We start from the raw sequence: 229,068 nt of genomic DNA on the forward strand, positions 1-229,068 counted from the left end.
AGACCGATAGAATTCGTATAAAAAATTAAGATGTTAGCATCGCAGCCTGCTCCAGAAGAGAGAGCAGTCATTGAAGTTCACTTGCTTGTTCAGACAAGGCTCTCTTCCGGCGTGTCGGGTGCGCGCTAAGGACCTGTGCAGGCAGAAGCGTAGACCGAAGTGAAAAAGCACACTCCGCGCGGATTGCTCGCAGGGAACAAATTCATGCAAGCAGCGGACAGACCTACCAAACTTCTGCACGGTGCGCAGTGAGCTTTTAACTGCGAGAGTTTTGCGCCTGCAGATAGAGAATAAAAAGAATGAAGATAAAAGCATTGCTCACTGTCTTTTCCTTTTCTGAACCGTTTTCTGAGAATTCATTACGGGAGCATAAAGTCACCATCTCTCTCAAGTGTTGCTCGTTATTTTTTTTTTCATTATGCGCAGCTTACTCGTGCTCTTACATTGCCCCACCAAAGAATGGGTGCGTTGCATGCGACTTGAAGACCGATCGGCAATTCTGCAGCGTCTATTGCGACAAAGGCTATGACTTCGTCTTCAAGCCCGAACCTCTCTATCGCTGCAAGCAAACCCCTGAAGGCGGACAGTGGAGCACTTTCTCGAGAAGGAGGATTAGGTTCCCGTGGCCAGACTGCGCAAGTAAGAATAAATTGTGTTTTTATCTTCAGACACATCTGCGTGGAATTATAGAGCAATAAATCAATAAATGAGATTTTTATTTCAGTTTGCACATACAACGTACAAACTGGGGATGGCGAGGAAAAGCAGTGACTAATTCACATTTTTAAGGGGCCTCGTCACCCTATACAATTAAGCGGCACGCCCAAGGCAGAAAAGCTTTGCACAAATGTATGCAACGCTATGTGCACTTCAAAAGAACAAAACCGACAGAAACAAGTACTTTTCGTCATGGCGACAGGAATCACTGCAACAATTAACAAGTTTTAAAAAGCATACAGAAAATACAAAAAATATAGAAGTATAAAGACGTCTTTTTCGTCACCGTTCCAACACAGTTCAAGGAAGAATGGAGCAAAGGAAGTGACGGCAGTGTATGGGGATATTTTTGTTTTTAATGCCTTAGCATTTATTGGCGCGCCGTCGCTGTTCAAGAATGTGCAACGGCATCCATTTGTTTCTAGTCCAAAAGAGTGTGTGCAAAGAGAAGGATGGCAAGAAAAATTCAATTCAAAATTGCTTTTGAGGAAATGAAAGGCACAGTAACTGCCTCGCTTCTCGACGCACACCTGAACCGCGCCTACAGGGAAAGAATACAGGAGGTAGTGAATGAAAGAAGTGAGGATGAGGCATGAATGGGACAGCGAACGCTGACGGTGCAAGAGGCGAGGGGGTCGACTGATTGCCGGCTAAACGCAATATGGCGGCGCATGAAACAAAGACCGGCATCTTCTTTCACTCCCTCTTTTATCCCTTCCCTTACGGCACGGTTCAGGTGTCCTCCGATATGTGAGACAGATACTGCGCCATTTCTTTTCCCCAAAAAACAATTATTATTATTATTATTATTATTATTATTATTATTATTATTATTATTATTATTATTATTATTATTTCTTTCTATCTCTCTTTTATCCCTTCCCTTACGGCGCGGTTCAGGTGTCCGCCGAGATAAGTGAGACAGATACTGTGCCATTTCCTTTCGCCAAAAACCAATTTTCAATTTTCACCTTTGCCAGCAGCGTGACCGGGGCGTTCTTTGCGTGCCTTCTGCGTCATAGAAGGTCTATAGGATTTGTATTGCCTGTAGACTGTTTTCTAGGATCTTTCTATAATCGACACCTATTTTTTGAGTGCGGGCCTCATAAGCTGCGCGACACCGCCATTACTTCGAAACAGTGATAACCCGTCCTTTTCGGTAAGGACGTCACGGGTTTCAATCAATTGGCGGGAAGTTTTGTAAATCCAATTTTCTCGCTGATAAATGTGTCTTTTCCTGCCGTACCAACGTCAGAATAGCCGGAAAGATCCAGAGCTTCAATTTTTGCTTCCAGCAGTAATTGTAGGGTTGTTTCCACATTGCCTCTTTAAGTGCTGGCTCTGGAACTCCGCTCAGTCCGCTGCACGGCGAAGTCCTCGAGGCGTGCTTTTGACGAGCCGTAACGCGTAACGGGCGGAGCTGTCACGTGTCGGTTGATATCGCCAGTCTGTATATAAGCCAGCCCTGTTACAAGCCTAACCTGCAAAATCGCATTGCAAAGGGAGGCTGCACGTCGATTTTTGCGGTACTTTTATACTATTTGCCTTTATTTAGTTTCGAGCTGTTTGTTTTCGTATCTAATAGGAGCTGTGGAAAGGCACCAGCACCAGTTCGTCTTAGACAGGTAAACGTTATCGAGCCCTTGCCTTTTGCTTTCTGCTAGCATGTGCTTTGATACTTGCAAAATGTTCCAAACTTTAAGGGCCCATTTTATGTCACTATGCTGCGTCGTTTCCCATTCAGAGCGTTGTGGATGTCTTATATCGTTTTCCAGAAGAACAGATATCGCAACTCTTATGAATAGTACGCGTATTTTTTTCACTGGCCGGTACTATGGTGCTACCAACAACTTTATTCGCGTCACTCGTGCACTTATGCCGTAGGTGCGCCAGGCGCTCCCTTATGATGCAGCCGAATGAGTGGAGAGACAATGGGCCTTATGCGTCGTGGAGGAGGACACGTCGACGCCGCAAATTGCAATATCACTGTACTGCAAAGATAAAGTAATGTTACCTGAGTTACTGCGCTTTGAGGCTCTTAAAAGCGCCGATAGTCTCGAATTTTCGGATTTTATGTGGGAGCAGACACACGTGTGATATTTATACAGTTGCGACATTTCATTCTAGACAAAAACTAAGGCCTTATGTTTTTTTGCGTAAATTCGCAAGAGGTGCATCATAGGATCCGAAAAACTTGCTTAGAAACTTTTGACCAACTTCACTAACCTCTTCTCATCGGGCAATCTCTCTTTCTTACTGCAGCGCCGTCAAGGAGTAGGAATACAGGCTCGACCATCGACTTAACGTTCGCAACCAACTCCTGTATTACAACTCATGAACGCAAGGCAGAGCTGCGGAAAAAGGTTTCACGAGACTGTGATCCAGAGGCTGGCCCGATATCCAGGCTTCTGCGAAGCCTCTCGGGGCTTCTCGTTGGACAACGTGACCCTCGACTGCGAGGATACAAGACACTTGCCAAAAAGATCCCCGCGTTCACCGCAGGGACCTCAGAGACCGCCCCCACTCCGTCAGGAGGCAGGCCGCCGCTGGTGCTTTCCTTTCTATTTAAAAGACCACTGTCACATTTGGCGTTAAATTTCCCGCTGCAGCCGCCTCGCAGACTTAAGGGAAACTCACTCAAGAAAGAGTGTTTCTTATCGTTTTATACTGAAGATTTATTTAATGCGTCTGGTTTGCTTAGTGTAATATATGTGTTTAGAAGAATTCCCCAGTTGCGGAGATCCCACAGTCTGTACTCAGCTCTTGCGTGGGACAACTGCGGGAGTTGATCAATGGGGCAGCGTTGACCTGGCGAGACGTCGGGGTTCCGGGACTCCGATATTCACAGAGGCAGAGACGGGCCGAGGATGAGAAAGCCTTATAATGGTTTATTCTCATAGCGGAACTGAAAAGGAGAGCTTACGAGCTTTTATACGCTCTCACGACGCCTAGGAAAGTTAATCATTCGGGGGAAGACACGTCCGACAAAATTATAAGATCACGTGACGCTGGTCGCCGGCCCACGAAGCCCCGTCCCTTCGCACAGACATGTCTGGATATAGTCTGGGAGAGGCTTGTGTGCCGCGAGCTTGCTGACCTCGGCGTCTGTGTCCATGCGCGGCCACCGACGGGGAAAGGGTTCTGGCTTACAATACGGGCTCCATGGGCTCTGCCATACTGTTCGCAGGACTGTCGTGTGCACCTCGGGCTAGCATGGCGTAAGCGGGAGCGGAACTGGTTCCCTACAGTCTAAAGAGGAGGCATTTCGGCAACTCCATCGCCCGACGCAAAGGTCTGTTCTTTGTGATTAAGCCCAAATGCCCCGAAGAGGTTTCTGGTACCTCAAAAGGCTCCAGCCATTAATTCGCGCCATTTCTGGTGTGGCAGTCGAAATGGTTGCCGAAGCTGATGCGAAGAAAGCATTATATCGTCCAGTTTTGACTTTCCGTTAGTGATCGGACGATCCCGTTCTTGAAAAACGCAACACCCCCAAGTCTAGGGAGTAACTACTCATTCGCATCCATCCAAGTGCAGCCCTGTGGCTAAGGGTCTGCTCCGGAAAAAGCAGATTTTCACACTTGCTGTACCGTGGGCTGAGGAATGAGTCAGGTAAGAGGCGTCAGCGCGGCGTCGACTCCCGGCGCTGTCGTTGCGGCGGTGGCGGCGACGAAGGGATCTCTTCCCTGCGTTGCGGGAAGGAGGGATATGTTCCCACCTAGCCGACAAGCAGCTTCGGCTGGGTCTACGCTAACCGGACGGCGCCAGCGGGAAACAAATACTGCCCTCTTTTGAGAACGGTGGCGGCAACTAGTGGGAGTAGTTTTTCCCACGGGTCACTGCGAACAGAAGACAACGACCTCACTAAACTGGGCACGCTTCCTTCAAGTCGACCTTTCATCGCTACCGGAAAACTGTCCCTCGCGGCCGAAACAACTGATGCCTTCTGTGGTGCGCGGCTCCCGAAGCCTGCACGAGTGCCGCACTGACTGGACAGTACTTAATGAACTACGTTTCACCAGATATACGGACCTGGGAACATAGGACATTATTTAAGCCGGACGGCATGTGTAAAATCTGTTTACTTCTCTTTCCTCCCTGTTTTCGGGTACGGATCCCTACTTTTGTAAATATTTAGGACAAATCCTGTTATCTTCGCCTTAAATCCGTCTCCAGCCGACCCCCGGTTCCTGATCCGAGCCCGTCCACGCACCCGCCGCGGTGGCTCAGTGGTTAGGGCGCTCGGCTACTGATCCGGAGTTCCCGGGTTCGAACCCGACCGCGGCGGCTGCGTTTTTATGGATGCAAAACGATAAGGCGCCCGTGTGCTGTGCGATGTCAGTGCACGTTAAAGATCCCCAGGTGGTCAAAATTTATACCGGAGCCCTCCACTACGGCAACTCTCTCTCCCTTTCTTCTTTCACTCCCTCCTTTATCCCATCCTTTACGGCGCGATTCAGGTGTCCAACGATATATGAGACAGATAATGATCTATTTCCTTTCCCCCCAAACCAATTATTATTATTATTAGCCCGTCCACGCAAAAAGGACCACGGCAACGGTTTGTAGCACCCGGTCCCCCACCACATTTACTGCGAACTATACTTATTAAACATCTCCCCGAAAACATGCACCCCACCTACCACGAAACCCACCACAGAGCTCGCGCACGGGCGCTCCACAAACACTATAGCATGGAACCGGATGCCGTTTGGGTGGATGCCGCATGCACAGGCGAGGACGCGGTTGTAGCCATCACGAACCCCTCCCTACAACCGATTGCTACCCTTCACATATCCCCCACTGCCACTTCGGACGAGGCTGAAGAGGCCGCTATTGCCCTAGCCATCACGCGCACGGAGGCCCGGTATATACTATCGGACTCTTAATACTGAATTTCGCGCGCGGGAGAGTTCACGTCCCTGCATTTCGCATATTGAACTGCCTCGCCGCACACTCGCCGCGCCACATGGAACTCATAAGGGTGCCTGCCCACTCCGAGAATCCCGGAAACGAGGCTGCCAACGCTTTAGCCCGAGGTTCTCTCAACCGGGCACCGGCGGCATCCGATCTGTGGTTCTCACGGGAGCGCATGCATTCCTTCAGTGAACTGACGCGGGCCTGCAAAGCCGAGCGTCGTATGTACCCCCCACTCCATCCCTCCCTCAACAATTATCATCAGACACTTTGGAGGCGGCTCCAAACACGCACCTTACCCTCCCCTTATATACGCTCGCGCTATCACCAAGTCCACACAAACCCCTCCTGTACCCTCTGCCACCACCCCAAAGCCACTCTCGATCATATCCTTGTCCTCTGCCCGGCGGATCCTCCCCCGCGGGGCCTGGAGCACCTTACCACTTCGGAGGCTTGGGAGACCCTACTGCGCTACGAGGACCCGGCCAAGCAAGCCATCGCCACAGGCCGTGCTGCCAGCGTCATGAGCCTCCGGGACATGAACGTTTGAGTGCAGTGGGGCCGTGCGGGGGCCCAAGGACCTGCGCGTCGTAAACTCCTCTTATGCAATAAAGTATCCACCACCACCACCACCACCTCTCACTAAAGCTAGCAGTTAGACCAGCGTGGAAATTCACATGAATACTACATTGAAAAAAAAGGCCGCCACCGTCTGGAAGACATTGAAGTAACGAGCGTTAGCGGAGCGATTGACGCCTAGCGCCATCTATTACAGAAATTACGATGCACGTCTACCCGTTTTCGAGTTACACCGCCTCAAGATACGTCCCAAACGAAATTCCCTTCGTTCGGGGGTTCAAGGTGGGCCTAGAATTTGGCTTTCTATGCAATATGGTAGCGCTTCAATTAAGAAATAGATTTATACAATGTTTACCTATTGTTTAATTGTGGTTTTATTTGTGTACGACAAATTATAGGGTTTTATTTGCATACAACTGTCCCGAGATGGGTGCCCCCTGTCAGGGTATATATATATATATATATATATATATATATATATATATATATATATATATATATATATATATATATATATATATATATATATATATATATATATATATATATATATATATATATATATATATATATAGCGGAACGAATGTGAAGGCGCATGCTATGCTATGCTATGGCTCATATTTGGTTTCAGGTCTGCAGCGGGTCCTTTGACCTAAGGTATTTGGAATATGGCGGAGTTCTTGGTTTGAAGCACTCTTGCACGGATCGGCCCGTGACGTAATAGCGCGGCGCGTGTTTTCTTTCACTCTTTGTTCTCCTATCCTTTAATAATAATAATTCGTTTTTTGGGGAAAGGATATGGCGCAGTATCTGTCTCATATATCGTTGGACACCTGAACCGCGCCATAAGGGAAGGGATAAGGAAGGGAGTGAAAGAGGAAAGGGAGAAGGAGGTGCAATAGTGGAAGGCTCCGGACTAATTTCGACCACCTGGGAATCCTTTACCCCTCCTACTTTCAGCACGCGGCAGCGAGCGTGGCTCGGCTTGAGCCAGTAGGCAGGCCCGTGTTCATTCCTTTTCCTTCTTCCTCTCAGAAACATCAGTCAGTCAATGTAGATGCATAGCGGTCCCGTAAGGCGACAGTTTTTGCTATCCGTTACAGGATATTGTTGGGGTGGGGAGGTGAGGGGGAAAAGAGATGAAAGGACCGCCATCTTGGATTCGAGAAACCGAAATTGTGCCGCCATTTCGACCCCTCTCGTCATACCCGCATAGTTCCGCCATATTCGACCATGGCGTCATCATTGGAGTGCGGCAGGTGGTTGTTTCTACAATGCCATTGTAGATGGCGCTAAAAGTATCAATCCGAAATGTGCTGTTTTCTAGTTGCTGTACACGGTTAAAATCGTTTCCAGCATTGGGTATACAACTAAAAAATTTTAAAATGGCCTAACAGTCTATGTGGGCGCGCGCTTGCGAGCGTGCGTGCGCACAACGAAGATAGGAAGAGGCAGCGTGGTGGAGGGCTCCAAAATTATTTCGACGACCTTGGGATCTTTATCGCGCACTGACATCACTCAGCACACAGGCGCCTTTGCGATTCGCCTCCGTCGAAATGCTGCTGCCGAGGCGCGCTTGCTCCTGGGTCTTTTGACTCTGTCCACGCGCGTATTGTTGCGTATGAAATGAAATGAATTGTTTGGACCCAGGTAGCGTTATGAAGGTAAGAGTAGAAAAGAGGAGGCCGGAGACAGGGTAAGACAGTCGGCGGCCCGTCCAGCAGCCAAAAGAGCTCGCCAGCGCAGTGCCCTAGTGTGTGTCGTCATGGCCACTTTAACCATGGAACACGTCGAACAACGAGCCCTCAACGCATTCCACCCGAAACCAAAGATTTTCCTCGGGTATGTCGACGACTGCTTCGCCGTCACCAAAAGATCTGAGACTCAAAATTTCCTTCGTCATTTAAACTCCGTAGAACCTGACATTCAGTTCACGCTAGAGGCGGAACAAGAAAACTCCCTGTCGTTTTTGGACGTCCTCGTGTCCCGAAATGACAATACTCTTCAATTCTCCGTATACCGCAAACCAACTCACTCAAGCCGGTATCTCCACTTCTCTTCCAACCACCCGACAGTCCATAAAGCATCAGTGGTGAAGACGCTGTTCAGAAGAGTTGAGACACACTGCAGCACAGATCTTGACAGAAAAAAAAAAAGAACAAAGCACGATATTCCAAGAACTCATCATGAACGGCTACCCAAAAGAATTTATTTAAAAAACCATTCGACGTCAAAAGCACAACATTCGCCAAGAAATCAACGCGCGAAGACCAACGCCCCCACCAAAATACTTCACTTTACCTTATGTCGGAGGTGTCAGCGAAACCATCGCCCGAATCCTGAAAAAATCAGGTCTCCAGGTTGCGCACAAGCCCACAAACACCGTTGCGCTTTGCCTACCTGTTCCCAAAGACCGGCCGCCGAGAGAAAGAGCCCAAGGCATTGTCTACAAAATTCCATGCGCCGACTGCGACGCAAGCTACATCGGCGAAACCAAAAATTTCAAAGAAACAATTCGGCAACATAAAAACGACGTCCGCAAATTCGCAAGAGAGCGCAATCCAGTAGCCAAACATTCCAAGGACTCCGACCATAGAATCAACTTCGAAGAAACCCGCATCCTCGGAACCGAAACAAATTACCACAAAAGGCTCCTTCTGGAATCCTGGCATATCCAAACCACCCGGAACAACATCTACCGCACGAAAGGAAACCTGCCCCCAGTATATGCCCAGGGACTTCGCTCTTCAACTCAACGACATAAAGTCGCCATTCACCACCTCCCTGCAGTGCGCCAGCGTGATTAACAGCATAAACCCCCTCTCCCCCTCCCCCGCGCCTTTCGCATCACAGCTGTCGTTTTCTTCACCATCCCCCCCCCCCCCCCCCCCCGCTCCCCTCTATACTTAAAAGACGCTAGCTACTGCCCTCAGCCACCCCTGATGAAGGAGCCGAGTCGGCTTCGAAACGTTGGGTTAAAGTTAAAATTGTTGGTTGGAGATGCGCAGTTTATTATATGCATATTATGCGAAAAAACAAAACAAAAAGGAATATGTATAGATATTGAGCAATTAGGAATACAACAATAGCTCTCTCACTCTTCTCTGTATTTCACTTCGCTACCCTTTTCCTTCTGATTCATATTATTTATTTTAGCTATAAGCCACTAATAAGAAGAGAAATGACGGCATAAGCTAATTATACAGGGACTTACGTTTTTACATGCCGAGTTTTAAAAAATTCCTGTGCTTAAAATACTGGCCTAATCGAGAGCAAACACCGCTGACAAGGTAGAATATTATTGCCTAAGTTGTTTGAGATCTAAATAAATCGGTACTTGCCTGTATTTGGTGGAATTAGTGAGAAACTGCTTTCGGCTACGAGAACAGTGTTTGCAGACGCGAACGAGGCAGCCGGTCTAGGGTGCCTACAGTAAGGAAAAATCTGCACTCATGATATTTAATGAAGAGGGCGGCGAGCATAGAATACAGGAGTTCATGCTAGAAGTAGTGGATGAGTACAAGTGTCTTGGGGTGTGGATAAATAACAGTGCTGAGTATCTGGCAGAGCATGAAAAATATGTAATGAATAAAGCTGGTAGGAATGCAGCTGTCATGAAGAATAGGGCACTGTGGAATTATAATAGGTATGAAGTGGTAAGATGGATCTGGAAAGGGGTGACGGTCCCTAGCCTGACTTTCGGTAATGCGGTCCTGTGCATGAGACCAGATGTTCAAGCAAGGTTAGAAATTAAACAACGGGGAGCAGGGAGGTTAGCATTGGGAGCACATGGCAATACACCAAATCAGGGGGTACAGGGTGATATGGGATGGGCGTCTTTCAAGAGCAGAGAGGCTAGCAGTAAGATAGCATTTGAGGAACGATTGAGAAAAATGGGGGAAAAGCAGTGGGCTAGGAAAGTTTTCAGATACCTGTGTATAAAGAATGTTGACACGAAATGGAGAAAGCGAACTAGAAAATTGACAAGCAAATATCTGGACAGCAGTAAGGGGGCAAATCAGCAATTATCGGTTAAGAAAAAGGTTAAAGAAACAGAGAGAGCTCTGTGGAAAACAGGGATGCTGACGAAATCGGCACTGGGAACATACCGGACCTTTAAACAGGAAATTGTCAAAGAAAATTTCTATGATAATTGTAGGGGAAGCTCTTTGTTGTTGGACGCCAGGACTGGAGTTTTGCGGACTAAGACGTATAGAGTCAGGTACCACGAGATGGACAGGTTGTGCATTGCGTGCGGGGAGCAGGAGGAATACTTTTCTGTAAAGAGCTTCACCCTACAGTGGAAAGCAGCGGGGCTGAATTACCCAAGGCATTGGGGTTTAAGGATAGAGAAAGAAAGAAGATTTTAAGCGGGTAGAAGTAACCAAGCGAAGGTTATATGATTGGTGGCTAAAAGCAAGACAGTAGTAAAATTTCACAAGTCATGGCTAGGTGGCTTGAGCTACTGCCCGATTTAAAGGGTTCCGCCGTATTCATCCATCCACCTATCCATCCCAAGTTGGTCTCACAGGGTGCGTCATCTGGCGGACGGCGAGGCAAACGACGTCCTAGCTCCGTGGGTGGGAGAGAAACGCGCTTCAAGAGCTTCGATACGTGAGCACAGTCAATAGGGACGCTTTTTGATGTGTTTGCACGCAAAGGTACATCACCGGGATAGACAGCCTGGAGGAATGGACGCAAACCCTATCTGAGGACATATCCAACGCTACAACAAAGACCGCGCGGACGACGGAAGAACCCAATCCAGACGCCAAAATGCTACATATGCTCGAGGCGTAAGGCAGTCTATACAAGCGTTGGCTCAAAGCCCAAGCACCACCATAGGCTATAATTACGTCTGGCCCAGCTCAGCAAGGAAAAGGAAGAGTATGTACAAAAATTGAGTAGAGAGCATTGGCATCAAACGTGCGACTGGCAACAGCCAGCAGACGTCGTCTGCTAACATTCGCTTAATACCTGTATACAAAGAATGTTGACACGAAATGGAGAAAGCGAACTAGAAAATTGACAAGCAAATATCTGGACAGCAGTAAGGAGGCAAATCAGCAATTATCGGTTAAGAAAAAGGTTAAAGAAACAGAGAGAGGTCTGTGGAAAACAGGGATGCTGACGAAATCGGCACTGGGAACATACCGGACCTTTAAACAAGAAATTGTCAAAGAAAATATCTATGATAATTGTAGGGGAGGCTCTTTGTTGTTTGAGGCCAGGACTGGAGTTTTGCGGACTAAGACGTATAGAGTCAGGTACCAGGAGATAGACACTTTGTGCATTGCGTGCGGAGAGGAGGAGGAAACGGCTGAACACTTCATACTTTTCTGTAAAGGGCTTCACCCTACAGTGGAAAGCAGCGGGGCTGACTTACCCAAGGCATTGGGGTTTAGGGATAGTGAAGGGAAAGTGGATTTTAAGAGGTTAGAAGTAACCACGCGAAGGTTATCTGATTGGTGGCTAAAATTTCACCCGCCGCGGTGGCTCAGTGGTTAGGGCGCTCGACTACTGATCCGGAGTTTCCGGGTTCGAACCCGACCGCGGCGGCTGCGTTTTTATGGAGGAAAAACGCTAAGGCGCCCGTGTGCTGTGCGATGTCAGTGCACGTTAAATATCCCCGTGTGGTCGGAATTATTCCGGAGCCCTCCACTACGGCACCTCTTCTTCCTTTCTTCTTTCACTCCCTCCTTTATCCCTTCCCTTACGGCGCGGTTCAGGTGTCCAACGATATATGAGACAGATACTGCGCCATTTCCTTTCCCCAAAAAACCAATCATTAGTAAAATTTCAGAAGACATGGCTAGGTGGCTTGAGCCACCGCCCGATGTAAAGGGTTCAGCCGTATCCATCCATCTATTCATTACTGGTGGCGCCTCTAACAGCGCCTGTTTTCCCCAAGAATCACGCCTACAGAAGTCGGTTGTGTGGTCTAGGGGTCTGGGTGGCTAGTTGTACTACGTGCAGCGTTCGCTTCGACCATGTGTGTGCAGACGCGATTTGTTTGGATGGCACATCGAAGCTAGGTACAATACTGCGATCGCGTAGAACATGTTGTTTTGATGGTGTACAGCCTTTAATGTAATAGTTTCACTTGCGGACGAGCAGCGCTAGACTGTCAGGATGGTAAAGGAGCAGTTCCGTGAGGCCGACACGTCTATGAAAATAGCTCACATCAGCTTTGGCGTATTGAATGCGAACGACATCCAGCAGCTGAGTCATGTGCACTGTGTGAGCAAGAACCTCTACCAGAGTGAGTCGCTGCACAAGGCCGTACCGTACGGTGTGCTAGACAACAAGCTCGGCACGAGCCAGAAGGACAAGAAATGCGAGACATGTGGCAAGGGCCTCACCGATTGCGTGGGCCACTTCGGACAGGTAAGCCTGGAGATGCCCGTGTTCCACGTCGGGTATTTCAAGGCAGTGTACAGTATTCTGCACTCGATATGCAAATCCTGCGCACGGGTCATGTTGCCTGCGACAGACCGGGCACGCTTCATGGACATGGTGCAGCGGCCGTCGCTCTCCTACCTAAACAAGAAGGCGCTGCACAAGAAGATCGTCGAGCTCTGCCGCAAACAGGCCACCTGCGTCTACTGCGGCGCAGCCAACGGCCAGGTAAAAAAATGCACCCTGCTGAAGTTCGTGCACGAGCGCCACAAAGCCAGCAAGAAGAACGACGCCGTGATCAAAGAGCTCCTCGAAGACTACCAGGAAGCCCGTTCCTACAACCCCGAGCTCGACGCAGTGATGAACAAGGTGACCAGCGACATACTCAATCCCCTCGTGGTGCGCGACTTGTTTCGCAGGATCCCGGACGAAGATGTGCCGCTGCTGCTGATGGACGCGCGCTGCGGTCGCCCCGAGGACCTGGTGCTCACGCACATCCCGGTGCCGCCGCTCTGCATTCGGCCCTCGGTGGTGTCCGAGCTGAAGTCGGGCACCAACGAGGACGACGTGACCGTGAAGCTGACCGAGATCATCTTCCTGAACGACGTGATCCAGAGGCACCGCGCCACAGGTGCCAAGGTGCAGATGATCATGGAGGACTGGGACTTCCTTCAACTGCAGTGCGCGCTGTACGTGAACAGCGAGACGAGCGGCATTCCGCTCACCATGCAACCCAAGAAGCCCACCCGCGGCTTTGTTCAGAGGCTGAAAGGAAAGCACGGCCGCTTCAGGGGAAACCTCTCGGGCAAGAGGGTGGACTTCTCTGGCCGCACGGTCATCTCGCCCGACCCGAACCTGCGCATTGACGAGGTGGGTGCTGCCGGTGACCCATACCTGCTTATTCCAGGCCAAGTCGTAGAAGCCATAGTGTGAAACTTGGAAGGCTCCATTTGGCAACACACAACAAAGCCGCACAAGCCCCTCAAAGGAGGTCCTCCTACCTATGGCATCGACCGATTGTAAAGTTGGTCACTTGCTGTTCACTTGCTGTGGCCATTTGCAGCCAGCAGGCTGCTGACCACATCATTACAGTCGGTCGATACCATTGGTCAGAGGGCCTCTTTTGAGGGGCGTCTATTACTCGGTCCTGATTTTTTACCTAGTCCCAGTAATGTGATAGACCTTCTAGTCGGGTACAACTTAGTCTACAGTGAAGCTCTGCTCACATTCAGGACCGTGCCACAGAATTCCTCCATGACGAAAAGTAATCCGTTAAAACTTTTACTGTTACCTAAACAAGAAGCTAATTACAAGAAAAAAATCATATGCTTTAGAATTTTCACACCTGGCTTGTTTAATGTAGTCAAACATTTAAAAGTTGATTTCTTTTACTATTTGGCCAGTGGAGTTAATCGGTACGCTATGGACCATAATCAGTGTTAGTAACTGCTGTTTTTTAAAGGGGCTCTAATAAAATTGCGGTATGCCGGAGATGTTAAGGCACGCCGCTGCTTCACGAATATTGTCCAACAAGAATTTTTTAAATGCGCTTTTGTAGAATTTGAGTCATCTGTTGTCAAAATTTGAATTTCAGCGTGTGTGTGCCTTTCCCGCTCCTCTCGTCACCTTTTTTTGCACGCTGGAAGGTCGACGCTCCTCCGCCGACCACACCTCTGGGAGCCAAGCTTCCTGACCAGACGGAGCTACGCGGCTTATTGGTTGCGGCCACGGTAGCTGGCTGACGTCTGAAACAATCTAACCAGTAGCCATCTCTCTACATGTATGCGTAGATGCGAGCGACAGAGGAGGGTGCGAGCATGACAAAGTCGCCGAAAAGGGCTCGCCAACTTTTGCGTGTGATTGTGGGTCCTCAGCTGTGTGTAGATGAGTATTATTTGGCTCATGTTTTCATGAGAACACAGTACAGTGATTGAGAAAGTTTATGTGCTCTCCTTGGAAGGTGTTTCAGAGCCCCTTTAAAGTTGTATCCTACTGTAGTGGTTTCTGGTGAAAGTACATACATATATCGAAGTGTAAACATGTACTTGAGGCCTTGCTGGTATTAGGTATGTAATGCAATATGTTGAATTTACTCTAAGTGATGTTAGTTGCACATCAGAATTCTTATAGCAAAACTGCATCTGCCATCGTTCTCTTGCACGCTGCCTTTCACTTCACATTATTAAGAGGATAATAGAGGTGTCGCTTAGTGCTAGCAAAGAGAAAGACACTTGAGAATGACGGTGATTGCTTTTTTGGACACACACACATATTCAGGGATATTTTTATTTTGAATGTCTGTCATTGCTGCTACTGAAGTAGAAAGCTCTAAGTAATGATATGGTCAAGAATGATCCAGACCGCTTAATGCAGGCCAGCTCACGCTCTATGTCCCGCCTGATTTCTTATTTTGATCTTGATTTGCCTTGCTGGCATTGATGCTTGCCTATTTTAACAAAAGTTAAGAAATACTGGCACCAACCAAGTATTTATTACGAACCCAAAGTTTCTAGTTCAACTCAGTCGTGTGACTGAAATGCGAGCCAGCAGAAGCAGTGAGCAGCCTTCGCTTTCCCTTTGTTAACGCATGGCAAAGTCCATTAACGTGTGCAGAGGGGAGCATTCCAAGAGTCCTATTCACCGTCATCTTTGTGAGCCGGCACATGGCAGCTGCGTGGCACCTGAAAGAGCCTAACCAACAGCCATTTCTGAACAGAATTACTCAGGAACATGCAACTGAAGAGGGTGCGGGCATGAAAAGTCGCCAGAACGGATTCACCAACTTTCAAGCGTGATTGTGGGTTCTCTGCTGCATTTAGAAGTGTATCATTTGGCTCGGGTGTCTACGATGAGAGAATGCACTGATTGAACAAGTTTATGTACTCTCCTCGGAAGGTGTTTTAGAGCCCCTTTAAGAGCTGGAAAAGGTCAACCGAAATACAGGTGTCACCATCACCACCTGATTTCACAGGTAAACTGTGGTGCACGAACAGAGGGTTTTGGTTGCGGATCCCAGAGGCTACGCTGCGCCACCATTCACACGAAAAATGTCACGAAGTCCTTTTTGATGGAGGCGTCATGAGTTTTAAACCAAGTGGCAAGAAAAATGTGTTCATTGTGGGGTTGCACACTCGGCACTCACCACTCTTTATTTCCCAGGTTGGTGTTCCAGTCCATGTGGCTAAGATCCTCACCTACCCCGAAAGGGTCACCCAGTACAACCTCGATCTGATGCGGCAGCTTGTGCGCAATGGCTGCGACGTGCATCCTGGTGCAAATTTCATGGAGTCACGTGGCTCTGGGTTCAAGCGCTACCTGCGCTATGGCAACCGAGAGCAGCTCGCCCAGCAGTTGAAGCCAGGTGATGTCATTGAGAGGCATCTCAAGGATGGTGATGTTGTGCTGTTTAACAGGCAGCCTTCTCTGCATAAGCTGAGCATCATGGCTCATGTTGCAAAGGTACAGCTATTGTTTTGTACCCTAATCTGGTTTATGGGATTTAACGTCCCAAAGTGACACAGGCTATGAGCGACGCCATAGTGAAGGGCTACAGAAATTTCGATCACCTGGGGTTCTTTAACGTGAACTGACATCGCACAGTACATGGGCCTCTAGAATTTCACCTCCATCAAAATTTGACCGCCGCGGCAGGGATCAAACCCATGTCTTTCGGGTCAGTAGCAGAGCGCCATAACCACTGAGCCACCTTGGCGGCGATTTTTGTGCCCTAGTGGATTTAGAAAAAGGAAAGAAAAGCTTCATCATGAAGGAAATGTGAGTGACCAGTTTAAATAACCACAGCACAGCTAAGTCACTCATGGCTTTTGTAAGCCTATCTCGTTGACTGATAAGTAACGGGGCAAGAGGGCTGTTCCGTTTTCATGTATAGAAGTGCCTTGTGGCACCTTTTAATGGAGCATTCAGAGTTGTCAGAATTGGTGCGTCAGTATGCAATTGGTTGTTCCTGCTGCTGTTCCTGGTACCTGGATATAAAAAGTTGCATCGACTTTTCTTTCAGGTATTGCCCCATCGGACATTTCGGTTCAACGAGTGTGTTTGTACACCATACAATGCTGACTTCGATGGCGACGAGATGAACCTTCACCTGCCCCAAACGGAGGAGGCACGTGCCGAAGCATTGGTGTTGATGGGGACGCGAGCGAACCTGGTGACACCACGAAATGGAGAGCCCCTGATTGCTGCCATTCAGGACTTCATCACTGGTGGCTACCTCATCACTCAAAAGGATGTCTTTCTGGACAGATCTAAAGCTTGTCAGTTGGCGTCCTGTATGCTTGCTGGTATGGTCACCTTCTTTGTCACACAGTTGCATGTGATGATGCTCACAGCTTTACATAGGCATGTTTTCACAGCGAGGTAATACACTATGAACCATCAGATTGGTTGCTCATTTTGTAATGCAAGTCAACAGGATAGGTAAAAGCTCTGTGGTTGTACAAAGTCATGCTGTGCGCATTCTTTTCTCATTGTAAACTTATTTTTTGTTACTATATAAATGTTAGTTCAGCTGAGATTGTTGATACTTTCAAAAGAGATTATATGCTGTAGCACATGAATAATTAGAATATTAGGACATCTCTGAGATGTGCTATAAATGTTGTAATGCTCTTGTGTTTTTTTTTTTCTTTAGTATACAGTACAACCCCATTGTACAGGGACAGGGTTATTTGGAGAAGGACGGGGTTAATTGGAGAAACATGGGAAAGCCTTTTGCCCTGCAGTGGGTGTAGTCAGACTGATGATGATGATGACTACCCCGTTAATACATTTCTCACATGGCTGCGGGGGAAAAAACATACTAGCCAGTAAACGTAGTAACAAGAAAGGGCACGAAAAAAGTGTACATCATTTCCTTCCCTTTTTTGTTGTTGTTGCTTTACTTCTGGTAAGGGGAGCGTGCTTCTCTGGAATTTGCAGGGCCTTGTGGCTCTTGCAATCGTTCGCATGCACAGAAAGTCCTGAACATCCTGCAATGGCCCTCTGTCTGCCTGAGCAACGGTTGGTAGAAGGGAGGCAGCAGCGAAGAAGGCGGGCGCACGTGCGTGTTTCTGCTCGATTTTCATGGCAGCTATTTTATTCCTGCATAGTCCTCATCTATCGAAACCTAGAAGTCACATTTTTAAGCTTCAGGCGACAGGAAAAACACGGATGACAGAAAAATGGCCCCGGGGCCAACCAGGGCAACTGCATCTCGTGCAGCGCTGCACTTGGCATTTGCCACAGCATAGTTTTTGTAGCGAAAGCTACATTGGCCACGAACTCGCAGTTCCGCCATGCTCGCATTCCCACCGTGGTCGCATCGCACCACGTGATTTGCCACGTGACCAACCGCGTGACGAACCACATGACAACTACTAGCCAGACAACTAGATTAACCTGCACTTGCAATCAAGATTAAGCAAGGCTAACCAAGCTATGCCTTAGCTTTCACTACGTATATCCTGGCATAGTCAAGCTAAGCCACTGCCAATTTCTCGCACCTTCGGTCATTCGCACTCTCGTCGCAGTGCCATTGCAGCTGTGCCAACAGCGACAACATGATTCACGCCGTCCATAAGTGTGCTCAGTGTCGGCATGTGTAGAGCACACCAAAAGCTGCTGAATATGATGGCGCTAAGTGCCGATGTAGTCTAAAGTTCCGATTTGGCCCCATTGTCGTTCCGCACACCCTGTCAAAATGTCAACACTGGGTGAACTGCAATCGCAAAGTGACATTTGTGACATAGCATGCAGGAAAGCTGCCTCACTTGTTACTTAACAGCCGAGTTTGTATAGGTTTCTATGGGAGCTTGGACGGGACTGGCTCACAGTAGCAGAAAAAAAAACACAGCAGCTGGGAACACAACAGCGAGGTTCATTTGTATTTTGTATTGAGAACACAGCTTCAGAAGTTAGGAAGACTGCAGAAAGAAGCAAAGGTGAAAATTTCACCTTTGCTTCTTATAGTTCTTGACGACCTTCAATGTGAAGGTCGCCAAAAAAACCTTGGTCAGGCCTTCTACTTCAGAACATTCATGCTTAAAGGTCTATTAAATTAAAAAAAAACTTTGTAGGTTGGTGCTGCAGAGAGATGAGCATTTGCACAAAGCACCATGGCCAGCACTCGTTCACCTGGTTTGTCTAAGATCTGTCCTCCCTTATTTCACTAAATTGTTGTGATTCACATTTACAAAAACTAAAGGTTTATGGGATTTAATGTCCCAATGTGACTTAGGTTACGAAGGATGCCCTAGTGGAGGGCTCCGGATAATTTTGACCACCGGGGTTCTTTAGCGTGCACTGACATTGCACAGTATGCTGGCCTGTAGCATTTCGCCTCCATCAGAATGCGACTGCCACAGCCGGGATAGAACCCATATCTTTCATGTTAGCAGCTAAGCAGTATAACCACTGAGCCACCACGACGGAGACTTACTAAGAGTAAAGTAATGGAACCTTAGTAATGTGGGAATAGTACCACCAGGTGTGCTGAGAGTGCTTGGAAATGTGATCAGTATACCTTATTTGTTTGCATAATGAATGCATTTTTTGTGAAGACCAGCAATTTCAGAGGTGCTTTTATTACATGGGGTAGAATTCGCACACAGTCGGTTGATATATTGTCAAATGGTGATTGCTAGTGCACAGAATGTTTTGATTACTCGAGTGTGTTCATTGTGCAGACAAATACGATATGTGGCTTTGCTTATTTGGCTCAAAAATGGCTGCTTTGGCACAAGAACAGCTGCATTGACACCTGTGGCACATACCCTAGCGCACAATACAACTGATGCAGTGTGAAAGTTGTTGCAGAGGATACCATTGGTTTGTTTAATATTGGCCAACACTTATTTGCTCTGAACATATGGTGGGGAAATTTGTTGTAGAAAGTACGGTCAGAAGGTCTCTCTTTGCAGCCCATGCTAACATCAGCATACAATTTGTTTCTTCTTTTTTCTGAGCTTTTGTCAATCCATAAATAGCAGCCGCGGTGGCTCAGTGATTATGGCGCTCAGCTGCTGACCCGAAAGATGCGGGTTTGATCCCGGCCGCAGCGATCGTATTTCAATGGAGACAGAATTCTGGAGGCCTGTGTACTGTGCGATGTCAGGGCTCGTTATTAAAGAACCTCAGGTGGTCAAAATTTCCGGAGCCCTTCACTGCGGCATCCCTCATAGCCTGGGTCGGTTTGGAATGTTAAACCCCCATGAACAAAACTATCAATCCATAAATGTCTTGATACTTGCAGACAAACATGTCATATCTCTTTTACACCGCTCTGTGTATTGATATACACCGCTCTGTGCATTAATATGGCAGAATTGCCCAGTTCCATGACTGTCTTTCATAGTTCCTATACTGAGCATTTATACTCATCTGGTATGCTCTTGTAACTGCAGGGCGCCCTCAGAGATAGGCGAGCTATGCTCTGTAGATTACGTGGTCAGTGTTGCACGTGCTCAGTGAACAATTTAGCAGTTCATATTGAGCACTCTAGTTTGCTAAACACAAGGCTTGGGGCTATGCAGGAAAAAAACAAGAAATCTAAAAAACGTCATATCTATCAGCACACATTGTGCATCATAGTGATTACAGTTAGCGGTTGGACTTTTTTTTAAAGAGCAGAGGTACGCTGAATTCAACTTTCGAAATTTGTTTTTAACCGAAAAAGGCTAGTATTTTCAGTGCGTGCTGGAGTTAGTTCGCTATCGAGTAGGAGTCAAAGGAGAAAATGAGCGAAGTGCAGGAGCCAGAGTGAGGGGAGATAGTGCACCATTGGATTAAGTAGCGCAGTTGTGCCCTTAGACATATCGCCCCATTACCTTGCGTGCCTCTGTAGGTTGGGAGGCTGTACCTCATCATCACCATACTTCATCTGCTGGAGTAGCACTATTCGCTGTCGTCACCTCTTTAGGGCACTTACTTAGTTAAGCAAGTGTCTCCGCTGGATGGGAGGTCACTTGAAACCATGCATAAGTGCACGGAAATGCGTCATGTTTTGGCCATTGCAACAGTTAAGTGGCACTTCTATCACTGTCGTTAGCAAGTCAACAGTGTGGTGCCCCGCCCTCTCCGATTCACCTTTTAGAAATTAGCATCCACTTGCCTTTTTGACCAAATGTTGGTTTACATTCCTTTTCTTTTTTTAACAGACAACAGCATTTCCTTCTGCAAGCACAGCTATAAGTGTTTTACCAGTAATTAACTACCTCTTGTATGTGAATTTCAGGTCAATAATATTTAAGTGCCTTTTCATTACATGGGAATAACACATCATAGCACCAAAACAGAATAACGAAAACTATGCCTGCAAATAAACATTGAAAAATTCTGCTCAATTTGCAGAAAACAAGAACCAAAAATAGTATAATAGTGCACTAATAGTATATAGTGCACTAATAGTATATTAGTGCACCCAGCAACAGCCCACATAATTTTTTTTTACTCACTTGTACCAAACACATGCAGCGAGTAAATGTTAGTCCTCTCATTCTTGCTGCTTTTTGAATGAACATTGTCTTGTTATATATAAATTTTTTATTTGCAGGCAAGGATACCAACATGTCAGTTGAGCTTCCACCCCCGGCCATTCGCAAGCCAGTGTGCTTGTGGACAGGAAAACAGATCTTCAGCTTGATCATGAGGCCGAGCCGTTCTTCTCCTGTGATGGCTTGCCTTCGAGCCAAGGGCAAATCGTACACCTCGGGAGACGAAATGTGCGTCAATGATGCATATGTGCTTATTCGCAACAGTGAACTGCTCAGTGGCACCATGGACAAAGGCACCATGGGGTCCGGATCAAAGAACAACATTTTTTACATTCTCCTCCGGGATTATGGTGACCAGTATGCTGCTGATGCCATGTGGAGGCTGGTACGTCTCACTGCCTATTATATTCAGAATCGAGGATTCTCCATTGGCATTGGCGATGTGACTCCAGGTGCCGGACTGGTCAAGGCTAAGCAAGATCTGGTCACTGCCGGCTACGCCAAATGCGAGGAGTACATCCAAAAGCTCAAGTGTGGCAAGCTGCAAGCCCAGCCTGGCTGCAACGAAGAGGAGACACTGGAATCAGTCTGCCTCAAGGAGCTTTCCGTGGTGAGAGACCATGCAGGCAAAGCATGCCTGCGTGAGTTGCACAAGACCAACAGCCCACTTATCATGGCAGTGTGTGGCTCCAAGGGCTCCTTCATCAACATTAGCCAGATGATCGCCTGTGTCGGGCAGCAGGCTATCAGTGGCCACCGCGTCCCCAATGGCTTTGAGGACAGGTCGCTACCCCACTTTGAGAAGCATGACCGCTCTCCTCAAGCACGAGGCTTCGTGGAAGACAGCTTCTACTCCGGCCTAACTCCAACAGAGTTCTTCTTCCACACGATGGGAGGCAGAGAGGGACTGGTGGACACAGCCGTGAAGACAGCCGAGACAGGCTACATGCAGCGCCGTCTAGTCAAATCCCTGGAGGACCTCTGCTGCCACTATGACAGGTCTGTGCGCAACTCGTGTGGCGAGATTGTTCAGTTTTGCTACGGAGCCGATGGCCTGGATCCTGCTTCCATGGAAGGCAAGGAAGATACCCCAGTCGACTTCGGCCGAGTCATGGAACTGACACGAGCTCGTAACCCTTGTAGAGGAGAGCCACCACTGGACATGGATGAGATCTTGCAGCTTTCCAAGGAGATTCTAGAGAGCCAAGCAATGAGTATGTGTGGAGAGAGCTTTCGAGATGACTTGGAAAGCTTTATGACCACTTATGCACAAGGCGTTAAAGAGACCCACACCCGATATAAAGTTAAAGAGAAGGGCATCCCTGTCCTGAAGCAGCTCAACCGCCTGACGTCTTCACAGCTTCGCAGCTTCTTTGACATTTGTCGAGAGAAATACCTTCGTTCAGTGATGGAGCCTGCCACTGCAGTTGGAGCAGTGTGCGCGCAGAGCATCGGGGAACCGGCCACACAGATGACGCTGAAGACATTCCACTTTGCGGGTGTTGCCTCCATGAACATTACTCAAGGTGTTCCTCGGATAAAAGAAATTATTAATGCCAGCAAGGTGAGCATTTTTGTGTAAGTGCAGTTTAGATATTCTTAAATGTGCTTAAGGTGTAACCTTATTGCCAAAATGAGATTAAATCATTATGTGCAGTCATTTGTATAAGCTGTGAAAACAAAGCAATGGCTACATGCATAAGCCTTGAGGTAATTTTCAATCTTTAACATCAATTTTGAAAGAGCCGAGGCGTGATTTTTTGACGAACAGCAGTAGTCACTTTCACTAAATTATATTTTACATTGTTCAGTACTGCCTTGGGGGCAAGCCATCAAATCCCCTGATGACTACCTGGCAGGCTCATCAAGATAGCTTGCAGATCGTAGTGCAGTGAAGGTCCTGGCCGTGCTCCGCATTCACTGTCAGTCTCTACCTTAACAATGATGGCAGCACTGATGGAACGCAGTGAATGCAACACCAATGCAACACATTCAAAAAGGACAGTCTGCTGACTGTAATCGAGTGTTTTTTCACAGCAATTGAAAGCTCCTTGCCCAAATAAAGAAATACCCGGCACTGAGAAACTCAGCAGGATGGTCTAAAACCTTATTTTAATATATGGGAATCTTGCTTTCTTGTGGTAGTCCGCGTCTGCAAACTCTGGCATCAGGAACACAACAGCTGCCATACCGCCAGGTGGCATGCAGTGTCGGTAATGAGCGTGGCATTGACCACAATGAGTGGTTTTATTAAAACTATAGTTGAGAGCACTACAGTAGTTTTTAAAAGATCAATAAATAGAACAAGATATCAAGAGATACCAGAAACCCCTTTTGGTGGCAGTGCAATTGGCATCATAGCAACAGTGTGCCTTTTAAAAAAATTTAAAGATGTGATGTGAAAGCAGGGTTAAATAGTGCAGGAAATGGTGACTAGCCACAAGAGAAAAAAAATTAAAGCATCTGAAGTGTCTTCCAGAAAGAATGGCACTATGTATTCCACCAAGTGCTATTCACAAAGTGTAATATATCAGCTGCAGGCAACATTAGCTCGATTACTTAGCGAACTGTCAAGTTTTAACACAGCTTGATGCAACCGTCAGTTCTGGCCTGACTTTCTTTGCCAATTAAAATGTAAATTCCCACCAGAGCTGAGGGTTCTGCCCTCGCTATTGTCATCGTGGGGTATGCTAATGTTTTTATGCCCATCTCCTGCAGTAGACTGTCTCTTTAAGGTACTCACAGCCAAGAAGAATGCCTGTGGTGACCTGCTAGTCAACAGACATATTTCTTGAGACACTGCCCACATTGGATTAATGTAAATACAGAGCACAATTCACAAAATGCTGCAGTGCATTGTAGCAAACTTGTGATATAGTCTTTAAAACAGAAGCTAAAGTAGCTGGCAAGTCTTGCCATTTTCTTTTATTTCATAATACAACGAAGACTTTTGAAGGGACCTGTGCTTATATGTTGAACTTGATTAAGGTTACTTGTGTTTGAGTAGGGCATGCAAACTTAACTGCTCCTGGTGGGCAAGCATACTGCCATGAAGTACTATTGGTAGTAGCTGTCATATCTAGGCATTACCGGGTATCGGGAGATACTGGCACTTTGCAACCTGCTTATCAGAGAAGTTGCGTGTCATGTTTAAAACCCTGTAGCAGAAAAAATGTTACAAGACTTCCTTATCTGTGCCTACCATAGGTTTTGCTGTAGATTATGCTTGATCCCTTGCCACGGATAGTAAGAGCACCATGCCAGGGACCTTATGGAAGTGAGTTGGAACCTTGTGCACAAATGTTTCTTTGCTGCCATTCCTACATTCTCCTTTCTTCCCTTGAAAGCTGTTGCCAGCAGCTCCTAACAGTGATGGTTGAGATGTAAAAGAGGTTCATCCTGTCTGTGGACATATTTTGTTTGCAGCAAGTGTAATCGTTCATTATGGGTAGAACAGTACTAACGGATGAAAGACAGGAAACGAACAAGGTACACACTGATGAGTACTGACTCGCAACTACATTTTATATTCAGAAAACCACGCATTTATAGCTACAGTCACAGGACCCAACAGCTTTCACATACATGCTCAGAGTACAGTATGGTCCACTGTTAAAGGGAACATGTGGTCGCGTGTCGTTGGCTTTCCGCAAGGTGTTGCTACGGAAAGCCGGAAAGAATGCCGCGCTGATTATGAACCGGAGTTTTTTCCGGCATTCTGTTCCTGTGTACTGTACACGTTGAGTGGCCTATGAGCCAAGGCACTCACACGTGGATAATCTAGTCCGGAGAAAATGTTGCTTATTTCGCACGAAACGCGACCACAGAATGGAAAAGTCCAATTCAGCAGCGAGAAGAGGTAATCGATGCGTTGTGAGTGTGAAAAATGAGATCCATGCAAGGGGACAGAATGCCGGAAAAAACTCCGGTCCATAATCAACACGGCATTGTTTCCGGCTTTCCGCAGCAGCACCTCGCGGAAAGCCATGACGCGCGACCGCATGTTCCCTTTAACAATGGATCATATTGTACATTCTGAAAAACTACACAAGTCCCCCCCAATGGCAAAACCTTTACTACCCAAAAAGAAAAATGAAAAAAAAAAAACATTACATATTGTCAAGGAAAACAGCGCCTGTAGTTACTAACTGTAAGGATGGCTGACTAATGCATTCTTGTCTTTTCAAATAAAATGTGCCTTTTCTACAAGAAGATTGCATTAGTCAGCCATCCTTTACTGCTAGTAAGAAAATAAGTTGCTTTCCTTGACAATGCATGATATGTTGTTTTCATTTTTCTCGGTTTTCTGTTTTCGTGTTGTAAAGGTTTTTTGCCATTGACTTGTGATGTTTTTTTTTTTATACTGCACTATAAACATGTGTGCAAGACTTGTTAAACCTTGTAAATGTGTGGTTTTTCAGAACAAAAAAATGTACTTGCGAGTCCACTCATCTTGTTCTTTTTGTCTTTCGTTCGTTAACTCTGGAAAACCCAAAACAAACGATTATACTTGCTGCAGACAAATAATGTCCACTAGCAGGACCTGTCTCATTTGCATCTCGATCGTAGTTGAGCTGTTACCCACTAGCCCAATTTTTCATCCTTCTACAAAGTGTAATCACATTTTTTTCTTTACTTGTAGTGACGAAAAATGTACAGTCTTGTTTGTACAGTTGCACCAATGCATGCAATGTTTTTGCTATCAACTAAAACTTGAAAAGGGCAGCCCAAGTGTGATTGACCGTATGTGTTTCCTGCACATGCCATTCTTGTAGTGACAGCCTGCCCTGTGCTCAACAGTAGATGTTGCCGATGACTAAAGGCTAGTATCGCCAGACAAGCATATTGTTCGGAAAGTTAACACATGAAATGAACTCAACATTCGTTATTTCGAAACACAGGAATAAAGTCCAATGAGTAGTTTATGTTCAAAGTTGAGGTGTCATGGCGACTTCTACAACACTTAAGCAGTCATTGTTAGCACATGTAAATGTGCATACTCTGAACTAGCTCCATCTGTGTATAGTTTTCTAGGAAGGAGTTTTGGTGCTCGGACTTTTGCAGGGAGTATTATTTCAGGTACATTCAATAATTGTGCAAGCTGTGCTCAGAAACATGTTTAATTTCCAGGAATGTTTGAGCTGTAACATAACCTTGCTGTTGTGTGCAGGCTATCAGCACGCCCATCATCACAGCTGCTCTGATGAATGAGAAGGATGCCGAGTATGCACGTCGTGTGAAGGGCCGCATTGAGAAGACACTGCTGGGTGAAGTGTCAGAATACCTGGAGGAGGTCTTTCTCCCTGATGATTGTTTTGTGCTTGTGAAGCTTGACATAGACCGCATTCGACTGCTGCAGCTGGAAGTCACAGTAGAGACTATTTGCTACTCAATTATGACTTCGAAGCTTCGTGTCAAAGGCCAGAACATCAAGACCTTAGGTGCCTCGATGCTGACTGTGCATCCCACTGCTACAACAAAAGCGTCTCTGTACTACACACTGCAGAATCTGTTAGAGCAGCTGCCGAAGGTCGTCATCAAGGGCATTCCAAGCAGCTCTCGAGCAGTCATTCATGCTGACGACTCACTTGGTGGCACCAGGTATCGCCTTCTTGTGGAAGGGGACGGCTTGCGAGAAGTGATTGCCACCTATGGTGTCAAAGGAACCCACACATCCTCCAACAACACTTCAGAGGTTGAAAAAACTCTCGGCATTGAAGCTGCCCGGGCTACAATTATACGAGAGATTGGCACTACAATGTCAAGCCATGGCATCAGCGTGGACCGCAGGCACCTGATGCTTCTGGCAGACCTTATGACCTTTAGGGGAGAAGTGCTTGGCATCACGCGACATGGCTTGGCACGTATGAAGGAAAGTGCTCTCATGCTTGCATCATTTGAGAAGACAGCGGACCACCTGTTTGATGCTGCCTACTATGGACAGACTGATGAAATTTCGGGAGTCAGTGAAAGCATTATCCTAGGTGTGCCCATGGCTATCGGCACGGGTTTCTTTGACTTAGTGCACAAAGTGGACTGGCGTCCTCTAGCCACACCTCGCAAGCTTGTCTTTGACCGCAATGAATTTCACATTAAACTCTGATTCATGACATCATTGGTGTGCCTGAAAAAAGTGCCATGCGCATTGGCACTTATTCTTGTCTTGCTTAGAGAACCTTTGCTGCAACAGGGAACTGTGTGTGTGTGTGTGTGTGTGTGTGTGTGTGTGTGTGTGTGTGTGTGTGTGTGTGTGTGTGTGTGTGTGTGTGTGTGTGTGTGTGTGTGTGTGTGTGTGTGTGTGTGTGTGTGTGTGTGTGTGTGTGTGTGTGTGTGTGTGTGTGTGTGTGTGTGTGTGTGTGTGTGTGTGTGTGTGTGTGTGTGTGTGTGTGTGTGTGTGTGTGTGTGTGTGTGTGTGTGTGTGTGTGTGTGTGTGTGTGTGTGTGTGTGTGTGTGTGTGTGTGTGTGTGTGTGTGTGTGTGTGTGTGTGTGTGTGTGTGTGTGTGTGTGTGTGTGTGTGTGTGTGTGTGTGTGTGTGTGTGTGTGTGTGTGTGTGTGTGTGTGTGTGTGTGTGTGTGTGTGTGTGTGTGTGTGTGTGTGTGTGCGCGCGCGCGCGCGCGTGCGTGCGCGCGCGCGCGCGCGTGCGTGCGTGCGTGCGTGCGTGCGTTTTTTTTTTCTGGGAGGGGGCATGTGTTGAATTAAGTCTGTATTAAAAATTGATCGGGCTGGAAGAGGGTGCCTTTGCTATGTAGTGCAAGGCATGGGACACAGTGTGGTTGTTGTTGATAATGGGCAGAAGTTATGAACAATGCAAACATCCAGCCAGGTTTTCAGATTTTAACTCATTTGTATGAGTAATAAGGGAGTAATTACTCATTAGCATCCACCCAAGCTGAGCCAAACGGCTACAAAGGAAAGCTCTTCAAGGGAAACTTCTTAGTTGAAGAAAAATTCGTCGTGGTCCAGGGTTTGAATTCAGGAACACTTTTTGACTGGGGAAGTCTCCTTACCAGGGCACTGAGTAATCCGCCTTTTTCACGACGCGGCTGCGCATGCGCCCATCCCCTGGCGGCGGTGTCGTGAAACATATTGGAAGGGTCGCTCGCTCCACTCGAGACCGGTCGTGGAAGTGTAAACAAACCGGCTTCCTACGCAGGGTGCGTTACTGCAGCCGTCAGGCGTTCAGTGCGACACATTTGGCAATGCCTACGACATGTGTTGCATACAGCTGCAGTGCCCAATATGTAAAGGGAAGCAAACTCGGATTTTTTCGCTTTCCGAACGCTTCCCGGGACCGCCTTCGACGCGAAGCGTGGATAAAAGCCGTTCGCCGGCTCGACGATCGTGGCCGCCATTGGACACCGTCAACACTGTGCGGGAATCACTTTGTGACAGGTACGGACGAGGTACTGTGTTTAAATGCGTGTGCAGTCTATCACGAAGTGTTTTATTCATGGGCAGGAAGGCCTTGAATGTCACTGCGGCACCCAGACTTCGTTCCGACGCTTTTTGCTTTCTCAAGCAAGAAGGCCAAATGGGCAAGTGCTGTGAGCCGCTTTCAACGCACGATGGAGCGGCCAACGAAAAAGAAGCTACGAGAGCATTCACGCATGGTGCTAAAATTTTGTCATAATCTCCTATGGAAATTTCATTGTTTATGCCACGACATCCTGGCCAATCCCCCCGTGTGGGTATGTGCCATGTATTAAGAGGCAGAAGAAGTAGAAGGTGCGTTATGCGTGTGTTCGAATCATATCCATGATGAAGAGCTCTGCGTGGTACCGCCGGAATGGATTAATGTGCGCCTCTCGCGCTCGTCTTTATGGACGCGCATGCTTGTTTAACTAATGCAGCAGTGTGTTGTGGGAAAATACAGTGAAATGCTAGCAGAGCTGCTTTGTTGCGAGTACGCTTGTGCTTTCATAGCTCGTGTAGCTATTCTGCAGCGCTTGAGCACAACGATTGCTTGTGAAAACTGTTGTCCCCAGTCGTTTTCGGTACTACGGCGTGCACGATGTAGTATCCACCTTACATGAATGGCAGGCATATACAGCGGAAAACGCCAACCTCACTGATCGAGGATTTTTCATTGAACATTATGTTCCGAATGTAGCGTTCAGAGAGCGGCGGCCCTTGCTAGCTGGTGTTCGCATCGCATGCCGGATGATCGGAGATACTGAAGAATTTGCTCTTCGGTTGGCACTACAGCCTGCCTCGGACTTCGCACCAAGCCATCAGTCAACCCTAGAAATCCTCCAGGTACCAGGTGCTGCCCAGGACACGCCATCGTTGACAGATTCCAACAAAACGTGCTCCGCAGCGGCACTCAGTCCGCCCGAGTTGGGCGCGCACTACCCTACCAGTGAGCTTCCAGCATTGTACGCGAGGTGGCAGCACAGGAAAATGAAAAAGGCGGATTACTGCTTTATTATGAATCTCCTCCGCCTTGGCGGATTCCTCTAAACACTGGACCAACATCAATTCTCTTGGTACTGACTGATATTTAGTCATATGCACACAATGAAACTAGGCCTTGCCTCCCATTTCCGAACTACATTTATGCCCCAACTGACAGCAGTGCTACAGTTTGTCTTCCAGTGTGGTTCTGTATGTAAGCATGAGTTATTGCTAGTATGCTTCATGCCGAAAAAGTTTGTCCTTGAAATTTCGCAGCACTATTAATAAGAACCGACTCAGTTTAACACTTATTTCTGGTGGCTAGTGCTTGTATACGGCACCAATGCATGTATGGGGCCAGTGAATGTGTGTTACGTTCATGCCCACACGTGTTGTGCCTCCCACTTTGCAGGCCCCACTTGTAGAAGAAACGGTCTTATGCAAAGCAGTGAGCTTTTCAGAAGCCTTCATGATGAGCACACCATGTTCTTGTGTAAAACTTGCTGACATAAAAAAGAATTCGCTTTGCCTGCTGCCTAGTGGCAAGGCACCTACTGTGGTACCATTCGACTAGACATGTGCATGTACAGTCTTTGTCAAAAGTGACCGATCAGTGGGTTTTGCGCCTCAGCTGCGTAGCAGAGCACTTACGGCAGAGCTTAAGCTCTAAATATGTTTAAAATAAAAAGAACCCTCATCTCTACCTTTCGCGACATTTTCGTGCCGCAGGGGCTCCATACAAATTTGAGAAGCAAACCCCGTAGCTCGATTACTTTTGGCAGAGGGGGTACATGGTATGCTTATGAACATATTCCATATTCCCAGTCTCAGGAGGTCACCACAGCGGGCTCTGTCACCAGACAGCCAGCAAAGGCAGGCAGGTAGCACTCATTTCTGTCTTCATTTACACGTAGGTCTACATATGCCGCAAAAGTACATAGAGCACGTGAGTAGAGACAAATAAATAAATGTGGCCATTGGCTGGATGGCTTGTACAAGGGGAAAAAGAATGTTCACGAGTGTAGTCAAAGACAAATGTTAGGACCCTGTGGTGCCAGACTGTCGTGTGCAGCCATTGCAGCAGAGATTTCAAGGTAAAGTATCAGAGGCAAGCAACAGTTTTGAATGTATATTTTATGACTGCTGTTACAGATGTTTACCCTTGGTGTAAAAACACCATCTTAGCCCAGACAAAAAGGTGGTGGAGGATCAGTTTATGCAAGCTTAGGGCTTTCAGCACAAAACACTCTTCTTTACATGGCGACTCTTCTGGACAGGTTCAGGAGTTTCTTCAGACTAACAGGCATGAGCTTGAGCACTTTGGTGATGCATATTGTGACGTAAAAGTGTCAGAGACAATAACACGAAACACATATGCTGCATCTAACATTTCTCTTGTGCTGATCACACATTAAAAACTTGCAAGAGGGAGGCTACTTATAAAATTGTTTGGTTAAGATACTTGATTCTGCGAGAAAAGTCTGAGGCTATAGACTCCTAATTTTAGATGCACGTTTTCTCCTCTGTTATGATGCATATGGCATTAGAATACAAGGTTAGAATGGGTAACCAAGTGGTAGTTGCCAATGGCCAGTAATCAGTAAACTTCCATAGGACACACTTTTCATAAGCCACCTATTCTTGAAAGGCATTCGTAAGCTGACTCCCGCCTGCAATATCTAAGTAGTTTCTGTCCTTGATCAAAGCTAAAATGTGTCATTGTTTAGTCGCTAGAATGTCAAGCATCACTTGAGACTTGAAAGCTGTGCTCATAACTTGGCACAGCAAGCACTTTGTATGTAAGCATTTTTTTAACAGAGCAAGCTTCTCATCCTACACCTTTTTTTATTTAATGCAAGTTTAAAGATGATCTTGTAATATACAACCTAGATCAAGATACTTGATTCTGCAAAGGAAGTCTGAAAAGACTACAGACACCTAGCTTTGGTTGCATGTTTTCTCCTCTGTAATGACATATATGGTATTAGAATACATGGTTAGAATGGGTAACCATGTGGTATTTGCCAGTGACCACTAAATAATTTATAACTAAATTTATTCTCTTATGTTGTTTCAGTTTCCGTTTCATCAACCGAACAATGGCTGTGATGCGCAGGGCATGTTTAGGTCACGTGAAGTACAAAAAAAAAACTGCAACAAAAATGCTGATAGATTTAATACGCTACAACACTTAAGCCAGCCTGCTGCAAGAGCTGGAATGGCAACAAATGACATGTCAGCGCAATATTTTAATGCAACAGCATTAAGGCTCCTGTTCTGCAGAAAATCTGGCGTCAGCGTCGCCGCCGTTGTGAGCGAAAAAGCAGAAGGCCCTTCTGCGAAGTATACTCGGGACAGCTTTCTGTGGCTATACATATATTAGTGTGGGCAGAGAAAAAAGAAAGATAAATAATGTTTCCCAATCCGCACCGCTTAAGGGCACAGTGGAAACTATGAGCATGGCACCACCTTCATGGCTTGTGTATTTGACACATGAATACATGCAAACAGTGCGCTTGTGGAGGTTGGCATCTCGCGCTCATAGTGCCCACTCGGTAACCACAGAAAGCTGTCTTCGTGTGTAAGTCACGTGAACCTTATGATGTTAACACAACCTGCCCACCATGGCAGGTGACAGTTAAATTAATGATTGGTTGTGAGAGGTTGCTCAGGCAGGGTAACCTGGGTCTCGGAAACCACACCAGTTGCAGTACCACCGTGCCAGGAGTAGCAGAGGACTCCCCGCAATCTGTGAATGTGAAGTAGAGAATGACCAATTCCGCATATATGTGTATGTAGGCAGAACTCAGGTGAAGTGATGCTCGAAGAGGACCTTATGCCCTTAAGGGAACCATTAACGCTATTGCATCATACCCTTAAAACTGAACTTGTGTCGCCTCAAGCTTTTTTCCATGCCTCGCGTGACCCAACCATTTTTTGCAAATCGCAGCCATCAATCGGTTGAAACCAAAACAACATGAGAGAATAAATTAAATTCTCAATTATTTGGCAGTCAGGCAAATACAACATGGTGACCCACATATTCTAATGTCTAACAGGTCATGTGAAAGAAAACATGCAGGCAAAAATTTGGTGTATGTACCCTTTGAAGGGATGCAAGAATAAAACTTGCCACTTCTTTACACTGGGTGCTGTTATTTAAAGTTTCAGCAGCTTTTTCTAGCCCACACCAGTGACTCAAATTGTGGCCTACAGGCCTTCAAAGTGCTCGAGACAGTTGAGGGCGCAATTAAGTGCATACTTTTCTTTATGCCAACGTGAACTGTTTAAAGAAAACATGAACATAGATCTCCTCTTGCCATTAAAACGCTTGCTGACCTCTATTGTAACCCACTATCTTGGTAGTTCTGAAAACATCCTCCAGTTAAATTTTTAGATGCAAGCTTCCTGGACAGCCCTACACTATCGAAAAGGCCATTGCACTATAGTTGGCATTTTTGATTACACATGAAGCTGTGTTCGCCACATTGACCCAGCTAGAAAACTGTGAACACTGCTGGCATGGAACTAAAGTTATGATTACTATACATTCAGGCAAAACCACAGTCAGCACCACTTCTAGCAATGTCACATATTGTGGAGCACACCCAAATTTTAAAAGCACCAAAGTTTTGACCTAGCAGCTGCATATGTATCCTGCTAATTACTGACCTATCTTGGTGTTGTGCAATTTGGTTGCTTCTGCCAAAGTCGCAACAGAGCAGCAGATATGGCAGAAAAGGTGCACTCCTAATTACGCACATTGACCTCTGGAATATAAGACACGAGCAATAATCTCTCTCTCACCTCTTATTTTTTATGTACACTATACACACAAAACTGACATGCAAAATTGCTCCTAATCAGCACTACAAACTTTTGTGACCTCAGTGCTGTTCCTTGCTTTCACAGTCCAGCAGGGGAGTCCAACTTATATTCCTTTCTTTTATGAATTCATCCAATGTCATCTTGTCAAGCATGTTAACCTGGTAGAAAGGAAAAAAAAACTTTTATTGTGGGCATACTCATGGCAAACTCAAGGGTGCAGTTTCTATCACACCAAAAGGTATATAGCTGCGATGAAAAAGACTGCAAAACAGCATTCCATGACTCAAAAGGGCCCCCCACAACAATTTCCAGTCCTTGTAAAATAATAATTAATAATTGGTTTTTCGTGGAAAGGAAATGGCGCAGTATCTGTCTCATATATCATTGGACACCTGAACCGCGCCATAAGGGAAGGGATAAAGGAGGGAGTGAAAGAAGAGAGGAACAAATAGGTCCGTAGTGGAGGGCTCCGGAATAATTTCGACCACCTGGGGATATTTAACGTGCACTGACATCGCACAGCACACGGGCGCCTTAGCATTTTTCCTCCATAAAAACGCAGCCGCCGCGGTCGGGTTCGAACCCGGGAACTCCGGATCAGTAGTCGAGCGCCCTAACCACTGAGCCACCGCGGCGGGGCAGTCCTTGTAAAAAAATGTGAAAATGGGAACAATATTCCAGAGACTATGCCTTACGCTGCCTGGAGATTCTGCACATGCCGAAAGATGAAGGTAACAACTTGAGCCAAGTTGTAACTAGGCATACATGAACACAGCACAGGAAGCTTGCATTCACATAACAATAATACTTGGGTAAATACAGTTTTGCCTCGTTAATATGGACACTTTGGTTCCTCAGCAAAAGTGTCCATAAAGCGAGCCATGTAATAACGTATCAAGAAGAAAACCACAAACAAATATGAAAAAGAAAGCTTTATGATTACGAACTGCTTCTCTACATAGCGGCAGGCAGTGAAGTGGAAATCGAGCACCCTTGGAAGCTCCAGGTACATTATCCGTGTTGCCATTATCTTTAAAATCATGCAGTGCGAACTTAAGCATGTTTGGAGCACCTAGTGGTCCATGAGACGCGTGATGGCACCTCTTGGAGTGATCAAGTATCTCCTGATAAGACTGTTCAAATCCCAAAAACTCTGTACTCACTATGCTGGCAGCTGCTGAATGTGGTTAAACGCAGCACATAGAAGGAATTTTTTTATCAGCCGTTCATGCAATGCGGCAAATGGTAAGGCACACTGCTGCTGTAACTCATGAAACCGTAGAAAAGCAAAAAGACCTTTACTGGGGCATTGGCACTTCTGCATTGCCTTTGACTCGTGTTCTGCACTCAAAATACCAAGGGCGGAAAATCTGGCAGAGTCACTGGGGATTTTGTTCTCATCGTTGTCCATATTAACAGGACAAAAATACATGTGCCCCAATGGGCTTCGTACATTTTCACCCTGTCCAATGACCGGGTAGCAAGCTTCCACATTAACGAGGCATAAATACATTGAAAAAGATTGGTCCCCAGAAAAATTGTCCATAATTCGAGTCATCCATATTAACGGGGGCGCGACTGTACCACCTGTGAGTTTTCATTCCTGTACTCAATTAAAAAGTACCACATTTACTACCATAATAAACGCACTCCTTTCTTTAGGTATCTGGTGACAATGATGAGCGTTAGCAAGTACCCTTTACAGGCACACTGAGGGCAGCTCCACCCAGTTATTGTTCACAGTTCTTTGGCTCTTTTTACGTATGTTAACGTTTCTCCAGCATCAAAAGATGCAATAGTGGCCAAGAAAACTAAATTCAAAAATTTTCCCGTAGCTCGATTCAAATTCGTGACACAGTTGAGAGAAAACTAAGAGCAACCAATATTTTAACTTTACCCAACGTTAGGGACCAACTCGGTCCCTTCTTCAGGGGTGACTAAAGTGTGCCAGCAGCAGCGAGGTGCTGCCTTCGCTCTCCCTTTGTTAGCACGTGGCGCAGTCCACTAACGTAGGCGGAGGGGAGCATTCCTGGAGTCCTATTCATCACCGCCTTTGTGAGCCGGATGTGCCATGACTCCACATGTTGCCTCATGAACAGGTTTGGCTCCACGACCAAGACGCTCACCTCCCCAAAGGCTATCCAGTGGCCGGTGCACTCGCAGTGTTCGGCGAGGGGGTTGGATTCGGAATTCATTAGCCGGATGTCATTTTTATGTCGCCTTATTCTTTGGTGGTTTTTTGTTTTGCCAATGTATGAAGCCGGGCACTTCGAGCATGGGATTTTGTAGACGACACCCTGTAGTTTTTCTCTGGGGACGCGGTCTTTGGGTCGTGGTAAGAAGTGGCGTATTATCGAAACAGGTTTGTGAGCCACGTAGATTCCATGTTTTCCTAGAATGCGTGCAAGTGCCTCGCTGGCTCCCCTCACGTATGAAAGCACAATGTGCACGTGCTTCGTTGTTTCATTGTTGGCCTGTCCCCCTGTCCTCCGAGCCTGACGGCGACCAATGTGTTGAATAAAGCCACGTGTGTATCCATTCCTCTGTAGATTGGCGAAAACGGTGGCTTATGCTTTTTTTCTCCGCTTCGGGGGAGCAGATTGACTTTGCTCTTCTCAGGAGAGAGGAGACAATGGATCCCTCGTGGTTAGTAGGGTGGTTGGAATTAAAATTTAGGTAGCGGCCGGTATGGGTTGGCTTCCTATAGACACCGAACTTGAGATCTGCCCCTTTTCTTCTTATGAAGATGTCCAAGAATGGCAATGTGTTATTCACGTCTTGTTCCATTGTGAACTGAACAGAAGGCTCGACTGTGTTGAGGTGTGCAAGGAAATTTTCAACCTGCGATGTCTTCAGGATGCAGAAGCAGTCGTCAATGTAACGGATGAAAACTTTTGGTTTTTCTTGAAACGACATCAGTGCTTCCTCTTCGATGGCCTCCATCGTCAGGTTGGCAGCAGTCACCGAGATCTCGGCACCCATGGCAGTGCCGCTGGTCTGCTTATAAAATTCTCCTTTGAAGGAAAAAGCTGTGCTGCTTAGGCAAAACATTAAAAGCCGGCAGAGTTATTCTGAGTTCAGGCTCGTCCTGGCGCCAAGGTCAGCGTCCGCTTTGAGGGCTTGCTTCGCTGCGGAAACGGCAAAGGGCGCAAAAAGGCAGGTAAAGAGCGAGACCGCGTTGAATGAAACCATGCACTCGTCTGCTTCCAGTTGTACGTGGGAAAGACGTTCGACGAAGTGACTGCAGTTGCGCACGTGCGTTGACGTGTTGCCTGTCAGGGGAGATAGGACTCGGTAGAGGTAGGCCGAGAGTGCCTTAAGCGGTGAGGTGGTGAAATCGACGATAGGGCACTGCGGAACGCCAGGTTTATGAATTTTTTTTTTTCTCAAACAGACGGACTTCCGTCGAAGATATTTTTGTTCAAATTTGTGACATCTACAGCAAGAAGGTCTAGTTGCCACCATTTTGAAATTAATGCCAATGTAGCCCAGTATCTGGGATCCGGGCCCAAAAATCGGTGTCAACACACGCAGTTTACTTGCGAAATCAGATGGTGATCGTGACACCTTTATTTCGTTTTTAAATTTTCGAAAGCTCCATTTTCAGTGACAGTGGTCTCTTTGTAGTACCTTGTTGATACAGGCAAACTGCGTCCCTTTATGTGTCCTAAGTGTACCTTTAATGAGTGCCAAACCAGCTATGGAATACTACAAAGCCCCACGAATATTTCAACTACCATACCTCACCCTACGGGACAAACAGCCAATAAGAATGTTCCGCGAGAAATCAAAGAACCAACAGAAACCGCATGTGTTCAGTAAAGCTTTTTTGTTGGTCTGACAAATCAATGAATGTAGAGACTTGTTGCAGTTCGGCTTTGCATTGAATTCTGTGAGCTGCGCTGGAGTCAGCTCTATTTATGCTTTCTATGGAAATAAAGTAGTGTGGGCAGACAAAAAAGGAAGATAATATTGCCTTGTCCAGCTTTCTATCGGCAGCATTTTTTAGATCTGCATGCACAGTATCCATACAGGTCTAAGATAAGAGTTGTTTACTATGCTCTCCAGTCCAGAAACTATGCTAAAGAGTGTGCTTTGTTTTATTTAGAATGTGAGTCATGCTGGAAAAAGTACCATGTTTTCAGGTCTATAAGTTGCACCTGTGTAAAAGCCACACCCCCTACAAACAACAGTTTTTCAGTTAAAAAATCGCACTTAAGTAACATTGGTGTATAAAACGCACTGGTGTATAAGACGCACCTGTTCATTCAGTAAGTGCTATAAAATGCGGAGAAGATCCCTTAGTCAAAAAGTGTGATGGAAATACACACTTGCAGCAGCTGCCATGCACAGACGATCCTCGAGCTCTGGCCAGCATGGCTGCTTCCTGCGGTTTGCCTTTTTTGTAGGCTTCATCAACCGGAGAGCTCTTCGACAGTCACAGGTAATTTTTTTTCGCTCAAGTCAAACTGGCTCCCTGTTGCCCGGTTACCATTCTCCAGTACAGGTTCAACAAGACACAACTTGCATTTTGTGTCACAGCTCCCTTGCCTTGCAGGAAGCATCATTGTCGAGCAAGAACAACATATGAAATGCGTGAACCCAATGGATATGACGGCAGAACAAAACTTTATAGAATATGACCGGATTGGATGTGGCAGCAGCATGAAGCGCGCGCTGCCACTGCATTCTGTCCAGTTGTGGCGAAATTATGTGATTCTACCCATGAGATAACATTTTAAAAATTGCTATGGGTTTATTGGTGTTTAACGTCCCAAAGTGACTCAGGCTATGAGGGACGCCGTAGTGAAGGGCTCTGAAAATTTTGTCCACATGGGGCACTTTAACATGCACTGACATTGCATAGTGCACGGGCATCTAGAATTTTGCTTCCAACGAAATCTGACTGCCGCGATCGAACCCGTCTTTCGGGTCAGTAGCTGAGCACCATACCCACTGAGCCATCGTGGTGGCTTTAAGAAATAACTGTTTTTTTACACATAAATTTTCTTTTCAAACTTAGTGAGCAAGCAACAAATGGCACGCGGTGGTGCACCATTTTTCACCGTATATAAGTCGCGACATTGCATAAGACACAGGAACAAAATATTCAGAAAGATAAGCTTGACTTACTTATACAATAGAAAAAATGGTATTGATTTCACCAGTCTAGTTTTTGTGTTGCTTTCACCCGTTCAAATTTTTTCTGAACTTTTAACCCACATAATGACACACCCCTTAAATTTGTGGAGGATTTTTAAGAAAGTGTATTCAGTATGCAAGTAAATACAGTAACATGAACAGAATCCCAATAAGGCAATGGTGTTGCTTCATTACGTTTCAAATTACGTTTTAAATAGCGACAGCTGACACCACATTTGCTGAGATGATGGAATTCATTTTGTGGCTTCAGTACTGAGTGCATATGCCAAGGTAAAGCATATGTGGGTTTGCACAGATATACATAAAGGCTCACTTTGTAAAAGCTAATGTGTATCTAAAACCAATTATGCCATGCTTAAAAAAAAAAAAAGCTCAGTCCGAAACAGACTCTCGCCTTGCTCGTCTGATTTTGGCTCCTGTGATAAAAACACAGCACATCGCATTCCCTAAAAGACACGGACTTCATACTAATCGCTACAAACTCTATGACCATCTATCCATAAACCTATGGTCCATGAAAGATGTTGCAGTGAATGATTACATGTCTACACAAGCAGCTGCCTTACTGAAGGCAATCAAATAACTAATGGCTTGCTCCAATCAGCGATCCAGAGGAAAGCCTGCTAAAGAGCACAAAATCCATCTTGGCCAATAAGAATTCATGATCTGAATGCAAATCGGCCATTAAGTGCGTTTTTCCGATTCACCAATCAAGAAAACGTGCTCCGACTCACCAGTTAAAGCACACCATATGTTAGATGACCGAATAAAACTGACCCAATTTAGGTGCTAGAAGAAATCTTGGCACAGAGACAGCCATTAAATTTAACTTGTCTCTGAAATTTTCCCACTGTGTGTTATTTGAGTGGTTGTCTCAGCTATCAGGCACCAAGATTTACAAAAAAAGGAAGAACTGAAGAAGTGGAACCAATTGATTGTTATTAGGCATATATTTATTTCATTCTGCCTGCTTATCCCATTTAGGCTAAACTTAAGAAATCTGAAAATTTTTTCAGCAGTTCACGTGGATTTGAAATACCAAAAAATGGAGAAAAAAATTGATTTCTTGAAAATTATTGTATCCACTTGTTTTCCTCGTTTTTTTGTTTGCTTTGCTCCAAAGTTTCATTGCTGATATCGCCCGGAAAATACTCTAAAAAATTGTTTTGTGAAACGCCATTGCTCTGCACTGCGGGAAAACGCATGAACATTTGTCATTTTTCTTAGTTACGATTTTCTGCCTCAGTAGTCGCCTTGCAGAGAAGATTTCTTCACGACTGTTTTATCTATTTTCACCCCGTTTGTTTTGTTGCCCTCCTAATGCAACAGTGCAGATCAAGACATTCTTTGTTTTTAAAATTCATGAATTTTAAATTTCTTGTGTGATATTTTCTTCTCACTCTAGCTATGTCGACGAACACTGCATAGCGAAAATTCAAAACGGAATCTTGTGCTTTGTGAACAAAAAAATTCTATGAATGTCCTGACCTGTAGCATGCAAGTATGAACACATTGAATGTTGAACCAGCATACTTCAGCATTTTCTGAACTCTGCAGCCTTTTTACAGTATTCAAAAGAAAATATGTATTAGAAAACAATTTTCTGGAGATATAACAGCGAAATTTTGTAAGAGTCCTCATAAAATTATTTCTAATATGCTCGGAAATTTTCATGTATATACATCAAGAAAGAAAATTTCTGCCGAAAGGCATGTTCTGCCTTCAGTTGTGGAGCATGCTAGCTAGGACGTCCCATATACAAAGAGCTGCAAGTACCTACCGGAGATACATATGACTGCAATTCTAGCATAAAAAGAAAAATAAGCTGTGCCTTTGGTAAAAGTCACCACACTAACTTCAAAATGCACTCACGCAGCAAAGCAGTTATCAGAAAAGTTTGAATGAAAATAACACAGACCTGTTTCCGAACATAATGAACAAGTGTTTCCAGTGCCACGGGATCTTCACCCTCGCACATCAGGAGGACACGCCAAAGTGCACCAGAAAGTGCCTTATCATCCCCTTGCAGACCCTGCATACAGTTTTCATGTAAGTTATTTATCCAGCTCTGCTAGGCTAGGCCCTATACTTCAGCAAGAATTTCGCACTCTCTTTTCGCAAGCTCTTTTTTGTTTCTTAAACTGATGTGGTCTTGCAAAGCACAATTGAGAACCCAGAGCTTCTACAGACTTTCCTGTGTATTTTTTATATTAGCACTATTCCAACCATTCTACTTCTAGTGGACAATGATTACAATGGTGGGCAAAACAAGTGCTCTAAGCCTAGCATGTACAGTATGGTACACTGTTAAAGAGAACATGCGGTCGCGTGAAGTTGACTTTCCGCGAGGCGCTGGTGCGGAAAGCCGGAAAGAATGCCGAGCTGATTATGGTCCGAAGTTTTTTTCGGCATTTTGTCCCCTTTCATGGATATCATTTTTTCACACCCAGAATACATCGATTATTTCTTCTCGCTGCTGAATTGGCTTTTTCTATTCTGTGGTCGCGTTTCGTGCGAAATAAGCAACATTTTCTCCGGACTAGATTATCCATGTATGAGTGACTTGGTTCATATGCCACTCAACGTGTACAGTACACAGGGACAGAATGCCGAAAAAAACTCTGGTCCATAATCGGCGCGGCATTCTTTCCGGCTTTCCGCAGCAGCGCCTCACGGAAAGACAACTTCACGCGACCGCATGTTCCATTTAACAGTGTACCATACTGTACACTTGACAGCCTGCTGCTTTATTTTATTTTTTCACTCATTATAATGTCCTACATAATGCTCCACTGTAATTAAGTCCCTCAGTGAATGGCATGTCAACTGTAATACAGGGCATGTAATATGATATTTAAAATTAATTACATATTGTAGGATACAACTTTTTTCCAATTTTTTCCCTTGTGATTCGCTTCTTGTTTAGGTAACAAGAAAAGTTTTAACAACGGCCTACTTCTTCATTGTGGAGGAATTCGGTATGACAGTCCTGAATGTAGGTGGAGCTTCACTGCAGACTTCTTTAAGTTGTATGAGACTATAGTTGCAAGCTTGCCCTTGTTCATGCTAGCAAGTGTGGTTAGTGAGCACGTGTATGGCCAACTATGTTGAACCTTCCTGTCCAATAACGCAATCCAAAGCTACCCAAGTGACTCTGGTCACAGTGAGCTGCAACTCATAAGGCTACCATGGGGCAACATTACCATGACCAATGCAAAAGAGATGTTCAGCTCCTCCTGTTATGCATAAAAGCACTCGCCATGTACGATCAGCGCCAAATGAAACACGAAAAAAACAACTGAACCGTGAGCACAAACATTAAAAAATATTAGCAGCTAGAGAGGAAACACAAGCGTGACCTATAAACACCTTTAAGCCTTCAACGCGAAAATCAAGTGCTCTAGTATTCCGCCTCTAGATCTGCTGTCGGAGTTTCAAATCTCTTTTTTGCGTTTCATTTCACGCTGATAGACTTCTGATAGCTATGCACTACTGCTTTGGTAACTCAAACTTTTAGCTTTCACTGAACATAAATGGGAATGTACCTGCTTGGGCAAACTCTGATCAAATTGTGCAGTGTGGAGGTTCAGGTACTTTTTATGCAGCAGAGCTTTTACGCACCAATACTTCTATGCAGCAGAGCTTTGCTTCACATGAGTCTGCTTCACAAAGAAAATTAACGTTAAGGAAACTGGCCTCTGTCCCTTTTTCTACCCATCGTTTTTCTACTTCTCTCCCTTCCCCATCACAATGCACAATCGTTAAGGTTCCAGCAGTGTTTTCTAGATTGTTACAGTGATCACAATCACACCTAGTGTATGAGCTCTAATACCGAATTCAAAGCTGCAATCAGATGTCTACTGAAACAGCAGAACTCTTGCCTTCTAAAATCACTATCACTATTGCCATTTTACGATGGTTTTTAGCGGTCACCAAGAAGGGCGACGTGCACTTCTAACTTAAATACATTCACAAACACATTAGATATAATCTCACATTAGCCTTCAATGAAGCAGTATAATTTGAAACTAAAAAACATGCCCTAGGCTTTATTCCCCTCATACAATCAGACAAAAAAAAAAAAATAAGCGGCAGGTACTTTATGCAAAACACGAACAACTGGGTGGGCTCAGCTGTACTTATTCGCAGCAGAGCTCACTACAGTGCACACCTACATGGCATAAAACATAGTTGCAAGTTGCACTGTCTATCCAGACAGTCTGCTCTGCGACAACCGGGCACCTTGCACTTCCCTCTACATGTATTCACAAAGCCACTTTACCTAAGGTAGGAAAGGAGTGCAAGGCTAATGGTATATTATGCAGAATGTTGGGTTTAATGTTCCAAAGTGACACATGTGCTATAAAGGATGCTGTAGTGAAGGGCTCCGGATTGATTTAGACCACCAGGGGTTCTTTAACGTGGGCTCACATTGCACAGCATATGGGTGTTTTACTGTGAAAGCAGTGCTGCTGTAACCCTTGGAAATCGGGTGTCAGTTGAAGTGAAGCCTCCAGGCCAAGCATGGAGCATCCGCCTTCGGCCTCCAGAATCATCAGCCACCTACCTACTTAGCTAGGGGACCCCACATGCAACGCCCGTTAAGGAAGATGAAGTTTGCACTAGTCCTTGCATCACAATAAAAGATCATTTGGAAATCCAGTGCTGTCGGGGCTGGGTCTTCTTCGCCTTAGCTCCGGCAAGGCAATGTGCTTTCAGGCCTTTACTACGACTACTGGTAACACTAAGTCACAGTCACCACCAAGTTTTAAGTCCTCGCTATACATTGGCAAAAACCAAACCTGTACAAAAAAAGGCTGTTTACAGATCACACCAGAATCAAACAGGGAACAAAATAAAATGAGCACCATTAAGCAGTGGGCAGAAATCAAACCAAGAACACACAGCTTATTATATGATGAACTGCTATTGCATCCCATCACCACATGGGGAGAGATCTAGAGCGAGCACATGTGCATTTGTATAATAAGCGACATTTTTCATATGAACAAAATGCGCACTACCTTCAATTGTACACTCGCCCATAATTACAGTACACACTCAGCAAAGAATACATAAGTGAGGTGATTGACAATGATGAAAATCACAGTGGCTTCTGCCTTAAGTAAACTATTCTTCAAGTCCCAATGGAAAAAAACAAAAACCTGAGTCATGAAAAATAAAAACACAAAAGGTTACAAAAGGACACTGCACTAGGAAAATAAAATATCACAAAGGTACCAGAAGAAGGCATGTTACTGAATGATAGCAGAATGCAAAAAATTGTGAAAGCATGCTGGTTTTCTGGATGGAATTTAAAAAAAAAAAAGGCAGATGCCTACCTCATCATACAACAGGAGCATGGCATTGAAGTGGTCATGGAGATCCGCCAGAGACTCCCTCTTAAGTTTTGCTGGCATATACTGAAATAACAGACATAACAGAGTGCTACCGAAAGCAGTCTTCCAAAAACGCGCAATCGATCGTGACGTGAAGGACGTTACCGCAAGTTTTCCTAAGCGCTTGTGCGTGTCTTCCCAGAGGTTACGAACAAGTACGTGTTGAAGGCAAAGTGCAGTACGGTAGTCTAGTTCAGCCATTGCTCGAGTCATACACATCCTAGAAGACATCAATGCTTTAGATAACGGCTATATGATTTTAAGCACTTGCAAAAAAAAAAAAAAAGATGAAGGCCGGGCCGAATACTTGCCACACGTGAAGCTCTGTGACTAGAAACCAGGATAAGAAGGAGTCGGGAATCTTTAAATCTGCGAGGAAAGAAGGGTGCGCGTCATGTTAAGACCAAGCTTATCTTTGCATAAAGTTCGTACGCCACGCTGAAATCTTACACGTGAAGAATGTTCTGAAGTCCACTTTGTCCACGCAACTCTCGTAGACGTAAATGCCACCTTCTCTGATTCCCTAATGTGGAATAAGGAACGGGAAAGTTGAACATCCGGCCTGTTGCAGACACATGAAAGCTGGAAACTAGTTTAGCACGTTTACACAAAGGCAAACTGACAGTGACACCGCAGAGCAACATTAACTACTTGAGCAATCAGAGCTCTTTCGGCCTGCTCACACTTTCGGCGCTAAACTTCCACTTCACGGCCGACTTCAGTCTATCCCACCTAGAGCCAACTGGCGCGGAAGCCGCTGCCGCCGCTGCTCGTATCGGGCTCTGAAAGAAACGAAATTCTTAACACAGAAAACTCACTAGAATACAAAGAAAAACTAAGTATACCTTGTAAGATGCATGGCTATGCAAACCTTTGGATGTGCTCGCAAGTAGTGCTGAACACCTTGCGTAGCGCAATCCATGATTTAATAACGAAGGAATGGCTCGATAAGACATCTCCGCGAAGGCACGCTTGTGGGCACGCAGCTTTTAATTTAGGATATACCTGAACAGGCTATTTTCTCAGCGCCTTCTACTCACTGCATTTTTTTCCGCCGCTCTCACATGTGGAGACGTGCAGACGGATCAGTGCATTCTGTGGTGGGTGATGGTGATAATGAATGGGGGTCCGATAACTGGTCACTGATCTACATAGCATAAGCTGATGAAATTTTTTTTAGCAAAGACACTTTAAATGCTATGCGTGGAATGGCGTATATATATATTTCAACCTTCATTTCACCGCGATGAATGACCTCAGCATGCTTCAGCTCAGAACGTTGGCTTCGGCGCAATTGCCATCGCAGGCAATATTGCGCGCTCTTTAAACAAAACGGTGTGGAAACTTTCTGTCCCCGGTCTTCCCAGATCTAGTGGGAGCCGTCGGGTCCGTTAAGATAGACATCAATAATGACACGTCACAAGATCTTACTCTAGCACATAGATGTGGCGATTTGGAATGGAGGAACACTGAAGAGAACTTCGGGAGTGATCATTATGTGCTGGAGATCACCATTGTCTCCAACCGAAGGGCTCCCAAAATCAGTAGAAAAATCACTGACTTGGATAAATTCCGAGAAATTAGACAATCCCAGGAAGTTAAGGCTTGGCCTACTCTCAAGGCGTGGCAGAGGGCACTTAGTAAAGACCTAAGGGAAGCAACAGATACTATTCTAGACACCCTAGCGGTGCCCCGACTGGACAGTCAACTAGCCGATCTCTGAGAAAGAAAGCGGATCTGGAGAGGGAACTGAAGAGCCAACGATGGGATCGCAATATTAGGAGAGAAATTGCGAGACTGACCAAAATCATAGAAAAGCATGCCGCTGATCTGTGTGAAAGGAACTGGATGGAAATGTGTGATGAACTTGGATCTAATATGAGTCTATCCAAAACCTGGGCCATTCTCAGGTATATGAATAATCCAACCAGCACCAAGAGGGAGACCAGGCTAAATCAAACCAAAATCAAGCATAATTTTAAAGGGAGTAATGAGGACCTGCTAGATAAGATTCGCAAAACCTATGTTTGTCAAGACCCGGAATATTTATTTATTTTTATTTATACACAGTACCTACAGCGCCCTCATTGGGGCATTATTGTAGGGGGGAAACATCATAAATAAGAACAAACATCTAGTACATAATAAATTAGGCAAATGATGCGGTCTACACAGAAAATACAATAAACCCATGCACACGGAAGCAAAAACAAACAAACAAACAAACAAAATAAAAACCATTGTAGAAAGGCAAACATACCCTAAACACACACATACACACACAAAAAAATGATACATTTTAAAATACAGCACTGCTTAAAACATACTACACTCGGACAAGAATTATTGCACTTATATTGACAGGTGGCTTTGCAAATCGGTCAGAAACGATGTAGGAGGAGCGGTAGCGACCCGCGAAGGGAGACAGTTCCAATCATGCACTGTTCGTGGGAAAAAACTGTATTTGAATACGTTTATACGGCAATCGTACTCGCGCACCTTAAGTGGGTGGTCAGTGCGGGCGGAAATGTAGCTGGGTTCACTAATGTATTTCTCTTTTGGAATTCCAGTTTTATTATTAAGCACATTATAAAAGAAAGAGAGTCTCAAATATTTGCGCCTGTTTTCAAGTAATGGCCATCCCAACTTCTCGCGCAAACCAGAAGAACTTTTTTGGAAATTGTAATCGGCGGACACAAACCTAGCAGCCCGTTTCTGGACGCGCTCCAGCTCCTCAATATTCAGTTTTGTATGCGGGTCCCAAACCGCGGAAGCATACTCAAGTATCGGACGTACAGTAGACATGTATAATGTCTCCTTCAGCGTAAGGGGAGCGTCCTTAAAGTTACGTCTGAGAAAGTGTAATGTGCGACTGGCTTTAGCAGATATGTAATTTACGTGTGTATTCCATGATAGGTCAGTAGAAAAAAAGACTCCCAAGTACTTATAAGTTGAAACTGCGCATAATTCAGTGCTACCAAGGAAATAGTCTGTTTGGAGGAATTGTTTCTTTTTTGTAAACCGGACCAGATTACATTTGGAGATGTTTAGCGCCATATTCCAGTTGTTGCACCAAGAGAATACAGAGTTGAGGTCATGCTGTAGTGAAATTGCATCTGCTTCAGAAGAAATATTGCGGTAGATACAACAGTCACCAGCATAAAGTCTGATTATACTTGAAATGTTACTAGTGAGGTCATTTATAAAAATGAGAAATAGAAGAGGGCCCAAAACCGACCCCTGCGGAACACCTGAAGTTACACCCACACTTTCCGAGCTGACACCGTCGATAACCACGCATTGTCTCGTTTCCGCAAGATACGCCTCAATCCAGGATAAGAGTGAGGTAGGAATATTTAATTTTGAAAGCTTCTGTAACAACAGGTTGTGAGCAACTAAATCGAACGCTTTTCGAAAATCTAAAAATATACAATCTACCTGACCGGCGGAGTTTAAGGAAACAGAAATGTCATGTGTGAATTCCACGAGCTGTGTTTCACATGAGAAGCCGGACCTAAATCCATGTTGTGTCGAACAGAAAAAACTATTGTTTTGTAGATGGCTAATTAACTGAGTATAAATGACATGTTCCAGTGTTTTGCATGACACGCTCGTCAGCGATATGGGCCTATAGTTACATGTTTTAGTTTTATCACCACTCTTATGAATCGGAACGACATTGGCACTTCTCCAGTCAAGGGGCAAAGAAGAATTCTCTAACGATTTCTGAAATAATGAAACGAGATACGGGGCAACTGAAGCTGCACAATTTTTCAAAACGTAATTGGAAATGTTGTCAGGCCCTGGTGCTGATGTAACTTTAATTTTCTGTAATAAAAGCATGACCCCCGTTCAGAAATTTCTACGTCATTCATTCTGGTCAGGGTGCTGGAAGATTGAAAGTCAGTATGTGTATTAATGGGATCGGAAAACACCGATTGGAAATAAAGATTGAAACTTCTCGCTTTACCTTTTGAATCCCTTCCAAAATCAGTTGCGTCTAGTATATCAGGCGCAGAGACCCTGTTGTTTCTCTTATTTTTAACATATTTCCAGACTGCCTTTGGGTTTGTATTTTGTTGTTGGCCCAGTGTGCTGAAGTATGCCCTTTTCGCTTTACGGATTTCTTTCGATAAGTTCTTAGTTTGCTTTTTCATATCGGAGTACAAAGTTAGTGCGGGCGTATCACAATATCTGCGAAAGAGCCGTTTCCGCCGGTTGATCATTGCCCGCAACTGTCTATTCATCCAATGCATATCGTCACGACGCTTGGCTGAAATCAAGCGGGATGGGATGAAAGTCTGCGTCAGTGACAAAATTTTAGTTTTAAACAAGTTCCAGAAGGAATCAATATTCAGGGATGGCTGATGTGAAAGAAACTCAGGAAAAAATGCGTCGAGTTCCTGTGATAGCGAAGCATAATTCCCTTTTTCATAAAAAGACACTTTGCGTGGTTGGGTGTGGTGGGTCTTCATAGCATTACAGGATACTTTTGCTAAAACTACATCATGGTCGCTTATGCCTGGCAGCGTTATGACAGACGAGACTAGGCTAGGGTCATTGCAGAAAAACAAGTCTAGCACATTAGCACTGGTAAGGCCGAGTCTGGTAGGGGTTTGAACAAACTGAAATGAGTGAGCACCAATTACTTAACGGAAAGCGGTATACAAGAGGGATGCAGTGCGAATTACTGGTTTAAAACAAGACCATTCTACGCTGGGCATATTAAAATCACCGGCAAGGATAATACGTGTTGCGTCTAAGGCTAATAAATAAAAATAAAAGCATTGATTCTTCGTTCGAGGTTGCAGAGGTGTGGGCAGCGTTAGAGGACCTGAAAAATAAATCGGCTCCAGGCCCTGACGGCGTCACCAACACTGCTCTGAAGAACTTGGATGACAATTCTGTCTCTTTTCTAACAGAGCTAATGAAAAATATTTGGGACGGGGAGGACTTTCCGGAGGAACGGAAAGTCTATAAATCAGTACTTATCCCTAAGCCAGGCAAAAGTCTTGATCTAGGCAACATGCGACCCATCTCTCTGACGTATTGCTGGCAAGCTCATGGAAAAGGTGGTGCAGACAAGTCTCGCGCTACATGGAGAGCGAGGGACTCTGGCCTGATGAAATGGTAGGTTATAGAGCACGTCTTAGCGCACAGGACGTTATGTTAAGTCTTAAACATGATAAACTTGATGATCCCGACGGAACTAAAGGGGGCAGGGCAATCATGGGGCTGAATCTCACAAAAACCTTCGATAATGTGGAGCATAGAGCGGTCCTTGAAGGCCTCAGTGAGGCCGGAGCAGGTATCAAGTGCTTTAACTATGTCAAAAGATTCTTCAGCAATAGAAAGACCACTATAGGCTTTGTAGGGCTCTCCTGAAAGCAGATTGGGCTCGGCAATAAGGGGACCCTCAAGGTTCAGTCCTCTATCCAATGCTCTTCAATTTTGCCATGAGAGGGCTGTCCCACAGGCTAAATAAAATTGAGGGGCTAAAGCACAGCATTTATGCTGATGATATAAACATTTGTACAGCAGGGGGAACGAACGCTAACATCTCATACCGGCCGCAGGTAGCGGCAGAGGTAGTTGAAAACTATGCTCTGGAGAGAGGGCTTTCCTGCTCCCCTAAAAAGTCTGAGATCTTATCGCTTAATACCGAAGACCAGATGAAGAAAGAGACTCGCTTCCCTCACCTATATGGCCCGGTAGAGGTTGTCGTTGGGGGTAGGTTAATACCTAGGGTTGACACTATTAGAGTCCTAGGATACTTTCTCCAGACAAACGGACGTAACACAACCACTATCGAGAAGCTTAGCACCTATGTCGCCCAAGTTATAGGTATCTTTTGGCGGATCTCTCTCAGAAACAAAGGCCTGCGAGAGCACTGTCTCCTGAGATTAGTACAAGCGTTCATAGTGAGTAGGATTGCATACGCGACTCCATTTCTGAATCTTAGTCAGCAAGAGGAGGAGAAAATATATAGACAAGTTAATACGAAATGCATAAAAAAGAGCTCTCGGAATCCCACTGCTTAGTATGGGAGTCCACAATGCCTGTGCGGAGATCTCCAGGGCAGTAAGAGAAGCGCAAATTTGGAGGCTTAGCTCCTCAATAGCAGGCAGGCAGATCCTCAACGACCTAGGGGAGAGCGAGAGGAAACCCCCATACTAAGCAGAGCTAATCCCCTTAGACATACGGAAGCATCTCAAAGTTGCCAGTATACCTAATAACATGCACCCGGAGCATGATAAAGAATGGAGAAGACATAGAGCTCGAACAATAATGAACAATATCTTGTCCGGGACCTGCCGGGTAACATAGCCTTCTGTGACGCAGCCTGTGGGTCCGATGGCGCCTCCGTCATTGCCGCCGTTGATGGCAATGGGGAGAAAGTGACTGTAGCATCGATTAACACTAGAAATGCGTTAGTGGCAGAGGAGGCTGCTATTGCCCTAGCGTGCGTCAGTACCAAAGCCAAGATCATCTTTTCTGACGGTAAGGCAGCTGTTCACAAATTTTTTTAAGGGGATGGTCTCCAGGAAAGCGCCAAATTACTAAGAAGATACCCCTCAAGCAGAGAGGTCTCCCTCATATGGGTTCCTGCTCATGAGGGCATTCCAGGGAATGAGGCTGCTCACAGCTTCGCTCGACAATTATACATCCGAGCTGCTCTGGAAGTGCCCCTGAGTGGGAGTAAATACCCTCTCGTAACGTATAAAGAAATAACCGAAACACCTGGGCTAGATAGGAGAACACTCTCACTTCCGGATAGGTCAATCACTCCAATAGAGTGCAGGGCCTGGAGGAGGCTGCAGGTCAACAGATTCTTTCCGTACTCTATACTACACGATGAAGACAGTGGGGAGCCTGACCTCTGCAGTAGTTGCCACAGAATGACTTCGCAAAATCACTTAATTTGTGAGTGTCAGGATTCTCCTGGAGCTAAATCACAAAGCATCTTCGACCTTGCCACCTGGGAAGAGCTGATCCGGAGCCACGACCCAGATCAGCAAAGACTCTTCATCCGTCAGGCGGAGACAGCTTACTACAAGACTCTCTCCGCGGTCTCCGGTGCTCAGAGCCGGCTGGGAGGCACCCCCTCCTAATTGCTGCGCCCCGACCGTGAGGCCCCATGATGACGGAAATAAAGTTCATTCATTCATTCATTCATTCATTCATTCATTCATTCATTCTGCGCAAACTTTAACACCCCTGCGTCTTTTGAGTCGATCTCGAAAATAAACTTGGATAGCTGCAACAACTCTACTTCGGCCATACGTCAGCTCTGGTGACTAAACAGTACACTGCATTATTATTATTATTATTATTATTATTATTATTATTATTATTATTATTATTATTATTATTATTATTATTATTATTATTATTATTATTATTTATTGATACCTCACAGCCCCCGAAGAGCATTGAGTGAGGGGGGCATCAAGGAAAAGAAATATGCAGAAATAATAAACAACAAAAACGGTACAATGGACGCGGTACGAGGCAAAAAACACGAACACAGATTATTTAAAACGGATAAAAAATAACATCTGAACAAAACAAAAGAAAATACGAAAACAAAACTGCGCAACGCGAATATGCGAAGAGGTAGTAGTCAGGAGCAAACAAAAACAATGGTACATCAGAGAACAATATAAAAGCAACTGAAACTGTAGAAAAGCGTTTGAAACAGTACTAAAAGTATAAATGCATACATACGGTCATTTTAAACTCTACAGGATCAGGACAGGAGATTATGTTGTCAGGAAGATCATTCCAGAGCCTGATTGCTTTAGGTAATGCAGACGAATTAAATGATTGAGTTTCGCCGTATGTACGATTGAAACTGAGATGATTATTCAAGCGCGCTGAGGAGCGGAAAGGTTATTCTAGGGGCAGAAACGAGGGTTGGGTGTAAACATATTTATGAAATAAACACAGAAGTGGAAGTGAATGACGAATTTCGAGTATCTGTAAATCATTAGGAATTCTAAGCTGGGAGACACTGGCCAGGGGACTATAATTGCTAACAATGCACCGGGCAGCTCTGCTTTGAATAGTCTCAAGCATTTTAATGAGATATTTTTGATGGGGCGACCATATATATAGATGAGGTGAATTCCAACTGGGATCGTATAAAAGTTAGGCATGCGAGCTTACGAACGAAGCTAGGAGCTAGAGTTGCGCAGGTTACGGCGTATGAAACGCAGCGTCCTCGACGCTTTGTTGCAGACAGCTGAAATGTAACAAGACCATGAACGATCTGGAGTGAGCTGAATTCCGAGATACTTGTAAGACATAACTTTGGATAGAAACAACACAGTCATCTGCGAAAAGTCGTAAACGGGATGAAATGTTACTAGGAAGGTCGTTAATGTAAATTAGGAAAAGCAAGGGTCCAAGTACGCTTCCCTGCGGTACGCCAGAGGTTACATCACATAGCGGTGAGGAAGATCCGTTGAAAACAGTTAATTGTTGACGAAATGAGAGAAAGTTACGAAGCCAAGACAATGTGAGAGAATCAAGAGAAAGGGCAGATAATTTAGTAAACAGCCGGCCGTGTGCAACTCTGTCAAATGGTTTTGAGAAATCTAAAAAAAATGCAATCTGTTTGCTTGTTATCGCCCATGTTAAAATGCAAGTCAGTAGAAAATTCTAATAACTAGGTATAGCACGAGAAGCCTTTCCTAAAACCATGCCGATTAGAAAATAAAAAGTGATTACGTTCTAGATGGTTGTAAATGTGAGAAGCGATAATTTGTTCAAGTAATTTACAGCATATGCATGTTAACAAGGTAGGGCGATAGTTGTCAGGTGCGCTTTTGATACCGGTTTTGAAGACAGGGATGACCTTGGCAATTTTTCAGTCAGTATATGCAGTTCTTCGGATGATAAAGATTGCTGAAATATATGACACAAAATCTGGCTGGAAATTGAAATGGTGTTTTAAAGAATCTTGGAGTTTATGTCGTCCACTCCGGCAGATGAAGATAACTTAAGGTTTTTAATCTGTAATGCAATACCCTCGGCACTAATGCTGGTAGGCTCCATGAATCGGTAGTCAGAGTCGGGAACAATAGGCATTCTTGAATGATCTTCCTTAGTAAATGCTGAAGCAAAAATTCTGTTAACCGCAGTCGGACATTCAGAGTCATCTAGCGGCAACCCATCACTATTGTGTAGTTCTCTGAATTCTTGTTCACATTCGGGAGATATAGTTTGCCAGAACTTCTTAGGATTACTCTGCAAAAGTGAGGGGAGATCATGAGTGAAATATCTGTTTTTTGGCAACAGTAATAGCAGAAGAGTATGTCTTCAGGCACTGTTTGTATAGCTATCCGACGAGGACGGAGAGGGAGCAGATTTAGCTTTTCGCTACAAGCGCTTCTTTTTATTTCGTAATCGACGGAGGGACTTGTTGAACCATGGATTAGTTTTGTCATTAGTTATTGAAATTAGCGGAACATGCTCGTCTATCAGCGCAGAGAATTTGTGTTTGAAAAACAACCAGTTGTCTTCGGTAAATCGTTGGTTATTTAGGGGCAAAAATACTTCATTGAAAAATTTGGTAAGTTCCGCATTAATCTCACCATATCTTCCTTTGCTATAGTCTCTAATCCTTTTTGTTGGTTTACCTGCAAACAAACTAGGAACTAGAATTTCGAACTGCAACATCTTATGGTCGCTAAATCCATCAAGGTACATAACCGGCCCTATGGTGTCAGGAGCGGTGGCTAAAGCTAAATCTAGTGTGTTAGAGCCACGGGTATTCTGGCTAATGACCTGAAATAAGTTGAAATCTAGAGTTAGGTTAATGAATTCTGTTGCAACAGTATTATATGAAGAGAAATTAACTCAATCTATTTGAGGAAAATTAAAATCACCAAGCGAGTAAATCCCCGCCGCGGTGGCTCAGTGGTTAGGGCGCTCGACTACTGATCCGGAGTTCCCGGGTTCGAACCCGACCGCGGCGGCTGCGCCTTTATGGAGGAAAAACGCAAAGGCACCCGTGTGCTGTGCGATGTCAGTGCACGTTAAAGATCCCCAGGTGGTCGAAATTATTCCGGAGCCCTCCAATACGACACCTCTCTCTTTCTTTCTTCTTTCGCTCCCTCCTTTGTCGCTTCCCTTACGGCGCGGTTCAGGTGTCCAACGATATATGAGACAGATACTGCGCCATTTCCTTTCCCCCCAGAACCAATTATTATTATTATTATTATTATTATTATTATTATTATTATTATTATTATTATTATTATTATTATTATTATTATTATTATTATTATTATTATTATTATTATTATTAAGCGAGTAAATGTTACTGGGCGCACAGTGATCAGCAACGGCAGAGATGCTAGACCGCAGATTGTGAATGAAAGAAATCCCACAATCAGGTGGGCGGTAGCACACCCCAATAAGTAGGTTTGAAGAAACAGTTTGAAGAATCAGTAGGGTCCATAGAACCCTAGTTGCAATGCACTAGCTTGATGTCCCTCTTTGGAATGACGGAGTTCAGAACACCAGCGCGCAGCGCTGGCAGTTTATTTGTCCATCGCCACGATCATTAGTACGCCGCGCCCTTCGTATATCTCTCTTCACCAATAAACTGGGGTGTTTATTTCGTAAAAACGATTTCTTTTGGGCGAACGGCGTCTCCTTCCACCTTTAAGCACATGCAGCAAAGGAACCGACGTACAGTGCAAGTTTCTTGTGTTGCGACAGATAACTGAGTCTGCACAACAAATGCTGGTTTTCGTTCCAGGCTGTGGCTAAAGGTATTCCCGTGCTCAAAACTTCAGAACTTAGCCGGGTCTTCTTCATGGACACGCCATGTGGCTCGTTATGCATCCCTGGCATTCGAAATCTCTTGAAGGTAAGGGGAACTCTGGTCCTCGGCACCCTTCCGATGGTTAGGATATTCTTACACTGTGGTCTCAAGTTCGTGCGATTTTCTCTGTTGTTCTTGATCCTCTGGATATAACTCACGAAATTCGTGTAAATGACCCAATCAGATTCCTGGACTCCAGCTTAAGTTTTCTCCCTGCCGATGGTGCTGGTCTTTTAAGCCTAGGGGTAACAAATCATTGCTTCAGTACAGTTCCTCGCACTCGAAGCTCGTAAAAGTAGGAATTATGTCCTGCTTCAAGAGCGCCCTCACTAAATCCCAGTGTGATTAAGAGGGGTTTAACGTCCCAAAGCGACTCGTGCTATGAGGGACGCCGTAGTGAATGGCTCCGGAAATCTCGGCATGCACCTGAGGTTCTTTAGCGTGCCCTGACATCGCACAGTATACACGGGCCTCTAGAATTTCGCCTCCATCGAAATTAGACCGCCGCGTATTTCGGGTCAGCAGCTGAGTGCCATAACCTCTGAGCTACCGCGGCGGCTCCTCGTTAAGTCCTGTGTGCACCAAACTGAGCGAAGTTTTAGCAATCAGGTCGATAGCTTTTTTTTTTCTGGCTATCCACTACACGTTCTTTCTTCTGCGGCCGATGTGTAGCTGAAAGATTGAAATGTTCTCCAACTATCACCCCCGCCCTTAGTGCCAAACAAGGAATCGAGAGGCAGTCATTCTTTACATTCATAAAATCTCACATAATTTGAAAAGAGTTGGGAAAAGAGTCGGAGTGGAGTTGTTTTTTCGGCTCCGGAAAAGCTAGCAAGTTCGTGTATGTGCGTCAACAACCCTGGGAAAACAATACCTGAGTCCCCGAAGAAACATGAACTGAATTTTGTGAAGTGTCAAAAAAATATTGTGGATTAATTCCTCTCCCATGCAAAAGCTTTTATATTGCCCATACTGGGCAGTACCTAAATGTTAGGCTCAGGCAGCACCGTAAAAATATTGAAAATGCAGATTCTCATAACCTTCGTATATATCCACTGTGGTGGCTGCAAGTTCATTCCGTCGTTCAAGAATTGCCGAGTTGTTGCAAGAAACGAAGATCCGCTGCGTCGAGAAATCATTGAGGCCACAAAGATAAAAAGGCAGGGTGATAGCTGTGCAAGTGCCCCGTCGATATCTTGATCGGAAAAAGGGATTTCGTTTCTTGAACGGCATAAAACTTAGCCGTTGTTGTCTTGCGGGGTTTCTGGTTCATGTGTATGCTCATTGCGGTAGTTTTTATTCATTTTTTGGATGCCTTACGTGTATTTATATGCGTACAGCGCCGAATAAATGTAGTTGTTAATTCGCGCTGTGTTGTGTCCGTTTCTGCTCTTCCCCCTGCTCTCTTCTTTGGCCGTGTGCCGTTGCGCAGTCCCCCCCCCCTTTTTTTTTTGCGCCGCGGTGGCTCAGTAGTTACGGCGCTCGGCTGGTGACCCGAAAGACGGAGCCTCGATCCCGGCCGCGGCGGTCGAATTTCGATGGAGGCGAAATGTTAGAGGCCCGTGTATACTGTGCGATGTCAGTGCAAGTTAAAGAACCCCAGGTGGTTGTAATTTCCGGAGCATTTTACTACGGCGTCCCTTATAGCCTGAGTCGATTTGGAACGTTGAAACCCCATAAACCAAGCTTCACGTCCATGAAGAGGAAAACAGTTTTTGTTCCCAGTTCTTTGAAGGTACCTTGCTCTGGGCTATCTGCCTATACGAAAAGGCTGATAGTGATACCCTGGTGACGTCGCTAACATGCTTCTCTACGACTGTTCACGCACCTGTGAGTGATAGCTTCACACCCTATCTATATTACACTCTGTCCGCCGAACAAAATCACGGAATTATTTCGCGACCTCCGCCTCCTCCTCTGCGATTGCGCACTTTGGCTTCATTGCAGCCGCCAACTTTCGTACCTCATAGCTTCGAGCCATGCTCACCATTCCGGCTACTTGAACCCTCGTGTAATTCACGCCTGAGCGTTACGTGCCCAACGAAAGCCTTGTTCAATTTCTAACGGCCGCCTTCTTCAAGGCACCTTGTTAGATACTGCGTGTCTGCGCAAGAGAGAGAGGGTTTTGCGTGAATGTGTTTCAGTTCATCTTTATCACCCTCGTCTGCCTGCCAGTTCAATTACTACATGACGGAAGCCAACCGTCACCGAAACCGAGGAGCTTAGCTGGTGTTCTCTGTTTTTTTTTTTATTGTGACGTTCATTAATGGGAAATTAATACATTGATTGTATTTAAAGATAATTTATTAGAAAGCAGAAGAAGAAATCTCTAGTTACCGGTTAAACTACTATGCTGGCATATCCAGTGACCATCAAGAGTGACTCTCCTCTCTTGGCTAACCTAGGAGTCCTAGAGCGAAAGTTCTGTGTCTCACAGCAGCTGTCCCTGCACGCTGACTCCATCTAAAATGGCGGCAAGGTGAGGTGCCCACTGATTTCCGGCGCGAAATACGTGAGCACAGCATGCGTCCACACGTGTACAGAGCGAGAGTATTTGGCCTCTCGTCTGTACAAGTGTGTGGCGGTGTCGAGAGGAAACAGGTGGGTTAGAAAAAAAAAAGTGTCCGCGAACTATATGTTTACGAGCAGGAAATGAGCGTATACCACGTTACTAAAAAGAGGGGGAGTTGCCACATCTGTATATAGGGGTGTGCGAATATTCGAAACTTTCTAATAGCGGATCGACTATCCTCCAAATCGATTTGGTGAACGAATCAAATAGTGTATGTTCTAATTACTGTTCGAAACAATTCGAGTACTTTTCAACTATTTGAACTTTCGAACTATTAACGCTACTATTTTTCGAGTGTTCGAATAAACACCGACTGTGCGGTGTTTACATAGACCCAGTAACCGGTTTTCAACTCAACTCCTCAACTCAACCCCGTCATGTAAACGCCGCTTATCCCATTCCATTCCTATTGCGTGCAACGAATTTGCAGCACCATGACTGAAAATATTGATGTAGACTGCTTGAAAGCTGTAGTCCAGAAGCACTATTCGCAAGCCTTCACATAAGTATGAGTTTTTAGCCATCCTCCACCACACCATTCACTCATGTGTATAAGGTGTTGAGACATTTTCTTTTTTTTTTCTGGAAGGCTCGTTGCACTTTCGGAGTAAGAGCTTTGCGCTGGTATTCCTGAAAAAAATCAATCGTGAGTCACAGTTGACGTTGCGCTCATACATCCGGTGAGGCGTCCAGCAAAGCCATCTGCACATCCTGCCGTGCCATGAAAACGTAAAGGAACACCGCGTATAAAGTGAAGCCTGCCCGGATCTGAAAACACCTGGTAACAGGGCGCAGCGCGTTAATCCTTCAGGCTCCGTTCGGGACATCACACCCAATCCATTTCCTGTCAACTATTGTCCCCAACCGTTCGCTGTACGCACACATAGCTCGGGAAATTTGGCGGAACGGTACACTCCCCCCAACTCATCGCACGGGCTGTTCCTCTTTTAGCTGGCGGTTTCCTACGGCGCAAAGGACTTGCTACGAAGCGATACGTTCCACTTTCAACAGGTGAGTTGCTTCGATGCTAGATACCCCCTTTGTCAGTGTGAATGAAGCTATAGGGATTGAATTGAATAATTGAAGTTAGTTGGAGAGCGAGACAGAAAACTTTTGTTTAGCCCAGAGAAGGATTTGCGGTAGCTGGGTGGTCAGTGCCCGTAGTTCAGGGCTGCGCTGACGGCAGCTGGCTTGCGGACCAGCTGGAGGATCCAGGCTTGCTGGTCCAGGTTGGCGCTGGTCAGAGCCGCCTCCCACTGCTCGTGTGTCATGTACGGCGCCGTTAAGGTTTGGTCTGGTATGTCCCGGTATTCCCTAGAGGTATTATAGAGCGCGGGGCTTGCTGTGCACTAAGGAAGGTAACCTTGGCATTTTGATTAGGACTACTCTTGTTTAAAGTATGAAGGTAAGGAAATGTGTTAGTTAATGATTCTACTCCAGTCTATGGCACCCGAGGAGGGTAGTTGTTTGTGTGATAGTGAGAAATGCCCTCTTTTTAGCCTAAGGCACTCTATAGCCTGTCACCGTACGGTCCTAGGATGGGGGGAGGGGGTGTAGTTGGAGAGGATGGAGCGCTAACCTTACAGATTTGGAGTCTTACGTCCCAAAGGTTTCGGTGCCACGAAGGCTCAGCAGCCTAACGCTTCAGCAAGTGAGCCACCGCCGCAGATGGACTATACGAAAGCATAGCAGTTAGAAAATGCAGCCATTTTAATGCCAGCTGGGGAGAATAAAAGGGCGAACGCCATTCGTATGTCTGTCTAGAGGAGCTGCATCTGCATGGCTGCTGTTTGCACCGTCAATAACTGTAGCCATTTCAGGGCCGTCACCCACTTTTCAACATACGTAATTTGGAGCATGTTAATGTCGAACAGTGCGAGGACTCGGTAATGACACTTCATATTCCACCGTTATTTTCATGGATTCGACTGGGTTGTCTCCAACGTTTATTCTGAAAGCTTTTCTAGTCGTAGACGGGGTCCCTCTTGAGTACTAAGAAGCATTTTCACACGCATCACCATGCAGATAACGCGAGTTTTTGTCTTCATGTTTTGTTTCCGTTTACCTTCCTCTATGATATTCCTTTAGAATCTCCTTTTTACTTGTCCTGTTCACCATGCACGTTCAAATACTTGACGCGCCTCGAAAAAATCTGCCCTTGAGGACATGTTAGGAAAGATATTGTTATAACGCGGCATCATCATCATCATCATCATCATCATCAGCAGCAGCAGCAGCAGCAGCAGCAGCAGCAGCAGCAGCAGCAGCAGCAGCCTGACTACACCCACTCCAGGGCAAAGGCCTCTACCACATCTTTCCAATTTACCCTATCCTGTCCCAGCTGCTTCCATCGTATCCCCGCAAACTTCTTAAATGTCATCCGCACACGTAACTTTCTGCCGCCCCCTGCTACGCTTGCCTTCTCTTGAAATCCATTCCGTTACCCTTAAGGACTGTCCGTTATCTTGCTTTCGCATTACATGCCCTGCCCAAGCCCATTTCTTCCGCTTGATATTGACTAGAACTAGGACATCATAGTCGATAACGCGGCATGCATAGCTGTATATCTGAGAGCAAATTTCACTAGCTGTCGCTTCAGGTCAGCCCACTTTAGACTTTGCTGATCTTTAGCCGCTTATAGAAAGATAAGCGGGAGGTTGCGAATCCGCGATGTGTCTTTCGCAGTTTCGCACGTCAAGGCGTACTTTTCTTGCGAACTAAAGCTGGCAGTGCAAAGCTCTAAGGTGGCAGTATGCGAAAACAAAAAATAAGTTTAACGCGAAGGCGTTAACGGCCCCGTTCACCAGAAAATCCGGTGTCAGCGTTGTCGGCGTCGTAGTTGTGAGCGAAAAAAATCACGGACGTGGCTCTGGCGGGTGGTCCCCAGAGAGCAACGTAGGAGGCAGGTGGCCCACCTAAGCCGCGTGACCTTGCGGCGTCATCACAACCTGCCCACCGGACAGTGAGCAAACTGCCCACCGCGCACCAGGGGGCAGTTAAATTAATCATTGGTCTCTTGGAAAGAGCAGCCTGGGCCGCACAAAGCCCACAGCTGAGAGCACCTGCCATTGCAAGGCAGTGGCTCATCGCCGAACCGCTGCACCACTGCGCCAGGAGTGGCATGAGGGCTGTCAGGAATCTATGAACGTATAGCAGAGAATGAATGACCTTCTAAATATATGGGAATTCCTTCATTACTCTATCACCTCATACCTTTAAGGAGGAGCTTAAGTGCCCACTCCAGCTTTTCACCTTGAACTGTATGAGCATAGTTCATTCGCTGTCAGCTAACGGAACCACATATATGCCGTCCTAAGCGAGCACGCCACTATCAGAAACATTTAGTAGCACCGTATTTTGCCCGGACCCATTTGTACAAGTTTTCCTCTTTTTCCACGCACCATAACGGACTAGAATTCATTAACCCAACCTTATATATCCCAAAAATCTAACCTACGTTCCTCAGCCATGTTTCATGTTGGTATATAATCTGTTGTTTTTCTGCTATATATTGCGCTACTGCATTATTGTTGCTGCGTTGCTGTATTTTTGTCACTGTGATTTTTATTTTTATGAATGAGACCTTCCTGCCTGGGCCTAACCGTGGTCTGCATAAATAAATAAATAAATAAAAATTTGCTTCTATACATTCACAGCACTCAGGGACGTCATTAAGGAAGCTCAGAGCAAGGGCAGCACTCAGAGAGAGACTGCCTGCACCTTCGCAGTACAACGGTTCCGCTTCTTTCAGATCACCATGGACGCTTTCGCGAAGACCTCCCAGTACGCGGGCGGCGCCGGAGACTACATCCTTCGACATACGACCATCCACCCCGTTCTGGAGAAACTGCAATCGGTGATCACGTTTTCACGAGCCGTAGTATAGACGAATCGCCGGGTGCCATGAGCTCCGGCGCGTGCAAGAATTTCGACACTTGTCTAGAAACTTCGCACGAGGAAAAAAAAACAGTCAAGAAGTATTGCGCTGCGGTTCCTTTTGCACATCTTGCACCCTGCAAGGCCAGGATTCTCGGACATCAGTTTTAAACATGAGGCAACTGTTAAATATTGTTAGACAGCCAGATTAAACACTTCATGTAATGGTATACGGAACTGTTCACGTTCCACAGCTCCCGATGATGCCGAAGTATGTGCCGGTTGGACATCCCTGCCTAAGGAGCCACCATACTATGATCGCTAACGAATATAGAACTTACCCAGTAGTCGTGCGCACGCAGAATGTTTTAGCAGAAAGGTTCATCCGGTAAGGCCGAGCACTGGATGATGAAAATGGGGCGAGTTGTACTTATACTGCAGCATGCCTTTCTGCCAACTAAGGTTAACAATGTTGAGTTCAGAAAGAAATCAGCTGAAAAGAAGCGCTATAGTAAAGTTACGTCGATGAAACATAGAGAGGTCTTCATTACTGCAAACACAATTAAAATTTCGTAAAAGTAAATTTAGGTTGTCAAATGTATAAGTATACAGTTAACCACCGACGCAAGTTCAAGCCTCTCTATATCAATAGTTAGTACACGCATACAGACGGATAACACATAATTAATTATGTGAAATAGCGCGGGCGGTGCATATAAATCACCGATCATAAGCTGTACAACTAGGATGACTAGTCCAATGCTCCGATCAGAAATTTAGCATCCACCTTCCCCGCGAGCGGTTGATGTTATTCTGATCAGGTAAAAACGCACCAAGAACGACTTCCATCTCTTACGCATAATACGGCTTGGCTTCTTTAATGGTGGACACACTGGTGCTAAATTTCTTAGCTGATAACTGTCTCTATCGATTCCGCTTATCATTTCCGCCACCTCTGGTACCCACCTGATTAAACCCCGCCTCCCGAGGGGAAAGGCCAGCCAAGTATGTATACAGAGCCATCATCAGCCAGCCTCTTCGGAACACGAGCGCACGCTGGTAAGATCTAACGCCTGCAGTGCATTGTCGATATGGACGAGGAAAATTTTCTGCGTTCATACCTGAAAGGTGACGATGATGACGACGAGCACGCAACGTGCTCTTGCTGCAATGGCTAATTGCTCAAGACGGTCTTGGCATTTCTTTCTGTACGGTACGGTACGGTACGGTACGGTATGGTGCGGTGCGGTGCGGTGCGGCAAGGTGCGGTAAGGTAAGGTGCATGGGTTTAATGTCCCGAAGCGATATATAAGGCTATGAGGGACGACGTAATGGAGTACTCCGGATTAATTTAGACCGCCTGGAGTTCTTCTACCTGCGGCTATTTCTCTTTTGTGGAGTACTTACGGCTATGGAATAAAATGTGTATTATTTATTTTTATTTTTTTACTGATTGGAAAACCTTTTCACAACTTCACGCGACACAATAGAGGACCTGGGAGCTCCTGGGCAACCGCGGGTTCATGCTGTCTGACCCGTCCTCTCTGAATCTGTTCGAGCTTCTGCTGCGAGCAACGGGTGCGAAAAGATACCTGGAGATAGGTAAGAACGTCTTCGGGGTAGTCCCACTATTGGGTTTGGTTTTAAGTTACTTTCTTATTAAGTGCAAATCTGCCCTTTGTGCTTAGAAGGTAAACTTGTTTTTCGTCAATTAACCACTGAGAAATTTTTTCGTAAATATATTTTCGTGAGAATATTCGCCTTCGCGTGCACAGTACGTTTTCTACCCCACATTGCCTTGTGCAGTCACCTCAGGGTATCTTTACAAGATGCAGGGGGAGCATAAAAAAATGCCTTTAAAGGTTCTATAGACAGTCTACAGACTGTGTGCTCTAATTCTTATAAGCGTAAGGGGGGAACCGAATAGTTCGCCGAAGTTGTAGACTCAGCATTGCGGCGTCGTATCGAGAGCCATGTTTCAGGCGATGCTGATCTCCTGCAGGGGTGTTCACGGGTCTCAGCGCGTTGTCTGCGGCTCTAGCACTGCCGCCAGACGGCGTCGTGGTCGGCCTCGACAACAACCAACAGTACGCCGACATCGGGAAACCATTCTTTAAAGAGGTACGCTCCAAGTTTGTAGACGTACGATTTTAACAAGGATGATTGACTTTTTTAAGCATTTATTATGGGAGCGCAATGACAAAGGGATCCGCGAAATAAAAATCCCAGGGACAGTTAACTGCGGTATATGTGTTTGAAATGGTGTTTTTGCTGCTGCTGCATTTTTTCTCAGAAATTGTCATTATTGTGTTTTGTGTAACCCCCCCTCCCCCCCCCAATGTAATACCCTCTCCCATATGGCATTTAGGGTATCTGAATAAATAAATAAACTGTTGATGCCTTCGCCACAAGTGACGTCACTTCCTGTCTGGTGACGTCACTTACCTCAAGCCAACGGGAATTATCCGGTGGTGAAGCCACTTCCCTTCAGCCAATGGGCGAATTTTGCGACCAACGATGCATTTTGGCCCCATGAGGATTGTAATGATATTGCGTTAAAAAAATTATCCTTCTGTCATGAGTTTAGACCTTGTCATGGGCAGCACTGTTTCGCTGGAGCTTGAACGGCCGCCATACATGCAAAGCTCTGTCCCATTCATTCATTCATTCATTCATTCATTCATTCATTCATTCATTCATTCATTCATTCATCTTTTTTTTTCCTTTCTATCGCACAAACCAACTCCTAACGATGCTCACCGGCGAACATGCGCGCGCGCATGCTCAACGCAGGCTGGCGTCGATCACAAAATCGACTTGCGGATTGGCGACGCCGTGCAGTCCCTGGGTGAGCAGATCGACATTTACGTTTAGCAGCCGCTGCAAAGCGTGCTGCGGACGAGGGATGCATGAAACCAGTTTCCTAACTGACGCTTCCAGAAACGCTGGAGACAGCCGAGATATTTTATTTGCGCGTAACCTCCTACGTGTTACTTTAGACGCTGCTTGTGATGCACCAGCCGTACGCAAAAGGGCAGAAAAAAAGCCTCTTCTTCGCGACGTGTTCGAGCACGGCCTTCTAAAGTTATTGCCTGCAACAGCACGTGCAGGCTCCTTAATTGTTGGAAGAGTTGCCTTTTTCTGCGCTCACTGAGTGCGATAAAGTTTTGTGCTTGTCTGCCTGGCACTTCAGGGCGTCGAAGCGTCTACGCTCGCGTGGTGGGATGAATATTTTCCCTCTCACCTCATGTGAGTCTAGAAATGGGATAGAAAAAGAAATTATCTGCATTACAAAAAGCTTGCTTTTCTGCTCATACTGCCACTCGCACTTGCGTTTCCTCAACACACACGCACACACACTCTCTCTCTATGGACGTTTTAGCGCGAGTAAAAGCGTTCGTTGATAGCGTTAAGAAGTCCGCGCACTAAAGACCTTCAGAATAGGGTGACGCTATAGGCGCAGGGCAATAACCGGAGAGAGGGTGTTATTGTCCTGCGCATGTGCTCTGGCGCCCTGCTATTTCCATATATGCCCCTTACCGATAGCGTCAATGTATTCTAAATGTCTCTACAATGGGATCGATGAAAAAGTTCAATTTCATTGTCACTCGGACTTGTAACTGAAGGGTGCGCAGTCAGAACTCAACTGCGGACGCGGTCAGTGCATTGCTTCTCTCCGCAAGAAAATGTAATAAAGAAATTCGATTTTAGCAATACATAGCAATTATAGCAATACCTACAAGAAAATATACAAACAAGAAAAATAATTTGTGCGTAAATTTCGCAGCCAGTGAATGCATTTATTTGCGAGGACGAGGAAAAAAAAAAGCCAATTTTACTGATAATACAATTTACTATCTGCATGATTGATAATTCAGCAGGGCGTCTCGCGGGTTACAAGCCAAAAAAAGATTTTGGAGGCACTTCTCTTTAAATGATTTAAAGCGGCTGTCATTTAATGATTATCTTTGACTTTTGCGTTTTCTGTTAACACTTTGTAGAATATAGAAATCAGGCAGCTATAGCTCTTAACCAGCACGAAAGCTTATTCTGTATTTCTTTCTTCTTTCGCCACCTTCAGACACTCTGATCTCCGAGGGACAGTCGGGAAGCTTTGACTTTGCATTCATCGACGCAGCAAAAGAAGAGTACGACAACTTCTACGAACGCTGCCTGAAGCTAGTGAGGAAAGGCGGAATCATCGCATTTGACAATGTAAGTCAACGCCGCTTGCCTGGCTTATCACTCAGCAGCTAATGGAGTGGACACACAATGGTTCTCTATGCTCCGAAAATCAGTGTATTTCTATAAAAACACAGGCAATGCTTCTCAATGAGAAAAAAAATTAGGGGTTGGGGGAGGGGGGGAGCACTTAAGCTCTGCCTTTAAGGGTATGACGCGACAGTGGTTCCTCTTGCCCACGCAGACACGGACATGTGTCTTCTTTCACAGTCGCAATAATTATGTGAAAGAGCATATCGACATGCATATAAAGACCCACTTTAACCAAGCCGCATACGAAGGTGTCTACGTGGCGTAGCGTGTCATACCGTAGCGTGTCTCACTCGCAATCCGAGGGGGACCGAGGGTCAGGGGTTTCCAATGCACAGCCGGTGTGGCCGGCGCCATCTATGGGAGCCTCTTGTAACCGACTAGTCCTAATTTTTCCGTCACGCCGATGGCGACGTCGGCACCGGCTTTTCTGCGACATGGGCGGGGCCTTTACGCTCTCAGCTAATACTATACATGTTGCACCCAGTAACAGGGCCCACCGTCACTGCGTTGGGCGTAAAAACATGCAGAAACGTAGTCACATACAGGAAGTCCACTAGACACGAGTATGGTGCGCATCGCTGCTATGTATATTATTGAACAACCTTAAAAGAGAATTCCTTAGGTACAACAGCCCTCGCACGGCGGCGACTTGGGTATTTTGGTTCTGTCGGGCGTGTCATGAAGGAAGATGCAGCAGACGACGCCACAGACAACTGCAATCGCGAAATAGTCGCAAACGTGTTGTGCTAGAAATTATCACAATACAACATGAACGTGCGTTTTGTAAATTCTGTTCTTGCAGGTCCTTTGGCAAGGAAGCGTGTACGACGAGTCCAAGGTTGATCCGAAAATCGATGCACTGCGGAGGATCAACGACAAACTCTCAAAGGACGAACGTGTGTGCACGTGCATGCTGGCCGTGGGGGATGGGCTGACCCTGGCGCTCGTTAAGTAGATGAAGCGCCTCTGCAGGAAACCAGGCAGCTGTACAGAAGCCAATGTCTTTCCGATAACCAGGCACCTATGTCTCTGTGCAGCAGAAATGACCTCTAGAATAAAGGCATGTGCAGACTGCAAGCTAGGTTGGTGCAACGAATGTTGTGTTGATTTGTCAGATTGCTGAATTTAATGAACCACTGACTGCGCATTTGTAGTGACCGTAACTACGAAAATGTTATACGCTTAACCTTTCACCTCTCGGTATAGTCACTCCCAGCTAGTAATTAATGAAAAGAATTTTCAGTGTGCCGGTGCTTGGCGAACCCAGCACTGTTAGTGGCCTTAAAATACTCTTTACAAATTAGTTTAACGATTATTTCAAACGTCTGTCATATTTCCTGGATTACATGGCCTAAAGATCATCCTGACGTTACTGAAAATCCGGTGCCGTCGTTCGTCATGCTTCCCTATACGACAAGAAAGAATAGCCTATTAACAGCGTATATTCAAGAACAAAAATGAACGAATAAAAACGCGATTTTTTCACAAAACGCGCCCTTCCGTAATAAGAATCACTCGCATTTGAGACAAAAACATCAAAGCTCTCTTGATTCGTCACAGTCACCAAATCCGAAGATGAATTCCGGAAATTTTCACAAGAAGCTGCGATCGTTCTACACTGGAGATAAAAAAATATTGAATTCGAAGTATTTTAGGCTTCTTATCGCGTGAAGTTCAGCACTGTTGCAGTAAGCAACATGTGCGGCACTAAGGAAGTCTTCATAGATAGTAACAATATACTTCTCGCTAGTTTTCCCACTGCCAAATACTCGGCAACGAAGAAGACATCGTAAGCACGTTCCCCAGGAGTAAGAAGAAGAAGGCGACGAAGACGTTTCTCTGGCCGGTCGCCGGCTGCAAGACTGGTTATGTCCAGGTCACCAAGCACAGACGTCAATCAGCCGCAAGAAGGGTGCATTGCCGACAGTGGTGCCTCATGGTTCGTGAGGACCACCAGCCGCCTCCGCTTGCTCAACGTCTTACACACTACGCGCAAGAAGACCTCGTCGACCGCTGTTGCTGGCTTGCCGATTGCAAGCCAAAGTTCACCACTCTTCAACACGGAGATCATGTCCGAAGCAACGGAGACTGAAGACAACCGCAACGCAAAGCTTCCGGGTGCAACCTCCGCCAGTCGCCAGTCGCCAGCCGCCAGTCGCAGTTCCACGTGGCTCCCGTTCAACCGGGAACATGCTGATGAAGGTAACTCGCCGCTAGCTTCCGAAGAAAGCGCCTTTTCAAGAACACGAAACGCATCTCATACCAACGCGTTCGTTCGCAAGAAACCACAAATAGTGGCCAAAAGTAGCGGGGAATGTTCTTCCTTCAGCGATATCGAGGACATCGACGCAAACAGCGACAAATGGAAGACATTCGGGCGCCCTTACTCCTACGAACAGTTGTTCTTCCTGGACGCAATAGCGAAAAGGAGCTCGGAGTGTTCTGACAACGATGACAAGAGCGTCTGCGGCAGCATTGTTCAGCGAGCAAGCAACCCAAGGACTGGCATCGCGCTTCACGACGAGGCGCTGGTGTCGATTCCTCCGGGAGAGAGCAGATGTTCCGGCTCTAGGAGCTCTGCGTCGAGAGCAGATACGGATGCTCGGTCGTCTCTTGGCACTTTGTCCGAAAAGATCGCAGTGCTGCGTAGGATGCAGGTACCGCTCACGGAGGCCGTCGAAGAAACGCCTGCAGCTCATGAACACTGGAGCGCTAGCGAGCAGTGGCCATTCGGGGCAACGGCAGACGTTTTCAGCAACGAGTCGATATCGGAGGGGGCATCGCAGTTTGAGGAGCAGGACCTCAAGGAGAAAATTGCATCCTGGAATCCTTCCCAGGAAGATGGCTACTGCCTGTCGATGGCTGATGGAATGTTCGAAATAGCTGGCCATGAAGAAGCGTCTGACCCAACACAGGAGTGCACCTTTCCGTCTTCTCAGCACGCGTCTGATATAGACAAGTCAAGCACGGTCCTTGCTGGAAAGCTGTGTACTCCACGTTCCGACAGTTCTTCACGCAACAATGCGACTGATAAAAATCCTTACGAGAACCTTCAGTGGCTCACTGAGGACTATGATAATCTGCCTTTGGAATCTCCGCTTCACAAGGACCATATGTTCAAGAGAAATGAACACTTCTATCCTCTAGATACACCAGGCGTTATCGCTGTGATTGACTCTGCCGCTGAAGCCTTTTTGCCAGAGCCAGTATCCTCGCGGAAAGCGCTTGCCTCCCAGCCACGCTCTGTGGTTGCGCAGGCTGCAGCTTACAGCGGCGACGAGACGCCGCTTTCCACTGCAGCCTCGCGCGTGGCGCCTGCCCGTACCGAAAAGAACAACGAACCTGCATTCTTCGAGATTTCACGCGAACTGTCACACGACGTGGATCAACCAGATAGTAAGCATCGAGAAGAGATTCCTGTCGCCAGCAGCGTAGTTTTGACGGCTGCTAACGATAAAGAAGAAAGCGGGAATAACGACCTCGCGAGAGTCGATTCCTCTAGCTGCAAGTATTCGGGAGGTCCTCACGACCAAGTCGAAGCGCAGATAAACGCAAACGACGCAACATCTGCGCCCGGCGTTGTCAGCGCAGGAGTTAGAGGCGCTGAGGTGACGAGGGACCTCTGCGCAGATAGCAACGGTGAGACAACGAAGCCGGCGCGCTCTGTTTCTAGCAGAAAAGAGAACAACCTCGCGCGTCTCGTGGAATCACTTCGTTTTGTCGACGATGTTCCAGGCGCCAGTTGGGATATAGCGCCTTTGACCAGCACCAAGGGATCTGCTCTGACCGCCCGAGAGTTTGACAGCGACGACATAACTGTCACGGAAAACGGTGACATCAGCATCTGCATCCGGATGTCGACGAGGAGGAAGTCCGCCATGCTATGGCCGTTCGGTGCCGCATCACTCAGCCGACGACCGCCTTCGCCCCCGCAGTGACAGGAACTGAAATGCATAAGAATGCGAGCACTGCAACAACTCTAGGCTTTTTATAATTTTAACCGATGCCCGAAGTCACCATTCCTCCGCAAATAAACCTCTAGTTATCAAGCTTGGTGGAGACCACAGTTATAGCTATTCGTGTCTTCACTAAGTGGGGGATAGCAATCGCGGTGCCATGTGGACTACACGGCTCTTTCTTCCTTTAGCTGCTACCATATTAGTTCTTCAAACATTGCTGTCAATAGCAGCATATTACCCGTTACTTGCGCGTGCCTCGCAATATTCCTTTTGCCCAACTGATGGGTCCAGTGGACATGATTTATTGCTTTTCTGGCGTTAACATGCTGTCTGTCTTGCAGCAGTATGATAATCGATTTTTTGCTAAAATATTTGCCTGTATCATCCGTGCTGCGTCACGGTAAAAAGCTGCGGTGTTCCAGCTGAGGCCTATATCAGCATTGTACGGCTGCCTCCTCTGACGGGAACACTGTATAGTGTTCCACTTCAACCTCTAGAAAGTTGAGTTCCAATAATCTCGAGCACAATATCACTGCCCTTCAGGCGACTTTTCTTTCGGTGCTTCGTAGAATGCCCTTCTTAAAGACGTTGTTTTTCTCAGGTATCTATCTAGGGATCTGTCATGGAACTGAGCAACGCTGCCATGCTTTGCCGCATTGATGTACACTGTCCGGTTTCATGGGACTGCGCTGCGCCATTTCCTTTTGTCTCTAGAGCAGTTATTTGCTTAGCAATTTATGACAGAGAGAAAGTAAAACTACGGGACGATCAGACATCTGATGTGACGATTCTGCAAAAGCAGTTGGATTTACCCTTGATGATCACTTTGCTTTCTCTAAGCTGAGGCTTCAAAGACAATTTTTCTAGAGGATGAAGGTTGGCAGGGCGGGTGGCACTTTTGAAGGTTGGAGGATTCGCTCTCCGAGGACGCAGACAGGGTCAGACGGCAGAGTTGGAATCGGTACGGCGGTTGCACATACCTCGAATGACCAAGCAGGCCCCAAACTATTATGCGGAGTGCAGCAGGTGCAGTGATCTGTGAGCAGAGAGAGACGGGGAAAATGGCTGTGGTTTTGCTCTGGTTAAACCTGGAGTGACGTGATAGCTACAGCTGGCCGAGCGGAACTCGCTCAGTCGGATTGCAAACTCAGTCTTTCGCCGCTCCGTTTCTTCTTCTTCTTCTTCCCCTCAAGTAATATGGCACATACCCACGTGGGGGGGATTGGCCAAGGTATAGAGTAGAATGCTCCGTTTCCCTGGGCGTACCTTCTTCATCTTCGTCCCTGGACGTGGATTCACTCCCCCCCCCCCCCCCCCCCCCCCCCCCACTCGGTTTCGCCGGCGCGCCGCGCCGCCGGCAGCTGCTTCGCACCACGTGACCAACCACTTGACCAGCCATGACGGCGCCAGGCTGAAGGCTCGAAATGCTAGCGTAATATAGCTATCTCTACAAAAGTTTTGTCAGGGTCGCCCGAGTTTGTCGAGGCAGTAGTGAGGGCGACAAACTCGTAGTCAAGACGACCACCTTCGTGTTGAGTTGCTTCCGAAGGTCGTGTCGCTCCACTCAAAATTGTCGTTAGAATGTGGAACTTCAAGTTGTTTTTTTTAAAATGCAGGGGGTACTTAAGCGCCGCCTTAAGGGTATCACGCGATAGCGTAATGGACCCAAATTCCGATATACGCAGAAGAATGCTCTTGCATTCGTAGATACCCGAGAGTCATCATACCTCTCCTGGCGCAGTGGTGCAGCGGTTAAGAGATGCGCCACTGCCCTGCGATGGCAGGTGCTCCCAGCGGTAGACCTTGTGCGCCCCAAGTTGCTCTTCCTGAGCACCCAATCATTAATTTAACTGCAACGGTGAGTAGTTTGCTCACTATGCGTTGGGCAGGTTGTGATGACGCCGCAAGGTCACTTGCCTCCTATGTTGCTCTATGGGGACCACCTGCCAGAGCCATGACCGTGATTTTTCGCTCACAGCTAGCACAGACACTGGATTTTCTGGTGAACGGGGTATTTTTAATGCGTTAAAACAAGATAGGCCACCTCGCATGAGGACAGGATCATCTAAAGCGCTAGAAAAGCTAACTAAGCCGGCCATGCGAACTTTTCTAATCCAGGAACACACAAGTCACTTGAAAGACCGCAGTTTGCTATTCCAGGAACTCCACTTTTATCACGATGTCTCAGTGATTGTGGCATTTTGCTATGTGCATGATGTTGCAGGCAAGTGTGCAGAGATTCCAGTACACCTTAGACAGCTTCAGGCGCTCAAAGCTTTACCGGATAAGAACAGTCTAGCGTGTCCCATAACCTTCACGTAAACTCAAGTGTTAGGTAATGAATTGGAATGTACGCCTTCTTAACCTGTACTTTTTTTTTCTTTTGACTGTTCTCCGCCTCTTCGCACGAAAGAATGCACTTTTTTCTTTAATAAACACTACGGCATCAAATGTTCACACACTCATCTTTGCTCGTCCACGTGTCAAGGTAGGGAATTCTATAGCGACCTTTATTGTCTCCAACCAATATGGGAGGGGTAGGGCTACGGGTTCAGCTGGGCGCCGCCGTCCTTCCGGCTCTGGGCGAAGTGCAGGAACACCTCGGTCAGGCTGACGTCGCTGACCAGGTACTCGGAGACGAGGCCCCCGGCACGCATCTCTTCCATGCCGGCGAAAAGCCGGTGCCAGGGCTGCGCCGGCACGTGGAAGCGCAACAGGGCACCCCCCTGGTGCCGCCGCCGAAGCGAGCTGCCCGGGAAGCGCACCTGCAGCTGGCGCGACACGGGCCCTGCAGTGGACAGAGCGTGGTAGGAGCGAGCACGCGCCCATTACTAAGACACGGGTAGGACAGGGGCGTGGCACTGCTTTTTAATGCGACAGCACTACACTCTGAACACAAATACGCTCATATGGGAGTAGAAAGGGAGTAATTCCGTCCTCTGGCGCACTCCTATTTATAAAAGGGAGTTTACGACCTTTTTGCTCCTGTTTTTTTTTTCAGAGTATAGAAGCTTTATCACGGAAAAAAAAACCAAATGGCCTGTCATAAAATCCGCTGATTGGTCGAGACAGTTATGATGTCATCATGTCACGTGAAGTGCCACCTAATACACCTATCACCTCGCTCGGGCCGCCCTCCTCTTCCACCTACATCGTCGCAAACAGAACACTCGATCATCAAGGAAAAAGAAAACGGCGCTGTGGTCTGTCATAAAATTCGATGACTCTAACGCTGTTCCATTCCGCGCATGTAATTAAGTGTTCCCATATATTTTGTTTTCGATTCCTAGCTTTCATAGGCGGCGCAAACCTCATTTAATGGCACTGCCTCAGGCGAAAGGCCTGAGCTAAATGGGTTTAATTAGTGCGCTCTTTTTCTAATGCTCTGTGGCTCTATCCCCCCCGCACGTGCACTACACAGCACATGCCACGACCTTCGGCGAAGGCGTTATAGTGTCTTTCCTGGGTGCCCAGTTCTCCGCACGTTAAAAGCAATATACCTTGAAGGCATATTCGCTTGCCTTGTAGGAGGGAGCGAATATGACAAGCGCGCATACTCTTAGGATAGGTATTTACTTTTAGGCAAAATGTGGCGATTCAAGCATGTGTATGTTGCATGAGGCCGATAAAAACCTGTCTTTCGTGTGCGTGTGGAGATTGATTGAGCAAGAACTAATTTTCCCCTTTGTGCGCATGCAAGTGACATTCGCGAAACTGTTGCTATAGCGTTGTAGAGAACCCTACCCAACAAACAAAAAGAAACTGAAGACAATAGGAAAGAGAAATTCGTAAATAAAGCCATACAGACAACCTGTATAACGCATCAGGGTTCACCACATCGCTCCATTGATGATCTAGCGCTGCGTTTAATTTTATCGCCTCGTATTTCTTGGGAGGTTCCTGAACGAAAAACTTCTCCGCTGCGGTACGGTAAAAAAACAGTAGCTGAAATTCTTAGCAATCATAACCTATGCTTTGAGCAGTTTACGCCTTTTGCTCCAATTACAATATACTCCATAAAAAAAATCGGCAGGCATGGCGCTGCATTTATTCAAAAAAGTGCTCCCGCGCGAGAGTTCTGCAGAAACACCGCGCGCGGCTGTTCCAATAAATACAATCTACAGTAAGACGTAGAACGAGCATGCTTTAGTATAGTCATTTCGTGTCATCGTTTATTATCATAATGGCAAGCCAGCGTAGTGATCCACGTGCCTTTCGGATCTCGTGTCCTGAACTAAGAGCAACGCGTACCTGGCTCCTGAGGCGCGCAGCGCAGGAGAACGGTGGCGCCGCGACCGATGTCCTCCTTGAGCTTCTGCGTGGGACCGATGCAGGCGAAGCGACCCTGGCGCAGGATGGCCACCCGCGAGCACAGCGTCTCGCACTCGCGCATGCTGCATACCAGACAGCATTACGGTGCACGGGCTGTTCGAACCTTCACTACCAACTCCAAAGCCGCTGCGAATGCGGAAAGACATTCGTTATCAACCTCAGGGCTTGCTGTCATTTCCGGCAGAACGCTCGAGCGACCAACACACCAGGCGACCGAAGTTTATGCTGCGGAACGATGAACACGCGTGCGGTCACACCGAAGGTAACCAACAATCTACGCATTGTCGCAGATGTTTCTGCAACAAGCGCATGTCATTTCTACTCAGTGATTTTCCATGCCGAAACAAAAACTCCCACAGTAATACCTAAAATCCTTATATTGCAGGCCCTTTTTCCCTGCAGCAGCCTGAAAACTTCGGCACTTTGGAAGAAGCTGGACAATGCTCTAAAACTCCGTAAAAAATTAATTTGCACCACATTTTACTCCTCAATCAATTCCAGCATTCTTGGACACCAATTTCAATTGTGAGGCAACTGTGGAATATTGTAAGGTACTGTTATGAAAATATTGAAGGTATTGGCCCATTCTTATGATGCGTAGCAAAATCTTTCTTTTAAAGTTTTCCCTTCGCTCTCGTCAATAACTTAAGTCTGCCATAGAAAACCAATGGAACGTTTTCGACAATAGCAAAAACGTTAATAGCAAAGAAATGCAAGCCTACCGAGGGGAGATCTGCGGATATATTGATTGTTACACTGTAATCTTACGATATATGAAACAGGTGCGTTCATAGGTGCGTTCATAAACTATTATACGCTGAAAAATGCGCTTGTTAAGAATTCCTGGACATGCCCTGAAAAAAAAAAAGCCGGAAAAATTCCCCAAACGGAAATTCACTGTTTCCAATTTCAACGAAAGGCTTGCGGTGTGATATAGAAAAGCAGAGTGAGTACTGAATGTTTTGGTTCAAATAGCACTATATAGTGGCCAGAAGACCATATATCTGTCGGTCCAACGCACTTCTAGAACTTCCGCAGAATTAAAGTATTGCTTCTCACTTACGATCCATCTTGACTACCCCGATCCCCAGGTGTGTATCGAAACAAGAACATGGCAAATGAGCTGTGTTCGACCGTGAACGGCACCATCTCGTCCTCATTTCACCCACCTCAAAAACCACGTGCGCCATGGGAAATCGCCTGGTGAGGGCCTAGTAGGGTTTGCATTCTCTTTCCCAAGCAGTTCACTCCAGAAGAGGCGAGCACAAATTCGGGGGAAAGCTTGCACCCATTGGAAACCGGGGGTACCCGGTGGCACTGGGGATCTAAACCCACACCTCCCTAATAGGAGTCGGATATGCTCAAGCGACTTGGACACCGCTGCGGTGCGGAGGCAAAATTCTGGAGTACAGGATGAACGAATCAAGCCAAAAACAAGGGTGCTGACCTCTCTTTTTCATCAAAACAAATATCCGCGAACGGGATAATACGTAATTATGTAGCCTTCTCCACCCTATCTGCCCTTTGGTGCAGTGCACTCCGCATGGGTATCGCAACTAGCTAGAGCTGTGATGGAGGAAAACGCTGTCACTATTCACGCTCTACAGTAAATTATGAGACTCAACAAGCTGTTAAAACTAAAATGTGTCAGAGTAAGTAGGTCAAGCAAAGGATTGTGCTGCAGCTGATGATGGTTGTGGTACCGGATAGGTTTTAATTGCCCGAAGGCAGCTTGGCCAAAGAGCTCCATGCACAAGGCATTTTTTTTTCTACACAGGACTGGGTCATAGAGCCAGTTTCCGAGTATTTAACAACAAAGGAGTCGAGCACAAAGGCCAGGGGAAGCTTGTATACTCGTTGTATCACCGGTAGATACCTGGTGGCCGTGGGCACTGAACCGCGCTCCTCCTGCATGTGAGGTAGATGCTCCACCGTTGCTCTCAGGTCACGCAAAGGAGCCAAGCTTCCTCAAGCGTCTGACCTTAGTGGCGACATCGGCCCGAGCAAATGTGCGTTTGACCTATCCATCAGCTCCATACTCCAAAGCGTGGCTTAGCACTGTCTCCTAGCAACTTTCCCGGGCTATAAGTTACAAAACATGCAGAAAATCGGTCCACCCACGAACGGTGCCGGGCAACTGACGCACTACCAGCAGACTTCGCCAGACACTTTGCGCAGTGGCGCTTTTTTTCTTCATTTCTTTTTTTTTCGCACAGCCCTATGTCTCGTCTACTACTTTCTTTCGTCCGTGTGCACCTCCCAGGATGAGGTCCTCCAAACACGACTTCGCGCGGCATGCACAAGTACCAGTGCGAGGTGAGCAGGATGGCGAGGTCTAGACGCTGCTTGGCGGCGATCAGGATGCTCCAGATGCGCCTGCGCGCAGGCGGGTCCACAGCGGCCGTCGGCTCGTCCAGAAGCACAACGTTCGGGTTCCCCACGAATGCCACGGCTAGCGACAACTTGCGTCGGGTGCCGCCGCTGAAATCGGACAGTCCACTGCGTACTCTCTTCCCGTATCAATACTCCCTTCGCTAGTTCAGTGTGTTACGCCGACATTTTCCTCGGTCTGTGCGAAAATATGTTTAATGCGTTAGCATTACAACTCCCGTTATCGCAAAAAGTGTCCGTCGTTGACGTTGGCATGTGATGCTTCAGCGGAGAGAGAGAGAAATTTCTTCAATTTCAGGGAGAGGCTAGTGAGGGAGAGTGAAGGAGACAATTGGTGGCGAGAGGAAAACGGTGGTCACCAATCAGAGTCGAGGGGTGGGAAGAGTGGAGAGTGCGTGCGCTGCGTCACACGGTGATTTATGGACTAGATCAGGCCACTCCTTCGCACGGTCTGAACACGTCAGCGGCTGCTCTGTGCGGGGGGAACTTCAATGCTAACGCATAATCTGCCTCAGGAATCGTATTGATCGTCTGTGATTTTTCTTTCCTACCTGCAGAGGGAAATGGGCAGCGTGTTGTAGTCGGATACAATTCAAGAACGAAGCAGCTTCTGAAATCTAAGGTTCGACGAAATCTCGTCTGGTCGGGTGAATACATTGGCGTGGAGTGAACAAGACTTCCGTGTGGAAGTCGAAACGTCCTTCCATCTTGACAACACCTTTTGGTCGGCGCTTCGTTATTTTCGCCGAAGCAGCTTCTCCTCGTCAAAGGAGCGCCTTCCAGTCAATGGCGTCGGCCGATTCTCAGGACCCTGCTAGCGTGACAATGCAGGGAAGGGTCTACGCCGACCGTGGAGGAAGGGGACTATCCCTTTTCACCTGCCACACCCTGCATTGTGACGATAGCAGGGTCCTGAGAATCGGCCGACATCATTGACTGGAAGGCGGTCCTTTGACGAGAAGCTGCTTCGTTCTTGTGATGTATCCGACTATAGTACTCTCTCAAACTGCGTACTGATGATACGCTTTTCACAGCTTTTAGCTAAGCGCGTTGTGTGAAGTGTTTGGATGTTATGAAAAATGGTGCGCTTAATGGACCGACGTCGGACAGAGCACAGCATCCCGATACGTTTAGTCGCTTCGTCCATACTATTCCATCTTTTTTTCGTTTTGCTGTGGGTGAAAGGATGGGCAAACACTCGGTGAGAGGTTAAGGAAATAAAAAGGGTCGTCCAAGAACTGCTTAAAACAAGTACCCTGGGAGTAAAACAAGCGTTGCACACACTAGGACAACCTCGAGTATAGTGCTCTCAATGCAACACGAATCAAACAGCAAATTTTAGTGGTCATGGTGAGTGCTTACGCCCTCACACAAACCGGTAAAGAATATATCAGAATATTTTTTCCTAACCTAAGCAACGGTCAAAGTGTAGCGTCGATAATGATTTACAGACAGCGAGGAAGAAAGGAGGAAAGATATTATCCGAAGTACGCGTCGTCGCTTTTACAAGCCGGCTGAAAGCAAAGTATAGATAACGTTGAAGCCTCGCAATAGAGTCCCTTGCACAGAACGGATCCCCGCTCCAGCGCTCGCGTGCCGCACCTGTACTTCCCGACGGTAACGTCAGCGTACTGGGCCATGTCAACGAACTGCAGCGTCCGGTTGACCACCTGAGGCAAGTCGGCCTCACAGATTCCACGGAGACGGCCGAACAGCGCCAACATCTCCCGCCCAGTGAGCAGGTCAAGCGCCACGTCTGTCTGAGGACAGTAACCGATGCGCGCCTGGTACTGCGCAGATGCCCAGCACAAAGGAACCGTTGCTTTACTCCCCCTTATGAACAAAAAATACGCGCACCGTGCATCTAATGTTGACCTCACAGATGTCCACCAGAACACAAATACAACTGCATAAATAGTTCATCACAAGAAGCATCACAAAGTGGTCGTGTGTGAACCAGGGCCCTAACTGACCTCGAGCTGTGGCCCCTAACTGATGCGCGCCTGGTACTGCGCAGATGCCCAGCACAAAGGAACCGTTGCTTTATTCCCCCTTATGAACAAAAAATACGTGCACCGTGCACCTAATGTTGACCTCACAGATGTCGACCAGAACACAAATACAACCGCATAAATAGTTCAGCACAAGAAGCATCACAAAGTGGTCGTCTGTGAACCAGGGCCCTAACTGACCTCGAGCTGTGGCACCTGTAAGCCATGCACTCAGCAAGCAGAAACTGCTACAAAAAGCTTTCGGGAATTTTGGTGTGGGACCTGCTAAAGAAAATTCTGAGGACGTTTAAGCAGCCTTAAGATGCGTTGCTATGTGGTATGAGATGGTCGCATAAAGCCCCAGACTATCGCACTGAACGAACGTTCCCTAGCGATCGAAGGGTATCGCACCAAGTTCACGCCCCAAGGGGCAGGGGTTCGAGATCCCGGCTGAAAAGTGAAAATGAAAATTGGGTTCTGGGGAAAGGAAATGGCGCAGGATCTGTCTCACATCTTGGCGGACACCTGAACCGCACCGTAAGGGAAGGGATAAAGGAGGGACTGAAAGAAGAAAGAGGTGCCGTAGTGGAGGGTTCCGGAATAATTTCGACCACCTGGGGATCTTTAACGTGCACTGACATCGCACAGCACACGCGCGCCTTTTTGCGTATCGCCTCAATCGAAACGCGGCCGCTGCGGTCGGGTACAAACCCGGGTACTCCGGCTGAGTAGCCGAGCGCCCTAACTGCTGAGCCACAGCAACGGGTTGACCCTGTAGACCAATTTGAAACTGTGTAGTTACGTCGTCACGGTTATACTTTGCGATCATTGTGGGATTTACCCGCGCGAAGTCATGTGGTTTTGACGACACAGCCCTGGAATTTCGTGACACCACCAGATTTTTTTTTGGGCGGCACCTTAACGCTATCGCATTAATAGGGAGGAAACCCAATCAGTTAGGGGAATATGAAAACAGCGGGGTGCCAGTGCGCATGCGCAGATCAAACCCGAACGGCGTTACTGTCACCCGCCTGCGCACTGCCGCCCCGCTTTTCCCTATCCCCTGTGAGGACCTGCCCCGCACTCCCCTTTGTCTGCTTTCCCGCGATACACCCTGCAGCAACAGCATCGCCTCGATGAGGGGCGCACACGTGACTCTTCCTGGTTAGTTACCTTAGCTAACAACAGAGGGTGACACGAGCGCCACAAACGGCGTAATTGCTGCGCGCGCGGGACAGACCCAGTACCCCGTCCCCAGAATATCCCAAAGCACCTACAACAACAACAACAACAACAGCGCATCCTTTTGGGGTGGGGCTCCGCTCTCCGCCAGCGGGGCGAGGCCTCGTGGGAAGGACCGTTCTCCCGCATCTCGTCCGGCCCGGCCACGGAGTACCCGCATTCGCTCGTAACTTTGCTGGTGAGTCGGACGACTTGGATTCCTTAGCATGTTGCGTTGCAAGCTGGCGTCACTGTTGTAGCAATAAATGCCTATTTGTGTCAGCCGGAGTGTCGTTCTTTTGTTCCCTCAGAGCAATGCCCGCCGTGGTCGTCGTGCGCTAGGTAGCGTACGCGATCACGGGGTGCGCTCTGGCGGTTTAGAACAGTGACAGCCGCGATTAAATGAGGGAAACGTATTTATCTCCCAATTAAAACTCCATACCCCCTGGCCGATAGGCCGGATCCCCTTACCTATTATAAAGCTCCCTGATAAGCTCGATATCGCTCAACGTGACCCCATAAACTGAACGACTCTGGATGCATTAATTTGTAAGAACTCTTCTTCAGATGAATCTCTGGCCCCATGCTTCATGCAAAAAGACATCTGCCAGCTAAACGCAAAATTATATAATTCAGCAAAACGCTGCTATCCGGGAAATCTCAGCGTCCCTAGCGTCACTCGCCTTTCTCCTGCTGCCGACCAGATCGGCGTCGCCAATGTAGGCGTTGCCCGCCGTCGGCACCAGGTCTCCGGCCAGCATGCGGAACGTGGTAGTCTTGCCGGCACCGTTCATGCCGAGCAGGCCGAAACACTCGTGCTTGCTCAGCGCGAACGAGAGACCGCACACAGCCTGAACGCTGCCGTAGTTCTTGCTGAGGTTGACAACGCAGAGGACCGCCTGCGTGGTGCGGCATTAAGGAAGTGGAATGCGAGCAAATAAAAAAAGAGCAGTGAACGTGCACCACCACACCATGGTTATCGCGCCATACTGATTATATTCCGCACATTTAAGAGGTCATGAGCACAATTTGTTTTGCCTGGTAATGCATGCATGCAAGCCGGCAGGTATACGACATGACGTCGGCAAAGCTTTTCCGCCGTAGATAAGTAGATCAAAAACTTATCCGTCGTACTATGTCATACTCATATCTGAAAACTCTTCCGTAATCATAATAATTAAAGAAAATTTCATAACCAGGTGGACTGGGGAGAGGGCGTTCCCAAGAATTAGGCCGGTATGGTGGTGTGATCCAAGTGGCCCTGCGGCCTGTGTCTGCAGCTTTTGGGTAGGTGCTGTTACGGAGCGAGGGGGCAGTGCAAGGTTATTGCTTTTTTTGTTGCCCTAGAAGGAACTCTATAAGGCGGCGACATGTTTTGCTTCGTTTATTTTTCGTGGGGGGGGGGGGGGGGGGATGTTTTGCGTGCAAAGCGCAACTGATCACAGTCAGACCACGAACGAGCATTATAAGCGCAGATGTAGAGCGGAATACACATAAGAACTTAGTGATTACCGAGCCATCTGATGGAGCCGTCCCAGGAGCTGCAGTCTCTGCTGCGCCAGGCTCGTTCGCCTGCGCAAGACACGGGAACTTTTAAAGTTGTTCCTCTAAATAAAATTGCTAACTGGTGATACGGTTGGCCAACCTGCAGCTAGAATGCTCTGCATACAAAGTTTGGTTTGGTTTATAGGGGTTTAACGTCCCAAAGCGACTCAGGCTATGAGGGACGCCGTAGTGAAGGGCTCCGGAAATTTCGACCACCTGGGGTTCTTTAACGTGCACTGACATCGCACAGCACACGGGCCTCTAGAATTTCGCCTCCATCGAAATTCTGCCGCCGTGGCCAGGGTCGAACCCGCGTCTTTCGGTCAGCAGCCGAGCGCCATAACCACTCGCCACCGCGGCGGCTTGCATACAAAGTTAACTCCAAATGAAAGGAAAGCTTTCAAGCAAAAAGTTATAATGAGAGCCTGAGAATGACTGACAGTGGGCGGAGTCTACGGCTCGATCATGCACAAAACGTCAGTTGCACTGTAAACCTATCGCTTCGAGGGCACTGGGTCACGGAGTCACTACAGCTGAACCTCGTTTTAACGAAGTTGAAGGCGACCGGTGAGTACTTCGTTATAGCCGTAGCTTCGTTATAGACCGTGTTTCACCAAGGTTCCAAGGGGGAATCGTCATTCTTTCGTTATATCCATAATTTAGTTATACATTGTTTTGTTATAACGAGGTTCGACTGTATATGCTAAAACACTTCTGGTACCGCCTATCGAAGTGAAATGAGTCTCGCTCAGTATATAGCGCCGAGGTGCGGGGCACGCACAATGTTTCCGATGCTAGGGAAGTCATGTATACACATCATCACGTCGAGTACATCTCTAGCTTTTCGTTCTTCGGCCGCACATTCATCAGTGCGTCAGCGTCATCCAGCGCACGACAAAAAAAGAATGGCCAACCACTAATTTCATTTTTAGTGGTGCAGCATAAGATATCTCGATGCAACACAGCCTCGCGAAGAGTTGAAAAAAGCGAGTCAGCAAGTGTGTTTCAGGGAACATTGGAAAAATTTTGCCTCTTCCAGAAAAAAAGGTTATAAAAAAAGTTTTATAAGCGTAGCGCGTCGGTCAGCATCACATGTCCTCGAATGTAATCACTTTAAGCATTATATAACTCGATTAAAGTCATCCGTCCCATCTTACGTTTGCGAGGACAAAAATATGCATCGTATAGCCACCGCGGTGGCTCAGTGGTTATTGTGCTCGGCGGCTGAACCGAAAGACGCGGGACCACGACAACGCGATCGCATTCCGGTGGAAGTAAAATTCTAGAGGCCCGTGTACTGTTCGATGTCAGTGCACGTTAAAGAACTACAGAAGGTCGAAATTATCCGCAGCCCTCCACTACGGCGTCGATCATAGCCTGAGTCGCTTTGAGACGTTAAACCCCATAAACCAATCGTATATTAATGACGTGTGAACGCAGTTCTTGTCTTCATCTCAGCAAACAGACCGGACGGGAAAGAAAAAGAAAGGGTGCGACGCTCTCCTTTAATTCTTTTGTCTTGTTTTTGGTCTCGGATTTGCGGTGATGGCTACAACGGTGACGTCATTATAGCTCACCGATAAGGTCCTCTCTGCACTATATCCCTTCTGGGAGAAAGTCTGATTCGGTCAGCATCGCCCACGGCTAACTTCCGTTTGGCTTCAAGCACACTTTGGTCCACCGTTTTCGTTTTCGAACCAAGCAGGAACAACGACGTGGTGTCTTGCCTTCTCACAACGCCCGTGCGCGACGAGCTCCTGGACGCGCGCGCGTTCTTCGAGGCAGGCGTGCTCGCCGACGCCGACCGCGGGGTCGCGGCGACGCGACGAGCACGCCCCGTGAACCAGGCGCCTCAGCCAGCCGGAGTCTACGGCCGTGACGAGCGACAGCAGCGCGGCGCCGACCAGCAGCATGAGGCAGAGGTCCCGGCCGGCGCTCATCTTGTCCCACGTCAGGCAGCCCTTGGACAGGATGCAGTCGCGGCACTTTTCTGCGCGCGCAACAGGTCCTGGAGCTCGTGGATATTGTTTGGGAGGAACGGGGCGAGAGCAGTGAACTCGTTTGTGTGCTGCTGTCTTCTTGTCGAGTAATAGACCCGGTTCCAAGGGACAGGAAGTATACCCTGCAGTGTTTCAGGGAAGACAAAGTAATTCTCCAAACTAGGTTATTTTAGGTAAAAATATGAATTTTTCAGCATAGTATTACCAGTGTTGGCGGGCACCAAAAACCGGTGAATAGTAATAAGTAATAGGCCGGTAACTAATATTTAATTAACTTTTTAACTTTTAGAGTTAGGCGTCTAGTTGCAATAAGAGATTTGTAGCCGGTTGTTAGTAATAGCCATAACAGTCTTCAGAATTTCGAAAACGCGATTACCCTTGGGTCCCACCGCGGTGGCTCAGTGGTTAGGGCGCTCGGCTACTGATCCGGAGCACCCGGGTCCGAACCCGACCGCGTTGGCTGCGTTTTTATGGAGGCAAAACGCTAAGGCGCCTGTGTGCTCTGCGATGTCAGTGCCCGTTAAATATCCCCAGGTGGTCAAAATTATTCTGGAGTCCTCCACTACGGCACCTCTTTCTTCCTTTCTTTTACACTCCCTTCTTTATTCTTCGCTTAAGGCCCGGTTCAGGTGTCCAACGATATATGAGACAGATACTGCGCCATTTCCCTTCCCCAAAAACCAATTATTATTATGCATATTACGTGCACCGGAAAGGTTATTTTGCCTGCATGCTTTTTTTTTTTCTAAAGAGCCGCCGCGGTGGCTGAGTGGTTATGGCGCTCGGCTGCTAGCCCGAAAGACGCGGGTTCGATCCCGGCCGCGGCGGCAGAATATCGATGGAGGCGAAATTCTAGAGGCCCGTGTGCTGTGCGATGTCAGTGCACGTTAAAGAACCCCAGGTGGTCGAAATTTCCGGAGCCCTTCACTACGGCGTCTCTCGTAGCCTGAGTCGCTTTGGGACGTTAAACCCATTAAACCAAACCAACCAAACCGCTTTTCTAAAGCGCATGTATTTTGGCACAATGTAGCCAAATTTTGTCGAGCCACCGCGCCGAGGATAATCGCGTTTTCCAAAATTCTAAAAACTGATACGGTTATTACTAACGAGCGGCTACAAATCTCTAATTGCAACTAAACGCCTAAGTAGCTCTAATAGTTAAAAAGTTAATTATTAAAAATCAGTTCACCAGCTTACTACTTAAGACAATTCACCCGCTTTCCGGTATCCGCCAACACTGGTAATACTACGCCGCAAAAGCTATTTTTACTCCACAAAGACTGTTTCTGAATATTACTTAGTCTTCCCTGAAACACCTGGTATACTGTCGGGAGAGCACACAGTCAGTTGAGAAAATGGCATTAGAAAATTTGCTGGGATAAAGTGGTCTCGGCTGTCATTGCACGGTGTTCATTTAAGATTACTGGGAGACTATGACCTGTAGCAAGCGGCGGCGGTTGTGATAATGGACATGATTGTTATAATTTTCCCCCACGTATACTACTGGGCGCGGTAGGGAAAAGCCGATCGCAATGCGTTGCTGCTTTGTGAATTCTGTGCAGGGCTTAATTTACCTGACCAGCGAAGCAGTTGTATTCAAAGAAAGGATTATGGTGAAGGATGCAATACTTTCAAGAGCTGCATCGCAATCTCTGCCCCGAAACGATTTCATGCAGCCGTGTAGCTGCCGCATGGCCGATACGCATTCCCTCGACTCAGGTCTTCATCAGAAGGTGTACGTTTGAGCTAACTGGTGTACTTCCATATTTAAACAACGTAGGTCAGGTGGTTTCAAGCAGATTTCTCTTCTTCGAGTCATAACTCCTCTGCGTATAGTACCCATCTTTGTACTCCGTAAAAAGCACGCTGTGGTGTTAGAAAAGAGCCATGGTGCAAAGGCGTCGGCAACCTAGAACACGACAGGCCATCAGGAATTCCCATCCTTAGAAAGAACAGCCATATATGGCAGCGTTCTACTATCTCAAAGTACTTTGGCCGCTAGTGACAGCCTTTTTTATTTCTTATTTTCTATTTTTCAAAAACAATAATTACATACAAATAGTTTAGACCCACTGCTTTTATGGTTTGTTAAGGGTCCAAATGCGAAATAAATACAGTAGAAATGAGAGACCTTATGAAAAATTACACGAAGCAGACACCAACACTTCAGTCATAGCAGCGTAAATATTTATTGGCTCGCTATATCACAACAAATGACAAAAATGACCCATCAAAAAAAGCAAAATTGTTTGTAGGTACACTTTACAGTAAGACTAACTTAATCGTTCATAATGCAGTTACTCATTTTCTCTAGTCGCGTGTACACGAATGCGACAGAAGTCGATCCCAGTGCACTTTTTCATGGAAAGAGCAAGTTGTGAGAAGGAAAGGCGTGACTCGTCCCCTACTCTCTTCCTCGAAGTTTTCGCACTTTTTCTCATAAAGTGCACTGGAGTCGACTTCTGTCGCATTCATGTAAACGCGGCTATTGTCACCTTCTGGATGAACGCGAAAGTTTCGTGAGAGAATAATTAATGCATCTTAATCTGACACTTCTATGTCACACTGGTGAAGAAACGTCTACGTGTAATGTGTATATGCGGAGAATTAGATAAAGGGCGCTGACGATGACGACTACAAGTAACAATAGCCGAACACAGCAGCGCTAGGACAGAGGTTCGTTTGTTGCATATTCTATTTTACTGTGCGCTACTGAAAAAAAAAACGGACCAGAAAAGCAGGGAGTCGCACATCTCACGTTTCGTGCGCGAGTCCCTTTTCTCGTCCATTGTGTGTTTTGAGCAGCGCGCAGTGAGTAAAAAGAGACGAAGACAATTTGTTTGGAATGACTGAGAGATCGGAAGTCATTCCTGTTCAACAGAATCGAAATAAATGCTATAATTTGTCTTAGCTCATTGCATTAAGCGACAACAAAGCAATATGATTAATTCATGGGTTGATAAAAACATGCATAGGCCCGCGAACAACAAACTTACCTGGACAACATTCGATGAAACGGTTTAGATGATCAGGGATTTTTTCCAGTCCAAAGTTCTGGCAAAATAGGAGGCGGTCAAAAGTTGACATGTAGCGACACATTACGCTTTCCTGGGAAATCTGTTGAGGAAAAAGGGGGATAAAGTCTGTTTGATTTGTACGTATGCCACCTGAGCCATTCAAAAATAAAATGGCTTTAGAAGACCTGATTGAACACTGACATAATAACTGAAATCATGGGCACAAACACTCGAGCAAGAAAGCCGGAACAAATGAGCGCGGTAGTTGAGCGGTCACGTTGTGTGGTTAGATTCTTACGCGGCATGGCAGCCGCATTTCGATCAAGTCAAAATGCGCAATAACTCTCCGACTTGGAGCTTTACTCAGTCCCCCCCCCCTCTTTTATACTTAATTTCCGTGGGTGCACCGACTCCCACTCACAGGCACGTCTAGCCGCTTATCCGCAGTGGTGCAATTTGAAGGAGGCGCAGGGGACATACATGGCGTATCATTTTATTCTGCACAGATCTGACCTAAAAAACAGGAAATGGCCAATTGGAACAGGTATGGTAATTAATCACCATCGTCATCATCAGCCTGACTACGCCAACTGCAGGACAAAGGCCTAAACCATATCTCCCAAATTACCAGTCCTGTGCCAGCTGCGGCCACCCTATCCCCGCAAACTCCTTTACCTCATCCGCCCACCTAACTTTGTTCTACAAGATGCTCACCATGGTGTAGATAAAATAACTTCAAAATCTGTACTCTCTAGCCATTACAGTATACTCATAAAAGGTACGTAGTGAATAAAGTGAGACACTATGTATGTAATCAGATGAAGAAGTAATTTGGCGCTCTTGACTCGGTAGTGACCGAGCGCAAACACTCACTTGAAGGCAGTTTGATACACCCCAGGCGAGGGAAAAGCTAGGTATGCCCCTGAAGACCCACAGGGCGACGTCCAACCCTGACGTATCTCTCGTCTCGTTGTTCATTGGTTCCAGCAGCGCCGGTAGCAAATAGAGGAGCGACATGCTCACGTTCAACAGCATACCTGCGTGCGGAAAGCAGGCATTCACAATGCAGGCAACGGCGGTCGGCCGTATCCTTGGCCCCTTTAACGACACATGCAGCTGGGACACGTCTCACAGAGATATATCAACCTGAAAGAAGAGAGAAAGGAGCAGGGCCCGTACTGTCTTGGCTTTTTCAGTGTGTTATCTCAACGCTATATTCTTTGTGCATATAGTACGCCTGGCCGCTCAGTAGAATTTAAGATATCAATCTGCCTCCAAAGGTGACAATTTATTGCCAAACTGTCGTACGCACCAAGGCTATTTAACCACAAAGCGAATACTACGCTTATAGCGGAGTTTGCAAAAGAAACGTCGGTAAAAATAAACACCAATCTGGATAGTCCGTGTACGTCGAAAGCCCACTTTTGTCTGCAGCACAAAGAGGCGCTTGCAGCGCGTTCGCGCTGTGCATCAGCAACAGCATACTGCGAAACCAGAGCCAGTCCGTTGATGTTTAATTGCTCTATTGTTACTGCCATTATTTTTCGTATTATTTTAGTAAGCATGCGTGCACTCACGCGACTTGATTTTGGTGTAAAAAGTAGGAGTACGGAGGCCATGAACAGTATCCGGAAGGCATGCAAAGCTATGGTATGTGTAGCAAGACAGACATCAGAAGCACTTGTATTTTAAACGACGCACCAGTTAGCTCCTATAGAGTAGGGCAGAACAGCGTGCCTCGTTTAAAAACAATCGTCGTGGCGGCGAACAGGCTCACCGGCCACTATGCTGATGCTGGCGATAGTCACGTATCCTGTCGACGGTTGGTCGCAGAACAGCGACACCACGTATGCCAGGGGAATAGACGCACACCCGTAGCTCATCATCAGCGCATAGACAGGGCCTGGGAAAGAGGGGCAGAAGTGAAATGGACGCACATTATGCACGGTGCGAATATTTTTTCTTGCTTTCCCTGACTCACGCGAGGATGTTTGTATGTACTCTATGCTTTGAACCAATTTAAGACAGTGTTGCCGTCGTCAGTGAGTTTCTAGGCAGGTAAAAAGCGCCGGTATTCGCACCAAGACTGCTTTCTGGAGTGGCAAGGGTTTCCCGAAAGCATCAGTTTTTTCTCGCGTGAGAAGCGCAGGTGAAGCGTGCGTGTGACGCCACTCTTGTGTCTTTGACTAATGTGCGCGAGAGCGCGTTTGTCACAAACTTAACGATGTAGCTTTCTTTTATTTGTCTGTTACGCACGTCTAATGTGTTTAGTGGTGGCGTGGCAAGGTTAAAGTAGCGGGGGCTAGGGAACAAACAGTACGTATTCATATCGTAGCTGGAATCAGGGAGAGACTTGGTGGGATGTACGTAGTGCAGAAACCAGGGATGGTGATCTGTATTGATCTATTTCCCGATTCATCAGACTGAACGTTCATTATTGTCAGTTGCCACGTGTGACGTCCGGATTTATTAAAGCCGAGGAGGCAAAATAATACACCAGAAAATGAGTCGTCACAAAATACGGAACTAACGGGTCTGTATAGGGAAATGGAGAAGGGCGATGGGGAGAAGCAAACCGTAGCAGGAAGTGGCGGACAGTCAGGTGTGGTAAGATAGGTTAGCCGCATTGCCGCAGGATGAGGCGAAGTGCAAATCAATGGGAGAGAGCTTTGTCTCACAGATGACGGTGCTAATGGTCGTATTCAGAACTTTCTCGACGAAAGGCGCGAAATGCGAGTTGCGCGCGCGTACCCAGCGTGGAGGCGTCCGTGTATAGCCGGTGCCAGTCCAGCAGCACGAAAGGGACGAGCAGCAGCAGCGAGCAGACAGCGTGCAGTGCCAAGTCGACGGCAAACGCCGTGCCCCAGAAGGCCGTAGGGCTGGCGCCCGACAGAAGCTGCAGCAGCTTCACGTTGCGGACGCGCTCCTGCGACGAAAGGGCGCACGTTTTGAAATGCATTCGAGGTGCGTCAAGCGAGGAAAAGTGAGAGCGCCCTGGACAAATGCACTAGAATTTGCGAGCCCCCAGCTGCACTGTGGCTGGGGAGTACAAATCCGCAGGGACGACGCATGCAGCCATAGCGGAAGAACTCCGGTATAATTTGGACCACCCGTGAAGTTGAGATGCGATGAAATCTCAATACATGGGCGTTCTCGCTTTTTGATTCTCGAAATGAGGATGCCGAAGACGGGCGTCGAACCCAGGTCCTTGTGCTGATCAGCAGACCTCCATTGCCCCCGAACCAGCACGGAGAGTCTGAGAAGAGCAACAACGTGACGGCAGTTCCTCTTTTTTTGCTGTGGTTTCGAGAGAGGGAGAACCGGGACTTACGTCGCTTCCGGAAGCCCTGCAATCAACGTGGACAGAGAGAGACAGACAAGGACCAACGCTCGTTCTTGTCTGTCGCTCGGTCCATGTTGACTGTAGTGCTTCCTAAGATGACGCGTATGCACCAACTGGCCCGGTCCGGCACCCTTCTGAACTGGGATTCTTGTGCCTCTAGCTCACAAGCACACGGGGCAAGGGACTTATAAGAAGACAGGGACCACTGCAGAATGCAGGCAAACGGCATTTTTCTCGCGTTTGACCCTTGCTTTCTAATCCGTCCTTAATACATTTCTACGTTTCCAGTGCGAGAGGCAAATAAGCTTCGTTGTGAGCGGCTTCCCGCCAAGTTTCATCCGCCATCACGTCTTAAGTGAGGGAAATCTAGCACCCCTCGTCGATATGTTCAAAACCCAAATAATCATCATTTTGATTAAAAATGTCAGCGCTACTCGTCGATATGTTCAAAACCCAAAATAATCATCATTTTGATTAAAAAAGTCATCGCTACGATGACTCAGTCAGTACCAATCGCAGCCCGCATGCGCTCGACGGAAGCCGTATACCATATGGACGGCGGTGAGCAGACATTGCATGAGGGCAAGGGTGTCAGTCTTCATTGACAGAGGCCAGTTATTTGTCTTATGCTTGCGCTGGAACTGAGAAAACATGCCAGAAACAGCACGTTCAGGGTACACAAAAAGGCACTGGTTTTTGTATCCATGGTTCATATATACCTGGACGGGAAAAAGGACGTAGGTGGCAGCGACGAAGGCAAGTCCGACGGGTATGAACACGGCGCACATCATGCGCGTGGCAAGGACGATCAGGGGATCTGGGTCAGGTTTGGGGTTCTCCTTGGGCAGCGGGTGGTTGACCACGCGCACTCGCCAGCCAGGCAGGAAGGCGCGCGAGGCCGCCACCACCGACACGGCCGAGGAGTGCGGGGAGTAGGGGCTGTGCCATGCCGTCACCTGCGACCAGACCGATCACACGCGTCCACTGCTAGACCAAGCAGAGGAAACAGGCGCTGACCGGCTTGGAACTAATTTAACTGATCGATGGGACTCTTCACATCTCCGGAATGACGTGCGCAGGACATGGCACTGGACGTATACGTGTAACAGTAATATGTTGCTCCCCTCGTTAGTGGTAAGATGGTGACGTGCGGCCACCACCCAAGAATATCGGGAAAGTGATTCATGTCTCCTATTGCGGCCGTTACTTTGCCTGCTACTGACCTTACCTTTATAGTTACGTTCTCTCAATTTTCTCGGTTTGCTACATACCAACAAACTAACCTCATTTTTGTTTCTGCTTTCTGCGGATCGACTACCTTTTGGCATGTTTTAAACCTAATAGTTCTATGGACACACTCAGGTATTTCGACCATGGTCCAAAACTGCGCTTCTACGCTTTTGCTCATATAATCCAGAAATTGAGAAATGCGCTAATCGGAGCGGTCGCCTCCGTAATAACTGGCGCTCGCCTAAATTGTGGCGCGTGAGACGCCTCGTATTCCTAATTAGTACACATGTATACAAACGGTAGCACTTCAGGAGCCAAGTACGCATGCACAGTGCACGTCGCACCTCGACGGCCGTCTCGCTGCCTTCCAGGTGTCGGCCCAGCAATAAGGCGCCCTCGGGCAGCTGCGATAAATTGGAGGCGACCCGGAACTGGGCGCCGACGACGAACTGAGAGCGGTAGCGGCGGTAGTTGCTCAGCGCCTTGTGCTGTAGCCATTGTCGCGGATCGTCGCTGCCTAGGTCGTGCACTTCGGCACCTTGCTCCAGCCGAAGGTACCTGTATACGCCAAGCGCTTGTACCTCGCACGCAGACTTGCACACCTTCAGCATCCTTATAAATATCCATGTTACGCCCAAGTATAGCATAGTGCCGCACTGTGCAAGGCACCGCTCTCGTCAGCAGCTAACCATGCATCTCCTTGACGTGGTCTCAAGTTAGACGTCTTGAAGAAGTTTCCGAGGAAACGTCTTACTGCAGACGTTTTAGGGAAGTCTCAGAGGAAACGTCTTGCTGCCGATGTCAATGAGATGTTTCAATCTAGTGCAAAGTCGCCAAGTTGTTCAAGTTTGTAGACCGTGCAACTGCTGCTGCTCCTCGCGCTTCTCTCGCTTTTGCGACAGTATTCTATCCTAAGTTGCCGCGAGTGCAGTTCTTAAGACAGTTGTAACAGCAGACTCCGACAGCCTGCATCGAGAACCACTTGCCGCTTTGACTTTACTGAGTTCAGGGGGGGGGGGGGGGGGGGCACTTCGTTCAATGGTGGCAACACAGCTGTCTGCCGAATGCTAACTATACCGCATTTGTCTAGGTCCTACCCATTAGTATAACAATACTAGAACGCACTTTTCGTATTCTTGAGCAACACCAGCCCTCGTGGCCTCGTCGGCAGCGTAGAAGGCAACCGTGTGGCCGAAAAAATCTAGCAGTGAGTACTCCACGGGTCCGGAATAGCTGAGCCTTCGGGAGATGTGTGTCTGGTTGATGAACATGAACAGTAAAAGAACCTGCGAAAGCGCGAGGTGACATTCTCTTAGACTATAAGAGCTGGCCTCCTGCAGATCAGGTCGACCTTCGCATATAATGAAGCTCTCGGCGCGGCGAAACAAAATGACGAGTTACAGCTGCTACCAAGGCAGTCATAAGAGCATCGTTGCTCAAGGCACACCTTCGCATATGTTTCTGAGATGGATAGCTCCAAGAACTGAGCAGTCGTCACGCGTCTAACCTGGACGCACTGGCGGCTATTTTTTTTTTTCAGGGCTTTTATCTACGTATAGATTACGAAAATAGCGCAGCTGTGCTGAAGATGCCTGGCGTGGCGCTCGAAAGACAACGCCTAAGGCCTAGTGCTATTCCATTTGTCTTCTCAAGAAAATTCAAAACAGAAAGGACCAGACACGCGGACCACACAACACACATGGGCTCATCCTTGTCTGTAATATTCTAAAATCGCGCTCGAAGTTAATTATTTATTCGATCACGTATTCAGCTCTCCCTCAAGTCAGATAAGCAGAGTTTGCAAAGCCAGTCGCAGTAATGCCCGCGAAACAAGGCAAGCGCAAAGAATCCATGGAACAAAAACAGCGAGTGAAAGCTCTCCTTTCCCTTTCCAGCTTGGTTTCGCTATCGTTGCTCAAGTTTTGATAATGTGTGCAGCGAGACTCTGCCGGCACGGGTTAGATTTTATTTTACTTAATTATTTCTCTTTGAGAAGGGAATCGAGCAAGAACATTCTGCCAGATTTGCATAACAATTATTCACACTAATAAATTCAAGGAGATAGCATTGCACAGAAATCATATATATTGGAAGCTCGAACAGGAAATAAGCAGCAAAACATATCAGCACAGAAATATACCATAATATCAGTACTATAAAATACGCAAGGTTTTAACTAAAGCCCGGACCTGGTGGTTAAAAGATTTCTGACAACATATTAACAGCACGGCTGCCTAAGAAGAAATTATTGGTGGAAGCCGGCCAAGTGGTTGCACCGACCGAAAGGGGTAGCAACACCATCAGCATGGGCAGCCTGAAGTCGCGGCGGCCGTACTGCAGCCTCTTGATGACGAGGGCATTGAGCCGCTGCGTCAGGCTGGGCCGCATGTCACCCGCCGAGAAGTTCACTTCGATCAGGTCAAGAGGGTAGGCAGGCTCTGCCTGCTCGTCCACATCGCCCGTCGGCCGCCGCCGGTCCTTATCTCGTTCCACCTGCCGGAGCACGTCTTCGAGCGCTGCCACGTACACCGAGAGCCACAGCAGCCCAGTCCATTTTTCCTCCAGCTCCTCCAGCAGCTGCACGGCGCCAGGATGCCGATGAATGAATAAAATTCGGCAGACACCCCTAAGACTGCTTACGTGTGGCAATGCGAAAGATCCTTTCATTAAACTTCGATTTGCGAAATGGTTCGCTAAGAATTTAGAGCTGCACATTGCCTTGGCCTCGACTCTGACTCGCCGCGGACTCTCATCTATGCAGCGCGCTCAGAGCGCTGGGCATTGAAAGGTAGTTGCCGCGGCTCTCCCCAGGCGATGCCATCTGCTCCTCCTGTAGAACTCTTGGCCAGGACGCAACGCGTGCGCCTCGCTCGGAGACGGCGTGATGACGCCATCTTTTTGGGACCATCTCCCGGTCTCAACGACAGTCACCGACTGAATTTCGTCTATAGGGGCCAGTAATGCTTTCACTTTTAAAAAAATGGAGGACGCTTAAGCTTCGCCTTTAAGAGTGGAACGCGACAGCGTGTTGAAGCACTAACAGGGAGTCCACAGAACGCCATCGCCCGTCCGGCGCGACGCCTTGTCCGTTAGACAAACCGCTCGGCTACGTACGGTGAAACGGTTGCGCGGAGCGGCAAACCACGTAGAAGCGCTGCCAGGCGCCTTGCCGAAACGCGCGGGACTCAAGTTGCAGTAGTTGTTCGTCGGCACATCGTTCTGGACAAATCCGATGCCATGAAAGCCAGCACAGCTTCCGCGCCGAACAAACGGGCAGCAAGCCGCAAGCTTCGTGGTGAACGCGCTTTGGATGTGCGCTGCGTTGTCCGCCGCTCATCGCGTGATTCCTGCGTGCCCGCACGGCCCCACTGCGCCCGAACGAGACGAGCGGGAGGCGCTGCCGTCGCGCGCTATATGTTGGGGCAGTGGCGTACATTGCAAGAAGGGAGAGGAGAGATTTTTCGCTCACGGCCAATGCCGACGACACCGGCTATTCTGCGACACGGGGCCCTTAACGCTGTCGCGTTAAAAAAGGAGCAGAGAGATAGAAAGCGCTGTTTGGTGCTTTGAAATCCTGGACTGCACCTGCCGAAGGTCTGTTGCACCGAACACTAGCATCGGGACCTTGGCACTTACCGCAATGAGCGCGCACGCGCCAATGTCTCCCACGTTGGCGTTCAGCGTCTTGACAGCGTCCTCTTGTACCTGGGCCTGGGGAACGTGCTTCCGTATAACGGCGACCACTTCGTCGCACGTGACATCTTGCTCTATTGTCGCTCGGATCCAATAACCTGTGCCTGTGCATAGGGAATTGAAAGGAATGGTAGCTGTTCGATAGTGTTTCCTGAAGTTGCATAATGCATGCACTCGGTACTGCACTTTCCAAAAACACAAAGGTTCTACGGAAGAAGACAGTCTTCAAGCCCCAGAAACATATCTTCATTCGTTCAAGTCTTTAATAGGGCAACTCAATGAATTCTTGCTCTCAGAAACAATTGATTCTGTGGCTCTTTCTGCGTAAGTTAACGTTTGCCCAGCATCAAAAGACGTATTTGTGGCTGGTAAACTCGAATTTAAGTAAATTGTCCCCCACTCGATTCAGTCCCGTCATGTCTACAGCGAGGAACTGATTGTCGCCGTTTTGGAGTGAATAGCGGTGTAGCAGCATACCCTCTGGGATCCATGTCCCAAAACTGGTGTCGACGCACGCTGTTTTGCCTGTGAAATCGGTCAGGTGATGGCAACACCTGTATTACGTTTGTCTGTGTGTTTTCTAGCTCCGTTTTCGCTGAGAGTGGTCTCTTTGTCGTTAGAAATTAATGACGTAGTCTAGCAAGACAGGTGAACATTTAAAATTTAACTTTCTGTTGCTTTGGTGTTGATCACATTGCCACGCCTGGCTGAAACGCCACTGTAAGTGCAGAGGAAAGGGACAACTGCCATTTGCGCCCGCGACGGTGGACGAAGACAAACAGGCTGACAGCCCTTTTATCGACTGCTTACAACATTTAGTATATCGCTGCAAGCATCGTCAAACGATCACTGGAGATCTAAGATGCAATTAAAGCACCTCAAACGAACTCTGCCAAGTGATTCCTCACGGTCAATGTGGTTTAAGTAGAACACCACCGAGGACAATTCACGAAGGGCGGTTTCACGTTGCAATTCATTGACAAAAAGCACCACAGCATCACAGGTCATGAGCAGAGATCTGGGCCAGTTGGACTAGATCTCTGCTATACTGCAACCATTTTGGTGTTTTGCGTGCTTGTTCAGCATTTCAATAATCACAAAAGTGATTACTCAAATTTCAGCAGAGTCATGGCTGAGCTTTGCTCAAATAGAGCATTATATGTAACCCCGAATCCGAAAAGAAAAACAACGCTGTAGCCGCTCATCTGTTCCTAGAGCATCGGTACCTATATAACGCTTCAGGACAAAAAAGGAAACAGTATTTATATAGTATATTTCGCTCTCAGCACCTATCAACATAGATCTACATACTATATGTAGCATCAACTATGCGACTGTCCTGTTCTCGGACATGGGCACAAATATCACGCGCCACTCGTTTTGATCCAAGTCTTCTAGTCATTGATTCATTGGTTCAGGTATCCAACGATATATGAGACAGATACTGCGCCATTTCCTTTCCCCAAAAACCAATTATTATTATTATTATTAGTCATAGATACTGCGGAAAGCTTAGGAGTAGCCGCACTGACATGAACCTTGACCGCGCACTCATGGCGAGTTGGCTGCAAAAGACAAGCCCATTCCAGCAGAGTTGAAGACAACTACGTTGACTACACACGCCGCAGGTGCAGTGCTTACTCCGTTTCTGCGCGGCTTCTGTTCATATCATAGCCAGAGCTGGACACATACTAAAGAGTGCTCAAGCGGTCAGCTTCTTGACACTGCAAGCTGCCAAGCCGAATGAAATGATGGGCTATTGTAACAGGACGCATCTTTCCAACCATCTGTCACCAACTCGCCCAGTTTTCCAGGTTATCCAGGAGTAAACCAGCGCCCGCATAACACCGATCGCTGTATAAATGACGACGAAGCTAGTGTTGATCAGCTGAAGACTGGTTCTGCCATCCAGAAGTGACGAGACATGAACCAAACGCGCGTATGCCCTGTAAACACAAATAGGTCTGTGTGGGATAAAAAAGGAAATAAACGGTCCTCTAGCGTACTCTTTTTCATAAAAGGGAGTACGTTAGAGGACAGCTTACTCCCCCTTTTTACTCCTTCCTGTGTAGAGTGTGTGTATACCGTAGGTGGTTCGCAGGAAGAGCGAGGAGCCGCAGCAACGCAGCCTCCCCGCCGCCAGCACGGCGATGCGGTCTCCGAGGGTGTCGGCCTCCTCCATGCTGTGCGTGGTGAGCAGCATCGTCCTGTTCTCGTGGAATCGCAGCACGCACTCCCACAGGGCGCCCTTGCACTCGGGGTCTGCGCCCGCCGTGGGCTCGTCCAGCACGACAATCTGTGCGGAGCAAGCAGAGACGTCTTTCCCACAGTCCGCCAGAATATAGAATCATGAACCCTGCACAAGCATGGGTAATCAGCTTATTGTCCAACTTCCAGATACTCCTTGAACTGTCCCGTATTTTTCTTTTGTTGGCCTCGTAACCCGGAAAATGTAGGTGTATGCACGTACGTCCCAATGAGCGGTGAATCTCCCTTGGACGTCCTGCGGACGTCCAGTGGAGTTTCACAGCCCATTGAGTCCTCTGAAGTTAGTCACGTGATGCGGGAAATGGCAAGAAATAAACGAGACTTTCAATTAGGGTGACCTTAGCCAACCTAGAGAATAAAATAAATACTGCCGCGACTGGGTTTCCAGGCCGTAGCGGCGCGAACAGATCAGCTTCGCCAGTCACTGCTCGAGAGCACTACGCTGTCACCGAAGCTGATCACGCCTCGTTGTTGTTGTTATTGTTAGCCTATCAAAAGATGTTAAACTGCAACACACTCTCGCGCTGTGCATTGCACGTCGTCGTCTTCATCAACTTCCATCTGCACGCAAGTCAAAAAAGGAAAGGAAACAAGCTTTATATCACGCTTTCAGGTACGTGGCATTGGTGTCAATCTGCAAAAACCTGCTTTAACACAATAGTTCGTGGTCAGTAATGCTAAACCGCGAGCAATTTTTTTTGTTCTTGGTGGATATTCACTTCCGTGGTACGTAAGTTCATCGGGATACTTGGCAGTCCACGGTCCCGGTGGGTCATACCCTTAAGCAAGTGCCATACTTCTCAGTGTTCATTACTTCTTGACATGGTCATTACTTTTCCTACAAAGCGATCTTTAGATTTCCGAGATTTAAAAAGTGTTGTCATCGACATGGCGCATGCAGTGAGCGAGTGACCGGCCGACCTGCGGGTTCCCGACGATGGCGATTCCCAGCTGAAGCTTTCGCTTGGTACCCCAGGACAGCGAGCTGGCTAGAGCGTTGCGCTTTTCGGATAGGTTGAAGGCCACCAGGATCTCCTCGATCGCATTGGTCGCATTTGCCCACCTATCGCTGCGGATCTGCGCAGTTCAGATAGAGAATATTACAGGGCGCGCATTTTTAAATAAAAAACACGTCGCTTGGATACCTTGAGGAAACAGTGTAGTATGAAGAAAACAGACCTCCAGTATTACCGACTTCATTACTATCTTTCTTAGGCACTACAAAAAATTTCTATATTGTTTATGTTATTTTACTGATTTTTTAACGGAGCAATTACTGCATGACATGTATGCGACGCTCATGCAAGTAGGTAGCCATTTCTTTCAAATGACAAGACGGGATAGCGAGCGTTTAGGATATATTTGCCTCAGACAGCAGAGGCACATTCGATTGTGTGCTTTAGATGTAGCCTTGGTACACCACTCGCTCTCGCACAGACTGCCTTATTGACACTTACTGACACACCCCAAGCTGCGGAAGCGTGTCTAGAGACGTCGAGTTCATTGACCTCAGTGGATTGACAGTATTCCCGGGAATCCTTAAGGCATAAAACGCCCAAGCAGAAACAAAGCTGTAAAAAGAGGGGGAAAGGGGGGAGTACGAGCGCGGTGGCTTTGCCGACCTTGGACTTGGGAAATCCAGTGGCGCACCTTGGCGAAGAACTGGAGATGCTCGAGCACGGTGAGGCTGAGAAAAAGGATGTTCTCTTGCGGACAGAAGCCCATAGAGCGCCGCGCTGCGTCTGTGTCCAGCGCGATATTGCGTCCGGCCACGTAGACGCTGCCATCGGAGGCCTGCTCGAGACCCGTGATGAGCCTCAACAGGGTCGTTTTGCCAGCCCCGTTGCGGCCGAGCAAAACGGTGACGTCACCGGGGTACGCCTTCAGGCTAACTTGACGAAGCGCCACCGTTTTGTTCGGGTAGATCTGGAACAGCGAGAAGGGCTACGCCGATCACATTTAGAAGTGATCCGGGAAAAAAGTGCCACCTCTTATTTCATCAATTTTTATACTCCCAATTAGGCGTTAGTATTTGGTGACGAGCGCAACAACCCCTTCGGTCTCCTCTCCTTGGGTGCCGTCTGTGCGCGCTGGCTTCTTTTCAAATGCATCAACTCTATATATTATTTATTATTATTATTTAACCAGATGTAGCGGCAGAACTGCTCCTTTTGGCTAAGCACTAATAACATGCGGTGCTCTACCAGCATGCGTAATGAAGTTCAGGCTTTCTTTCTTCCGTAAAGTTTCATCATCATCATCATCATCAGCCTTACTACACCCACTGCAGGGCAAAGGCCTCTCCCATGTCTCTCCAATTAACCCTATCCTTTGCCAGCTGCATCCACCCTTTGCCTGCAAACTTCTTAATCTCATCCGCCCATCTAACCTTCTGCCGCCCCCTGCTACGCTTACTTTCTCTTGGAACCCACTCCGTTACCCTTAAAGACCAGCGGTTATCTTGCCTTCGGATCACATGCCCTGCCCAAGCCCATTTCTTTCTCTTGATTTCGACTAGGATGTCATTAACCCGTGTTTGTTCCCTCACCCACTCTGCCCGCTTCCGATCTCTTAACGTTACACCTATCATTTTTCTTTCCATGGCTCGTTATTAGGTTACGAAAACGCGCGCGGCGGGCGCGTACATGTGTACAGAAACACGCGTTACAGGCAGCCTTCTTCGGAGCTTGCATGTCCTTTGCTCGCGAAAAATTCTAGTCACGTGGCCAAAAATATTCGTAGAAACTGTAGGACAGGCGCTTTCATGCAGCAGGAAGTACTCTCCCTTGGGAAACATGCAGTACTGTTTACTATGCGCGCACAACTCCGATAGGGCATGCGCATCAATCATTTAAAGAGGCTCAAAGGAAACCAAACGTCACAGCCTGCGCTAGCACAAGTTGTCGGCTAGGTCGTTAAAACTGGACGAGCAAACAAGTTCGTAGTTGGGTCCTTCTTTCAGTCTGACCTTTGTAACGTTTTCCAGTACTATGCCAGGATTGCCGCGTTCTTCGACGCCTTCGAGCGGGATGCTTGCTTCTGGGGCATCCTTGCTTTGGAGCTGCAAGTTTTCGGACGCTCTGGGGTACCAGTAGCTGGCCTGCGAAACGACGTCTTGAACTGCGTTGGGGAAACGCTGTGCCTTTGCCTTCTACTAACATCGAGTAGGACTGAGAAGGCTGACGAAAGAAAACTGCATATGTATGTGCATTCATTTCGACGTTAACACCAATGGTGGTGCTTTCCCTCATGTCCTTCTGTCCGCCAAAATCAAGCTGATTTTTCATCTGTGTCGATTCATATGTCACTGTTTCGCTACCTCTGGCTTAAAGCACCGCACCAAGATGGCCGGACCGCCGTTAGGGAGAAGCTTCTCACTTTGGTAAAGAAGAGGGGTCCCTTAGGGATTCCGTACTGCCAAGGCCACACGTTGTCCAGGTACCAGATGAGGGCGGCGTAGACCAGGCAGTAGCACAGGACCGCGCATAGCATTCCCACCAGGGTCACGTTGTCGTACGGCGAGCCCGGTATGTGCAGGTTGCTCCAGTGAGCTCCTTGATCTGGAGAGAAGGAAAGAGACAAGAACTTAGCACGGCGCTTTGCGGGCCACTGAGTACTCAGTCTTGTTCATAAAACTCGCGTATGAATCACTTGCTCTATTCCAACCTGCCTCAAAAGCTTCCAGCAAACGCGAAACTGCACGTAAGGAGGTACTTGAACCGCCCTGTGCTCACAGGCCCGCACAAAAACCAATAGGCTTTCAGAGCTCCATAGTCTTTCCCGCCGCTCCACCATCGGCCACAAAGCGCAAGGAAAATGCGCTGTGCACAGATTTGTACTTCAGCTGTTACGTGAATACTACGACGTTGATTTTTATGTGAACCAATGGAACTTGATACACATTAGAAGTGAACTGAACACGAGTGGCGAAATTTTATCATAACCTTATTACGTTGTCGTAGCTGAGTGCTTGAATGATGCTAGTTTCACTCTACATACGTTACTGCAAGACCATGGCGTAAATACGATGACGCAGCGCTGGCTGTCGTACCGGGCATTTTTTAAAGGCGAAGGCTCCCGCGTAGTGTAGAAAATCCGGCGTCGTCGGTGTTGCCGTCGGCGTTATGAGCAAAAAATAGGGTGGCGTAGGGTGGCCCAGGTGGCCACCTCCGCCCCCCCCCCCCCCCCCGGAGAAGCACCCTAGGTGGGCCACCTAGGTGACATGACCTTGTGGTGCCATCACAATCTGCCCACCGGATTGGGAGCAAACTTACCACCTTGACAGCTAAATTAATTATTGATCGCCAGAGGTTGCTCGGGAAGAGCGATTTGGGTCGCACAAGACGTATCAGTGACAGCACCTGACATCGCAGGGTAGTGGCGCATCGCTTAACCGCTCCACCATTGCGCAGCGAGTGGCATGAGAACTCCCAGGGGCTTATGAATGTAAAGCTGAGAACTTCCAATGGCGCATATATGGGCATTAACTCATTAACGCCATAGCGTCCTACCCTTAAGGCGGAGCTTAAGTGTCCTCCAATTTTTTGTTCGCTTGCTTTCTTTGCGCATGTTAAAGAAAACTAATTAGCAGGGCAGGCGAGTGTGTGCATGTAAGGACGGTTGGTTAATTAGCTGATGCTACACATGAAGCACTTGGCTAACCGGACCATTTAAAAGACAAATGTTAAAAACACAGAGCCTGAAGGGAACTGCTTCACATTCCTAACTGAGAGGGGTATACTCAGCTGTTCTCTTCGTGGAGGTTGATAATGCGGACCATCCAGTGCAGCGCCATGTTGGGGAAGACGGAGCTGCGAAGCTTCTGACCGAGCGACAGGTCTTCGTAGGGGATGGACCCAGGCGCGTCCATGAAGAAGATGGGCACCTCGTACGTCAGCATCCAGAGGCACACGGTGGCGAACACGGCGTACACCGCTGCACAGGCGGTGGACGAGGAATATTGTGCACGTTTGAAAGAGCGAGTTCGCATTTGCCCCGGTATACGTAGCTCGGTGCGCATCCATCGAAGAAAAAGCGGGCCAATGCGATGGCCGAAGATAGGGTGCGGAGTCACATAATGGTCAACTTAAATTAAAATTAGGAGCCTCCGATGGCCACACCAACACTCACAAAGTGAACAAGGGAGGGGAAAGCATCACGGTGCTTGCGAACGTTTCGACAAGAGGACTCGTCTTCGTCTGGGCCAAGCGTTCATCATTGGCGGGGTTTAAATAGGGCTTCACTCCGAGGAGGAATGCCCGGTGAGGCCTCATCCACTCCGAGGAGTTGATGAGGCCGATAGAGCGCGAACAACTCAGTGAATGAATTCTTATCTTCTGCGATAATTATCTGCTTAAAATATACGTAAGGTAGCTAAGTACGGCATGCTTGAGGCACCCGAAGGCAGCAAAAAACGTAACACGGGAAATGTGTCAATGCCCTCGCGGGGCACTCCAAGAGCATTTGCTCTTATACACTGTACTCAAGGGACTGTAAGTACGTCTGCAATAAATTATGGCGAGCACGAGAACAATAGAGATCAGCTGTTCAGTGATGGCTGTCAGTGACCCCGAATGACCGAGCCTCGAGCGCGGGAAAGACTGCGAATCAGCCAGCCGTATCTCACGGGTCTTGACGACGCAGCTGATGAGCAGGCAGAAGAGGTCGCAATACACGGCGTACGTCATGATCACGAACAGCACGAGAGTGAAGTCACTCTGAGGCAGCAGCGAGGGCGCACAGAAGATCGGCAGCTTCACGAGCATGGTGATCAGGATCGTCACCAGCGACATCACCAGCAGGCCGCTCAGGAACGCTGACAGCCAGTACACGGCGTCGGAGACACCAGCGATACGCAGCAGCTCCTGCGCGACAGCGAAGCGCGTGCAGGCTGTGAATGTGCCACTTCAAGTTGATAAATCATTCGGTGGCGAGTTATGCGCACTATTGCCGCTAAATTCGCCAACAAAATAGCGTCATTATAGAAGGTCTGAACAGCCCCCTTTGGAGCATTGCATCCAGAAGGAAATCTCTTTCCTCGGTCCACCTTTCTGTACGGCTTAAAAATAGGCAGAGGTTTCAAAAAATTCACTCGGACATCTAATTTCATTATGTGCTGGCAAATCGATAGCATTAACAGCTGTTGATGCCTTTACCGGCAGTGACGTTACTTCCAGTCCGGTGAGGTCACCTCTCTCCAGCCAATGGTAATGATCCAGTCTGATAACGTCACTTTCCTACAGCCAGTGAGCGAATGACCGAAGGTGCATTTTGGTCCCATGGAGCTTCTAATACTATCGCATTAATATATGCTCTTCTCGTTCGAGGCAGAAGGACTAGAAAATGAGTCAACGATAGATTAACACAACGGCACGCGGAATACTTAACAACGCAGAGAGGCAGCCTTTATGAGAGATGCTGGGCCCAAAAGGCCTGCCGACAGCAAGGTAGTGAGAAATGCATCTAAGGTTTCCACTGTGATGCAGGGAATATCAGTAACCAAAAGCTGCGTGCTGCTAGCAAACGCGGACCTCTTTATAGCGCCTGAGCGCAACTCAGTCGTGCTCCTTCGGCACATTATGTGCAAGGAGCGCATTAATCCATGACAGGAAGGAATTGCTGCAGGGTGTGCAACCACTCATCAGGCTAAAGCGTGCACTATGTGCAAGCCCTTCTGAACGGTATACCGGCGTGGCATGTGTGAAGGCATACCTTCATTCCGACTGACTTTTCTTCGGCGATGCGTTTCACGGCGACGGGTCCCAGGACAATGAATCCGTACACGACGCTGAGGTCTGTAACCTTGCCGGCGCTCCTCGAAGTGTCGTAACTCTTCGGAGACGGGAACCGGCGTGTCTTAAAGTAAACCGGCAGCGCCTCGGCACTGCCCACCGCCCGCGGCACCGCAGTTTGTGCCACGGCCAGGTTAAGCCTCGACATCATCGGCAGCAGGATGCCTGGCATGGACAGAAGTTATATAATGTAGCATACAACGCTGATTCGAGTCGGCATTTTCTATGGTGCCTTTATATACTGCTGCCTGCATATGTGTGCCCTGAATTTCGAGACTGTCAATAAAAATGCGCCAGTCCATCTGCGTGGACCATATATGAGTTAATAAGCAAATACAGAGTGCTGTACTTATCGTTTGTGCTATCGATCAGGCCTCATGTGTTCACAATCATCATGCCTCAAACGAGAACGCAAACGCCGTGCTAAGACTTTGACCTCAACCTATATCAAGGAGAGCTGCACTGGTCAGGGACGCATTTAAAGAGGTAGTGCCGGGGGGCGGGGGCAGAGAGAGAGATTTCCTGTTGTGTGTGTGTGTGTGTGTGTGTGTGTGTGTGTGTGTGTGTGTGTGTGTGTGTGTGTGTGTGTGTGTGTGTGTGTGTGTGTGTGTGTGTGTGTGTGTGCGTGTGCGTGTGTGTGTGCGCGCGCGCGCGTGCGTGCGTGTGTGCGTGTGCGTGTGTGTGTGTGTGTGTGTGTGTGTGTGTGTGTGTGTGTGTGTGTGTGTGTGTGTGTGTGTGTGTGTGTGTGTGTGTGTGTGTGTGTGTGTGTGTGTGTGTGTGTGTGTGTGTGTGTGTGCGCGCGCAGGGGGCAATAAATTACAAAACAAAACTATAAATGCACAGAATTTCAGCACACAAGTTTCAAGCTCAAATCACTATGCACAGGACTGCCTTGATTCCTTCACATACTGCTTTAAAAAACCATATAGAAGTCGTATGAACCGTAGATTTGCAGATAAAGCCGTAGGGCCTCTGAAGGAAGAAAAACAATTGTCCTGAAAAGAAAAATGGCCGATTCGGGACTCTAACCGCTGCCCCTTGAGTAGTGAGCCGAGCGCGCTACGCCTCGACTAAGGGGGAACGAAATTCTAAAAACATATATTACTGATGACCGGCTACAAATCTCTAATTGCGACTAGGTGCCTAACTCTACTAAGTTAAATAGTTAATTATTAAAGATTAGTTAACCAGCTTACTACTTAAGACGATTCACCGGTTTTCTGGTGTCCGCCAACACAGATAATACAAAAGCCATATTTTTACCCAAAAAAGCCTATTTTTGAAAATTTCTAAAGTGTTCGCTGAAACACCCGGTATGTTTTGCATGTGCTCGCGGTTTGCTTCTAGCAAAACAGCGCGTGAAAAACGGGACACAGACAAGATAATGGTAGGCATCGTTTCCTTACATAGGGATTGGCTTCGGGCCCTGACACTCGTCTTCTGATTGCCGAGTGATACGTTCAGCGAGTTGAGTCATCATAATCACCTACAGGACAAAGACCTCTCCCTCCAATTCGCCTTATGCTGTGACAGCTGTGACCACTATACTGCCTCAAAGTTCCTAATCTCATCCGTCCACCTGACCACGTACAAGGGCGCCTTCCGTGATTTTCAAGAGTTTTTCAGGGCCCATCGAACAGGTATCTGGCACCCAGAAGATGCTTATTTGTAAGTGCGCAATAAGGGTTTACCTGAAAGCCAAAATGGCGGCCGTCGGCTAGAGCTAGTGGGTCGCATTGTTTCCCTGGTGTAGAACTCCTGCCAGGATGGAAAGCGCATTTTGTAGCTGAGCACACCCCCCTCCGCTTGCTTGAACACCACGCCGTAGTTGTCGGTTAGCCCCAGGGCGTTGGCGCGCACTGACAGTTTGGCCACCATCTCGGCCTCGCCACCGAACTCTTCCACTTCGGCCCCCGGGAACGCGTGACGCAGCAGTTGTTCACCGGTGACGTTCCCTGCGGCATACGGCACGCAGTGAGCTTCGTGTGTTCCAAGTGGAGTTAGCGTATTTAAACAATTTCTATACAGCACGTGACAAGGAGTTTCAAGCTGTGCAAGTACACCTGCCCAGCCCCCCATCATTTAGTTCAAAAGCAGGGCGCGCTCCAAAGAGTTGTCAGACCGCACCAACCAGAACAAGGTACACCGGTGTTATTTCTTGGACCTCTATAGGCGGGGTTAAGGAAGGGGGGAGTATGGACTAGAAGTCTGGAATATTTTTTCAACACTGTAAAGTTTCTGTTAATAAGATGCAAAACTCTACGGTTATAAAACAGTCTGTACGGAAAGATTGGGGGGGGGGGGGGGTATACATATGAAAAATACGGACACCGGTGTGCAGTGCTGGGGAGAAATCAGCTGGTCGGCGGCCGCGATTTTTCTAATCATTGAAAGAAAAAATATGCCAAGTGTTCCTTCTGCTTTTTATTCAGGAATAAACCTTATAATACTGTCACGAGGGTAGACGCGATTTTATAAATCCATCTCCGCTCCGGTGCTGCAGATCGACCTTGAAAAAGCCGCATTCGTTACACCTGATGGTCTCGTACCATTTTATGGTCACCCCGTTTCTTTTGTAAGGCTGCGGCCACTTTCGAGGGGACGATGGACTCAGTCCTTCGGGGCTTCAAGTAGCCACTTATCTGTGCTAGTTACCTCGACAATGTTGTGGTCTTCTCGGCTACGTCCACCGCATCGGCACAGTTCACCCATAGTGACGCCACTGGGGAGAGGTATCGAAAATGTGGGGTTTCAACTTTTGGTGGGAATGCAGTAGAGGTACGAGTGCGCGGCGACGCGACTTCTGCAAATGCACTGCTTCCACTTACTCGATCGCGAAGCAACCGCACAGGTCTGAAAGCTGACGGCTTGAGCTCGTACTCGTATTGCAATAGCACAGAAAGTTTTCCCCGAGAAAAGACGTTTCCAAAGGGCTCTGCTCGTAGCCATATACCTCGCTGGCCTGTTTCGAGCCCGTTCGGGAAGCACGAGCAAAGCAAGCGGGAGAGCGAGAGGTCTACCGACTGCGCGTGTTCACAACGCTTTCAAGAAAGCCCGCCTTGACCCCTCCTGCGAGCCAATGTATACATCGCACATACACACACAAAAGTTGGCTTCGTAATCTTGAAGAGAGGTGCTTTACTAGCTACCAGCTGTCGAGCATCGGAAATATTTTCTGTATATTCCAGGAGTGCCAATCTTCCATTCAGTAACCGGCTGACAGATACCTAGTTGTTGGCAGCTATTGGGTTTTGTTATTAAGTAAGCGGTACAGAAATGTAAGTTACGAACCAGCTGATCAGTGCACAGCGCATAGTACAGGAGCGAAAGTTACATGGCGTAGCCACTCTGTAATCCCCGCCAGCGATGGCCAGCACGTGCCTGGTGCCGGCACGAAGGCGATCTTTTTGGGGAAGAAAAGCGACGGCTTGACCACGTGCTCGGCCTCAGTGTCGGCGCCTACGAAGATGGGGGCGACTGAAGGAGTAACAGCCGCAGTCTGCGACGGCTGGTCGCGGCTGCAGTGCAGGTAAGTGTTCACCAATGTCAGCAGCAGCGGCGTCAGCACCTCCAGCGCCGTGATGGCCCAGTTACGCCGCAGCTTGTAGAGGTAGACACTCTTCCAAAGCAGAAGCTGCAGCTGCCGCCATTGCATGGCCCTGCGCCGCTGAACGTTCGACATTCCAGCGCCGTCAGCGACAATTATACAAGTCGTAATCCACTAGTCCTTCTCTACAGAACGCTCACCACCCATTAGAATGCGGCGTCACTATAGATGGCCGCAGTTCATGCGCCTTTCCTCTCCACATAATCTCCTTCTTCTCGTGTCACTAAGCTGGAGTGCCTGTTTGAAAACAACTATAAAAATCGCTTTTTGAGGAAAGGAAATGGAGCATTAACTGTCGCACTTCTCGGTGGAATAATTTCGACCACCTGGGGATCTTTAAATCCACTGACATCGCAAAGCACACAGGCGCCTTTTGACTCTAACGAAATTCATTCCCAGACCGAGTCCCCCACATCCTAACCGACCCGACCAATAAATATAATTTCCACCACCAACAAAATCCGACCGGCACGGCCGGGTTCGGACCCGGGTACACAGACTCAGTAGACGAGCGCCCTAACCACTGAGACACCGCAGCGGGTCATAATGCGCAGTTTACGCTTCATGCGACGGGGAAATATTAGTGCGTAGTATTTTTGAGGAGAGGCCTGAGTTTACCCACCACGGTGGCTCAGTGGTTATGGGGCTCGGCCACTAAACCGGTGTATCCAGAAATATACTTCAACAGGGTGAGTTGTTGGGCTAGTTGGTGTTCGGATTTTACAGGCATATTTTTAGCGCAAAGGACGGGACGAGATACAGACAAGCGCACGTGCTCGTCTTGTCTGTATCTCGTCCCGTCCTTTGCGCTAAAAATATGCCTGTAGTATCCAGAAAAGGCGCCCGTGTGCCTACGATGCCAGCCCCAGGTGGTCAAAATTACTCCGGAGCCCTCCACTACCGCGCCACTTTCTTCTTCCACTTACACCTTTCTCTCTCCCCTTACAGCTTGGTTTCGGGATGAGTGTGACCCTGGCATGTCTCCGTACCTGCGGGATCTCGCCCTCCCTCCAGTACGAATCCGTCGTCTGTCAGTGCCGTCACCGACATCGGGTCTAGGTTTCTGAGTGCCTTATTGGTTATCTGCTATCCATTATTTGTGGTGACCGTGACGTGACCGCAGCGGTAAAGGCAGGTCTACAGTGGTGCAGCTCGTAGTTCAACTTTGCAAAATTGTAGAGGTTTAGCGCCACTTTGCCTTTTAAAAGCACACGTTACCACTAGACTATATTTCTCGTACTTAACCTGTTTACCCTTTGAACGTCAAAGGCATGCCGCCAGACGCAGAACACGGACTGCAGGCGAGCTACACAAAGACAAGCTGGGGCTTGGACATACCAGCATCGTAGCTAATAGCAGTCGAGCAATTACTTCTGGGGAAGGGTGTTGCAGACAGGGCCCGTGTTGGTGAACTAGTGGACAAATCTGTCACTTACACAACACCACCGAAGTCGTAGCCACAGCACCGTTCTGCTGCCTAGATTTGGCAACACAGTAACGATTGCACGTCGCAGCAAGTGCGCCCAGCATGTCATCACACAAAGCAACGCTTACTTGACGAGGCGATCTCCTGGTAGATGAAGGGAGAACGGCAAATGTTTGCCCGTTTGGTCTGCGATGATAAACCGGCTTATGAATCCTGCAGCTAGAGCGCAAGACAAGCATGTGCGCGGCACGGCAACTTCTTTTTCGAAAAATATCGGCTTCAGCTGTCAGCCGAAAAAGCTCCATTGGCGATTGAAGGTGCGTAAAACGGTAAAATTAAATCATTAATAAACGAAATAAATAGAAAAGAACGCAGATTTGTTGCTGAAATTAAAAAAAATCAAACACTGAGAGATTGGTGACTGAAAAAGAGAACGGGGCTAATCGTGCCGTGTTTAGGAAGCTTTGGAGAATTTTAAGATGAATTTTGTACACGAGTAGCCAGAAGATGAAATTTAGGATAGGAGCGTTTGTGGAGCATCGACAGCAAATTTCGATAGCACGTTTCCTTCTTCGTAATGATGTGCGAGACATTACTGTCACCACGTGGTATTCGCGAACCGCTTAATTTATAACTGAATTCCTTCCCTCGCCTGTTTAGGTTTAGACAGCCGACCGATGGCTACAATGTGAACGGTCACGTGAAACGCATCTTTACAATGCCTCCCGATTCTTGAGCGATCCCCCAGTTTGGGTATGTGCCAGCCTTTGCAAGGCCACCATCATAGTCGATTTGGCTCTTGGGGCAGGCTGGCTTCCACGTCCAAGCGAAGCTGCGATTATTATACATCAGTTTCCGTGCCTCATGTAACCTACACTGACCGTTGACATCGCAGACGCCGCTCGGCTGTTATCTCTTTTAAGGGTTTTTTGCCGTATGGACCTCCTTCACCCCGCGACGTCACGAAGATGCGGTGGCGCTGATGTTAGCAGCGACTTTCGCATGGTAGGCAAAACAGGTTCCGCTTGCCCGTGCCTACCGCAGCTGCCGCAGTTAGCGGCGGCTGCTTCAAGCCTGTGCCAGTGCTGTGGCATGTTGCAAGTTGCGCGTCCGCGCCATAAGTGTCGCCACGGTCGGAACGATTGCAGCGATCCTGGTATCTGGCAGCAAACGCGGCTGGAGTCAATGACACAACGCGTCTGCGCCGCCAGTGCCGCCGCGGGCAACGCTGCAGCGCAGTGGCAGCAGACGACAGCGACCGGCGCAAGCATAGCGAGCAAAGTTTTGAGCAATTTATGTTTTTACCGCCAACTCCCAGGCACCGCCACCGTCGCATTTCAAAATCGTCCCCATTGGCTCTACGGGAATGTCACACCCTTGCCTGTGCACTGCAGAAGCAGCATATATTGACCAGCTGCGTCACTGCTGGATCCGCGTAGTAGCATAAAAAATATTAAATTAGCCTCGATAGGTTTCTCGCGCATAAATGCCGCATTCGGAAACTGGCTAACAGGCATTGGGCCACGGTAGTAAAGCGCGAAGTCTGGGAGTCGATAGGCACTGCCACTCAATGCACTTAATAGCATGCAAGTTACTGCGTTCATTCACCTGAACTTCAGGATAGTAGGCTGATAATTGCTCAAGGAAAAAAAGACATATGCAGCTGCACACGTACTTATCACCTTGAGCCGGAGTGCACGGGGCGCCGACAGGTTCACTCGCCTCCAAGGAATGCGTTTTTTTTTGTTAATAGCACACCATGTTTTAATGGCGCGTTTTATCACATTTATTATTTACTTGAAACTGTTTCTTGATATGACGACGTAATTATTTCATTCGAGTAGAAAGAAGTCTGGTAAGTTGTGTCAATCTTGCGCGGTCGCGTTGGTGTGCTTAGAATAGCGTACCTTAAGTGTGCTAAACGCCATTATTTTCATTGTATCATGCATGTGTCATGTTTCATGAGGTAATACATGATCGCGAAGCTTGTTTGCAAAGAAGCAGCCGCAGGCGTGCTACTAACAGACACGTGGCGAGATTGAGAGGGGACGCGGCATGAAAAGTGTTTTCGTTATTCATGCATGCGATATGTAACTAAACTTGGTGCAAATATGAAATTCCTACGCTAGTTTCAGTCATTCCTTTTATTCATAGCTATACCTGGTGCAGTTCTGGGCAATTATAATTAACACCGTCGTCAAGTCCCCCCAAGGTCTCAAATAATTGAGTAGATAGTGCGCAGTTTTTTTATGCCAGCATGTACATAAAGCCCTATTCTGTATGATGACGCGATTAGTTCTTTTTCTATATGATCAGTACTTATGCATGCATAGTTACATGAAAACGTTTCTTACAAAAAATAACACAATACTGCACGTGTAGGGAAAAAAATCGAGAGATTTATTACGCTCCTCAACGTCTCAGGAATAGTTTGCGACAAATGGAATCATTTGATTTTCATGCGAATTACGAAGGTGAGTGATCCAGTCGCAGAAAATGTGAGAGGTCACAAAACGAACCTTAAAGTTTATTCCCTCGTTTATGGCATCTTCGCTTTCGCTTTGGTCAAAGAAATGCGGGACTGAAATCAAAGAAATTACCTCACAATTTTTGACGACCACACTTCTAAAAAGCGTAATTTATAAATTTGTACTCAATATTTTGCTATAATTTTTCGTCACGAAACTAGACTTCAGGGCTAGGAAAGGAAATAATTCTAGAAATCAAAACTTTTCAGCAAATCGATCAGATTAACAAGAGGACAAGTCGGCCTGGCTGGTGCGTGGTCATGCGGCTAAAAACAGCGCTAAGCGAGACAGGAGATCGGGGACACGACGCTGTCCCCACTTTTCGCGCAGCGCGACACGTACGTATGTCAGCAGACGATGTGCGCATGTCTGCTCCGACGAAACAACGCCAGCACTTCCCCTCACTACTGTCCCGAAGTAAAATCATTCCGGCTAGTGCAGAGTGTCAAAACTTGTTTTATTCAATGCCTAGCGCATAAATAAACGGCAGGAACGCTTTCTACATGTTTACTACTAACCATATATACAATACACAGTGGCAAACTATTTCTCTTTATAGGCCGCACGTGGACAACGCGAGCTCGTGTGCTTCGACAAATTACTAAGTTGGAAGCATCAACCATTGCTATGATTCGCAGAAACTGGAAATGCGCCTACAAGCCTTGAAAACCCGCGCTCAACACCTATCCGCGACGCCACACTCCGACCTTTTGCCTACCACGAGCTCGCTAGCGACTGCAGCGCCACCTCGTTTGTTTACAAACATGCAGGAGGTCCATATGTACGGTGGCGGTTTTCCGTCCCACAAGGTCTTTGCCGTACAGGAAGTTTCAACCCTCCGGATGAAATTACGCGCCATAAGCACGACGCACGCTCATTGGGAAGTGCTACCACCTCCCAAGACTCACAAGAAGCGTTTGAAATTTTATTGTGCTACGTTCTTGCGGGGATAAACAACAGATTGCTATCTCCAGCGTGTCGCGCGGTCTGCGGCAACGCCCTTTCGTGGTTTCGGCTTCGCCGCGCAATCGCAACGGATGCGCGCTGAACTTTTTTATTGGCACTCCCTTATAGGGGCTGCATAAGTCATTTCCATCTTTGTTGGCGCTGCTTTTAGCTTGTTTACCACCGACGCTCACGAGGTATTCTTGCTTTCTTTGTTTACCCACTTTCCGTAAGAATTCAGATGCACGGCAAAGCGGCGATATGCTACCCGTTCTCTGGACACTGACAGCGATTACTTTTTCACTGATTTTGCTGCACTCACCGAGTCTGAATCAACAGTTTTTCTTCAGAAGAGGTCGGCTCATCTTCAGACGACGATCTGCACTCAACCTGTTCAACCTCCGGCCTCAGCCCAAAGTAGCCAAACGCAGTTAAGATGTCATGCATGTGCCAGTATAACTCGTCGCTTCAAGAGAACATCTATTATAAACTATTGTGCAGTCATAGGTGTATGCCATGTGGTGATGCATGTACACTAATCATTAGAAATTGGTTGTACTCTGCTTTGAGGTGCAAATGGCACCTTACTGACATTGCTACCTATACTGCATCTCTTCCTTCCTGCACTTCCAACTTGTTACCCCCAACACGACAGATTCATTCCCAGTGTTTTGCAAAACCCAAAACAGAAGTTTGCCAGTAGATGGCCTGCTCTTGTGAGGGGTCTCATCAATCACAGGCAATTGTTACACCCTATTCACAGGCCATATGGATCTATGGCAGCTGGTTTATGGGGGTTTAACGTCCCAAAGCGACTCAGGCTATGAGGGACGCCGTAGTGAAGGGTTCCGGAAATTTCGACCACCTGGGGTTCTTTAACGTGCACTGACATTGCACAGTACACGGGCCTGCAGAATTTCGCCTCCATCGAAATTCGACCGCCGAGATCTATGCCAGCTGTACTGCCTGTCCATTTCGAGGTTGCCTGACACATGTGAAGGAGTCATGAAATGGTGCCACATATGCCAAACGAAGGCAGGAGGTTTATTGCGCAAAGCAAGTTTAACGGTAAGACTTCTGGTATCTGGCACGGGCACCTGGTCCACCGAACTTCTTGGGCTCGCAGCGCCTTGGGTCGGCTACAAGCAGGGTGCGGTCATACTGGATCAGAGTGTCCTTGATCTCCTTCTTGGACTGCTCATCCACATCTGCAGATTGTCAATAAAAAATGAAAGATGTTAACATGGCCGGTCAATCACAAACAGCACAGGCAGTGGCATTGCTTCGCTTAAGTGCAAAGCACTGGCTGCTCAGCCAAAAGGACTTATATTTGACAGTGCTCTGTGCAACTAATTCAATGGGTACTCTGGTCACGTGCCACTTGCACAGATGCTGTGCAAAGACTCATGAAGCCTCCGAGCAACAACACTCGCTACTTTGGAAGTGCATAGGTGAGCGACCTGTTCACCTCGAGAGCACACTGCTCACCAGCTAATTAAGCAAAAAAAAAAAACCTTTCAAACTACTAGGTTAAACGAAGTTGAGGCGACAGAATATCAGTAGACTTAGGCACATTCGCAGGTTGCATGTATCGTGTATACTGGTAGTAAGCTCGCCATTGTATGCAAAATTTTTATCCGGTTGGCTTTAACTTCTGTTGCATTATTCTACAATTAAAACAACTGCGGTCATTTCATTACCACTGCCAGGTGCTGGAACAATTGTCATTACAGCAAAGACAAGAAATTAAGGGCTCTGGGTGAGTGTGGCACCAAAGCATGAGATGTGAATGAAGCAGAACTTACATCCGCTTGATTTGATTGTGCACACCAGCACTGTACAGTCGACGACTGAAAATTCGGACACCTGATTTTTCGGACATGCTTGATTATTCTGGCTTTTTCGCGGCACAGCGACATGGGCCATAGAGTCAACGTATAAGAGTGCCTGAAATTTCGGACGCACTACAAATGAATGCTCGATTTTTCGTGCCCATTCGCACTCTCCACCAATACCCAAGCCATCATATAATGTGTACAGTAGAACCTCATTAATTCAAACTGCAGGAGGGAACGAAACCTTGATCAAACAATATGAAATTCAAGCTTAAAGGAAGCATACTAAATTGCGATGTGAGTTGGCACATTGCGCCTGCGTGGTTTCGAATTCGTACTGTTCTTGAGCGCCTTCCGTAGCATGAACTTGAGTAGCCTCAGTTCACTGAACTCATCTGTGCAGTCTTTCGTCCCAAATACCGGGAATAGCAGCGAAGAGTGTGTGAGGCATACGGCTTCACAGAGACGGCCAGTGCGGATATGGTGGTGCATAAAAGCGAGGCCAGAATACACACAGCAAAAAACCACAACTCTGACTTTTCTATAGTAAAGCTATAAACAACTGATGTGTTGATGACAGGCAAGATGCCTCTCATTATACACAAGCCACCGCAGAGTGCATATCGCCGGATACGGTGCTGATTTTGGCTCTAGTAGCTAGGCCTAATGGCAAAGGCCAACGCTGATGGACCACTTGCTTTGGCTGTTTCGCGGTTCTTATTGTTTAGTGATCTTCATGTTCTCGGTCTGGGCCAATAGTATTGCAGACGCAGTGCGGTTTCCACAGCAGTGTGTTCCCATCTCGACTATGACCCAACCCGTGCCTGCATCGGCGACATGCCAAGGGCAGCATAGCCAGGCAGAGGCCGTGAAAGCAGTCGCCGCCCGTTGTCTGTGCACATTACGCGTGGCGAAATTTAGTCATGAGGAGCTTCACTGTACTTCCTCCAGCATACTGGCTATAAGTTCGCTATTTTTTCGGTGAAATTTAATTTTCCGGACTGCCCGATTTCCTAGACTGTCCCAGTAGTCGACTGTACTTGAATGTCAACATATAGTGGTACAGCAGCTCCCGACAAATCGAACAAACCTCAAATGTGCACCTTGAGCAGAAGCTGTCCAACTGCCGGCATCTATGATTTGCGAAACCTTGAGCGTTCTTCATTAGAGCTAATGCTGTTGGTCAAAGCGAGGTGAAACTGCACACCCCCAGCAGCATCCCAAGAGATTTTCACAATTCAAGTGCATAACTTAAAAAATTCAGTGTGGAATTTAAACTGCATTATGCATAAAACAAATTGGCACAATAAAATGGCTTGTGTATTTTGCAAGTGGTCAAATGGGGTAAATCCAATTCGAAAGTGTTAGGTTCGAACTCTTGGTTTAAATAAAAGTTCAAAGATGCGGCACGTACGTTCTCCTTCACCACAATGATCAGTTCACCAGTGCAGTGTCGACATCTATTGCAGAAAACTACTAGCTCTCAAATGGAAATCTGCAGACCTTTTGACAAACTCGAAATTTTTTACTATTTAACATTTTTTTTTCTGCTCGAATGAAAAGAGCTAATGGAGCTATGTGCACTTATTCAAAACATGAACTAAACCATGACCAGCAAAACAACTGGAGACGATTTTTGGATTCAGCTGCCTTGAAATGCCCTGAAGGCATAGGCAACCAGCCAAATTTCCTGCCACCTTCCCAAGAAGCATCAAACTTTTACCTCTGCAAGTTATAGTTGAATACATTGAAGAGTACGGCAAACGCCCATGACCTCATGACCATTGACACGACTATTGTCATGATGTCATAGTTAATCCCCTTGTGCCTGCCAGCCCCCTGCGATACTACATAACAGGTGAAAAGAAATTACGCCATAGTCATGACAATATACTGACACGGCTCCTTTCAAGAGCATTTATCACGGCACTCTCGAGTTGCGTCCGACTGTAACTTAGCAACTCCACCCCACATCCAGCTAAACACAGCACAGAATAAACTGCCGCAACTTTTTGCGCTAGCATTCACAACAAAACTGACAGTGTTAAACATGAAGACAACTCACATTTCTGGTAGTAGGCAACAAGGGCCTTGGAAATGGCTTGCCGGATGGCTGCACAAAGCAAAGTGAATGAATTGTCAGGACTGTCGTGACACTTCCATTTGTTTCACTTTACGAGGTTTAACGTCACAAAGCGACTCTTGGCTATGAGGGCAGATGCAAATAGTGGAGGACTCCGGACAATTTTAACCATCTGGGGCTCTTTTAATGTGCACTGATATTGCACAGTACAGAGGCCACTGGCGTTTTGTTTCTATCGAAATGCAATCGCCATGGTCGGGATCGAACCTGCATCTTTCAGGCCAGCAGCCGGGCACGATAATTATCAAAACACCGCGAAAGCTGTTGCGACACTTCTCATTTTATGAGTGGAACTTCAGTTTAACACAGAAATATGAACCTCCTTCAAATACAGCAAACTTCACTGATACATTCCTGGTCCATACAATTTGCTGGTTCATGCACCCTTGACCGTGACTATGGCGCTCGAAACCGTGATGACAATGAAGCGGCTTCACTCTTGTCGACCGCCAGCCTAAATACATTGCAATGTTTCTTTCGCGCCAGGGACAACGCAGATGTGGATAATGTCCACAAGCAACACAACAGCTCTTCAGACTGTGCAAACAAGCACCAACAGGGCTTTTTTAAATGAAAGTGCCTATGCATGCCTTCGTACTTCATTCTTGAGCAATGTTTTTCAAAATCTAGGCACTTTGAATATGTATTAATGAATGCGCTTTTTCTCTGCCTTTTTAAAACGTGTATCAATAAGTTATACAGTGTTTACTAGAAGAGAAACATTTGATAAAAAAAAGCCAAAGTAAATGTACTGCACAATTCAACACTAATCCAGCCACAGAAAGCTTAACACTTCCCCTCTAACCTTTACTGAACAAGATGAAAATACTTATGTATGCTTATTTACATGCAAATGGACTGAGAAGAGAAAAAAGCAGGGGGTTAAGCGGGGGACACTACCCTAAAGAGTGGAATTTTAAACCGCTTGCTCGATTTATTTGAAGATTGCATGGCTGGTTTATATCACTGCTGGAACCATCTGCGCCCAATTTCATTGCTCTGGAATAAGTACCAAGCAAGTTATGCAACCTCTATGACAAGGACGACTATGCTGCTTATGAAAAGGAAAACTATCATTTGGAAAATAAGTGTAATCTTCGTATTTTTTTTTCCGTTATGTGGCTTTAGGAATGTCCAGAGCACACAACTGTGGAATTATTTTGTTTAGTTTTGCTATATTTCAAAAGAATGATGCCATATAAAGAATGACATTGGTTTTTCATCTCCATTTCTTTCAAACTGGTTTTTTTTTGTCATAAAAAAGGGAAAAAAATAGGCAATTGAGCACACAGTTGTGTTCCTCACAAAAATTCGCTCCAGAAAGCCTGCTACAATATTAATATTATCAAGTAATACTATAACGATAGTTTTCCTACCCTGACAGTTTACTAAAAAACGGGAAATCAGAAAAATGGATTCAAAAATTGAAAATCACCCCACTGTATTTCCAAAGCTCCAATGTTCAGGAAAACTCCCTAGCAGCATATGTAGGTCCCTCTACTTCAACTCGATCAGTGGCTTCAAGTTTGCACTTTTTTCTGGCCACCTTTGAGCTCTGAAGTGTTCTTGCTCGCACCCGCACCGCACACAGTTTGGTGTTCTCCTCGATGACCTTGTTAGTATGTGTGTCACAGGAAATATCCAACTTGTCTAAGACTCTCTTGAGTCCCTTAGGTCCTTTATTGAAGTGTAGAACAGCTAATGCTGCAGCTGTCTCAACAGTTCTGAGACGCAAACTTTGTCTTTGGGCATCGCTTCCACACCGACGAGTTGAGCGACTCGCTGGCATTCCGAGTCTGCATACGCAAGCAGAATGCGAGTAGGTCAGCTTTGGCCAGCCTGTTATACAGGGGGAGCCAGGTTCTGTCGTAGCTGACACAAGCATCAAGCAACTCATCCTCTTGGGCTGCCTTTTTTTATCTAAAGGCCTGTGTATCTTATCTCCCAGCAGCTGATAGGCCTTCAGATGCATTGGTGGCGGACTATTCATGCTCGCAAACAAATTCTTCAACTTTATGAATTTAATTCCACAGTTCCGGGCAGCCAGTGCAAGACGCACGGGCAGCTCTGGTTGATGGCTCGATCCCACGACGGGAGAATGCGGGATTAGGGCGATGTTTCCCCACGCACCCACTGCACAAAACAACAAACTGGAGGTTCGCACCTGCACAGCTTTCTGCTAAATCAAGCGACTGCTCGCAGCACACAGGACACAACAGCACACCGATCACTGTTCTTACCGCTGCTGCATCGACAAAATAATAGCCAGTCGGCACTTGCGGCCCACCGCTGACGTCGGGCAACGCATGTTCAGTTGAGCCAGCGCATTTTTGAAGGAGCACTGCCTTCCCTTCAAATGCAGTCAGAACATCCTGATTGCCGGGGCTTGAGTTAGCTGCTTCAGTCACCGGCGATGGAACGGCTTCGTTTACTGAAGCTGTTCCACGACACAAACTTTGTCGCTGGCACTCTTCCAACACAAAATGGATGTGTGAAGAAACCAGAGGAGCAGAGAGACTAGATTCAGCGCCGGATGTGATCAAGCGTGGTCTGACAAAGCGAGGCCTCGCATAGCGCGAAACGACATTTGAAACGTCACGTGCTGCGTTAGCGCCAATCACAGCTCAAGTTTCAGTTCGCTAGCCAATCAAGGCTTGCCGTTCTCATTTTCGCGTTTGCTTTAACTTTGCTCCCATTTCGCTCTATTCTCAACGGAAGCGCGTGTGCTCACTACAAAGACTTGCTGCTCTCTAAGCCTAATAGACGCCCCGCACGTGCACTTTGGAAATGGCGAGTACGGGCCATTTTCCTCGACCCGAAACAACACGCGGGTGCCGCCGACCTTTCAATAAACGAGAATTTCCGCGTTTCTAGAGCACGCCCATGAATAAAATTTTACTGGGAGGTTCTCTCGATCAAAAAGAGAATTATCCAAAAATGAACTTTTCGGGCCAAAACTGCGGTTTTCTGCACCGTGTCCCCCCTTAAAGAGGGACAAAACAAGGTTCATATCTTCAACTATGTGCAAAGGGACTATAGCAGCTGGGGAGAATGCTTAAGCAAATTATTTTTTTGCCCACTGCCTTGTGGTCAAGTAATTTCTTCATGAAATCTCCAGTCATTAGGCATTATGTAAAGAGAAAAAAGGGGGGGAAGACAATAGCACATCAAAAAAAGTTTTACAGATCATCAAAAAAACCGTCCATAAATTTAGAATTAACATCAATGTTAATTTAGAATGAAATATTCCACTTTATCATGAGCATGTAGACTAACTTGCACTACATGATGGACTCCTTAATCACAAAAACCGATTCTCCGACACAAGGATCGGATCCCACTATTCGAGCCCACACCTTTTCAAACTCTGCAACCTCGTTTCACTGAACCTGAACACAAATTATTCATGCTCAAATGTTCCAGAAGTACAAACACATTCACTTAAAAGCGAGCATGCAAGTAGATTGCAAGACAAAATTAGGCACCATTGCTAAGTAATGCATTGAAAATTCTTACGGCAATATAAGTTTCGGCAAATGCTTTCTTTTATAAAATACACGCTTCTAAAGGAATTAATTCTGAAAGCATAAGTACTGATTAGTACTTCGAAGATATCTAAGCACTTGTTTACTGCTGCCATCACTATCAATTCTGAATATTCTTTTACTGTATCACTGTACTCCAGCATAACACTCATTAAACAAAGCACACTGAAAACTATCCCAGATTTTCCAGCCTCCCTAGTGAATTAGATGCTGGCTCCCCTTTATACAGAAGCTCCACACCAACTCATGTCATTGTTTCGTATGGTATGTGCTGTTTAATATCAGAGCTCCATATGGGCTACGAAAGGTGCTGCTGACGATTGCAGATAAATTTCAACCTCCCAGGTTTAACATGCACTGACACTGCACAGCACACAGACGTTTCTGCATCTCTCCTCCATCGAAATGTCGCCGCCTAGCCATGATTCAATCCCACATTCTTGGGCTCACAAGCGGAACCATGATGATGATGATGATACTGGCTATCCCTTTGTATCGGGAGATCAACGGTACTAAAAACCTGATCAAGCCAAGAAGGTAAAAAAATAAAAATTAAAGAATAAAAACACCTAACACACGCTCATGGCACGTCTTGGTCCCCTGAGCCTTAAAGGAGCGTGACCGTGTCGTGTGCGCCACCAATGTTCCAAATGTCGCTTAGTTCGCTCAACCAGCTTCCATTGCGGTGGCTCATCGGGTCGGCGAAAACCGAGTGCCATCGCTAGTGCCCCGAGGCTGTTGGATCCGCTGATCACGTCTCGTGGCATGGGGCCTACTGAGGAATTGTCCTGTGCATCCGAAACCGACGGGTGTAGGCCTGCACATTCTAACACGATGTGCTCGATGGTCTCATCAGCGCCTCCGCAAAGTTGCACACCTCGTGCTCATACCCTCCGTGTACTTTGCTCGAAGACATCGGGTGCGAAGCACACCGCTCCTAGCTTCGCACAACAGTCCACTGCCCCTAGTGTTGTCATATAGGGGCTCTTTTTCGACCTTCGATTTCCCTTGTTGATAAACGGCCAGGGCTGGCTTCTCGCGGGCCGTCTGCTGCCAACGACGCTGCTCCTCGCATCGCACTTGTTCTCGGATCTTTTGCCGTCCGTTGGGTTGGAAAACTTGAAGTGGGGGGGGGGTTCCACTCCGTATTTATCCGCCACTCTTGATGCGTCGGGCCCACTTAGTGTTGACACACCTCCGGTGGACATACTTGAACACTTCCCGCGCCCAGCGGCCGTCCTGCATTTCGCTAAGACGGCGCTCGTAGCTCAGTTTGGCTACGGCTTCCCGTGCCTCAACCACACAGCCACTAAGCCAATGTGGCCAGCCCCTTATTGTCAGCTGCCTATCACTGTTCACTTTCCTTCCAGTCACTTGACAGCAATGGAAAGCCATATTTTTGCTTAGCCAAGGAATGCTTTGAAATCAAGCTCTCAATGGGCACTTCACACCACCTGCAGATGTTTGTTTTAAGTTCACTAGCCTAAGGCCAACTACAAAGATTGTGTGGTTGAACAGTCTGCTGAGAGTACTGCAAAGTTACAATGATATCCTGACACATCAGCTCCGTTCAACATAAGAACAAAAGTTAAAGAAAACAAAACGAACGAGTCCTGGAAAAGTTCCAAGGGCAATGAAGCAGACGTCTGCAATAACTGTTGAGCAAGGCATGTGCTACCACATGTAAATGAAAAATGTCCAGACACTGCTACATACAGATCAAAAGTGAATCCAGCTTACCATAAATCTGGGCAACGTTACCACCACCCTTCACACGGATCCTAATGTCCACACCAGCGAAGCGCTCCTTGCCCAAAAGCAGAATGGGCTCAAGCAGCTGCACAAAAAAAAAAAAAACAAGGCATGGCTCTCAGAACTGGTTCTCAGCAACACAGACTTCAGAGGGTTCCCTTGGCAAAGCTGTCAGCTTCCTCGGGTCAACGTTCATTTGTTGGGATGGAATGCTCGGCTTTTAACATACAGCCTGATTTCAGATAAATAGCTCGAAGACTGAAAATGAACACCTGCACAAGAAATGCCCACGCAGGCCTTCGCTCGAACCCATAATTTTGTTAGGTAGCAATACACAGTTAAATTTCAACCACTTTGGGGGTGTGGGGAGCATATTGCACATAGCGTTGATGCAAACAAGCAAAAAATTTGACACCGCTGCACTTTCAATCACTTGCATAGGGCCAAAGGCTCGCGCCGGACAGTTCTGCATTATGCGAAACTACGTTCGCAGAAAGCACAGAACCCAAGTGATGCCGACAGCAGTAAAAGCTAAGGCTCCGGCACGAGTAAAGCACAACCAGTGCACTCTAACATCTGCTCCAAACTTTTTTTGTAATATGATGAAGCCGTTGCACTGGTCTAATGAATCGCCAAGCGAACTTGGGAGCACTCCATACATCTGTCCAAGCAATAATGAAAGCAATTTCAAATGACTAACCGTTCGGTTCTGTTAAGTTCGTTGCTAAAGCGTACCTCAAAGCCCTCCAGCAAGCGTCGTCAACCGGACCACGATTACCTTGGAAACAAAACACTGACAGAATACCCACCAGTCATCCCTGAAGTAGGAGCCGAACCGGCTTCGAAATGTTTCGTTTAAAATCATTTGACTTGCCAGAGTTTATTACAATTACCTTGTAGCGCAGTGTCAAGGGCTCGATGTTCTCCAGCGGCCGGCCGTTCACTTTGAGCAGCCCATTGCCGCGCTTGCAGTATGCCACGGCAGTAGCAGTTTTCTGAAAGCAAGCGTTGAAGTTACTCGCCACGTAATACCAAACGAGGCGACAAAAACTTCGCTGTCACCGCATGCCATCTGATTAACATCACTGGCTGTACAGTACCCACGTGTAGCAGCACCAACACTTCAAATTATGTCAACACCATGTCGCCGTGCAGTAGAGCGCAATCAGCAGTTGAAAAGCCAAAGATGGCTCCACATATTTGTTCTCGCATACTTGGAATGACTCGACCCGCGTAAGCGAATATCTAGCAGTGATCTCGTTAATAAATTTTCCCGGCACGATATGCAGCTAGGCCTACTACACACTCACCTTCCTCCCGAAGACTTGTACAGACTGTATAGCTTCCTTCGTGGTCCTAAAACAGTATTTATGCAATGAGAAATGGTCTAAAGAACTGTCGCAGACGCGCACAGCTCCAATATACGAATAAAGGTACTCACGCTGCCATTTTGCGAGCAAGCCGACCTAAACGTGGACACCGCACCAACGAACGAAAGAGAAAGGACGGTGGCACACTCTCGCGGCGATCTCATGGAATCTCGACTTTCGGCCAAAAGACAACGTAATCCGTAGCCAGGTGACAGCCAGTATCAACGTTTTTAGATCTATCCCTAAGGGATCTAAAAACGTTGGTCAGTATTATATAAAACAGGAGTTCTCGGGAAAGCAGAGCGGCATCCTAATTCTCGTACATGTTCAATTGATAACCTTCTTGCATTAACTCTAGGCCTTGTTGACTTTGAGCACTAGAGTTACCGTAGCTTTCGCTAGATTATAGACACGTGACTTTTGGGTGCGCATTTTTTTTTTTTTAATGGAGAAGTGTGCCATGAGGCATAAGTTGAAAAAGGAGGGGGGGGAGGAATGCACGGGATTGAAAGTTAAAAGAAGGAGTGAAGAACCGTTGCGCTGAGGTAGTCGCACAGGTTGCTAATGAAACGGTTGCCCATAGTCCACTTCACGTAGTCACTTTCGCGGTTCCACCGCAGGCCCACCTCCCTGAGGAGCCGTTTTTCTTGTTTGTAATGATGCATATGGCATTATTATAGATGGATCACTTCATGGTGTTCTCCTAAGGTCGCTAAATAACTTGTAATCGAATCTTCCTCGTGTTGTTTCGGTTTCGGTTGCAACAGCCGAATGACTGTGACGTTAAATTGTGGTTATAAGTTACGCCATGCATTAAGAAAACTTCTACATTGTCATTCCAGCTTTTGAAGAAGGCTGGCTTCAGCGCTGTAGAGAATTAAAACGATGAAGCAGCGATTATATTAACGTTATTTTCATGACTCACGTGACATAGCTATGTCGTCACAACCATCGTTCGGATTAAGTGTACTAGTTCTAGTACACTTTAGTTCGGATGTTGAAACCAGAACAGCATCACAGAAAAATTCGATTAGAAGTTATTTAGTGGCCGCAGGCGAATACCACACTCCGATTAGCATTGTAGTGTCTTCCGCATCATTGCAGAGAAGGAACCATGCCACCAAAATTAGGTTTCTATACTAATCTAAACGTTACAGGCAATGTGAGCATGTATGCCGACGTTCGTTGCGAAGGAAAGAACACTAGGAATTTTGTCGAAGGGCGGCAGCTCGACTGTATTGTAAGCTGCAAGCACTGCTCTACAAAACAATAAAAACGGAAAGATGTTCATATATACCCATGCTCTTTTTCGAACGAGTCTCCCATGTCGAGGTCTCCTCAGGCATAAACCTCATCCCACACCCACTCTCGAACGCCTCTTCGCCTCCCATACCCCATCAGAGGTTTTTACTAACCTCCAACAGCTATACTCCCCAACTCGCCATATACCATGGCTACCCTTCCCGCAGTTGCACCTTCGCGCACATAAAACTCGATACAGCACTCGCACGTTGCAACACACTCTTCCTCTGCTGCAGACATCACATACACCAAAAACCTCCCCAAAGCCCACACATTTTTCCATACTGTCATCAATGATGCCTAGACCGCTGGTGCCCTCCCAGAGCCCATGAGCAACACCGAACATGCCATGAAAATTGTATGCATCATTATCATCAGCCTGAATACGCCAGGCAAAGGCTTCTCCCATGTCTCTCCAAATAACCCTGTCCTTTGCCAGCTGTGCCCACCGCATGCTTGCAAACTTCTTAAACTCATCCGCCTACCTTTCCGCCGTCCTCTGCTAAGCTTGCCTTCTGTTGGAAGCAGTTATTTTGCCTTCGCATTACATGCCCTGCCCAAGCTCATTTCTTCCTCTTGATTTCAACTAGGGTCAGGCACGAATTCAAGGAGAGGCCACCCCCCCCCCCCCCCTCCAACCCTCCTGCCTTGGGCCCCTTCCGAAAAAATTTCTGACTAGGTGCCCGACTAGGATATCGTTAACCCGAGTTTGTTCCCTCGCCCACTCTGCCCCCCTACATTCTTTTAACGTTACACCTATCATTTTTCTTTCCCTACCTCGCTGCGTTGTTTCTAACTTACGCCGAACCCTTTTCGTTAGCCTTCACGTTTCTGCCCCATAGGAGAGTACCAGTAAGATACAAGTTGGTTTATGGGGGTTTAACGTCCCAAAGCGACTCAGGCTATGAGACGCCGTAGTGAAGGGGTCCGGAAATTTCGACCTCCTGGGGTTCTTTAACGTGCACTGACATCACACAGCACACGGGCCTCTAGAATTTCACCTCCATCGAAATTCGACCGCCACGGCTGGGATCGAACGCGCGTCTTTTGGGCCAGCAGTTGAGCGCCATACCCACTCAGCCACCGCGGCGGCTAGTAAGATATAAGTGTTGTATACTTTTCTCTTAAGGGATATTGGTAACCTGCCATTCATAATCCAAGAGAACCTGCTGTATACGCTCCACCCCATTCTTATCCTAGCTATTTCCCTCTCACAATTTGGATCAGCGTTCTTTACCTGACCCAAACAGCCATATTCTCTTACTACTTCCAGCACCTCGCTACCAATTTTGAACTGCTGTTCCCTTGCTGGACTGATGAACATAATTTGGTTTTCTGCATGTTAATTTTTAGACCCACTGTCCTGCTCTACCTGTACAATTCATTGATCAAGCTTTGCAGTTCATCTTCTGAGTGACTCAGCAATGTTATGCAAGCTGCAGCAAATATCATTATATGTTACATTGGAATTCATTAACGTTAAAAATTTACATATAATGTAATGTGTCATATATAAACATTTGTTTAACATTCCAAGCAAAGATACTATTAATATAAACATTATCATGTTTGAATAATAACTATAAAACAATATATATTTTAAGCACTGGGTTCCAGAACTTTTCTTACTGTTCTCACAGTGAACATGTTCTTCAACTAGTAGTACTTTGCAACTAAACCTCTTAGGTTGTGCCCACCATAGATTGCATGCACAACTCCAATTTTTTGTTAGAAAACTTTGCTTATTACCCATTTGCCACTTTCACTGATAGCACACCCCTCAGTAAAGGGTATATAAGCTTGACATAGCATACTTTAGGAGACAAGTGTATACCATCTACGAGTTGTATGTTGTGCTGTAGTGTGGAGATGCAGTGTCGCCTTCATTGGTGGTCCTTGCAAATTAGTGTTGAGGACAATGTGTACTGTCACATTTGCGGGCCTGCATGGTTGCTTATTTTTGAGAACGTATAACAAACATTACAAACAAACCATTGTAAAACAAATACTATTTTCATGCAATAGCTCTAATGCAATTGTAGACGTGAGCAGGGTACTGAAGCATGGGAAGGCAGTTAAGGCAGCATCCTTCTGTTGCATTTCACTCCAAGAATGTAGACATCAACCAATATGAATGGAAGAAGAAATTAAGGAAGAAAACTTCGCTCTCTTCACAGTAACGGGTGGAATTAAGGACTACAGCCACTAGATATATCCTTTTAATAGAAATAAGTCCAGCCATCTCATCTTAGCACAGTGGAATTACTAACAACACACTTTTGTACCATGACGTCAAATATGTAAAGTCAGTCAGTCTGTCCATCTTGTACAAGTAGACAGAAATAAGAAAATTTCAACATGTTCTCACACTTTTATGCAGGTCATATGGTTGCTCAGAATGAAGCAAACATCAATGTGCTGGTTGCAGAGCTTGCTTTCAGCACTCAAGAGGAATGCTGCACATGCGGCCGGACTTCGAAATCATAGCAAACAACCATTGTCTCTTCAGGGCATGTGCTACATGTCAAAATCTTCCATGCATCATGCTGGTCTCTGCTCTGAAAATGGGAGCCAGGCCACTACATGCAGACCAAACTCAAATTCCCATTCTTCACCAATACATTGAAATGGATAATGGTGATTCAGACTAAATGTGTAATAAAATAAGCTCATTCTTTATTCAAATCCATGTTTCACTTAAGGCAGAGAAGCTTCAACACAGGTTATTCCCACGGAGTGACATACATCATAAAAAATAAACACATGAGCGATCAGGTAAAGCTACTGAACCTTGAAACGTACATAACCACTTTTTTTTTTTTCAATGCTCCTGAAACAAGGAACGTCACATATACCAGCAGGTCTATGCAGGGCATGCTGCGCTGAACAGCACAGCTTGCCATCCAATACAGCAGAATAAATGACTTAGTCAACATTAAACATCTCGCCTCTAAATGCGAGGCGTGACGTGAAAGGTTGTGAAGGGCACCTAAGCATCAGCCATCCATTTGGCTCTTTTGCTGGCCTTTTAATGCACTCTGTAGCATCTTCTGTGCTGATAGCCCCTTTGTCACCCAATACTTCTTCTCCAGTTTGCTCTTGAAGGCTTGGAGATTGTGCGCTCCCAGTCTCTATATTAGGGTTTCTGCTTTCATTGAAATAGGTGTTGCTGAAGATTACTTCCTCTTCAACAGGAGCAAGTTCAACTTCTTTCACTTCCGATTTCCAGCCTATATCTGCCTTCAAAGACTCATTAATCAGTATATCTGAGTCTGAACTTGTGTGTTCAGAAGCTGCCTTACTAGTATTGCTGCCACCGTCTGTACTGCGGTCATCCTGCTTCAATGCTGCAGTGCCGTCTTTTGTACCAGCAGATTCAACAGTACCTGGCACTGTTACATCATCTGTTGAGCGTGAGGTAGGAGCACCTGCCTGAAGCAACGGTTGGGACTGGTTGCTGACACCTTGTGGAGGAAAAGTGTCACCATCTTCAGCGTATTCACCAATATCGTCAGAGACCTCATTTTCATTGCCATTTTCCTCTTCAAAACTATGGCGGGATTTGTAGTCATTCATTTCATCATCAAACTCGTCTTCATCATATAAAAAGCCCTCGCTGCTTTCTTCTTCCAGTGTACTGACCTGTGCTTCCACTGAACTGTCACTTCCCGAGGACTGTGGCTGCAGTTTGCCTCGTTCTCCATTGAATGAATTGGAATCCCCAGAAGAAACAGTCTCTCCATGTACACCATGGCTCAGATTATTTGCTTCCTCGTCAAGTCCATTTCTGGCATGATTTTCTCCAGCTTTTGGCTCCTGCTCTTCTCCATCTTTAACAGTTGCTTCGTAGCCATTGCTACTTGGCTGCATGTGTTCATCCTCTGCCTTGCTCAATTCAGAATCAGATGGTTCATCACCATTTTCCTTATCTGCATTTAAAAAACCAAAGAGTGTGTGGGCACTACCGTCATCATCATGAGACCCCTCTTCTTGTTCCTCTTCCTCTTCTTCATTTTCAGTTTGTTCCATCGGGCCTTTCTCCGCATTCTTGGAAGGCAGTAGCCCACTGAAATCCAGTATCGGATCACGAGCCGGTAATTTTATGGAAGGTGTAGAGGGTGGTGGGGTCAAGTCCTCCTTTGTTTTCTGCCCTGTACACTGAGAATTTTGGGAATCACCAATTCCACCGCTGTCTTCATTGCCTTCTCTCGGCCGTAAAAGCCTGACAAACTCGTCTCTTTGCTCATCCAAAATCAGTCTACTCAGGTCAAGCTCCTCTGCAAAGTCCTGAAGCGCTCGATCCTCCGCTGCCTTGTCGGCACTGCAACAGTGGACAGCTGCCACATCAATAGGGTGGGCCTCAGTGTTGAACACGTAGGCACCTGTGTCGATGACACACTCTCCCGAGGATGTCTGTACGATGCTGGCAGAACTACCGTTGTTGTGGATGAAGTGATCAGGAGTGAAAAGGAGGTAGAGGTACTTGGTCGTTTCAGCGAGGAAGAACGATTCCATCCGGTCATCAAGAGTGTGATCTCCTACCTTTTTTATCTGAAACAAACCCAAAGTTGGCTCATTTTGGTCTCACTTCTCTCAAATCAGTGTGAAAATTTATGGCCCATCGTAGTCATTTAGTCATGGCCCATTTAGTCAAAGCAGTTACTAGATGTTTGGAACTTGAGCCACGCAGTTAAAACAAATCAGACTTGTGAAACAGGGCATGAGTATGCAGATTACAAAATGTTATCACAAGGTTTTAAGAGGAATGAAAAATGAAATGATACAAATCAGCTTGCTAAACACATACACTTCATAGTAATGAATAACCAATCAGGCGAAGAGGAATAATATGCTCATGCGCCATGAACGCTGACAGACCCACAAACTTAAGACTGGGACAGTCTTTTCTGCAGGGGGGCTGTGCACACTATAAGTGTGCTGTGCATACTATAAAGTGTGCCAGTAGGCAAAAATCACGGTAGAGATTTACCAGGCCAAAAAATGTAAGCCCTTGCTCAATGGCACTAGTACAATGAAGTACAATGAAAGGAACTTACTGTTGCATAACCACACTCAGTCTTGGCACTGTGCATGATTGATTCAAGGATGTCGACACCAATCTCAAGGAAGTGAGGATCTTTGGTGGCTTGATACAGGTACACCAAGCTCTCAACCAGCTCTAAAAAACGGAGGAGACGAATGTTCCAACCACTAAGACATAATTTATAAATGTACGTACTAAGCACCACTTAATGTGGCTCATATGGGACAGAAACGTAGAGACTAACAAAAAGGGGTTCAACGTAAGTTAGGGACAACGCAGCAAGTTATGAAAAGGAAAATGATAGGTGTAATGTCAAGAGACACGAAGAGGGCAGAGTGGGTTAGGGAACAAACGCGGTTTAATCAGATCCTAGTCGAAATCAAGAGGAAGAAATGGGCTTGGGCAGGGCATGTAATGCAAAGCCAAGATAGCCGACAATCGTTAAGGGCAATGGACTGGATTCCAAGAGAAGGCAAGCATAGCATGGGGAGAGAAAAAGTTAGGTGGGCGGGCGAGATCAAGAAGTTTGCGGGGATAGGATGGCTGCAGCTGGTACAGGACAAGGTCAATTGGAGAGATATGGGAGAAGCCTTAGCCCTACAGTGGGCATAGTCAGGCTGATGAAGATTATGAGTGCAGCTCCAAGATATATGGAACAAAAGACAGCTTAGTATTCTGTCATTTTATCAGTTGAACACTTTATACTTGTACTGACAGTTTCTGTGTAAAAAAAAAAATGGCGGCGGTTTAGCTCTGGTTCAACCTGTAGTGACAGATAGCTACAGCTGGCCGAGTGGAACTTGGTCACGTGCCGAACCACGTGATCAGCCACGGCGCCATGCCGCCGGCAGCTGCTCCGCACCACGTGACCAACCACGCGACAGCACGGTGGTGCCACCACGCTGAAGGCTCGAAATGTAGCTATCGCTCGCTACAAAAAGGGGCATTTTGGGTCAGAAAGCAAACCCTTCAGTTTAATGTTCGTGGTTTCCGATATCTACCATTGTTCTTCCTTAGGACCTCTTTGAAAATAGTAAACAAAAATTAATTTACTGTGTCAATGTGCAATTTATGAGTATACAGGCTGCAGTGTCCCCCAGAAAGACTCCAAGAAAACTACTTCTTTTTGCTAAACCGTTGGCTTGTTTTACACTCAACTTTCGTACGGATATGGCATTTGGCAGACACTTCTCTAGTACACTACATTTGGGTAATGTATTTGCATACTACAGTCAAAATTAATAAAATATGCATCATATACAGCAATGCTAAACACAAACAAATCAAAAAGCAGTTTTAACAGCTGTACCAGCCCAAGCCCAAGTCAAAACACACCTGGTCTAAGGGGGTAGCCATCTCGCTTTGGGTGAGCTCTTCCATGTACCACTTCATAAAACTCTGGTGTGAATCCGTACTCTCTCCATACCTGATGGTAGTTATACAGGGACTTGCGTGCATTTTCCAGGTCACCTATTAGACTCTGCATGAACAACGTGCAAGAAATAAATGAATGATGGGTGCATAAAAATAACCCATGAGGAAGAAAAGTTGCACGAACACATTCAGTTGCTAAAGCACTACACCATAGTGGTGCCCCTGTAGCAGTTTTATTGATGAAAGAAAAGAAATCACACTGCTCAAGTGTCAGCATACTAGGTCCAAACGCATAAAAGCTGCAAGTAGTAATTCACCCTTACAGAAAGCAGGAACCAACTCAGCAAATTAGCGACTGAAGTGTGTTTTTCAAAAGTAGGGTCACAAAAATATACACTAACCAGCAGGCCTGGCCAAAATGCTTCAAGGCTCTGGAAAACTGGCATAGTGACTTTACCGGAGGAGTTTTCCACCCAGAAGTACCAGTCATCACGCTTCATATATTTGCTAATTGTTTTCTCGTATTCTGCAACAACAGAAAAATGATGTGCTGATTGGATGCTTGAATGACAAGGCCAACAGCCATGCAATGCAAATAAGAGCAAGCTTGTGAGTGCAATAAAATAGAGAAGAAAAAAAGAACACATTTTTGGACACCGTGAAAATGACAAGCACGGTTACTTTTTGTTCCAGCGAAATTAAGTTTTTGGAGTTGCTTGCTAGCTTGCTTATTAAACCAAACTGACAAGGAACCAATGTAAATTGATAATATTCTATGAACAGGCAGGCACTTGACAAACTAGCATTGGACATGCACAATGACATAATTCTTGTTTTCTTGTTTGCATTATCTTTTCTTCACTGCACAATCAGTAAAAGGTTCAATAGATTCTAAGCTGAAACAAGGCCACTGAGAGGCTAAATCAATGTTCCAGACGAGGAACACACCCACGTCTCTTTTGTTGAACTGAAACTTCACACCCTGTTTCTGACAGAACATGAAGAAAGAGCCACACAGTGAAGACAGCCAAGTAATGTAATGGTGTCTACACAAGTTTTGATAGCACCTGATGCCACAAATTAATAGCTGACTCTGTGTGCAGCCTGAACACAGGGTATCTAATAATAACTACCTGTAATTAAAAGACAGGCTAATACACTGTGTGAGCTATAAACGTTAAATACACACTGCAGGCAGTGACTAATTTCTGGCTGCACCATGCAAGCAACAAGCACATTCAGGTTTTCCACGGTTCCTGTGTTACGAAAGCACTCATGGGCAATATACTCTGCACAGGAGAATAACAAGCTGAATGTGCCTTACGTGGCAGTTTTGATCAGTACACCACCTGCTAGCTGATCTCTATAGTATGGCAACCATGCAACCTTTCATGGTACAATAAGAAATAACTGAATAAGCTGTGAATGTAGCTGCAGCACTAAAATATACTGACGACTGTGTAAATGATCTGAGCCACAGCCGGGCTTTGTAATGAAGCTCATGCTCATGAAGGGCATCTAAGAATAGGATACATGAAACTTCATTTTTCACTGTTAGGAGCTTCTTTAGTGGCCACGATGACAAACGAAGTTCTCTGTCACTGCAAAGGTTGCTTTGGAATTGCATTGCTGCGATCCTGTTTCACAGTTTTCTTGGTGCAAGAGACAAAAAAAGAAGACAAATAAGCAAAATAGAACTCCGTGGCGAAAATATTCTTTTAACAATACATGCCAAGAAAGGAAGTTTTGTTCACCTTTGAACATGTGCATAAGTTCCGGCATCTGTAGCATGATGGCTCCTTTCACCAGGTATTCATAGTAGGAATCTACACCAGCCCCTATGCCAGAGTCTGTAGCAGTCCAGACTCCAAGCTGAACATCAATGTGGTTTCCCACCTGCAACAGCAGCAGACTCAGAACAGTCTTGTTTCCTCTAGCTGATCTAAATCACTCACTACACAAAGGTTATTAAAACCAGTGCCAGCAACATGCAATGTAGAGGAGTCCTATTAGTTTCAAGGTACATATAGCAAAACTACCTTGACAGTGTGAACCTATTTGATACTTATTTAATCCCTCACATCAACTGAATAAAACTGTCCCCACAAAGTTCACTGTTGAGCCAGTTGGTCCAGCCACTAGGAGAATTCAAAGCACACAAGGAGACAAGGAACAACAGGATTAGAAAGCACAAATGCTCCTCAGAAATTGCGGAAAAATAAATCCGAAGTTACAAGTAGCAGTTGTCCTGTCCAGCCCAGTTGTCTCATCTTTTGTACTCCGAATTTTCTCAAAACATGTCTTCTGTCATACGCTTTTTGAGATCATATAAGTTTGCATGTAATCTTTTACTTGACACTACTCTGTGTAAAGAACCCCAGGTGGTCGAAATTTCCGGAGCTCTTCACTACGGCGTCCCTCATAGCCTGAGTCGCTTTGGGACATTAAACCCTATAAACCAAACCAAACCATTTCTTTTCCAGTAAATGTTATACATTTTCTGCATGCTTGGTGTCTTGTCATACAACCTTGGTCTAGAATAGTGAATGAAAATAAAAGGCACCAGGCCTATGGATGTGCGGGTCTTCCAAAGTGCTCGAAGGGCTCGCAGGGCGACTTGCTCGAAGATTGGATTGCCCGTCAGTCGGCTCAGCGCTGCAAACTCGACCACGAAGGTGCCAACGCCAGCAGTACAAGTCACGCTGGTTTCTCCCGGCGGCACTCCATTGACCAAATTGACTGTGCCATATGGCATGCCCGTCTTGGTATCAAACGCTGCACAGAGAACCACCGTCCACCAGTTTGAAGCATGAACCTAGTGCCATTTCTGTTACAGAGTCAGCTGTCAAAGGCCGGTTATATAGTAGAGATTGTGCCATTCACACCAAGTGACATCATCGTCATCACATGACCCGCGGCTGGCAGAACACGACCCCATGGCCCCTCTCCTGAGATCTCACAGTCGGTTGTCACCACGGTGAAATGATGTTACCACTTTGTGAATGACCCACTATTGAACTAAACCTTAAAACACATTTTCCTGCCTCACTATCTTCCACCTCCCTTTACACATACAGTTGACACAGAAACGCATATCGCACTGCAAGAAATGCCCCTTCAACCGGTTCGTCTTAGGATAAGCTAACTAAAAAACTAATTAAAACTTTTTGTCACAAAGACTACTTAAAAGTGAAGAAAAATTTTTGCTTTTAACTAACTGCGATACCATACTGCCACATTGCTGACAATCTGCCGGCGCCACCTGGTGGCCGAACCTGTCTTCCAGCGCGTGGCCGAACGTCTTCTTTCTCTCGAATAGGCGCGGCTGTTCGGCAAGCCTCGCCCGAGAAAACGGTTGCGCTTCCCCTGTCCTCTACATTTGTCGGTGACATTTGGTGGAGGTGCTGGGTATCACCCCATGTACGCTGACCCCGTGCGACAGACGCCGCTTACCAAGCACCGAATTATCGTTGCTGACGACCAAAGACCACTACACCAGAGCCCTTATCACGTGTCTTCAAAAGAACGTGACGCCATCCGCCATCAAGTTACACAAATGCTCCAGGACGACGTCATACAGCCATCCACAAGCCCCTGGGCATTGCCTGTTGTCCTCGTCACGAAGAAAGATGGCACTCTCATGTTCTGCGTGGATTACAGACGCCTCAATAACGTCACGAAAAAGGATGTGTATCCTCTGCAACGCATTGATGACTCCCTAGACCACCTACGCCATGCCACCTACATTTAGTCCCTTGACCTCCGCAGTGGGTACTGGCAAATAGAGGTCGACGAACGCGACCGAGAGAAGACCGCCTTTATTATTCCTGACGGTTTGTACGAGTTTAAGGTGCTCCCTTTTGGCTTGTGCTCGGCCCCTGCCACATTCCAACGAATGATGGACACCGTGCTGTCTGGCCTGAAGTGGCAGCCGTGCCTCGTATATCTCGACAATGTCATGATCTTCTCTGACACGTTCGATGAGCACCTGAAATGTTTGTGTGCTGTTTTCGAGGCCATACGTTCCGCTGGTCTCTCTCTCAAGCCAGAAAAATGTCACTTTGCGTTTCACGAGCTTAAGTTTCTTGGTCACATTGTCAGCGCTCGAGGTGTTAGTCCACACCCCGAAAAGACGGCCGCCGTAGCTGCCTTCCCCAAGCCAACAGACAAACAGAGCCTGTGTCGTTTCTTGGGCCTCTGCGCGTACTATCGCCCGTTTGCTCGCAATTTCTCCAAGCTAGCAGAGCCTCTGACCCGCCTGACGAAAGACGCTGAACCCTTCTTCTGGGGCGAGGACCAGGAAAGAGCCTTCATGGAACTCAAGTCCCGTCTCCAATGTGCGTTTGTGCTTGGCCACTTCGACGAAGAGGCCGACACGGAACTGCACACTGATGCTAGAAACGTTGGTCTGGGTGCGGTCCTTGTTCAGCGGCAGGATGGTCTAGAACGCGTGACTTCTTCCGCCAGTCGCACTTAATCCCGTTCCGAAGTCAATTATTCCACCACGGAAAAGTAATGTCTGGCTGTGCTGTGGGCAGTTACGAAATTTCGGCCATACTTGTATGGCCGCCCGTTTCGGGTCGTGAGCGGCCATCATTCACTGTATTGGCTGGCGAACCTGAAAGATCCCTCGGGACGGCTTGCTCGATGGAGCCTTCGGTTACAAGAATTTGATGTCACCATCGTGCACAAGTCTGGCCAGAAACACAGTGATGCTGACTGTCTCTCCTGCGCTCCTATTCCCTGCCCCACGGACGAGTCCGACGACGATTCCGCTTTTCTCGGTGCTGCCACCACATCCACCCTTGCCCGCCAACAGAGGGACGAATCTGAACTGCTGCCCTTCATCGAGTACCTCGAAGGAACCGCTCCATCACCACCCCGACTCTTCAAGCGCGGACTGTCATCGTTTTGCTTGCATGATGGTGTCCTCTACAAAAAGAACTACGGCCCAACGGACACTGTCTATCTGCTTGTAGTGCCTACAACGCTTCGTGACGAAGTTCTGCGTGCGTGCCACGACGACCTTCCCTCAGGCCACCTCGGGTTTTTCCACACATTAGCGCGCATATGCCACAAGTACTACTGGCCCAGGCTTGCTGCGGTTGTCCACCACTACATGCGAACCTGTCGTGAGTGTCAGCGCCGGAAGACGCCGCCAACTAAACCAGCCGGGATCCTGCAGCCTATCGATCCCCCGTGCCTCCCATTTCAACAGGTCGGGATGGACTTAACTCGGCCCATTTCTGGCGTCTTCCATGGGTAACCGGTATATTGCTGTTGCCACTGACTATCTTATACCTGTGCTACACGGGTACGTTGAAATGACATTCGAGTCAAACGGCATTCGAAACTTTGAATGGCATTCGGATTGGACGGACCCGCACGGTGTTACACGACTATGCATTCGAGAGCTTCAGTATTCTGCCGCCAAGCTACAGGGGCACTGCTGCCGTCAAGTTTTGTTTTAAACAAATATAGCAGCAACAATTAATTTGTATAGTTACACTCCGCTATAAAATTGCTACTTTTAAAAGTATTATGTCATTTCTAATAAATTTTACTATTTATTCATTTTTAAATGCCTCTGTTCTAACTGAGGCCCAAGCCCATAGCCCTGCCATTTTTTGTGTGCGGTCTGTTGGCTACATTAAGCTCTCTCTCCTGCGTGTGTCGCAAAAAACAAAAAGTGCAATAAACTTCACTGAATAAAAAAAAAGCTCACTTAAAATGTACACACAGACGCACCCGCACACAAAATAAAAGACAAAATACAGCAAAAGCAACAGCACAAAGTGAAAAAACTGGTACCGGGCCAAAATGGCTGCCTTTCTTTCCTACAATGGGTTCCAGAGTATGCGGTAAATATTTGCTTGCTAACAAAACTTCTGGAAAAGATCCGTGTAGTGTAAATAAATAAAATTTAGAATTTCATCATTTAACGAACGTATTTGGTCTTCAAAACTTACGCTGCCACCTATGGCGCGAAGACGCTGCGGTAGAGAGTAGTCGAGCTTGCGCCTCGAAGGCATTCTAAAATCACGAATGTCTCCGCGGAGCTCCGTCGACTCGAATGTCATGTGAACCGAATGCCGTTCAAAAACGTCGTGTAGAAGCGCAGGTTTGGCAGTCGAGTCGAATGACATTCGTTTGGAAGGCATTTGAAACGCCCATGTAGCACAGGTATTAGCCGCTACTGTGAGACCAAGGCCCTTCCCCGTGGCACCGCCGCCGCACATTTTTTCATTCACAACATTGTGCTTCATCACGGAGCCCCAACAGTCGTATTAACTGACAGGGGAACCGCGTTTACGTTGGCACTTACGAGTGAGGTACTTCGACTCAGTGGCACCAGCCATCGCAAGACTACAGCTTACCATCCGCAAACAAACGGACTGACTGAGCGGCTTAACAAGACAATTGCCGATATGCTTCCTATGTATGTTGACCATGACCATGCGAACTGGGACCGGATACTGCCTTACATCACGTTCGCGTACAACACTGCACTCCATGAAACGATGCACTTCACTCCGTTCCATTTGGTGCACGGTCGCGAAGCCTTGACCATGCCGGACGCCATGCTTCTTCCGGATCCTACTCCCTCTTCTGTCGTGGACGCTAAACAATTTGTTCGTGACGCCGAAGCCGCTCGACAGCGAATCCGGTGCCAACAACAACGCGACGCTGAGCGCTACAACCTCCGCCGCAGGGAGGTGATTTACACACCCGGTGACCAAGTCTGGGTGTGGAGTCCGATCCGTTTGTGAGGGCGGTGTGAGAAGCTTCTTCGCGGTTACTTTGGTCCATACCAGGTGTTATGCCGCCTCAGCGTGGTGACCTACGAGGTGCTCCCTCAAGGAACTGTCCGGTCGTCTCGACAACCGAAGTCCGAAGTAGTCCACGTGGTGCGAATGAAGCCGTATTACTCTCCTTAGCCCCTTTCCACGAAGACACTCGCGCCGCTACCTAGAAGCCTTACGTATGTTTTTCCCCCCTCGCGTGTGGCATTGAGTCGATGCCTCTTGGAAGGGAGGGGGCAATGCCACATTGCTGACATTCTGCCGGCGCCACCTGGTGGCCGAACCTGTCTTCCAGCGCGTGGCCGAACGTCTCCTTTCTCTCGAATGTGTGCGGCTGTTCGGCAAGCCTCGCCCGAGTAAACGGTTGTGCTTCCTGCGTCATCTATATTTGTCGGTGACAATATGCTCATGTTAACCCCAACTCCAATGCACACCTGCGCCCAGCAGACCTTTGACAAGATGTGAACTTGCACCAAAGACTTCGTCTGGGGCAGAGTTTATTTTGTTCTTATGTTGCTCCACAGGAAGTCCCAGCTAAGATCTTCCAAGAGCTTCATCTTGCATCAAATGACAGCACATTTCATACATGCAGTGACAGTGCCAAGGGAAGGCACGGGATGGTCGGCATCTCCCCAAAAATCTGCCAGGCGCCTTTTTTAGAGCCTGACAAGCTGATTTTGTTTGCTAATAAATGCCTTAGATGCCTTAGTTCATGCATTAAATTTTGTCTCTCTTTATGAGAACTGCTACGAAGGCATCACTACAGTCAAAGATTTTGCCTCTCCCGTCCCCCTCTGTGCCACCCCACTACAAACACCCTGCTGCCATTCCTGCAAGCGTGACACCGAGAAGACAATGGTAGGGAAATGAGGGGCTTGTTAGGACTTGCCATGTCTGCTGCCATGTTTAAGGGTGGTGCTAGTATGAACTCTCAGAGCCAGGCTACAAACAACACGAATATCTTCGAAAAAAGAATTTGAGACAGCCACTACTGCAGTTAAGTCCACAATGCACTATCTGTGACATGCCAATGTATTTTTCTTGTATTATCTGTAAAATAGTCTTCTACTCACAATGATTATGCAACTAATTTTCCACTCTAATCAACATTGTCAAAAAAGAAACTCTACAATCCCCAGTGAAGTCGGTGGTTTCAGTTACTCTGGCTTCACTTTACATTCGATATTACAGCGGCGCCCATGCTTTCAGCAATGGCAGCTCAGGAGGTCAGTGTTCTTCAAACAGAAAAACTCCTCATGGTATGCAGTATAGCAGTACTGGCGAGAGTGCACCTATCTATCTGAGGAGTATGTACCCGTTTAGCAGTTCCTGAAAATAAAACAAAACAGATGAACCAAACGGTAGACACACTACCTGGAAGCAACCGTGTGGCGACATCTTCAGCAAGGCGCAGGAGGGGCCCCGAGCATGGCCAGCCAGGCTCAAGGTCCATCCCAGCTTTTCGGTACAAAAGGTGTGCAGAAAGTAGGCCCCCAACCACTGCCACAAAGAAAGATGTCTGTGAGCATGAGATGTAATTTCAACTGAGGCAAGTAACATGAAGCAATAATGTTCAGTGGTGCGAGATGACCTGGGGACAAGCAAAACAAAAGAATTTAATGTTTGTTGCCCTGAACAGTTATAAAAGGCTCTGGCCTCAAGGCACCAACAAACAAAAAATTTCAGTAACAAATGGAAGAGAAATGAGGTAGAGAGAATATATGTCGAATGAATTCACTGAGTCCAAAATAAGTAACGAAGCAAGAGAACACACCGACATCAGAGACTGTCCGATCACTTTGTGCAGATCTGAATACAAGACAATACAGCCTCCCACTGCAGCTGGCTGCCTTCTGAAAAGGCTGAGTGAAAGCAATAACACTAGCTTTCAGAGGACACGGCTGCAACAGACAGTTCATTTACCCTTCCACAGTTTGTATGCATAACTTTCTTTATTCAGTCGATCTTATAGCAAAGCCAGCAAAGTGCATTGGTTTTTCATTCAATTTCAAATATTCCAGTCAAAAGGGCCGACCCTGGTGACACCTAAGCCAATGATCATGAATGAAAAGAATTAACTTATTGCACTGCAGTAGTGGTTAAGTGGTCTGAGCATCCACCTTGTACGCGGGAGGTCCAAGATTTGATCCCCAGTGCTGCCAGGTACCCACCGGTTATCCGCTGGGTACAAGCTCTCTCCTGTCCTCACTGAGGTGAAATGCTTGGAAAATGGGGGTTGGGCCTGGCCTGTCTAGATGAAAACTCCTTGTGCCATGGCGCTATTTGGCAAAGCTGTTCTTAAGCCATAAAAATTCCTAATCATCGTCAAGAATTGCACTGGGATAGATGCAGGATAAAGTCATTGCATTATCCTGGCCTAGGCCCACACTGGCTTCAAACTATACTTTACTCACACTGCAAGTGAAGACAACATGCCAGATTTTTTCCTCAAATAAGGCAAAATGTATACATACTATCCAACACGAACTCAGGCTGCGTACAGGGTAAGGAGGATATGGCATAAAAAAGAGCTTGTCCAATGGCAATTAAGTCTATTATCCAGATTTACGCTCACTCAAAGACAAATGGACCGTTATGTTGGGAATCTAAGAAACAAACAAATAATTTAACAGCTGTGTTCATGCAAAAGCAAAATTAAACAGCAAAAAATATGTGCGCTGCACTCACCCCTTATGTTTGTCTCAAAAACTGAGACGTTAATGTTGATATTGAAATTGATGTTTTCAGCAATCATCGCTGCTACCTTGCGGAACTCTGTGTAGTTGCCCATTATAGCCAATGTGTCGAGTGCATCGATGAGGGTGAGCGAGAAACTGCCCCAAGTGTCCACACCATCGCAGGACAATGGCCGCAACTCGTCATAAGGGTATGCATGCTTCATGTAGCCATCGTACGCATGCTGGAACATTTCCAGCACTCGATTTCTGCAACAGGATTACAAAAAGTGTGGTCAGCCATGCTATTAATACAAAATTCAGAGCATCGTAGACACATCAGGGAGAAATGCACAGTTCTACTTACAATTAAACCTTTTCACCAGTATGCATTGCAGTAACACAAATAAAAAGAAAATGATAAATTTGTTGCTTGAAATAAAATTCTCGTGCTTGCTGATGACTAGTGATGTATATTTTAAATAGCAGAAACAATCATTTAGCAGCATGATAAAGATTGACACTGTACGTTGTCGACAATGGCTTCCCTATACGACTACCTTGAGTGTCCTCCAGTCACTGTAGTTTGCAGAATGTAAACACTACTTGGGCTTTGTGTTTCACAAAAAGGCTTGCATTTCATGATTTGTGCCATGACGGTTTTAAAACCAATGCAGTCTAAATTCTGAGCCAATCTGAATTACAGGCGAACACCCTGCTGCCCAGCATAAATTTTGACATGGTGCATTCCGCTAGCACGCGCCGCCTCAAAAGAAGAAGAAGAAGCGATCTGGAGCTGTGGTCAAGACGTTCGTCGAAGCCCGCCGCTGTCTCTTGTGATCAGTGATCTCTCACATTCACGCGTGACATCTTGGTGGAGGTTTGCTGGGTAGTGCACCCCATACCCAGCACCTCCACCAAGATGTCACGTGTGAATGCGGGAGATCACTGATCACAAGAGACAGCAGCGGGCTTCGACGAACGTCTTGACCACAGCTCCAGATCGCTTCAAGCTTCACACGACGAACCGACTTCTGGACATTTGGATCAAAGAGAAGTATTACTGGCCCCGCCTTTAGTCGGACGTTGCGCACTACGTCAGAACGTGCCGAGGCTGTCAGCGTCGCAAAGTGCCCTCGACAAAACCAGCTGGATTCTTGAAGCCTATGGACCTCCTTCACCCCGCGACGTCACGAAGATGCGGTGGCGCTGATGTTAGCAGCGACTTTCGCATGGTAGGCAAAACAGGTTCCGCTTGCCCGTGCCTACCGCAGCTGCCGCAGCTACCGGCGGCTGCTTCAAGCCTGTGCACTGCAGAAGCAGCATGTATTGACCAGCTGCGTCACTGCTGGATCAGCGTAGTAGCATAAAAAATATTAAATTAGCCTCGATAGGTTTCTCGCGCATAAATTCCGCATTCGGAAACTGGCTAACGGGCATTGGGCCACGGTAGTAAAGCGCGAAGTCTGGGAGTCGATAGGCACTGCCACTCAATGCACTTAATAGCATGCAAGTTACTGCGTTCATTCACCTGAACTTCAGGATAGTAGACTGATAATTGCTCAAGAAAAAAAAAAAGACATATGCAGCTGCACACGTACTTATCACCTTGAGCCGGAGTGCACGGGGCGCCGACAGGTTAACTCGGCCCCAAGGAATGCGTTTTTTTGTTAATAGCACACCATGTTTTAATGGCGCGTTTTATGACATTTAATATTTACTTGAAACTGTTTCTTGATATGACGACGTAATTATTTCATTCGAGTAGAAAGAAGTCTGGTAAGTTGTGTCAATCTTGCGCGGTCGCGTTGGTGTGTTTAGAATAGCGTACCTTAAGTGTGCTAAACGCCATATGCTTTTTCATTGCATTATGCATGTGTCATGTTTCATGAGGTAATACATGATCGCGAGGCTTGTTTTAAAAGAAGCGGCCGCAGGCGTGCTACTAACAGACACGTGGCGAGATTGAGAGGGGACGCGGCAATGAAAAGTGTTTTCGTTAATCATGTATGCGATATGTAACTAAACTTGGTGCAAATATAAAATTCCTACGCTAGTTTCAGTAATTCCTTTTATTTATAGCTATACCTGGTGCAGTTCTTGGTAATTATAATTAACACCGTCGTCAAGTCCCCCAAGGTCTCAAATAATTGAGTAGATAGTGCGCAGTTTTTATGCCAGCATGTACATAAAGCCCTGTTCTGTACGATGACGCGATTAGTTCTTTTTCTATATGATCAGTACTTATGCATGCATAGTTACATGAAAACGTTTCTTACAAGAAATAACTAACACAGTACTGCACGTGTAGGGAAAAAAATCGAGAGGTTTATTACGCTCCTCAACGTCTCAGGAATAGTTTGCGACAAATGGAATCATTTGGTTTTCATGCGAATTACGAAGGTGAGTGATCCAGTCACAGAAAATGTGAGAGGTCACAAAACGAACCTTAAAGTTTATGGCATCTTCGCTTTCGCTTTGGTCAAAGAAATGCGGCACTTAAATCAAAGAAATTACCTCACAATTTTTGACGACCACACTTCTAAAAAGCGTAATTTATAAATTTGTACTCAATATTTTGCTATAATTTTTCGTCACGAAACTAGACTTCAGGGCTAGGAAAGAGAATAATTCTAGAAACCAAAAATTTTCATCAAATCGACCAGCTTAACAAGAGGACAAGTCGGCCTGGCTGGTGCGTGGTCATGCGGCTAATAACAGCGCTAAGCGAGACAGGAGATCGGGGACACGACGCTGTCCCCACTTTTCGCGCAGCGCGACACGTACGTATGTCAGCAGACAGTGAGCGCATGTCTGCTCCGACGAAACAACGCCAGCACTTCCCCTCACTACTGTCCCGAAGTAAAATCATTCCGGCTAGTGCAGTGTCAAAACTTGTTTTATTCAATGCCTAGCGCATAAATAAACGGCAGGAACGCTTTCTACACGTTTACTACTAACCATATATACAATACAGTGGCAAACTATTTCTCTTTATAGGCCGCACGTGGCCAACGCGAGCTCGTGTACTTCAACGAATTACTAAGTTGGAAGCATCGACCATTGCTATGATTCGCAGAAACTGGAAACGCGCCTACAAGCCTTGAAAACCCGCGCTCAACACCTATCCGCGACGCCACTCCCCAACCTTTTGCCTACCACGAGCTCGCTAGCGACTGCAGCGCCACCTCGTTTGTTTACAAACATGCAGGAGGTCTATAGCACCACCATCGCGGCCTTTCCAGCAGATCGGGATGGACATGCTGAGCCCATTCCCTCTTTCTATTTCTAGAAACAAGTGGATCATCGTTGCAACTGACTATTTGACACGATACACGGAAACATCAGCCCTGCCAAGCGCCACAGCACTTGACGTGGCAAAATTTTTTATCCATCAGATCGTTTTGCGTCACGGTGCACCGCAGATCCTAATCACCGACAGGGGTACAGCATTCATGGCTGACCTCCTGCAGCAGATTTTACGCCACAGTCATACAGACCACCGAAAGACATCCTACCACCCTCAGACGAATGGTTTAATGGAACGATTAAACAAAAAGCTAGGTGACATGCTCTCAATGTATGTCGACGTTCAGCACTGAACTTGGGACGAAGTGCTCCCATACGTCACCTTCGCATACAGTACGGCCGTACAGAAAACGACAAACATGCCACCGTTCCGCCTCGTTTACAGCCGCGATGTGACCCCGATGCTGGACGCCATGTTACCACATGTGGACGACATCGACCCGAATGCGGATCTTCACAGCTTCCTGCACCTCGCTGAAGAGGCTCGTCAGCTGGCCAGAATGCGGATTCTCAACCAACAATGCCGAGATGCTCAACACTATAACCTCCAACGCCGTGATGCTCAGTACACATCAGGAGACCGTGTGTGGGTCTGGTTTCCCATTCGGCGACGCGGACTTAGCGAAAAGCTCCTCTGCCGGTATTTTGGACCTTACAAAGTGATCAGGCCAATTGGAGACCTCAACTATGAGATCATTCCCCGGCGGCTTTCAGAAGTCTCTGTGATCCCTGCGCCCTGAGGTGGTACACGTTGTCCGTCTCAAGCCTTACTACGAGTGATAGCGGTAGAGCTGGACTTTCGTGCGCACAGCATGCACTTTCTTTTTTTCAGTGAACTTTTTTTTTTTAAACCCACAGGTTATGCATCGGGACGATGCTCTTTCTTTCCGGGGGGCCAGTGACACAGTGCATTCCGCTAACACGCGCCGCCTCAAAAGAAGAAGTGATCTGGAGCTGTGGCCAAGACGTTCGTCGCGTCACGTGTGAATGCGAGAAACTGCCCCAAGTGTCCACACCATCGCAGGACAGTGGCCGCAACTGGTCATAAGGGATGAGGCCCGTGCCTGAGCTGGCAGCTGTTGCACGTTGTTGGAAGACGAGGGATTGGCTAAGTATTGGGCGGCTGGTCCCATTTTCCTTTTCCCCCTGTGCCTTTGCACCTTTTTTCTTGTGTGGATAACGCACGCGGTGAGATTCTAAATGACAGGTAATGTCTACGCAGTCTCCCGGCCAGGGGAGGTCCCCTTGGTTGGCTTCCCTACCACCTCATGAGATGCCTCTGGAAGCTTTTCAACGATCCGGCGTCCGCAGCATTCCTGTGGCGCTGGTGCCAAAGGATGGTGGTTCTATCAAACTTAACAATTCAGGGCCTGTTCGAGCTGCTCTCCAGGCGGCCACTTCCCTTTATGAGGCAATCACTGAGGTAAGGCAGTTTGGACGTGGCGGGAATCTGTGCCGTTCACCAGACCTGTCATGCGTAAAGGATCTTCTAAACTGCTCATCTTTTGGGTCACTTTCGGTAAACAGTTTCATTCTATCTCATCTGGCCTGTACAAAATGTTTGGTTCGCGGTGTGGACTCTTGCTTGTCTCCAGTTGAGACGCTCGACCTTCTCTCTGCAGCGGGTGTTGTTGCTGTGTATCGCTGTAGCCGGGAGGTGAACAATGAGCAGGTGCCAACGGAAACGGTTATTGCCACTTTTGCAGGTACTGCCTGCCCCTCAGAAATAAAAGCATGGCCCCTAATCTTCCGGGTAGATCCCCTTCCGTCTAAGCCACTGCAGTGCAGCAATTGCTGGTGATATGGCCATAGTGCTCGTGGCTGCAAGTCCACCTTGCGCTGTTGCAAATGCGGCAATGACCCCATCCAGCAAATTTATGCTCTGATCAAAACGAGAAGTGTTGCCTTTGTGGTGGATCTCATGCTGCAAATTCCATGGATTGTCCTGCTCGGCATCATGAACTGCAAATTCTAGACATCACCGACCGCAAACGCTGTTCGCGGCGCGAGGCAATATCATAAATTAGAGAGCTCACGGCTATCCAGGTGTGTCAGCCCGTTCAGGAGTGATGCTAGATTCGTCTATCTCTCAGGCAATAGTGACTGCTGTAGAAGCCTCTATGGCTAAGATGGTGGACAGGATAGTGTCCACTGTCACAGAGTGCATATCTAATGCTCTGGCAACGCACATTACCCAGACCATGCAAATTGTAATGACTTCTGCCATGGTCAGCCATGCCTTCGTTAATGACCCAACACTCCTTGCCTGAGCAGTCTCAGACCCAAGAACAAGTAACTGCTGTTTCTCCACTTCCTCGGTCCACTAATTCAGATAATGCTCAAATTATTCATGATGAAGAGATGGTGGATTCGGATACGCGAATCCTCAAATGCAGCGGACCCCCCATGTCTAACCCTTCTTCTTCACATCCTCAGCCGAAATCAAAGAAGCAATAGATTGGCTCTAAGCCGAAGGAAACTATTTTAGGGCAGGCAGATGCTGCTGCCCGGATTTCTCAATTATAGGGGTGCTAAGAGTTCTCGAGTGGAACTGTCGGTCACTTCTTTCAGCTTCAACAGACTTGCTGTACCTTATATCTCAACATAATCCAGACATAATTATTTTACAAGAAACTTGGCTTACATCTGAAAAACACTTCCATTTGCAAAATTATTCATTTCGACAAGATCGACAGTCAAGAGGAGGAGGCTTACTTATACTAGTTTCTTCTAAATTTTGTCACAGGGCTATGATTACTTTTCAGTCCTCTACCATAGACTGTGAGTTATTGGCTTTAGACTTTGAAATTCCACGGTGCTATCCATTCCATTAATAAATGTTTATTTTACTTGCAGTGTGCACGATACCAGGCTGCTAGATCTCCTGCCCCTAAATTGTCAGAAGTCAATTCTCTTGGTCAGTGACTTTAATTCTCATCATGTGTTGTGGGGCTTTAGGACATATTTCTCTGGTAAGCGCCTTTGGGATTGGGTTACTGATAACAACGTTTCGTGTATGAATTCAGGTTCGGCCACATTTCTCCGCGCACAAATTCAATCTGTGTTAGATTTAACTTTCACCAGCCCTAGCGTTCCTGTACTCAATTGGTCGACTGTGGATTGTGGAACATCTAGCGATCACATACCTATCGTTTATGATGTTAATTGCTGCTTAACTCCGGCGTGCTCTCAGCTGAGGTCATATATAAACTATGACCAGTTTCAGTCCTCTTTGCGCTCAACTCTTGCTTCAGCGGTTAATTTTGCTGAAGAACATACAGCAAAAGGCATATGCTTGGCTATTGAGGAATGCCGAAAGAAGTCCGAATTTTTGGTACATACATCAAGAGGGAGCACTCGGCTAGACGGTGGAATGCAGATTGCTCGCGGGATTACAGACGCAGAGAGGCTGCATGGTAGAAGCTCCTACACAATCAGTGCCCAAAAAATTGGCATGATCATAAGTTCATAGCGGCTACTTTTAAACGCACAGTCTCACAAGCGAAAGAAAATTATGAATCTGAGCATTTTGATTTCCTATCAAAATCAGGAAATCGTCGCGCACTTTTTGGTTTTCGGTTTCTTAAGATTGCGGAAAAAGATTCCGGTATCAGAAAATTCACCCTCATGTGTTTTGACCCTGCAAGAAGCAATAGAAACAGTTGAGACAATTGCCAAAGGATTAGAGCAGCGTTTCGCCTCTGTACTTCCTTTGCGCTTCGCATTTGTGGCGTCAGTGGACCAGTTTCAACATGTCCCCCTATTACCCTTCCTGAGCTTTCCCCGATAGTGTTGAGGTTACCAACTGCTGCTCCTGGCCCTGATAGGGTAACATCAAAAATGTTAAGGATCCTCTTTGAGGAGTCCCCTACATCCTTATTGCAGTTGGTTAATTTTTCAATCAAACATGCATAGATTCCTCCTGAGTGGAAAATCGCAAAAGTGATCCCTTTACCTAAAAACAATGGTGGTGGCTATTCTCTGGATAATATTAGACCCATTTCATTGACATCAAACGTGGTTAAGTTAATTGAAAGGGTCATACTCCTACGTGTTTCGGAGTTTGTGGACCATAATAATATCCTTAGTCCCTGTCAAATTGGTTTCCGTCAAAAATGTTCCATATGGAATGCTCACATCGATCTTGAGAGTCACATTCGTCTTGCGCGGCACCAAAAAATGCATGCTGCGTTGGCGACATTAGATGTATCCATAACTTATGACAGCGTAGAACAGTACATATTGTTGCAAAGATTATATACTCTGCAGTTCCCGAATTACTTACTTGCGTGCATATCCGCGTTCCTTGAAAACAGAGTTTTTTTGTATACTAAATGGTGTGAATTCTGGGAGATATATCCAGAGGTGTTCCACAAGGGGCAGTCTTGTCGCCTGTGCTTTTTAATATTCTAATGAGCTCCATTTCCAGCCATCAAAACATTCGCACGTTTGTCTATGCGGACGACATTGCATTTTTCACTGCTGCAGCTGACATTCAATCTCTCTATGTGCGCCTGCAATCGTTCCTGAATTTGCTTGAAAGTTGGTTGAGTGACTTACGTCTGACCTTAAATGTAAATAAGTGCACTGTACTTGTTTTTCAAATGAAAAATCCTGTTCATCTGTCTCTCAGTTACCAGCGACAAAATATTCCTGAAGTTAAGTCATTAAAATATCTTGGTGTCATTTATGATGACAGCCTCACATGGCGCTCCCACATTGACCATGTCGCAGCGAAAGGGGCTCGTTCTGTGGGCATGTTGCGTAGATTAAGTAATCCCCGGTCAGGAATGCGGAGAGATGCCTTTTTGCTGGTATATGTTTTGTATGTCCGACCAATTTTAGAATTTGGATCTGTGCTGTTTTCTGGTACGGCTGCTTATAAAATTCACCCGCTCGTTATTTTGGAGCGGGAGGCGCTTCGGTTGTGCCTTGGCCTCCCCAAATGGGTGGCCAATAACGTGCTTTATCTTGAAGCCCGTATTCCTCCTTTATCATCTAGATTACAATTCCTAACTGTTCAGATGTACCTAAGGATATATGAATCAGATTTACACCACTCCTTGTCCGTTTTTTTATTGCCAGCCGACTTCCTTTTTTTGGAGTCCACTGGCCCAGATTTCATACCCCGCAGGTAGTTATGGTACAAAATTTGTTTGAACCTTTAAATATTCTTTTGTCTAACATCCTTCCGACAAAAAACAGTGGGCACTCTGTAGAAATTGTCTGTGACGACATTTTCCCGAAAAACGCTAAGCATTTACCACCCCTTTTTTTCTTAGTGAAAAACAGCGCACAAGCAAACACAGACAGAAAGAAGGGGACAAGCGCTGAACTAGCAACTGAGGTTTTATTGAGAAGCATGGCGACATAAATACAGCACAGCATACAGCATTCAAAAAGCATATAAACAGCACATAAAAGGCGGATAAGAAGCCAGCATCCAAACTCATCGCTTAACGTCGCATATCCAAGAATTCCATCTCTTTTGTTGAAAAAAGGATAGACGGGGTGCTGACACATGAGTCCTCCGCTTTTGCTATCGCCCTAGCCTCGATAATTTCCCTTGTTATCGTGCACTTGTTTCGTGCCAGGATTTTGCAGCCGTGAAGGTCGGGTATGCAGGCAGGTTTATGATTGCAACGGTGACAGTGCTTAGCCAGAAAACCTGATGAAGCAATGGATCTCACATTGTTGTTATGCTCCAGTAATCTTTCGTTAAGACACCGACCGGTCTGGCCGATGTATCTGCTTCCATACGGTAACTTAATTTCATAAACAACACCCTGATCACATGCAACAAAAGGATTCTGGTGGTTGATTTTGCATCCAGGACGAGGCTTTTTCATTGCATTTGTCGCTTTACACAGTTTTATTAGTTTTTCTGGGGCAGAAAACACAACCTTAACATCGGCCTTCTTGGCTATTTTCTTAAGGTTGTGCGAGATCTTATGCATATAAGGGATGACCACAACTTTTTGTTTATCATCTCTTTGTCCCTTTTGTTGATTGCATCCCATCTGCCCTTACGCTTTTTTCTCTTTTAGAACACCTTCCGCCACTGACACTAGCAATTCACTGGGGTAGCCAGCCGCACCTAGATGGGCAGTTTGTTTCATTAGGCTTTCCTCAACTGTGTGAAAACACGACCTGTTTAATGCATTACGAAAGCAAAGCTTAGCAATACCCCTTTTCACCAATTTCGAGTGTGCCGAATCGTACGGAAGTATCGGCTTTTTTCCCCTAGGATCATAAATCCAACAGGCATGGTTGTTCGTAAACCGGAGGCTTAAGTCCAAGAAACGGATGCTTTCATCCAGAGGCAGTTCCTTGGTCAATGTTAGGGGGTTTAAACACTCCTCGAATATTTTTAGAATGCTCCCGATAGTTTCGTCAAGAGGTCGGTCTGTCCTTTCTATTATAATCAGAAAGTCGTCAACATATCGTGCCACGTTTAAAACTTGGCAGCCGTCCAGACGTGTTAACAACACATTGTCACACTCAGCCAGAAATAAATCGCTCAACAAGGGCGCTATGCATGAGCCTATACACACACCTTGCTTTTGTAGATACGTGTTTTTTCCCCAGTCTACATATGTAGATGTCAGATAAAGATGCAATAGTTCCAAAAAGCCCCCTACATCTATACCCGACACATTCTGGAATGCAACAGCTCCTGCCTTATCAATACACGTTTCTACACACGACATTAATCTATCATGCGGGAGTGAATAAAACAAATCCTTGATGTCAATAGAAAAGGCCGTCACTGATTTTCCTTCTACAGAATTGAGATAGTTAGCAACTTCATTGGAATTTCTGATTAGGAACGGGTCATCAAAGGTAAGCTTTCTCAGCTGGTCCTGCAAGAAAATTCCAATGCTCTTTTGCCACGTCCCACGTTCCGACACTATGACCCTGAAAGGGCACTCTGGCTTGTGCGTTTTGGCGGCGAAAAACATTTGTAATGACAAATTCTCACTCTTGTCTATGTGTGTTACAAGTCCTGTTAGATTGAGCATAACAACAATGTAAGATCCATTGCTTCATCAGGTTTTCTGGCTAAGCACTGTCACCGTTGCAATCATAAACCTGCCTGCATATCCGACCTTCACGGCTGCAAAATCCTGGCACGAAACAAGTGCACGATAACAAGGGAAATTATCGAGGCTAGGGCGATAGCAAAAGCGGAGGACTCATGTGTCAGCACCCCGTCTATCCTTCTTTCAACAAAAGAGATGGAATTCTTGGATATGCGACGTTAAGCGATGAGTTTGGATGCTGGCTTCTTATCCGCCTTTTATGTGCTGTTTATATGCTTTTTGAATGCTGTATGCTGTGCTGTATATATTTCGCCATGCTTCTCAATAAAACCTCAGTTGCTAGTTCAGCGCTTGTCCCCTTCTTTCTGTCTGTGTTTGCTTGTGCGCTGTTTTTCACTAAGATGCAAAACCAACTAGTCCATTCAGCTGCTTTATTTACCACCCCGCATTTTAAATGGATTATTAGAAGACCATCTACAAAGCCTACCTATTAGCTTAACGATAGCTACTGACGCATCCCAATGTGATGAAAAGGCAGGGGCGGGAATATATTGCCCGCTTCTAGATTGGTCTTTTTCTGTGCGGCTTCCCCGACTACACCCAAATTTTCTAAGCGGAGTTTCTGGCGGTGGTGCTTGCTCTTCGCAAACTAGAGTCAGCTTTCTCTTCAGTGGCTGTCATTACAGGCTCTCTTTCTTTGTGTTCGTACCTTGCTTCGGCTGTAGATTCGCCAATTCTAAACACCTTCCATTCCTTACTCCCTCCGCATTTGAGCCTTGTTCACATGATATGGGTGCCAGGTCATAGCGGTGCGACAGCCAATGAAGTAGCGGACTGCCTGGCAAAGGCGTCTCTCAATGGCCCCGTGCTATCACTCCGGCTACAGCATACATTACAGCAGCGAGGTTCCGGCGACAAAATTTCTTAAGAATGACAACTGGATCTCTTTTAAGATCCGATGATTACCTGCACCTGAGGTATTCATGGAGCAGGCAATCATGCCATTCACGGCAGGTTGAGGTATCTCTATCAAGGCTCCGCTGCCGGATCCCACCCTTAAATTTTTATTTGCACAGGTCTGGATTGGCACTTAATCCCGTTTGCGTATTTATTGGTGAGCACGAAACCATAGACCATTTTTTGTTGTTTTGTCGCCGGTACACCATGATGCAAAGACGGTTTTTAGAGAAACCTCTACAACAGCTTGGCCTTTGTTTGAACAGCCCAGACTTATTGCCGTTTGGAGCCACCATACTTGGGTACAGCCACAAGTCTGTTTTTACTGCCGTGCAAAAATTTTTAATGGAATCAAGACGGCTACCTTGTTAATTTTTTCAATATTATTTTTATTCTTACAATTATCATTATCATTTAACTACTCGGCTATAAACATCAGTCTCGATCTCCTGCGTGTGTTATGCATTTCCCGTTTCATTTCGTTGTTCCTTTTTGTTTACTTCTTCCCTCCTCACCATTCATTTTAATTTCGTCCAGGAATTATTTACCTCAAAAACTCTCTGTGCCCGCCAATTCTTGGCCAATCCCCCTATGTGGGCATGTGCCATTGTATGTGGACAACAACAACAACGTTCGTCGAAGCACGCCGCTGTCTCTTGAGGTCAGTGATCTCCCGCATTCACGCGTGACAGTATTTCTTTTAACTCCTTTTATGTCAGCTGCAGTGTAATGTATATCATGCAGGGAGAAAAGAATTGACGTGAGCCCATATGTTTCAAAACGTCCTTCTAAAATTGCATCAATGCTGTAACTGCAAATATGGCTTTGTTACACCTATTGCTTGAAATCTGCACATGTATCAGCAGCACTCTATGTCCATGAGCAGCGTTTAAACAAATTTATCAAGCCTTCTGACAAAGGCAATTAAAGTTCGCCCTCAAATGGATGGTTAGTTAATTAGATTGATTTTAATGGCGCAAAACAGCTGAGGCTATGATGCGCCAAACACATGGTTAGAGTTTTTATTAAAGGTGACGCTTTTTATACCTAGAGTTTGTTTAAAACATTGGCGCCCTCAAATGGGAAGACAAGCGAGCAGTTGGTTGAGCTAAAAATGACACCGCATTAGTTAACTTGTAACGAAGGCATGATTGCAACTGAATATTCACAGAAGCAGATGGGCAGACTGGCAACTTAGCGAATGCAAGCTACTTGCATCACAAACATTAGGAACAACAAAATGAGACTTTTAAAACTGTTGCTTCTAGCTCGATATGCACGGTACCCCTGCTGCAAGAACAGTGACAGGCCACGAACAAGTACTGCACATATAAACATTAAGTACGCTCCGTTAATGTCAACACATACACTATGCTACGTAAACATTGGGAGAGACGATTGCGATAGTGAAAGAATCAAAAGATTACCTGTACACTCTCAACTTGTGGTCGCTGAATTTTTCGCATGAGACGAGTGGAATGATAAGACATGACAGCAATATTAGGTGTACTACAGAACCCATGACACGAACGCTGACGCCTTAGCACCGGCAATGCTTTCCTGGGGCACATGTGTGATCCCGAAACTCGCCGCGATCCGCTTGGTCCTCTTTGGTTGCCTACCAGCTTCTAGCAGTGTTTCACTGTTCTAGCTGGCACCATCCGACTTTGACTAGAAATGTATTTAGTTCGACGGCCGATAATTGATGGTAAGGCTGCTATCTTTCCATCAGCGTATCATTTTAAGTAGCACCCTCAGCCTTCGCGGTGCTTCGCGCATACTACAGCGGCTGGCCGACTGGCCATGGACTGACGGTGCTGAGTCGAGTGCTGACGGCGGCTACATTTTTGTTTTTGTTATATTCATCACGTGATGCGTGACCACGTGGTTGGCGCACTCTCAAACGCAGAGTTATAGAAAACCGGAAATCGCCTGCGTTTGAGAGTGTGCTTCCTGCGACATTGGTTCCTTTTCCGCTTAGCTTTCATGTCGGGAGCTTTTTGACTCTAGAGGTGAGTAACGAATCGAAGTAATCGAAGCCCATATTAACGTAATTTTTGCAGAATTCGCACGTAATTCAAGACGTTGATTGTGGACCTGTTGGTTTGTGTCGTTCTGTTTAAGCAGCTGTTAGACTGTAATTCGATTTAGTCGCCCGGGCCTGGACGGATCACGCCTGTTCAAGCGGCTTGCTGCGAGTGCTGCTGTGTGGTCTGCGTGCTGCTGTGTAGTCTGTGTGCTGGGGTTTAGCGTGCTGCAAAAGTAATTGAATACGCGTGGACTGTGCATTTTGCGGGTTCTCTGTCTGAACACAGCGAGTCGCTGTTCACAGTGTAGTCAACTTCATAAGGCTGTTGATGTGAGCTTTGTGTCATTGGTTCTGCACGAATCTCTGCAGCTTCACCATGTTGATGCCCAAGAAGAATCGCGTCGCCATCTATGAATACCTTTTCAAGGTAAGAATTTGTTTTAACAGCGCATAATTGAGTCGCATTCGTCGGCGTCCCGCCGAAAGACTCCCATTGTGTTAGGGGAACTGGAATCTTCACGTTTGCGGAGGTCATTTTCGAGTTTGTCAAAGGCTTGCATGAAATAATGTAATCTCCGTCCATGTAAGAGCTTTATGGCTCATGTAGCCGGTGCATGCTGTGTTTGCTTAAATCGGATCATTCAACGTACCTCTTGAACGAGCTTCAGTTAGCAGGTGGCGTAAATGTGGGTGCCGGCCCAACCGTCCATTTTGCCGCAGAGTTGTGACATTACCACCTAGGGTAAGCGCATTGTCTAAAGCTCATTGTTTAACCAAAAAGAGAGAGCAAAGCTTTTCAGAGTAGAAAAGTTTGTACCTCATATTCTGATGGCCCACAAACACAAGCTGACAGGCATAACACTTAGCTCACTAGAAATCGGTAACCCTATTTAAATGCTGCAATTAGAAAGGCTCAGCGATAGTTTTTGCATCTTTGAGCGCTTACAGCCTTACCCCACTATGCTGTGGTGTGGGAATTTATCCACAGTCCTGACGCATTGACAGCATTTTGCTTTCCGACTGACTGCCATGACTCATGCTTCTGTTAATCTGAGCACACCAAGGGATCATTCTTCCCTGAGATTGAAGTAGGAATGCGATTGTTAGTTTACAGGAACTACAATGTCAAGCCTGCCTTTGTTTTTCATGCAACCTGCAGTGTTTGCACATTTAATTGGCTCGTGTGTAAATGCTATTTTCAGGAGGGTGTGCTTGTGGCGAAAAAGGACTTCCATGCGCCCAAGCACCCAGAATTGGAGGCCATCCCAAACCTCCAAGTGATCAAGGCACTGCAGTCCCTCAAGTCACGCGGCTATGTGAAGGAACAGTTTGCTTGGCGCCACTACTACTGGTACCTCACAAATGAGGGCATCCAGTACCTGCGTGACTTCCTGCACCTGCCACCAGAAATTGTGCCTGCCACGCTGAAGAAGCAGTCTCGCCAAGAGGCGCCAAGCCGAAGGCCGAAGAGTGAGTGTGCTTAATTTGCCATGGTAGGGCATCGCACTAGCTAAGCACTGGTGGGCGGATGGGCAGGGTCTCTTTTGTAGTTCACACACTCTGCTAATGATGCCCTTCACATAGTAACATGTTGGAAAGGCAGGGCCAAGATCCTAGGCTATGTCGTGAGTGGTTGGCATTCCCACCTGGTGTGCTGCAAGTTCAATTGACAGCTGTTCACTTGTCAAAGCATGCACTGCATTCCGCCCCCCCCCCCCCCCCCCCCCCCCCTGAAAAAAGACAGCCACAGTGTTTGTTTGCTGATTGTGTTGTGCAATGCCAAGCTAACCACTTGAGAACACAGTCCCATATGTAGGCTCATGGCCAATCATGGGGTATTGTGCTGGCCTCTCTTGCCTTCTCAACAATGCACATGGCAGTTCACTTTCCCTGGTAAGTGGTCTGTGGTGGCATTTTGTTTTCATTGATGCAGATGAGTTATTCTGTTGCATTTGATGGGTGCAGGCATTGCTCCTAATAGGTAGTGGTGAAGGCAAATTCTTTTGTGGCACAGCACAGCTAGCTTTGATAATCGTCACTTGGAAACCTACAGCCATTTTTTTGGTGTGTTGCACATATCGTCAACTGCAGAACATATTGTGGTCATTATCTTGTCTAAAGAGTCTCTAATTTGGGAACAGGGACATCGCTTGTCGGTGGAAAAGAACCTTGTGAATATGCACGTGACAAAATTTTAAAATTGATATATTCTCAAATTTTCTGCTCTTATGACCCAGTCCCCCTTCTTAAAGGGACACTGAAGACAACTAGTTTTTGTTCTCAGTAAAATCAGTTGTATGGCTCTTTCTGGCTATGTTGATGTTTGTAGGGCAGTGAAAGATGAATTTACTGCTCTAAATATGAAATTTAAAGCTTTCATGACATCAAGCATTTAAAGGACCGTGATCACTACTTGGAAGTAAGTGCCTTTGTAGCCTAGCCTTGGGGATTGGTACACACAAAACTCTCTTGGCCTCAACACTTTCTACTTGCAAGAACAGCCGCTGGCAGCGATACCTGTGCTTCCTTTTTTGACTGATTCTAGCTTATAAAAGCTAGTGCACAGTTTAGTATCCTGTGTAATTAGAATACGGTAATCTACCTCTACAGGCTGACTTAGTTGGTCCTCGGTATCCCTTCTAAGATGCTGGTTGAAATTTTTGCTTGCAGAAAGCAGGTGCGCAAATTAAAGGACAGTAGTAGCTGGAATTTTGCTTTGCTTTGCCAGTATATGCACAGTGTGCACTGCTAGCAAAGTGTATATAATGTTGGGTGAGTGAAAATGGCATAATATCTGTGTTACTTCAGTGTTACAGCTAGGGCAGGTTAAAAGAAGGATGATTTCCTCCATGCATCCATCCTGTAGAGCATGAACACTGTTGCATTTTTAAGAATTTTCACTCCAGGTATGATAAGCAGCAACCATGGGTTGTTTTTGGAGTGTGCATTTCACAATATTTTCATAATATGCATCAAGCAGGGCAAAGCATTGTGACTTAGAGCTGCTTATTTTGGCTGCAAATGCTACAATCAACCATTTCTTTTGCTGTTGCAGTGACACAAGACATGCAGAGCAAAACGGCAGATGACCGCAGCGACTACAGGAGGGCGCCAGGTCTGTTAACTTCTTCCTTAGTTCTTGTTTGGTCGAGCATTAGCTGTAGATATTCTCTGTTTGAATTTTGCTGCAGCTGGGAAAGAAAGCGGTGGGCCTTTTTACTCGTTTAAATTTCTGTTTTGCGGGTTAAGCCAACCAGATCATTTACTCAAGACTGAGCTGATCAGAATTTGTAGCAGGCAGTAGGAGACAGTTTAAGTTGACCGGAGCGGCGTCCCACTCAGCTCAGGCAGCCCAGCGGGAACACAACTGCGCATGTGCAGCCCGCTTGGCCCTGAGCAGGCTACTGGAGCGCACCTCCCGTTCCGCTCGCTGACAACCCTAGTGGAGCGAGCCTAGTGAGACGGGCCCCCGGCAGCGGAGTAAGATGGCTGCCCCCAGCGAGGCAAGCACGCAGAGTTCGTCGGACTTTTTTCACCAGCGGTGCTAATTCAGCTTTGGCATCGACTTTGTAGATGTAGCAAATGTAGAAGATGTACGTACATGCATACAGTGGCTCGTGAAATCAACGTCGGGGAAAAACTACAGTCGAGCTCGCTTATAACGAACATGAGCGTCACGCAGAGTCCGTTCGTTATATCCCGAAGTTCGTAGTAAGTGGACCACAGCTTTAAAGACAGTTGCTTGTCAAAGCACAAAATTTTTTCTTTGCGAAAAAGTCCGTGATGGTCGTCTGTTTCTGCAGCGCAGATCCGATGAGGGAGGTTTTCAGTTTATTTAAAGCAGAAGCGTGCTATCGCCGAGGCCCTTGGCATAGACAAGTTGTCTGAGGCTTTCTATGTAGCACATTGCTAGAGGTACGCTTATGGGTGCTGGCTCCGAAGTTTCATCCTCATCCGATTCCTCCGCGTCACTCACATCCCGCACTTCAGAAACAATGCCCTCATCCGTGCTTGGTTCCGCGATCACAGTCGTCATCGACAGAAATAAAATCATTCCAACCAATGTCATGACCCCCTATGCCAGAGTCGACGATGCGCTGCCACAAAACGCCGCCAGGCTGGTCATCTTCTGAAGCATCAGGCTCGGCATCAGACACTGTGTTGACGAAGCCGGCCTTGCGGAAGCAGTTCCGCTTGCCAGTGGCCGTCACCTCCGCCCAAGCTGCTTTCATCATCTCTACCACTGCATACAATGAAAATGGGCACGGTGTTCCCGTTCGCCATCCCGAATTACAACCAGGGCCCGAGATTTGAACGAAGCCAACGAAACGTCCGCGCCGCAACAAGAGTGACAAAAGCACGCGATGGGGTAGACGTGCAACGTGCACAGGTGGCAATCAGGCCAGTCAAGCTTAGGATAGAGATTGCACAGCGGCAGCGGAGAGACCAATGAGGGGCGTCAGTGCAGCCACCTCTTGGCTGCCACGGAAGGCCCGCTTCACGGAGCGTGACCTCCTTGATCGGCAGCGGTGCGGTTGATCGCCGAGGCCACGCGCGGATTTGCAAGAGAGTGAGGACAGGGGAGCAGAGTTGCGATAAGGGGCGGGAGGGCATGTTGGAAGGTGCGAAACGAGGCAGGCAGTTGGCCTGCGATGGGTCGCGGGAAAACATGCCGCGCACCGGTCTCACAAAGGGGTCGGAGGCAGGTTATCTCGCATTGCGGTGCAGGGTTTACGCCGTCCGTTCACTGTAACCGACCAGCAGGGCTTAATGACGTTCGTTATACGCGTGATTTTATGCCATTGAAACAATGCATATTTTGACGGTTGCGCAGGTCTCATTTGTTATAAGCGAAAGTTCATCTTAAGTGGGGCCGTTATAAGTGGGCTCGACTGTAGTACAGCCTTGGCTAGAGCTGCTGTTGGCTTGCTTTGGATATCGGGAAGACCCGACCTGTCGAAGTAAATCAGTATGTGTTAAAAACATTTCTGCTGCCTAAATTATTTTCAACCACATTAAAAGAGTATGTTTTACAGTATAAAAAGAAATAATGACCGTGTATAATTTTGTATAATTTATCGAATGTAGTGCTTCCAGTTTAGTTTCACAAAGGGCTTTACGAGAGCCCTCCTTTGCTGTGGGAAACTCGTTTCATACGCAACAAAAAACTATTTCGGTGACAGCGCTCCGCTACCGTGAGTGGAGCGGGACCGTCTCTCCGGTCAACTAAAACTGTCTAGTAGCATTAGGCAGATGCCGGGATGATACCACTCTTGTGGATTGGGGCAAGAGTTTGTGGCAAGAGAAGTTCCCGCTATAGGAATGGCTGATGCCTTCAACACGCACTTTAGTGCACTCGGGTGACTATGGAGGCTGCAGCCATGGCTTTTTTTTTTTGTAGTGAAAAGTTGTGAAAAAGTGCTGTTGTGCCTTGTGGTTCTTCGTTGAATGTTGCATTTGGTGTTCCATGTCAGGTCTGGACAAGAAGGGCGATGTTGGACCTGGAGCAGACACCAACTTCGATTTCGTGAGTATGAATTGCCAAAATGCAACCACATACAGTAGAACGCCACTGTTACATTCCCAGGTGCTGCGCTTTCATGGGCTAGTCCTCTCCAAGCTCCCATTGAAACCCATGAAATGCAAACTCACTCACACCGCAGTTGCGTCACCTTTCCCACATGCTACGTTTGAAATGTGAAGAAACTATGCCCACTCCATGCGCCCGCCCTTTTCGCTGCTGCTTTTCTTCTGTTTGCGGCTGCTTAGGCAGACTGAAAACCATTGCTGGACGTTTAGGACTTTCTGTGCCTGCAAACAATGGTGAGGGCCATAGGAGACCCATTTTCCTTTTACTGGAGACTTTAAAAAAATATGAAAAGGCAATGATGTACTTATTTAATTTTTTTTTTTTTTCACTTTTTCACTATCGCTTTTTATTTCCCAGCAGGTACTTTCTTTTTTTCGCGCTCCCTTGAAAAATATAACAGCAGTGTTCGACTGTAACTATGTGCTCATTTTACTATGTGTGTGTTGACACTATAGATAGAGCACTTGTGATTAATGTCATTGAATATAATGATGCATTAGCAATGTACATAGTGGGATGCAATTATTCAGCTGTGTGCGCTGCACGGCAGTAGTTTTCCTCTCAACTCTTGTGTTGCTGAGCTTGTATTTTTTCTATCAGTAGACTGAAAAAGAAGCGGTTGACTTAAACTTGTGTAGTGCCACAAGAACATAATGTTCTTTCTTCCTGTGGCCTTTCCCTGCCCGAATGGTGTCATGAGAGTAGAAATCCGCATTAGTGAATTTAAGTGCTTTGGAAGGACCCTGCTTTTCAGGGTTTTTTTTTTCGTAAGCGTTGACCATAATTAAGCACATCCTGCTTTTCAAGTGCAGTCAGTTTTATCAGGAACGCAAGGGAGGTGAGCAGTTTTCAGCAAACCTGGTGCTCTTATCACTATGAGTTATTGGGTCCTACATGTTTCATGTATGCATTTATCAGCCAATGTATGCTTCTGATAGGTTGTGCATATTTATAAGGCTGTATTATTATTGTTATTATTAGTATTGTTATTGTCTAAATGGAGCTTTGTGCACCCAAAGTATGCATCATTAGTGTACAATAGAACCTTGATAATTTGAACCAGTGGCCTGCACCAGCCCCCCCCCCCCCAGTGGAATGTTCAGCTTCATTCTGTAGTTCTGCCACACTGAAGAAACCAAAAGAAGTTGTGGCTGTGCCAACGTGTATGTACTATGACCTCAGTACAAGCAGTACAGCATGGAACATTTGACACAAATGCAAGTCATGACAATGGTGACCTTGGGCCTTTCTCTAGACACTGTACAGCTCATTGGAGTCTTTAGAGCTCATGTTTCTCCATGGCTCAAGTTCCAGTAACTTGCATGTGAAATGGAGCTGGTTTACCTTGCTAGCATAAGTTTACAATTTTAGTCTTTGGACTGAAAATTTGCTACCGTGGGGGCTTTTTATTTAATGCACTTGATGTTGAATGGGCCATGATGTCAGTAAATTAAAGGGAGCTGTGTGATGTGACTTGTGGTAGAAGTTAGGGTTGTGGACAAGCTTATTGCAAATAACTTCCTGTGGCTTAGCAACTTCTAAATGTTTTACCAGTACCTCACGAATGTGTTACTAAACTTAACTGAAACACCTTCCTTTTCAGAGAGGAGGCTTCGGACGTGGCCGTGGAGCTCCACAGTGAAAAGTTCAGCACCCGTCTTGAAGCTTGTGAATAAACGTGCTTTGGGACAACACTGACTGCCTTTATTGTGCATTTGGTTACTGGCTCTCCTTTCGAAAAAATGTAGCTCTCTTGTATGGGTACACCTGCAAGAACCAGACACACAAGGAAATTTAATGCATTCCCAAGCTTGACAACCAACATTTGCAGCAATGCTGTTTAGTGCAAATGGAATAGATGGGTTAGGCAAGAAATCTGGAAAGGTTTCATATCATGCACATCCGTTCGTTGGAAACAATAGCACTTAAAAAGTGAAGGAATCAATTGGTTAGATGTAGCTGCATGCTGCAAAGAAAAGATCTTGTTTCAGTCAAACTATGCACTTCACTATTTCTCCTAATTTGGGGGCCAGCACATTAAAAACACTCCTTGCATGGAAGGCAGGTGTTCGGTGTGTGTGAATGGCTCCCTTTAAATGATCGGAGATATCGATTGCACATGACCAATTGCAAGTAAACAAAAACCGCTTGCCATGTGTACTGCATTAAGCATCTATTTTCATAGCTTTTCTACAGCGGCTTTTACACAGGTGCTCGGTGACCTAAACGCTTACCCTGCACACTGCTCTGCCCCTGATAAGGCCAACCGGGACGGGACCGTACGTCCTCGAGTCTGTCGAGTTGGCCTTATTGTCGCCTTCCAGCCACACATGTCCTTTGGGTATCTGCATCCAAAACATGCAGAGTGAGCATCGATACCCTCTTCACAGACACTTGGGATGCAAGCTGGAATGCCTAGCGCGCCCGTCTGGAGCACTCGGACGCCGCGCTGTCGCACAAGGAAACTTAATCAGGTACTACACGGTTCTAGAAGCAACGCTTGCATAGGAGCAAAGCGGCACAGACGCATAATTTGCCCTGGCAGTTGCACTCTGTCAACAATAGATGAGCCGAGTCAAAATTCCAGTTTTATCCGCAACACGGCGCTCTAGACAGGCGTGCTTTTGCACAGGATGGCATCCACTACGGTGGTGCCACTGGCAAGAAGGTGGGTAGTAGGATAGGTCGCCAGGCAACAGCTTTTTTGGGGGGACCCAGAGCTCTGTAGGAACCAGTGTAGAGAAGGAAGAATTAAGATCAAACGGACAATGGAACCATAGGGGAAGAAAGAGACGCAAGCGCCAGGGCCAAGTTAATTCAGATATAGGTTTCATTAACATGCAAGGTGGCAGGAATATACTGAAATGGGAGGAAATAGAAGAACAGTTAAGGCAGGAGGAATTAATGGTATATGGTTTAGTGGAGACGCATCTTGGAGACATGGAGCAACCACCCTGTAACCCAGACTACGCATGGGAATATTGCAATAGAACAGAGGGCAGCAGAAAAGGAGGTGGAATTGGGGCATTCATTCATAAAAGTATGAATTTTCAAAGGGTTAGACTGGGATGCAGGGAACATTTATGGCTAAAAGGAACAGTGGCAGGCAAGCAAACACTCCTTGGCTTTGTATACCTGTGGACAGGGGTTAATGCCAAAGAGGAAAACAGGAAAATGTTAGAATGTATTGCCAGCGACATTGATGAGCTAGGAGGACAGGGCGAGATAGTTATATTAGACGACATGAATGCACACGTAGAAGACCTGGATGGGTACACGGATTCGACAGGAAGCATGCTGCAGGACATGCGTGACAGGCATGATTTAGTTGTATGCAACAGCACCGAGAAGTGTGAAGGGCTCATAACATGGGAGGCGGGGAGTCTGCACTCAACGACAGATTATGCACTAATGTCACAGAGGATGTATAATAGATTAGGGGTAATGAGCATAGATGAAGATGGTTCCAGAAGTCTAGGTAGTGACCACAAGCGTATCAAGTTGAGCTTCAGAAGAAAAAGCAATGTAGGACTGAAGCAAGATGAACAATCAGGGGGGAATTTTTACTCAGAAAAGCAATTGGAAGCAGCAGCCAAACAAATTGAGGAAGTAATTTTTGAGGATAGTGAAACAGAATGGACTTATACCAAATTAACTCGATTACTGGAGCTAGAGCTAGCTAAGGTGCGAGTAAAGCTAAAAGGGAAAAGATGCAAACCCAAGAGTTGGTGGGATGAGGAGGTCAAGAGGGCAATAGAAAAGCGCCAGGAAGCGTCCAGGGAACACAGATATTCCAAGAAGAGGGGGGAACCAAAACCCGAAGTAGACAGAAAATGGGATACCTTCATTAATTGTACAAGGGACGCATCCTATTTGATTAATGAGAAAATTAGAAGAAAGGGTGCCCAATGGATGTCAAAAGTAAATAAAAAGGATAGAAAAGCAGCCCAAAAATTCTGGAAACATCTAAATGCAATGAGTAATAAAACTAGGCTAGAACAAAGGTTTATTGTTACATATGAGGGTATTCGACTAGAAGGGGATGAAGCAATAAAACACATAGGAACAAGGATGACGGAAAAATTTTCAGCAAAGCATGTGGTACATTTATCGAAGGAGGATAGACCGGTTACAGCAATAGCTTCACTTGAGCAAGGAGAGTGGGAAAGGGCAGAGAAGAAGGTTCCTAGTGGCACATCAACAGGACCAGATGGTATGCCGATTATGTTGATAAAGAAGTTAGGACCAAAATCCAAGCAAACATTAATACAGGTAGTGAACAAAATGATAGTGGATGAGAAAGTCCCCGATGAATGGCGATTAAGTAGAATGAACATGATATATAAGGGAAAGGGGGACAAAGCAGACGTAAGTAACTATCGTCCCATAACAGTGACATCTGTGGTTTACGGGGTGGTGATGCAAATTATAAAGGATAGACTGCAGGCTTGGGTGTAGAACGAGGGGGTGTTAGGGGAACTAAAGAATGGGTTCCGGAAACAAAGGAGGTTGGAGGACAATCTATTTTCATTGACACAGTGTATAGAAATTGCGGAAAAGGAACATAGGCCCTTATGGCTAGCATTTCTGGATATTAGGGGAGCCTATGACAGCGTTACTCAGGAGCATTTGTGGGACATACTGGGCACATTGGATGTGGAAAATGGAGTAATTAATCTTTTAAAAGATATATATAGAGGTAACAGAGTGCTCATAAAATGGGAAAAAAATGTATCAGGGCCTGTAGAGATACAGCGGGGGCTTAGACAAGGATGTCCTCTGTCCCCTTTGTTGTTCATGTTGTACCTGCAAGGGTTGGAGACCAAGCTAGAGGGGAGCGGACTAGGCTTCAACCTATCTTTTTTCAAGCAAGGGGAATTGATTAAACAGACATTACCGAGACTAACATACGCGGACGATATAGTGATAATGGCTGACAACAAGGAAGACCTGCAGAAGTTGTTAGACATATGCAGTACATAGGGAGATAGATTAGGCTTCAAGTATAGTAAGGAAAAATCTGCAGTCATGATATTTAATGAAGAGGGCGGCGAGCATAGAATACAGGAGTTCGTGCTAAAAGTAGTGAATGAGTACAAGTATCTTGGTGTGTGGATAAATAACAGTGTTGAGTATCTGACAGAGCATGAAAAATATGTAATGAATAAAGCTATTAGGAATGCAGCTGTCATGAAAAATAGGGCACTGTGGAATTACAATAGGTATGAGGTGGTAAGAGGGATCCGGAAAGGGGTGATGGTCCCTAGCCTGACCTTCGGTAATGCGGTCCTGTGCATGAGACCAGATGTTCAAGCAAGGTTAGAAATTAAACAACGGGGAGCAGGGAGGTTAGCTTTGGGAGCACATGGCAATACACCAAATCAGGGGGTACAGGGTGATATGGGATGGGCGTCTTTCGAGAGCAGAGAGGCTAGCAGTAAGATAGCATTTGAGGAACGATTGAGAAAGATGGAGGAAAAGCGGTGGGCTAGGAAAGTTTTCAGATACCTGTATATAAAGAATGTTGACACGAAATGGAGAAAGCGAACTAGAAAATTGACAAGCAAATATCTGGACAGCAGTAAGGGGGCAAATCAGCAATTATCGGTTAAGAAAAAGGTTAAAGAAGCAGAGAGAGCTCTGTGGAAAACAGGGATGCTGACGAAATCGGCACTGGGTACATTCCGGACCTTTAAACAGGAAATTGTCAAAGAAAATATCTATGATAATTGTACGGGAAGCTCTTTGTTATTTGAGGCCAGGACTGGAGTTTTGCGGACTAAGACGTATAGAGTCAGCTACCAGGAGATAGACACTTTGTGCATTGCGTGCGGAGAGGAGGAGGAAACGGCTGAACACTTGATACTTTTCTGTAAAGGGCTTCACCCTACAGTGGAAAGCAGCGGGGCTGACTTACCCAAGGCTTTGGGGTTTAGGGATAGTGAAGGGAAAGTGGATTTTAAGAGGTTAGAAGTAACCAAGCGAAGGTTATCTGATTGGTGGCTAAAAGCAAGACAGGAAATTTCACAAGACATGGCTAGGTGGCTTGAGCCACCGCCCGATGTAAAGGGTTCAGCCGTATCCATCCATCCATCCTGACGACTGTACATACGTAAGAAGTCAAACTTACCCTATGCCTGAATGATCTGTATATCAAATGGTCTCCATGAACAGCAACGACCCTTTTGCAAATGTTCTGCTTCGGGTTGTTCGGGCACTTAGCTACGACGATGTCGCCCCTGCAAAAAGTCGGCAGTTTTTGTTACATATATCGTGAACGCAACGCGTCGTCGGCGCATTTACCTCTGAATGTTGTTAGCATGCACTGACAGGTGTTCAGTGATGAGGATGTCGTTAGTCGTAATGGTAGGCTCCATAGAGGATCCGGTGCACTGAAACCAGAAAAACGTCGACGGTGTTTGATTAAACGTCAGCGCTTCTGTCGTCGATCGATGTGTAGATGAAGCTAGTCGATCGCATTGCTATCAAGTGCGCCACTTACTATCACTAGATCACCGCAGAACTCTACGAAACAGTACGCAATGGCAGCGCTCTGGATAGCGAATCCGGACACTCGCAAGCACCGCGACAAGATGTTCTGTAAAAGCGTCATGTGATGTACTGCATATAACAGTCAGAATTAAATCAAAACTCTATTTTGCGCTCTGTAAACAAGCAGCATTTCATAAGTTCGGGTGTAATCATGCAAGGAGTAACAACGCGCCGCGTCTCCGCGCGCACGCCCCGAAACGGATTAGATCGGCTTCGGCCGTTAACTCTATGGCGTCTATGGCTTCAGCCAATGAAGCATACAAGGACATGCCCGGTTTTCAGTTTCGTTCTTTGGTTTCGCTTGCCGAAAGGCTGGCGCTGGCATTTTCATCTTATTGTTCTCAGCTGCGATATTTACGACAGTCCTCAAGTGCGGTGGTTCGAAACTCGTTTCCCACGTACCATACATTAATCCGTACCTTCCGGGATTAAATCTGTTTTTTGCAGAGGATTTCGTTGTAGGGTTTGACTGGTCCGGGCCGTGCTCTATGGTCCTAGCATGGACCATAGCTGGATTCAATTAAGCTAACGTCCTGGGGACATAGCTTCTGTGCATGCGCCACCCACTGTCGCTCAGTTTCCCAAAAATCTACCTTTGTGCCCGCAATCCGACGACCGTCCCACGTTTCTCCACAATGATGGTCTGCCGAACTCGTGGGGGGACTGGCTGATCGACAATACGGCCACTGGCCAGCAATGGAATACCGAGGCGGTGGCCGTCATTTATTTATCCCGACGTACCCATCGAACAGAAGGCTGCAGCCCGCCATGCGGACCGATGCCGACCTCGCGAATGTACCCCAGTCAAACCCAGCACTCCTACGTATACGAGATGAAGTCCTCATTCACAGCGCGCGCGCTGGAGCAGCATACACTGCCGACATTTTTGCTAAGTGCAGAAACCATACTGCCAAGAGAGGGCGACTGCCTAAAGCTTATCATGATCCCTCGGATTTACAAGTGTCGATCCTGTTCTACACGTGACATGGGCACGAGCCCGACTATTTATGACATTTTTGGAAACAACTGCGCACACACAAGACACAACATGAAAAGGGACACACACAGGCGCAATATGTATGCAGTACCAATAACTCGCCCAAAATGCAACGCTTCTGAACGTATATCACTTTTAATGTGAGTGTATCGGAATACAGCTAATCCGCGCCCAGCACATTACCCCAGATATCCGCTACCTACAGGATTGTATTATGCCCCGGAACTCTGCTGGCACCAAAGACCCTGATCCTTGTGGGCCTTTGTGCGCGCTACCGGCATCGACCACCGGATGTGACCTCCCTCCCAACTTCTCCCAACAACTATAAGCTACTGAGCCATCCAACTTAAAGGGTTTTACTTAAACATATTAATGCAACTACACTCCATGAGCACGCTGCAATCTGGTTGCAATGTGAAAATGAGCTCCATAGCAGAGATGGGCATTAATTTCAATCAAGCAACGTATCTCTGACTGCTTGTTCAGCGGCCCAACAAATTTCATCAACTCAAGTTAGTCGATATACAGGGTGTTTCACCCAAGACTTTACCCGTAAAATTTTTGAAAATAGGTGTTTTGAGTTGGCAGGGGGCTTGTTTCGGCACAGCATTATCAGCGGTGCATAAGCAGATTTTAATTCACTTAGGTCTTTACAAGAACAATACATAATAAATAAAGAAACATTTCACATAACCACAGAGTCATAACACACAAGCTTTCATCCATCCAGCAAAGTTTAATGCCCAAGCAATGAACACCAAGAAAAGAGAAAACTTGGTGAATGAGGACCAAGAGCAAACATAAGAGTCAGTGAACTTCAGCTGCCTCAGCAAAGCCAACACGTGCAGCACCGTAATCGAAGACAGTGTAGTACCGGCCTATGAACACATCACCAAAAATCCAGAGTGGTCCTTGTGGGGCTGGTATGTCAAGCCCCACAAACCCAGAAAGACACAAGCTACGACGAAACTGCGTAATCTGAAATGGCACAGAGCAGAACAACAAATATTAAACCTTCAGGTGCTGCTGTAACATAAGAAATAACAGCAAAATTTACTGATGTGAAACAAGATACACTGTTAAAAATCACAGCTTCTACTTTCACCACACAAAACATCAGGGTCATGCACAGAAGTGAGGCAGTAAAGCCGAAACACTGCTTGGTAAAACCCAGTAGCTGACTTAACACTAGCAACAAGTACTAAGGTGCAAGTTAGTGCATGTGGCACATCAAAATGAAGCAAAGAGGTTGGATTGCCCATATAACAACCTAGCCATGTCATAAACAGTGGCAAGTGAATTAAATAAACAAGAATAAATTTGGCTCATCAGGAGTAAGCGTCATAGTGGGAAAGTGCTCCACTGCAACCATCTCCTCAAGGTACTGTGAACTGCGCCCATCATAAGCGAATATGCCAGCTGCTGAGCTCTCTAAAAAATTAATATGCATCTGCATCTATTAGTCAAGAGCCTCATAGCTTGACAGCAAGGGCAAAGTATCTAGATACTGTTTGCTGATGCTGTGTCAGTTTTAATAATTTCTATAAGCAATGCAGTGATAAAGATTGTCCATTACTGCTTCATGAAAATTGCACCTTGCTGACATTTTCAAATCTGAGATACCCTAGGTGGGATAAATTTAAAAAGTGGTGAAGCGTCTGATCAAGAACCTCTGCCTATATCACGCTACAGAATCCAACTTCTTTTTGATACATCAGTAGTGTACAATTCATATGATGGTATATTTAAAGCTCCCATGTAACAGCTATAGCACTTAGTAAGCAAGCAATGAGTGCCTTAACCAAACCAAAGTAGGAATCATCACAATAGATGTACCATGCTGTTAAACACAAATGAAACAAAAGCATATTCAGATACAGCTGCTACTGAGTAACAAAAAGCTATGTACAGCTTATATTGTATGACACCACATATCCACCGTTCTTAGCCAGCACATATTACTGTATTTGTGCAATGATTTTATATAAATCCACACCTAGAAATGCAACTCACCTTCAGGACATAGTCATTTCCTGTCAACGTGTATGTGTGATTTCCTATCTGGAACTTAACGGCTGGAAGCTTAGGCACATCTTCACATTTTACTGTATACTGAAAACGAAATAAGCACACAGGAAAAACTAATGCAGTAATTATGTCAAACTGCCAAAACAAGGTATCACACACTTATACAGGCAAGCATAGAAAGCATACTATATCCAAAATACTAGAAGAAATTAAACATTCATGACTCATCTCAAACATAAATGCAGCTTGTATGAAACATGAAAATAAAATGTAGTCAAATTGTTCAAAAAAGGTGATTTTTTTCTTTCCATTGTGAAATAAATAGTAAACTTGAAAAACAGGACAGGAAACATGTTTCAAAGGTCATATGTGCTTACAACCAGTGCAGCTGACAAACAATTACTAATGAACAAGTGCTCTTAGCTTGACCAGTTTGTGTAAGTCTAATACCCCTGTCACACTAGCAAATTTAATGTTATTCGAATCGAATGACATTAGCGTCTAATGTCATTAATCGGCTGCTACACAAGAGCACTTAACGTCATTACCTTCAAATGACGTTCACTGTCAAATGAGTTTGGAGCACTCAATCTTGAACTGAATATCTACTCTGGATACCGGATACGCATCAGAAACAAGCAACGCGAAAAAAATAATGTGTGCACTGCAAAAGTAAAAAAATAAAAAGTTGAGGTTTGCTAAAAAAAAAATGTTAAATATGGTGTGAAGCTATTCTCACTAGAGGCTGCCGTGGATAATTATTACTCAGTCTCAGCAGCAACCATTGGCAGCGGCCAAGCGTGAAGTACGGCCCTACCTGCGACCGGTGATCATTCTGGGTTCTGCGTTTCTTGTTGGTTGGCGTTCCACGTGCGTTCAGCTCGGCAGTAAAGCTGTAACTTTTGATGGCTAACGTTCTACAGCATGGCCAAATAACATTTGAAGCCTATAATATTGACAGAAAGGTTTTCACCCGGTTTAAAACCTACACAATTTCAAACACCTTTTATGCGTTAATTGTACCTTTTTTTTTTTTCACTGATCGTCATTGCCATCATTTGCGAATGACATTTTTGTTTACAGTGTAGCACCGAAAGAGACCGAATTCCATTAGATGCATCGAATGTCATTCGATTCAAATGAAATTAAATCGCCCAGTATGATAGGGGTACAGTACTCTACTCATGCTATCTTGAGTGCAGCTCTTGCTCACACTTATGTGGTACATCAATTTGCCTCTTCTTAATTTCTTTGTGTGCCGTCATTTTTGTTTCTGAAGATATTTTGGAACATTCTTGTTGCTCTGATGATTGTTGTAATCCAGCAAAGCTGAAATTGGAACTAGTTATTTAATCTCAATTCAAATCATCTAAATGTTTAAAGAATACATAGCAAGAGCATGTAACAGAAAACAGGGTCTACTGATTATAGCCTTCAGAATTGTCTAGAATCTTTTGCTGTAATCTCTTTTTAAGTTCTACTACGTCCCTCCCTTGCATTTTGTGCATTTTGCATGAGGGAAGAAAAATAAGTGACTTCCCAATGTAATGATGACTTGTGTGTATATCGTCTTTGCGGCTTGCTGCACGCCCTTTATGCCACGTGGTATATTTTATGAACATCTCGCATTTTACTCACAGCCAACTGCACGCTGCTGTGTCAGATATACAAGCCAAGCCATTCATGTGATGGCATTCACTGCTTTGTCACACAAGTTTCCTTCTTTCATAACCATGTACCACTAGATCACCACACATCAGAGAAATGTCTTCAGTCACTTGTCAATTTCCCCTAGGTCCTCTTGTTTTCAAATGAGCACGAAAGTGTCCATACTTGGCCATGTGAGAAAGGGTAGGCACCAATGATTTTTTGCAGTTTCATTACTTCCAAGGAGGGACCAGCCATCAGTGATGTGCCTGTGTCTGCTATAGCCTGGCAACCATTTGCACAAAAGCTCAGAGAGCTGTTCTCCACAGAGATCCTGGAATATGAGGGAAAAAGTGTGATCACTGAGCGCAGCGCACATGGCACGGCAGCGAAGTATGAAGCAGTGAAGTATAAAAGATTGAATTAAGCATTCCATCGAGCACAGATTTTACGCAGTGGTGCCAAGGAAAGGCTCAAAACACATCAAGACCCATTATCAAGAGCCTGAGGCATGAAGTGAGAACTGCATGTTGAAAAGCGAAGAATACAAGTAGATGAAAAGATTAGAAAAGAGCATTGTGTGACCTTCAGGACGCCTAATTTATAAGTTTGCTGGTCTCCTGTAAAAAAAATGTGCCTCTCTAGTAAGACAACACCAGGCGTCAGAATGCAAATGCCCCTAAGTCTTCAGTGTGACAAGTAGACTCCCTTTAAGATTAGCTTGAAGGGACCATAAAATTTGTTGGTCTTATCAGAAGTTCGTGCTAGAAATGTCCAAATATGCGTTACATGAAAACAATCAATAAAAACGCCTATCACAGAGAGGATAATTGCAAATTGTCCATTCATTGCCCTATACATGAGGTGAGCTGAAGGCTGAGGGCGTGACACAAGCTCATGTTATACTATTTGAATGGGAATTGGTCTAATTTTATGTTTTTCATTGTCTCGTTTTTTTTCTTATTATCCTACAGCAGCTGCTATTTGTGAGTGTGTTTCTGACTTTTTGCTTTCCATCCTGCTCTGAGCACTTTGAAGGTGCCAAGCAGGATAGCCGTACATCTCTCTTATCTTACTCCTTCTGTAGGCACATCACAAGCCTTTCCTTACGCCGCAGGCAAAGCGTGCGGCGTCGATATCTGGCCACCTCTGTGAAGCGATAACGCGGGTTGTGACACCGCGTCAGTTGGAAATGCAGCTCCAGAGTTTTTAATACCCATGCTAATGAGTGGGTGCACTTTGCACAAATGCACCTCTTGGTCCGGGAAGCACCGCTTGGGACATGACGCACGCACGATGGTGCCTGCGTTCTTCCCAGCAAGCATGCTTTCCCACAAAACAAGCTCCCGCAAGACGGCTCCCCCGCAGTATTGCGTGAAAGTGCACATAAGCCATTTTGTTTGTAGAGGTGCTTTATTTTTCGTAGAAGCATTTTTATACTTTTTTTTCCATGACAGTGCCTGCGAAAGTTCTTCTAACCGAAGGACAAGCAAAACAGTTCGTCTTAGGAAATCTTTTTTTAGGTTGCTTCCTATGGGAAACCAGGCAAATGGTCTCACGTTGTTCATCTTATCCGAGAATTCATGTTAACCCAGTTCACCTTAACGGGAGTCTACTGTAGTTGCAGCCCCCCCCCCCCCCCCCCCCGATTCTTATGCAGAGCAGATGACCAGGCCCTTCAACAGCCTGTACAGGGTGTCTAGCAAGCAAGTCTTTTCAAGTTCCCTGACTTTTCAAAATTCCCTGACCATTGAAAGTACGAAAGAACATGGCCTGACTGTTGATTACACACACCGCAAACGCAATTTAATTAAATTGCAAAAGCTGCATTAGAAACGGATGTAATCTTTCTGCTCAAGAGAGTTATTTTTTTTTCTGAATGAGCTTCAAGCTGTGACTTATGAATTAACTATAGCTTCTTCTCTTCAAGCTCTTTAATAACGGTGGCCATCCACTTCATTTTTCTACCGAGCACCTGATGTTTCCAAAAATAGTGAGTGAAAATAAAAGGAAGTGAACTAGAATAAAAAAATGTCTGTCTCAAATAGAATCGAACATTTTCATATTGTTCAAATACCAACACGGAGAGTTTAAATTAAAAAAAGGCATTTCTGCAAAACACAGCAAAACAAAATAACTAGACTTATTAAACACTAATATATTACTCTCCTGATCATCCTTCATCATTTCTTTAACACCTACAATTCATCACATAATGGGGAAGAGGGAATCATGTAGCACAGGTACAGTTCATGCAAAGCATAAAGGAAAAAGTTATATCTGGATGACAATGCTCACATGACACCTGGACTACTGAATGGGCGGCTTAATGTGTTCTGTAAGTACAGATGCTTGTCACAGTCCAGACACCGAAAAGACATAGTTCCTGACAGTGGCTGATATGGCTGCTATTCCCTCACTGATAGAGTGCGGTGAAACTTGCTACTGGAGAGTCATGGCCTGGCACATTGCTATGAAACATAAGATGGCTTGTAAAATGGATAAAGAGAGGGCAGCTTGGGTTATAATGCGAGTGAGACCCTAAGCCAGACGAACCCTTCCATGCTCTCCCATGGCACTGAAAGTTAGGCTCCATCTGTGGAATGGCGCCTGAATCGTAGCGATCTTGACAGGACATGGCATGCTTAGCCCTCGAATATCAGTTTTACCACAATGTAAGCACAGACCATAATGGCCTGTAAAAGCTGTCGCATTTCAACTAACAACCAGCACAGCTATTACAGCAGTGCTGCTATCTTCTCAGCACAACAACAGTGCCTGAGTGATTTCAGGTCTTAAAATTTGGCAGTTTGTTAAAACAATGCTTAAAATTTTTGTGCATCTTTAATGGGTTCACAAGGGTGGTAGTCATGTGCGATGGCATTACATATGCTTTCACAAGAGCTACAGACAGCTTAAGTTCAAGATATATTCAGGAAATTTCCCAAATGACTGCAACATCACTATTGGCTACGCTGCCAGAGATTCTCCCAAGCCTTTGGCAATACACCCTAAATTCATTTGGACACCTATTTCAACAGCAGCAGCAGCGCAATAGGGCAAGCACAATACAATTTTCACACTAAGTAAGGGCTTCTTAATGACCTTGTCCTGAGGGCTTAAACCATAGAGCAGCTAGCCTGTATGTTTTGCATGGCCTGCACGGCTCCTTTCCTATGGTAATGGCGTGGCCAAGAAACAGAGGAGAGGGAGCCTTCCAAAAGAACAATGAGTTTGATGCCATGGAGGAGCAGCATGGCACCTAGCATGAGAAATGCGAGAGTGTGCAAATTCTGCACAATAACAGTACAGCTTTTCATGTGGAAGATATCTTTGAATGCAGCTACGTTCCTTGATCTGCACAAGCCCAAAAATAGCAAGCAGTATGGCAAGCTGTACAGAACACAAGTGTGTACGCAATGCTTAACAAGAAAAAGAAAGCTAGAACCGAAGGACTAGATGTCATGGCAATATGCACAGCCTGCTCATCGGGTGCTCACTGTATATTCATAATTTATGGCAGACCATCAAGTTAATTTCAGCCGGCCCTTTTCTCTGACTTTGCCAATTTTCTTATGGTATCCCTGACAATTCCCTGATCTCTCCAGGCGCACAAAATTTCCCTGACAACTCCAGATCTTCCATGTCACTAGACACCATGTTGTACTAGCAGTTTTCATAGCTGAACCATCAAAAAGGCGCAAGGGGCTAAATGACACCATGTACTGCAGCCACAGCATCCTACTTGGCAGCCCCAAGCTCACTCTCATGAGGGAAGTCTCCCTTCATCGTAGTTAAAGTCTTAGCCCTGCATGAAATCCAGGGTTCAGTGCATAAGTGGCTGCACATGTGACAAAAAAGGAATAATTTGTTCCTTCTGAAATGCAACACCTGACTCTCCTGTGTACTGAAATGTGTAGGAAAAATAAGCTTTCATTATTTACTTAATAAACCACAATACATTACATACTTTCAGTGCCTGTAATATAGTCCTTGCCAAAATTATACAGCTTATGGCATTTGCTTTCAATCTGTTTAGCGGGGCTCTCCAGAAAATTTGGCAGACTTAAGCTTAAGAGGTATGAGGATGTGATTTCCCCCCTTTTCCAAGAAACTAGGGTCGTTGAGGATGGAAAATAAGCCATACTGCTGGGCTGAGAAGCAAACTACTATGTTTTCGACAAAGGTTGTACGTCTAGGGACTCCGGAACTTTTTTTTTAGTGGGGAGGGGGCATGACTTTGAGCTTATTTTGTTATTTATTTATTTAATGCTAATTCACATATTAGATTTTATATCATCATCATCAGCATCATCATCATCATCATCATCATCATCATCATCATCATCATCATTATTATTATTATTATTATTATTATTATTATTATTATTATTATTATTATTATTATTATTATTATTATTATTATTATTATTATTAATTTATTATTCAATGTTCAAAGGTTGATGCAAACTGTCACGTTGTGGTGACAACGTTCCAACAGTCAGGACAACGAAAAGACTTCCAAAAGAAACTTTTTAAGGGGCTGACTCCCGCCCACTAAGAACTGAATGACTCGGCGGCGACAGTAGTTACAAGTGCGCTGGGTGGTCATCGAACTGAATGCATGCATTTCTTGGCTGCGGTCAATTTAAAGCTGGCAAGGAACCTTCGAGATAAAGAGCCAACAGCAATTGCAACAATCTGAAAAAATGTAGAAGCATTTGCACGTGGCCACGATCAATGGAAATAAATCTGGTTGCATCTAGCATTACAAGACAAAATGATAAAGCCATGTGCCGGCGGTTTTGATTGCAAGCGATCAAAGGTGAAAAGATTCACGGCAATATAAAACGAACTGAAATGGGCAGCTTTATAGATGTGCGCACAAGGAGCGATCAATTGGTTAAAAAAGTTTGAGCATAGTTTGTTTAAATTTTGGTAATCATGATCATGTACACGGGTCAGACAGTCGACTTCTGTTGGGGCATGACTGGTTTAGGTTACACATATACGAAATGCTTTACAACTGGCTACAAAGCCAAGTAGCTCAGCTGCGCTGTGCTTTGCATTAAAAGAGTCCTAGAACTGAAGTACTTCAATTGTCAGAAATATGATCAAAGTGCAAGCAGTTGGAGACATGGGGGGGAGAGGCGGCCGCCCTTCTTGCCCCCCCCTGCTCCGGGGTCCCTGTGTACGTCTAACCAACAGAGACTCAAATTTCTGCATAACAGTTTCACCAAAATGCAACAGAAAATTATGACTTGCCCATCAATTGCAAACTGCCAGTAGCCTTTCTTTGTGACTGGGACGTAATCAATAGTGCCCTTGTAGAAACGCTTGTCCACACCACCAAATGTAATCTCACCACCATGAGAAAAGTTGCCGTTTCTGAAATGGACATACAAAATAAGAACAACAGCCGTCCTCATTGCTAGAAACACTCACTCCACAAAAGGCATTATCAACAGCCAAAAGATAGCTCAGATGACTCTCACAAAGAAAATGTAATCACAACTTATAACCAATACACTGCAGTGGGCACTGCAGTTGCTCCATAGATGCTTAGTGTCCTGTATGTATGGACACCGCTTTTTTGTCAGTAACACCACAAGTTTATCGTATAAAAGCTTTCTCCCACTAGCAAAGGTTCAAGAGGCTCTAAACTTTTCCTGTGCAAGCGATGTGCAGCGCGCATTCAGTTTTGTGCATTCAGAAAGCCACCAGTCTCCTCTGGAAGCAGTGAGCAGATTCGACCACATAGAGTACAATGCGATTCCGCAACAAAAGCAAGCAATGCTGCGTACTGTCATGAGAAAACTACCAAGCGTGTTGAAAAATGTGACATTAAAGTTGATGTCAAATGTTTCAAGCTTTACCACATGCAATAGGTTGTGCATTTGCCTAGAGTCCTACACTGTAAGATGGCTCAAAAGTCGTTACTGAGAAAAATATTTCCGTCAATAAAAGGATGATTCTGAGTTATCATGAAGTGAAATAAACATTTTAATAAGAAATATTTCATTTTTTTTTAATTTCCAGAAGTTAAGGCATACATGAGTTAAGAAGAGGTGCAGATTTTGTAAATAAGATGCAATATATCAGGAACAATGCACATTTTTCAGAATAAGAAACTGCAAATTTTTAACCTTGCACCTGGCATATGATAGCTTTAGTTGCTTATGCACCTATGAACCTAAATTACCTGTTACAGCTATGAAGTTATAAAAGATATGCTGTTACAGGCATGAGGGTACAAGAGATATGGGTGCTAACAGTCAGTCTTACATTTTTATAACCAAAAATCAAGTAGCATTTTCATGAGCATTCATATGTGGCTCTGCAGCATCGAATCAATCTGAGAAAATTAACCAAAGAAAGCACATGCACGCATAAATCACTGTGTGACTAAAAAAAAAATGAGAACAGTGAGTGAAATCCCGGGTCTTACAGCGGCATAGTATGCGAAGTCATCACTTATGTGATTCACAAAATATTCTGTGGAACCATCTATCTAATAAATTTATTTTTCTTCTTAACAAAACCTCACATGACACACATGAGAAAAAACAGGTCAATATATGCACACACACAGTGCACACTGTCACAAATAACTCAACAATGCCACCTGTCGTTACAGCAGAGGTGAGGCTGCAGTCTAGAAACCGGCTTTAAGGTGACGTAAGTAGACATTGTAGGTATACACAGTATCACTCAAGTGTCACTAATGAGACAGATTGCATGATGGCTAATTTATCACAACAGTGGTTGGTAATTTTTCCAGTGCATTTTTTATTTTGACATAAGGAGGTGATGAAAACTAATGGTCTTTGCCTTTGTATGCCAACAGTTTTGTATGAGTCAGCTGGATCTGCCCATGCATTTCATTCTGTGTAATTTCTATGCAAGACTTTCTTAGTATCCCAACACAATCTTGGTTCTTCTAGTCAACACCAACCTTGCCTCATGTGGTAACCTATTAGCAATAGTTCAAAACGTCCCACACCGGGTATATGCCATGATGATGGCAAAACAAAAAATTACTTAAATTTTATGTGCAGATCAAGTCCGCGTGCAGGATTAGTCAGAATGCATATACCTCTTAAGGCTGACTACATGCATTATAGTCCACATTAATTTATTTCATTAATGCAATAAAAACTGATCTCTAAAAAAGAAGAAAGAATTCATGTAGAGGAGTGTACAACTAGTTCCCAAGATTCAAATAAAACCAAAAAATATAGTAGCTTCCAAGACAAACATCAAATTAAATTGTATACAATTCACCATCATGTGGCACAAGTAAATTGGAGAAAGGTAGCTTACCGATTAAGAAAGAATGAAAAAACAGGTTGAGGCACGAGACCCTGCAGGACCATGTTGTCGAAAACAGTATTCGCACCAGATGCAGCGATGTTTTTAAAGCCGAGACCGAGGACGCCATCAAACCTGGCAGCTACAAATGTCAAACCTGGCTCAGTGACAGCTTCAGCAAATGTCTGGTTTTGAACCTGCATCAGTCATGCAACAATAAAGAAAAGCTTCCAGCTGTACATAAAATCAACAACAGTCTTCCAGAACAATTGCCTAGTGCCCCTTGGTAAAATAGCAACTGAAGTCCATACAAGGCAAATAACAGATTATTCAAACAAATAAGCAGATTATTCATTTTTTGGTTTGTTCTAACTTCTGAATAAGATTAACACAGTGATGCTATGTGAGCAATAGATGCCTTAAGAATGCTGAATACTCCATCTTAACTGCTGGGTAAAGCAGTATGTTAACAGAATTATGAGTTACAGGTAACCACAGTGAAAATGAAATGCACATTTCTAATGAAAAACAGAATTACTAAAGGCATGCATTTTGATGCTAATCTTCCTTAAGTCAGTTTATTTAGGTGATGCAATAACATTAAACTCTTATGAGAACATACAACAAAAGCCATCCATTCAAGCATCATGTAATACTACGAAAAAAAAAAATTATTAGCCCTATTTGTGGCATAAAGAAATGATGCGTAATCTGAGACCACTCACATTAATGCCTGCTAGTGAAACAGTGTCGACACTCAAAAAGCCAGTCATGCTGCCAGTCCCATAGCGCAGGGAAATAGATGTTCCATTTTTGCGGTATGTTTTTGATTTCGTGTGATCGTACTTCTTGTGGAGTACTGCAAGGAAATGAAGAAAGCAGGAAAAATGTGTAATCAAATTCACATAGATCTGCAAATACATGTCACATCGCTCAGTTGTGTCCTCAAAATAATATATCAACTTTGCAGCAAAATTAAGAGTATACAGTCATGCTTCGTTAATATGGAGACTTTGCTCTCCAAGCAAAACTATCCGTAAAGCAAGTCATACATAATAGCGAATTTGTCAAATGTTTTAGGGGAATCCCCCAAAGTGGAGTAAATTTGTACCATAATAAGGGAGTAATTGCTCATTGGCATCCACCCAAGCACAGCCATACGGCTACAAAGGAAAGCTACACAGCTGCGCTTGGGTGGATGCCAATGAGTAACTACTCCCTTATTATAACAGCGAATTGTGAAGAAAAATTTATTGAAAAAAAAAACGAACTATGATTAGGGTCTGCTTCTGTCCACAGTGGTGGTCAGTAAAGTTGAAATTAGGCACAGTTTTCGGATCTCCAAACCCATTATCCTGGTCGCAATCATGCTCAAAATAATGCACAGCTTCCCGCACCTAGTGACAGATGTATGATGCGCTTGATGTCTCATGGCTAGATGACCCAGCTCACACTACTACTGTTCACATCCCACGACTAAGTTGGCTCAGAGCTGCTGAATAAGGCTTTCTATACAGCACAAGCTGGAGAACGAGTTTTCTTTACGGCCATTCATGCAATACAGCAAATGGTAAGAGGCATTGACGTAGCAACTTTTAACTTTAAAGCATGAAACTTGAAGAGAAAAGAGCCGTCAGTCAGTCATTTGCAGTGTTGCATGGCATTCCTGTGGTGTCCTATGTTCCAAACGCCGAAAAAGAAACATCGGGTTGGGGCAGTAGAGATTTTGTTCCAATCACAGTTCATATTAATGCGACAAAAATGCATGGGCCCAAATGAGCTCTGTTCATTTTTCCCCTGTCCATTGGCTGGACAGCGAGCGTCCACATTAACAAGGCCTGAATACATTAAAAAAGCTTGGTCTCCAGAAAAACTGTCCATAATTCAAGTTGTCCACATAAACGGTGCTCGTATTAATGAGGCACGACTGTATATCAAATTGGGCTTTCATAATATTACGTTTTCTATCGGAAGTGAATATAAACAGGCATGTTTCAAGCATATCTAATTCATCATCTTACAAACAGTGCTGCACGCTTCATTCCTTCCTTTTCAAGATATTTGCTGCACAGTGATGTCATGAATAAAGACCACAAATAGCTATATAGAAGATACATAAATACTCATTTTTGATAGGTTGTGCGCTAAAATGACATTCACAGGAAAAAAGGGTAGAGACGGCAGGAAAGAAGGCTTTTTCTGTTTTTTTTGGCTCTCTGCAAACTGGCGAAATTATGTCCGATGGTGACCAAGAAGCGTGTTAAGAAGGCATGTAATGTCAAGCATCAAATTGTGTACACACTATGCACTGCCGATGTTGTGTATGAGATTCCACGTGCAGCAAAGTGTATGTGGGGCAAACCGGGGAATGTTTCAATGAGCTCGCCCGCAAGCACGTCACCCTGAAGAACAAATCTGGAGTTAACCTTCCGTTACACCGCAGCAGTTGCCAAAACTGCTACCCCCAGTTTAATGAAACTAAGTTTCTAGCTAAGGCTCAGGACAAGACTGAGAGAGAAGTAATTGAGGCCTTTTTCATTGACATAAGAAAAGACAAGTGCATTAGCACGCCTTCTATTCACCTTTCTAGGAATGAACTATCCTTTTTTGGGTGGTTACATTTAGTTTCTTAACCCGTTCGCTGCTCTGTATTTTGGTTTACTTTTAGAATTTTTAATGTGCTTCTATCTTTTTTGCTGCCCTTTACATGATTTTTATCCCCATCTCTCTTGCTTTTTTCACTGTCAGAATTTTTTCATGTTGTTATGCATATTTTCATGTTGTTATGCAGATCTTTCTTTTCACTGTCACCTTTCATGCAGCTCTATTTTCATGTTGTTATGCACTGTTGTTAGCCCATGTGAATCTTTTTTTACCATACCTCGGCACATGTTGATATGTTCACCTTCCTGGGTTTTTTATAATCTCACTTAGATATGCTCCATTGCTCTTTCTCTCGTTTGGTTGTTAGGTTCACGCTCTTTCATGCAGCTCATCTCTATATATGAGCGGATATATAAGTGCATCTAGCTTCTTTTGTCGTCAAGTTGAAAATTGTGCTTCTCTCCTGTTGTCTCTACCCTTTTTTTTCCTGTGAATGTCTTTTTAGTGCACAACCTATCAAAAATGAATATGTACCAACTAGCCCGTCAGAAAGCCTTACTAGAATACATAAATAGAACATTAAAAATCAGAACATGTAAAAGCTCATAAAACTTGACTAACTCAGACAAAAGAAATACCGCATAAAAACTTACAACATGCAATGTTGGTCCATTTGCATCGTCTTGAAGGAACCCATAGATTTGATGACCCTGTGTCAAAAACAACCCGGAATGGTTGTGGGGGTTCTCCTATGCTGATTGGTCCATAGTACTGAGCCTAAAATTGTAAAACAACCAGAAATATATTATATACTATAACACAATGCCAGTTGCTCACTCTTGCAAAACTGCGTTCTAGTAATCAAGACATCAATAGCTTGAGGCAATTATACATCTTGCTGCTTATTGTACAGCCAGACACGATATATCGCCAGATTTTTCAAATTATTGGCTCTATCGAACACACATATTATTTCCTCGAAAATATTCTTTAAAAGTATAGGAAAGTCGCACGGTATATTGAACTCCAATTTCGCCGGTCAGTCGATATATCGAACTAGACACTATGCCCCTGTAAGTGGTGCTTTTCCTAATGGCGCTCTTCGATAATTTTCTCGCACTTTCGCGCGCACAAATGAGTCGGGTGCGCGGCCTTGGGCACCTATATTGGCAGTGGCAGCACTTGAAACCGTGTGACAAGGTGAATATGGGTTGTGCTTGAAGGTGGTCTTCGATCTCTTGTACCATATTTTCACGCCATATCGATGTCATGCGGTGAAGCCAACCTAACTAACTATAGCGTAGCGGCGGCCCTCGCATGGCGTGCTCGTGCTTCGATCTTCATTGCAGAAGGCGTACGGAAACTAACTGCATACCTGCAAACCTCAAAGCTTTCAACTTCGTAAATCCTTCGCAACCGTGGAGGAGGGGAAGGGGGGGAGTGGGGGGGGGGGGGGGGGGGGAGCCGTGCGAGTGCACTTTTTTTTTTTTAATGCTACGTTGCCCAGTGCACGACGCGGCAGCGCTGGAGCTTCACACGTGGCGTGAGGAATTATATTATAATTGGCTTTGAGGGGAAAGGAAATGGCGCAGTATCTGTCTCATATATCGTTGGACACCTGAACCGCACCATAAGGGAAGGGGGAATGGAGGTAGTGAAAGAAGAAAGGTATAAAGAGGTGCCGTAGTGGATGGCTCCGGATTAATTTCGACAACCTGGGGATCTTTAACGTGCACTGACATCGCACAGCACACGGGCGCCTTAGCGTTTTTCTTCCACGTGAGGAAACGTGAGGAAACGCACAAATGTGAGGAAACGCACAAACGTGAGGAAACGCAGAAACAGCGAACAGCACGTGCACATGACCAGCGCGGAATTCCGGCGCGCTGGAAGAACACAAGTATCAAATGTCCGCGACAACGCAATCGTCGTTCTAAACGGCGCGTAGCTCGTCTGGCTGACTGATGAGCGCAGCCGACAGCCGCCGCCACTTCGTGCTGGCGGCGAAGCTCCGAAAACGAAACTACACGCACAGACTGTCGGCCTGCCGATCGTCAAAACACCTGCAGCTGCGCGTGTCAGAAGGGCGCCGATAAGCAATGTAACATGCAGTTCAGGCCTGGAGACGAATATTTCGGTGATCGGTTAGTCGAGCACGTCATCGCGCGACACGAAACCACTTTGGGAGCCCGTCCAAATTGGCTGATGCCAGCCCCTCGGCGTACGAATAAACCCGCTTCCGACGTACGCCATAGTCTTAACACCACGGTGAAAGCCTACTCTCTTACACGGACGTTTGGCGGAACTTTGGCGGTAGTCCGGATTATCTGAATTAACGGGGGTTGAGGAGTTGGAATAAACGTTTACTTGGGTCGAATTAACGGTTTTCACTGAGCAATGTACCTGCTTCCGCTGCTAATTTCACGGATTGTATACATATCCCACTCTCGTGGCGGCCTTACGGTGCGGTTCAGGTGTCCAACGATATATTTTTATTATTTATTTATTTATTTATGACATACTGCAGGCCATGAGGCCCATAGACTACAGAAACAGATCACAAATTGAGCAAAAATACCAAAATGCAAACAGAACACGAGCAGCGGGAAATGACATGAAAAGGCAAAAAACAAGCTAACACAACAAGCAGAAAAAAACCAACAATATTCACTTATCAGGTCAAGAGACCCTACACACAAAGCTGGTAAGCTGTTCCAATCACTGATGTTTTGCGGAAAGAAAGAGTGCTGAAATAAGGTAGTCTTTGCAAAGTACGGGGTCAGAGAAAGGGGGTGGGAGTGTCGAGTTCGTCTGGTGTTCTGTAGTATAAGATACGGTGAAGAATTTATTCCAAGTTTACGGTTAAATAACAAAAATAAGAATTTCAACCAAAGAAACTTGCGCCAGGACTGAAGAGTTGGTATTAAATTCGACTGCATTAATGCAGAGACTGAAGCAGTTCGATTGTATTGTGAAAACATGAATCGCACAGCTTTCCTTTGGATCCACTATATGAGACAGATACTGTGCCATTTCCTTTCCCAAAAACCAATTATTCTTATTAATATTGTGAGGCAGAAGAACGCACCAGCAAATTCACCTTTTTACTTCAGGTAGGCCGAAGCAGCAGCTACCGACTAGTCACAGCTTAGCAACACTTCGTCTTCTTCGCACGACCCGATGACCGATGATGATTACGCTGAGATGAAGATGAAGGTCACTCACAGTGCTTACAACATTCCCCCTCCCGAACGAAAGCGACCATCCTGGTCGCAAATTAAATCTTAAGGTCGGCGGTTAAAGGGTTTCAAGCGCGACACGTGCACAATCTCGGTGCCGCGACACCGACGATCGCGAACAGGCGATGCAGGTGTGATGAGATAGTTTACAGGGGAAGTTTGTTCCAAAACCGTGTACGGGCCAATAAAACGGCTCAGAAACTTTTCACACAGGCCGGGGATGCGAGTAGGTGTCCAGAGTAGCACTTCGTCTCCAGGGCGGAAAGACACTGAGCGATGAGTCGCATCATACGTGCTTTTCCTGGAAGCTTGAGTGGCTTCAGTTTGAAGGCGGGCACGATCACGGCAGTGGGCGATACGAGACAGGAACTGTTCGTGGGAAGGCGCGGCAGAAGGAGTAGAAGCTGTGAAGAAAGATGCTTCGAGGGAGAAGGTAGGATGGCGGGCATAAACAAGAAAAAACGGAGAGTAGGTGGTGGTTCGTTGAACGGCAGTGTTGTAGGCGAAGGTTACAAAGGGGAGTAAAGAGTCCCAGTTGTTGTGCTGAGGGTGAATGTAGGTGGATAGCATATCAGAAAGGGTGCGATGAAAGCGTTCTGTGAGGCCATTGGTCTGAGGGTGGTAAGGAGATGTAGTTTTATGCACCGTGCCTGAAGCATGAAGCACTGCGGCGAGGACGGTGGAGAGGAACGACTTGCCACGATCGCTAAGGAGGAGGCGAGGGGCGCCGTGGCGAAGAAGTATGGTGTGGAGGAAGAAGTTGGCGATTTCGGAAGCGGAGCCGGAAGGAAGTGCTGCGGTTTCAGCGTATCGGGTGAGGTGGTCAACGGCAGTAACGACCCAGCGGTTGCCAGCTGGAGTCAAGGGCAGGGGTCCATACAAGTCGATTCCGACGACTTCGAAAGGTGTGGAAGGACATGGGAGAGGTTGCAAGAGACCGGCAGGAGGCGACGTAGACCGCTTGCGTCGTTGACAAGGGATGCAAGACGCTACGTATTTTAATACTGAGGTTGAAAGGCCAGGCCAGAAGAAACGACGTTTGATGCGGTCATAGGTTTTGTGGTACCCAAGGTGACCTGCGGTGGGGTCGTCGTGGAAGGCTTGTAGAACTTGAGGACGCAGGGAAGAAGGAATTACGGGAACCCATGTGTGGCCCAGTGGGCTGTAGTTGTGCCAAAATAATGTGCCATCCTGTAACTTGAAATTTTTGAGCCGACGACGGAGACGGGCATTTGGAGGTCTAAGAACACCGCTGAGACTATCAATCAGCTTTTGACAGTAAGGGTCAGCACTCTGGTGGTGAGCAAGATTGCAGTGTATATCTGGCATGGGAGCAATAGAGGCGGCGCTCAAAGACTGCATAACTGTAGGGTTTAAATGGCTTGACTCCGTTGGGACAGGAGAGGAATGCGAGGACATGGGTTGCGACGGCAAAGCAATAGGGCAACGAGAGAGAGCGTCGGCGTCCTTGTGCTTCTTGCCCGATTTGTAAGTGACAGTAAAGTCGTACTCTTGAAGGCGGAGGATCCACCGCCCGAGACGACCGGACAGATTTTTCAAAGTGGATAACCAGCATAGGGCGTGGTGGTCAGTGACGACTGTGAAGTGACGGCCGTACAGGTAAGGACGAAACTTCTGAACAGCCCAGACGACGGCGAGACATTCTTGTTCGGTAATAGTGTAGTTTTGTTCCGCAGAAGTCAGAGTTCGGCTCGCATAGGCAACAACATTTTCTGTAGAGGTGTTTTGGCGTTGCAGAAGGACAGCGCCAATGCCATGGCTACTGGCGTCGGTGTGCAAAATTGTCGGTGCTTTATCATCAAAATGGCAGAGGACGGGACCCGAAGTCAGAGCACGCTTCAGAGTTTCAAATGCTTCTTCGCAAGCAGGAGACCAGATGAAAGGCGTGTCGTTGTGAAGAAGCGCATGTAAAGGTGAGGCAATAGAGGCGAAATTGCGGATGAATCTGCGGAAGTATGATGCCAAGCCGAGGAAACTGCGGAGATCTTTGACCCGAGTTGGACGGGGAAAGTGCAGCGCAGCAGCGATTTTTTCAGGGTCAGGCTTAATTCCTTCGCTGCTTACGAGATGGCCAAGAACTTTAATGGATTTTGATGCAAAACGGCATTTCTTCGTGTTTAGCTGTAGGCCAGCGCTGGAAAGTGCTGTCAAAACTTCATCGAGACGAGTAAGGTGATCAGGAAATGACGAAGAAAAAATGACGATGTCATCTAAGTAACAGAGACATGTTTTCCATTTGAGGCCGCGGAGAACTGTGTCAATCATACGCTCGAATGTAGCAGGAGCGTTGCAGAGTCCAAAAGGCATTACATTGAATTCGTATAAACCGTCCGGTGTTGCAAAGGCGGTCTTCTCTTTATCATCTTCATTCATGGGGATCTGCCAGTAGCCTGATCTTAAGTCAAGGCTGGAGAAAAATTGGGCACCTTGCAAACAATCGAGGGCGTCGTCAATTCGAGGGAGGGGATACACATCCTTACGAGTTATTCTGTTTAGAGCACGGTAATCTACACAAAAACGAACCGAACCGTCTTTTTTTTGCACTAGCACAACAGGCGATGACCAGGAACTAGACGATGGGCGTATGATGTTGCGTGCAAGCATGTCAGCAACATTTTCCTGAATAACTTTGCGCTCGGTTGGAGAAACACGATAAGGCCGGCGTCTAACTATGCTTGATCCGTCGGTGAGTATGCGATGCGTTGCTGCAGCGGTTTGACCCAGTGTGCCGGAATTGACGTCGAACGAGTCTGCGTGCTTGTTCAATACAGCGAGCAATGCGTCTGTCTGGTCTGTTGTCAGGTCGGTGCTGATCGTGTGGCGAAGTGCTGCACTGAGCGAGGCAGGGGATGAATCAGAGCGATCGGAGGTGGAAATGGGAAGAAGTGTGACAGGCTGGGCGGAAGCAATTGATGCAACAGTAGAGTCGCGTCGCAGAAGAATGGGCTCTGATGTGGTGTTGAATGCGGCGAGAAGAGAAGAACCGCTGGAGAAGCGAAGAAGGGACACGATGATGATAATACCTCTTGACAGGAGACGAGGGCTGGGTGTAATCAGGACGTCGCCATCGGTGACGGCGTCAGAAGTCACAGATAGAATATCTTCGTTGCCCGGATAGAGGACGTGATCGGCAAGCATAACTACACGGGAAGAAAGTGGTTCTCTATCGGCAAGAATGTTGCATTCAGTGACTTCAATAGTGGGAGGGGAACACGTAATGACTGCTGAGGCGTTTTGGAGGAAATCCCAGCCGAAGATGAGTTGATGGACACAGGAGGATAGGACAGCAAACTCAATGAAGTGCAAGATGCCATCAATGGTGACTCGGGCTGTACACGCTCCACAAGGGTTAATATTCTGTCCATTTGCAGCACGTAAAGGAGGACCGGTATAAGGTGTGCGCACTTTTCGCAGTTTTAAACACAAGTCAAGTTTCATAATAGAAATAGCGGCGCCGGTATCAATTAAAGCTTCCAGTTCATGTCCCTCAAGGAATACAGTCAACATGTTTGATGGGAGCAGAGGAGGAATTGGAGCGACGACAGGCGGTGAAGTTTTACCTCCGGAAACTGCACAGGTTAGTTTTCCGTTTGGCGGGCAGAAGCTGAAGATGGAGGGCGAAGGGGCGACGAAGTCCGGCGAAAGGGTGACGGGGAGCGACGACGCGATGGCCGTGCTGTCCTAGACCGGTCAGGAGAAGTCGACGGGGAGGAAGAGGGACGGAGGTCATTATCGGTGTAGTACTGGCGAGGAGGAAGCTGGTAGGCGTCGTCACGTCGAACGTACCCATAGCTCGCACGCTCATCTCGCAGTCGTCGGCGACAAACGCGTGTTACATGGCCGCGGATTCCGCAGTAGAAACATACTGGACGAGGTGGGAGAGGCCGCCAATTACCATACACCGGTGGTCGCGGGGACAGGGCGGCGAGGCTGGGTGGGACGGGCGCGTGATGGACAGGAGGTGAAGGAGGAGGAGCCGCAGTGACTTCAGCATACGTCGGAACGTAGGGAGGGGCTGGTGGTTCTGTAGCCATGGGACGATTGAGTGAAGTAAGCTCCTCCTTGATAATGCCACGCAACCCAGTAGATTGAGCAGGTGGGCGTGAGAAGGCAGGAACCGACGAAATATCATTGTGGAGCTCTTCCCGTATTATAGATCGTATGATGGTGCGCAGATCAGTTTCGGGAATTTGGCTCGGATCCCAGGTGTTGTTGAGGCGGCGCGACTGTAGATAGTCAAGTCGCTGGCAAGTGGCACGAATGTCTGCCACCGTGACGGGATTTTGGGCAGCTAGAGCTGCGTAGGCAAAAGAGCCAATTCCTTTTAAAATATGTCCGACACGTTCAGCCTCGACCATGCCATTGTTAACTCGCCGGCAAAGGGCGAGTACGTCCTCAATGTATGATGTGTATGTCTCTCCTGGAAGCTGCACACGGGTCTCTAGCTTCTTTTGAAAAGAGGTCGGACCAGCACCAACAGTTCCAAATATCTGGCGGATCTGTGTCGTGAATTGAGGCCAGTCAGGAATGGCGTCCTCATGGTTGAGGAACCACGTCTTAGCCACGTCACTCAGGTAGAATGAGACGTTGAGTAGCTTCATAGAAGCGTCCCAACCGTTAAAAGCGCTCACCCGATCGTACTGCTGTAGCCAGTCTTCGACGTCGTCACCGCGGAGACCGGCGAAAACCGGAGGGTCGCGCTGACGTGAGGTAACAGACCAAGTTGGGTGGGTCAAATGGTGCTGAGCAAGTGCACCTTGGGACGTCAGTGGTGCAGAGGTGGCATGGGCAGCCGTGGGATGCCCATCGGTAGCTACAGGCGCCGGAACGGTGAGAGCAGGGGAATGTGACTGCGCCATGGCGGTTGATGTGCCGCCAAGAACACGACCGGAACGGAGCTCCAGGGGGTGCCGCGTTGAGGACGCTGGGATCAGGAGTCACCTCCACCACTTGTGAGGCAGAAGAACGCACCAGCAAATTCACCTTTTTACTTCAGGTAGGCCGAAGCAGCAGCTACCGACTAGTCACAGCTTAGCAACACTTCGTCTTCTTCGCACGACCCGATGACCGATGATGATTACGCTGAGATGAAGATGAAGGTCACTCACAGTGCTTACAATATTCAATTTATAGGTAGCAGGATTAAATGTCTCATGATAGGCAGTGCTAGTCAGGCTAGGCCCTGCAATGCCTAGTCAGCGGCCAGAACACCGGTGGGGATATATCGAACTATTTCGAGACACCTTTGAGTTCGAAATACCTGGATTAGACTGTAGTACATACACTTCTTTCAGGTCACTATTTCTTTATTTCACCTCCTCAGAAAACTGTTGCATGGATGTAAATTAAACAGCTGACAAGATAGTAAACTTTGGACAATCCATACCTTTCTCATGAAATCAATGGTGTTGAATACATCTGGGATTGAATGAGGAAACCAGTATATACTAGCTAACAAAACTTTATTTTCCTTGCAATAAAAAAAATTTGGTTTGCATCAGCACCTTACTTAAGTGATATAGCAATGCTGCTTGGCTGCTAATCCAGAGCTGTGAACACTTAAGCCCCAGAAATGCAATTACAGAATTTGTCTTACATGCCAAAAGCCAACTGCAAGAAAAATGTGAGGGTAAATAAGCAGGGAGAAAAAGATGTGTACTCACGTTTATGTCAGCTGGAAATATGAAACAGAAAACATGCAATCATGCGAATTAGCAACCAACTGCCGAGAGAATTACACAATATTAGCAGCATGTGAGAAAGTTTTACAAAAAATATGAAAGCAATTTACCTGTTAAGCAATTTACACATGCTTTCCCAGCTTTGTCAGTATGGTTATCCAACTACTTATAGAATCTTTTTTGTTGTTGAGAGAAGACTACTCACAGAGCATACAAATACCATATGTAAGCTCTCACTTGTCATATTTAAGCTGCGAGGTTTTCACAATGTGTTAATAACTTCTGCATGCACCATTTGCACCCTTAAATAGCGAGAACACGAGTAAGCTGGCATGCATCACATTTATGCAATACAGCATTCAGTGTCTTTGAGACAAGAGCATGCTCTCTAGTTCAATGTTACACTGAGTATAATACTGCATGCAATTGGGTAAAACTACAGATACTCTAACAAGTATTTAGATGACAACTCACGTCAAGGTAGTTTGAGAGTGGTTCAGGAATGGGCAGCTGAGTGCTGGCATCGTTGTAGTATTTTGGCTGGGCTACAACCACCTCAGTGTCTACTTCACCCAAGGTCTGCCTTACAGACTTGAAACGATGAAGGGGAATGCTGCGGGTAATGAAAAAAAAAAGGCAACTTTATCACAAAATGTTAAAAGGCCTTCTCCACATGCAAAACACAGTACTTGAATAACACTGACAAGTGAAGCATACAAGGCAGGCAATTAATTGTGAATATGTTCATATGTCTTAGTAGGTTTACCTCAATTTGGCCCCATCACTTTACTTTCTCAGAGCAATTATATACGGCATACAGTGCTTGTGGTGTGTTTCTTTGTGTCTGTGTCTTTTGCGTGCGCTGTGAGGAATCCCCCAGCAACACATCATGTCAGGGGGCAACGCTTTTTTTCTAGCATCAAGGCCTGTCAACTCATCGAATTCCCAGTCGAAATTAAGAGCCAGGTCCGCGAGTACTTTCTTTCCAGCCATGGCTCACACAGTCTTCATGGAAACTTTCCGGCCGTAAAACCAATAGAGTTGGTGACGACGACGGATCGGTAATGAATTCCGGAAGAGTAAGTTAAGATTCACGGATTTCTCGCAAACTGAAAAAGAAATCGCTTACTATAAAGCTGCAATTCGCAGATATCGAAGTGGTCTGACCCAGAACGGCACCCGCACCGGCTGCAGCATCGGATAGAGCAAGCGCAGGCAAGATGCGATGAGCTCGTGCATCGCGGCGGCATCACGTAGTACGTACCTGATGAGGGCCTCCGCCGAAGCGACCAGGGCCAGCAGGATGAGAGTGGAAACGCGGAGCGATTCGCCCATCCTGAGCGACCCGGAGCAGATGACAGAAGAATGCGCGCCGCATGCACGCGCTTCGCCGCCGCGTGCTCGTCGAGCAGGCAACTGGCCAGCCCCCCACAGCAGGTTCCGTTCGAACTTGACCTCCCCGGGGCATCGCTCGCTCTCCTCTTATCGACGCGGCCTGGTTCCGTTTATGTGGCTCACTGGGCCCGCAAAATCATGCATGCCGACACTCGCACTGCGGCAGCGACGGCCACACCGTGGTCGCCCAGCACGTGCGTGTCGCCAGCGGCCGCACCGGCGAGCAGCGCTTGAAAAGGCGTTCGTCCTTTGCACACGGCTCGCGTTTTGTTTCGTTCACAAACTAGAACGAACGAGGTAACACGGATAGACTTATTAAGAAGGATAGGAAGAAAGGAATAAGGAAAAGATGGGAAGACCGAACAGAATCAGCACGTGGGCTACGGGGTTGCCTAGTGGAGGGCTGGAGCACCGGAGAGACTGATGTGAGAGTCTGACCGGAGAGTCTACGATCGCAAAAGACGTGTCTACATTCTTACTCCACCGAAATGCGGCCGACGAGGCCGGGATTCAACCCCACGACTTTGGGTTCTGCAGCCTGCGGCGGGTGAAGACACACACGTGGGAAGAATTGTTCCAAAAGGCCTGCAGTTTCTTATGAAAGCTACAGCAAGAAACCATACAGGTAGGAACAAGCGGTGTACTTCTTAGAAATAAAATATAAATGCAATAAACTTTTTATTAAGTTCAAATTCACACACCAAAAATTACTGCACAATAATGTTTGATTGTGCGTATCATGGAAATGGTAGAATGCCCATACCAGGCTTGCATCCAAGAAATGTGCCTGTGCAGACATTGAGCTCATGTGATAAATTTTGAGAGCATGTTCTGGATTGGCTTCTTGAGCAGAGTCCTGTTGACATCGACCACTTGTAGGACGCTGTCCAAATGGGCAGGTGGCATCTGGTGAGTGATGTTTGGGAAAGAGGTTGAGGAATAAAATGTCTTCAGTAGTGGCATATAGGTAATGGGAGTTTTTCTCATACATGTTATATTTGATTTTAGTGGGAACTGTGAAACGTGAGATGTACGTTGATAAACTTAAAAAGGGTGTTACCTGTGGCCCATAAAAGCTGACAAAATCCATAAGCAGCTTTGAAAACTTGCTGTCACTGCTTCTTTCATCCTTTACAGATATAAGCCAATTGACTAGTTCTGCAAGAACACTTTCTAAGGGACCCTTGGAAAAAAAAATCAAGGAAAAGTTAGTTTACGGTGCAGGCAAAAAATCAGCCATCAGAAGAGAAAGTCCTTACCCTCTTTGATATTATAGTGTGAACGAAAGTAACAAGCGTCTCAACACACACCCTTGATTCTTGAAGTATTCGCCTGCATATTGACATTAAAGTTAGGTCAAGCAATGAATACTATGTCCAACCTTCTACACCATTACAACAAAAACTTGCACATCTTTCAGACAGTGGCTCATAAATGATACTATGCAGGAAAAAAAAAGGAGGCATTATGGAACAGACACACCAAAGCATTCAAAAATTGTATGAAAGTACTGCTTGCACCAATAAACTCAAACAACAGCGTGTCCGTTTTACATCGCCCAGTCTTCAGTGGCCCATGGACAATGTTCATAAAGCAAAAATGTCAAGCAGTGGCATTCTAAAAAGTGTTAAAAGTATCTCATCGCCCATTAGATGAACTATGCAACGTAAGGTAACATGAAAAATTGTAAAAATTTGAACATAACACAAGGTACAAACTATACAAGTGCACAATAATAGTTTATGCACAGTTTTTTGGTTATCTCATTTTCAGTAACACTAAGCACAGAGGGCAAAGTTCATTATTAGACACTGCAAAATGTTGAGAAACACAGTGTGTGTAATTCAACTTTCATGCTGCCTATTTGTCATTTTGCAGTATTAAGGGGACCCACTAAATGCATTCAGCCCAAAATTTTGGAGCAATCTACAACCTTGCATTAGAAACAAGAAACAAAAGAACAACACAAAAAATGAATACTATGCCTCAGGCAGGCAGCTGAATAGTCCTTGGGAATCCCTTCCTTGATTATTGTTTGCACAACTTCTCCTTGTGCCCTTCCTAAAAAGGAATACAAAGCAAACTGAAACAAAGCTTAAGCAAACAGCTGCTTTGAAGCCATTCTTTACACGAGCACAGGTAAGTGCACATGCAATAATAAATTCCTTGTCAACTAACCCATGCTCTCAACAGAAATCAACGGGACTAGAAGGCCTTCAATTGTCACATGTGGCAAATCCTGTGCAAAGGCTACGATGGAATCCATGAGTGAGCGAGCTGTGGTGCCTTCATCCAAATTTGTGACCTGGGAAATAAACCGTGCATAACTGACTCAAGAAGCAGATGATTACACAACCTGAGGAATTCATTCAAGCATAATTTTCTTTCCGCATTCTTTCAGAGCAAATTATGAGGACAAAACAGCAGATAACACACGTGCTACTGCACACAATAATGCTATGTTGAACCTTAGTTGAAAAAGCACTGCACGGCACAACAGAGAACAAGTCTCCGACGTACCTTGGGCAAAAGAGCAGATTTCACGAAAACAACGCCGTTAATGAGGCTTATCACCGACTTAAGCTCAGCAAACGAACGCAGAAGCAGCAGCGTCTTTGAGTCGGCAATACTGTCCGTTTCGAGTTCATCACAAACTGCAGCGACCTGTAAAAATATTAGACGGAACGTCGGCAAAAAGACCGAATAAGCACAGAAACAAATTGCCACATGGAAGGGCTAATTTTCCCATTGCTGCATACCGTTTCTGGCCTTGCAGAAACCATAAAACGAAGGTCAGCTGTCTGAATGGCTGTTTCATCGCAAGAATGCAGAGCCTCCTTTATCTTCGAAATGTTTACCTGCAAGATCGAATCATGGCAGACGAAGCACTCATGACTGCGTCTTACATGAACAAATATATTGTGTAAAGACGGACAGCTTCTGAGTACGAGGCCACGGGTTCGAACCCAAACGCGGCTACCGCATCTTGATGGAGGCGAAATGCAACGTTCGAGCACCGAGGTCTACGCGATATACTGAGCTCTCCACTACAGCGTACCTCAGAGCCGCTCCCTCAGCTATGGAACAAGAAAGTTAATTCATTATAGCAGAAAGAAAGACACTCTGCATTGCTACTACCTGTATTTCTTCAGGCAGATCTGTCAAATCATCCGGGGCACCACACACTTCAAGCTCGTCCCTTTCGGGCCTGTACGGCGCACGGGCATTGCTTGACACGATTTGTTCTTGGACTTCTTCAGGCTCTGACGTATCCATGTCTAGAATGTCGCCAAATGGCTCCGGTTCAGAATCACGGGGAAAAAATTGAAAGAGCGGTTCACAGCGTGCTTGCGATGCGAGGAACGCCTCACGATACGGAGGCTGCTCATTTCTGTTCTTGGATTTCAATTCTTGCAGTAATCCCAAGATCAAGTCGCGTTTACAGTCTTCATAAGCATGGCCGTAGAGGGGGAACATATTATTTCGCAACAACAAAAACTTCACAGGCGCTACTACAAACTCTTGTCGAACAGCAAATCGACACTGCCCTATGGGCAACTTTCGCGCGCTGCTACTGCTACGATCGGCTCGTGGTCTCAATGCAGTAACTCTGAATTGGCTTCGGCACCGGATTAGTTCCGGTTTCAGATTCGTTACGTCGCTTTGCGTGCGGCTGCGCATGAGTGCCCCTAATCAAGCTGAGGCTAGCTCTCCTCCTGCCTGTACGTTTGAGGGTTCGCTTGAACGTACCGACCTGGCCAGATATTAATGGCACATACGTGCACTAGATCGACTGACTCTTTGCCAAGGGCTGCATTATAGCGGGCTGGGGATAACTTTTGCTTGGTGACGGGAGTCCTCACACGTACGTACGTGTTGTTGGTCACAGGAGATAATGCAGCACCTGGCTGCGCTTCTCCAAGCAGTGATACTCTTCAAGTGAAGCCTGTGACGTGGGATTCACTCGAAAATGGAGGTCACCGCAGGCAACAAGTGCGCATTCGTTAGTACCCCATAGCCAGTGGCACAGTTAAAAATGCCAACCGGCTACATACTTGGGAAAAATAGCATGCCAAAGGCGGTCGAGAGGGAATTAAATGTTTACAAAAGCAAAAATAATGATTCGCTGATGAATATATAACAAGATGACCAAAGCAGAAGACGAAAAAGGAAGAATCGACAAACGTTATGCAAATCATATTCTCATGCTAAATGATAAGTGCGACTATAGCTAACTATAACTATACATTGTTCACGTGAAAAAGTTCGGTTGAAAGATAAACAATTAACTAAGATTAACTAATCAGAATTTCAATTCTTGGTTTTACTAAGGCGAACCGTTTATTTCCAAGCTGGAAGCTGTCAACGTCGATCGAAGGCGAAGTGAGGTCTTGAAATGTCGAAATCGGAATTGCAGCTGGAGATGTCGAGTGTGAAAAAGAAAACGCTTTTGAAAACTCGTTAGGCTTGCTTTCTCTGTCATTGCATCAAGATCAAGTGGCGTCACTCGAATATGTGATGCTAAAAATACTTATGCAGCTCGTGCGTGCTGTGTATGCGTTTACGTTGTTTTCGTGTCGACATCACGTGCAGCGACGCCATTTGATGCACCTTCCACAGGGGAAAATTACGGAGTTTACTTACGTGCTGTGATTGCGAAAGCATGCACGCGGAGTGTTCAGCTGCGGTGATGGCCTACTACTCTAATGCAGTCCCCAGTGAAGCTGATCTGCTCGCGCCACCCGAATGGAATAAAGTTGATGAAGACGGCGATACCCAAACCGAGCTCGAGAGACTGTCAGTTTAGCGCGCGGATTGTTGTGCTGCGGCGATGGTGTAGTGCTCCGATGAAGTGGCCAGTAAAGCTGATATGCTTGCTGCGGCCTTGGTTCGAAAGTATTTTTTTTTTCCCTGGTGATATAGGCACTGCCGATGACGTCATGAGGTCACGTGGGTTTTGGGTTCGTTTCTCTAGAAGGGAACGCCGGATTTTCTGACTGATGGGTCATATAATGCTTTCGCGTTAAAAGCAAACCTAAGGAGCGTTCGAAGATACCTTTTTCGTGCTCGATGTCTCGAACCACGTTGCCGATTCGCAAACTAAGAAAAAAAGTGAGCTCACTTGTGACGTTGACTGCCTTTGATTTCGCAATATAATCTTGTGCTCTGGAACAACAACTTGATTAGGTAAGTTTAACTGATTGTCTTTTGATAAATAAATAATGCCGACCATGCCACGCAACCAACCTGCACAGACTGCACCCGTTTATCTTTCACGATTTTGGAAAAAGAAACCTATGCCGAATAATTTGAAACACCGGGCAAAGTAGAGACAAACAGGCGCAATTGCACTTAAAGTGCTCCTCATTCATTCTTGAAGATAGCATTCCTGTATTGCAGTACCCGCCGCGGTGGCTCAGTGGATAGAGCGCTAGGCTGCTGAGCTGCAGGACCCTTAAATACCAGCCGCGGCGGCCGCGTTTCGATGGAGGCGAAACGCAAAAAATAATAATAAGGTCACCCGTGGTCTGTGTGATGTCCATGCACGTTAAAGATCCCTAGGTGGTCGAAATTAATCCGGAGCCCTCCACTACGGCGTGCCTCACAGCCCACGTGTCACTTAATTTAGGGGCGTTAAACCGCGCAAGTCACGGGAGATGTACAGGGTGTTACTCTATACAATAAGAGAGTAAGATGTCCTCTAGCGCCCTTCCTTTTATAAGGGCAGGGCAAGTATCGGAGTAGATTTCGATCTATAAATATGCGGAACGCTTACTCTTGCCAATCGGAGGCGGCTTTTAAATGCGGAATAGAAGGTCCTGATGTTAACCAACAGAACAGATTGAAACCTCGGTTAAAATCTTCGTCGCTACTAAAGCCTCGCACGTTTTGAGGAAGGAATTTGTTTCCGTTGCCAACCAAGTATTCCGTATTTTTAGTGATGAGAATGTACCCCAGGGCTTGGGCAGCATACTTTGCCCCTTAAAGGGAGTGGGCTATATATAACTAGGACAGCTTACTCCCTTTTCACTCCTTTCGTGTTTAGAATGTACCTTTCATATTGCTTGTGCCTTATGTTCGTAAACCTCCGCACACAAGGTCGCATGGTACATTTATTAGCTGGCAGGTTGCCATGCAATGCGTCTTCACGTGGGCAGCGTGGCGCAGTCCAGAGGGCGAGCAGAGTTGCGCGCCTGCACGGCGTCCACCGTCTTGCGGGCGGCGCGCGTGAGCGAGAAGCTGCCGAACTTGTTCCAGCTGGAGCACGCGTTGGACCAGTCGTCGAACTCGGCGTCGAAGAGGGCAACGCCGATGTGCCGGACGCCTTTCCCGACGACGTTCCACGCCTTGCACACCTGGAGATTTTCAATAGCCGCGTTGCCGTGAATGCTAAGAGGCACGCAGACGACCCTTATAAGAATGGCCTATAGACAGTCTATAGACTTCTGATAGACTCTATTGCCTTCCTAGAGATGTTTATTTCTGTCACCTCATAGTCTTAGACTCTCTATAGACAAAAGTCTACTAAAAGTGTATGGCCATAAATCTAAAGATTGTCTATAGACTGCAATACAGGATTTGTATTGCCTATAGACTGTTCTCTGGGGTTCGTCTGTAGAGTGTGTATAAACTTTATAGACAGAAGTCTATAGACTGCCTAAAGAAGTTTTTGTAAGGGCGAACCGGATAAAAAATTGCAGGACGGTTACCACTGCGTAACGCGAGATTTAGCGACAGCTGTTAAGGTATTTATATTGCCCCCTTACATTAACCCGCTACCCGTTTCCAGGGTCCACCTCCGGGGCCGAAGACACTCGTGCCGTTAACTCTTACCTTTTTTTTTCTACGCACGTGCGGCATCGAGTCGATGCCTCTTGGAAGGCAGGGGGGTAATGTCACACTGCAGACACTCTGCCGACGACACCTTGTGGCTGAAACTTATACCTTAGCACGTGACCGAGCGTCTTCTTTGTCTCGAATGAGCGCGGCTGTTCGGCGATCCTCGCCCCAGTAAACGGCTGCGCTGTCTACTTCCTGCTACGTTTGTCGGTGACAGTTGCGGTGGAGAATATGAGAGAGACTTCATATCTGTATAGTCCTCAATTGAGCACTCTTCATTGTCTCACGGAGTCTCAACGCCAGAACAAAACCAGGAGACGAAGAAGAAAGGGCTAAAGTAATTGTCCGAGACATTACTGGAGCTTTTCTAACAATTTTATTTTGCCGATATAACAAAGTTCATTCATTCTTTTTAGTTCTCCACACCTACTCGTTCTTCGACAAGCGCTCCTCTCCAGTCCGCCGCTCTGACGGACGGCGCCACCGATAACCCTTTCCTGGGCGGGGCATTTCGCAGAGGCTAACCCGATAGATGGGCCGTGTTACATTCCTCCCTGCTCCTTCCACGGTAATACTTCTCCTCCTCCTTCCAGCGTGACTACCCTCCGATCGAGCTCCTCTGCTCTCGCAATACCCTTTTCCTCCTACGATCACCGTCCTTCGGATGGTTCCCGTGGTAAGCACCTTTCTCCGACTCACGTCGCGCCCTCCTTCTTCCACGGTAACTACCCTCCAAGTGGTTCCCATGGCAACGCACCCGGCGGTTACGCCGACGACTACAACATACTACTGTTGCTACTATGCGAAACCCAGGAACGGTCGCTTAACAGCTGTCGCAGTAAAAGTAAAAAAAACAAACTGAGCTCTCGACATCCTGTGCATGCTAACATAAATTGGTTTGACGTTTTCAGCAGATCAAAGACAATTCCACCGTACATCTCGTTTGTGGTCTTTTTCTGATATTCCCTGCTGATATTCCGTTTAAGTAGCAAGGGAAGAGTACTTTCGGGCCGTCCATAAGACCTATAATGCTTTGGAACTAAACGCACTAAACAAGTCATGCATACAAATGTTCCGCATTTTATTAGTAGCCCCATGAGGCCAAAATCTGTCGCCTGCCAAACATTTCGCCCATTGGCTGCATAGGGAAGAGACGCCCCCAGACTGGAGCACTCTCATTGGCTGAATGGTTTATGGATGTGATGTAACCAGACCGGAAGTGACGTCACTTCGGGTAAAGTCATCAACTGCTGCGAATGCTATCTTATTGCCAACATAGAATAAAAATCGGTGTCCTTGTGAAGTTTTTGTGTGTTTTTCGGACAACCCGCAAAACAATCCTGCCACCTCATAGCCGTAGCTATACGTCGCTCGCACACTGGTAACGCTTTCATGAAGTTCTGGACAAAGGATGGCGCAGCAGTAAGACCCACCAAATTACCGACCCGCGAGAACACGAGGGAGGCAGCTGTACTTGCCTTTGCGAAAAGCGTTTCCTCGTTGTCGAAAACGAAGGCCAGCGCTGTGCTGTCGTCGTAAGTGGTCATCACTTCGTGAGGTTTGTCCCTGGACACATGGTCCGCGTAAGCGTAGTGATGCTTGTTGCATATCTGTGAGGAGGTCAGGCCGTAGAATTAGAGTGAAAGCGGAAGACTTCACTGAGGGAATGAGTCCATTGTGAAAGTGTTGATGAATGTTTCATGAAGGCAGCTAGCTATTCGGCAGGTAGCGTTAGTATCGTTGGAGAGCCAGCAGGATTACTGCAAAGCAATCTTCGAGGGTAAATAAATGTCAATCTTAGTAGACGGCCGTCCTTGCGCGGCGCAGCGACACATTTGCAGCACAAACTACTCCGAGGATGACGTTCCCCTTGGAGGTTCTGGAATGTTTTTTGACGGTGTAAATGCGTGTCTCATATTTGAGTCCTTTGTCGATAATCGTCGAGCTTCTCAGGGGCAGAATGTAGTAAGCACCCTCTGCAGGAGTGGTTATAGTGAATCTACTTCGAAACATGAGAGAGAAAAAAAAAACGACCCGAGCGCAGAATACAAGTGCAAAACTAGGTCGGTATACGGACGCTACACCTGATCACTATCGCTGGGATGAATGATTCTGTTCTTAAAAGAGTATAAAGGCACTAAATTTTGATTGCATGTTTTTTTGTTCGTAAAGACTCATGGGAAATTACTACCAGATCACCACCTCACGACTACTAAATATAATTCACTTTCTCCTCTCAAACTGTTCCAGTTTCGGTTTCAACAGCCGAACGATGACCACATGGAGGAAGAAAAAACTTCCTTTCTTCTTTTTCTTCCTCCATGGATTATCAGGACGTCGAACATGGAGGAAGAAAAATATGACGTCGAAGGTCAGTACACGTCACGTCAGTCATGAAAAAACTGCAATATAATCACTGCTTCTTCTTATACGTTTTTATCCTGGCTCTTGAGGCAGGCTGGCTTTAGCATTTTAGAAAATTAGAACGACGCAGCAGCAATTACATCGCAGTTGCTCATGCCTCACATGATATATACTGACATTTGACGTCGAAGTCATTGTTCGGATGTTGAAACCAAAACCCGGAACAGCATGACAGAAAACAACTGAATTTTAAATTATCTAGCAGTCGTAGGGGAAAAACACGCGGTGTTCCATCAGTATAATGCCCTACGCAACATAACAAGAAAACCCGCAACCAAAAAGTTGGTGTCTATACTTCTTTTAAAATATGTATGCGTGACACTTCTAGTGTCACTGCTTTTTCTTGTGTACATTTTGCGAACTTCAGTGAATCGACTGGCCAGTAATTCACAGATCACGACCGTGTCAAAATTTGCATAGCTCAGTGAACAATGGAACACTCCAGGTGATAGCTACAATTAAGCCAAAGAAAATTTTCATTCAGAAGCAGTTTTATGGCGTACGATATATTGAAGGTTTGCCATTCGTGAAAGAACATCAAGACTTCCTGTTTCGTAATACAATGCATTAAAAAGCCAATGTATTCATCTTACCGCTAACGACGATCGATTATTAGAGTGAATGTAATGCGAAGTATTTAGATTGATCTTTCGCGGCTAATCAAAAAAAAAATTGCGGGGAATTAGCACGTACGCCTTCACTTTCTCTAATCCTTGCTTACACTTCAGACTATCGGCTGTCTGCGAGCTTTTCTTTCACGTGATGCATGTTATGTAATAGCGCGTAATGGTTTCACGGTAAGGAATGCGAACACTACGTAAAAGGTATGTTGCCCTCACAGTTACGCGGGAGTCCACTTGCTTTGCAGCTCCGAGCTTGAACGATTTGCACTTAGCGCCGACCGCGTAGGCGCTCCTGTTGCTTCCTCCCACCAGAGACGAGTACCAGCGTCCAGCTAGAGACATCGACATCAGCACCCTGGTGTTCGCCCCGAAGGGAGGCCTTCGCCGGCGCAAGTAGTCCAATGTGCTTTCCTGCGGACCGGTGAACAAAACCTTACTAAGTACTCGATGTACTTTACTATGTCAGGTGATCCTAGCAATTGGAAAGAGTAGGTATGAAGGGGAGAGAGAGAGAGAGAGCGTCTACTTGCAATGTTCGGTTGATGGTTGTCGACAGGCTTGCCCCACAATGTCGACCCTGTGATGCGGCAGTGCGTCCCGCTCGCCTGGTTACTGGTGCCGATGTGTGTACGCAAGATGGCAAGCTGAATCACCCCCGTTCTGCAAGGGTTCGTACCCGACAAAGCTCTGAGCGAACGTATACGAAACAATGCAGGGCTCCTGAGCTCGTGCGTATACGTGGGGATGTTGGAATATGTGAAATACAACAGTGAGCCTATCATTGAGATTTTGGGAATGTTTTCATGAGCAAGTAGGGAGCGAGAAAAAGATCAAAATTTGCGACAGCGGCTTGATTAGTCTTGACGAACTTTTGTTTGGGCTGGTTCGGGCTGCTGCTGCTGCACTGCTGTCTTTTACATCGTGGTTAGGGCTGACATGAGACGAGGCAAACGGGAAGTGAATGAAGAACTGTAGTTATCTATATCATCTTCGCGAAATGAGTTTTAATGATGGTATACGCAATTGATACTCCCTTCTGCTCGAAGACGTCTGGGGGTCAATCGCGAAAACGTCACCAGAAATTTATAAGCAAACTATAAATGTCATGAAAAATCGGCGCGCGCACCAGTTTAAAGTTTTAATCGAAAGCAATTTCTAATGGCAGAGTTTTGTGAGTCCATAGACAAAAATTCGAAAGTTATGATTCACAACCTCTTTTGTATACGCTTGATCAGGTGTGTGATATGCTCTCTCTTTGTACAGTGACAGAAGATACATTTCTGCAGACGAAGTTGATGACGTCACAGTCGAGCTTTCCTGCGAAGGCGGCGGCATAACGCGCCTCCTATCGAGTCCCACAGGACGGAGCAGAGGCCGCCAACCGCAGAGCGAGCTCAGTCTCGGAGAAGATAATCCACTCAACTCAGGCCGAAGCCATTAACCATTATACGGATGCCTGCACCGTTCCTGCTTACCGACTGGTTGCCACTGATTGTAACTGCTTGGAATTCAGGTTACTGGTTTTGAAATTATCTGCGTATAGACAACTAGTTTTTTTTAATAAACTATATATCTTGATGTTGGCCTCAGTCCGTTTGCGTTTAAGACATGGCCCAGGTACTCAACTTCTGTCGCTAGAAATGAACACTTCTCTAACTTGAGCTTGAGGCCTGCTTCCTGTAGACGTTGTAGTACACTGGCTACGTTACTCAAGTGATCTGCGTCGTTCAATCCTGTTACCAAGATGTCATCAAAGTACACAGTGACATGGCGCATGTCTTGTAGCAAATTTTCCATTTCTCTCTGGAATATGGCCGGCGCTGAAGCTACTCCGAAAGGTAGTCTGGTGTACTGGAAGAGGCCTTAATTGAGGCTTGTTGATGGTCACTAGCCTCTGTGAGCTCGTGTCAAGTTCTACTTGCTGGTAAGCGTCTTTCAGGTCCAGCCTCGTAAACTTTTTGCCACCTGAAAGTTTCGCCCAGAGGTCCTCGACTCGCGGCCCAGGATATTTTTCCAGCACTGTGACACCGTTAATTGTGGCCCTGAAGTCGCCACATATGCGCACGCGGCCGTCTTGCTTGATCACAGGAACAATTGAGGCTGCCCACTCAGACGTTCTGACGTGTGTAACTACCCCTTCTCGTTGCATACTTTGCAATTCTTCTGCAACTTTGTCATGCAGTGCGAAATGAATTGTTCGCGGTTTGAAGAATTTATGAGCTGAATCTTCCTTGACAACAATTTTGGCTTTCGCGCACGCCTTTGAATGCTCCTAGCCCCTCTGAAAATACTTCTTTGTAGCAAGTCAGCAGCTCGTCAACGCTCGTAAGTGAGCCAACGGATCTGGCGTCATTTAGGTCGAGATGCAGTGCACTGATCCAGTTCTGTCCGAGAAGGGTTGGACACTGATCCGGGGGTATACAAACAAAGGCAGTGTTGCCTCTCTTCGTCGGAACTGGACTGAAACGGTAACCTTGCCCCTAACGGATGTCAGTCTTCCGCAATAACTCTTCAGAATTACGTCTGATGGGTCTACAGAGAGCTCGGGAAACCGCTGTTGGAATGCGATCTCCCCCATTACGGAGAGGAGGAGGAGGAAAAACATTTATTCAGAGCACAAAAACTGGGTGGGTTCAGTACGAGAACCCATTGGTCGCCATCATAATCCGGCCCCTCTCAACCAGCAATTTCTGGTCGAGTGGGCTGTGGCTATGAAGGGTTGCCTCCCAGCGCTCATGAGTCGGATCGGGATTGCTGTCCAAGTCTGGGTTTTCGTGACATTCCCAAACCGCGTGAAAGAGTGTGCCAACTGCTCCACAGAAGGGGCAGGACGAATTGTAGGTTTCTGGGAACCATTTACTCATTAGGTAAGGATTGGGCAGAGTATTAGTTTGTAGTCGCCTGATTATGTGCTCTTCATATTTACTTAGGGTTTTGTGAGGAAGAGGATATTCCCTTCTTGTGATCTTATAGTACTCCGTAATTTCACACTGGCCCTCGTGTCTAGCTCCATTCTAAGAGGCCTGCCTGCGACTTGCAAAAATGCTACAAACGGAGGAATTTCTTTCTCGCTGTTCATCTGCCACGTCTCGTAGACCTGTGACTGGATTCCAGGAAGATTTCCACTGTCCGCAAGGCTGTGAATTGGCTGCTTTTGTTGCCTTCGCCTGTTGTGCTTCCATGACACGTTCTCTTGCTTCGTGTCGGCAGCCTTTGAGCGGCATACTCTGGCCAGATGCCCCATCTTGCTGCATGCTTTGCACGGGGGATATGGCGTGCTGGCATAATGTTGCGTAGTGCGGCTCTCCACAGCGATAACAACTTATCGTCTGTTTCATTTGCGCTCTCATCGCACTGTGAACTGTCTGCGCTTCCGCCATGCCCTGAGCTTGAATCAAGTTCGGCTCTTCAAGCATGCGCCGTTGCATGGGTGGTGGTGGTGAAAAACTTTTATTGGCTAGAAAAAAGTATTTACAGGGAGGTATGATATGGACCGACCGTTAAGGGGCCGGCCCTCACAAACACTAGGTGAGGTCCCTGGTACGTAACCCCAGTGGCGTCAGCCGCTGCCCGCGCACGCTCAACCAAGGCCTTTTGAGCCTGTAGGTCAAGCAGCCGAGCAGGGTCGCCTCCGAGTCCTCCCGGGTGGGGTTGGGATGAGGGGGGATAGCAGGGTTGGAGGGACAGGCCCACACCATGTGGTAGATGTCCGAAGACTTCTCCGCACAGTGCGGACAGCTGCCCGAGAAAGAAGAGTCAAAATGTTTGAGAGCTGCCGGGCCCAGCAAAGTATTAGTATAAAGGCGGAGCAGAAGCCGCCGCTCCTCCGCTTTTGAGAGGCCTTTACACGGGCGCGGATAAAGGCTGTGGCCAGATTGACTAAGTAAAACAATGTCTTGGAAAGAGTAAGCCGGTGTGAATTCGAGCTCTTGGTCGTCGGGGTGGGAGGGGAATGCCCGGTGAGAATGCGCGCGGGCGGCGGCATCAGCTGCCTCATTTCCCTCAAGACCCATGTGAGCAGGAGCCCACACAATAGTCCGGTGAGCGGGGTCCCCGGTGTAGACGCTGCTTTGGAGAAGGCGGTAGGCTAGGTACGGTACCCAGCCCTGCTCAACGTTCTGACAGGCCCCTCGCGAGTCGGAAATAATTGTTTTGGAAGTGGGATGAGATGCAGCCAATGCTATTCGGTCATTCCAGCTCCTATAGGTGGCGCGGCGGCAGTGCGACATGGCGGAAGAGGCGGTGATGGCGTCGATGCCATAGCGTGCGTCTCTATACAAGCAAAGCGGCTTCTTGACGTTGTGGCACCTTTGGTGTGATTTTTAGAGTGTAGATAAGCAGCAGTAAATTATTATTGGTTATAAATAAGATCCTATGCTTGAGTTTGGCTGCATTACAGGCTCGAAAAATTTTTTTATCGATATGAGCGTGGAATCCCTAGTTCGCAAGTGCCGCGCGCGCAAAAACCCCGTTGGCGTTGAAACTTGCGAACTCAGCATGGTGAAATGCGACGAGCACTTTAAACTGTAATTTTTTGCGCGTTCACTTTCTTCTTTCGGCACTCACCCGAAAGCGGAAATAAACGACTTGAATGATCCACACAGTCTGACGCTATATTTCGAGCCTACACGACGGCGGCCCTTATCCGCGTAAACACGGTATGTGTATTTATTGCGTGCTGATCTTATAAGGACACAACTAAAAAAAATCACCACTTGGTAACACTGGTCATGGTCCGCAGCGTAATATTACAATGCCTACCAATTACAACAGTGATCAAAATCAACTTTTTAGCGTTGGACTGCATCAAACAAGCCAGAAACGTCAAAATCCTTGAGCCTACAATTGTTTAGGTAAACAGAAAACATTTACCAGTGGTCTACATTTTCTCACGGAGGAATTTTGTTCGGTGGTCCTGAACGTGGACGGAGCTTTCCTGCAGATTTAATTGTATCCGACTGTAGTCCGTCTGCAGCGCACGTCCCAGGGGGTCGTCGAAGCTTTATAATACAGTCGAAATTAGCGCTCAAAATATGTTTTTGACTAGCGGGGGAAAACGCTGTAGAGTGAGCAGACGACAGTTGCTAAGAAGCGTTTGCAATTATTCATTCACTTTACGCATTATATCCGAGGAATAAAGGTACAATTGTGAAGTTCTTGCCATTCATATCGCTCTTTAGCAATCAAGTCGTGGCCAGAAAGCCGTGTTTAATCTAGACCAGAATGAACTGAAGCGTGATGAAAAATCTGTTTTCTGCAAACATCCGCCTTAAAATATAACCAATATACTCCATATCATTTCAGTGTTTAAGCACCGCACTGCTTTCATGCAGCTGTAATAGGCTACGTTGGTAGCATGAACAAAACTCCGAATAGGAATGCATTGACGACACGGTGTCGTGGCATCAACATAGTATGTTGCTGATTAACAGACGGGTCATTGGGCTAAAACTTGTTACCAACCTGCAGAATGAACTTAATCTCTGATTTTTGAACTCTTTACGTGCTGGCCGAAACAACATGTTTGCTATTTGGAATGTTCGCAGATTGTAGAACAACAGAATATGCTAATTTCTGACGCGTATCTGAGGCTCCAAACCACTGCGATTGCACGCGCCGCGCAGAGCGATCACCGGCTCGCCGCTTCAGGAAGAGGTCGCGTGGCGCCGCCACCGTCGCTGGAACGACCGAATGGCGACCTCCTCCGCGTGTGTTATGTCACGGGCTCGAAAAGTAAGGCCGTTCACTGAAAGCTTTTTCAGTGATGTGATGTAGTCGCTGACAGATTCCTCCGGTTGGCGAGAGCGACTATTGAATCTGAAGCGGCCGACCACCACGGAAGGCTTAGGAATGTAGGGGCCCGAAAGCACGGAGAATATCTCGTCGATGGAGACTTGATGTGGAGTTTTAGGCGTCAGCAGGCTCCGTAGTAAGGAGTAGGGGCTGGACCCACAGCATGTCATGAACACGAACCTTTTCTTCTCCTCTGGAACGCTGTTGGCGTCGAAAAACAGCTTGACTCGCTCCAAGTACTCCGTCCAGTCTCCTCCTTCCCCGTGGAATGGCTCTAATGCTCCGTAGGTCGGCATGGTTGCTGATAGAGTCACTAAATAGTTGCAGATAATGCGATGCTGGAAAATGTTTACCTCGTCGCCAGAATTGTTATAGCATTATAAGGGGGCGAGCTTGGAAGCGAATGCCGCAACGGGTCATCGACGTGCCCTAAGGAGGGCGCGGGAAGAGGCGCCCCGTAAACCGACAGTACACGTTGGTCGCGGGAGTTACTGGTTCCTCTCCTTGAAAAGCGGGGGAGCGTTTTATATCTTTCCCCTTTCCCCTTTTCCCCGTGCAGCTGGTTGCCGCTGAGAAGGCGCCTGCGGTGTCCTTCGCGTCTGCTGCCTTGGGGAATCGTCACAACTACTTTTAGTACACTGTGCAGAAACACTAGTAAGGCCTTGACTGTCATGCGTAAGGACGTCAGAACTTATATGAGGATAAAAGAATTGTACCATTCGCATATAAAATGAATTCTGAAGAGCTAGTTAGGTCAGGGGGTAGTTCATAAAGAACTAAAACCAAAAATAAAAGAGGATTAAGAACTCGGCCCTAAAGAACACCAATGTTAATATTTTTTTCAGAAGACGCTAGAAATGCTTGCAATTAGGTCACGGTTATATGAGTAACTGCGCAGTAAATTTAATTGGGTCCCCTGGATACCGTAACTCGCGAGCCAAGAGCATGCCTTCTAAAATTTGCTTTTGTCGATTTTTAATCTGCGCTGGTCAGTTAAAAAAAATATATTTCGAGGTTAGTAGAACACCCAGCTCGAAATCCATCGTTTAAGATGTAACAAATGAAGCTTTTCTGGGTAGTTTGACAGTGGACGATGAATTACCTTTTCAGTTATTTTACTGAAAGGGGGAGAATAGAAATAGACAGGTAATAAGAGGAACCATTTGTCACTTTTTTAAAATAGTGATTGACTTTACTTATTATTAATTAATTGGGAAACACCTGTTTTGAAAATTAGATGCTTTAAGCAACCACATCTGCAATAATACCAATTATTCTTTTCCCACGACTTGCATGGGGGTTATCGAAAACTGCGCCAGAAAGCTTCAGACTCAAAACTATGTTTCTTATTTCATGAGGTGATCTTGAACAAAGAATGATATTGAGCAACGACAAGCCAAATCAAGAGGTGCTGAGAAAGATGTCGATGAGATGTCGACAAGATGTCGATGTCGGTAAGGTCGGGTAAAGCTGATCCTGCATGAGTTATATACCTTTTTCAATTAGACATTAATGCGGAAAATTGAATTTAGGTCTACTTTTACCGCTTTTTTTCAGTTTATAGTCTAAACCGGAAGTCTGACCCCTGGTTGTAGTGGGCGTATCATTTGTGGAGTTCATGGTAAGGTTTCATCACGGACGATTGCTTTGTGATATCTATGTGATTTAATGTTCATAGAAATTATTTCTTGAGGCCTTTAACAGCATTCTCAAAGCGTTACTAAATTGTTGAAGTGCTTAAGTTTGGCGTTGTACAGACGTTAAAAAAACTTAAGCGTTTAGTGGCAGCGTTACTGAATTTAGTACGAGCCAACTGATCGTTGTTTTATCAAGTGAAAATTTTCAATCGGTTCGATATTAATTGGACAAATTTAGTACAACCGAAAAATTTTTTAAAGAAGGAGATATCGCTAATGTCTGTACTGTTTTGAAAGCGAAAGAATATCGGAGAGCGATCAGTGATAGTAAATCGAATAATAAATGCTGATCGCATCAAAGCGCAAAGCAGACATCGTAGAATGTTTACTCACTTCGTCGCCTGCTCGAAGGTTCTGTATATCTTTTCGTTGGCGTTCTTCAAGTACGCTATTCCTAGAGCGATGTACTGCTTGAAACTGGAGTTATTAGGGGCGTGGGCGGCGTGCAGCCTTCTGATAAGCTGCGCGGTATAAGACAAAGAAGCAAAAAAATTTCACAGGAGCACCTAATTACCTCACGTGTTGTTAATGCAATAGGATTAGAATCTGTTGATGCTTTTGCCAGAAGTGACGTCTCATCCGGTATGGTATGCCACTTCCCTCCAGGAAATGGGACTTCGTCTGGTGACATCCCTTCCCATTCAGCCAATCGGTGAATTCTATGACGATACAGTTTCTTCGCGATGAGCCTTTTAATTCTATCGCATTAAAAATAAGAGAGTATTTATTACAGTCGCGTGTCTTGGAGCTTATAGAGATGGAATTTAACAGTACAAGGGATCCACGTAATTGAACTCGACGCGAGCGAATCGACTCACAAGCAGGGTTGAAAATTGGGAGGGACACTTAAGTTCCGCCTTAAAGGGTATGACTCGATAGCGTTAATGGGTTAATGCCCATATATGCGAAAATTGGTCATTCTCTACTTAACATTCGTAGATCCCATGTGAGTCCTCATACCACCCCTGGCGCAGTGGTGCAGCGGTCATTAGTGATGCGCCACTGCCCTGCGATGGCAGGTGATGCCACCGCTGTGGGGATTGAGCGAAGCAGGTTGCTCTTCCCGCGCAACTTGTCGCGACCAATCATTAACTTCCGCCTTCCACGGTTGGCAGTTTGCGCACAATCTGGTAGGCAGGTTGCGATAATGCTACAAGGCCACGTGACCTAGGTGGCCCACCTGCCACCTAGGTTGCTTCTGTGGGGATTTTTCGTGGAATTTTTGCTCACGGTCAACGGCGCCGACGCCAATTTTTTTTTTGCACTTTTAGCAGGCTGATATCGCCACGTCCGCGAGAGTTCTGAGTTCTTTAATTGGTGCGAATAATGATTCAAGGCACGCACGGCGTTTGCGAAGAGGAGGACAGGTTGTGAGGGGAGGAAACTGCCGCACGTAGCCATCTGCGTAACGCTGCGCCCCTCTTCGCAAGGTGGTCTTTAAACCGACCATATCTGGCGCAATAATTATGAGAGTGGCCGAAGAATTATCGCCGGAAAATAACACACGAACGGGGACAGTGACTTTCCTTTGCGGCGAAAAGTTACTGCGCTTCCCTTACTCGACCCGACCGCGATTACATGTGCAGGCGCGGACATTAGTAAACGGAGCACGCTATTCCGTAGTAACTGCAATCGCACCTTCCCTATCGGACATGAAATATTTGTTCACGAGCAAGCGCGCTCGCGTCTGCTATCAGCCTTGGCATTACAGAGCCCCCAGTTACAAATAGGCATCGCGTGAAAAATGTTAGAAGGAAATACTCATAGCATGCTCCATTTACTTTTATCCGCACCTGTACCTTGAAGAACGGCTCGGACTGAATGAGATCACGTAGGCGTGTTGACATAGTTTCTAATCAGACTGCCGCGCTCTGCCCGAACCTGTATATCTACATGATCCCGAATGGCAAGCTCCACCCTGACAAGCAGAATTACGCCGATTTTCGTCAAGTACATGTAAAGAGTACATACACGTGGCATAGTGAGACGTAAGGCAATCCGTGTAACAACTCACCTTCAGAAGGCGAAGCATGGCGACCATGTCGCGTTCCCCGGTGCGGTTTGTCGGGATGAAGTCGAGAACGCCGTAGTGATAGACGCCTGAGGCCCATAATTTGCGAAATGTCGCCTTTCCTTTCATGGAGGAGATGTCCATGGTCGCCTTGTCAGCACCTCTGAAAGACGACCCCGTGGGAAAGGAGGCCGCATGTAGCTGATGCTTTGCCACGCGTGCAAAACGATGCGCATGATTTAAAAATGAAAAATAAGTCATATTCGTCGTGGCTCCTGTGCCGTATGCTCCCGCCTTCGTCTTCGCGAGCTCACGATGACCTGCCAATGTGGTTCAGCAACCAGGGCGTCTGCTGCTGAAGACGAGGTCACAGGATCGAATCCCGCCCCCATTTCAATGGAGGCGAAATTCATAATCGTCTGTGTGCTGCGCGATGTCAGTGTACGCTAAAGAACCCTATGGGTGGTCGAAATTAATAAGAGACCCTCCATTACGGCGGCTTTCTTCTTTCACTCCCTTCCTTATCCCTTACGGCACGGTTCGTGTGTCCAACGAGAGCGCGGTAGCTAATGTGCCTTCTTTTCCTTACAAGTTGACGTTAAGGAATTTAAGCCCAAAGCAGAAGCAGAGGTGAGCAAGGCACCTTTAGCATACCGTGTACCATGTTACCGTTACTGTTACCGGAGTACCGGGAGCCCGCCCACCGCCGCTGAGCACACGCTGATAGGTCCCGATGCTGCAGGCGCACGTGCAGCTGCCGGGTACCTGGCGCCATATGGCGCCGTCAAGGCGATTTGCTCATGCGCATTGGTTGCGCGCGGGCTCCCGGTGCTCCGGTACCGGTAACGATATACATCTTTAGCATACCGTGTACCGTGTTATCGTTACCGGTACCGGAGTACCAGGAGCCTGCGCGCAGCCAATGCGCATACGCAAATCGCCTTGACGGCGTCAGATGGCGCCAGGTAGCCGGCAGCTGCGCGTGCGCCTACAGCATCGGGACCAATCAGTGCGTGCTCAGCGGCGATGGGCGGGCTGCCCGTCCTCCGGTAACGTAACGTTAACACGGTGTCTAGTACAAAAGAGGAGCGCGCCTCACGTGTACGCCACCGCAAGGCCGCGCTCGGTGACCCTGTAGGACTTGAAGGCTTTCAGGACGCGCCGCAGGTCCGGCGCGAATCTGGCGCTCTGGAACGTGTTGGCCTTGTTCGCGTAGAGCGAGTCGTAGAAGACGATGTCGCACAGGCGGTCTGGTGGGAAGCGCATCTTCCGATCGGTGCGGCTGCCGAACACGCATACCAGCGGTGCCTTCGCCATCGGCTTCTCTGAGAAACAACAAAATGCCAACGAAGCTGACTGGACCGTCGAAATTATGCAGGTTTCGAATGAACTTGCATTACAAAAGGAGGGGGATATATCCTGATGTGAACTCATCTATTCCTTGAGTGAAGAGCGCCCAAGATTTTTACAGCTGCACGAGAACGATTACACTGTGAGGCGTCAACGACAGTACTCTGCAATACAGATACTTCAGCCTAATCTACCGTCTCCTTACTCTACCCTGACCAAAACCGAGAAGGAGGTATGGACTCCGTGCGCTGGTATAGTGGCGCCAGCAGCGACCACATCGCCAGCGCCGCCTCGTGGCACTCGCCGCATTAACCGGACGCTCAGTCACGGCCGGTCTCTCGAAGGGAGAGCGCGTGCGCCCTCTTCGAGACTGGCCGTGGTGGCCCAGCGCCTTCCTTCATGCCCGATGCGTTCGCGCCAGCCCGGCCGCATAGCAGACGCGCACTGACCGCGATGCCATTCTAAGTCAATGCCTGCTTTTCTGCGGAATTCAAGGCATTGAAAGCCTTGACGCCACCACTGCTACTGCTACTGCTGATCACTCATTCCGAGCAACCATGATTGTGTTGCAGTCCCGACGGCACTGCAATATCGGGCAGCGCAGTTGAGCTTATTGAAATTAATTAAGTACCTTTACAGTTTGAGAAACAAGGCTCTGACCCAAATAATGAATTCAGCTATGTAATTTACATCCACTGTGACATCGACTATGTGAATGGTCGGCTAGAATTGCGAAAAACGCAAACTTACTACACATATATATCAGATGATAGTGCTCTATATCCTGCAGGGTCGACACTGCTTTACTTTGTGTATTCCCCTCAGAGAAGCATACAAAAAGACGACTGGTTTCTTCCTAAGTATCTTCCACAGGACTTTCATTTCAGGAATTTCATGAAGACACCAATAACATGAATTATTTTGGTCGTATTTCTCTTTTGGTAAATACTTAACTATAGAAAGGCCGCCGCGGTGGCTCAGTGGTTATGGTGCTCAGCTGCTGACCCAAATGACTCGTGTTCGATCCTGGTTACGGCGGTCGCATTTCGGTGAAGGCAAAATTCTAGAGGCCCGCGTACTGCGCGATGTCAGTGCACGTTAAAGAACTCCAAGTGGTTGCAATTATCTGGAACCTCCTACTATGGCGCCCCTTATAGTCTGCGTCGCATTGGGACGATAAACCCAATTAAAATCAAAAGATTAATTCTCGAAATTAAGAGTTCAGTGATGTTGTGAAATCCAAGAAATATATATAGAGAAATTTGAACCACTCTCTATTTTTCTTTTTATTCGTCTAGAACAGGATTTGAGATCTCATAAATGCAACAAATAAAGATACAAAATTTTAAACCACTGAAGGAAATAAAATGATGCAAATAAATACACAAACGCTTAGGTGAAACAATGTGAAAAACGACATAAGCACTCTCAGAAGTACGACGTCGCTCCCACTGCATACACATACGCACGAAAAAAAAAACTAGAAACAAAATTGACACGCTGAACCACAGATGAGCATAACAAACGAAGACTTAAACTTCAGATGCTTGCTCCAAGAACTTCACCGGAGGCCATTTCCTGTGACTGACTAAGCGCATTCCTTCGCTCTACATAAAGACATAAAGCAGCTCCTACCAATGATGGCACGTTCAAAACACCCCAGTCAATGTAAAGCCTTTCCCAGTTCACACTCATGAATTTAATTCAACAGTGCACTCATTTCCAGCAGAACATCTGTGCATGAGCAAGCATGCACGATGTCCAAGGAAAGCGTTTAAATATATTCGGTACCTTGACTGCAGTGTTTTTATAGCTGTTATGACATTGGGTAAACACAGCAGTAGGTAGAGCACCCACAATTAACCAAGTTTGTTTTCGCCCTCGGACGAAACACCTCACCGCTCGCCTCGCTCACTGCAAACTGAACCAGAGAGCTGCGTTGGCTGCGTCCGCCTTTCCCCACCGCTGTTAACCAGGTGGCGCCACTCGCGCGCTCTAAACTGCAGCGCACGGAGTCTATAGCGCCGACTACGAACCGTCACCTTTTTATAACAGCCTTTTTATAACAGGATTTAATTCACGACGTTTCGGCTGGGGAACCAGCCTTTTTCGAAAAAGGCTGGTTCTCCAGCCGAAACGTCGTGAATTAAATCCTGTTATGTTTCTTCAATTTTTGGTGATTTTATATTATATTGACCAAATCAGCTGCCAGAAATCACTCTTGATATATATATATATATATATATATATATATATATATATATATATATATATATATATATATATATATATATATATATATATATATATATACACACACATACGATAACGGCGTTTTAAAGAACTATATTCGGCGATCACAATTAAGTAAAGGAGGCAGGCGCAGTAATCGCTAGTCCGCGCGAGCACAAATACGCCATATCTATTCGAAATCAGAGATTCATATTTGCAGAGCACCGTTCGCAAACAGATTTTCACGCGATGGTGCTCACGCTTGGGCATCTTCGGTGACGCCGAGGTCGGCTTCCGGCTAGTTGCGCCGACGGTGGCTTTTCTGCCCTTTCGGTGCGGATCTGTGGTGGCATGCTCCGCGTCGTCGCCGGAGGTGAATGAGGCGGCACGTCTCGCAGCTGGCTTTTCGGGCTTGTCGTCGCCTTTGGACGACGCCTCGGTCGGCGCCTTGCTCGCGCCGGCGGCTGCTCCGCCCGCGTCTTGGGACTTCGAGCCTGAGCCGGAGCCTCCTGCGAACAATGCCACCGACCGGAACGTTTCATTCACGATGACTACGCGCCCAGGTTATGTTACTGTTGTTTATACTGCAGCATGGGACGGCGCAGCGGCCGCTATAGAAGGTGTTCTCTCATGCCATAGTGGTCGCCATTTTGGTGTCCATGCAACACGGCGAAAGGTTACAGTGCGTGTTTAGTCGGGCTTAACCCCCTCTCCTCCGGCCTACATGGCTGGAGCTGGGCGTTGAACGCCAAAACGGCGCCCGTGACGTCACGTGAATGCCTCCTATGCCGGGTGTTTCACCTAAGATGTTCTGCAAGTTTAGTGCGAGAGCATTACTTGGCTCATTGTGCGAACACCACGCCGTCATAGAAACCCATGGCCGAAACGCGGCACGCAAATGACGTCATCACCCCTCCCGGGGAAATAGGTCGCCGGCGTCCCCACCACCACGTACCTGAAAGCGCGACTGAGGTGTCCACTGACCAAGGGAGCCAGCTATGAGCTTTTCCTTTCCTCAAAATCACCGGAGTCTAAACATTCCGCTGCTTTTCGTGAAAAGGGCAGGAGCATAACAGTCTCAATTTGTAGGTGGACACCACCGCCGACTCCCAGCCCGATTGAGGCGTCCACTAAGCCAATTATACTTGCTCTCGCTCGATCGCATTTACACATCTTAAGAATTGCTTAGGTGCCCCCGTTAATTAAAAAAGAGCGCTTTTTTCAGATATGCATTGTCAGCTAAGACGTCAGCTAAGACGTGCTGACAATATATAGTTTAAGAACCCGTGTCGTAGACAAGCCGGCGTCGTCATTGGCCGTGAGCGAAAAATCCCCGAAAAATTCCCAGAGAAGCAACCTAGGTGCCAGATGGACCACCTAGGTCACGTCCCCCTGTGACGTCATCACAACCTGCCTATCAGATTGTGCGCAAACTGCCAACTGTGGAAGATGGAAGTTAATGATTGGTCTTGAGAAGTTGCTCAGGAACAACAGCGTAGGTCTTAAAAGCCCCACCGGTGGCAGCGGCGAAAAGCCTTTATTGGCAGCCCTTGCCATCGCAGGGCAGTGAGTGGCACATAACTTAACCGCTGCAACCACTGCGGCAGGACTAATATGAGAGCTCCCAGGAATATGTGAACGTGAAGAAGAGAATGACCGATTCCACATGGCAATTCATCCATTAACTCTATCACGCGTCCCCCTCCATTTTTTTAACTGTCACTGTTAGTCTCCTTATTTGTTGAGTGGCCTGTATTGCACACCGTAAGTGATAACAATACAAGCTTTTAGAGTTTCGAAAACATAGTTACCGTCAGCGCTGTGGCCCAACAAACTTTGCGTACATCGTGCCAATAAACAGGCGCTTTCGAAAAGCTTGCATTCAAAGAAGCCCCACCAGTATACTGTAACTCATTGAAATAGTGAAAATTTATTGCGCCACGGTCGCAACGGTAATGACATTTTCGAAATTATAAAAATTGATGTGGATATTACAGGGGCGACACGCCACTCACTAAATAAGAAGACTAACAGTAAGAGTAGAAGGTAATTACTCAATATTAGTTAACCAGTCTACCAGTTAACACGGCTGTATTCTGATGCACTATACCACTGACAATGCTATGCCTAAAAAAGCGCTCTTATAACTCATAAATCCTATTTAAAAAAAAATCACGAAACATTTTAGGCGAAACGCCTGGCATGGGCGTTGCCACTGCAGCTAAGCTGCTTTGGTGATGTGAAATGAAAGGGTTGCACCACGGTTATGCAGATGCCGGCGCTCTTGACGAATCGGGACATTGGGATAGAGAAATAAAACTGTATGTCGCTATTATTTTTAAAGCGTAAACTCAATGTCTATTATGCTGCGTCAACCATCTCATAAAACAAGTATGCCATAGCCTCGCCCACACAGTCTCCACCACCAGCTATCAAGTGACAAAGCAAGGAAAGAGGGTGATACGGCTATCGTTGTGACTCATACTTCTCTGTGCAGGGACGCTATTTTCCTATATCCTTAAGCGGTAGGGTTAATCTAATTTAAAACACTCTATATATTGTACCCAGGAAAAGTATGAAAATACTCTGCTTTGCGAGAGCGCGGATGGATGGCGTCGAGCACGCACAACGGAATGGACACAATGATTTAGAGCCATTTCCGCAGAATATCGTCTCACCATGTCACGCTCAGTAAAATACCCCATCTCCGCTTCACGTCCCATGGAGGAAGGAAAGAATTTAGGAGATGCCGTTACGTCACATTTTCTGCAGCCGGACGTGAAGACTCCCCTTTGCTATAGCCGGGTACAACTCAAGAATGCAGCGGCTTTTCCCCATCAAAGGACCCGCTTCCAGTCAATGGCGTCGGCCGATTCTCATGACCCTGCTTGCGTGACAATGCAGGGAGCGGCATCACAATGGAGAGAGGGGACTTATAGCCTTAGCAGGGTCATCAGTACAGTGAACTACTTCTTCTAGTTCACTGTAGTCATGAGAATCAGCCGACGCCATTGGCTAGAAGGGGGCCCCTTTGATGGGGAAAAGCCGCTGCGTTCTTGAGTTGTATCCGGCTATATAGTAGGCCGCCATCTCAGCGCGTCTGCGCATGCGCAGCAGACAGCTTCGCCCCGGGCACGCCGGGACTCCGGCAACTAATAGACACGCCGATGATGCAGGTGACCCCGCAGCGCTCAACGTTACTATTGGCTGCACCACCGACCAGACTCCCAGTAATCCTTGCAAAAAAAAAAAGCATGACTTCCGGTTTATTTATTTATTTTTTTTTTTTTCATGCAGCTCAGATGGCTAGGGTAGAGCAACGGGGTAGAGTGCCCCAGGGAGGGGGTCAGGCTTTCCTTTCTCTGTGCTTAGTCCGAAGGGGTAGCCCCCGACCTACCGAGTCCGGTGAGGAACAAGAGCGCGACCACGATGACAATGCCGATGCACACGCCCGCGCCCACTAAGATGGCGACCGTCGAGGATTCGGGTGGCGGGTCCTGCTTGGGCGCATCCCTGCGTGAAATTAGCGGCCCTGTTGCAATTCAAACTCGTTTCAAGACAGGCACGCCTTTAACGGCAGCATAGACGCCCGTATTGTGCCCGCGAACTTCTGTGCACCAACTTTTGTCCGCCGCGGGCGCAGTCGAAGTGTAGCGGGCGTGCAGTTACGTCGAAGCGCATGTACCCGTGAAAGGACCATGGACGCCTAAATTTAAGTGCATATTTTCTTCTTCCAAATTATGCGTTAGACATTGGAATACATGGTTCCACCACGTGGAGATCGCTTACTACGGATAAATATACATAACTGAATTCCTTCTTGATGCCGGTTCGGTTTCATCAACCGAACGATGGCTGTGACAAGTGGGAGTACGTGTAATGTCACGTGGAGCATACACACACACAAAAAAAACTGCCGTATAATGGCTGATAAGACGTTTAATTGTTTCCATTCCAGCTTTTGAAGCAGGCTGGCCTTAGGAATCGTAGTGAATTAGGATTACGTTTGAGCGATTATATTTCAGTTTTTCATCCGAAAACAGCATCCGGCTGGTATACCTTCCACATGTTCCGTCCAAAGCAGCAGACAGTGCACCGAAACTTGTTCTCTTCTTGATCGGCTCAGCCAATCTGACGATCCCGCCCCCTATCCCCGGGATCTGTCAACCGACGTGGTGGGTCGAACGGAACCGTAGAGGAAAGATCGTATCAATTAAGTGTTCCCAGATAACGATAACTGAGAGCTGTTCAGAAGAGAATCCGCGTTAGAAAACTGCGAGTTTAACAAGAGTCCCGAGTAAACAGCAACGATAGCCTCGAACAACTGTGTTGCCCCGGAAATTGACAACTCCTGCTGGGCATAGTCACGTGGTTGAACAAATTTTAATCAGCATATTCGGCAGGACTATTCATTTAGGCGCATGTCTTCCGCACTTACTTTTTTACTATCGAAGTAAGATCTGTCGGATGAAGGAGGAAAACCCGCAAACAGTAAATTAGAAGACAACGGAAGGGACAGATATGGCGTTATGAGCGCCGTTTTAAGTTATCGGTCAGTGGTATTCTTACGTTGTTATAAGGAAGCGCATTTTGTTTTGTTCACCTGATATAAAAACCACGCTTTAAACCCAAGAGCCTATCATGAATACAGCGTCAGAATCTGTGGGCTACAATAGACTAACGAAAATTTGCACATAAACATACAGATACGGGGGAAGGGGGGCTGCGGCCTTGTCAGTAAGTTGTCATTACGACAGCTTCTTCTGCAGTGCTCCCTCATCCTATGCACGCATTAAGTGTAAAGAAACATTATTATTAGTATTGTTACATATAAATTTCTGATTACTACCAGTCACTATATAGGTAAGAAATGTGCAGATGAGAAATATTGTTCGAGCAGATGAAATAGAAAAAAAAAACGCGCTTACTTTGAGTGTCGTCGTCTGCAAATAAGAGACGAAAAGACATGGAAGCATTTTATAGCAGTCTGTTCCACTTCACCGTATACGGAAGGGGTCGTGATGCTTTTTTAATGCACATTTTCTTTCAAGAGGCATTCCTTGAGTGAAATCATCTGTACACGGGCACGTTCAGAGACTGAGATATCAGGTGCATTATGCGTTCGTTGGGAGTATACGAATGGTATTTTTCCAAAACCGAGTCGAATACATATAGTGTATAGCGTAAAAATAATTGACACACGGTTACAGTAGTCAGTAATGCGAAATTTGAGCGCAGCTCGTCACACGTCCCACGAAGTCAGTATATTAGCTGCATGGCCGTTGTGTCAAACCCATAGTAAAAAATAACGTTTTGCTACTGATGACGACAACGAATAAACTAGAACAGTATTTGTGAATCATGGCCTCCAGGATCGGTCATAAAGGCGACGGTGTTTGGTAAACCTGCCTGAAACCTGAAGCCTTGCCCAGTCTTGGGGTCCACACGCAAGAGGATTAATTATCACCCCCGCCACGCGATTGAACTGCATCACGGCGCTGAACCCTCTTTCCTAGGGTGGCACACTACTCTTTACCCCGTTTTTTAAAGAGTCATCGAAGGAAACTACGGTCTGCCTTATTTAAACTTTGCACCAATTATTTGACTACTATATTCGGAAGCTTTTAATACATTCGTTTATTTTCGAATTTTTAATATGCACTGTTTGTTTCGTTCAGCGAACCGAATATGGAGAAAGTTCGACATGCTATTCCGAAGTTTCAAATGTTGCTAAAGTATACGTTATGGCGACTTACCACTCATAGTACCCTGCAGTAAAGAGAAAAGAAATAGAAAATGCAAGGAAATGCACTTAGTCTTGGTGTGCTAATGTTTCCAGTACGCTGCCAGAATAAAATAGCCGAAATAAACTGGGTCTAACTATGTTCACCTACAGCTGCACTTACTTGCGCACGACGAACGTTTTGTGGCTTATTATATTTTGAAATATTTACCATTTTGCGTTGCCCTCTGCTGTTACTGAGGGAGTGCCACTTAACAATCCAAAAAGAGGGAAGGAAAAAATGCACACGGTAGTGACGGCACACACCGCTCCGCATTGACAAGCTTTCATACTAGTGAGTGGTCAGTATACGATACGTCGCTGTCGGCGTCGCAGTGAATAGCGAATAAGCGATACCGCGGGAAAGCTAGCAGCATATCACTGCTGCGCACCTGATATGTGAGGCTCTTGAAAACGGATATTCGCATAAGGCTGGTCTTGATCACACGCGACAATTAAATATGCTAATTTATCCACTCAAATCTCCACTTGATAAATATGTTCGACCTCCTAAACATTTCCCTGTAGGGTAAAACGTTCACATACTGGCGACGCGTCAGGACAAGCATTTCATTGGCAGCGTAGTAGTAGTAGTTCATTTAAAATAATAATAAAAGGTAAGGAAAAGATTTTTGCTAGCCCCGTCATCTGCCAGCGCTACGGGAAGCAGCTCAGCTGGGGCAGCAGAAATAAAGGGATAGCAGGCATACTGGAGAAATCGTCATAATCATTTCATCATTCATTTACCCTTAAAGGCCCTTGGCTTAGGACTTTACATAAGGGGGGGGGGGGGAAGCAGTCGTTACATATAATACAATGGTCGGTAACATCTATAAAGAATACAAGGTGCAGGGTTCATGTTCAACAATAACATTTTCAACATTATCAACACTAAGAAAGACACATGAAAGAGGTGAGGGCATAAAAGAAAGGATAGGGAGGAGAGAGGTACTATATGCAAGTATTCTACTTACACAATAACATATGTAGTACATGTAGGGCGCCTGTGATGCCCCGCCTTAAATCGAGGCGCGAAGAATGACTGAACTCGGTTCAAGCACAAAATCGTCATACAAGGTGAAATACGAGTATTACAACAGCGTGCGGAATACAGCTCCCAAAGAATGGCCTTCACCACTGCTGTCATCGGTGAATCTTTTTCCGTGGAATAAACTTTCTCCAGCGCGAGACTAATTGAAGCAGTGCCCGCGTTGTGCGTTCAAGAAAATTCGTAGCTATACTGAAGACGGCCGTAACAAGTGGTTTTCGTTGCAGACTGGTAAGTTGACGGGAGTCATAGGTATCACATGCGAATAATTATAGAGCACAAACAGCCGCAGCTACGGGCCCTTCGGCGCATACGAAGGCTATGACATATCTGATAATGAGCTTAAGGTCTGTAAAATGCGCTTTGTCGACGGTAAGTCAACATAGACGTACCGATTTCTCGCAGCCGGCGACCCGCGAAGTGCCCTCGGTGTCAGTAGCAATTTCTTTCTTCTTCTTCGACACAATTGCTCTTCCGCTCGCGTTCTGGATCTTCGCGCGCTGTTTTGGTATACGAGAAAGGGACTAAAACAGAGAGGCCTTTTCTTCGAACAGCTTATTTGGAGATCCCCCTCGACCGACTAGGGCTCCCTCTTTATATTCCTGTTCTCCTCTCCGCATTCACCCAACACTATACGAGCAGATGCATGTCGCTGGCGTGGTGATATTCTTACATTCACACACATTACATGGACATGCACAGCTAAACCCTACCACTTAAAGCCGCCCGACGCTGCGCTGGAGCAGTGGGAGGTGTAGAGTGCCTCGATGGGGGCGTGCGCATCGAGGCACCCTAGGAGGTGACGCTGGCCAGCGGCACCTTGGGAGACAAGGAGGCTCTAGTCGTCATCGCCAAAGCGTCGGCGGAAGCCACTGGCCAGGTTGCTGCTGCTGCTGCTGATAGGAAGAAAGAAAAAGGAAAGTGTACGGGCCTGCCTACTGGCTCAAGCCGAGCCACGCTCGCTGCCGCGTGCTGAAAGTAGGAGAGTTAAAGGATAGGAGAGCTAAGAGTGAAAGAAAAGACGCACGCTAATATGCCACGGGCCGATCCCGGAGGCAGTGCAATACCGGGCCGACCCGTGCCAGAGTGCTTCAAGCGGAGCACACCGCCATATTCCAAAAATAAGTTTAATATCTCGGGTCCAAGGACCCGCTGCAGATATTAAATCAGGTATCCTGGCCAGGAGTCCTGGACTGAGGACCCCACCCACAATCCGCTGCAGTCTCCATTTTTGCAAAAAAAAAAGTTTATTCTCTCTCTCTCCTCTCCTAGCTCTGGGGAAAGTGCCACGGGATACGTCTTAAAACCAGTGTGCGATTCTCTTCATGATTACATCACTGAGTACAGGAGATCCCCCTTTTAGTTATAATTGTCTAAATTATTTACTTTTAGCTCAAAATTTCTCAACTGACTCTCCGACGTATAATTTCATCAACGTGTATATCTCCTGTTTAAATTAGCAACGCACCCTTGCCAATCCTACACTGTGAGTACGTGCCACATCCACCAGAGGCCAACAACAACTAGGCACACTGAGGAGGGGAAGTCGCATTCTTTACATTTCAACGAGATACGAAAAGCGACTCATAACATTTTTAAAATTCAGTGAAACAGTGCGCACTGCGATTTAAAGTTTCAGCTCCTAATGCACATAACTGTGCGATCGTCACTCTGCTCTATAGGCCAAGCGTTTAGAGTTTGCCTATATGAAACCGAGCACTATGTACCTCAGTCGACGTCAATCAAAGCACCATGTCCGCATAGAGTACCGCGACAACTGCAGAGCCCGCAAAGGTGCCGACGGCAACTGTAAATCTAGGGGTAGATAAAATACGGTAGAGAAAATAAAACACGCTTTTATTAAGTCCAACTTTCCTGTGACCCTCGAGGCACCACTGCGCACACTGAAATCCGATTCTACCCTGAAGCCAAGGTTCTAGTACCATGGCTTCACCGTTTATCGCTCCGCAAGGCCACCAGTGCACTACTTTCATATTTGAAGGCTCAAATGCCAGTGATATTGCAAATTTGCAGTAGCATTACAGTTGTCGCACCAAAACCCCGCCAATGTCCGATGTCGCGAAATTCATTCTTCGGACGAGAGGTCACACGACCTTGTGACGTCATAACGAGCTACCCTGATGGGCCACCTGACTGAAGGTAGAAGGTCATGTGACCTTGTGACGTACCTCAACCAATAAAATTATTGGTTGAGAGAGGTCACGTGCCATTGTGACGTATCACAACCCGCCCACTGTGTTGTGAGCAGCCTAGATTCTGGACAGAATAGATACAGAATCGAAATCAAAATTAGAAAAAAATGTGTATGCTCAAATGTAGGCACTGTCACAGCATAGCGGATATAACGACTGCCACCAGCTGTCCAAACATGGCGGTTGACGGACCGAAAATTGGATACAGAAACGGCGACAAATGCGAAATCTTATGCTACCGCACTCCGCTACAACCTCGTAGATTTTTTAACGCGATAGCATTAGGAGGGCCAAGAAGGCGAAAACTTCGGCGGCGTCGGTGTGTGTGTGTGTGAAGCCTCCGCCTGTTAGTGTTTATAAAGGGATTTGACCAGCCGCGGTGGCTCAGTGGCAAGGGCGCTCGGCTACTGATCCGGAGTTCCCGGATTCGAACCCAACCGCGGCGGCTGTGTTTTTATGGAGGAAAAACACTGAGGCGCCCGTGTGCTGTGCAATATCAGTGCACGTTAAAGATCCCCAGGTGGTCGAAATTATTCCGCAGTCCTCCACTACGGCACCTCTTTCTTCCTTTCTTCTCACTCCCCCCTTTATCCCTTCCCTTACGGCGCGGTTCAGGTGTCCAACGATATATACGAGACAGATACTGCGCCATTTCATTTCCCCAAAGACCAATTATTACTCTCTCCACCTGCCACCCGTCAACCGGACCCCTCACCACCTGCCCCACTCCCCTTGTCCACTCGTAGAGGAGAGAGGGAGACGCCGCGGACGAAGAACAACTCAGCAAAAAATAATAACTACTAAGACACCCCGCCGTGGTGGCTCAGTGGTCAAGGCGCTAGGCTACTGATCGACCGTGGCGACTGCATTTCGATGGAGGCGAAACCCTAAGGCGCCCGTGTGCTGTGCGATGTCAGTGCACGTTAAGGATCCCCGCTGGTCGAACTTATTCCGGAGCCCTCCACTACGGTACCGCTTTCTCCTTTCAGTCCCTCCTTTATCCCTTCCCCTACGGCGCGGTTGAGCTGTCTGCCGATATGTGATACAGATACTGTGCCATTTCCTTTCCCCCAAAATCAATTTTGCGCCCGGGTGCTGTGCGATGTCAGTGCACGTTAAAGATCCCCAGGTGGTCGAAATTATTCCGGGGCCCTCCACTACGGCACCTCTTCTTTCACTCCCTCCTCTATCCCTTTCTTGACGGCGCGGTTCAGGTGTCCAACGATACATGAGACAGATACTGCGCTATTTCCTTTCCCCAAAAAACCAATTATTATTATTCCACTACGGCACCTCTTCCTTTCTTCTTTCACTCCCTTCTTTATCCCTTCCCTTACGGCGCGTTTCAGGTGTCCGCCGATATGTGCGGCAGATACTGCGCCATAATTACTTTCCCTAAAAACGAAGACAATGGCTAAGACAACAGCAAGACTACGTGCAAAATCTGCAGCCCCCGAAGCACTATACATGCGAGAAAATGAAGCTTGCAGGAGCTATTCCTATTGCTCGGGAAGAGCAACCTGGGTCTCACTAGTGTTCCTGTATATGCTCTAGCTGGGTATGCTCCCGCAGCAGGAACGCTAGGTCTCACAAGCACCACAGGTGGCTCTGTTCAGGGAGCCTGGAACAGCTAGGGGAAGAAAGGGGAGCGGTCGCCCCCAACATTTCTCCAGACGGAGCTTCCCCCCCCCAATCTTCAAGTGCTTGCACTCAGATCAGAATTATGAGAAGCAGTTCAATTTTAAGAACACAACTAATGGAAATCGCAGGGGGTTGAGCCGTTTGTCTTCGCGTTTCGGTGGAGGCGAAACGCAAAAGTTGCCAGTGTGTTGTGCGATGCCAGTGTACTTTAAAGACCCACAGGTGGTCGAAATTATTGCGGAGCCCTTCAATACGGCACCTCTTTCTTTTATTTACTTATTTATTTACATACCTACAGTGCCCTTGCGGGCATTAATGTAGGGGGGAAAAGAAAAAACAACATGAGTGCACAGATGATATACAATACAAATTCAGCTGCAATTTGAAAGGCAGGAAACAAGCAGTGAAAAATAAAACGACACGCATACACGTAGTTGTCGATATTTGCGTCACTTAATCACACTGTATACTGGTAAGTGTAAAAACAGGCATGAGAAGTTAAAAGCAATGCTAAAACCGATTCCAAAGAATATTTTTTCAGATCCTGGATAAAAGGTGAAGGGGTCCCGGAAACAATTTCTCCAGGCAAACCATTCCACTCATGCATTGTGTTAGGGAAGAAGCTGTTCTTAAATAAGTTTATCCGGCAAGCATATTCACGCACTTTTCGGGAATGGTCCGTTCGTGCAGATACATATGTTGCTTTCTTTAGATATCCATCTTTGTCGATACCTGTTCTAGAGTAAAAGATATTATAAAATAGGTACAAGCGCAGGTATTTTCTTCTGGTTTCAAGCAGCGGCCACCCCAGCTTTTTGGAAAGATCGCGAGATTTTTTCGAAAAGTCATAATTACCTGACACAAAGCGAGCAGCACGTGCCTGCACGCGTTAAAGTTTTGCAATGTTGCACTGGGCTGACGGATCCCAAGTACTGCAAGCGTACTCAAGAATGGGACGTAGTACATTTGACAGAAATAATGTTTCCTTTAGCTTAGTTGGTGCCTGATTGAAGTTTCGTCTGAGGAAATTTAACATTCGACTAGCCTTCAAAGTTATGTATATGAGCATTCCATGACAAATTGGCAGATAATATAACCCCCAAATATTTGTATTCGCTTGCAACCGACAGGCAAGTTCCACCCATGACATAATTGGTAAGCATTGGTTGTTTTTTAGTTGTAAACCTTACCAGATTGCATTTGGATAAATTAAGGAACATCTTCCAGGACTGGCACCACAAGAACACGGAGTCCAGGTCGTTCTGTAAATGTTTAGAGTCCACCGCACTCGCAATTTCGCGGTAGATACAGCAATCATCCGCGTACAATCGAACACGGCTGGTGGTACGGTCAGTAAGGTCAGTGATATAAATCAAGAAAAGTAAAGGGCCCAAAACTGACTCCTGTGGGATACCAGATAATACAGACATACTTGATGAGCACTTACCGTCCAGAACCACGCACTGTTTTCTTTCAGACAGGTATGCTTGAATCCATGCTAAGAGATTGGCCGGTATATTAAGAAGGGACATTTTGTGTAACAGGAGTGCATGACAAACGGAATCAAATGCATTCCGAAAATCTAAAAATCACTACCACCTTCCTCCTTTCCCTAGCTTGCTTACTTCGCGGTTCCATTGCCCACTGAGATATACGAGACAATTACTGCGCCATTTCTTTTCCTCAAAAACTTTTTTTTTAATGGCATCGCCGCAGACTGCCATCCTGGCAATCTCGCGGCGAGATTAAGATGTCGTCGTCGACATCCGTGCGCATGTCCGTCCAAAAACACCAAGCCAAAATTTGAACGCGTGGCCTTCGCTGACAACAAAAACAGATAAAAGACCCCTTGATTCTGAAAGTACTGCCTTTCGCTACAGTTTGCTGCTGCGCCGCAGACCCTCGCACATTATCCTCGCCCGTCTCTCTGCTCGGAGCTTTTCTGTACGATGATTGGCTCCTCCGCCCGTCGCCAAGGGAAAGCGCGCGAAAGTAGCGAAAGGATGAACTTGCTTGTGTTTTCGTTTTTTGTCGGCGCCATGAGTAGGCTGTCTGCCTCGGCTATGGTGGCTCCGCTGCAAGTCGAGCTCCATTGAGTCATGGCCGGTTGATAAGCAACGCGCAAGATGGTCGAGCTGCGCACTGACAGCTCGGGCTGTATACTGTTACCTCCGGTTGCTGCGCATTTCTGTGCACAAGCTGTCGTAAAAATGGATTCGTGCTGTTCGTGATTCCTCGAGGAAAAGTTACATCTGCCGTAGAAAAATGTGGATCCACAACATTGAACGTAAGGACATTGTTCCAACGAAGCACACCGTCATCTGCGAGGTACTGTGCAAATTTCTTGGTCCCCAAACTAGTGTGTACGGTTTAAATTTCTTGCGAGCTCAGGAAGCTGACAGTCTTGCTTAATTCGCTGATCATTGTGTGTCGTTTCGCACGTTATCATTTCGATTTGATGGCACTGCTGTGTCCTATTCGCGATTGTTCGCGCACAGAAAGCGCCTATTGTAGCCGCTTTAATTTCTGAATCTCGGTGTAGGTTTCCCGCGAAAAACGTTTGCATCGCAGACGTTCATTTTGTTGCTAGCAAATACGCGCGCTTCTGACGTGAATAGAAAATATGTCTGTTTTCGTAGCAAGTACGGCAGTCAATCTCCCGTGTACTCTAGCGTGGTCGGAGAAAGCAATGCCAACTCTACTGCGATTCCGAGGCCTATAACGCCAGGTGAGGAGCGAGTCAGAGAAAAGATGCCTTTTAGGGCGAGCTTTGACTCACCACCGGCCAAATCGTTGCGATATAAATTGAATTATACGTTTTCAATATAACATCGGATTTCCTGACTCCGTAGTTTATAAAATAGTACGAATCGTTTCCCTGAAGCTGACTCCGCCAGATTGACGTCGTTTCTGATCATGCTTTAGTGCTGAATATTGATTCAGCACGGCCATCTGAAACACTCCTTAAATGCCTTCAAGGGACTAGTCTAGATAAGTCGTCGAGAGGACATAACCTTCCCACCGTTTAATCTAATCATCCGTTGGCATCAGCAATCATCCAGAAATTTAAAGCCATATCCTTGGCCAGGCGCACTTCTACAGTAGTCAATAAAATTACATCAATCCTGAGATCACGAAAAAAACTAGTAAAAGTTACTCTCTCAAGCAAGCGTGAAACTGGTACTGACCGGGATATAAAGCTGCTGTATGTGCTTCACTCCGACGTGTCAAGCTTTTTTCAAACTAAAACTAGCTAAAAAAGATGCACAATGCGCGCCGGAACCCGCCTTTGTCACAAGGCCGCTCAGCGCATGCGCAAGTCATGTTAGTGACAGGCGCATGCGATGGCGACACACGCACACAACGCGCGCGCGCAACATAGCAGGCGCAGCTGGCTCCTCGTGGAACCAGCTCGTGTCTGCGCCTCCCACGAGCGTTTGCTTTCAACCAGTAGCAGACGAAATTTCAGAACTCCCCAGAGGGCGCAAATCCTGCGAAAAAAGCGGATTCCCCGAGGGGCAGAGGTTCCTGACCTGCCGGAGCGACGCGGCCGACTTGCCGCCAGAACGGAAAAAGAACCGAAGGGAAAACGCAGAGCGAAACCATGCATAAACAGGAGAGACTTTTTTTGTAGCGAGAGCTACACTGAGCTACCAGTCGAGCGTTTCGCGTTGGCTGGAAGAGGAAAGTTGTGCGCATGCGCCGTTACTATGGCAACCGGAGAGGAGCAGCCGGTGCAGCGTGCGCTTCGCCATCGCCGCCTCGCAGCTCTATCACCCGAACCGCGCGTCGCATGCGCTGCATTCCCTATAAAAGGCGGAGATGTAATGGGCGGCTGTATCAACATTTGACATGGATGCAGAGAAGGAGAGTCCAGCCGCTGTCAAATGGCGGTATAGGCAAGAGAAGATTAACTCTTCAGATTCTGAGGTTGTCGCCTGGCACTTGGCTACTCAACAAAGAGAGAATGCACGTAAGAAGGCCAAGAGAGCAGAGGAGACGCCCGAACAGAGAGAGGAACGGCTTGCCAAGTAGAGATGACAGACTGCCGAGCCTAATAGACGGCGCATACTGGCCAAGATGGAGCCTATATGTCTCTCATTGCTAAACGTACAGTGACCACAACAAGCTCGGTCAGGGAAACGTACCTCTCGCTACGTATACCCTTGCATAGCCGAGCTATGCCACTGCCAGTTTTTATATAAGTGCTGTGTTGCCGCCGGAGCAGCGCATGCATCAGCAACGGTGTCTTCCCGTGGTAGGAGAAGCCAGTACACGCGCAGTTCTCATGACGTGTGAGCGAAGTGAGAACGCCATGCGTGCTGCGTAATCCTTGCTTCCGCGGTCAACTGGTCTTGTGCCATAACAACATCCTTCGGTGTGGTGCGGAACCCGTTGTTAAGAGTCACAGCCGGACTACAGCAGCAGTGGCACAAAACGTAAAAAGCAGCAACGTCTTGATGCGTCGCCAGACACATTTCACAAAAAGCATTGAAAGTTGTAACAACTGGGGCTGCTGCGATGGTTTTTTCGCTGCCGACTATTCTCGTGTGGTCCAGGAGCAAAAATATTTATAGAAATCGCAGCGTGCAAACTAAAGTTATTCCACTTTGAAAATTGAAAATAACCAGACGAAATCGCATTTCACACGCCCAATGTCGAGAAACGTGCCTTGCACCCCTGCAGCGGAACATTGCATGCAACTGTTTCCTTGTCGGGGCAGTCCACAGTGCATTTCGAGGCCGTCGTTATTCCATGTACATGTCACGGACAGGGCAGGGGCTCGAGGGATCTCCTATGCTTCCCTGTAGTCCCTTTGGTGATAGTAGCACTGGAAAACCATCTCCTCCCACCCCACACCTTTGTTTACTGCTTTTCCCTTCACATTTTTGGCCGCAGTATGTAGTATGTCAACCGGATTTTTTTTTTCTTCATTGCCTTCTCACTATCTGTAGTTTGACAAGAAGCGCTCCCCCCCACAATAGTTTGAAGCAATATAAAAGGGTCGCACCTAACGTCATACTTATTAGTTTTCGTTGTCTTGCACTGCTTCTTTTCGCATGTTTTTTTTTCTATCAGAAAAGCTTACAATACTGAGATCATATTTTCGATCCCTTCCCCAGGTATAAAAGATTTAAGATCAAACTAGATGCCGAACCAATCAGAAAGGCAGTACCCGATCCGATTACCACCTTACAGCCGCTGCTGAAAATTGCCATGTTTCAACACAATCAGCCTGAAATGAACATTTCTGGAGTAGATTAAAATATCAGATACTATGATTTCAGTGATCTTCTTGGGTATTAAGGAATAACCATGTCGCATGCTGTAAATAAAAAAGAATAAAAACCATATGCTAGATTTGCGTCACAGGGCCCCTGAAGAACACTGAGCCGTTTGAACCAACTCCCAAAAATGGCAGATGCATTTGTCGCTGCG

General features: G+C 46.6%; 15 protein-coding genes and 1 pseudogene across 24 annotated transcripts in view; 4 read left to right on the forward strand and 12 right to left on the reverse strand.

Annotated features, from left to right (window-relative positions):
• LOC144128679 (sushi, von Willebrand factor type A, EGF and pentraxin domain-containing protein 1-like) overlaps positions 1-6,618 on the forward strand; it is a 21,308-nt gene extending 14,690 nt beyond the window's left edge. For 4 of the 6 annotated variants that reach the window (XR_013313814.1, XM_077662273.1, XM_077662274.1 and 1 more), the window contains 2 exons: positions 427-639; positions 2,980-6,618. Coding sequence is in view for 4 of the 6 variants with exons in the window: in XM_077662273.1 (XP_077518399.1) it covers positions 427-639; positions 2,980-3,506 (740 nt within the window). In the remaining 2 variants the exon portion in view is untranslated. Of the gene's footprint in view, positions 1-426; positions 640-2,979 lie in introns of those variants that run through there. The other 2 variants (XM_077662278.1, XM_077662277.1) reach the window with 2 other exon arrangements.
• A 5,526-nt stretch (positions 6,619-12,144) lies between these two features.
• Positions 12,145-27,212, forward strand: Polr3A (RNA polymerase III subunit A). The gene is made up of 5 exons (XM_077662280.1): positions 12,145-13,479; positions 15,769-16,068; positions 16,628-16,910; positions 21,158-22,662; positions 26,269-27,212. Exons 1-5 carry the CDS (start codon positions 12,343-12,345, stop codon positions 27,199-27,201), a joined length of 4,158 nt encoding a protein of 1,385 aa, XP_077518406.1. The 5' UTR covers positions 12,145-12,342; the 3' UTR covers positions 27,202-27,212.
• Positions 27,213-31,317: 4,105 nt separating this feature from the next.
• On the reverse strand, positions 31,318-44,994 carry Uqcc1 (Ubiquinol-cytochrome c reductase complex assembly factor 1). Of its 2 annotated transcripts, none has more exons than XM_077662281.1 (8): positions 44,728-44,994; positions 44,566-44,664; positions 44,333-44,405; positions 44,194-44,251; positions 43,988-44,102; positions 43,826-43,906; positions 40,402-40,515; positions 31,318-33,478 (listed from the first exon to the last, which is right to left on the reverse strand). In XM_077662281.1, exons 1-8 carry the CDS (start codon positions 44,836-44,838, stop codon positions 33,380-33,382), a joined length of 750 nt encoding a protein of 249 aa, XP_077518407.1. In that variant the 5' UTR covers positions 44,839-44,994; the 3' UTR covers positions 31,318-33,379. The 2 variants fall into 2 exon arrangements, with proteins under 2 accessions (XP_077518407.1, XP_077518408.1); XM_077662282.1 differs by having other exon boundaries at positions 44,754-44,988.
• A 13,055-nt stretch (positions 44,995-58,049) lies between these two features.
• On the forward strand, positions 58,050-66,523 carry LOC144128682 (putative caffeoyl-CoA O-methyltransferase 1). Its single transcript, XM_077662283.1, has 7 exons — positions 58,050-58,302; positions 61,043-61,147; positions 62,658-62,769; positions 63,170-63,288; positions 63,961-64,015; positions 65,249-65,382; positions 66,245-66,523. Exons 2-7 carry the CDS (start codon positions 61,049-61,051, stop codon positions 66,395-66,397), a joined length of 672 nt encoding a protein of 223 aa, XP_077518409.1. The 5' UTR covers positions 58,050-58,302; positions 61,043-61,048; the 3' UTR covers positions 66,398-66,523.
• Positions 66,524-71,898: 5,375 nt separating this feature from the next.
• LOC144128683 (ATP-binding cassette sub-family A member 7-like) lies at positions 71,899-78,081 on the reverse strand. The gene is made up of 4 exons (XM_077662284.1): positions 77,727-78,081; positions 76,041-76,214; positions 73,653-73,795; positions 71,899-72,189 (listed from the first exon to the last, which is right to left on the reverse strand). The coding sequence occupies exons 1-4, from the start codon at positions 77,846-77,848 to the stop codon at positions 71,945-71,947; spliced, it is 684 nt and encodes a 227-aa protein (XP_077518410.1). The 5' UTR covers positions 77,849-78,081; the 3' UTR covers positions 71,899-71,944.
• A 335-nt stretch (positions 78,082-78,416) lies between these two features.
• LOC144129914 (phospholipid-transporting ATPase ABCA3-like) lies at positions 78,417-100,490 on the reverse strand. Its single transcript, XM_077663973.1, has 17 exons — positions 100,484-100,490; positions 99,811-99,992; positions 99,401-99,532; positions 98,083-98,358; positions 97,354-97,509; positions 96,250-96,460; positions 94,108-94,268; positions 92,752-93,048; positions 91,597-91,757; positions 90,816-91,029; positions 89,961-90,197; positions 88,650-88,824; positions 87,676-87,801; positions 86,772-86,935; positions 85,878-85,998; positions 80,849-80,908; positions 78,417-80,235 (listed from the first exon to the last, which is right to left on the reverse strand). The coding sequence occupies exons 1-17, from the start codon at positions 100,488-100,490 to the stop codon at positions 80,012-80,014; spliced, it is 2,904 nt and encodes a 967-aa protein (XP_077520099.1). The 3' UTR covers positions 78,417-80,011.
• A 683-nt stretch (positions 100,491-101,173) lies between these two features.
• On the reverse strand, positions 101,174-105,935 carry LOC144129915 (uncharacterized). Its single transcript, XM_077663974.1, has 5 exons — positions 105,932-105,935; positions 104,915-105,202; positions 103,144-103,388; positions 102,059-102,296; positions 101,174-101,367 (listed from the first exon to the last, which is right to left on the reverse strand). The coding sequence occupies exons 1-5, from the start codon at positions 105,933-105,935 to the stop codon at positions 101,174-101,176; spliced, it is 969 nt and encodes a 322-aa protein (XP_077520100.1).
• A 561-nt stretch (positions 105,936-106,496) lies between these two features.
• On the reverse strand, positions 106,497-108,469 carry LOC144130452 (uncharacterized). The gene is made up of 2 exons (XM_077664371.1): positions 108,385-108,469; positions 106,497-106,890 (listed from the first exon to the last, which is right to left on the reverse strand). Exon 2 carries the CDS (start codon positions 106,876-106,878, stop codon positions 106,522-106,524), a length of 357 nt encoding a protein of 118 aa, XP_077520497.1. The 5' UTR covers positions 106,879-106,890; positions 108,385-108,469; the 3' UTR covers positions 106,497-106,521.
• Positions 108,470-112,752: 4,283 nt separating this feature from the next.
• Positions 112,753-122,583, reverse strand: RpS16 (ribosomal protein S16). Its single transcript, XM_077662285.1, has 6 exons — positions 122,446-122,583; positions 122,315-122,360; positions 121,898-121,999; positions 120,993-121,089; positions 115,630-115,677; positions 112,753-112,937 (listed from the first exon to the last, which is right to left on the reverse strand). Exons 1-6 carry the CDS (start codon positions 122,451-122,453, stop codon positions 112,792-112,794), a joined length of 447 nt encoding a protein of 148 aa, XP_077518411.1. The 5' UTR covers positions 122,454-122,583; the 3' UTR covers positions 112,753-112,791.
• A 3,749-nt stretch (positions 122,584-126,332) lies between these two features.
• LOC144128685 (uncharacterized) lies at positions 126,333-152,747 on the reverse strand. The gene is made up of 9 exons (XM_077662286.1): positions 152,309-152,747; positions 139,586-139,842; positions 138,272-138,397; positions 132,658-132,869; positions 131,849-131,990; positions 130,496-130,620; positions 130,056-130,200; positions 128,734-128,855; positions 126,333-128,227 (listed from the first exon to the last, which is right to left on the reverse strand). Exons 1-9 carry the CDS (start codon positions 152,401-152,403, stop codon positions 126,602-126,604), a joined length of 2,850 nt encoding a protein of 949 aa, XP_077518412.1. The 5' UTR covers positions 152,404-152,747; the 3' UTR covers positions 126,333-126,601.
• A 16-nt stretch (positions 152,748-152,763) lies between these two features.
• LOC144128686 (small ribosomal subunit protein eS10-like) lies at positions 152,764-160,194 on the forward strand. The gene is made up of 6 exons (XM_077662287.1): positions 152,764-152,893; positions 153,280-153,337; positions 154,113-154,380; positions 155,966-156,025; positions 158,385-158,437; positions 160,104-160,194. The coding sequence occupies exons 2-6, from the start codon at positions 153,287-153,289 to the stop codon at positions 160,140-160,142; spliced, it is 471 nt and encodes a 156-aa protein (XP_077518413.1). The 5' UTR covers positions 152,764-152,893; positions 153,280-153,286; the 3' UTR covers positions 160,143-160,194.
• On the reverse strand, positions 160,183-165,290 carry LOC144128687 (mitochondrial inner membrane protease subunit 1). Its single transcript, XM_077662288.1, has 5 exons — positions 165,003-165,290; positions 164,804-164,892; positions 164,631-164,739; positions 160,735-160,845; positions 160,183-160,267 (listed from the first exon to the last, which is right to left on the reverse strand). Exons 1-5 carry the CDS (start codon positions 165,111-165,113, stop codon positions 160,220-160,222), a joined length of 468 nt encoding a protein of 155 aa, XP_077518414.1. The 5' UTR covers positions 165,114-165,290; the 3' UTR covers positions 160,183-160,219.
• Positions 165,291-166,765: 1,475 nt separating this feature from the next.
• LOC144128688 (lysosomal aspartic protease-like) lies at positions 166,766-190,866 on the reverse strand. Of its 4 annotated transcripts, none has more exons than XM_077662291.1 (9): positions 190,739-190,866; positions 189,055-189,193; positions 180,293-180,416; positions 177,761-177,894; positions 177,048-177,232; positions 174,990-175,112; positions 169,911-170,058; positions 168,063-168,161; positions 166,766-167,027 (listed from the first exon to the last, which is right to left on the reverse strand). In XM_077662291.1, exons 1-9 carry the CDS (start codon positions 190,747-190,749, stop codon positions 166,857-166,859), a joined length of 1,134 nt encoding a protein of 377 aa, XP_077518417.1. In that variant the 5' UTR covers positions 190,750-190,866; the 3' UTR covers positions 166,766-166,856. The 4 variants fall into 4 exon arrangements, 3 of the variants coding, with proteins under 3 accessions (XP_077518417.1, XP_077518415.1, XP_077518416.1); XM_077662289.1 differs by lacking the exon at positions 190,739-190,866 and adding an exon at positions 189,710-190,513; XM_077662290.1 differs by lacking the exon at positions 190,739-190,866 and adding an exon at positions 189,845-190,498.
• Positions 190,622-193,557, reverse strand: LOC144128689 (uncharacterized). Its single transcript, XM_077662292.1, has 8 exons — positions 193,114-193,557; positions 192,735-192,833; positions 192,496-192,639; positions 192,154-192,280; positions 191,961-192,036; positions 191,235-191,307; positions 191,036-191,158; positions 190,622-190,881 (listed from the first exon to the last, which is right to left on the reverse strand). Exons 1-8 carry the CDS (start codon positions 193,450-193,452, stop codon positions 190,780-190,782), a joined length of 1,083 nt encoding a protein of 360 aa, XP_077518418.1. The 5' UTR covers positions 193,453-193,557; the 3' UTR covers positions 190,622-190,779.
• Positions 193,558-200,319: 6,762 nt separating this feature from the next.
• LOC144129916 (uncharacterized) lies at positions 200,320-218,708 on the reverse strand. Its single transcript, XM_077663975.1, has 10 exons — positions 218,702-218,708; positions 217,874-217,888; positions 217,384-217,405; positions 216,343-216,458; positions 213,206-213,454; positions 210,463-210,688; positions 209,367-209,526; positions 207,686-207,813; positions 200,393-200,522; positions 200,320-200,334 (listed from the first exon to the last, which is right to left on the reverse strand). The coding sequence occupies exons 1-10, from the start codon at positions 218,706-218,708 to the stop codon at positions 200,320-200,322; spliced, it is 1,068 nt and encodes a 355-aa protein (XP_077520101.1).
• Positions 218,709-220,808: 2,100 nt separating this feature from the next.
• Positions 220,809-220,975, reverse strand: LOC144130710 (U2 spliceosomal RNA; annotated as a pseudogene).
• Positions 220,976-229,068: the final 8,093 nt, after the last annotated feature.

Source organism: Amblyomma americanum, chromosome 4 (genome assembly GCF_052857255.1).
Source record: "Amblyomma americanum isolate KBUSLIRL-KWMA chromosome 4, ASM5285725v1, whole genome shotgun sequence".
Taxonomy (NCBI): Eukaryota; Metazoa; Arthropoda; class Arachnida; order Ixodida; family Ixodidae; genus Amblyomma; species Amblyomma americanum.

What these genes read in the sequence shown, in the direction of transcription:
- Polr3A (XM_077662280.1), top strand. Translation starts at nt 12,343, where the DNA reads ATGGTAAAGGAGCAGTTCCGTGAGGCCGACACGTCTATGAAAATAGCT. An exon ending in GGCGTCCTGTATGCTTGCTG is followed by an intron (nt 16,911 to 21,157) that starts GTATGGTCACCT and finishes TTTTATTTGCAG; the next exon opens with GCAAGGATACCAACATGTCA. An exon ending in AAATTATTAATGCCAGCAAG is followed by an intron (nt 22,663 to 26,268) that starts GTGAGCATTTTT and finishes TGTTGTGTGCAG; the next exon opens with GCTATCAGCACGCCCATCAT.
- Uqcc1 (XM_077662281.1), bottom strand. Translation starts at nt 44,838, where the DNA reads ATGTCTTATCGAGCCATTCCTTCGTTATTAAATCATGGATTGCGCTAC. An exon ending in AGCGCTTAGGAAAACTTGCG is followed by an intron (nt 43,907 to 43,987) that starts GTAACGTCCTTC and finishes CTGTTATTTCAG; the next exon opens with TATATGCCAGCAAAACTTAA. An exon ending in TGCTCCTGTTGTATGATGAG is followed by an intron (nt 40,516 to 43,825) that starts GTAGGCATCTGC and finishes AACTGTATGCAG; the next exon opens with GGTCTGCAAGGGGATGATAA.
- LOC144128682 (XM_077662283.1), top strand. Translation starts at nt 61,049, where the DNA reads ATGGACGCTTTCGCGAAGACCTCCCAGTACGCGGGCGGCGCCGGAGAC. An exon ending in TTCTGGAGAAACTGCAATCG is followed by an intron (nt 61,148 to 62,657) that starts GTGATCACGTTT and finishes GCGACACAATAG; the next exon opens with AGGACCTGGGAGCTCCTGGG. An exon ending in GAAAAGATACCTGGAGATAG is followed by an intron (nt 62,770 to 63,169) that starts GTAAGAACGTCT and finishes GATCTCCTGCAG; the next exon opens with GGGTGTTCACGGGTCTCAGC.
- LOC144128683 (XM_077662284.1), bottom strand. Translation starts at nt 77,848, where the DNA reads ATGTTGGCGCTGTTCGGCCGTCTCCGTGGAATCTGTGAGGCCGACTTG. An exon ending in GTTACCGTCGGGAAGTACAG is followed by an intron (nt 76,215 to 77,726) that starts GTGCGGCACGCG and finishes GTCCGATTTCAG; the next exon opens with CGGCGGCACCCGACGCAAGT. An exon ending in CTGCGCGCCTCAGGAGCCAG is followed by an intron (nt 72,190 to 73,652) that starts GTACGCGTTGCT and finishes TGTCCACTGCAG; the next exon opens with GGCCCGTGTCGCGCCAGCTG.
- LOC144129914 (XM_077663973.1), bottom strand. An exon ending in TACTGGAAAACGTTACAAAG is followed by an intron (nt 98,359 to 99,400) that starts GTCAGACTGAAA and finishes TCGCTGTTCCAG; the next exon opens with ATCTACCCGAACAAAACGGT. An exon ending in GTTGCTCAAGAATACGAAAA is followed by an intron (nt 91,030 to 91,596) that starts GTGCGTTCTAGT and finishes TGGCGTATACAG; the next exon opens with GTACCTTCGGCTGGAGCAAG.
- LOC144129915 (XM_077663974.1), bottom strand. An exon ending in GCCGCCATTTTGGCTTTCAG is followed by an intron (nt 103,389 to 104,914) that starts GTAAACCCTTAT and finishes TGTCCATGCCAG; the next exon opens with GCATCCTGCTGCCGATGATG. An exon ending in AAAAGTCAGTCGGAATGAAG is followed by an intron (nt 102,297 to 103,143) that starts GTATGCCTTCAC and finishes GCTGTCGCGCAG; the next exon opens with GAGCTGCTGCGTATCGCTGG.
- LOC144130452 (XM_077664371.1), bottom strand. Translation starts at nt 106,878, where the DNA reads ATGCAATGGCGGCAGCTGCAGCTTCTGCTTTGGAAGAGTGTCTACCTC.
- RpS16 (XM_077662285.1), bottom strand. An exon ending in CCTTGACACTGCGCTACAAG is followed by an intron (nt 121,090 to 121,897) that starts GTAATTGTAATA and finishes TTTTTTGTGCAG; the next exon opens with CTGCTTGAGCCCATTCTGCT. An exon ending in TGTTGCCTACTACCAGAAAT is followed by an intron (nt 112,938 to 115,629) that starts GTGAGTTGTCTT and finishes GACAATCTGCAG; the next exon opens with ATGTGGATGAGCAGTCCAAG.
- LOC144128685 (XM_077662286.1), bottom strand. Translation starts at nt 152,403, where the DNA reads ATGGGTTCTGTAGTACACCTAATATTGCTGTCATGTCTTATCATTCCA. An exon ending in ACTTATGCACATGTTCAAAG is followed by an intron (nt 130,621 to 131,848) that starts GTGAACAAAACT and finishes CTGTTGTTGCAG; the next exon opens with AATACGAGAAAACAATTAGC. An exon ending in CTGAGTGTGGTTATGCAACA is followed by an intron (nt 128,228 to 128,733) that starts GTAAGTTCCTTT and finishes GGTTTGTTTCAG; the next exon opens with ATAAAAAAGGTAGGAGATCA.
- LOC144128686 (XM_077662287.1), top strand. Translation starts at nt 153,287, where the DNA reads ATGTTGATGCCCAAGAAGAATCGCGTCGCCATCTATGAATACCTTTTC. An exon ending in TCTATGAATACCTTTTCAAG is followed by an intron (nt 153,338 to 154,112) that starts GTAAGAATTTGT and finishes TGCTATTTTCAG; the next exon opens with GAGGGTGTGCTTGTGGCGAA. An exon ending in CAGACACCAACTTCGATTTC is followed by an intron (nt 158,438 to 160,103) that starts GTGAGTATGAAT and finishes CTTCCTTTTCAG; the next exon opens with AGAGGAGGCTTCGGACGTGG.
- LOC144128687 (XM_077662288.1), bottom strand. Translation starts at nt 165,113, where the DNA reads ATGACGCTTTTACAGAACATCTTGTCGCGGTGCTTGCGAGTGTCCGGA. An exon ending in CATGCTAACAACATTCAGAG is followed by an intron (nt 164,740 to 164,803) that starts GTAAATGCGCCG and finishes GACTTTTTGCAG; the next exon opens with GGGCGACATCGTCGTAGCTA. An exon ending in GGGGCAGAGCAGTGTGCAGG is followed by an intron (nt 160,268 to 160,734) that starts GTAAGCGTTTAG and finishes TGGTTCTTGCAG; the next exon opens with GTGTACCCATACAAGAGAGC.
- LOC144128688 (XM_077662289.1), bottom strand. Translation starts at nt 189,915, where the DNA reads ATGGGCGAATCGCTCCGCGTTTCCACTCTCATCCTGCTGGCCCTGGTC. An exon ending in CTGCGAATTGCAGCTTTATA is followed by an intron (nt 189,194 to 189,709) that starts GTAAGCGATTTC and finishes CATTACCCGCAG; the next exon opens with CATTCCCCTTCATCGTTTCA. An exon ending in TGGCAGTTTGCAATTGATGG is followed by an intron (nt 170,059 to 174,989) that starts GCAAGTCATAAT and finishes CTCATATTCCAG; the next exon opens with GATCTCTGTGGAGAACAGCT.
- LOC144128689 (XM_077662292.1), bottom strand. Translation starts at nt 193,452, where the DNA reads ATGTTCCCCCTCTACGGCCATGCTTATGAAGACTGTAAACGCGACTTG. An exon ending in GATTTCTGTTGAGAGCATGG is followed by an intron (nt 192,037 to 192,153) that starts GTTAGTTGACAA and finishes ATTCCTTTTTAG; the next exon opens with GAAGGGCACAAGGAGAAGTT. An exon ending in TATTCAGCTGCCTGCCTGAG is followed by an intron (nt 191,308 to 191,960) that starts GCATAGTATTCA and finishes GTCAATATGCAG; the next exon opens with GCGAATACTTCAAGAATCAA.
- LOC144129916 (XM_077663975.1), bottom strand. An exon ending in CTTACTTCGATAGTAAAAAA is followed by an intron (nt 216,459 to 217,383) that starts GTAAGTGCGGAA and finishes AATTTCACGCAG; the next exon opens with GGATGCGCCCAAGCAGGACC. An exon ending in GTCACCGAAGATGCCCAAGC is followed by an intron (nt 210,689 to 213,205) that starts GTGAGCACCATC and finishes GTTGTTTCTCAG; the next exon opens with AGAAGCCGATGGCGAAGGCA.